This window comes from Myotis daubentonii, chromosome 6 (genome assembly GCF_963259705.1).
Source record: "Myotis daubentonii chromosome 6, mMyoDau2.1, whole genome shotgun sequence".
NCBI classification, from domain to species: Eukaryota; Metazoa; Chordata; class Mammalia; order Chiroptera; family Vespertilionidae; genus Myotis; species Myotis daubentonii.
Window position 1 is genome coordinate 33099280 of NC_081845.1, and position 248084 is coordinate 33347363.

Here is a 248084-nt window from a genome sequence, read left to right on the forward strand (position 1 = left end):
AGAATCCTACACAAAGAGAGAACTTGATCCGAGTTGAATGGTTACCAGAATGGAACATTCTGACATTTCAGAACAAGCTCAGCTTGAGGTGTTTCAGAAAGGCATGCATCAAATGTCGAGAAAGTTGTTATAAGAGATTCAACAGCTTTCACATTGACCTCAATAAACAACATTTAATGTTTGCTCATCTCATGGTTGCCATGTCCCAATGCAAACAGCCTGGTATTTTTCCTACTCACCTCTATTACCTTGGCCATGTACATGTTATGACTGGATGACATTCAAGGATTGCTGTCTATGAGGGGGTGGCAGCTGTTCCTGCCTAAAGTGGGGCAACTCATGTTCCAGGAGAATTTGGAGTCACTCAAAACAATACCTGTGATTAGGAAAGTTAGAACCAAAGTTAACCCACCACGCGCAGGGTGTTTATTGTATCTAGCTAGAACTATGCCAAAATTCTAGGACGGGACAAGGTTGCCAATGCCAATTGTGTAAACTGTCCTTAAATTTCAAATAAATTGTATCAACAGATAGAGAGGAAGTTCAGACATCTACTTTCAGAGCAAGAGCAAAATGCCCCCAACCGTATTCTGTCCTCACCAATACACATGGGTCGTGAGCTGCTCCTGTTGAAGGCCCCATAAATAACACATCCTTCTCCCACCCTGGCCCTGGTTGCATTGCTGTTGCCTATCTCACTGCCTGTCACTGTCCACTCCACGAGGCAGGGCTAGGTTTGTCTTACTCACCACTGTGTCTTCAGAACCCAGCACACACCAGGCTTAACACATGATTACTAACTACATAAGTGAATTATAATAAAATTGATGGAGAAGAAGAAATGGCTGGCAAAAAGATGGCTGGGATTTGACTCTCCTCTCATACAGATCTTGGATCTCACAGAGGGTGCTCCTTACACCAAGAATGAGTCAACTTATCAGCTGGGGAGAGATTTTTGTTGGGGTGATAGGTCTTTTCATCATCTTAACACCTTTTAAAGGTACTGTAAAGTTTGACTCTTTCAATTATTCTTTCCCTGGTTTTTATTTCTGAACAAAGTAGCATATTAAAGAACCAAAATTTTTCTTTAGCTCAGGATTAAATATATGTATAGCTTTTTGAATGATATAATGCTTTGAAAATACAAAAAGAACAGAGATTAGAGGATACCATTTTTATAATGTTACTTTCACTTGTCAAAAAATTTGAAGAACTTTAATTTTGCAACTATGAAATATCATAGTTGGAAAAGATTCATTGGAATGGATTCCTATCTGAATCTAAATTATTTTTAAATATCACTTAATTTATCACATTAACCACCTTATAGTTGCCTCCCTCTTCCCCGAAATCTCAGAATATAGTCTACACACTTGATATATACATATAATAACATCAATCAGTTTCTTAGGTGCCTTGTTTTGTTTTGAATCTGCATAATAGTAACACTCCTAAAAGGGCTTTGTAAATATTAATGTGTTTTCCAAAACTTCTACCATTGGTAAGCATCAGGAAGATTTCTAGCTGATATCTGACAAAAGACAGGCAATGGTAAATCCCCAGACAGAAGGTCACGCTTCCATCGCTGTATTTCACCCAGACTCAGATCTCACGGGGGGCAGTGGGGTGCTGCACCACCCAAGCCTTCCCCAGTCGGAGGCATGTCAATGTGACATTTACTTTCTATCATCATCTGTTGACTCCGTTATGTCCTTGCCTTCCTCCCACTTCTGAAACATGTGTCTATCTGCCTGGAAGAGAGGAGAGGTGATCATAACAGTTCAAGCACCAAATGGAAACGCAAACTGGGCAATTCCAGTAAGTGGAAGCAGAACATGTCGTGAAAGCTAACCCTGGGAGAAGAGAGAGGATCGCATGCATTTCACAGTCACGACGAAGGGTTTGTAGATACAGGTGGCAGAAGCAAATTGCCTGTCAAGAGATTCGCTTCATAACGAGGCCAGCCATGTAGAACAGCCACCGCGCCAAGAAGACACCGCTGCTGGCCCGGATCTCGGGGGCTCTGAGCCAAGCTGCAGGGATGACAGTCCTGCACTCCTCAGCAACAGCCACATCCCTGGGGGCGGGGACAGACAACAGGGTAAATGCCGCCAGCTATCCCTCTATGCTGCCACGGCCAAACCATCAGTCAAAAAAGGAATAGGAATAAGGAGAGGGGAGGGAACTGAAGTCAGGCATGGGAGGGGGTGTAGGCAGAAAGCACAGGGGGAAGAAGGGCACCCATTTATCTTCAGCATCCTCTGCATCTATGGTTAACAGTCCAGGCTTACAACAAGCAAAAGGACCGAGGATTGAATACTTCTATGTCATGACCACGCTTTTCTCATATTATCCTCAGCTGGGTGCTCTCAGATGCCCACAAAAATGCTGCACACTCCAAGCACACACCTGCGCTCTCTCTCTCTCTCTCTCTCTCTCTCTCTCTCTCTCTCTCTCTCACTCTCACACACACACACACACACACACACACACACACACACGGACACACGGACACATATACACTTCCCAGTGCATTACTTGTGTCTGTTCATCTCTGGGCTTGAAACAGAAATGAGAGGAGGGAGGTTGCAATGTGACTGGTGTACTGACCTCCTTTCTCACCACTTAACTCCTTTATAAGAAAGCAATTTTCCTGGACAGCAAGGCAGTATTCCTCTCAAAGTCAAGATCAATCGAAAACCCACTCCTTCTCAGGGAGGAGAACCCATTTTTTCTCCTTGAGCCACGGTTCTGTTCCTGGTGGGTGACTTACATGGAGAGCAGAGGCAGAGGCAGTGCCATGTCGGCGACGGCCCTTTCAGGGGCCTTTCAAAGCCAGGTCTCAGCAGCCAGGCACCCACGCTGGCCTGGCAGTGCCAACATAGGAGTCTGGGCTAACTGCAGGACCCGCAGCGGCCAGCTTTAAGAAATATCTGCCTTCAAGTCACATTGGTCCCAGGGACCAAGATGAATAACAAAAAGCTCAATGAATGAGGGTTTCAAGCTTAGGAAAAAGGAGATGCCAGGAACCAGCATCCCACTCTGTGGGGGGAAAAAATCTATGACATTAGGAATAGCGCCTCGGGGAGAAGCAATGGGGACATGAGTTTAGAGACACAATTCTGAAGAAGTTGGGAGAGAAGATCAGAACCAGTAGAAATCCTTGCAGGGAGCCCCAGGACAAATTCCTGGGCAGAATCATTGACTCCTTCAGGGTACCTGGCACAGGGCAGGTGCCCAGGGAAAACCCGATGAGTCAGTGAGTGGCTGCGCAGTGGCTGAAGCTTCCACTGGAAAAAAAAAAGCACAGAAAGTTGTGGACTGAGTTTCGTGTTCTTAAAAAGCCTGCTCCTGCCTTCTGAGAGCCCAGCCTTCCTGCATTCTTAAGCATGCCTTCTAAACCTGTGTCCTGGGGAAGCAGCAGGCCGTTCTCAGGTTCACTGAGCTAGAACGGCATTTCGATACAAACAGACCTGGGCCCGCTGAAAGTTATGCTCTTGGCAGGAACACCGCCTTGAGTTCAGACAGCAAGCGCATCTGTGCCTCGTTGATAACGTAATAACCTGCGTTACATTTTTGGCGGAGAGCACCTGTGCACAGCCCAGAAAGTCAGCCCAGGGCTACCATCGCGATGGAGGGGATATTAACAGCTCTCATTAAAACTGATGACTCCAGCCGTGCCCAGGAGTGCGGCTGCAGTGAGGCGTCTGTCTGCATTGCCATGACAAGCCTCTATTTGGGGAGTTCATAACTCAACCATGAAAACATGCTTCTTATTGAACTGGAACATGAAAATAAAACGATCATGGTGTAAAGAGAGTTTGACATGTAGAGCCGTAAAAGTACATCAGTTGTCCATTCGCATCTGTACGTGTTCAACTCTACATTATACCGAGCGTGACTGTTTTCCTGCCCCTGTCAGGACAATGGAAATAGAAGACTACATGAGGATGGAGGACTTACCTCTGAGCGGGCCCAAGAACAATTTGAGTGTCTTAACTTTTATGTATATCAGGGATGCTAAGCGTTCTATTAGGCAGAGAAGTGGCACTTGTATACCAGTCAGTTTCCCTAGGTGTGCACTTCAATTCCTAGGGCTCCACCTGGAATCCAGCAAGGTCACACATTGGCTGGATCGTGCTCACTTTCAGCACATCCCCTTTCTCTGATGAAAAAGAAACCTGAAGACATGGATTTCACAGACAGTGATTTGAAAGGACTGTGTTATCTTTTATTTTGACAAAAAGTGTTAGAAAATGCATTCCTGTCCTCCACTAGGCAGGTTAAAGCTTGATCATCTAGATAGCTATAATCTAGATGTATATTTAGAATATAGAAAAACCACTTTTCTTCAAAAATATGGGGGATTGTGTCCATGGAATAATACACAGATTACTTTGTAATTTCTGCTTTTCTAACAAGTATTGCTTGGTTAGATAAAGGTCACCATTGTCTTCACTATCCTTCCTACATGATAGGAATTATGTTAAGGCAAGAATCAGATCATGCTACTTCTCTGCTTAAAATTCCTCAGCGGCTTCCTATTGGATTTAATATGATGCTCTTTACCATCACCCAAGAGAGCTGTGTGACTGGCCCCTGAAGAGCCTGTAGCCTCATGTCATAGCCGTAGCCTCATGTCCCATGCTTTAGGCACTCCACTTAATCTGACTTTTCCCAGCTCCTCAATTGCACCAACCATAGTTCCCCACCTCAGAGACTTTGTATTTATGAATCTCTGCCTGCAATGCTTTTCTTCAATCCTTCATATTCTTCTTATTCTTCCAGCTTGTATGTCACTTCTGACTACTCTGTCTGAAGTGAGTACCTCTCCCAACAGTTTTCCTCTCAGGCCCCTTTGGGGTGTTTTTGTTGTTGTTTTAGAAACTTAGCACAATTGTTTTACTAACCTGCTCATGTACTTGTCCTTTGTCTGTGTGCCATCTAAAAGTATGTTTCAGCCCTAGCCAGTTTGGCTCAGTGGGACAAGTGTCAGCCTGTGGACTGAAGGGTCCTAGATTCGATTACAGTCAAGGGAACACTCCTGGGTTGCGGGCTCAATCCCCAGTGTGGGGCATGCAGGAGGCATTCAATCAATGATTCTCTCTCATCACTGATGTTTCTATCTCTCTCTCCTTCTCCCTTCCTCTCCGAAATCAATAAAAATATATTTTTAAAAAGTATGTTTCATGAGGGTAGAGACCTTTGTCATTTTTGGATTCCCAGTGTCCAGCCCATAGTAAGTGCTCAGTTAATATATGTTAAATAAATCAAGTCTTATATGTAAGATGATGCATAGTTTAAGCTTCTGTTGTTGACCCAGTAGCTTTAATCTCATTGCAGTATAAACAAAAGAATAATTCCTCCTCAATCTTGACATAACCTCACACTTTGTAGGAAGGATTCTCATACCAGATGACAATCTTCAAAATTGGAGAGACAAATTCTGTTCTTTTACATCTTTCTCCCTCTTCATAGCATCATAAAATAGTACCTAATTTCTGAAAAGATTTTATATAACTAGACAGATCTTGTACTTCAAGGAGCCAGATACTTGGCTTGATTTACTTTGAGCTCTGGATACTGAAATAATAAAAATAAATCCTGTATGTGTGAAGAAGTAAGTGTGCAGTCAGTGTCATCTGTTAATGTTTATATAAGTTTTTCCTGCATTACTTGTGATTAATTATGATCCAGCAAATAATAAGTTTAATGATGAAGGTGGTGCTAGTGATGACGTCTAGGATTATTTGATTACTCTGTACCATTCACTGTACTGAGCACTTTATTTATAAGTTAAATGTAATATATAAATAAATAAAATTCAAATATAGTTTATTGTCTCTTGTCTAGTAAAACATATCTAATTTACATAGTAACAATAATAATGGTTATAAGAACAGCCACAACAATGGAAATAGCCAGAAAAAATAAAGCTCACTACTTTGGAAACCTTAGAAAAATAGATATGAGAATATTGATTACCAGTAATGTTCCACCTGGGCCTGATTCTCTCAGAATGTTGAGCCACATCCTGGATGTGACTAGCTCAAGACCCCACAGCTAATAAAAAGCATTTGGGATCCAAGCCCAAGCCTTCTGATGCCAAGTCAGTCCACTGTGACTATGTCTGGGAAGGCAGGATTAACCTTAGTCACAGACAAACCAGGTAGTTACAAATTGACCTACAATTCTCCAGTTGAACTCCCCAAGTGCTAGATTGAATGGCTGACTCTAGAAATTTCTTAAAAAATCTGATCCCATATTAGAAGTGGCAACAGAATTCAGGAAAGCTGTAATTGTCCATAATAACTTTCCTGAATTAATTTATCAGATACTTACATCTCTGCCACTTGCTGAAGTTTGGTTGTCTGCAGGGAAAATAAGAAGAGATTTAGATGGGATAAGAAGTGTTGCATAGCCGAAACCGGTTTGGCTCAGTGGATAGAGCGTCGGCCTGCGGACTGAAAGGTCCCAGGTTCGATTCCGGTCAGGGGCATGTACCTGGGTTGCGGGCACATCCCCAGTAGGAGATGTGCAGGAGGCAGCTGATCAATGTTTCTCTCTCATCGATGTTTCTAACTCTCTATCTCTCTCCCTTCCTCTCTATAAAAAAATCAATAAAATATATTTTTTAAAAAAAAGTGTTGCATAGAAATGTGACCTTTGACAAGTTACTCTCTAAGCCTCAGTTTTCTCACCTGTAAAATGGGGATAAAAACCTATCTTAAGGAGTCCTTGAGACAATTAAGATAATGCATGCAGAGCACTTAGCATAATATATAGAAAGTGCCCAATGTAAGCTGCTGCTATGGTTGTTGTAAGATTATCCTATATAATAAAAGAGTAATATGCAAATTGACCGAACAGTGGAACGACCGGTCACTATGATGCGCACTGACCACCAGGGGGCAGACACTCAATGCAGGAGCTGCCTCCTGGTTGTCAGCATGCTCCCACAAGGGGAGCACCACTCAGCCAGAAGCCGGGCTGATGGCTGGTGAACACAGCAGTGGTGGCAAGAGCGTCTCCCACCTCCATAGCAGCACTAAGGATGTCTGATAAGCTGTCAGTGGGAAATCCCCCGAGGCTCCCAGACTGCGAAAGGGCGCAGGCCGGGCTGAAGGACACTTCCCCTTCTCCCCCCTCTCCCCCCTACCGCCAGTGCACAAATGTCGTGCACTGAGCCTCTAGCTATTAATAACAATTTTGATGTAAAAGAAGCTGTAGGCAACCGAAAGTCTTGTTTTGCTTTGTTTTGTTTTTAAAGGGAGACTGTGAATGCTGGAGACCTAGTAAGTTGCAAAAGAACATAGGTAAGGTGGCAGAGTAACTAAAAGCCCACCGATTCCATAATTCTAGATAGAGAAGGGTCTCCCATCAAGCCTCTTCGCCTCTGTGAGCTTTGGTTGGCTTATCTCTAAAAGAAAGATAATACCCACTCTCCCCACCTGGACAGATTGTCAAGGACCCACATGAGACACGTGTGTGCAAGAGCACTTTCAAAACCATCACGGGAATGTTAGGTATTGCCTTCACACATGTTCCCTTTAACAGACTGTTGTTTCAATCAAGTCAGTGATTCTCAACCCCGGCTGCACATTAGAGTCGCCTGGAAGTTTCTAAGAATCCAGATGCTCAGGCCATACCCCAGACTAATAAAATCAGATTCTCAAGTGATTGCAACATCTAGCCAAGGTCAAGAGTCAGGGACTAAAGTATTTCCTAAACTTGCCTGATGATAAGGAGTCCCGGGGACCCACCCTACCTACAGAATCAGCTTTCCCAGGGAAGGGGCTGGGAGTCTGCATTTTCAACAAGCACCCCAGCTGCCTCTTCTCAGCAGGCAATTATGAGAAACACTGCGTTGAATCATGGTCTGCGAGTTGGAAGGGATATTGCTGAAAGTCTTCACACTTGATTCATCTCTCAGCCATGTGAAACTTTGTGATCCTCTGAACGGAGGTGAATGCGTGTTAACCATGTGAGCAATCAGTCACACAAGGGTTAGCCATTTCTCTTTCTGTGGGAATCATCCCTAGCCCCTTTCTAGGGCAGGAAATCTTGACTGTGGAAAAGGCTTTCAATGTTTTGAAACTTTCCTTGATAAACAATTTGGAATGCCAAGAAAGACATCAAAAAAAAGAATTGTTTCATTTAAGAATAAATGTTTGTATGTCATGAAATAAAATAACTCAGGTTTGGTGTGCACAGTGGGAATAGGGCAGACAACTACATTTTTATGTATTCCCCTCTAAAAAGGACATTTTGCAGAGCTCTGTAAAGCCTACATTCTTATGTTTAGCTCTCATTGGAAAATTAGGCAGACCAGCCAGGTTTAATGTAAATAACATGCAGAGAAGCTACTATGAAACCTGGCACATATGAGGGGAGGGAGGAAGTTCCTTAACTGCTAATATCCAAGTTGCAAATCTCACCTCAACTCTGATTGGCCATGGCGACAGCTATTTCCACTCCTCCTCACTATTTTGAAAGCATTAAACTCGGCCAGAACCTCTAGTCTAGAAGTTCCCACTGAACATTCTAACATTCCTTTGAAAAGTTCAGTCTTGCAGAATCCCATTTTTTCTGGGGCCACATCCACTCGCCTAGGTGGTTAACTCTAAAAGCTTTCCTCCTTATTTCCTGCACTGTTTGGGCCCAGCCTTTGTCTCAGCAGTGTTTGCATCATAAATATTGTCAGTATTTACAAACTGTGTTTAGTTCTTGCTTGTTAACAAGAAAGATACTAGAGATGGATTTTAATAAATATACAGGTTCAGCCCTGGCTGGTGTTGCTCAGTGGGTTGGGCATCGTCCCATGCACTGAAGAGTTGCCGGTTCAGCTCCAGTCAGGGCATGTGCCCAGGTGACAAGGTTGATCCCGTGTTGGTGTGTGCAGGGAGCAACTGATCGATGTTTCACCCTCAAATCAATGTTTCTCTCTCCCTCTCCCTCTCCCTGTCTCTAAAAATCACTAAAAACATTTTTAAAAAAATAAATAAATACATACATATGTAGGTTCAGAACATTTGCATTTTCCTTCAGAGTGACTTTGTGAATCGTATTCACTTCTGAACTTTGCCAGATAAGGCATTTTGTGAGTAATGATGCTGGATCTGGTCTGAATTTTATCTTTGGAAACTCTATCAATTGCTCAGTGTAATGAGTGCTTTAATGTGCATTCACCATGTCAGTTCCTTAGCATCACCTTTTATTGTTGATAAAGTGTTTTAATAGAGAGAGTCAATGTAGCCTAACTTTTTGTGATATGAAATCACACATTATTTCTGTATTTGTTTTTATTTGGGGGGGGAGTCCTTATGATTAATAGGAGGGGGTATTGTAAATGCTTGGAGTGGGAAGCCATGGGGGTGCTAAGAGAGTAGCAGAGCTGAACCCAGCTCTCATGGTAGGAGAGCACAAAATATCTTGAATGAGGGCCGTGGGCATGCCGGGTGGTGTGCCCTCCCCATCACCTGGGTTCTTTAGGTTTCCATTTTCTATTTCAAGCACTTTGTTAAGTCATTTGTATTCTATATTGCAATGTGGAGCAGGGGGAACAGAGAGATGCTAGGAATTTTTTAAAAACAGAAAATATTGCTGCTGATGGCTTTTCCCCACTGTCAGTTCATTTCCCCCAGCTCTCACGTTATTTAAGTCTAGTGTCCCTTGACTTGTGTATGCGGGTGTTGGACATTTAGTAGGATGCACAATGTATGCACAATCATTGATCAGAGGATGCCAATTGGGTTAGTCCGCTAGGGCTCTGGTAGCAAAGCACCACAGAAGGGTGGCTTTGACCCCAGAAATTCATTGTCACACAGTCTGGAGGCTAGATGTCCAAAACAAGGTGTCGGCAGGGTAGGTTCCTTCTGAGGGCTGTGAGGGAAGGATCTGTTTCAGGCCGCTCTTCCTAGCCCTCTTTCTATTCACATGGTGTCCTCCTTTTTGTAAGAACACCAGTCATATTGGTTTAGTGCCCACCCTAATGACCTTATTTTTATTTCATTACCTCTACAGAGATCAATCTCCAAATAAGATCCCATTCCCAAGTACTTGAGTTAGAACTTCCAGATATGAATTTGGGAGGGGTTCACAATTCAACCCATAACACCAGTATTACATATGATTAATTTTTTTTAATGTTTATATTTTTCTCAAATCATAGCTGAGAAATTTAAATAGGTTTGTGGGGGTGGGGCTTCATTACTTTGATGGTCTTTGTAACCATACTTCACTGGTTTATCTGAGTTCCTTTCTGCAAGTTGGTGGGAATCTCCCACAGTTCTGAAAGAAAGCCTATCACGGGTTAACTGGAGATCGTTGCCTAGTCTAAGGTTGTTGCCTGGTATATGCTGAACTGCTGGTTGTAGTCTTGACTTCAGTGCTCCTGAGAGCCAGACTCTAAAACAGAAGCTATATCCCATGGGAAAGAATTTCTCTTTTGATTATTGGGCAAGTAAGAGGATGGAGAGAGAGAGAGAGACCTTCCTTGTATAAACGAGGAAATAGAGGCCTAGAAAAGAGAAAGGAGGTGGCCAAGGCCACAAGGCTAATTAGTAGCAGCCCTGGAACTAGGACTTGGACCTCTGAACTCATAATACCATGCTCTTTCCCCTCGCCCCATGATCTGTCCTCCACACCTATCCCCCATCTATCAAAATTGCCCACTGCTCGCTGACAACATCTGACTGTCCTCATGCCACTTAATTTAAAAAAATTTTAACTATTCCTAATAAATTTGTTAAGTAAGTACATTATTAATGCCTGTGAGCCGGATGAGAAATGTAGAGTAATTGTTTTTCATGAAGCCTATCAAACCAAATATATGTCTAATTTGTATAAAGTGGTAGGTTTCTTTAACCTTAATATTTTAGCTAAAACTTGCCTTATTAGTCATAATTATAAAAGACGTGCTTTAAGATGGGGGTAAATGTTGTCTGAGATGTCAGCTAATGTCAGTTAGTGATTACTCTTGAAACCAAAAGAAAGGAAGGACCTTTACATTCTGTTCTACCAGGTGTTGGTCATTGCATCATAATTGATATTTGAGGTTTGAGTTTTAGAAATCACCTACCTAATTCAGCCACTCTACAAATAAAGAAACTGTGGCCTGGGCAGTGGCTTGCTCAGAGCCACTCAGTTAAAGAGATCTGGGGACAGAGAGGTCCCTTCTTGTCCCATCCATAGCTCTGAACACCCCATATAATACTGCCAGTGGTTATTTATTTAGCCCATGTGTAAGTCCTAGAAATTTAATCTGGCTTCCTCATGAGGATAAGAGAAACAGTAGCCCTAGTATTCTTTGGTGGGTGACAATGTTTTCCCATGTCATGTAGCACTGTTAGTCGCATTTATAATATTTATTTTAAAGAATTGACTGTGTCTTTTAAATATATAATTTAATGTTACTATTCTATGACTCTTTACTAAGGTTACTTATAACTAAACTTACCTGTGTGAGCTTTATGGGGAAATGGCATGCATGCTAACTTTTAATATTTTAAACTTCTATATAAGAGCTTTTAATTAAGAGGAAAGTTTTATTTTAAAATCTTAATTTTTTTCCCCTTTAGATTTCTTACAAGTTAGTGGTGTTCAAAAACTCTTTTTGGAGTTATTAAATTGAGTTAAACTATATTAAACCCCAACTATGATTTGGGGGCTCTAAAATCCTGGCCAATAAGCCAGCCCTACAGAGTGGTCTCAGAGGTGCTCCAAGCTGTAGGTTGTCCGTGCCCTGTGAAAGCTAATTCTGCAACATTAAACTTATTGTGTTAAATTGATTTCTGGATGTTTCTCTGCGGATGTCTTGGAATAGCCCTCCCTTTCCTTTCCTTGAGCCAAGAAAACTCTGAAGCAGAACAATTCAATTTCAATTTGTGGAAAAACTATATTCCGTGTTCCAAACACAGTGCTAAGAGAGTTGTGAGGGGGGGCGGGAGGGAGCCAGGGACATTGTGACCACTTTTGTATGTTACTAAAAACATCTGAATTTCTATGCAAACGCTCTGCGATGAATTTACAAGCTTTGTTTCTGCGGAGGATTTGCCTGAGAACCTCAAGAGCAAAGCCTGCTTTTGTGCCATAGCGATTGTGTTATATGTTAAGCATTTGGAAGGAACCCCAAGCAGGCCTCAGGAAGCAGTTCCTGCCTCCTGACTTATCATCCTGAAGGCGATTTGTTTTAGGGTTGATAATCCCTGGGGCTACAAGAGTGTCCCACATCTGCCCTGAATTGAAAACAGATTCCCATTAAGAGCCTTACATCAGTGCTGCGGATTCATTCGATCTGAGTCAGAAAGGAAGTCGGAGAACATTCGAACATATGGCCTGATAGCAACACAGCAGCCCCTTCATGGAGGACCAAGACTGCAGGGTATGTAGGCTGTTTGTTCTCGGTTTTTCAGACTGTCTTTCTGTAAGGAAATGTCCTTCTGCCCCTCAGGCAGGAACACGTGGGAGAGGAGGTCGTGGCTAACAGGTACGGGCACTGTCCGTCTCGGGGCTTTCCGGGGCTACCCATGAATTGATCAAGATTCCGAGAGGTTAGGAAGCCTCCGCTGCTTTAAAATTTCTCAGCCAGGTTTTGCCGGGTTTTTTGTGACATCATTTACATACGATATATTCACATAATTATGTAGATATTTATACAAAAGTTCCCCCCTGCCAAGACTCTAAAACGGTTTTTGGAAGCCAAGAAACGTTTTTACTGTTACACAGCCAGCGCTTTTCCACCCTCTGCTTATCTGGGAAGTGATTTGAAAATATTTTCTGCACATGCTAAGAATGAAGGATGGAACTGTGGACTTCATATTCTAAGCCTCCGGGGACCAGGCTCTCTGATTAACTATTTAGCATTTAATATCCTACTGATGTTGTCTTCTCGGCTTGCTGAACCACTTTGCTCCAGCTTCTCTGTTGAAGTATATTACAGAGTGTGAAGTTCTCTTCCTTTTTAATTGAGGAGATTAGATTCGCTCATTAAAAATGATTAGATAAAAGAAAAAGGCAGAGCGGTTATGAACCAGGGTCTGAGGTCCAGCAGCTTGAGGCAGGAGGCTGAGCCCGCAGCCTGGCTCCTGGGCCCTCTGGCTCCTCTTTCGCTTCTGGACTCGGCTTTAGTGAGTGGAGGCCTTTCAGGGATACTTCCAGAAGTCTGTTCTGCTCACCGTCTTCTCGGAGAAGCTGAGAAAGTTGATAGCCGGTAGATACTTGTTGAATGAAAATAAAATTAGGAAACAGAATCCTAGAAGAAACATCTGAACATATTGAGCTAGCGAGCCTCTCTTTGGGTCAATTTCCACTCACCTTCTTGGTAAGGTTGACACCCTAAGCGGAGAATAGAGGGTGATGGGTAATGGAGAGAAAAATGCCAGTCAGAGTGACTGCATACAGTGTGTGATTGCATGGCTGTGGTGTTCATGGGTGAGGGAGGAGTGTTGAGAGGTCGCAGGCATGCCCTACCAGCACGAGCAGGAGGCTGAGGGATGCTGGTCCCCAAGAAATGGGGCAAACACAGCTGGCCGCCCTCCCTTCCATTCGGAGCAGCTGTGCTCATCAAAACTGTGCTGATGCTACAAAGCCTGTTCTTGCGGCCTGTGTTCCCCCTGGTTTCAGAAACAATACATTCAGGACAGCCCAGTTGGCAGGTAAGATCCTCAGTCCAAATGCCAAAATGCTGTTCCCTCTTGACGGGTTGCCCACAGTTTTGAAAGAAGGAAGGTTTTTCAGATGCCAAAAACTGCCTGCAAACTGTGCCATGGGACTCTGCCCTCTTAATCCCAGCAAAACAGAGGCTTCCTTTTAAAAAAGGAAGCACATTTGGGGTTTTGTGCTGCAGGATGCAAAATGATGTATTGATCAACTCAGACAGAAAGGAGAATTATCAGGCTTAGAAATGTCGCTTCTGTCCAATCTAAGGAGACGGGCAAATGGGCCTTGAGATCTATGGAAACGGTTCCAGTTCCAACCAGCTTCCTCTTTGGGAGAGGGTGTGTGTGTGTGTGTGTGTGTGTGTGTGTGTGTGTGTACACATATATTTAACTAACCTTCTTAATCTCAACCCCAGATGTGAGGGAAGAAAAAAGTGTTGCAGAAATTGCTACGGTGAAATCCATATCATAAATTTAACTATTACCTCAAATAAAATCCATCTCCAAATAGTTCCCTGCCACATTTTGAGTACCAAAATACACGTCTTCATTTAGAGAATGTCCTCTTCCCCTGCCCCATTTTTGAACATTAGGCATGTCACTGAGGGCAGTGCCACCGTGCCAGCTCACGGCCTATTGCTCTCCACAGGCTTTGTAAGCCATTGTTTGGGATTCAGAACACACTGTCCCTCAGAAACAAGGTTGGGCTCCCAGCTCAATTCCTGAATGCAAATTTATCCCCAAATATAGAGAATTTGTGACAAGTTTCTGGAAATGGGCAGAAAGAACTGCTATCATTTTGTTTAACAGCACTCACTGAAGAATACACTTGACAGTGAACTCTAATACTGCCTTTGAGAGCATTTTCAATATCTTTAAGAAATAATTTTTCGACTTCCACATCATTCCTTTCTTGATCTGCACACTAGCCACCTATCCTCAGTGCTTTGTCTCCTTCTCTCTCACACGGTACTCTATGTTGGAGTCCCAGCAAATTATTTGCATATACTCCTCTATTTGTGGTTTCTTTTACCTGGAATGTCTCCCTCCACTTCTGGTTCCTGGCAACTTCTTCATTAGTTCAAAGATTAACACAGTTAAAACTCCTATGTAATGTCTCAGTTAAACTCCCACCTCTCTCTTCCCTTAGCCACAAACTCCCCATAAGAGAATTTTGGACACAACTTCAGGTGGTTTCTTCACGGGCCTTCCACAGTGCCAGGAGCCTGAGTTTAACATTTTTCCCCTAGGAAATGTTAGCAATTTTCCTCCCACCTCTCTGTAACACCTTGTAAGTACCACCACGTATTTCATTCGACACATTATATTATAGTGTTTGATTTATATGTTGCCTCCTTTCCGAGGCTGAGAACTCCTTAAAGATGGGGATTTCCTCAGAACTTATTACAGTGCCTGTAGCATAGCAAATAATTAATCAAAGAATGGATGGATAGATGATTAGATGGATGTCTCTGAATGGATGAATATGTGATTGGATGGATAGATCAATGAATAGAGGGATGACTGGATGGATGGATGGATGGATAGAGTGAGTGAATGATTGTTGTAGAAAAAGTTGGTTTCTTTACAGAAAGGTGAAGAGATATATAGAAATTTCTATGGAATTCTGAATGAGAGTTTTAAGGGCATGCTATTGTTGGAATTTGAACATTATTACTGCTTCCACTGTTATGTGATGATAGAATTTTGAGCAGTGGGAAGAAAATTGAGTTTATGGAAGAACATCTGGGTTTTAACTCTATCTCTCTACTTTGTAGTGATATGGTCAAGGGAAAGGTACTTACCTCTCCATTTTGCTTTTCTCCATCTGTAAGATAGGAGTTATATGTACCTTTGAGGAGTTGTTGTAAGGATAAAATGATAATTCATCTAAAAGATATAACCTAGTGCTTCACCCATACAAGGCAGACGATCGGTGGTAGTAAAATATTTATCTAAATCTGAAATGCCAGACATTGGACTTTGAGACCAGAAAAAGGAGGGCCCCTTCTGTCCAGCTCTGGATTCACTCCCATTGCAAGTTGCCCTCTTCATTTTGACACAGCATGTCAGTAGCATGGCTTACCTTTTATCACCCACTTCCCATATCGCTTGGGTGATAAAAATAAAATAAAATAAACTTAGAAGTGTGAAAGAAAAGAAGAAGAGGGTTCCAGAGATTTGTGGGTAAATTTAATAAACAAATTTCCCAGAGTAGAATTAAGTAAGCTGTGAAGGAGGAAGAGAGAACGTTGGACATACAAGGGGAAAAAAGAAAAGAAAACAGGAACAGATGATGAGAAAGCTGTTTGGTGGCAGGTAGTGGCAAAGGGGAAGGAAGAGAGGAGAACTCACATTGTTGGAAAATTGCACTTCCAGGATTGTAAAAGGAGCAACTATTAATTTACATATATATTGGCAAGTGCATGCCTGTGCACCTGTAACCCAAAGAGTACCTTGTATAATTTCAAGCACTTCATATAAGTAATTGTGATAGGACTACGTACCTAACTAACACTTAATATCCCATGTACCAGGTGCCAGGCACTGCTCTAAGCTCTTTCCACAGATTAACTCATGTTATCCTCACAACAACCCTGTAAGGTAGATACACAGAATTTTTATTTTACTGACAGGGACAGAGGGCACACAACTTGTCACATCACTGGGACATGCGGGAGCCAGTGCCTGAGCCCTGGCAGTCTGGCGCCAGGGTCTGCACCCTTCACACGTCCACTGATGTGGATGTCCCCACAGCACTGTAAAGGCCACTTCAGAGAACGTCTCTATGGATATAATTTACAAAGTACAGTTTTAATGCCTGAAAAGTTGGAATGGTGGAATTTAATGGTGTGGGGGGACACTTGGTTCATTATACCCACACCAGCCCCCTGGGAGTGTGCAGGGAAAGTCAGCCTCAGGATCACTAGTCAGCAACTCTGGGGACAGACACAGGGCGGGGCCAGAGATCTTAGCCACAGGCATAGCACCAAGGGGGCATTAGGACATCATCCTTTGTTTCAGATAAAGTCCATGGAATTCTAAAAAAGTTATTCCTGAAAGTTTAGATATTATTATGTTGACACACCAGTAGTTTTCCAAATATGAAAATAGGATGGTTGTACTTTGTTTTTGAAAAAGAATCAATTGTTTCCCCTTTTTTTAAAAGAAAAAAAAAAAAGGCAGTCTTTGAGCACTCTGCTCATGTTTCCTAGATTGGGTGTGACACATCCGTATGTTCTAAAATAATTACTCTTACGCTACCCCTGAGCTACACTCCTCCCAATTTGTTCTGAGCAAACTGATTGCATTTTCTCCTATCAAAAGGAGAGACATGTGTAAATAGTTGGCACATTTCACAAATTTCACAAATTCTGATTTGCGGAGGTATTAGGCAACCAGAAAGAATGTCAATTCTCCCCTCTTCTACCTGTTTGAATTATTACAAGTATTTCAATAATTAATACAATCACTATGCAAGTGCTAGAAAGTTATCTTACTCTCTGGCTATTTTAGCCATTCCTATTTTAAGCCATTTGCATGCCCCACTGATGACAAGGGCATGGCTTTTGAATGAACAGGTAGGTAGGCTTATTGGAGAGGTTGCCAGAAGTTGGGCCTGGCTCCAGTACATCCCCTCAATGACCCACCTTTGACTGCGGAGAACAGGAAAAATAGTATTTGACACCAAAAATCATAGACATTAAGAGCCACTAGGAGCCCCAGTCTCCTCCTTCTTGGATGGCGGTGGAGGGAGAGGAAGGAAAGGAGGGAGCGGAGGTAGTAATTGGATTGGCTAGGTCTTTGTCTCCACTTTTTTCTCATTACAATCTGGCTGGAGAACATCTTACCCAAAAGCCTGTTCATGTAAAATTCAATCCCCTTTGGAGCATTTCTGCATCTGTTCAGGTGTCCTGGAAATAAACATTAAATTAAATTAAATTTTAATTTCATTTAAACTCTGAATAAAGGGCTTTACATAAACTGACTAAAAAGAGCTTAATTATCCAAAAGTAGGTCAAATAGAAAAAGGCCTTTTCAAGTACCCAAATTAATCCCATCATTTTTTTAAACCCTGCAAGTTCAATAAATGCCTATTAGAAATACAAAATTGAGTTAGATGTGCTCTTAAAGGAAGTTATATTTTCAATTATTAAACTGTTCCAACATGTCAACAAAAAACGGGGCACTAAATGATGTCCAGATTCTTAAAAGGAGGTTGAATTTTAAGCAAATGCTTCACTAGGCAAATGGATATTTTAAAAAACTGGTTTTAGGCCAACTAGCTCCCTGGCAGTGCTATTGTGAAGATGAGAATCAATGAATATAAATCTCCCATCCAGTAGCACATAGTGGATACTCACTAATATGTTGTTGAATGGATGCTAAATAATTCTGTGCCAACTTAATCAAGCCAGCTCCTCTCTCACCTTCAACCCTAGTTATCCCTTGTCATGGGTTATTTCACACATTGCATGAAAACACTTCCTGGAAAGAAGAAACCCCTAGAAAACAAATATCCTCAATTTCTAAGACTTGTTTCCTGACTTTTTACAGAAAGGTAATATTTGAATTATGACTGAGTTGCTCTAAGAATTAAATAAGATTGTATTTATACATTTAGGCATTCATTCTTTTAAAAATATTGACTGTGTATTTTCAATGCAGTGAGTATTGCTCTTATGCTTAGGAGATGTAGGTGAAAAGGGCAGATGGGGGCTCTGCCTCTATGGGAATTACATTCTCCCCAAAAGCACTGGCGTGCAACTCCTACAGTCACCTAGCACTGCACACCCCTTCAGGGTGGGCAGCAAAGGCCTTGGGGAGAATAGCCAGCTTGGAAATCAAACTGACACCCACTTGAGTCTAGGCTCCATATCTTGCCAGCTGAGTTTCCTGGGAAAAGTTTCTGAGCCACAGTCCCTGTCTGTAAAATGGGTATAATAATCCCTACCTTGCAGGGATTCTGTGAAGGTGAAACGAGCCGTCCGTCTTGAGTATATGTATCTGACACAGTAGATCCTCACCAAATGGTAACCTTTTATTACCTCAATGAAGAAATAAATCAAAAGAGGGTCAAAAAAGAAGAATGTCTTGGAATAAGAAATATTGAGCAGCAGTTGCTTCCTCTGAGCCCATTCTACAAAAGAGGTCCCTTTTCAATAATTTTGGAGGTAGCATGCTGAAAGCGAGTGTTGAAAGTGAGTAGAGTATAGGAGAGGCCTGATGTCTGGCTACATGTAGCAGATTGAACATATGCTCTTTGTCTACACTCCCTCCTCAAACCCCAGTAAAATGAAAAGAGGGGCAAAAATAAAACTACAAGAATAATAAAGATTAGAGTGGGGGATGAGTGGATGGGTAGACAGCAGAAATGAGAAATGCCAAAACTTGTTGGGAAGTTGGAAGATTGTTGGGAAACAGTTATAACTGAATTAGTCTACAGTGTGGAAAAGTGAAAATTAACTACGTGGGGTGTGGAGTCTGGAGAATACCTGTAAGAACAAGCTCATTGGAGTGACTCACTCTAAGAAAGTCCTAGGAAAGGAGATAGGGTACTCCAAGCCCTACAAGGCCAGGGGGCAGGGAAGGGCTGAACACAGGAGGATTGTTTGAAAGTCTATACAGGAGTAATCAGAACTCCAAGTTCACCCTCACCTTCTGGGCAGCCAAGAAGCTGAGCTAGTACCTTCCCATCATAGCAGAAGTCTGGAGAATGTTGTGGTCTTGGAAACAGCTGAGGAGGAGGTTCAGGTGCTACCCTGAAATCAGGGGAACTAAGTGAAAATGTATGTATTAAAAGACAAGACTTCTCAGTTACCTTCCCAAACTCAGCTCCCAAAACACTGGCAGTTAGGGTTTTTGCACAGCCTCTCCCTACCCAACCACCACCACTGAGAGAAGAGATGGGAGGATTCCTCTGTGTTGAAAAAGACCTGCCCGACAGTGAAGATCTGCAAATACTGATATGAAGATCCCCTGCAAGAATCTGGGCCTCTATCAGATTAATCACAGTGAGGCCTACAAAAGCCCCACAGTGCAGGGCTTACAATCTGATTTCTGGTGCCTCTATCTTAAATAGGAACAAAGGATCATCAGACAATAGAGAAAGCTGTGGGTATGAAAAACAGATACTTCACAGATGAGTGGGGAAAATGAACTCCAAGGCAACAGAGACAACTCATGGGACAGAATTGCATCCAAAATATACAATGATTATTCTATGAGATACAATGGGAGGAAAAAGTGAAAAATACAATAAAGCCCAGCCAGAGAGGCTCAGTGGTTGAGTGTTGATCTATGAACCATGGAGGTCATGGTTCAATTCCCGGTCAGGGCACATGCCCAGGTTGCAGGATCAATCCCCAGTGTAGGGTGTGCAGGAGGCAGCTGATCAATGATTCTCTCTCATCATTGATGTTTCTACCTCTCTCTCCATCTCCCTTCCTCTCTGAAATCAATAAAAATATATTTTAAGAACAAAAAAAAGAATAAAACAAAAAATGAATATTCTGAAAACTAAAACAACCAATAGAAGGCTCAGAAAATACAGCTAAGGAAATCTGCCAGAACCAAGTAGGAAACAGGACAGAGTCGGTTTCACTCCAGAAATTAGATGACCAGGCCGATAGATCAAATGTCTAAATAATAAAAACTCTAGAAAGAAAGAACTGAAAAAAACAAAATGAAAGACATCAATGAAATAATACAAAATTTCCCAGAAGTAAAAGGCATGAGTTTCCTGATTAGAAAGACCCACCTAGCACCCAGCATAGAGAATAAGGCACATCATTGTGAAATTTCAGAACACGGGAATGAACAGAATACCCTCAAAGCTGCCAGAAATAAAGGAAGGTCACATAAAGCCTCAGGGGTCTGGGTGCACTGACTTCTCAATAGGAACATCGGAAGCCAGGAGGCAGTAACTTCCAGATTCTGAGGTGCAAGTGATTTCTGACCTAGAAACTCGTGTGGGGGTGGACGACACCTACATAAGAGATCAAAACACACATATCACTTGCAGCCCTTCTCAGCAAGCTCTGGGAAGATGTGCTCCACCAAAATGAGGGAATAAGCAAGGGGCAACCAACCCAGAATGGGACTCCAGAGAGAACAGCTCCAAAAAGGAAAGAAATGAAACTGATCCATGGATGGATGGGTTCTACCATGTTGCAGGGTGTTTTATATTCTATCAGAAAGTTTTCAGCAGAATAATGGACATGTACACAGAAAAGGAGGCAATTAAAAAAGAAAACTCTAAGAAAGAGCAGGTCTTTGCTGCCTAACGCAGGACTTCTCCAGAGTTCTGACCTTGAACTTCTCAGAACTATCCTTCCTAGTCCTCCTTCTCCACAGTGTCACATCAGCTCTGGAGCTGCCTGTTATCCTTCACCAGCCTGTGCTCCAGGATTCTAATGCCTGTTTCTCAGGGGACCCAAACTAACATGAACATTATAGCAGGAGGCTAGAAGAAGGAAAAATGGGGTGGATAGGGGGTCCAGGATGGAATGGTAGATCATTATCCTTCATTTTAGAAAGCCAATAATAATGTCTACATGTCCATAATGGGGAGAGGGAAGGAGCATAAGAAATAGCAGGATAAGTGCATGATTTAGAAATGAGGAAGACAGCCCTGGCCAATTTGGCTCAGTGCATAGAGTTTTGGCCTGCAGATTGAAGGGAGCCAGGTTCGATTACAGTCAAGGGCATATGCCTGGGTTATGGGCTCCATCCCCAGTGTGGGGTGTGCAGGAGGCAGCCAATCAATGATTATCTCTCATCATTTATGTTTCTCTCCTTTTTCTCTTCCTAACTGAAATCAATGAAAATATATTTTTTTAAAAAAAGAAATGAGGGAGACAATGCCACAAACAAACAAAAGCACTAAAAGAGCTAAGAGTAGTTGTGTCAGAGAAGGAAAATGAAGAAGAAACTGTGTGTGAGGGAGGAGGAGAGTAATGCCTTGAGTACTATTTGACATCAGAATTTTTGCTTAAGTTCTGTCTAAGTATGATAGAAAGCATAGAGGTGCTTTTTATCAAGCATAGATATATCAAACTTTGATATACATATATTTTAAATATATTTTTAAATTTTTATTGAATTTATTGGGGTGACATTAAAAGTATATAGGTTTCAGGTACAATTCTATAATATATCTTCTGTATATCATATCGTATGTTCACCACCCCAAGTCAAACATCTTTAAGTATATATTTTAAAATATATAAAGCTATATATCAAACATAGACAAATACCTTTATATATATATATATATATATATATATATATATATATATATAATTTTTATCTGCTTTAAATATGTATTTTTTTAAATATATGTAAGTACATATATATCTACTTAAAGGTGTTTGGTCAAGATTGTGGTGAGGAGTCGGATGTGGTGCCTTTTCCTTGGGTGCCTCCCCGCCGGAATCTACAGCCCAAGGCTGACCCCCCTCCCAGTTCCCCTCTCCTGGTCCTTAGAACCTGGTGCAGCCTCAGCTTCAAAACACAGCTCGTTTTTCTGCAGAGAGGACACAGCTAGAGTTGTATCCAGGGAGCACCAGCAGACAGGGAAGGACACCCGAAAAGATCCAAGCCAACCGCTTCCCAACTTTATCCAGGGACCCCACTCCACTAGGCTTTCTGTGCTTGCAGCTGAGCCTGGTTCACTTCTTCCTTATTCTGAGACAGCAGCAGCTGGTTAACTAGTCCAGGACTTTCCTCCCGCATGACTGACTGGGCTGAATAAAGACGAGCAACATTTAGAAGAAAGAGATGATTGCAGAGCAGCTCCATCCTCCTCCTCACCCCCACCCCACCGGCAGCTGTGGCTGCTATCCTGCAGCCCCTGGGCCCTGCGACAGCTGCCACCCAGGCCCCCTGGACTCCTGCCACATACCTTCCTCCCAGGGAGCTCGGCCGGGTGGAATGCAGACAGGGACACTGGGGAGGCAAGTGTGTGTGTGTGTGTGTGTGTGTGTGTGTGTTTATACACACTCTTATCACTACCTCACATAATCATAGCTCTTCCCTATGTGGTCAGAAGCTTGTGTATCTACCTGGGTCTCATACTGGGCTTTCTTCATCTACATCTAGCCTTGAAATAGATGAGACAACACAGGAAACACTGAGTTGTTTGGAGGGGAAATTATTCTCTCTACATATTTTTTTAAAGTGCAGTAAAAAGTGGGTACCAGGATGAACCATGAACTCCAAAATGCCCGATAACCTGTGGGTTAGCTACATTTTTTAAGGAATGGCAGTACCAACTCAGGCCAGGGGACAGAAGTCATTCCAATTGCAAATATAGGAGCCTGCCAGATTTTCCATTATAAGAACCAATAGGCAGACTATTTTTTATTATTTTTCCATTATATAAAAGTAATCCACTTTGCCCTAGTTGGTTTGGCTCAGTGGATAGAGTGTCAGCCTGTGGACTGAAGAGTCCCGGATTCAATTCTGGTCAAGGGCACATGCTCGATTGTGGGCTGGATCCCCAGTGGGGGGCGTGCAGGAGGCAGCCGATCAATGATTCTCTCTCATCATTGATATTTCTATCTCTCTCTCCCTCTCCCTCTTTGAAACCAATAAAAAAAATATGTTTAAAAAAAATAAAAGTAATCCACATTCAATTGTATAAAATTAAAACTTGGAAACAGGTGCAAAAGGGCTATAATTGTGCAACACAGAGGCACCCACTATTTGCTATGTTTTCTTTCAGTCTTTTTTCCCAGCCTTTTCCAGAGCTTTGAATTTTTTTTATTTTATGGACAATTTCATAAACTTTTTCCAATTAAAATTTCATCAAATGCACTTCCTCATACTATTAAAAAAAACTCTTTGTAAGCATCTTTTTTTTTTAAAGACCATGTAATACTCCAGTTCACGGTGTGGCATAATTTGCCCAATCATTCTTCTTTGTTAGGCTTTTAAAATGATTTCAAGATTTTCAAATTACAATGTTGTGATGAACTCTTAGCATATAAATTTGTCCTCATTTCAGATGATTTCCTCAGAATAGATTCCCAGAAATGGAGCTGCTCAGTCAAATGGTATGAACATTTTTAAGGCTAAATAAATATTTTTAGGCAGATTGTGAAATTTTTGGTTTAATGTTTAATAATATTCAGATTTTGTAGACCAAAATGTATAAACCATCAAGTGCACGCCCATGGTCCAGCTTAAGAAAGCATATTATTTCTACATCTAAAGCCACTCCACACCTCTTTCCTATCATATCTCCCTCCCTCCCTCCCCTTCAGAGTTACCTGTTGTTCTGAATTTGTATTGTCACAGATTTTTTAAGGAACAGAACTTCAAGAATATAGAGTCTTTTGTTAGAGAACACGAGAGAGGAAGATTGAGAGATAGAGGGGAAAGGAAGAAGAAGAGGAAGAGGGAGAGGGAGAGGGAGGAGAGAGAGAAAAAGAGAGCGAGAAGGAGAGAGAGAGAGAGAGAGAGAGAGAGAGAGAGAGAGAGAGAGAGAGAGATTGATTGACTTGTTTGGCCTGAACCGTATGCCCTGGAGTAATGTTCTGAGGAAATAGGAGGCAAAGTCAAGCAGCTTGGTGTCTGATCTATCTTATATTTGTGGGACGCCCATAGGAGAAAGGCCATTCACTCATAGGAACATACGTGATGCTACGTCCTCCCCCATCACCCACCCTTCTCCATAGGTTTCAGACACAATTGTTGAGCAGCTTAGCCACGCCTTCGGTACGGCAGCCTGCACTTGAATCCAGCCTCTCTGGCCTTAGAAAAGTCACCTAACCATTTCTAAAGTCCCTGGGACATGAGGATGAAGCTAATTTTGTGGCACGGGTTAGGTGAGAGAGGCACCTAGCATCCTACTGAGTATATAATACTACTTTATAGTGTGCTGCCTGGTGTTTGGGGGCCCAAGGAAAGCCAGTTCCCAGAGTGGAATCCAGTGAACCCTTTACAAGTTTTGCTGAGGGCGTGGTATTGACATTACACTTGTTTTTCAAAAAGCAGTGAGAAACTCCTTTCCACAATTTTCCTTGGGTTCCAAGATGTCAGGGTAGGGTTTCATACAGGTAATTTCAGCAGAAGTTTTTCCCCCCTTTCTTTACTTTTCAACTGAAAAGTGAAATGGTCTGAGCATGTATCATATCGACAACCCTGAACTTACTTTTCTTATGTTCTAACCATTTGAGCAAAGAGGCTCCAACAGTTCACAGTCCAAAACACCTAATGAAGGTGGTCAGATTCTGAATTATGGGTTTGGTGGCCTATGATGAGCAGCTGCCTCAGATTCTTTCTCTATTACCTGAACCTCTGCGTGCTTATATGGGCGAGAGCTTGGAGGGGGTGTATGAGTTAGGGTTAAGTTTAGCTCTAGAGGAAACCTTCATAATAATCTAGTGCTAGTCCATGGTGGTTAACTTTCTTGCATCAGGAGCATCTTTTTAACATGATTCTCTCCTAAAGAACATGTCCTCCTTCTAAAAAGTGCACATACGTACATTCACATAAAATGTTTACAAACATCAAGGGATCTGAGACCTCCCCAAAGCCGACTCATGCATCCTCCACTGAGAAATTTTGGTCTTGTTAGGGGACGGAGAGATCCAGGGACACGCCCATGGTCACACCAATGTTTAACAGTAGAGGCAGCACTACAACCCAGGTGTCCTATGCCACCTGCCTCCTTTCCACCTGCTGTTAGAGGCAGCATGCTGTCCTGAGAGCCCACTGGGAGGTCCAAGGTCAGATTTCAGGTCTGGCCATGAGTGCAGGTGCTGGCCTTGCCCCAGTCTCTGGTGCCATCAGGATGAGCTGAAGTCCCAGAGCACACTCCTTTCTCCTCAAGGTGGTGTGGCCCACCCAAAACCATTCCTTAAGAAGCCTGTCCCTCATGCCTTCTTAGGATGCGTAGGGCAATGGTGCGGTGCCAGTGGTCCAGTGTGATCCTTCTTCAATTGCTGAAATCACCAGTGTGGTCGGGGTCAAGGGCTCCTGAACCCCTGAAAAACCCAGGGGGGTAGGAACAAATATTTAGAATCTGCTAGCCCATTACCATCAAGTGTTCTAATCGCTGCTCCCATCTTTGGTGTCCACACCCCCCACCCCTCTTTCCTTCTGGGAGTGCTTTAGACCTTTTCCAGACTCCTTTGGGATGTGCACACCCCCTGCCCCCTGCAGTGCCCCATAACATTCATCAGGAGGCGACTTGCTACTCCTGAGTGGTTCAGTCTGTATGAAGTCAGTGGTAATGCTTTCTTGAATGTCTGTATTAGTATTTAAAATTATTTTATCTTGGGTCTGTTTTTCAAACGGAATTTTCCTTCATTTCCTGCTTTGTGTGCATGTGTGCATGTAATTTGTGTGTGTGTGTGTGTGTGTGTGTGTGTGTGTGTGTGTTTATTCCTCTGTTGTTTGCAACCCTCCCAGTTGGGGATCATTTGTAAATTTAGTTAATGAGCATTTAACACATTCTCTTTGATGAAGCTGTTAAAGCTGGCATCCCACCAGACACCTCCCCCTCTCCCAAGCATTTGTGTTTACCTATTCTTAACTACTTAGTTATGGTTTCTTGTTTGTTGGCACAATATCAAACTAGCCTTTAGACCCCTGGGAGTGGGTATGGGGGTGGGGCTGGGGGTGAGGGTGGATGAGAGCAGGGCTTCAGTTTGGTAAGAAGATGCTTAAATCTGTATTCAAAGCAATTCTATGTTGCTGGTGGGCTTTCATTTTCCCTGAGCAAAATATGCTGCAGACAGAACAAACATTTTATGATCACCCTAGCTGGTCATGCATGTGGCAGCGGCATAAGCTATAGCTGTGGGCTTTTGCAAGAACAAATACCAAACTCAAAACCGGCGGGCTCCAGCTGTCAGTTTTCCTGGATTTAATTATAACTCCAGCTCTGAAGAGGGCGTGTGTGTCAAGTGTGCTTTTTCAATCACTTAGAGCAAAGAAGTGGCAGAGCAGCCCTGGGATTTGCCTATGAGATGAGCCCTCATCACCGGCCCCTAGAGTAGAGGATCATGGGAGCACACTTAACCCTGTCACAGTCACAGAAACATACTCTGTCCCCATATGATGTATTTTAAAAGAAACCGCACACAGATGTCTCCAAAATCAATTCTTTAAAATGGATTCCAATTAAAAATATAAAACAAACCAGGGATGGATTGAATGATATATATATTCATCTCCCAGCTTAGGAAAATCCTTCCATCGCTTTATTTCTTTTTTTTTTTTTAAATATATTCCATTGATTTTTTACAGAGAGGAAGGGAGAGAGACAGAGAGTCAGAAACATCGATGAGAGAGAAACATCGATCAGCTGCCCCCCGCACATCCCCCACCAGAGATGCGCCCGCAACCCAGGCACACGCCCCCGACCGGAATCGAACCCGGGACCCCCCAGTCCGCAGGCCGACGTTCCATCCACTGAGCCAAACCGCTTTTGGCAGCCCATCGCTTTATTTCTTATCTACCCTATGTGCGTTCCTCACCTTTCTCTGAATTCAGGAATGATATTTTAGTTCTACAATTTCATACCTCTCAGCAAATCCCATATCCCATGTCAACCCTAGAACTGACACAGACATACACAGAATAGACACACACACACACACACACACACACACACACACACACCAGTTCAGGGCCAGCAGAAATAAGGCCTGGTAGTAATTAGATTGAGATTTCTAACCTGGTTCTCAGCAGCTGGCCCAGAGTCTGTGCTTGTAAATGTGAGCACAGCATGTTGCCCAAATTATTTACATCAAAGCTCTGGCTACCGAAGGAAGCAGGGGCCAGGGCGATTGTCCCTTCCAGCCTTTAGTCTAGATTACTGGAGAGGCAGTTATCTGGAGGCGGCTAAATCACATGTGCAATTTTTCTATTTTACTGTTGAGGGGAAAAACAAGACAAGGTCAGTTTTAAGGGATTGTTTGGGTTGATTCCACCCCAGGTCACCTGACCTGATCCATAGTTTCAGAGGCATTTTAGACTTTGAACAGCAGACAAGAAAAGAGGAGGGAGGGAACCGCTGGTGTTGACTCAAGGAGGGGAAGGATGGCTGACCCTGAGCAAACATGACCATTGGTCCATTCATGTGTGAAGGTGTGATCTCACCCAATCCTACCTGGTTTCAAATGCCTCACAGTCTTAAGCCCAGAGCCTCTCACCTCATTTTTGTCACTGTTTTCCTTTCCTGTTGACTCCGGGGTAAAAGGCAGTGAAGTGGGTAGAGTCACCAGGCCTGTCTGGTGGATTTGTCTGGGTGGGGCCACCGGGGAGGTCACAGCAGCCAGTGGTAAGCCTTTGCCATTGTCCAGAAGAGGCTTAAAGAGAGGCTTTTAGACAAAGGTTTCTTTTTAAGCCTGATTATCTTCAGAGACAGTGGTCAGTGTTACTGATATGGCTGTGGGATTTGGAATACATTTGAGAAACAGGAACCTAAAAACAAGCACAATGAGTATTGCATGTGGGGGAATGGGAGTAGGATCCATAACCAGACACTGGTTTGATTCCTATCCTGCCGGCATATACACTCCTTATCCAGCAACTCTGAATGAAATGAAAGCCACAGATTCTGGGAGGAACTTCTATGTTTCAATGCAATGTTCAGTTTCTATCTGTGATTACAAGCAACACCCCTAGATTTTTAGTCTCTGATTCCCAGATATGCGGCAAGTTAAGATCTCCCCTAGTTAAGAACTGGGAATTAATTTAAAAGTTATTATTACAGACCTTAAGATGTTTTTATAAAAGAAAAGGTATCTTGTTTTCCAGACTTCCTTTTTCCTTGTATTATCTTCTCCCCTACCATTCCTGACATTTTCCTTTCATTCTACTTGTGATGTCAGATCCAGTGGCCCAGAAATGACCATCATATCACTACTCTTTTCAAAGAACAGGGTAACTCATGTATATATATATATTTGTGGGGTTTTGTGGTGTTAACTTTATTGGTGTTTTTAGAATATTGTTTGATCTATGTTCATGTTCTCTCAAATATTTCTCATGTTGAAGAGTGAATATCTTAAAATCCCTTGTGACTGTGAGGTCACTTTTTTGGCCCTCACATTACAAGCGCTTACTGGGAAATCTTCAGAATATCTTAATGTGAGTGTTCTGACCCATGTGGAGCCAAGTCACTGGGAGGATCAGCCTCCCAAACATCAAGCAGGATGGCATCACATGGAGGGGAACACCACATGTCATTTTCAGTGTCTTTTACATATTGAATAAACCTGAATTTCTGCAACTTAAGAACCTTAAAAGGTTGTCAAAGCTTGGTCTATTTTTTTTCTCTCTACAAGTTCAAGATAGTTTAAGTCCTGCTTAGCAAAATTCAGATTACATCAGGAAAGGGGGAAAATGTCTCACTTTATTGAGCCTCTTGATATGGCTGCGAGCCACTGAGTTTCTCCTGTGGCTTGTTTTATCTTGCATTCTTCTCACTAGTTTGAATTATGACCTTACTGGGCCAAGGCTACTGAGATTTCTCAACCAAGAGCAACCACTAAGTATGGAAAGTTTGGTTCTCATTCAATAAACTAGGAAACAAGAGATCCCAGTAAAGGTGTCAAAAATGATCCTCTTTCATCCTCTTTTTAATTCTCATTTTTTAAAAAAATATTTTTATTGATTTCAGAGAGGAAGGAAGCATGTGCCCTGACCAAAAATCAAACCGTGACCTCCTGGTTCATAAGTCAATGCTCAACCACTGAGCCACACCAGCCAGGCTTTAATTCTCCTTCTTTGTCAAAATAGGGAATATGGTATTTTTATTTCTATTTTACCTTATGATGCAACTTATCCATACTGCTATATTGCCTTTGTTGGCAGTTGAACTGGAATTCATTTTCTCCATTTCTAGAATGAAGGATTTTTTTGTGGTTAAAATGTTTTTCAAATAACAGCATTTAGCCGAGGAAAATGTTTTAAAGAGATAGAAAAGTAAAACTTATACTCAGTTTAAGGTTTTAAAAGACCCACTTAGGTAGAATGTGTCACTGATATCATATTGATTCCCATTTCTTCCATTTACCTTAATCCTAACACTTTTCCTTCTCTGAGCCATCTCTCCTGGATATGGGGGCTCTGAGACCATTGTACCTGTGAGCATTTTACCTCTGCTTCACCGACTAGAGTGGGCATCTGCAATTGCCACTGCTGAGCTCTCTTCTCCCTTTTCTGGTAACAAGATCCAGGTCTCCTTTGCAGCCCACTGATGCCTGCTATCAGTCTGCATAGTTGAGTGGGACTCCACCTCCAGCTCTAAGGTCACCCTGGGGTGAAGGCCTGGCCATTCATAAGAGCATCAAGTTCCCACCACCCCTCTGCTGAGCTCAGGTAGGGACCAAGCAGATCAGAGTTAATCTCAGGATTTTTTCTGGAAGTGCTGAAAAAGATGTACTTTCTCCTATGAGATGGTTTCTGAGATGGTTGATTTAAGTCTGGAGCCACTGATGGCCATCTGCTCACCATGCAGAGAATGCCTGTTGAAGATTAAGTCAAACCAGGTAAAAGAGGTTAGGTGAAGAGAGACACAGATAACCAAAGACAACCCCAAGCACTTGGATCCACCACTGCTATTTCAGTTATGGGACCCAGTAGGTTCCCCTTAGATTAAACCAATGTAAGTAGGGTCATTTACAACATGGAAATCCCACACTCAGCTGACAGCCCAGGCATAAGCCTTTCTCCAGCTGTGTTTAGTTTTATAAGACCTATGATGGGTATCAATATGGTATTAATAATTCCCCTTCCTACAGCTGTTCCATCCTCTTTCACACTAATGCCAGCACCACTCCCATTCACATCAGAGCCCAGGAGTTAGTCACAGCAAGCCTTCGGCATCCACGATGTCCAAGGAGGAAGAATAGCACAGCTTCAGTAGCTGCGGAAAGAGCCCTTCAGAGTGCGAGTCTGGGCGAAGCACAGCAGGCTGGCAGGTGTGAGGGGCATGGCCACAACCCAAGAAGCAGTTATCCTAGGCTGGGGCTGGAAGAAGGAGAGGACAGGAAATCCTAACTGTTGAGGGAAAGGGTGCAAAACCCCAGGAGGTGCTAGTCGCTACGTGTGATGATGACGATGATGGTGATGATGATGATGATGACAACACAGAGTAGAATCAGGGAATGCTGTCCATACTGATACCTATTATAGGTCTTACAAAACTAAATGTGAACAGGGGAAAAAACACCTGAAAACTTGGCTTGACTATGTAGAAGCCAATTACAGTCACTTACGTGGAATGTGTCCCATTTATGCCCAATTACCATTAGATGTATAATGATTATGTACTTCATTAAGTATGTGTCAGATTAATTTAATTTCTCAGATTGTATTTGATGGCATCTATAAACATGATATATTTGTGCTCTGGCTTCCAAATATTTTTATGACACGTGCAAATTAGTCATCTGCCTACAACTTTTTAAAAACTTATAATGTCCCGGCCTGCATAGCTCAGTGATTGAGTGTCGACCTATGAACCAGGAGGTCATGGTTCAATTCCCAGTCAGGGCACATGCCCAGGCTCAAACCCCAGCAGGGGGCATGCAGGAGGCAGCTGATCAATGATTCTCTCTCATCATTGATGTTTCTATCTCTCTCTCCCTCTCCCTCTCTGAAAACAATAAAAATAAATTTTTTAAGAAAACTTATAATGTAGAAGTATTTCTACTTGAGGAAATGAAGGACCGTCGATTGATAAAGAGCACTGTTCCTTACCAACAGAGAGGCATCACCATCGTATCTTGTGCAATTCAGACCCAGTGAAAATCAGGTGGTGGGTAATTTGCCCGTATTTGTATCAGGCAAAATTCGTTGAAAGGGAATGTTAGGAAAAACCTTTAAAAAAGGATGAGAGGTTAATGCAAAGAGGAGGCCATATGGTAGAGGGGGAAATGCAAGGAGTAGAGTGAGGCAGACCTCCCTGAGCCTCAGTATTCAGGTGTGTAAAATGGGAGTCATAATTCCCACCTCACAGAATTGATGTGAGGATTACATGCGCAGGACTGTCCAATAAGTGCTAGCTATTCTCATCTTTAGAGAATTGTGGACTTCAACCTGAAGGTAGTCTGGGAAAGGGGGGAGAAAATCTTATTCTCTCGGTCTGAGAATTGTGGTTCCCTGTATGAAAATGAACATCAACTCCTACATATTAGGTTAAACCAGTGGTTCTCAATCTGTGGGTTGCGACCCCTTTGGGGATCGAACTACCCTCTATCACAGGGATCTCCTAAGACCATCGGAAAACACATATATAGTTACATATTGTTTTTGTGATTAATCACTATGCTTTAATTATGTTCAATTTGTAACAATGAAATTGGGGGTCACCACAACATGAGGAACTGTATTGAAGGGTCGCGGCATTAGGAAGGTTGAGAACCACTGGGTTAAACCAGGTGAAGTTGTTTTCATAGGTCAAAAATGATCCAATATCATCAATTTTGTTAAGAGGAATAGGAGTTGTATCCTCACATGAGTCCATCCTCATTACTTTGAAATCATGAGAGCCATTCACCTCCTCTGATGAGATAGACTGAGCTTCCCCAAGAAGGCTAAGCAAAACAGGCTTGGGGGTGGGGAGAAACAAGAGATGGAGAGACAGGTAAGATGTGACTGATCCATTACATACTGCAATACTCTTTTCAACTAAAGGACTTTTATGCATGCATATAAGCATAACCAATGGACATAAGACACTGGGGGGTAGGAGAGACTGGGGGATTGTCAAGGGGTGGGGGGAAAGGAGATATATGTAATACTCTTTGTAATACTTTAAACAATAAAAAAAGGAAAAAAATAAAATGAAATAAAAACCAGCACTGGCCAATGTTCTCAGTGGTTGGAGCATCACCCTGTGTACTGAAGGGTCTCAGCTTGATTCCTGGTCAGGGCACATACCCAGGTTGGGTGTTCAATCCCCAGGCAGGACACATGTGGAAGGCAACTGATTGATGTTTCTCTCTCACATCAGTGTTTCTCTCTCTCTCCCTCTCCCTCTCCCTTTCTCTAGAATCAATGAAAAAACAAACAACATATCTTTGGGTGAGGATTAAAAACAACCAAATTAAAACCAAAAATAAGAGCTAAGAATAAGGAAGCCACAGCTTGGGGTATGCAACTCTTACTGTAATTATTTTCCTTGTTGCTGGCTTCCCAGGGAGCAGTTGGCGATCAGTAAAAGGGAAAGGACTGAAAAATCCAGATGTGGAGAAGAAAAGTTTAGAACCAAGAAAAATAGACACTAGTATTTCAAAGAATTTGGTGTTTTAAGTTCCTCCTGCAAAAGAGCAGCTAGCATCTTTAACACTTGTAATGAAATCAGGCAAAGGAAAAACACTGAATAGGGAATATGGAGGAGGAAGGAACTGCCTTTGTAAAATGTACTTAATGAAGTGTTTAAGTGTTACTTGAGATGAGAAGGCACACAGAACTATCTTCCGTGATGATCTTTTCATAAAATCACGCAGCTGAAAGTTTAGTCTTATTTCCTGCCTCGGGGAGCTATATTACTAAGCCACCCTATTTGAACAATTATCCAGTTTAGTTTTTAAAGTTTTAAACCACACTCTTCCCTGAGTTTTGAGCTTGCCTGTCACCCGCCACTGGCGGAGGGTGACACCCATGTACCCCAGACCCCCACCCTGCTTCATCTGGGATATGGGCTAGGAGAGCCTTCCTCAGAAACACTTTTCTTTTCTACATGGACATTATTACAGATGTTAGCAGCCCTCGGCCTTCCGTTCCTCCCGTGCGTGGCTTGTGGGCTCTATAACTCATGCCTAGTCCCTAGAAGGCTCTGCACCTGGAAGAGAGCTGGGAAGGATGTTCCGCTCAAACGCTGAATCTGGAGGAAGCACAGTCACCCGGATGTGGCTGAGTTTTGGCAGCTCCCTTCTCTCTCTGGCAAGTTAGCATCAGGGCAGAGAGACAAGGCAGATGATGTGTGCATTCCAGCAGTCCGAGGCTCTGTGCCACGCTGTAAAGGGGCTATTTAAACCAGCAGCAGCCAGAGAGGTACATCCCATCTACCACAATCCAGAATAACCTGGCAGGGCTCACTGAACCTGGATGGAGGTCCCTACAGAGGACCTCTGTGATCCAAACCTTGCGGGTGGTCAGTTGTGCTGGCAGTGCCCCTTCGATGTGCTCAGACCAGAGCACCCCTGGACTAAAGGTGACTCCCGGGAGTGGCTCCTTGTGTGCTGCAAGGAATCAGCAGCCTCTGAAATGGCCCCGATTGGTTTACAATCCTGTCAGAGACAGGCCTGGCTTGAGCAAGGGTCCTCGAGCTGTTCGCTTTCCCTCTCTTCAGAAAGGAAGTGCTGTGGTTGCCTTGCAAGGGTTTCAGAGAAGGACTGGGATTCCACTTGGCTGGCAGGGACACTGGGCAGCACTGTGAGTGGCGCCTGGCACCCCTGCCCCTCTCCACAGCTGCTCATAGACACTGAGCGCAGAGCAGCAAGTCCTGGAGGGGGAGGGGAATTTGAGATGCTCGTTAATGCCACTGAGACTAGGATCCAGATTTCCTAAAATCTGCCTGCCCCCACCTGGTAGCCTGTCCAAGGGGCGCAGTGAGTTAGAATCCTCAGGGAAGCCTTCAGCTGGCACCTTCCCATGTCGCAAAACACTGTGCTCCCGATTCCTGCCAACTGTTGTTATACAGTCCTTCCCTGAGTAGAGCCATGTCAGAGTCCTGGGAGGAGGAAAAGGAGGTTCTTTATCAGAACTTGGGAAATATGTGCTATCCTTATATACTCAGGGAGCATTAAGATTCATCAGGGAGCAAGAGGAACCTGAGAAAGAGCCCTTGGCCTAATTTGGCTGAATGTTTCCAGGAAAATCCTGTGAATTGCAATTGGGCCCTTGGCATGGTTCTGAGAAGACCGAGGGTTCTCAATTCTCTGAAAGGCATGGCGTGTCTATGTCTGCCAAACCTGGGCTGGCCCCGTCAAAAAGCAGTGCTCAGGTGGTGTGGTCGCTCATGCGTGTGTAAGTGGGGCTTACACTCTACACAAAGAAATGCTGTTTCAGTGGCGATGGATTCCTTGGCAGATGTGTTTTTGGCCACAGGAGAAGTCAGACAAGCTTACAAACGAATGAGGCCGCACTGCCAGGGAACTGCCCCGGGGTCACCATCAAATGGAGTCCGTGGCGGAATCCAGGAATGGTTGAGAGCACAGATTTTGGGGTCAGAATTATAGAAATCGTGGTTCTTTCCCTTACTAGCTCTGAGATCTGGGCAAATTACCCAACCTCTCTACAGGGATAGGTGGTAGGTCTCTTTTCACCAGGATATAGGCAGACTAAGTGACAGTTGGTAAAACGCTTACTTACTAGTATAACCCTGCCCAGAACATAACGAAACACTTGATGCATGGTTGCTTTTCGTATTATTCTTACACAGAAAGGATTGCATAAGGCATGGAGTTGCTAATGCCCGACCACTAATGTCCCATGATTTAAGTAATACTTGATAAATGGAAGTGCAGAGCTATGGACCTCAACTTCTCTGATCAAATCCCAAGCCCTTGCTTATAATGGAGAAAGAGGATGATGAGGGGGAAAAAAAAAACCAGCTTGAAAATTTTCATTGCCCTTATATCTTATTGGGTGGGAAAAACACCAATTTTCTTTCTAAAATGGCTCAATAACAGCACAGCGTCCTAGCCTTGACTCTCTGCTACACATTGACATTTACCTTTTCCAAAGACTGGGAGTTAAGACCCACGAGCACAGCCATTTTGCTAAAATGCATAGAATCTGGTTCCCACCTTTGAAATAGGCAAAGAAAAATGTCATGAATGCTGAGTGACTCTTTGGACTTAAGACATTTTCACACATACACACAGAATGTCGACTTTACATTGCTTTACATTGGTGAATGCTAGTCTACTGTCTCTGTTTCAACAACATACTAAGAGAGAGCATTTTAGATTTGGAAAGGTCTGAGATTGCATCTAATCCAATGTCTTCATTTTACTGATGAGCAATCAATGGCCCAGGATGATGAAATCAATGAATCTCAGAAGTCAAGGTGACCCACATTGGAATAAATATAGCTTTGGGGGGAAGCAGCCTGAGTTCTGATGCCTTAGGCAGCAGGCAGGCTCTTTACAGAGGCATTTTGAAGCCTTAGATAAAAGAGCTCTCTGTTTACACACATGGCCATTCTCTCTCTCTCTCTCTCTCTCTCTCTCTCTCTCTCTCTCTCTCTCTTTCTCTCTTTCTCTCCTCCCTTTGCTCCCAATTTTGCTTTGTCCCCAAAATTCTGTTCCTCTCCTTCAGAGAAAGAGCTGAAGTAAAATCAACAATCAGGGCATTTTTTGGAACAGAATAGATCCATTATTCTTTGGGTGAGCAGCTTCCAGATTCTGATTTCTGTTCTTAACTCAGCCTCTTCTCCTTGGAGAGAAGGAGAAAATGAAGAAAAACGGAACCAAACAATATCAATAACAAGAACTCCTCGGACTCCTTTTTGAGTGCGATCAACCAGGCCGAGAGGCAATTTCTCAGTGGCCAGAGGTGGAGGCAGGCGGAAGTGAATAGTACAACATTGTTCCCTGCGTGACTTTCTGCATCAGACAGCAATACTTCACCACAACCGCTGTGTTGCCCATAGCTTGCCCCGTAGTGAAATGACTCACTCTGACATGGGACAGTCTGTGTCCCTCCCAGGCAGTCCTGCAGTGGAGGCAAGGATGCTGTGCAGCACTGGTGACCTCCTTATAAGGAAGCCAACCACTTTGAGTTCTTCTAAAACAATGAAGTTCAAAGCTCCCTTTTATTCTAATACCACTCATTGTATGTATTGACTTTATTAAGCCATTTCTTAGTTACCTTCAAAACCTACTGAAAATCCTTGTTATTGTAAAGGAGAGAATACTTGTTAAAAAGCAAATTCCCATGGAAGTTTGCACATCCTGAAATACATTTTATATTAAATAATAGTAACATTTACTTAGTATTTACTGTGTTCCTAGATGCTTTACACGGCTATCTCATGTGACTGATCCTATGGGCTACATGGTACTCAAAGCCCCATTGTATGGATGAGAAAATCCAGGCTCAGTGGGGTTGAGTAATGGACTGCTGCTTCGTCAAGCTCTGAAGGTAGCACAGTGGGACCTAGAGCCTCCCTGAATCCTACACACGTGGCACTCAGTGCCCATTTGGTGGCAGTTTGGAGAAGGGGGCAAGGCAGGGAAGGAAGCATGCTGAGAACAGAGTCACTGCATGGAGGCTCCTACTTTATGCCCTGTTTAAAGGATTGGGGGAATTGAGCCAAATATTGAAGACACATTTCTATCCTTATCAAGAGTCTGGTTAAGAGCCAGAGGTCAAGAAGTCAAAGTTCTGCAGCAGCAGAGGCTTCCCCCTTGGTGTAGGGTTCACCTGAGGGAAGAAAGGTTTCCGGGAAGACAGCTGCTTGGTGCTGCATTCTTAAAATGTCTAGCATTTTCCCATGGCCAGGGCTGCTCCTCCACAGTGGGAAGGAACTTCTGGCAGAGGACGCTGATCCCAACCTGTGATGTGAAACAGAGTTCACTGGTCGCAGAGGGTAGGACGCCGGCCACTGACCCTAAGGGAGCTACAAAGGAGAGGCCCCGCGGAGCGTCACGCCCAACCATCACTCTGGAAGCCATTTTCTCCCCGAGTTTGTTTATTTTCCTGAAGAAAGGCCAGGGTGAAAGAGCTTAGACGAAAGGCACTGTTTTGAACGCAGTCCGTTACGGGTTTATGTAGTAACCGACTTTTAGTTGATTGCGACAACGCTTTTAAGATGAGAGCAGTGATACTTACTTTGAGGTGAGGATTGTCAAATTTAGAAGAGAAATAAATGAATGGTGCTTAGTTAAATTTAAATTTCAGATGAACAATGACTGATTTTTGGCTATATGTATGTACCATGCAATATTGGGGACATATATGCTAACAGTTATTCATGTCTGCTGTGACCCTATTGAAGCATCAAAGTAACAGCATTGCTACCTTTGGTAAAAGTTAATACATGGCTATAATTTACAAGTTGTAAGGGAAATAACATTTATTAAAAGAAAATACAATGAATTGTTGACTTGGAACAAATTTTCCCATCATTTTTTATTTGGCAGTTTCCCACTTTAAATAAATCTATACATTTGCTAGCAGAGAACCAATAGATAATCAATCATATTTTATCTTGGGTTGAAATATTAAGTAATTCATAAGTAAAGCATGAAGAAAACATTTTAAACATCTAGATTACTTTAACAGTATACAGGATAAATGTTTAGGTGTGAAAGCAGGGAATTTGTTCAACAAATACCCACTGAGTACTCACTCTATGCTAGACATCATTGAAGGTGTTTGAAATTCTTGGCCGGCTGGTGTGGCTCAGTTGGTTGTAACGTTGCCCCATGCACTGCAGGGTTATGGCTTAAATACCTGGTCAGAGAGCGTCTGATCAATGTTTTCCTCTCAATCTTTCTCTCCCCCTCTTTCTCCCTCTCTCTCTAAAAATCAATAAAAACATACACTCGGGTAAGGATTAAAAATAAAGAAATTTAAAAAGAAAGTGAGAAAATGAACTTCTCTATCCTCTTGGGCCTTACACTCTAGCAGTGGTTCTCAACCTTCCTAATGCCGCAACCCTTTAATACAGTTCCTCATGTTGTGGTGACCCCCAACCATAAAATTATTTCCGTTGCTACTTCATAACTGTAATTTTGCTACTATTATGAATCGTAATGTAAATATCTGATATGCAGGATATATTTTCATTGTTCGTGACCCACAGGTTGAGAACCACTGCTCTAGAGAATGGTTTCATGAAGATGTGTGCATTTTAAACTATAGCCAATTCCAGGATGCTTAGTTATATTCTGTGGGGCAATCTGACATTATAAAGATTTCTTTCTTATAATTTAGATTTTAGAGATAGATATTTATTGGTGCTTCAAGAATGATACATCCTGATATCATTTCAGTACATTAAGAAGTTCTCAGGGGGTGTATGACTGAAGACTTTACAAACATAAGAAGCCTTTGGGATAAAAGGTCAAACTGAATTGAGAGGGCACAAGAAGCAAAACATTAATTCGGGATGCTATCTTTAGTTACAAAGTCTCAACTCTTAAATTTGAATGTATTTATGGGGTGTCTGTCATCTCTTCCCCCCACATTTGGGTGGAGAGTTCTAGGAAAAGAGAATTTTGGCAAGATGTTGGGGAGGAAATGAAACTTAAGTTCCTAAGGCCTGTTTCCACTGATGCATGGATATCAGTTTAGCAACACATTGTTGTTCGTATTCTACACTTGAGAGATAGTAAATTGCTTTTGGATAGAAATGAATTAACTCTTTCCTGTGACTACATTACCATAACATACTGTCAAAAGTGATTTAGCAAACTGAATAGGGAAGGCCAAAAACATTAATATAGTTCCAAGAAATAAATTGATTAATGTGTCCTTTTTTCATTAGTATGATCAGGTTCACAAGATGATTTTATGCTAATATTTATTTTCACAACCTCTATTGTCTGTCTCAGCAAACTCAAGGTTAGAAGGACATTCAAGGTTATCTATTCTAACCTTCCTGCACCCATCCCATCAGATGCTTATTTTCCCCTATAACATGCTCACCATGTGGTCCCACATTTTAACTGCCTCATTTTTTTAAGTTTCAGAGGTTCTGATTTTTAAAAAATCACAAAGAGATTTTTTAAAATGCCTCTTTGTCTCCCAGAAATAAGATTTCTGTTTCTATCATTTAAAGCAAGGAAACAAGATCAGTGCAGAGTTTCAATAACCCTAAAATGCATTAAAGAAGCATTCCCTGTATCTTTTACTTGAAAGAAGAAAAAGAACTGGTAAACTCTTCTTTAATAGTAGTAATGGCAATTCCATATCTAAAACCAAGTAACCTTCTATATCTAAATAACACATATATCTAAAAACAACTAACATAGTGATTATAATGTGCCAAATACTGAGCCTGATTGGAGAAGGTACAGGCTGGGCTGAGGGACCCACCCTCCATGAATGAATTTCATACACTGGGCCTCTAGTATAGATATGTAATAACAAATGATTGCAACTATTTTTCTTCTCTCAGTTTGACCATGGATAAGGTGAAAGAAATGAAAATGCATTTGATTCCAGGCACCTTTGTACTTTAAACTTGATTAAAAACTAAAAGCACAGTGCCAACCAACAGCAACAGAATACATATTCTTCTCAAGCACAACTGTAGCATTCTCTGGAATAGTCCAGATGCTAAGCCATAAAACAAGACACAACATAAACGATGTAAAGTCATACAAATTATGTTTTCTGATCATGATGGAATTAATTTTGAAATCGATAACAGAAGGAAATTTGGGAAATTCACAAATACTGAAAAATTAAACATTATACTTTTAAATAACCAATGGATCAAAGAAGAAATTACAAGGAAAATTAGAAACTGTTTTGAGATTAAATAACACAAGACTACAACACATCAAAACTTATGGGATGCAGCTAAAGCAGTACTGAGAGGGCAATATATAGATGGATATCACCGTTGGAAGTAGCCTTTGGATTATGATTGATATTCCCGCCTTGTTGTTTTTGTCTTACCGCCCAAAAGAAGACTTACGTGGGGGCTGATCTGAGTTCATTCAATAGCGCCACAAACAGTCATCCCACAGAATGTCAGAAACCAGCTGAATGCAAGGCTTCAGAGAACTTCATCCTGGCCCCAGGACTCAGTCAGCACCTCCAGGGACCCACTGTGTGCAACGCGTTCAAGGAGATGTGGCCAGATGACCACACCTTGGTATTTGTAAACATATGTGGGACAGTGCCTCTTAGTTGTCCTTGAAAGCCCCAGAGAGCTGGCCGCTTATCACATCCTCAGCACAACCTCATAGGCAACTAGAGAGGCAGCTGGGAGCCCTGACCTGAAAAAGCTCACAGCACAACAAGCTGCCAAGCCCCTTTAATGATGGCAGCCTCCTGGAAGAGGATATTCATGAGCCAGGGTCATGGCCGCCCAATGCCTCATGCACCCTACTGTTTGCTGATCTCAGGCTTCAAAGTATGGCACATGATTTGTCCTAAGAATCCAGCCCTACCAGAATGACCTGTCATCTCCCACTTGCTGCTAATGGAGCAGCTGCTTTTTGAATTACGTTGTTGCAATTTTTGCTCAGCTCTTACTTAGTCCATTAACTTGACTTTATTTTATTTTTGTGAAAGGCAAATCACTTGGCTAGGAGAATTTTATTTAATTGGTCACTTGGCTCAAGGTTTGATGACTTTTCCATTAATGTTTATTCAACAGATAAATTTTATTTCATTTTCCCTGAATAACCCAGCTAACTCTGAATGTTCATGATATGCAGAACACTGAAGATCCCAGAATTTCTATGATAACATGAGACTAGAAAACATGGAAGAGACACAGTCTGAAGGCTCAGAAACTTAGCATGGGGATAAGCAAGATGCACAACCACCCACAGTGTTCCCACTAGATTGTATCTCTTTCTTTGAGACATATATATAAAGACCCTAATCTCTATGTCCTTTTCTATTTCTCATTCTATTGTCTCATGTGTGCCTGTGTGTGTACATATGTGTACATTTGTTGCACCTTGTATAAAATATAATAGCATTTTACCACAATTTAACAACCTGTAAAAAAGCAAAAATGTATGCTAATGGCTCACAATATGGCATTTCTGAGAACTTACTCTAAATGGGCACTGGACAAAAAAAACCTTTCTTGTAGTATATCAATTGTTTACAAAAAATTTGTACCACTTTTTATTTTATTTTATTTTACATATTTTTATTGATTTCAGAGAGGGAGGGAGAGGGAGAAAGAGATATAAACATCAATGTTGAGGGAAAATCATTGATTGGCTGCCTTCTGCACGCCCCACACTGGGGATTGAGCCCACAACCCAGGCATGTGCCCTTGACTGAAATCGAACCCAGGATCCTTCAGTCCATAGGCTGATGCTCTATCCACTGAGTCAAACCGGCTAGGGCAATTGGTACCACTTTAAAAAGTATTTTCTGCTTTTCTTTCTTGCTCTCCAACTTCTCACATCTACAAAATGGAATTGTTCCTTTCCAGTCTGAGATTCTGTTCTACTACATGGTCTCATAAGAAAGGCTTTGGTGCTTATAGTTATGCTAACTTGGGCAAGAAGGTATGTGGAATATTGGATGAAACATAAAGGTTATTATTAAATGAAATTAGTGGTGAGGGTAAAAATACAAAATCTCTAAGGTGGAGTTTACAAGGCCTTCTTGCCTTTTCAGTGGCAAAGGCCAAGCTAACTCTGCTGGCCTTGCCCTCTGTGAGTTTCAGAAAGACCTTTGCTCATAAATCCATGGAGTTGAAGGTCATGCAAAGGGCTTGCCCACGCTAGCTTATTTTCTCGAGGATCAGAAGCAAGACCTCAGCTAATCCCAGTTATACTGGTGTTGCACATTTCCCGCCTCCACCCACCTCCACCCACTGGTTCTGGCCCCAAATTGCTTCTGAGCTGACCCTGCCCATTGGCCAGAACAGGCCCACAGACGATCATTCCTCAGGGCAGCCAGAGCTTGTACAACAGCCTGGAATGCTGTCATAAGAAATGCAATTATCCTCATGCCATTAGTAGACTGAGACTCGGGTTGCTCTAAACAAAAGACTAGTTCCTCTTCTTTGGATTAAAAGTCTTAGAATATAGAGGTCAATTGTAAATATTGGACATGTGACTTTTGCCTGCTCTCTGATGGGTCAGAGCTCTACTAGTAAACACATAGGCACTGTATACCAGAAGACTGTTTCTTTGTTGGGCAAGGGAAAACAAGAATTGGCCAGTTTTGAGGGATTATTATGCCATCCTCCATTTAAATAGCCGGTCCGGGGTATGCAGTGAAGGCATAATATGTTCAAGGCACTGTGCAGTGGGGTGTGTGGAGAAGTCTGTCAGAGTATAGAATCCAGCAGAGGATTGAAAGTATACATAAACATAATACAAGGAAGTACATGGTAAGAACTTGACCTCTGGAATCAGACACCTGATTCAAATTTCAAATTTCAGTTCAAATTTCTGTTCTGTCTGTTTAATAAAGGGTGCTATAACAATTGGAAATCTATAAGTAAATAAATAAATAAATAAATAAATAAATAAATAAATAAACCTGAAGTTATACATCATATCTTACACAAAGGTGAACTTAAAATAGATAATAAATCTCAGTGTAAAATCTAAAATTAGAACAATTTTCTAGAGGAAAACAGAAATAATGGTGACTTTGCTAGGCAAAGATTCCTTAGATAAAAACAACAAAATAAGATCCTTAAAAGAAAATATGGATTATTGGACTTAACCAAAAGCAAAAATTCTCCTTGAAAGAGAAAATGAGAAGACAGCCACAGACTGAGAGAAAATATTTGCAAAGCATGTGCCTGATAAAGGACTTGTATCCAGAATACATATTCAGATATCTCAAAATTTAATAAGAAAACAGCCCAGTTTTTTAAGTGTGAAAAAGTTGGAACAGAGCATTTGAAAAGGTACTCAATATCATTCATTAGTTATTAGAGAAATGCAAATGAAAGTCACAATGAGATACCTCTAGATATCTATTAGAATGACTTAAAAAAATAACTGATAATTCCAACTGCTACCAAGACTGTGGGGCCAAGGGAATTCTCAACATTGCTTATCAGAAAGCAGAATGATACAGCCACATCAGAACAACAATTTGGTGATTACTAATAAAATTAAATACATACCTTGTGATACATTGATCCCCCTCCTAGATTTTTACACAGGTGAAATAAAAGCTGATGTCCACACAACACCTGTCCATTAATGTTTTCAAGTGGTTTTGTTCATCATGAACAAAAACTAGGAAATATCCAAGCCTGCTGCACATCCATACAATGGAAGACTGTGCAGCAATAAAAAGAGACAAGCCACTGATACCCACAACCACATGGATGTTTCATGAACTTCAAATGCTACGTGAACTGATCCAGACTCAAAAGGCATTTTGGAAAAGGCAAAACAGAAGGATGGAGATCACATGGGTGTGTATTCCAAAACCTTTAGGAATAGGGGAAAGAGTCGACCACTTCAGAGCATTTCTGGGATGATGAAACCAGTCTATATCTTGTTCCTGGTGATGATTGCATGACAGTAAAATCCAGAGCACTGTCCCGTAAAAAGCATGAAATTTACTGTGTGTAAATTATAACTCTATTAATGTTAATGTGAGTTAGAAGGAAAAGAAGTCATACTATAGACTGTACTTAGTTGTCAAAAAATGATGAAGGTGATACTGAAAACAAAACAAAACTCTGTTCTGGCACCTGAAGCTGAGAGAGTGCCCTTAGCCAAGTTCCTTCACTTTTATAAAGAGCCATTTCCTCATCTTTAAAATAAGAAAAAAATAGCAATAGCACCACATAAAAATATATATGCTGAGAGTTAAATGACAGACCACATGAAATATAATTAGTGGATCTTTTCCCATTTACTCTGTCTCAGGCTTTGGATGGACCTTTATATTCATTATCTCTAAGTCTATTCTAAAAACCTTAGGAGATAGGTTCTGTGTTTAACATGCTGGGTATATGGTATATGGTATATGGTATATGGTATATGGGAAGGATACCATATGTGTTGACTCATTACTCTTTATTGAAAGTCTCAATGTCCAAGTACTAAGAATAACCAGGGGAAAAACTCATGGAGTTCCTGCTCTTGGGCAGCTCACAGTCGAATAGAGAGACAATTAACATGCAGTGTGAGCCCAGCCGGTGTGCCTCAGTGATTGAGCATCAATCTATGAACCAACAGGCCACGGTTTAATTCCCGGTCAGGGCACATGCCCGGGTTGTGGGTTCGATCCCCAGTGGAGGGCCTGCAGGAGGCAGCCAATCATTGATTGGCTTTCCTTTCCTCTCTGACAGTCAATAAAAAAATATATTTTAAAAAAAGATGCAGTGTGATAAGTGCTAGGTGAGTGGGGTCTGCAGGATACTTGCCTGGGGACGTGGAGGAGGAGAAGGAGGTTCTTACTGGGGGAGATGGTGGTATTGTCAGGTGGCATCTGATCAAGTCTTGAAGGACAAGAGAAGCGTCAGCAGACGGGGATACAGTAATGTATGGAGTGACTGAGGAGAGAAACACTCCAAATAATAACAGAAAAACAAACAACACCCCTCTCCCCTGAAAAGAAAACTGTCTTTGGAAATTAGTGGCAGAGGAAGGAGACACCAACTGCACCAGATGTCAACATCGGTCTTAGCTATTGCAGAGGGCAATCCACATTAGCAGAGGCTGGGAAGCTCACATCAGCTAATGTGACGTCCTGATTTGACATACCGTCCTAGTGTCCAGATCTTTGGAAGAGGCTTTCATAGTCTCCTCTGCACCCATCCCAGCATCTTAGGCCCACCCTGCGAAAATTTGTCTTTAGCTCAAATGTAAAACCTCTTAACTGCAGTTTTTATTCATTCTTATTTGTGAATGCGTGAGGAGAAAGGTTCAAAAATAATGTCAAGCTGTTGGTTTTTCTACTATGTGAGGTTTTAGCACATATTTTTCAATGCCCCATGCCTCTTGGGATAGGGTATTTAAATAGAACTAACACTCTTCTGGGTGTAAAATATACTACCGTGAAACTATTCGAAAGATTCCTGGCAAAGAAGGGGGCGAGAGGGTGGCAGCGAGAGGAACGCATTGAATGAAGTGGCTCTTTGTTAGTATAAACATACAAACCTGTGTGGAGACTCTTTGCCCTTCTGCTGTCCCCACAACCCCTCAACAGGTGGCACGAGCTCATTGACATTTGTAGAGCAGATGGGATGTCATTTTAATGTTGTTTCTAATTGACAAGGGCCTCGGGGGCTGTGCACGTGCGGCTGCATGCCTGGTGGAGGGTGGGCCATGGAATTAGAAACTGCTACCTGCTCCTTCTGGCAGGGAAGTGAGAGCTGAAATTGTGTCAACTGGCTAGAGCACACTGTGTTAACTCTTAATCAAAGGCCTTCTTTTCTGGTTTTATTTCCCTTAACTTGCCAATCCATCCCTCCTCCCTGCAGAGCTCTGAATTTTGGACCACTCGAACAAGGAAACCTTGTTTCTCTGAAAATTACCTTTAGCATAAACTGTGCTCTCCTGTCTACATTTTCAGAAGCAATTCAGGTTACATTAAATTTACACCAGAAACGAGTTGGGTGCTTCCCAGAAACGGTCTAAAGAGGAAGTGAAAAGGACTGGGAAGTAGCTGAGGCAGTCCCTGGAGCCTCCCAGCTATTCTAATCAGAGTACAAACAGCACAGAGTGGGAAGGCCTGCCCCTGGACAGCCACAGTTTGCAGTTCTCATTTTAGAAGCCATATGGTGGTAGACTCAGCCCACTTCCTGCAGTGAACACACGCAGTGCCAAGACGGCAGCCTCACTCAGCAGCCACGAGGACCCTGCACACTAATTGGAATACTTTTGTTCATACACAACAAAGCAGAAAACACTTTCTTGATCAGTTTAGGAATGGTCTTTTAAACTGCCTTGGGTTCCCTTCAATCATTCAGCTTCTTGGAAGAAAACAGATCCAATTATTCATCATAAATTATTAGATCCGACGTGAAAACAATTTATATGGTAATGAGGAATTTACTGGGCCCACTGAGTGTGTTATTTTGTGCCTGAGTCTAGGGGTTATTTCTAAGACATTCATGGTCATTTCCCTCTAATCAATGGCATACGTTTTCATTTTGGAAATAGATTTTCTTCTGTTTTTCTTCTCTCTTCTCCACCCAACATCATTACAATGTCCTTAGCTCAAGAGGAGGGACAAGAAAGAGAGGTCAGATTTAGAATACCTCATTCTCTTCTCAGCCCCAAGTCTGTTAATGAAAAATAGTATAAATGATTTTTTAAAAAGCAGTTAATGATCTGCAAATATTTAAGGGATTAAATGGGCTACTATTTATCATTAGTCTTAAACAGAATTGAAATGAAAATCTTAATAACCACTATTTATTCAAATAGATGTGGTATTAAGTGCTTTTCCATACAATGATACTAAAGTAGCTAATATGTTTTTATTGGTCATTTACTATGTGCCACCAGTGTCAAGCTCATCTATTCCTCTCATCAACACTGTCACAGACAAGATCATTAGCCACATTTTACAATAGAAGAAAGTGGGACTTAGAAAAAAAACGTGCTAAAATTGAACTTGGTATATCTGAAGCCAAGGCCCATGTGCTCAACTACCACCATGATCCTTTGATGAAACCCTAAATGGACGGTTTGGGTTTTTCTGATGTATGTAACTCCTCTGATTGATCAGTTTTACATAAAAATCAAACTATTTTTTAAATTTCAAGGATTTTCTTACCTGGGTTGTAGGAGCTTTCTTGGCCTATCAAGGGTTGTAGGAGCTTTCTTGCCTGTCAAAATCTCAGAACTAAGCATAGCCTGCCTCCACTGTGGATTTCTGCCAGCCTGGACCAGTGGATTCATCCCCTTCACAATCGGAGGATACAGTGACCTTCGCTCAAAGATTTCCTGGCACACCAGGATTTTTGAACCAGAATCAAAACAGTCCTAACATGACTTCTGCCCAACTTGACTTTAGACTTTCATTACTTTTCCAAGTGATTGACTTAAAATATAACATTATCAGAGTCAGATCACCATGTTTACTATTTAACATCCAGCCTTACTCTTATCTAGGTTTGTCCAGTTGGAAGCAGCTTCCACGGTCTTCCCGCTGTTCCTCTCATTTTTAGATGGGAGGGGCTGTGTGAGAACCCACCCGAGTCCTGGGCGGAGGCTGTGTGGGGCTGGGCAGCCTCTTTTATTTTTTTATTCACTGAATATGAAGGAAGCTGCTCTGTAGCTGTTTTTCAGTCTAGACAGGATATGATGATAATAGCACAAATAAAAGTTTATGTATTCCAGCCAGGGACAAATTAAGTGGGTACAGGGCATAGATATATGTCATGCTGTTATTAACATCGAGCAGCACACGGCCCACCCCAGGGCACGGAGCCCAGATTAATTGGCTTGCCCAGAATGCATCTCTGATTAGAAAAACGTTCTCAGGAAATGCTGGGCAGTGTGCATTTGGACTCTCAATTTTCTTCTCATAGGCACTGAAAGTTAGACACTTTATAGACTAAGAGACCGAGAGGCATTTGACACCACTGGCTTTTCAAAATGTTTTGCCAGTGTTTCTCCATAGGTATCAAATATTTCTGGGAGAAACCTGCCACCACGTGTTGGATTGATTCGGATGGTATTTACTATTGCTTTTCCGAGGTGCCCAAGCTCTGGTACAGTCGGGAGCAGAGAATTATGGCAGAGGTGTGTACCTTGAGGACTATGTATGTGTGAAAGATCAAAGTGAGACTCTTTCAGTCACATGAGCTACAGAAATAAAACCCCCAAGGTTGCTGTGCATAAAATTACTGCCATTTGTGCCTCGGGGAGTCTAATAGTGATCAGGCATGGCACCTGGCTGACTGAACTCCCTTCCGAGTCAGCCAGGAAGGGAAGGAATCCAGAGAAATAGCCAACGGCATAGAGCAAGTTCAAAAATAGTGTCTCTCGGTGGAAAAGCTTGAGATAAACAGTAAAGAAGGCAGATTCTGTATCCAAGAAAAATCAAGGGTGAAATTGCTTGTGCTGCTGACCAAAGATGAAACACTTCTCTTGGATGCAGGCGAGCAATTCCAATGGCCTCCACAGAACCTGGCGCGTAAGCCAAGGGCAAAATTCGGTTCGGTAAAGAGCTCTTGCTAACCTGTGACACCCTGTTTACCACCAAACCTGCAAACCAGGAAAGTTGAACACTATGGGTGGATCAAAAGAGGTGGGTCCTGAATGTTTGTTATTATTAAGGAGGTTTGGGGAAGTATTGAGAACACCGTTTTTAAATGTGACTCCTAATAGCTCCTGCTTGCTTTTATTGGATGCTGAACCCACTCAGGTTCCATTCCTTAAAAACTGGCCATAGTGCATTCCTGTTCCTCTTTGGAAATGCTACAACATGTAAACATTTCACAGCACATCCCATTGCTTAACAGTGAGGCGTTCAAGGATTAGCATAAGTAATGTAAAAGGTTATGCTTTCTGAGACAGGGCTTTGAGAAGAAAGAACTCTTTCTTTGTCTCTCAGCTTCAGGAACTCAGTTCTTCCAATTCATGCAGTTAGGTACGTAGAGAATCTAGGTTTTGAGTGAGTACTGAGAATTCCTGCCCATGCCTCACACCAGGGACCTAGTGGTCAAAGGCACTGTATCATGGGCTCCAGTCTCTGCCACTCTCATTCACTGAGGTATGCATCCATCCATCCTTCCATTCATTCATTTGAACTCTTAGAGCACTTCTGTGCCTGGCCGATATTAAATTGGCTCCATGAAGACTTGGTATGGAGGTAGAAAAGTAGCAGACATATTTTGGAAGGTGATGAATAGCATAACAATAAATAATATATAGGATAGTGTCTATGCACAGTAAACACTTAATAAATGTTAGCTATTAACATTAACTGTGTTTATCTTTAAACAACATAGGAACAGCATAGAAAGTTTTTTAATGATAATTTAATTCAAAATCCAACCATCCTAATGCATCATCACCAGTTTTCATTTTATGTTCACGTCTATATTTGTTCAAAAACTATTTCTTGCCCTGGCTGTTGTCACTCAGTGGTTAGAGTGTTGCTCCATGAACTGGAGGGTTGCTGGTTCAATTCCCAGTCAAGGGCACATACCTGGGTTGCAGGAAGGCAACCAGTTAATATGTCTCTCTCACCTCTCTCTCTCTCTCTCTCTCTCTCTCTCTCTCTCTCTCTCTCTCCCCGCTCCCTCCCTCCCTCACAGTCTCTCTAAAAAAAATCAATGGAAAAGTATCCTCGGGTGAGAATTAAAAAAACAAAACAAAAACATATTTTTTGAGCTCCTACTATGTTGCAAACGTGGGCATAGCCCATTTGCATGTTCTCTTCTCACCTTTGTACATGTACACGCCTAATTTCTGAATAAAGTTTCTCATACAGAGGATATTTTCTCATGCTGTTACATGTTATTTATGTTAACATTTTACTCAATAGATATTGTTCTATCAATATCATCATTTATTTGACCATTTTCCTCTTGTGGAATATGAAGCTTCTTTCCACATTTTCAATATTATTTTAAAAAATGCAATAATAAACCTTTGAGGTGAAGGGATCAAGAAGTATAGATTGGTATTTACAAAATAATCCTGGAGATGTAAAGTACAGCATAAGGAATAGAGTCAATAATATTGTAATAACTATGTATGGTGCCAGTTGGATACTTAAAATATCAGGGGGGAATACTTTGTAGAGTTTATGATTATCTAACTACTGTGCTGTGCACCTGAAAATAATACAAAATAATATTAAATGTAAACTGTAATTGAAAAATAAAATGAAATAAAAATAATAAACCGTTGAGCACGGAGCTACTTATTGCCTTCTAATAATTTACTAGGCTAAATTGCCAGAAATCTAAATACTGTACCAGAGGATATGAATTTTGATGCAACCTGCCAAATTTCTCAATCTTGTACCAATTTACAATTATAATTTTCTTTACATCAGTCACATGCCACTGCTGCCTTTGTGAAAATACTGCTTGATTTCTAGTTGGAGTATCAAGAAACACTCTAGTCTCAGCAAGAATGCCTGCATAATCATTTCTTACATGGGTTATCTTCCAGATGGCTTAACCCATGCATTATAGAGATAACTTTCACTCAGTGGGAAAGGCTGTCTCCAGCTCCCCACATTTTCAGAGCCTTATTCCGTCCTTATTTTTATTCCTTAAGCCAATTCCTATACCCAAACGCCCACTTTTAGCACTAGAGAACGTTACAAATGGAAGAGCGCAACGATCTCTAATTATCCTCTTAGTATTCGTGTTGAAGATACTAAGAACCAAGAAGATTGTGAGTTCCTCCAGACCCCAGCGTTGGTGGGGAGATCAGGGATGCGGTCTTCTGTATACGGCCAATTGGTACTGCTGCTAGAAAATACCAAGGGGGCGGGGGTTGGCTCATAAGTACTAATATTGGAAAGACGAAGACAAAAATGAGCATGGCCTTCAGGGACATTTGACCTGCACATTAGTGACATGTTGCAAATGTTACCTCCTCCCTAATGGGCCCACGGCTTTTCATATGCATGCTGTCATTGTAAGCTGTGGAATTACCTACTCCGCCCAGGGAATCTCAGTGGTACATGGCGCACTTGGAAAGTAAAATGAAGGTTACCACCTCAGGAAGGAAATTGGGAAGCATCAAAATGCAAAGTATGAGCAGCATTAACACTAACCTCCGTGGCTTATAGTAGAATACAAGATGCAGTGTGACTGACCACCTAGCGCTTCATAAAACAAAGGGCTTCAAGTCTTTCCATCACATTATCATTTTATGTCTGTGTGCCTTTTCTCCTGTTGCTCTTATAGCTTAGCCCCCACATGGCTGGTTAATTTCAACTCTTCCTTCAAGACATTAGTTCAGAGGAAGCCTCTTGCAGGAAGTCTCCCATGATGACTCTAGGTTGCAATGACTCCCCAGTCTTTCTGTTCATCAAGAATCTGTGTATTTGTTTATCACACTGATCTGAGCATATTGTTTATGTCATTTGACTAAGCTCATCAAGATATCAGTATCTGTGACTTATTCTTAGTACAGGATAGATATTTACTAGTAGTAAACATTTGTCGAACAGAAATACCTGAAATGTATAAATAAGGATTTTGTGAGAACCCTAAAATCCATTGACTATGGCCTGGATATGGCTTCAGGTAAATGTGACTAGAATATAATTCTAACTTTGAATGCTTGCATCTGATTCATCTTGTTGTATTATTGGGTAGAAAGAAAGTATTAACAGGAAAATGATAGTCTATTTGGCCACAAAATAAGCCCCAAAACAATAATTTTTAAAAAATGTAATTTGTGTCCTAACTGGTTTGGCTCTGTGAATAGAGCATCAGCCTGCGGACTGAAGGGTCCCAGGTTCGATTCCGGTCAAGGGCATGTACCTTGGTTGTGGGCACATCCCCAGTAGGCGGTGTGCAGGAGGCAGCTGATCGATGTTTCTCTCTCATCGATGTTTCTAACTCTCTATCCTTCTCCCTTCCTCTCTGTAAAAAATCAATAAAGTATATTTTAAAAAAATAAAAAATAAAAACGCAACTTGTTATCATCACCATCATTTCCTCTGGGATCTTATTCTAGTAGTACCCTCTTTTAAATTTCATATCTCTCCTTCTCTACTAGTTCTTTTTTGCTTAACTAATAAATTTGTTCAAACCTTTCATATCCTTAAAAATCCTTCTTCAAGCCTTGTGATTCCCCTCTGACTATCATCTTTTTCATCCATTTTTCTCCCATCATTCTTCAATCCCCTGCAGTCTTCTTTCTACTCCTTCTCCTGCCACTGCAATTGCATTGGCTAAGTAAGGTTACCAGTGACCCCCAAAATGAGTATTCAGTTGATACTTCTTTTTTTAAAAAAATATATTTTATTGATTTTTTACAGAGAGGAAGGGAGAGAGATAGAGAGTTAGAAACATCGATGAGAGAGAAACATCGATCAGCTGCCTCCTGCACATCTCCTACTGGGGATGTGCCCACAACCCAGGTACATGCCCTTGACTGGAATCGAACCTGGGACCCTTCAGTCCGCAGGCTGATGCTGTATTCACAGAGCCAAACCAGTTAGGACACAAATTACATTTTTTAAAAATTATTGTTTTGGGGCTTATTTTGTGGCCAAAATAGACTATCATTTTCCTGTTAATACTTTCTTTCTACCCAAGATGAATCAGATGCAAGCATTCAAAGTTAGAATTATATTCTAGTCACATTTACCTGAAGCCAAACCAGTTAGGACACAAATTACATTTTTTTAAAATTATTGTTTTGGGGCTTATTTTGTGGCCAAATAGACCCTTCAGGCCGCAGGCCGACACTCTATCCACTGAGCCAAACCAGTTTCGGCATCAGTTCATACTTCTGTTGACTTTTCTATCATGTTAGACATGGCTGATCACTCCCTTCTTCTTGTAATTCTTTCCTCCCTCGACATAATGCCATCATGTTTCTCCTCCTCCCTGTGGGACCACTTCCACTCAGACATTATGTCCTTTCCCATTTCTCAAGGCCTGTCTTCCCCAATTTTCCATTCTTATTTACACCATGGATTTTATTCTTTGCTATTATAAACATCTGTGTCTCTTTCAAAAAATAAAGAAACCAAGAAAAGGGAAGTCTTGTGCACTGTTGGTAGGTGTAAAGGGAACTATGGAAAGCATGATAGAGATTTCCCAAAAAATTCAAACTAGAGCTACTATATGATCCAGCAATCCCCTGGACATATGTCTGAAGGAAATGAAAACAGGGTCTCAAAGAGATATCTGCACTACCATGTTCATTGCAGCATTATTCACAACAGCCAAGACATAGAAATAACCTAAGTATCAACAAATGATTGGATAAAGAAGATATATATATATTACATATATATATATAATTCAGTCATGAGAAAGAAGGAAATCCTGCTATTTTAGACAAGTATGGACCTTGAGGGCATTATACTAAGTGTAATAAGTCAGACATAGAAAGACAAATACTGTATGATATCACTTATATGTGGAATCTAAAACCGCCAAACTCATAGAAACAGAGAGTAGAATGGTGGTTATAAGGGCTGGAGGGTGGGGGAAATAGGAGTTGTTGGTCAAAAGATAAAACTTCCAGTTATTAGATGAATTACTTCTGGGGATCTAATGAATATAGCATGGTGACTAAATTAACAATACTGTATGATATCTTTGGAAATTGCTAAGAGAGTAAATCTTAAATATTCTCACCACAAAAAAGAAATTGCCATTATGTGATGTGATGGAAATATTAGCTAATGTAATGGTGATGTGATGGTGGGAGTCATTTTGTACTGTATCAAATCAACATGTTGTACACCTTAAACTTACACAATATTATACGTTAATTATATCTCAATAAAGCTGGGGGAGAGCAAGAGTATTTCAGGAAAAATGATAGACTGAACACAATAGAGAAGCAGAAGATAGGAAATACAGGAAATGTGGGGGAAAGTAGGTGAGAGCCTCCCAGAGTAGTTCTACGTTTGACCATAACAGAAGATCGAGCTAGAAAAGCAATGTGGGATCAGGCAGGAACTGATATGCATGTGCCAAAGTGCCTTGTTATTAATCTGCAACCATTGGCCTAAATGAATAGCATGACTCTTGAAAATCACCTTGTCTCAAATTTCAACCTCTTCTAGGCTCCAAATTGCCATTTATATTATAAAAGGCCAGTGGCCATAATTCTGTAATGTCATAACAATCAAACGACCAGTCATCAGGAGATACATTGATGGGTCTTACAGCGCAGCAGGTTTTTGCATCCCACCAGCAGGGCGGGTCTGGGTCTCATGCGATTTCACACGCTGGGCCTCTAGTTAATTATAACATGTACCTAAATTAGGCAGCTTAACTCTTCCCTGCTTAAAACTTTCACTGGTTCCATTTTGTTTATATCAGCAATGTAATTGGTAAGAAATAATCAAAATTTACCACACACTTGCATTTCTACTCTGCTTTCTTGATTGGAAGAGAAAGGGGGTGGAGTTGCACAAAGCATTGTGCTGAAAGGAACTTAAGTAATAAAATCCTGCTCTTAGCTTGGCATACAGGATCATCCATTCATGTTACTGCTTCTTACCTCTAACATCCTATCTCACCCTCCACACGGATGTTACCCACTTATTTAAATCTTTCAGGCTTTTTCTTCTGCCTTGAATGCTTTTTCTTTCATTTCCTTGACTGGCCAATGAATTGTGTGGTCTTTAAACCATTGATAGGAAGCATGTCCTATGTGAACTCTTCTCATTTTTCACCAGGTTGACCATCCTCTCCTCTGAGCACCTCTTTGTTGTGTCTATATGACAACTAATTACTTTTCTAGCTCTGTTACTAGATAAGATGTTCCTGAAAACCAAAGCTGTCTTTTGTCAACACTTAATATGATGTCAGACACAATCAGCACCCAATATTTGTTGCAGAATGAATGAATGAATGAATGAATGAACATGAAACATTTCTCTACTTTGAACCAGCAGGAAAAAGAATAGACAAAATCATGGCATTTTCTCAAAGATTACATAAAAAGTAGTATAAATGGGGCAGCTTATTTTAAAGATTATACCAAACATTTTATGACACTTTTAAGCAGCTTTAAAAAAATCATTTTTCTTATGTTGATTAAAATGCCTCCCTATTTGTCTTTTTAAAGTTTTATTCTGTTAATTTAGTTCATAAACTTCTTTTCCTCTCTCTTAGTGCAATAGTAAATCTGGCCCAGTCTGGAATGAGTCATAATGAATTGTGCTTAGTTGGTCCAGATTAAAGTTGATTTACTTATAGGTTTACCAGTGAATGGCTAATTTGTCTCTTTGCTACCTTTTAGCTTCAGCCTCTTGTCTTTTAGTAATTATTACAGAAATAAATAAATGTTTTTTACTAATTTTATTTGTTGATCACTAAAGAATAGCTACTTTGTTGAGAATTCTTATTATTTATGCTACTGTTGAAGAATTCTTTAGCATGTGAAGATTGGTATTTTTCCTCTTTTTCTCTTTCATGTGTGTTCTATTTAGACCAGGAAATTGACATTTCAGCCCAGAAGACTTAGGCCAGATGTTAGTCTACTGGCTGAAAGATGGATTTCCTGCCCCAATAGGTGACCTCTGAAGCAAAATAGGCTTTTTCTTAATGGGTAGACTGTCCAAATGACCTCATTTTCTAGAACAAGCATCCTTTGTGAAGTACGTCTTTGCTATTGAAATCAACATCATCTGATTTTTGAGAACATTCATTAGATGAAAAGTAACTAGCACCCAGTTGTTTCATTTATAAGGCAGAGGAAAAAATTATGTGTAGACAACCCATTTTTTTTCCTTTTAAAAATATTTGTGTTCATTGAGAGGGAAATGGTCCAGAAAATCTGGTGTTTGCTTTCCCATATTAATATTTCTTTTAGATCTATTTCAAACCTCATTCAGGTCAGCATTAACCAAAGGAGCATGTTATGTGCATCCTTAAACAGGGAATTGTTTCACTAAGCTTGACCAAGGCACTATTTAAAGAAGTAGCCATGACCCCAATGTCCTGCCACTCACACTTATAGCTCCATGTGTGGGAAGTTCATTGAGACATTCCCATGGAGCCACCTCTTTTGATGAGTTCTTCACCAAGTTCATTTATTTATAACTTCAATTGTATAAGGCAGCACAGAGAAATGGAGATAACTGAGCCTTTGTGTGTGTGTATGTGTGTGTGTGTGTACACGCACTGTGCTGTGTGTGCACATACGCCCATGACTCTGTGTGTGTCACAGGAAATGCAATTTCAAAGAAAGTACCCAGGAGAGGAAAATGGCCTTGAATGACTGGGGAATACTATAACACTATGCATGAAAAGAAGGGGAGTTAGATTGCGTGAGAAGAAAAATGAATGTTTCAGAGATTCTTAAATGATAGAATTTTATAGCTGAATAGAAAGTGAGCCCCACCCCCACCCCCCCACTCCCCGACTCCCAGGAACAGGAATGAAAGAGAGTGTTCTTCTTAATAGCTGGCAGAAATTTTACTAGTATAAAAATCTTGTTCACTGACCCAAAATGTTAGCTCCTCCATGAAAGACCAGAACAGAATGAAGCAGAGCCACATCCAGTGTTAACATCAGGCTGGGCACTGCCCCTCAGAATCATGGCTCTTCCTCAAGCAATTTATATAGTAAATATGGGACTCCTTTAAAAAATGAGCAGAAAAAGGATTTCACACTCTCCTTTGTTTTAATGAGTTAATACATACTTTCCCCAGAATGCTATACTCAGCTCAATACTCGGCTTTTTAAAACAGTTATTTGCAAGTGCCATTAATCATAAAATATCTTGGGGGTTGTTGTTCAAAGTATTCTGAAAAATATTCCAACTCTGGGGAAGACTGTAATCATCTTCTACAGCTCCCAGGATTGATGTAAGTGAGATGCTGTTATTGCCTGTGCATAATATTGCAGCACCTCGAAGAAGCAGAGCAACAGTTTTAACTGGAGCTTTTCAATTAAACGGGGAAAAAATATTTTCACAAGTATATTTAAGCAATAGCAACAGCCAAGGAGGCATTCTCAAAGAGTAGCATTCATAAACTAGACAAGATTGATGAAGCAGTTTGGTTGGTGGGTACCTCCCAGCTGTGCTTTTAAGGCCCCCCCCCTTTTTGCATAATTTGGAAACATTTAACATAATCTCTGATCTCTTATTAGCACTTTTTTTTTTTTTACCCTGTCTCAAGCTGAAAAGGTAAATAGCAGGGAGCAAGATTCCAAAGACGGTTCCCTCTCGGCGCTTCCTTCTTTTCTCTCAGTAAGTGTCAGGCTGCTCTCACACAACCTCTCAGCTCTCCATAGGAGACACTGCCCTCATCTTAATTCAGAAGCAATTTTATGGTGAGTTCCAGTCTTCTGGTTCTTTGCCCTAAGCATTGTGAATTCAGTGTTGGCAGCCCACCCAGAATTTTTTTGTTTCTTGTCTATAGTGTGGATTACTGACTAGTTCAGAATCCTTATATTTCGGATTTACAAGCAGGCTTAGAAATGACCTAGTCTCATCCTGCTATGTGGTGTGAAGTGTCACTCAAGGCAGTGTTGTACCTGAAGAATAATTCCCAGGCAGAACCACGGTGTCTCATAGTAACAACATAGATGGCAACCTAACTGGCGAGGCTGGTAGGATTCCTCTCCCAGTGAGTGGAATAAGAGTATTTATAACCCTGAATCCTCATTTTGCTTATTCAGCTTCTCTCCGTAGCCTGTTCCTGCCATCTTCACTTTGTTTTAATCTCTCTTACCTCTTTTCTGATCTCTTATCAAATACTCCATAATCAAGAGGCTTTTAAACAGGTAATGCCTTAGCATGGGCTTGGCTTACCTTTAGGGCATTTGTGATTTGTGGGAAAATATTTCTTTGGGATTGTCTGGGAAAAAATATTTTAGGCTTTCATTCTCTCCTTGAAGTTAGTTCTCTGAGGCATTGTGGAACGCCCTGCCTTGAAACGTCAGAGAGGGTTGCTGACGGTTGGCAAAAATTAAATGAGCTGATCTATTTCTATTGCTCAATTTCAGAAGGCTATGTGCTAAAAAAAAATAAAAATAAATAAAATTGGATTATTTATAATTGTTTAGATCTAATCTCTGCTTAATCTCACATTTTCTCTGAAGAAAATGTGTTGTCTTTCAAAAATAAAAAGTATTAAAATGAAGCTGTTTTCTTAAAACATGAGCCATTCTTATGGGTAACACATTTTTATTCCAATACAATCATTCATGCTCTGCTGAAGCTCCGGAATACATCCTGAGGAATGTGCCATTAGGTGATTTATCACAGAGTGCACTTACGCAAACCTAGATGGAATAGCCTACTACACACCTAGGCTTCCTGTAGCCTATCGCTCCTAGGACACAACCTGTGCAGCATGTTACTGTACAAAACGACATGAAATTAAATCAAATGCAAGAGAAAATGACAGAATCAAGAGATGCAGTAAACATGAGATGTGTTGAGGCTGCTGCCAGCATAACACAGCAAACTATGTTTTTATAAGTAGAATAAAATACCGATAAATGATATAGTCTAGTAAAAACATAAACCAGTAACAGTCATTTTTAATCATTATCAAGTATTATGTGCTACACATAATTGCATGTGCTTGCTTTTACATGACTGGCAGTGTAGTGTGTTTATTTCCACCAGCATCACCATAAACACACACATGTGAGTAATACACATGTAACATCAATGTCACGATGTCACCAAGCAATAGGAATTTTTCAGCTCCGTTATAATCTTACTAGGGGCCCGGTGCACGAAATTCGTGCACTGGGTGTGTGTGTGGGGGGGAGTGTCCCTCAGCCCAGCCTGCCCCCTCTCACATACTGGGAGCCCTCAGGCGTTGACCCCCATCACCCTCCAATCGCAGGATCGGCCCCTTGCCCAGGCCTGATGCCTCGGCCAGAGGTGTAGACCCCCATCACCCTCCGACCGCCTGATCGGCCCCTTGCCCAGGCCTGACGCCTCTGACAGAGGTGTCAGGCTTGGACAGGGGACCCCCATCTCCCCCTGATCACTGGCTCTGGCCCCTGCCCAGGCCTGAGGCCTCTGGCCCAGGAATCATGCCTGGGCAGGGGACCCCCATCTCCCTCTGATCGATTGCTCCACCCCCCGCCCAAGCCTGACGCCTCTGACCCAGGCTTCAGGCCTGGGCAAGGGGACCATCATATCCCCCCAATCCCCGGCTCCGCCCCCCACCCAGGCCTGATGCCTTGGCCAGAGGAGTTGACCCTCATCACCCTCCGATCACCAATCACCGGATCGGCCCCTTGACCAGGCCTGAGGCCTCTGGCCTAGTTGTTTGGCCCGGGCAGCGGGGACCCGCAGCTACAGCGGCCCCGCGATCGTGGGCTCCACTTTAGGCCCAGGCAAGGGACCCCTAGCTCCCAGGACTGCCAGCTTTGACCGTGTCCAGCTCCCATCGCTGGCTCCACCCCTACTTCCTGCTATCACTGGCCAGGGCGGCAAAGGCGCCTGATTCTCCGATCGTGACTGGGGGGCAGGGCAAAGGCGGCCCCAGGGCCGCCTTTGCCCTGCCCCCCAGCTCTTAGCTCCCCCCTGGGTTTCCGATCACTGTCAGTGGCAGGGGGCTTCTTCCTGCTTTCCCTTTTGCCTCCCTGCATTGTGCCTACATATGCAAATTAACCACCATCTTGTTGGCAGTTAACTGCCAATCTTAGTTGGCAGTTAACTGCCAATCATAGTTGGCAGTTAATTTGCATATAGCCCTGATTAGCCAATGAAAAGGGTATCGTCGTACGCCAATTACCATTTTTCTCTTTTATTAGATAGGACAGGAACATGGTCGTTTATGTGGTTCATCGTTGACTATACCGTCACTATGCAGCACCTAACTATATTTCATTGTCTGCTCTTTATTTTATTTTTTAAATATATTTTATTGGTTTTTTTACAGAGAGGAAGGGAGAGGGATAGAGAGTTAGAAACATCGATGAGCGAGAAACATTGATCAGCTGCCTCCTGCACACCCCCCACTGGGGATGTGCCCACAGCCAAGGTACATGCCCTTGACCGGAATGGAACCTGGGACCCTTCAGTCCGCAGGCCGACGCTCTATCCACTGAGCCAAACCGGTTACGGCCATTGTCTGCTCTTTAAGACCAAGTATCTCTGAACATCTGATTTTGCAATCTCCATTCACTTATCTCATGACAGTTTCTTTTATTAATTAACTTTTAAAGCAATCTACTGGTATAGTTTTTCAATATGTTATATTATAAAACTTAACATTTCTTCAACAATGTGTTCATTATTTTTCCTATTTTGACATTCTCATAGTTCCAAGTAGCTCTCAAACTTGAGCAGATATCACGGTTACCTGAGGAGGTTGTTAACATGCAGATCACTCCTTCCACCCCCAGATCGTCTAACTCAGTAGGCTTTTGGGGCTGGTGGTGGAAATTTCCATTTTTAACAAGTTCCTAAGTGATACTAATGCTTCTATCCTTGAGTCCACACTTGAGAAGCACTGATCTAGATAAAAATTGTAAAAGATGATGGAAGTATGGACTAAGGCAGTGGCAGTGGAAATGGAGAAAAGTAGATGCACTTAACATACAAAGGGTGTCCCTCAAAATGTATACACACTGTAACAGCTAATAGCTCAATTTTGAAAATGAAATATATTTTAATAAACACATAATTATTCAAAGAGTCGGTATACATTTTGGGGGGATACCCTATATTTAGAAAGTAGAATCAATAGGGCTTATTCTCGGTTTCGGGGAGAGTGATGGTGTGGGAGGAGCAGGAACCAAGCACGTCTCTGAAGTTGTTAGCTTGAACAAATACATGGATGCCACTGAGTACTACTGAAATGGGAAGTGAGCAGGGTGGGAGGGTTGGATTGTAGTGAAAAGTCATATATTCTATTTAAAGTTTAAATAAAATAATTTTAAAATGTCAAACAGTATCATAGCATAGATGTTCAGTAAATGACAGATATTGATATTACTGTTATTATTATCTTTACCATTAATACTGAATAGTTCTAATGATCCCACCCTACTAGAGATAACCTCCTAAATTCATTATTCAACAACCACATTCCAGAGCTAGGAATTACTCCTTTGTGTAACTCAAGACATTTAGGTATAAACAAGGAAATTTTATAGATGTCTTCATGGTCTCTGTGAGTAAAGGAAGGAAGAGTAAAGGGAAGGAAAATGGGAAAACCGTTCTAATTCAGAGAATTATCATTTGCCTTATCACTGACAACCATATTAAATAGGTGGAATTATCTCATCATACAGATGAGATAAATAACTTGCCCAATAAACCACTTGCTCTTTCACTCAAGTCATAAAAACCTGAGTAAAAATTTAAACCAGCTTTCCTGATCCCATTAACTTTGTGCTTCCTACTATCAAACTCCACCTTGACTGCTAAGCAATTGGCTGGTTACCTTCCTTATGTCAGAATGATGACCTCATCAGGTTACAGGCAACACCCTACAATGTCTGAATTAGTGACTTTTAATCTTTAGTTCTCCTGACTCAGAATAAGAACCACTTTTTACAAATCAAGCCAGCATTTACATGTATATGTACACATGCGACTATATGTACATGCGTTTTACACATATATATGCAGTAATATGACTCAGACTAACTTTCAAGAAATAAGTTTTTGTGATAAGTGCATTGTCAATATTTACACTAAGTGAATGCACTCTGATAGTTTTCTTCTCATTCATGGTAATGAAAGTTTATCAGGACCCACAGAATTGATTTCACAATTAATTTTGAGTCTCTAGTAGAAGTCTGGAAAATCTTCTAGATTCCTTTCTAAAAGAGGATTCTCTAGAAGAGGATCCTTCAGAATTCCTCCCCCAACATCATAACAATGCCAACGAGCTGGATGCGACGAGTCCCATGGAAAGGGAAAAAAAGGAGAGCAGGATTTTTGTATATTTTCTGTACACACATATTTAATGGAACATCCAAACTTGCCTACCTTCCTGAGCTTTGTGAGAATCAAATACATTGCAATCTAAATGAAAGCACTTTTAAAAGTAATCAGGATGTCTGCCTTTGATTTTGCTCCGTGTAGCTGTGCTCACTTAGACTGATCATGCAAGTCCTCTGGAGACCATTTCTTCATCTGAAAAAGAAGGGATTTGACCAAGATCACCTCATGGGCCCTTTCCCACCCTATGCTAAGAGCTTTTTGTAAATGGTACCCCTGGGACTTTGGAATAGTATGATGATGATTGTGATGTTGATGATTAGTCTTTCATATTTTGTTAAAAAGTCCCAAAGGAATTGTTGGAAATAAAGATGGGCATTAACTAAAGAAAGAAGACTAAAATTTGGGAGAATAATCAGACTCATTTTGAGGGGTCGTTATATCATGAAGATGAGTAAAGAGGTTCAGCTTCATTTTTTAAATGGTCAACCAAACTATTCATGTTCAAGAAGTAAAAAAGTGGCTACTCAAAATTTCATGTTCCTGTACAGACAACAAAATTATTGTTATCAAGCTCTTCCCAAAAATGACCAGAGGTGACCTCAGAAAAGTTCACTATTCACTTTACCCAGAAAACCCCACAAAATCATGCAAATCAAGAGATCCCAACCTTCATGTTCACTTTAAGAACACTCACGAAACTGCCCAGGCCAGCAAGGGCATGCCTATCAGAAAAGCCGCCAAGTGTCTGAAGGATGTCACTCTACAGAAGCAGTGTGTATCGCTTCTCGGCCTTTTGGCTAAGATCAAGTGCAGAAGCAGTGTGTGCCTTTCCATTATTACAATGGTGGCATTGGTAGGTGTGCCCAGGCCAAACAGTGGGGCCGGAGGCCGAGCCAATGGCCCAAAAGAATGCAGAATTTTTGCTTCACATGCTTAACAATGAAGAGAGTAATGCTGACCGTAAGGGTTTAGATGTAGATCCGCTGGTCATTGAGCACATCCAGTGAACAAAGCTCCCCAGATGTGACACAGAGCTTACAGAGCTCATGGTCAGGTTAACCCATACATGAGCTCTCTCTGCCACATGGACATGTTCCTTACTGAAAAACAGCAGATTGTTCCTAAACTAGAAGAGGAGGCTGCACAGAAGAAAAAGATATTCCAGAAGAAACAAAAACTTATGACCTGGGATTAAATTCAGAATAAAGTAAATGCTAATAAAAGAAAAAAAATTATTGTTATCAACATTCTCTCCCACCCCCTCCCCCAAACATTACTTATCTCATTTTTGTATCTATTTATTAGGGAGCACGGGGTAAAGGAGCCTGATTATCTAGGGTGGGTGGATTTCTATAGGTTGAATTATACCGATATGTGTGTTGTTGCTAAAAGGTGACCCTGCAATATAATATCACCTCTGAGGAGGTAAGTGGCAATGAGTGTGGTCTTGTCTCTTCTAGGATTGGGAAACTGCAAACATCCCTACCCCCCAAAGGTTAAGTGCTTTGCCTCTGGGTCATCTGATGAGTTAAGGGAAAGGCTGTTACTGCAGCCCTTAATCCACCCCTCCGCCCCCCCCCCCCCCACACCTCCATTTTCTTGACTCTGTGCTCAGTCACTTGCTGGAAAGTATTTATGCAGAGAATAAGCTGCCTGCTGGCAGAAGCAGCACAGTTCTTTGTATTTTCTTGAATTTAATAAAGTACCAAATGGCTAATACTGTACAATGAAATTCTTAAATATACCAGTAAAATCAACTCTAAAAGGGTATTTTACCTGTTCCCATCATTTACGTACTTTCATGTCTTTATAGATGTAATAATAATAATTTATTATAAGCCAACCACTGCTTCAACTGAATTTATTTGGATTCCGAGCATCTCTGACATCAGCACAAGAAATACTAGGCCTGGCCATGTTGATTCAGCTTCCTTTGCTCTTTCTACTTCAACACAATACCACCTTATTTTCAAGGGAAAACTTTCTCATTCCTTTTCTTTCCTTTCAAAATTTATTGTCATGGAGGATTATGTTCTTACATTGAATTATTTGGACTTTTCCGTAAGTGCTATTCAGCCATTTGCATTGATAGTTATCCCAGTCATTAATACTTTAGTAAGGGGATTTCAAGGACACATTCTTTTCCTCTTCCTTTTTTTTTTTTGTGGGCTCAGAAGAAAAGAGCAACACCAACAGAGGCCTCTAAAACCAGCAAGGGCTCCCTCTGCCTGGGGCACCTCACCTGTTTTTTTGTACCACTCAGCCCTTTCACCAATGGGCAGGTTCCTAGTGATTTCTTGACTGTTTCACAAAGTGATCCCTCACCAAATCAAAGGTGACATGTGCTGTCATATCCCAGGGAAAATTCTCTGAAGTTTTTTTCTTTTTCTTATAATGTACTGTTTCTTTTTTTTTTAATGTTTTTATTGATTTTTAATTTTTTTTTTTTTATGTTTTAGAAAGAGAGGGAGATGAACAGAGAGATATAAACCTCAATGGGAGAGAAACAACATCAATCGGATGCCTCCTGCATGCCCCCTACTGGGGATGGAGCCAGCAACCCAGGAATGTGCCCTGACCGGGAATCAAACCGTGACTTCCTGGCTCATGGGTTGATGCTCAACCACTGAGCCACACCGCCCAGGCTCTCTGAGTGTTTTTTAAAGAAAGACTCACGAAAGGGGAAATACCTCCACAGTGCTATTTCCCTCATAATATAAATCTGCCACGAAACTTGTCCTTGGAAAAGCACACACAGGGCCCCCAGTGTGGACTGGCTAGATGACTACAGCCATCACATTTCGTTTTGAAAATGGCCCTTCCCTCTGGCCTTGCTGTGAGTGAAGGAACCATTAAAACCCAAAGGGCAATTCCCCTCATTAGCGGAAACCCCTAGCAGCGCACGGCATTGCGGGCACCCAGGGACCAAAATGTCACCACTCCCAATAAAAACGATACAAACAATGGCTCGTGCCCACGCTTTCACACTCGTCTTTCAACCCAGTCTCGGCCGACAGAGGCCGAGTTGTGATTCCCGAGGTCGCTCGACTTCCCGAAGGGCGAGGTGCGGGCTGTAACTGACGACTTGTGCACGCTCCCCGCGCCGGTCGCGGAAGGATGGACTTTGGACTTGCGGTGACCAAAGTGTTTCAGCGACTCGGCGGCGTGATTGGAAAGCGGTGCGGGCGGGAGGCTGCGGCGCGGCTGCTCTTTCAACAGGCGATTTGTTCTCCTGGCCGTGGCTCATTTCCATGCAAAGAGCCCGACATCAGAGCACCTTTTGTTGCTAAACGCTCTCTGTCGCGGGGAGGGGAGAGAGTCATGTGGAGCTGGAAGAGCTCATTCTGAAAAGAGGGGTCCCGGGAGCTCCTTCCGAGCCCCGGGGGCACCGCGATCACCCGGGCGGGAGCCTGCCCGGACTTGCTGGCCGGAGTGAGTCGCGTGCCATAGTGCGTCGGGCCTCGTCACAGGAAGAAACGCCTTGGCGGCGGGTGTAATTGCTCCTGGGCTGCCCCGATTCCCCGCCGGAGAGCTCAGTGGTGCGAACTTTGCCTCCTGCTGCCCGGTGGCCGCGCGCGGCCGGGGTGGGAAAGTTTGTGGACTTGTCAGTTGCGCAGCCCGCCGCCACCTCGAGCCGAGGTGCGGGCGCCCGCGAGGGGCCCCCGCTGGGTCGCAGGGGGATGCGGCGCGGGTGCGCGCCTCGGTGACGCCGCGGGCGGGGACCGGGCGCCGGGGGCCGGCCGCGATCTGCAGAGGGGCGCGTGTGCCCCAGGGAGCGGGACGTTGGGCCAGCGTGCGGGACGCGGCCATGGAGGATGCGGGAGCAGCCGGCCCGGGGCCAGAGGCAGAGTCCGAGTCGGAGTCCGAGACGGGGGCTAGCATGTCCAAGACGTTCTCCCGACTCTGGACCGACGTGATGGGCATCCTGGTGAGTCCCCCGGGGCCGGGGAGGCGCGGGAAGGGACGGTCGCGGGCCGGTGGCGTCGGGCAGCCCCTCGGCGACCCGGGGTTCCCTGTGCGCGCGCCGACTTGGCCAGCCCGCACCTGGGAGTCGTCCTTCTCCGGCTCCAGTTCTGAGGGGGTTAAATGCACACGGTATAGGATTTCAAACCCTAATTAAAAAATAACCAGCCACAGATCACATCAAAGATATTTCTTAAACAATCGGGGGTAGTCCATAGTCTAATCTGGGACACCTGCTGGGAAGCTGGGGTGGAAAAAGCTGGAAAGAGTCCTTCAAAGAGTAAATGTAAATAATTAGTATTTGGCTGCTGTACTGTCACAGTTGGAGCTGGGAAGAGGCTGAGGTTAACTGATGTTTATCTCTTCACCATTTGTTGTCTGGCCAGGAGAGAAGAGCAACCATAGCCTTACTCAGCACCACCACCAACTTCACTTAGTGTGTTTGCAGTTTTTCAACTTGTAGAATTACAGGGTATTTGTTGTTACATGTTTGGGGCTAAAAACAATGGGACTTGTTTTGCTAAATGTCTTGTCATGTATTTTGAAATGTCCAGTAATGTTTTCAAACCGCCCTTGGACTTGGCATAATTTCTGAAAAATAGTTCTGCATGGAGAAGGTAGCTTTACTCGAGGAGGGTTCATGCCTGGGGGTATTAGATTTACTTTGATGGAGCTGTTGGTAGGCAGGTAGACACATTACCTGGGTGGGGATTTTGAGAGTCAGACACCTTAATATACACGTTAAAAGTCAATTTTTGCTTAAAAGGTTTGGAATTGGCAGTTGTGTAGATCATCAGAAAAGGCTGTGAATTTACTCTGGGATCTTTAATTTTTCAAGTGAAAGGTATAGTTTTGAGAGAGAAATTCCCCTTTCGGGATGATGAACCATGTATCCTTTTTTAGCATAGTAATTAAGCTCTTAGGCTTTAGAGTGAGTTTTAGCCTCCGTCAAATCTCACCTCTCCCATCGACTGATTATATGACCAAGGTATTCAGTGCCTCTGATCTTCAATTTCGTCACCTGCAAAGTGAGGCAAAGGAGCCTTTCTTCTTAGTTTTTTTGAGATTTAGCGGACTTGATGTATATGTAGTACTCAGGATAGTGCCTGGCATATAGTAGTTGCTCAATAAATGATAGCTCTCTCACTCCCCACCCTCCCTGTGTTTCATTTTTTGCCTCGAGGTCCTGGTTATTCCGTTTTCAGGGGTCCATTGGTGTTAGGATTGTCACTGTACAGAAAATCAGAGAGGGTTTCTCAAAGATTTCTGTCTGCTCTCACTCTCTGATATTTTGTAAACAATGTATATGTTTTAAAATATAAAACCGCCTGTCTTTGCATTTTCTGAACATTGCTAGTGAATATAGTCCTTCAATGAAATCCCAGAAAACCCAATGAACATTTGAAAGTTATGGTGGCAAATTGTTTTTTAAAGTTGCCAAGGAGCAGGAAGCTTATCTTATTTCTTGCGTAGAGCTCACTAAATTATCAGTCACTGAGAAAATGGGTTTGGTAACATCACTGGTGTCCTTACTAGGGCATAGGCTGGGGAGGAGAGAGTTGGAGGGGCTCACTTAAATGTAAGGGGGGGCTCAGGGTTGTTTGGAGGGGAGGGTTGGCAGGTGGCACTGTCAGAAAATTTATTCACCTTTCCTTGGCAGATTCCAGGGCTGTTGGGTCAATTGCTGCAGAGTGTTCTCTGGTGGAGTTAAGAGGTGGGTGGGGCTTGAGAAGCTCAGAGCTGCTATTCAAAGGGCAGATGCAGGAGAAGAGAAAATATGTACTTTTTACAGAACTAGTTCAGTGTAAGGCTGGAAAAGAGCGAAAAGATCATCTCGAATAGGTTATGCTCATGTTTGTCCATTTCTTTATACAGTATTATTTCCCTTTGGGGTAACTTTGAACATCAGAATTGCCCCTTACTAAAATCTGGAAGACATGGGTTACCTCTCCTTTTTACCTGCCTGGAGAAAGTCACGAGGTTTAAAGGAAGGAACTCTTTTCCACGAGAAAGCTGTCATCCAAGTGTTTATAGAAAACTGCATCTTTGGGGGACTGTATCAAGACACTAATAGTTGCCTTTCTCTATTCTTACTAAGATTTTTTTTTTTTTTTTAAAAAGACACAACTTACTTCATTTTTGTATTTAAAATAAGGGATTTTGCAATCTCTAGGCCTAGTCAGGTAAAGTGACTTGACCAATGGCATGCATACCTTATTAGCTGACAATGTCAGACTGTACCCCAGGTCTCTGACCCCCACCATCAGGAGCCTGATGCCACGATTCTCCAAAGCGAACCATCCCAGATCGACTTGGTAGAAACATAATGACATCGAGTACTTTAGGAAAATGCTATTTGAAAGATTGCTTTTTAATACTGAACTTGAGGAGGGGAGTAGAGCTAGTGGGGGAAATACACATCCAAACATTCTGTTAACGTAAAAAAAATCATTGAAACCTGTAAAGAGCTTTTGTGAGCTTATTTGAGCCAAACTGTCGACATATGCCGGGAAGCAGAACCTCAACGAATTGAGATAGTGCTCCGGAGAATGGAGGGGTTACTTTTGTATTTATACATTTCAATAAAAGGAGGAACATAGGTGGGTTACATGAAATTTATTGGTGATAGATTAAGGAGGAGGGATAACAATTAACATGATAATGAAGGAATTTGTAGTATCTGTCCTGGGACCCAGCACACCTGGTTGTGCCCCAGGGGCTCCAGATACAGGGAAGTCACAAGTTACCCAGACATTTCAAGGGTATGTTATCATAGATGCAAAAAGACAGATAGGCTCAGTTAAGGCAAAGGTTGACCTTGTCAGTGAAGATATCGGCTTAGACATGACCACCCATTATAACCTGTTTGTAGTTAGATATTTAATTTTCAGACCATCCTTTGTGGTTATTTTAGGTCCCTGAGTTTGCAAGACTGCCACGCAGGCTTCCCCTGAGCTTGTCAGGTTAGCATGTGACTCCTTTCGTCCACAATTCTAACAAGGTTTCAGTCCTGATTGCTACTTTATTCATTTAGGTTCATCTAAGGCAGTGATGGCGAACCTATGACACGCGTGTCAGAGGTGACACGCGAACTCATTTTTTTGGTTGATTTTTCTTTGTTAAATGGCATTTAAATATATAAAATAAATATGAAAAATGTAAGTCTTTGTTTTACTATGGTGGCAAATATCAAAAAATTTCTATATGTGCCACGGCAGAGTCAAGTTAGGGTTTTTCAAAATGCTGACACGCCGAGCTCAAAAGGTTCGCCATCACTGGTCTAAGGTATAAAAATCAAACCTCAAGGCCTGTGAGGTTAAAACTTTTTTTAGGTGAATGAGCAGTTTCTGCCCCTGAGGATTTTGTTGGTGTGAATCCTGGGAAGGGTGTTGCCCCAGAGACTTGGATCTTACTCAGTAAATACGGTAGTTGATTTTGTCAGGACACATTTTGCATTTAAATTAATCTAGTCCAGCACAGTTCCTCAACAGGTAGCTGCTTTTAGATAATTGTTAACAAAATGCTTATTTAGAGAAGAAATAATGGTATAGTTTATAGCATGAAATTGTGTGAGCCCTGCTTGAACGAATAAATGCTAATAAGTGAAAATGTAAATAGATAGGAAAAAATGAGTTTAGCAAAACACTATCAACAGGGAATGCCTGGAGGGCAGGGTCAGTATTTTACTCATTTTTCTATCTCCAGAGCCTGGGACTGATCGGGTGCTGAGAACATGGTTTTATTGAATAAAAAAAAAAGAGAAAAAGGATGTGCTTCCTTTGATGTGCAGAAGCCACATCAAAATTCAGTGCCGTAAAGGCTCATGTACCTGCTGTAAGGGGGTAGACATTATAGACATTAATAAATGGTGCTCGTGCCAAAGCTACCTCTTGGTCAGCTTCATCATGCGAACTAAAATCCTGGTGCTTACTGGGAACAGGAATGGCCAATTGTGAAGTGTGCTCTTCTGTTCTCTAACTCGGCAACATGTGGTCTGCCTGGGTTTTCAAAGCATGTCACCTTCCACCATGACATGCTTAGACTTCTGCTGAGAAGTGCAGAATGGGTTAGTGGGGGTTTACTCTCTATCATCTTTACTGTGTGTTGCAGACTCAACATTCCTTTTTTGTGGTGAGGCCCCGAGGATAAGATGTTTTTGAGAGTGGGAATTGCTAAGGTAATGAGATGTGGTTAGAGATGGTAGATCAGTTTTTGACTGCTGATTTATCCATTGGGTAAGTTCTGGTTCTTAAGTTTTTCCTCTAGAATTCCAGGGCCTCTTCAAGCTGAGCCTGGCCTTTAAAGCTACTTGTTAGCTGGGAATCGTGGGGAAGAGCATTTGTAAGTGACTATTGTTTTCAAGATCCTGCTAGAGGTACCTCCCCCAGCCTTATACTTCCTCTGTTCCCTGCTCTGTTCCTACAGTTTACACCCATTTCCTAGCCTTTCTTAGAGAATATCCTTTGTACAGAGGTACTCTGGGCCTCTTCCCGCCTCTGAATCCTTTGCAATCTGCAGAAAAGTATGTAATAGGCTTCAGTCTATAAATGTTAGGTTTAACCTGATTTGCTGTTGTTTTCTTTAAAAAAAGAGACCCTCCTTTTTCTTTGTAGTTTTAGGGAAAGTGTGGGGGAGGGGAGATGTTAGTGAGATTCCTAAGGGAGCTTTTAAAATGCAAACTCCTTTGAAAGCAGCAGTTTATATATTCCTTGGGTGGTGTATTACTCTGAACCTGGTCAGCTGATGACTTAATTAATATTAGGTCTTGGAATTGGAGAGTCAGCCCCAGTTTCAAATATTCTGACTTCATCTTAATCTTATGTTCCTGTTAGCCAGCCCAAAGGTTTCTGGCTTTTTGTAAGTGGGGAAGCTGCAGGGTGATGTATGGGAGGGGCTGAAGAGAACTTGGAAGTGAGCCTCCCACTCTTTTAGGGCGGAGGAGTGGAAGGGCTCCAGGGAGCAGAGTCAGGAGCCCAGCGGGGACCACACCAATCCGCCTTTCATAATTCTTGCCTGTCTAAGTATCTTGCTGTCAAAAGAGACCCCTGCACTAGGGTGACCTTCCATGTGCCCCATTCTGCCCTCATTTGTCATTTTCTACCTTGAAACTCTTTCCTCTTGTTAAAGTAAAAAAACCATTGAAACCTGTAAAGAATTTTTGTGAGTTTATTTGAGCCAAACTGTCTACATATGCCGGGAAGCAGAACCTCAACGAATTGAGATAGTGCTCCGAAGAATGGCGGGGTTACAATTGTATTTATACATTTACAATCAAAGGAGGGACATAGGTGAGCTACATGAAATTCATTGGTGATAGATTAAGGAGGTGGGATTAAGCCAAGCGGGGAAACCTCTGGGATAGGATAAAAAGTAAAATGATGGACACATACTTAGGTGGGTATAGGAACAGTTAACATGAGGATGAAGGAATTTGTGGTATCTGTCCTGGGACCCAGCACACCTGGTTGTGCCCCAGGGGCTCCAGATACAGGGAAGTCACAAGTCACCCAGACATTTCAAGGGTATGTTATCATAGATGCAAAAAGACAGATAGGCTCCGTTAAGGTAAAGGTTGACCTTGTCAGTGAAGATACCGGCCTAGGACATAACTGCCCACCATAACTGCTTTTAGTTAAAGTTTAATTTCAGACCATCCTTTGTGGTTATTTTAGGTCTCTGAGTCTGCTAGGCTGCCACGCAGGCCTCCCCTGAGCTTGTCAGGTCAGCGTGTGGCCCCTTTCGTCCATACTCTTCAACCTGAATTATTACTGACATCCTGGTTTTCATTGTTTACTTCAAATTCTCCTGATGGAAGGTGGGGAGGTGGAGAAATAAAGGGGGTGGAGGAGATGGAGGGGGAGGAGGTGAAGAAATGGAGGAGGTGGCGGAGGTGGAGGGGGAGGAGGTGGAGAAATGGAGGAGGTGGAGGAGATGGAGGGGGAGGAGGTGAAGAAATGGAGGAGGTGGAGGAGGTGGAGAAATGGAGGAGGTGGAGGAGATGGAGGGGGAGGAGGTGAAGAGATGGAGGAGGTGGAGGAGGTGGAGAAATGGAGGAGGTGGAGGAGATGGAGGGGGAGGAGGTGGAGAAATGGAGGAGGTGGCGGAGGTGGAGGGGGAGGACTTGGTGCTCACGGTACTGCATCCCATCCCTGTGTCTTGCTGGGCCCTTCCCATTCTTGATCCTCTCTCATTGTGACCAGTGGGCATTGTTGTTCCCATTTTATAGTGGAGAGGTAAACACCCCTGTCCTAAGTCACACACTTAGGAAACAGCAGATGGGAGTGGAATCATGTGTTATTTCCTGGAAATTAATTCCTTGTTGCAGTTTTAGAGTTCATTCTATCACATGTTTATTAAGGCATTGACTGTCCATCTTTTTCCTTGAGCTATTGAGCTAAGTACTAGCAACATGTACCCCGGGCTTCCAGAAAGACAGTTTTGCAGTAAAAGTAGCAGCCCCGAGATGGCAGGAGCAGTGTGGACAGGGAGTCAGGAGCACTGAGTGGACTTGGGCCAGTGTGGTGCCAGCGAGTCCAGTTCCCAGAAATGTCAATTGATTTGGGCCCTAGTACTGTGGAGGTTCCCCCCTGTGATGAGGGTTAAAGGGGAAAGAAGGGAGGAAGCGCCTGCTGGGAAGAGCCCAAGGGAATAAAGATGGGGGAGCTCAGGGCACTGAAGTGGCACCATGGAACCGGGTCCTGAGGGTGAGGGTGGGGTAGCTGGAATCATTCCATAGGCTCCAGTGAGAAGCGGTTGCAGAATTTTCAGCTGGCATGTGACACGATCACTTCTTTGTTTTAGAAAAGTAGTATTTGTGGGTGATGAGTTGGTGATGAATCTGGAAGGAGACTACTTGAGTGATCCAGGCAAGAAAAGATGAGGGCCTGGACTAGATGTTGATGAAACATCAGTTATGTATCATCTGGCTTCCATTAGGTCCAATATTTTACTCAATATCTGTAAGTAATAAAGGGCTCCATGGTAGCTTTCTTTTGATAATTCTTTTAAGTTCAAGAGTAGGCTGGGTGAATGAAAGAGATCTTGAGAGATGTGATAGTCTTCTGATTTTTGTTGTTGTTCTGAAGAAATATCTATCTAGACACACACACACACACACACACACACACACACACACACACACCCCACACATCTATTTCTTGTCTCTGTATTGGAGGAATGATGTGGGTCCTTAACGAAGGGAATTATTACTTACAATGATGTGAACAAAATACTGGAGCTAAAAGATCTTTAATTCCATCTTTTCAAAGCTGATTCTGGAGGACAGCGAAGAGGGGGAAATACTCAGTTGTGCAGATGGATTCACAAGCAAATCTGTAGCTCAAGTTTATGAAGGACATACGAGGAAAACCTATAACTAGTCATTTACTTAATGTACTGTCTGCTTCAGACTGAGCCATCATAATCTCACTGGAATTTATGATGTGCTTACCCATGACTTCCACACATTCTTATCATTCAGTTGAAATAAAATTGGTCTCAAAATGGTGAATTTAAATGGATGGAGGCTAAAGCTCTAAGAGTTAACTGTACCATATAATACCAGTGAGTAAAGACCAAGACTGTAAGAATTAACCAAATCTTCAGACTAATTTTGAGGTAAAATATGTAGTATGACCGCTTGGATTTGTCATTTCTCAGATGGCATGCTCATTTATTAATTAACTGACGTTTGGTAACAGTACCTGAAAGGGGTGGGTGTGTTCCACATTAGCTTTGCTCCTAGCCAGCTGTTTAGTTGTGTAACTGTCTCCCTGGGTAGCATTAATCAGGCGAGATGCTTCATAGAGATAACCTATCTTATATTTTTTCTTGCTGTCAAGTCATGTAATAGAGACCACTCCAGCCGGAGACTAGGTACCCAGGCATTATGGTATCTCTGTGACTTAGACAACAAAAGCTTGGTAATGAGATAGGTTTCCCTCTCTGAAACCAGTATTCTCTCTTTTCCGAAGGGATCTCTTATTGTCTTTCACCTTTCTAAGATGATGGGTGAAAATGTGAATATGTTTGTATCTATAGTGCATGCTCTGAAGACTCTTTTTCCATGTTCCAGAGAGATACATTGCAGCTCTCTGTGGTGTCTATAGTTGATTTTGATTTTGGTGCATAGTTTATAGTTGATTTCGGTGCTTCATCATTGTTTGTCAGTTTGGTTTTACAGCAAGTAGTGAGTGAGGAAGGGCCACTGTGTTTCCTGTCTCTCTGTGCCAGATTGTAGCTTCATTCTCTCCCCTAGCATGCAGATAATGGAAGAAGTAAAAGTGAAGGAAAAATAATGCATGTAATTGTCATTTTAACTAAAAGTGCCATTGAGGATAAAATCTTGCTATGTACCCTGAGCCCTCGTTACTTTATAATTCTCTCCAGTTAATTTTGTGGACTGTAATACTTTTGCCTAAGACTTGCTATCAACCAACAAGTTTTTTTCTTTACTATAGCTAAAGAAAAAAAAAAGTGTTTATATGGTTTTTTTGGGTGCTTGTAAAAAATAGAGTGTTTCAATATGAAGTTATTGTAGAAGAAATGAATATTCTAGTTCAAAAATAAGTATCTTTGCCCTAGCTGATTTGGCTCAGTGGATAGAGTGTCGGCCTGCGGACTGAAGGGTCCTGGGTTCGATTCCCAGTCAAGAGCACATACTCGGGCTGTGGGCTCCATCCCCAGTAGGGGCGTGCAGGAGGTTGCCGATCCATGATTCTCGCTCATCATTGATGTTTCTATCTCTCTCTCCCTCTCCATTCCTCTCTGAAATCAATTTAAAAAAAGGTATCTTTGTTATTGGCTTACATCCATTTTCAGAGGACTTTAAAGACCTCATTTAAAATAAACCATTAACAATTTTACAAATGTCCTTGTGTGGAAATGCCCAGGGTTAAAAAATATATTTTTTTAAGTGGAAACAATAATACCATAATCCTACACACCTATAACAATGGCCAAAACCTACAGACGGCACCAAATGCTGAAGAGAGTGTAGAGCAACAGGAACTCTTGTTCATTGCTGGGGGGAGTGATAAATAGTACAGCTGACAGTTTGGCGATTTATTAGCATTTATTACAAAATGGTAAACACACTTTTACCATTCAGTCTAGCAGTCGTGCTCCTTGGTATTTACCCAAAGGAGTTGAAAAGTTAGTTCCACAGAACAAATCCGCACACAGATGTTTCTAGCAGCTCTATTCCTAATTGCCAAAAAACGTGAAAGCAACCAAGATGTCTTTCCGTAGTTGAATGGATAAATAAATCGCGATACATCTAGAGAATGGAAAATTATTCAGTGCTGAAAAGAAATGAGTTATCAAGCCATCAAAGGACGTGGAAGAAGCATAGATGTCTCTTATTAAGGGAAAGAAGCCCATCTGAAAAGGTTTATGATTCTTCCTGTTGATGTAAGAAACATCCAAACCTGCAGAGAATTTTGTTAGTTTATTTTGGAGCCCAGACTGACGACATGCTGGGGAGCAACCTCTCAAATGCTCCGGATGACAACAGTTTTGCCGTTTCTTTTTCTTTTTCTTTTTTTATTTTATTGTTTTATTGCTTAAAGTATTACAAAGGGTATTACCTATGTGTCCCTTTTTCCCCCCGCCCTTGACAATCCCCTGGCCTCCCCTACCTCCCAGTGTCTTATGTCCATTGGTTATGCTTATATGCATGCATACAAGTCCTTTGGTTGATCTCTTACCCGCCTCCCTCCTGCCCCCCAACCCTCCCTGGCCTTCCCGCTGCAGTTTGACAATCAGTTTGAGGCAGCTCTGCCTTTGTATCTATTATTGTTCATAAGTTTATAATGGTCTTTATTATCCATGAATGAGTGAGATCATGTGGTATTTTTCCTTCATTGCCATTTCTTTTGTGCATTAGAAATTAAGGAGAGGATGCAAGCGAAATTACCTGGAGGTGGGAGGAAAGCAAGGAAGGAGTTGGACTATGGGATAGTTATGTGATCTCGCGCTTTGGAATGGGGGTTGGAAAGGGTGCATTTCAAAGGTGTGTTAACCTAGATATACAGAAACAATGGACAGGACCTGCTGGGGGCAAAGATAAGCCTTTACTGAAGAAGTTGTATGCCTGGGACGGGACTGCCCACTGTGACCTGCCAGCTTAGGAATTTAGGTCAGAGTACCACCTGAGGTTACTGTACCGTAGACTCCCTTTCTTTATCTACGTGACTGTGGTATTTTAGGAAAGGCAGAACTATGGAGATTAGTGAAAAAAGATCAGTGATTGCCCTGGGTTAGAGGATAGGGAGGGATGCATAGGTGAAGGACAGAATGTTTTTATAATGGTGAGTACAAGTCATTATAGATTGCCAAGCCCGTAGAGCAGGGGTGGGCAAACTTTTTGACTCGAGGGCCACAATGGGTTCTTAAACTGGACCGGAGGGCCGGAACAAAAGCATGGGTGGAGTGTTTGTGTGAACTAATATAAATTCAAAGTAAACATCATTACATAAAAGGGTACAGTCTTTTTTTTTTTTTTTTTTTTTTTTTTTTTTTTTAGTTTTATTCATTTCAAATGGGCCGGATCCGCCCCGCGGGCCATAGTTTGCCGTAGAGTGTACACCACCCAGAGTGAACTGTAATGTAAACTTTGGATTTTGGTGATTATGACAGGTCAATGTAGGTCCATTAGTTCTTACAAAAGTACCAGCCTGGTGGGTACGATGGCTTTTTTTCAGTACTACCAGTCAGTCCTCCACTGCTCAGCAGACAATGACCAGGTACCACACAAGTTAAGGGTTCAGTCCCAAAGTCTGCCTCCACTTCTGATGCCAAACTCAGGCCTAGTTTGTTACCTGTGCTTCTGAGCAGCTGGCTGTAAATAGGAGGTACCCATCAACCCCTCTTTGGGTTCCCTTAGTTTGCTACAGCAGAGCACAGAACTCAGGAAACCAGTTTCGTTACTAGATTAGTCAGTTTACTTAGAGATTACTGGAACAGCCAAGTAGAAGAGCTGCATTAAGGCTTAGGGTATGCGGAAAGGGACACAGAGCTTCTCCCCACATCGCCCTGTGCTCCACAGCCCGGAGGCTCTTGGAACTCTGGCCTTTGGGGCTTGAAGGCTGCATGGTTGATTAAATTATTGGCCACTGGTGTTTGAATGCTGTCTCCAGCTCTTATCCCTTCCCTGGAGGTGAGGTGGGGGTTTGAGACTGGAAGTTCCTACCCTCTAATCACTTGGTCTTTCTGGTGATCAGACACATTCTGTCCCTATCCAGGTGCCCCACCCTAAGTCACTTTAAAGCATCAATGTAGGTGTGCTCTAGAGGGACTCCAAATGAATGACAAAAGGTACCCCGATCATCAAGAAATTCCGAGAGTTTTAGGAGCCCTTTTTCAGGACTGGAAAGAAGACCGAGTATATATTTCTTATTATAATCACAATATTACAGAGGGGGATGCTGATAATGGGGGAGGCTGTGCATGTGGGAGTAGGGATATATGGGAAATCTGTATCTTCTCCTCAATTTTGCTGTGAATCGTAAGCTGTTCTAAAAAATGAAGTCAATAAAAAATTAATAATGAACATCTTTTGTTTTAAATAAGAGTAAACAATTAGAAAAAATTGATTAAGCATCTCTTAGAGAAATTGAGCATCTTGTCATTTGTCTGTTGGCCATTTGTATGTCTTCTTGGGAGAAGTGTTTGTTCAGGTCCTCTGCTCAACTTCACTAGCTATTAGGGAAATGCAAATCAAAACTACAATGAGATACCACCTCACACCTGTTAGAATGGCTATTGTCAACAAGACAAGTAATAGCAAGGGTTGGAGACATAGTGGAGAAAAAGGAACCCTCATGCACTGCTGGTGGGAATGTAAACTGGTTTAGCCAGTTGTGGAAAACAGTATGGAGATTCCTCAAAAAAATAAGAATACATTTACCATTTGACCCAGCAATTCCTCTTCTGGGTATCTACTCCCAAAATTTGAAAACATTTATTTGCAAAGATATATGAACCCTATGTTCATTGCAGCATTATTCACAGGAGCCAAGACATGGAAACAACCAAAGAGCCCTTTGATAGATAAAAAAGATGTGGTACATATATGCATTGCAATACTGCACAGCCAGAAGAAAAGATGAATTTTGCCATTTGTGACACCATGGATAGACCAAGAGAATATTATGCTAAGCGAAAGGAGTCAGTCAGAAAAAGCTAAGGACTGTATGACTTCACTCATATGTGGGATATAAAACTGAACTCATAGACACAGACAACATTATGGTAATTACCAGGGGGAAGAGGATTAGGGGAGGTAGTAAAGAGTAAAGGGGGGCCAAATATATGGTGAGGGAAGATGATTTGACTTTGGGCAGTGGACACACAGTGGGATATACAGATCATATATCATAGAAATGTACTCTTGAAACATAATTTTATTAAACAATGCCATCCCAATAAATTTAATATGAAAAGTGAAAATTACTATCTCTTAGAAAACGGAAAGGTCATTTTAGAGTAGTTACTAGTAAGAGCAAAGAAAGTAGTTTAGACTGTTTAGGTTCAAACCTGGCTTAAGCATTTAGTGGATATGTGTTACCTGGCATTTTTGTGTCTTGATTTGTTACCTGTAAAATGAGGGTGATAGCCACCCGCATTATTGGATTTGGTAAGATTAATTGAATCACCAGAAATGCATGGCATATGGTAAGGAGATCATAAATGTTTGTCATTAATAATTATTAATAATTGAATTTCCTTTAGTTAGAATATGAATTAATTTCCCTTCATTTTCATCTTTAAGTGGGAGGATGGCCTGGTTCTACATGTTGAATTTAGGATTGATATTGACTATTGATTTAATTTATGTCAAATGACCTTTTAAAAATAAACAACTTAGAAATGTATAAGTTACTTCAAAGTATTAACCTTCAGATTACATGTTAAGAATTGGGTGTTAAAATATTCTTTATACTAAAGAGAGAGAATGTGTAAAACTTGTGAATATATTTGTAATGAAAACATATTTTATGTTTAATCGTGTCCAGATTGCTATTTTCAGTTCTATTGTGACTAAGTGGCACCATGATATGAGGTCTTAGTTGACTTATTAGAAACATGTAAAATATTGAAAGCATCCACTTAACTAATGATTTCATTTTTTGAGTGCTAGACTCATGTGAATGTTGATCTTTTTTGTAAAATATTTTCCCAGAGTCTTATCAAATTTACCACTGTTTCTGTCCAGGTTGCAAATTATTTGTTCTGGATCTGCATCTTAATTAGGAGTCTTCAGTATCAGTCAAGAATTCCTAAAAGTTTTACATGGTAGTGTTTTCACCAGAGCCCAAAGCCACCTGGAAACACATCTCAGTATGAACGTGGTAGATAATGGGAGTTACTGTGGTTTGAGGAAAAATTGTAGGCTTGTCATAAATAAATTTGCCACTCACATGGCTAATTTTTTGGATAACTTGTTTATGCATCTAAAGAAAACCTGAAGGAATTTGAAATCTTTCAGAAAGTCTGTAAAGACCATGAACATTTTATGCTGGAAAGAGACAACATTTCATTTCTGAAGCATATTTTTATCATGAATTAGTTTTAGCGAAAACTTTCCTTGAAAACATAGCATGAGGACAATCTAGTTCATTGCTGCCTTCTACAGCTCGTCGGTCAGACATACATACCATGTGTTTGTCCAGGTGGTAACTTCATGAAAGCGCCTCATAGCACTAATTCATGGCAGTGATTTACCTTGATTGGGAGATTACAAAATTGAGGTTATGTGATGAGCATTAAAGTAGTAAATAGGTGTCAAGTGAGTCACAAATGATACTCGAGTGATAGAGTAAAATGCATGTGATGTAACTTGAACAAAAGGACAGGGTGGGGCAAAAGTAGGTTTAAAGTTGTTTGTATGGAAAATAATACAATACTAAAAAAATAATAATGTAAGAACACACTGTTTTGCATACTCATGACAGTAAACCTACGTTTGCCTCACCCTCTACTCTTTCAGCAGAACCAAATGTCAGCTGTAATCCCAGATTAGCATTCTCTATGGGAGAACTCTTTACTCTTCACTGAAGGGCGGTGCATTCCGACCTTTAGAAGCAGGATGCTCTTCTATGTACAATGGAAGAGCTTCCGTAGAAACTGGAGGGAGACAAATAGAACTGATACACTCCTTAAACATCAAGCAATTCCAGCAGATGCCTTACTCTAATAAGTGCTGCTCAAGAGATAAGAAGGTGTAATTTCTTGCACTTCATAGTGTCTTTACATACACCGACCACTTTAATGCTCTTAAAGGTACCAGAAAGCCAGCTACTGTTCTTCAGCCATCTGAGTGACCTAGGGTTTCCTGGTTTCCTTTTCGAACACACACACCCACACTTCATCAACCATGTTTCAATACCCGTAATTCAACAATAACTGGGTGATTTTGGCTTTGGCAAATTTTGGGCTTCTAAAGACATATATTTATGGAAGCAGAGGTGAAACACTGAAGTTGTATCTTTGGGAATGTTTGTAAATGCCCTTCAAAGTGCACCAGACTCAGATGGGTGTGAGCTCTGCTATTCTTTGAGCAGAGTTGGCGGGTGAAGCCAGAAAGTGACCTGCAGTCGGGGTTTTCCCATTTTCCATGCAGGCTGCCCGTTCCCTAGGGTCTTGGATGCCAAAGTGTGGGTCAGTGTGGCATATAGTCAAGACCTTGAGGCTCACCTCTTCCCAGGAGACAGAAGCACAGAAATCTGGTGTCTCATTGTCACCAGTTTGCCACCAATTGTAGAACAGCACAGCGTTGTTCTCATGACCTGCAGTTTGTTCTATTGTGGAAAACAGGAAGGCCTGCTTCCACAACCCTGGGAAAGGCGAACCCTGTTGTCAGTCAGAAAGGTTTGCGAGCTGCAAAGCAGTTTGGCTTTATAATATTAGGCTGGGCTTTTCTCTCTCCTTTTTTTTTTAAATCAAGATTAAAAAAAAAAAGACACATAGACCTATTGTTTGTATACCTGTGCACTGACTTGCAGGCACATTTGAGGTTATTCTGTATCAAGTCCTTACATGTAAAGAAGAAAATCCAGGGCAAGACTTGCTCGAGGACAGTAGGTTCCAGGTGGTTCCAGAAGATCAGCCAAAGACCAAGCGAACAAGCCAAAGCAAGATGGGTATGCACCCGGAATTTGCTAGTTAGGTCACGATAAGTAAGTACTAAATTACTCAATGTGTTTGGCAGCCAGGATTGATGAGGCTTGGAATGCTGTTTGCGTAGGAAAATGACAGCAAAGTAAGTGAGGTCTGAGGGTAATAAACACACTACCTTCTGTTGTCCCATGAAGGCCCAAATCAAAACAAGCTTTGTTAGTGCTGAAGAAAACATGCTGGGGTGGCAGCAGTGCCTTGGTTGTGACGGATGGTCACTGGTGAACAGCAAGGGAGGTAGCCAAAGTCTGAAATATCTTTTAAAACTAAGGGTGGACACCTTTTTGTTGTTGAAGTTGAACTCACTTCTCTTTAGACCATTAGCAGTCAGTGAATTCGTTCTTGGGCTCCTGGTTTTCTAATGCTATGTGTATCCACTGTCCTTTACAGACTTTTATTTTAAAAATATATAAGCATAGCCCTAGCTGGTTTGGTTCAGTGGGTAGAGCATGACCCTCAGACTGAAAGGTCCTGGGTTCAGTTCTAGTCAAGGGCATGTATGTACCTTGGTTGCAGTCTGGATCCCCGGCCCTGGTTGGGGCATGTGCAGGAGGCAACCAGTCTATGTGTCTCTCGCACATGTATGTTTCTCTCTCTGTCTCTCCCCCTCCCTTCCACTCTCTCTAAAAATCAATGGGAAAATAGCCTTGATTGAAGATTACCAACAACAACAAACAACAACTGTATATATATTTATATATGTTTTTGTGGTAATGTAGGCAGGGAGAGAATAAAATTTTTTTCCTGCAAACCAAAGGAACTTAGAAATTCAGTTGTCAGCACATTCTTTGGAGGACCTCCTTGACTGATTCTTACACAGCTCTACTGCCATCTTTCTTAGTGCTTCAGAGCTCAGTGGATAGAACAAAGAACATTACAACTTACTACCCAGTCAACTGCCATAATTATTTCTTTTCCCAAGGAGTTTGGAGTTTATATTTTTGTGTGATAGTTGAAATAGTTTTCTTTGAAACCTGACTGCCATAAAGGCTTTTTATAAAGCCTTTTTAACAGAGATGCTATGGACAGAAATCCTGTAGGACTAAGTAGTAATAATGCAAAGAGTAATGTTAATGTTAGCTGCTGATACTTATTGATTGATCATGTCCTATGTGCCAAACACTACGCTAGGCCCTTTCCAAGCATTATCTCATTTCATTGTCCCAATAACCCTGGGAGATGGAGTTATGGGTTGAATTGTGTCTCCTGAAAGAAGATATGTTAACATTTTAAAAACTTGTTTTTATTGATTCCAGAGAGAAGGGAAAGGGCGGGGGGGGGGGGGGGAGAGAAACATCAATGATGACAGAGAATCCTTGATTGGCTGCCTCCAATAAGCCTCCTACTGGGGATAGAACCTGCAACCCAGGCACGTGCCTTGACCGGGACTTGAACCATGTCCTCTTGATTTATGGGTCAATGCTCAACCACTGAGCCATACTGCTGGGACAAATGTTGAAGTCTTAATCCCCCATATCTCAGAAAGAGACATTATTTGGAAATAGGATCTTTGTAAATTTAATCAAGCTGAGATGAGGTTTTTAAGGGAGGGCCCTAATCCAATATGGGGGCATTTGGACACAGACACAGACATACACAAATGGAAGACAGTGTGGAGGGAGACAGAGAAAACCATGTGAAGACGGAGGTTTGGAGTGATACACCTATAAGCCAAGCAACACCAAAGATTGCTGGCAAACCGCCAAGCTAGGAAGAGGCAGGGGAGGGGAGGGTTTTTCCTCCAGGTTTCAGAGGGACCATGACCCGGTGACAACTTGATTGTAGATTTCTAGCCTCTAGAACAGGGGTGGGCAAACTTTTTGACTCGAGGGCCACAATGGGTTCTTAAACTGGACCCGAGGGCCGGAACAAAAGCATGGATGGAGTGTTTGTGTGAACTAATATAAATTCAAAGTAAACATCATTACATAAAAGGGTACGGTCTTTTTTTTTTTTTTTTTTTAGTTTTATTCATTTCAAACGGGCCAGATCCGACGGGCCGTAGTTTGCCCACGGCTGCTCTAGAACTTCTGAGACAATAAATTGCTGTTTGAAGCCACCCAGTTGGTAGTAGTACTTTGATAATGGCAACCCTAGGAAACTGATATAGGTGGGTACTTTGTGATCTTCTTTCTACAGGGGAGCAGCTGCTGGGAAAAGGAGGAAAATTAAGAGGGCAAAACTATTTCCAGTGTTAGCACTTGCACAGACCAACACCTAGACCAGCAGCAAAAGGAAAATTGAGAGATAGATGAGCAGTGAAACTCAATAAGAACCTGACCATATCTATGGAAGCACAGATACCTAGTCAACAAACCTTTGTTGGTTATGGGTGGGTTTCACCAAGGGTGAGGAAGACAGATCTCTCTATTCCTCTCCAAAGTGCTCTTTAGAGAGTAACAAGAGACAAAGATAGAAGAAAATGCAGTCAATTTCCTGGGTGAAGGCCCAACATGTAATAGATTATATGGGAGGGGAATGGAGTAGACTTGGGAAAGGGACGAAATTGCATTGTGTCCCGTCTTCCCACCCAAATAAGGCCTCAGCCTAATGCCTATATCTTTTCCTTCGCACCATTATTACTGTTACATATTTGGGAGGTTGAAAAAGGTAACACCCCTTCCCTACCAATTTCAGCCACTGCCCAGGGTAGAGTTGGTGGGAGGGGATGTGGAGAGAAAACTCTTAGCTCAACACAGATCAAAGTCCCATTGATGATGGATTTCTTGCTTTGACTTCAAAGGTGAAGCAGAAAAGCCGGGGGGGGGGGGGGGGGCAAAAGGGAGGGGTAGGCAGAGTTTAGTGATGCTAGCAAAGTGTTTTGGGGGGTGGGGCTACATGACTCTTACCCACCCCCCGCCTCAAATGTTATTGGTCATAACCATAATCCCAGGGCTGTCCTGCTTTATCTTCTGAATTCTCAGCCTCATCCTTCTAATCCAGTAAAGACTATGTTAGGGAAGGCGTGATAGAGGTTCCTGGATGAAAATGGTAACCTCTGCTTGAGATCCCTCCTGCTACCACTTGACTCCCCTGATCTTTGAGGTTGTATAGATGCCATAGGCAAGATTTGGGGAGGCAGAATCACTTCCTACTGATTGCTCAGGGTTACTCTGGTCAATGATTCAAGCCAAAACCTTCATCACTTCCTTTTAGAGATTTAGCCCAGCAGATATTAAGAAAGTTCTGATTTTCAGAGGGAAAGGAAAGTTTTAAGTTGAGATGGAAAAGGAGGTGACTCATTGTCCCAAAGGAAAAGGGCTCTGAAAGCTTTGAGAAATGGCCCCCAGCTGCCATCTCTTCCTTTGGAAACATACAAGTGGCCACCGGAAGTTAAGGGAGCGTTTGGCCCGAGAGCAGTCCCTTAAAAGAAGGACAGAGGAATCAGTAACTTGGAATCCAGCTGAGCAGAGGGTGCAAAAGGGTGTAGACACCCAGTTAGTGTAGAGTGGGAGGTGAAAATGCAGAAGTTGGCTATCCCGAGTGCATGTAGAGTTTATGATTTAATATTTAAGAAGAACAGAAAACCAGAAATTGCTATAGTTGGGGCAGAAAATGACTGTCCCTGGAAGGTCAAGGTGAGAAGGAATTTTGGCTGTGGCTCTGCCTAAGATCATACGCTTGCTGACACAGGAGCTAGGGGCACACAGAATAGCGTGAGCACCATTCCCAAGAGTTCTGACAGCAGGGACCATTGCAAAATAATAAAAATGAAACATGAAGTCAAGGATATCAATTTTACAAAATAAAGAATGTTCTTAGATTAGCAAAATCATTTTCTACAAGTATTTTACTATGTCCCATTTTGTCCAGGCACGTTCCTGGCTGTCTTATGGTTTACAATTTTGGACTTTAAAAAAATACATGTTTTTATTGATTTTTTTTTCTTTTAGAGAGAGGAAGCATGAGGGAGAGAGAGATAGAAACATTGACTCACTGCCTCCTGCACGTCCCCTACTGGGGATCGAGCCCGCAACCCAGGCATGTGCCCTGACCCATGGTTCACAGGGCAATGCTCAATCCACTGAGCCACACTGGCTGGGCTTGGACTTCTTTTTTAAATAGGCCTCTTGACCTTCCAAAATCAGTGTTTCTCTCCTCTGCAGATGCTTTAACACTTACTATTTGTATCATTCACTTGACATTCACATTATTGTTCACCATTGTTCACCTGTTCACCATTATTTTTGTTGTTGGATTGAACTCTGACTATTGTTTTATTTTTTACTGAGACCTGTTGGGGGCACAGAAATCCCTCCAAAGACGCTGTTGGTTCTGATAGAGCAGCGGTTCTCAACCTGTGGGTCGCGACCCCTTTGGCGGTCGAACGACCCTTTCACAGGGGTCGCCTAAGACCATCCTGCATATCAGATATTTACATGACGATTCATAACAGTAGCAACATTACAGTTATGAAGCAGCAACGAAAATAATGTTATGGCTGGGTCACAACATGAAGAACTGTATTTAAAGGGCCAGAAGGTTGAGAACCACTGTGATAGAGCATGAGGAGAGAGGTAACACTGTGGTTCTCCTCGCCCCACCCTGCACCCCATGACCATGTTCCTTGTTAGGAATTAGATGCTGTATCTTTGCTTCCCTAGGTGCCTTCTACCTTTTGCTGTCCCTTGCTTATGCAAATCAGTTAGCAGTGGTTCTCAACATTCTGGCCCTTTAAATACAGTTCCTCATGTTGTGACCCAGCCATAACATTATTTTCGTTGCTGCTTCATAACTGTAATGTTGCTACTGTTATGAATCGTAATGTAAATATCTGATATGCAGGATGGTCTTAGGCGACCCCTGTGAAAGGGTCGTTCGGCTGCCCAAGGGGTCGCGGCCCACAGGTTGAGAACCTCTGAGTTCAAGGGAGCATCAGTAGAAAGAGAGATGGGGCTAGGAAGATAGAGACAATGTCTGAGGAGGGGAAATTCTGTGCCAAGAAAGTTAGTTATAAGGTATAAGCACAGAAGGTGTTGGATACTTGGAAATAATGAAGCATCAGATGGACCAAGAAGAACTTGAATTACCTGGAAGGTTTGTCTGGACTTGGTGAGGTGATGGCAGGTTTCTAAGTGTCTGACTGGAAATGTCTGGACCCGTGTATGAGTTCGACTGGCATTTAGGTTTGGACCTGAACATTGTCATTTTTGAAAATGAAACAAAATAGCTCCCACTTAAGATAATCTCCCAGTAGCCATCCCGCCTTCTCATCGTCTATACAATGGTTCTGATGGATTTGAGAATTAGTGGGTAGCTCTTAATCCTAATTCTGGGTGTGTAGGCTTTCTTATACTGTTTTATCATCATCTGTGCCTCTCTCTCTCTCTCTCTCTCTCTCTCTCTCTCTCTTTTGTTGTGAATTCTCTGAGAGACTATATCCTATGGCGTACAGACTGAATTCTTTGGGGAGATGACTGTGCTGGAATTGCATCCTTTTGAACTAGGTCATGGGAGATGGATAAAGGGTGGCTCTTTTCCACTTGTGCCTCTTTAAAAACGATTCACCACTTATTACTTTGAATTGCCACCTCAAATTCACTGTGAAACAAGGTAGGATTGAAATAGTTCATAATATATATATTATGGAATTTATATTTCTGCAGACTCTTCTGTACAAAACTGTCAACTCCTTGAAGACTGAGTTAGCAGTTTGATTCATTTCCCTGAGGGGCTAGATTTAAATGGTTTGGTCAAGGAAGGAGGTGAAAATGAGCCAAGCAAATGCATATCATGGTGGAGAGCACTTTGGAAGCAGAGAGGATATCAGGGAGCCTCAAAGGGAGTGAACTGGGTAATTCGAGGGACAGAAACAAGGCCATTGCTTTGTGAGTGTCACAGAAATGGTCAGGCTAGCTGACAATCAGCCGCAGTCAGTTTTTTATTTTAGTCCTGATTGGCAGTCATTGAGCATTTCGGGGAACATATTATTCAAGGATCACTGGCAGTGCTCTGGAATGTGAATTACAGGGAGGTGATAGTGGGTTGGACCAGGTTGTAGTGCTGGAGTTGGAGAGAAGTGGACAGATGGGGAGTAGGGTTTGGAGGAAGAGCCTGTGAGTGTGGGCTGGACATTCGCAGGGCAGAAAGAAACTGAGGCTGACACTAGGTCTGATCACCGAGGCAGACTGTTTTGGGTTGTGAGTGGAAAATCAAAGATAATCCCAATGCCGTTAACTAATTTATTGCGAGAATTTAAAACTGCCAAGCAGACTGGCCTCCCATGACATTCTCTTTCCTGTAAGAAAGTCCACTTTGGGAAATTTAACTGGTCCACAGGGCACAGAGTCGGGCAGTTTTAATCGTGCTACCCATGTCCCCCGCCCGCTTGCGGCTAGGCCTCTCCAGTGCTTGCTTCTCCGCGAAGGTGCTAGAGGCCATTAGCTCTTTATTTTAAGCAAGAGGCAGTGTGGCCTGTAGAGCAGGGGTGGTGGGCTCAGAGCCACCTCAGGTACAGTGATGCACGTTTCCTGGTACGATGACAGGAAGGGCACCAAGGTAATGGAGGGAATGGATTTGAGAGAGTGTAGGAGAGAAACCATGGGACTTGGTCACTGATTCGTGGCAGGATGGTATGAGAGAGGGAGGGAGGGAGAGAGGGAGCGAGGGAGAAAGGCCTTTGAATGGCTTTGTTCTTGCATCTCAGTGAGCCTGAGGTGTCTGGTGAAAGATGGTGGGGTATGATCAGGGAAAGTAAAAACGGTGAGCGGCCTTCACGTGGTACCCTCTGCAGCTAACGGTTTAACTTGCAGCCCAAGTCAGTCTGCTCAGTTTTCTGGAAATTCCCAGGGCATGTGATCAATTAGGAAGACCTTCAGTGTTCCTCTACCCCTTTTTGTGTGGCACGACCAAGTACTGTCTTATAAAATGAGATGTATTTTCATGTTAGCCCATTGCTCCTCTCAGGAAAGGCAGTGACTGAAAGCTGTACAGTCACCTCTGTGAGATGCAGGCACTGGGCCGGAGTCCCCAGTGCTTCCTGACACACGTGGGCAGACAGGGCTGTTCTTAGCCATGTGAGGAAACCAGGCCCTTACATCAGATCTCTCCACTGCAGGGATGAAGGCAGCAGACCCCACAGTCCACAGGACTGCTGAAGATAGAGGGAAGGGCCTTTTTCCTGGGCTGATGGCTCTAGTGTTATAAACAATGACACCCATGTAGTTTCTGGTACTTTAAAGTGTGATTCCAAATGTTTAAATGAAACTTTGTGTTTAAAAAGCTCACTGAGGGGATCATTGTGTCAGACTTAATTAAATGCCTCAAAAACATAAAATACTTTATAGAGTAGAGGCATCCTAGGGCTTTGTTTAGACAATTTTTGAATTTTGGTACTTACGAATACTGGCTAAGACTTATTGAGTACTTATTGTATGACAGGCACTGTGTTAAAATCATTCCTGGGTTCTTTTCATCTTCATGCAGACCCGTGAGATAAGATTAGGACCCGTCATTATCACCCCATTTTACAGATTAGATGACTGAGGCTAAGTGTTTGCAAACTAGGAAGGGGGGGCCACACAGTGCTATGAGTGAGACATAACCCAAGAATTTGGGCATCACAGCTCATACTGGTTTCCACTGCACTCCATTGTGCACATAAATCTTTCTTATGTTATTCGTATTCCTCTGTTGTAAGAGTGCGATGAGCCGTTTCTACCCTGGAGATGTGGCGATGTCTGCGCTGGCCAGGTACTGGATGCAGTCCAGCATGGTCACATCAGGACCTGGCGACACCTTTCCTTGTGTGCGACTGCCTGGTGAGGTGGTTGGATAGGAAAATGGGCAGGGTGGAGAAAGGGGAGACAGTTTTCTATGTGAGTATAATGACCAAGAGTTCCAGCAGACTCCCAGGAGCCTGCATTTGTTAAGATTCCTAGGAGAAAGTGTGTATCAAGCTCCTGTGTTTGACATGTTGAGTTAAAGAAAGGCAGGATTGAGAAGCCCTTTGAGAAGGAGCAGGGCCGCCAGGGGCTATGGGACTCTCTGGTCCTAGGAGAGTATTAAGGACACCCACAGACACGAGATATGATGGATAGGGTTGATGTGAGCAAAGGGGGTGGGTGTGGGGAAGGGCAACTTCCCTTCTACTCATTATCTTTTATTTCCCTTTGTTTTTCTTCTCTCATTTTCAGAGCAGTGCTCTAGGTGTGCGTGTACACTCCTGTGTGGGTGTGTCGCTAAGGGAAGGGAGATTTCTAACTTCAGAAAGAAAAACTCTTCCTTCAGTAAACATTTATTGAGTGTCTGCCACATGCCAGGCACCTTGATAAATCCAGAGGAGACCCCAGGGACCGTGGTTCTGACTGTGGAATTTCTTCTGTAGCCAGGTGGGTTCGCCCTGAGTAGACTAGTTCTGGGCTGTAAAGCACTTTGATCTTGTCTAGGGAACACGCCTGAAGAGTTCTGTGTGTCTTTCTGTTATTTATTGTCATCATTCTTCCTTAAGCTAAACGCTTAGGCGAGCACACTTCAGTCCTACAGCGATCCGCAGTTGAGTCCAATCATGCACATTCTTGACTCATAAATGCCAGTCATCCGCGCCATCGCCCAGCCCAGCTTTTGAGTTCTGCTGCTGCCAAGAAATTGTTCAGCAGACGCCCCGCTCAGGTGTGCAGGGACACAGGACAAGCTATGCTGTTTCTGTTTATATCCTCGGCCGAGCCACCCCTTTCTCTGTAGCCGGCAGGATTTCCTGGGGAAGCCGTCCGTGAGGGTGGGCCAGGGCGAAGCAGGATGTGATGACACACAGCCTCCTCTGCCCTTTGGGAGCTGCGTTGAGATCCAACCTAGTTGTGATTCCGGGCCCACCCTTCCTAGTTTGCAAGTTTCAAGGCCTGTTCTCCTGCCCTGGATTGGGGGGTGGAGTGGGGTGGGGATAGATGGGTTTCTGCCCCCTGGCACTCGACCTTTCCCATTTCATGCTGTGTCATGCAGTACTGGGCAAAAAGCTCAGGGAGGGGCGCCCCCCAGAGCCCCTCTGTGTCAGCATCTCCAAGCCCCAGCTTTTCCCACAAGGCCACGGCCAGTCACCCGAGGGCTGCTGGGTCAGCTGTGAGCCCAGGTTCAGGAAGAGATGATGGATCAATCAGATGATGTGCTAATTTGTTTGGCTTGGCCAAGCACCCAAACATATGTTTCCTCTCACGCGGCTGAGTGAATTATTTAACTGTATACCTATGCAGCTTAGTAGTACTCTTACCTAACGTACACTTTTATTTAAAAGTATAATGGCGGGGGAGGGTGGGAAGCTACTTTCTGTGGAAGGCCTCAGCAGATGGCTTTATAATTTAAATAAGCAGTAATATCAGCTAACGTTTGTTATATACCCAACTGATGTAAGCCTATATTTCGGAGGCGATAAAGTTTGGTTTTGGAGTAAACAGACATGGATTTGATGCCTGGGTCTGCTTTGTATTCGCCATGTGACAGGGGACATGTCTGTCACTTCCCTGCATGTCTGTGCCCTCTTGGAAATTGTACAGTTAGTTGGTGAAACTTACTTTAAGTTTTGTATGTTTTAAGTGAAACAACATATGAGAATACTTGACATATAATACAGTTATTCAGATGCTCAATACATGTTAATTTCTCCCTTAACAGTTGTTCTTCCAACCTCTCCAACACACACACACACACACACACACACACACACCAGCTTCTAGTTTTAGCATATTTTATAAACTTAAATGGAACAAAAGCTAATCCTTTGAAAGGCAGCCATATGATGTAAGAAGCTGCATGTTGTCTCTTCCCCTGGGGGGTACGGATTCCTTCAGTCGTTGAGTTTTTATTAATTGCCAGCCTGTGTCTGTCTTGTGGTGGCTCTGCAGAGAGTTACAGATGCATGGCATTGTAAGAAGACGCAGGCACTGGCCTGGCAGGGCTAGTACCTGTTGGGAAGAATATCTGGAGGTGCACATGTGAGCCCACTAAGAATAAACTCATGGGAGGTAGAGCGATTGTGTCATCATTAGGGGAAGACAGAGCGTAGGAGGGACCTGCCCTTAGATACACCTCCCTGCTACAAAGGATGAAAGGGCCATTTTGGAAGCTGGATTTATCGTGGCTTCTACATCTTGTTTTTTATCTGCAGGCATTCTGCTTCACACTTTGAAACTATTTCTACCTGGACAAAGATGATTTCATTATGAGGCAGTAAAATTTTTGAAGCTAGACGATCTAGCTTGGTCATGATATTCAGTAACATTGCAAGCAGCAGTGGTGGTTGTTACCGATGAGGGTAACTGTTGATTGAGTTCTGGGTGCCACATGCTGTTTTGAGCGCAATACATGGATTATCTCATTTATTTGGCAGCATAGTCCTGTGGGCAGACACCTCTCTCTCTGAGGCACAAAGAAATTGAATAACTTGCTTTCTTGAGGTCAGAGCCTGGGATCTTAAACATTGCACCTTACTGGCTCTTCTTTATCTTTGACAAAAAAAGAGAAGTAAACCCAAACAAGCTAACAAAACAACAACAACAACAAAAAACCTTCACAAAAATATATAAAATAATTTTTCAATAACAACACTTTTCTCTTTTGTAGTTGGAAGGTGGGAATGAGAAAGGGCTTGTAAGGATAAATCAAGTGATTTCTCAAATGTCCCCTTCTGAACAAAGTATTCTGTGGTCTTTTAAGTGTATCCGGACATCCTTTATTAACAAATTGTGGAAAATGGACCAAATCCAGTGCAATTCTAAGAAACAAGTAGGTGATTAACTGTCATCAAGAAGTATATTGCCAAGTGCTTCATGCTTAGTATCTTTGCCTTGGTTATCTCCTTGAATGTTGCTGTCAGGATATCTACCTCATGGAACTATATTCTTCAGGACTGGCTAATTCTCTTCTTTCCTCCATTTTTTAAAAATACCTTTTAGTGGTTTTGTCACCACAGATGGGGATGGGAGAGATGGGCCTAACGTCACTGGAATGGTGTTGAGGAAGAAATGAAGTGAGGTTGGAGTTACTTGCCTACCTTCTTAGACATTTTCTTAATTACATGTATGGGAAAAAATAAATGGGCTTTTCTATATTTTTGTCTGTAAGTCCTGTAAGCCTTCTGTGGCCATGCTTCTGGGGGTGGGGACAAGCCTTGGTGTCAGTCTAGGCACAGAGCCAGGATGCCCTATGGCAGCGGTTCTCAACCCGTGGGTCGCGACCCCTTTGGCGGTCGAATGACCCTTTCACAGGGGTCGCCTAAGACCATCCTGCATATCAGATATTTACATGACGATTCATAACAGTAGCAACATTACAGTTATGAAGTAGCAACGAAAATAATTTTATGGTTGGGTCACAACATGAGGAACTGTATTTAAAGGGCCAGAAGGTTGAGAACCACTGCCCTCTGGGTTTATGGTGCTGGCTATGTAAGTACAGGCGAGTGGGAGCGGAGCCTTCTACTCCCCATACTTCCCTACCCACCTGCCTTCTGGGACCCAGGAAGGTGGTGGAGTGCCTGCACTTGGAGAACTGTTAACTAGAATGGCCTTTTGAGAATCTTTATTTCCTGTTTTTATGGCCTGGTTTGCTTTCGGAGGCCGGGTCTGATTCTGGGATATTCATTAACAAACCAATTTTCCTGCTAGTAGCCGTTCACAGCACTTTCTCTCTAAATGTAATACAAAAAAATTTATTTGCAGTTATCAAACTCCATCATTTATGATGTAGCTAGGCAGACTGTTTTGAAATAGTCTGTACTGATTCGTACAAACTGGAATAGAGCAAATGCTTCTTTTTGGATTATGTGAAAATGTTTAAATTGCACATTGTGTACATGTAAATTACATAAGGAAGTCCAGCATCACCCCACCATGCATTCAGAAGCGCTGTCCCAAAAACCTGTTTCCACTGCCATGCTCTTTCACTTTTAGGCTTGTCGGCTAGAGCCAGTTCTTCACAAAGGCTTGTCTATGTAGTGAAATAATTTTCTTTTGCTAGTGGCTGTTTTGCAATATTATGCTTTACTGCGTTTGACTTTCTCACATTTATAAAACTAATAAACTACATAAACATAAAAGTGGTAAGTGTTAGGACCGACACCTCTTAGGAGTTTGTTTTTAATAAGCTTATGTAATTAACGCCTTGAACCATATATTCCATTTGTTTCTTTTGAAATCATACAGAGAACAGGATGATGCACATACAAAAGGCACCAGCATGGTTAATACTGGCTTTTCAAAGTATGATGAGGTCATGGGTCCTTTAGAAGTTAAAACTTGCCAATTACTTTTAAGTCGGAGGACTGAGGAATAGATCTGTTAGTTAAAGAAAAAGAAATTAAAACATAAGCAATATAGAAATCATTTATACGCACCTCCCAAACAGCCTGAGCATGGTGCCTGGCACAGTGCTTGCTGATTGATACTTTTCTTGCATTCATTCATTCACAAATTTATATTGAATCTTCTAGGCCAGTGGTTCTCAACCTTCTGGCCCTTTAAATACAGTTCCTTATGTTGTGACCCAACCATAAAATTATTTTCGTTGCTACTTCATAACTGTAATGTTGCTACTGTTATGAATCGTCATGTAAATATCTGATATGCAGGATGGTCTTAGGCGACCCCTGTGAAAGGGTCGTTCGACCGCCAAAGGGGTCGAGACCCACAGGTTGAGAACCGTTGTTCTAGGCACTGTCCTAAGCACTCAAAAGTGAACAAAACTTAGAAAAATCTCTGTCCTTACGGACCTTTTATTTTAGCTGGAGGAGGGAAACGAAAGAGACACGAGTAATGTGCAAACCAGTTTAAATAGTGAAGAGTGGTGAGGAGAAAGATAAGGCCAAGAACCGGGTTGGAGATGGTGTGTGCAGGAGAGGGAGGGTGCACTCTTAGGTAGGACGTCCCTGGAGAAGAAGTGTTTCAGGAACCTCTGCAGGAGACGGGCTCATGACTGGGGAAAGCGCAGTACAGGCAGGAGAGGAGCAAGTTCAAAGGCCAGGCGAGGCTGGTGGGTTTGGAGTGTGGGAGGAGGAACAAGGTAGCCAGTGTGTGCACAGATGTGATGGGCCTTTTAGGCCACGCGGAGACTGTGGCCTTCACTGAGTGAGAGCGGAGCCCGAGGAAGGGAGGCTTTGAGCAGAGGGACTGGATTTGACTTAGGTTCTAACAGGGCTGCTGTGTTCTGAGGCTGCACAGGAGGCAGCTGAGTATTTGGTTTCCTCGGATAACATAGAGCTGTTGCATTGCTATGCTTTGTGAATGGAAAAACACGGCTCATCCTGACGGAATCAGCATTGAAAATAAACCCCAAAACCTAGGTGACCCTTTAAGAGGCTTGATAGTACATTTTATTTTCTTTGTAGGCTCTCCTCCCACATTGTGGCAAACAATTAAAATAAAAATTTGTCCTGTTCACATCACAGAAAAAAAAGTGAAATTGCCCTTTTTTTATAGAGCAATTGAGAAACATAAAAAAGCACAGGTGGGTGATGGACATGTTTTAACTAGTTCATTTCCTTTAATGAGATTTTTTTCATTGGAAATCCAAGAGCATGGGTAGGAAGAAGGGGACTGTGTGCAAGCAAACACTGACCTGTAAAACTGTTCAAAGGAACAAGGTTTGGCTGATGAGTAGATAAAAGTGTTAACTCTTCGATAAAGTGAATTGCTTTTTTAAAAAGGTAGACATTAGATATTGAAACATTAGATGTGAGAACTCCAGCGGTGATGTTAATGAATTCTCAGCTCCTGAGCAAATTGGAAAAATTTGACACACACACACACATACACACACACACACACTGAATGGCCAGATTATTATGACCAGTCAGATTGTTATGACCACCCCATCAGTACAACGAAGTGTATTAGTTATGCAAATAATAGTAATAATAATAAAACTTTGAGAGTATTTGCTTAGGAAGTTTTCAATATTCAGTATTTTTGGAAGTGTCAATGAAGTATTCTCTCTCTCTCTTGTGATAATTGGCTCAATAGATTTATGTGCGTTCGTTTTAGATTTTTGTTGTTGTTCTCTTAGACATAAGATGACTGTCAAGTTGCACTGTGACCCTGTTTAGAATGTGATACACAGCAGCTAATCTTCACTCTCCACTTCCAATATGTTTTTAATCTCTGAGTAAGAACAGAAGCATGTGCTTAGGGTCCTCTTTCAGAGCACTTTCACATTATATTCTTGGCAAACGTGTAAGTCTTTTATGATGAAAGTTGAGATCATCTTGAGGGGGAATGATGTAGTTAGGAAAGAACTTTTCTTCCCAAAGAAATTGCAGTAAAAGTATGGCCATCATATCATATGTAATATTTTATATGGTTACATCCATAGGTGGACAGATATGTAGATATGGAAACAGATCATACTCAACGTTTATGTGCCTGGAACAAGAAGAGTAATGTGGTGGTGCTGATATTCTCTAGATTGAATTTTCTTAAATCTGCCAGCAGAGGTTGGAATGTGATACAGGATGAAGTCAACAGGTTGTCCCGGTTCACCCCACATGTACAAGTGGTCTCCAGAGCCCCTACAGGCAGGCCTTAGTGCACGACTTGCTATTGTGTGAGTGACTTGAGGGGCCCAGGAGTAGGTCACAAGAGCAAATGCCAGAACCTAAGTCATGAAATATGCTTGAGAAGGGTTAGGTGTGTAACAAAGAGATGTTTTTGAATCACCTGGAGTTTTTCCAGGGCAGTGAGTGAACTGGTTTCTCCCCGACCCTGGGAAGAAATCACCCAGTTGATGCCACATGAATGAAATACACTAAATGGTGTCCAGTCAATAGGGACAAACAGGTTTCCCCGCAGCTCATTGTTGCTCATTCCCAGAAAGGGAATATGCATGTCACTGTGGCCATGGCGTTGCTCTAGTGTTTGCTCTCTGACAACACCCAAACCAGTGGCATCCAGGTGTGGTTTTCTGCTGGTCTCCCTGATGGCAGCTGAAGGCAAAGGATTCAAGCAGGTAAGCTCCTGATGTATTCAGTGCCTTTTCATATGAGTCTGCCTTTGTTTCAAAACGCTCAATGGCTTTTCCTGTCAGGATGTGAGAAGAATGTGAGACTTTAGTGACCTTAAGCCCATTGAACTATCCCTTTAGTTTTTTTGGTACAAGAAGCTTACATCGGATTCCAACAAGATTTTTGACCCTCAACATGTTAAGAATTATCAGTAGTAAGTGGAAACAAAAATCAGTATGTCCTGAAACTGGACAACCGATGGATCTGGACTGTCTGTCACTACTTGGGTCAATTAAGCAGAAACAGGCTTGAATCATATATGAGCATTTATTCCAATAATATAGCAGCATGGGAGAGCAGCAGGTCATCCACAAATATCTGCTCTGCACCCCACCATATGCCAGCTGCTTATATTGGGTAGAAGGACAAAGGTTATATGGGGGGAAGGAGGCAAAAGGAATAAGAATGGGTATGCAAAATGGTATTACAGGCATGGGGAAATAGGAAAAAGGAATAAAAATGGGTATACAGATTATAGGCAGGCGGGGGTGGGAGCCTCTGTTGTTTGGACAATAAAGTTGTTAATCTTTCCATGATAATAGGCAGTTCTTAACTCTCAGGTTCCAGCTTTCTTTAATCAGAGCTAAGTAATCAGGGATTAATATTTCTTATAATTATAGCTAGTCCCCAATATTCTATTTCTGCCCCTAACAGTTCTATATGTGAAGAGACCTCAAACTGGTTGCCTTCTCTTCTCCTGACCCCTGTTCTGCCTGCCACACCCCTGCCTTGATCTTTTAGCCTCTTCTGGTAGCTGTTCCTCTTGAAACAGGTTAGGCTGTCTCCTGACTCAGAGGAACTACATTTGTTGGCCCTTCTGCCTAGAACCTATTCCCCACCCTCTCACCTAGGACTTCATTTGTCATTTCTAATGATGTATTTTTGTGTTTGGGTGTCTCACTCACTGGTCTGAATTACTGTTGTAAGGTTGGTGGAGACAGGCTGAAACCGTGAAAGCTCGCCTTCATGTTAGGTAGGGAGTTAGACATGAGCGGCTGGGGTGGGACCTGTCCTGACAGATGTAACAGGAATGTTTCTTCAATAAATCCCACTTTGCTTTACTTTCATTTTCATTGACCTTAAAGTCTTTTCTGCGTGGTCAAGAAGAACTGATATGCCAGCTGGTAACTTCAGTCTGTAACACTTATATGTGAGAATGCTGGGCTAGTGGGTGTATGTCATTGCATAGTTATTAACGCTATGGCACCCTCAGGAAGGGGAGAGATCAGCTCTACTGACTTCCATTTATTCCTTCATTCATTTCATCATTCCTTCATTTATGCACTGATAGATATTTCTCAGGCATTTCATGGTGTTAGCTGCTGAACATGCAAAAATGAGTAAGACCCAGCTCCAATCCCTAGGGCAAAAATAGAATATTGGGGACTAGGTACAGTTATAAGAAATATTAAGCATGCTCTATTAACCATGGTTGCCTTGTTCTGATTAAAGAAAGGACATTCTAACCTGGCTGGGAGTTGTACATCCGAGGGACCTGGGAGTCAATCTTGGACCTGGGAGTCAATCTTGGAATACAGTCTATTCTCATTCAAGAACTGCCTATTATCGTGGAAAGATTAATAACCTTGTTGCCCAAACAGTGGAGTCCCGCCCCAGCCAGCATTGCCTACTTCCCATGCCTGTAATTCCTACTTCTCTGTGTAATCTTTATCCTACCCAATATAAGCAGGCGGCTTATGGGGGGAGGGGGATTGCAGAGCAGATTTTTGTGGACGACCTGCTGCTCTCCCATACTGCCAGCAGTATTGGATAAATGCTCATATGATTCAACCCTGTCTCTGCTTAATTGGCTCAAGTAGTGACAGGCAGCCCAGACCCAGTGGTTTGTACAGTTTCACAACTTTCAAGGACTTGAAAGTTTCCTGGGGACAACAACTATGTAAATAATAAAAGTCACTCTTTAAAAATGTCTTAACATAGAAAATTTCAAACACTACAAAAGTAGAGAGAATATTTTAAAGATCCCCTATATCCCAGCACTACAGTTATCAATAATGGTCAGTTTTATTTCACCTATACCTCTTCCCACTCCTCTTCCCTCCTACCATGACCTTGAAGCAAGGAAGACATTAGGTCATTCCACTGTGTGATTTACTCGGATGTCCTGGGAAGATTAGGTGTCATACAAAGTCCCTTGTGAAGGGTGGGCTGCTGTCTGCGGGTCAGTAGGGTAAAAGAAAGGGGTTGGAGGCAGAAGAAACAGCGGGGGAGTGGCTGTAGTGCTTCATGTTGTAGTTTGATTTCTCCATAACTAGTGCTTGGATGGGGAGGTAGAGCCATGGTAGAATCTAGAAAAGGCAAACAGTTCAGATAAAAGGGCTCTTGTATTGCAGGCAACAGACTGACTTTGTCAAATCTTCACTGGGAGACATTTACAGTTTTCACAGTTTATATTTTGAAAGTTACAGTGGGCATGGGATATAGTGGGTTGTAAATGAGATGGGATTGGAGAGAGGGTAGAGGGTGAATAGCTGGGAAGCTTTGTCAGTGGCTTGAAACACTGCTAGGGTTAGGATGGACAGACTTTTTCAGACATTGAGGGGGAAAAAAGAGATAGTGGAGAAGAAATGTTATAATAGCACAGATTTGTTTATGACACATTATAATGTTATATTAGACTTAGTGACCTCTTACTTTGGGGATAAGGGAATTACTCCTGAGAGTCGGATATGATTGAAACTGGTGGGGATGGAGAGTTCAGACTGACTATCTAGGATAATGATGGCGAACCAATGACACGCGTGTCAGAGGTGACACACAAACTCATTTCTTTGGTTGATTTTTCCTTGTTAAATGGCATTTAAATATATAAAATAAATATCAAAAAATATGTCTTTGTTTTACTATGGTTGCAAATATCAAAAAATTTCTGTATGTGACACAGCACCAGAGTTAAGTTAGGGTTTTTCAAAATGCTGACACGCCGAGCTCAAAAGGTTCGCCATCACTGTTCTAGGAAGCGTAGGCATAGGCATTTGTATGCCGCTAAGGAGGTGCAGAAGGTTTCTGAGAGTTATCAAAGCGTAAGTGTGGGGCATCTGACTTTTTCAGTATGGGGCCATGTGATTAGTATGCTCAGGTTTGTAAGTCATGTGAATTTTTGTTGATAACACTGAGTAGGTATTACCTGCCAGTTCTTTAAAAATGTGGCCTTTTGGCAACATCACCAAGAAAGAGTTTAATCAACACTAGGTCTGTGACAGTGAATGGTCATAAGCATGATGCCTGTTGCCAGTTTTGATCAGGACATCAGAACTTCCACATCTCATTTAACGCCCCACTGCCCTCAGGATGATCCGAGGAAATCAGCTAGTCATTCCAGTGCTGATTCCATGGGCTATCTATCATACCTCCCGACCCTCTGCTCAAGCTGTGGTAGAATAGAATTTCCATAAAACACAGCAAACTCATATTGTATAAGTTTTAACACTATAACCAGGAATTTCAGAATTGTTCTGAGATTAATATATTCATTTCCAAATGTCTAAGACAGGGGTCCTCAAACTTTTTAAACAGGGGGCCAGTTCACTGTCCCTCAGACCGTTGGAGGGCCGGACTATAGTTTAAAAAAAAAACTATGAACAAATTCCTATGCACACTGCACATATCTTATTTTGAAGTAAAAAAACAAAACGGGAACAAATACAATATTTGTATTTGCATGTGGCCCGTGGGCCGTAATTTGAGGACCCCTGGTCTAAGAATACTATAGATCACTCCCTCCTCCCCCCAATCAGATCTTTATTGGTTAAATGCTCGAGAATGTCCGTACACTCATGATTATGTGTCAAAGGCAGCCAGAGAAAGTGCAGAGTGTGATTCATACTCATCAAATCTCTGAATCTGATCTGAAATTGTGACTTCATTCCCACCCAACTAGCTCACTCTGCTGTTCCTTCCAGATCTGTTAAGCTCTGGGCAGTTTAGAAATGAGAAGTGAGTTCAGTCTGAAATCGCCATCTGCTAAATCCATATGTCCGTTTTGAGTGTGAATCTGGACTTGAACTTTTTAGAACAAATTGACAATGTTCCAGTCTTCCCCGTGTATTTTCGAGGTTCTGAGAGTTCCTGTGAAATGTCCTGTTTGAGACACTGATAGCCCAGCAAATTGGATCTTTCAGAGCCTTTAATTCAAAAAGACCTTATGCTAAGTACGCAGTTTAGTAAATCCTTTCAACAAGTTTCCATGACTTAACCCTATGACTGCATTAAAGTAAACTACAGGCCATACTTGGCTTTTCTGTCCAGTAATAGTAAGCATTCAGGTTTCTTGATTTTATATTGTTTACTTAGCACCTACCACAGTATTTGGAATGTCATAGGTGTTCAGTTTTGAATTACATGGAATTAATGTAATATTCCATTAGGTGTTGATGATTGAAGGGTGTAATTTTATTGCCTTGATCACTTGCTTCATCACACCTGACAACCAACGTGATATGAGAGATACCAGCATGCGCTCTCCCCACGCGGAGGTAATTTCATTCCATTTATTGTAGTGACTCCTCTCCATGGCCAGAAAACTGAGTTTGTTCATATTTAGACCAAGCTTTTTCAAGTTACTTCCCTGGAGAGAATTAAGGATTACAAGTTCATGTAGAAGATTTTGATAATAACATTTTTGATGAAAAATCTCAAGCTCTTCATAACCTAGGGCCAGGCAGGCTGCATTGGGCCTGACGGAGGAAGAAGGGAAGGAAGAAACGCTTCTGCTGTGACTTTAAACCCATCCAACTGCTGATGACATTTCCCCAAGAGAGCAGGAAGCACAGGAAGAGAAAAATGCAGAACCTTGGGGGCATCTGCGTTTAGGCTTGACTGTGGATAGGGGTTGTGAGAATTCCAAGGAGACCCATGGGCAGGGAATCTATAATAGACTCCAGAGGAGAGCCTTGGGGGGCAGATCCATCAGTGACTTTCAAACTCTTGTCACAGGTTTCCTGGAAGGTATATTTTTCATCAGGTGGACGGTCTGCACATGCATAACTGGAACGAATACTGTAGGAAACAGTGCAGGCAGTCCCTGATGTACAATGGTTCGACTTAAGATTTTCCAACTTTCTGATTCTGATATCAGGGAGTTTGAATGTGGCATTTTGAATTTCGATCTTTTCCTGGCTATCGATGTGTGGATTGATACTCTCATGATGCTGGGCAGTGGCTGGGAGCCATAGCTCCCCATCAGCTGTGCTGTCAGGAGTGTGAACAACCGATACTCTACAGTGCACTGTGTTGCTAGCATTTTGGACATTTTTGTGTTTTGTGTTTTTGCATCCCATCGTGTCTATGAAACACCCATATGTGTCTCTTGCTTCTGGTGAGAAGAAGCAGGCAGTTATCCTAATATGAAACTCAAGATAATTGCCCAATTGTAGGCTAATGTCAGTGTTTGGAGCATGTTTAAGGTAGGCCAGGCTAAGCTATGATGTTGGCAGTTAGATATATTCAGTGCATTTTTGGCTTAATGATATTTTCAACTTATGATGGATTTATTGGGACGGAACCACATTATAAGTAGAGGAGCATCTGTACCCTTTTTTCTTGGGCCATAATCCACCAACATTTTCTGTTCTGTTGGTACTGTTCTATGCTCTGCAATGTTATTTACACAAATTCTGTTCTCATGCCTAAGTTTATCTTAGGATTCTGGTGGCTTAATCTGGTGTCAACCTAGAAGCCAGAAATGAATCGGCAGGAGCCATATATTTTAGACTCTGGCGGTTGTTGGAGGGTGCTGGGCATTGCGGCAGCCCTGCAGGGTGTCTCTGACCTGCAAGCTTACCTGTTAGCACGAGGCAGTGCCCAGACCCGCAGCAGGTCCAGGTCCTGCCAGCTCACCTTCATCTTCTGGGGAGTCCTGAGCCCAGTGTGTGTGCGGGTCCAGCATGAAGAGCTCAAGCTTCTGTTGTAGGTCACTCCCAACTGCCAGGTAGGAGTTGATGAGTAATAGACATGGGTTCCAGTTGTCCTCATGGTCCCCGGGTTCTCATGGGCTCAGTTTTGTTCTTGCTTTTTCACGACCAGCTTCCTTCATAACTGCCGGCCTGGCCAACCTATGGTGGCTTTAGGCTCAGTAGTACATGCAGAGGCAGCAGCCTGTGCAGACTGTTTCACCAACTGCCAATTACCCACAGCAGTTGTGCTTCTCTGATCTGACCTTGACCTAAATAATATGACCTTCAGGGTGAGTACCACTGCAGCTGCTTGTCTATTTGGGAATAGGAAGGAAATTAGAACTTTTTATGTATACTTGTTTTTGTCTCATTTAAAATTCCCATGTTTGTGTGTATTTTTAATGTAAATAGTTGTACATGGACATAGTTTATGTTAATAAGTGCTTATGGTTGTAAGTAGATATATTTATAAGTAATTATACTGTATTAAGGATTCCCTACCCCAGTCCTTTCTTTTAAAAAAAAAAAAGTCCTCACTGATGGATATTTTTTCCATTGATCTTTAGAAAGAGTGGAAGAAGAGAGAAGAGGGGGAAAGAGAGAGAGAGAGAGAGAGAGAGAGAGAGAGAGAGAGCTGGGGTGGGGGAGGGGGGGAGACATCAGTGTGAGAGAGATACGTCAACTGATTTCCTCCTGCACGCGCCCTTCCAGGCCTGGGGGTTGAACCTGCCACCCTTTGGTCCGCTGGCTGGCATTCTAACCATTGATGGGTTCACTGGCTGGCTCTCTAACCATTGAGCGAAAATGGCCAGGGTCCTACCCCAGTTTTTTTCTGTTATTTTTTTCGGAGACCTTTGAAGACCATTGTCTGAGAAGCAGCTGCTGAGAGTGTTGGGAAGGAGAGAGTGTTAGTATTGCCTGCTGTGAGGCCCCTCCTTCATCAGAAGTGGATTTCTGTTAACTGGAGACCACTGATGCAGAGTAGTGGGTGTCATGGCATCAAGATCATATTTCCCAAGTGATAATTAGACATAGGCTTTGGCAAGTCCTGGGTGTTTCTGGAGAGAAGGGAATGGAAGATGTGAAATCAGCCACCCTCCAGCCACCTGCCCCGTGGGTGTGCCCCCAGGGCCCTTCCTACCCACCAGCATGACCTAATATGTCCCTTTAGAATATGGTTTGGTTGTTATGCACAAAAAACTTTCTGGAGACAAACTGTATTCCAGCTCAAACCATGTGCAGAAATGCTGAGAGTGATTCTTCAGAGAAAAATATTTGAGGTCAATTATTATATATTCAATGAATTTCTCCAGAACGATGTGGCAGGATGAAATGAGAGCTGGTACAAACAGTGACATCTCACAAATTTAAAAAGGCTGAAGAAGGAACCAGAATTAAAGACTTTTTTTATGGCAGTAGCAATTTCATTTGAAAGGTTGCTGAAAGTGTTTATCAACTCAAAAATCTTTAAACAAGCTAATTAAGAATAAAACACATTGTGAAGTCATTTGTTAGGCTTCATGGATTTAGCTTGTAGAGGACTTAGCTATTTACTTGTCTATCCTTCTCCAAAACAACAGTGTAAATATCACGTATAAGCTATATTACACTGAGCCATGTAAATATCACATATAAGTTATATTATATCAAATATATCCTATATGTACTTATTATTATGGACAGAAAAGGTAGAGACACAATAAATAAGTAAGCCAAGAGTTTCAACTTTGGGCATTAAGAGCAACACATCGAGTTTTCCCTTGAGGCTATGTCTTTATAGATAGTATTTAAAATAGCAAGGCCACACATTTATTTGCATTTCATTTGCATATAATCTGCATACAGCCTTACATATTACACGTGTCTCTTGGGGTCTTCAGAGTAATTCCCCCCCCCACCCCCACCCCCACCCCAGCCTATGAAGATACTCTAAACTAAAAATGACAACTGGGGAAAGAAGAAACAAAAATAACAATCTCATAGTGCTTTTACTTTTCACTTTTGCCAGAGACAGAAGAAACCTGGGAGGTAAAAATCAGTTGTTGAGAGAACAGTTCTTTGTTTCTTTTCTCCTTAATTGTAAAAGCAGCCCCCCACCTCATCCTCTACCCCCAGTCTGAACTGTTTGGTACATAGCCCCTTATCTCTGTTTTTGTGCTGGTGTGTAAGAGATGGATGTTTGGTAGAAACGTGTGCTATGGCTTTGCAGGAAGAATACACAAGTATTGTCTTCCATTGAGCTGACACTGGTAGTGGGACCATAGATTTAATTCAAGTCTGTGCCAGTGACCTGGAAATCCACATGGAAAGATGCTGTGACATGGTCTGTAACAAGAAAAGGGAAGAGAACTTGAATTTGCATCTCTCTCTCTCTCTCTCTCTCTCTCTGACAGGGGTGGGAAAATGCTTGTAAAACAATAATGTGACACAAAATTTCACAATTTACTTTTAAGAATTATTTTGAGGAAATAAAAATTTCCCCTGTCCCCAAATTTGAATAAACATTGCTTCAGCCTCTAATGCATGAGAATCAAAGAAGAAGTGAAACAGATTAGGCAAGTATTAAACTCCAGAGCAGAAAATTTAAAAACAAAAAGGTTAAACGAGAGTTGGTTTCAGTGTTTTAATAATTGTATCTATTATAATAAACTAGAGCTGATTTAAAGTTACTATAGTTAGTTTATTTTGTAACATCAGTGCCTCCAGACATTGGCATTGTAGGGTGTTGAGTCAGACATGGACTTCATAATCAAAAGGAAAGATGCGTACTAGGTGTGGAGCTAACGAAATACAGCTGCATTATTTAAATTCCCTACAACTAATGTTGCAAACATTTTTCGTGAGATAAATATTTTTACTGACAGGTCTGTACTATCTCAAGTAAGAACACGTTGGATAGAAACGATGCAAAGGTTTTCAGATAGTCCCGAATGAGATGGATGGGAAGGCTCCTTTCTGGGGATTGCAGACAGGACCAACTTTAAAAAAAATAAAAAAAATTTTTTTTGCCTTTTTTGGCATTTAAATCATCAAGACTGATGAAAGTGCTAATTATGGGGACTTAGTGCACATCTGGAAAGCAATTTGGGAAAACACAGAGGCAGCTGAGCCACCCTGTTTTGAATGATCATTTGCTGAGCAACAAGTATGGAGTGAATACCGCAGCCTAAGATGTTTGCTGTCTTTGGCCTGAGTGAGTTGAACAGCTGTTTTCTCCCTCATGAGCTACCGATATATTTTGAGGCTCCCACATTGCTAGGAAGTTCTGAGTGATTGGGAGTGAGGGCTGGGGAACTAAATGTTTTTACGAGTAGGAAAAAAGTTTGATCAACAGCTTCGAAACTTTGGAACTGCAGTGAACGGTTGGTTTTGAAGGTGTTGCTAGGATATTTGAGAGAGGAGAGAAAAAGGGGAAAAGTAAGTGGAACAAAGCTACATCAATAATTGAATTTTTTTTTGGAGTGGCCTTGATTTAGTCCATGAAAACAGTGGGTTGTGATAACTTGTACAGCTCATATAAAGGCTGGTTATTTTTGTGAGAAGGCAGAATTCCAGATGAGAGTGCTTTGGCTGGGACACTACAACTCCTAGTGCCTCTAAATGAGGGATAGATAGATAGGTAGATAGGTAGGTAAATAGATGATAGGTAGATGATAGATAGGTGTTAATTTCCATTAAGAATGTATAACATGACTAACAGGCTCACTCAGGCACTCAGGTATTAGATGTGGATGTTGTACTTGGTCGAAGGTGACGGGTATATTTCATTTCCTGGATGGATGAAAGAAGGTTTCTGGGTGAGGACAGCATCGTATTCTGGGGAGACCAAGACCACTCTAGAGAGCCCAGGGTCTCCCAGAGGCCCTAGTTGTGGGGAGTAGCAGGATCAGGGTGAAAACTCATAAAACTGGGTTTTAAAGTGTTTGAACGTCCTGTGCCCTCCACCTTCTAACACACTCGAAAGGGAGCTCTTTGGTCTCTCTCTGTCTCTGCTGGGCGAGTGAGCTAAGAAAGCGGGGTTCTCGGAGAGAACTGGAGGGACGGTGAGGGCTCTGTTTCCTTGGCGTGTGAGCAAACATCCCAGGTTAATGGAGGCAGATGCTGATGCTAAAGGTGGCCTGGCTCCCTCTGTCCTCGGAGCTGTCCAGGTGCTTCCCCGCTGGCGGAGGCAGCTGTGGACGAGCCCTTGCCTCGGCGGGCACTTTGCTCTCACAGTCCTGGCTGTCAGTAGCTGGTGGTCAGGACAGATGTTCCCATGGGAGCAGCTCACATGCCCTCCCTCTTTGCTGAAGATTCTTCCAGTCCTTTCTCCTGGTGTTAGCCCAGGTGCACGGGGTGGGAGAGGGCCCACTGGCGGGAAAGCCGCCACCTTGGGGGCTGCTTGTTGATTGCTGTCTGGCTCCGCTGGTCCGCCCAGTCTGCACACCTCAGCTCCTTCCTCAATGGGTTGGAACTGGGGAGGGAGGTGAAGGGCCCTGAAGCCGGGCTGGTCAATTTGGGGCTTATTTTGTAGGATGGGACATGGGGGTGGTATGGCTAATTCCCAGGGGCGAGAGACCCAATCAGATCTGTTTACTAGTATATGGCAAGGTCACTTGAGCGGGCCAATGGCAGATTGGGAGACAGGAGAACCAGGTGGGAGGTTGTAGACATTCGTGCGGTGGCCCGTGTGGCATGTGCTGTTGAGTTGAGGCGGGTCAGGGCAGACCTTTGCATCGTGATTTGATTTCACCAATTATTTCAGGAACCTCACCTTAAGATATTCTGAGGTGCTTCCCTCTTTCCTAAGAGTGACTGTTTTCTGACAATTTCCTTGACTGAAGACAGAAAAGCAAAGGCCCATAGGGTAGGCTGGCTGCCTCTGTGGATTTCCTCAGAGGCTCAGCACAGAGTCCACCCCTGACTGATGTTATTTCCTAATTTACTCGACAGTGAACATTTGAAGAGCAGGGTCGGTTCCTACCTCTCTACACTGTCCATCCAGCCTGTCCTCTCAGACAGTGAGGGAGTGACTTTTGCCCAGACGTGTTCAAATATCTCACTGGTCTTGGACGAGCCCCCCTGCCCCCTAGCTCCATCCTGGGGACTTGGAGGCAGAGGCAATTACTGCAAATGTGGGAAGGGAAGAATATTTTCTAGAAATTCATTGCTTTCAATTTCTGTTTCCCCGTTTAGTTCTGTAAAACCAGGGAATGCAGAAGTGGGGGTAGTGATGATTGTTGCTCTGAGGCAGGCTCCTGCCGGGGCCCGAGGTCTGCAGCACAAGGCTCTGGAGAACTCTTAGCCCCCAGACCTGAGCTGCGCCTAAGTGTACTTTTCAGTGTGAGACACATTTCCCTGTGGGGGTGGTGCTGCTGTGAATTACGCCAAGAGGCTGGCTTGGGGTCTGTGACATACAAAGTGTGTGCACCTTTCAGGTTGTCTAAAACTTGCATTTTTGGGGGCTGTCTTGGTAAAATCATTTTTCTGGGTTGTCTTGGTAGGGTCATTTACTCAAACCAAAGGAAGGTGTGCTGGGAGGTGAAAAGGGGGAGGGGAGACCTTTCTCCGAATGAAGGGAGGAAGGAAGGAATGACTAGAAGAAAGGGCATAACTTACAAGTGGCTGCAGCATGTTTGTCGTCTTAGGTGTCTGTGTTCAGACATGTAGTTAGGAATCAGCTCCCTTAAAGGAAGACTATTGTCGGAAACATGACCTTGTAGTGAATGTTATGAACTACATAGCTTTTGAACACTTACTGTGTACCAGGTGGACTTGGATGGGCTAAGTTCTAAGTGGTTTATGATCCTTCATTACTCTTCCCTGTGAGGGAGGGACTGTTACTCTCCCACTGTTGCCAGAGGTTAGGAACGTGCCTGAGGTCACGGAACCACCCGTGCCAGCGAGCTGGGTGTGAACTCAGGAGTGTGGGCTCCAGCACACCTTCTGGGCACTTTCCTCAGGAAAGAGACAGATGTGATTCCTTATTTGTTTAGGCAACTTTGTAATGTGTACTTTTGCATCTGTACTTGGAATGACTCCACTTTCCTGAGGGTCTCCTGGGAGGGGATGGTTCAGGTGTGTCCCAGATGCAGCGTTCCCCGTAGGTTGCTGAAATCTCGGATGCCAATCAGAACTTCTGGGAGTGGTGTCCTGGCATCAGGATTTCACAAAAGCTTCCCAGGAGGTTCTGATGCAGCCAGGGCCCACGGGGCTTTAGGGAGCCTCGTACTGACACGTGCCTCTGCTGGAGGTACCTTAGCCGTGCAAGGCAGGCAGAGGTGTGGGTTAGCTGTGGCTTGGGTACCACACAGTCCCAGGATGGGAGCCTGGCTTCTTTGCTCATTAGCCCTGCCAGCTGGGGCTGTTGCTCAACTTCTTGGAGTTACGGTTTGTCTATCTATACAGCGAGGAACTAGGTCCTGTGTCCAGGGGCTGTGCTGACGTTTGGAATTGTCACCTGGCACATGTTCCCCACCTAATAAATGACAGCTATCACCGAAAACCCTGTGGAGAGGGAGACGGCATGGCGTGGGGCGTCTGCAGGTGGACTGACTGTCTTTGTTCTTTCCCTGTTTCTCCCTCCCGCCCTCCTCACCTTCAGGATGGCTCCCTGGGCAACATCGATGACCTGGCACAGCAGTATGCAGATTACTACAATACCTACTTCTCCGATGTGTGCGAGAAGATGGAGGAGCTGCGCAAACGGCGGGTTTCCCAGGACCTGGACCTGGTGAGTGCGTGGCCCTGGGGACGTGCTCCTGCCCAGCCGGCTGCTCATGGCCCTGCTCATGGCCCAACACCCACTCCTTGGGCCTTCTACAGTACTGATGTGCATGGAGCATCAAACTGCAAGCTGCTAAACTAGTTTGGGATGAAAAATTTCAGATCCCTAAAAGGTTAATAACCCAGTTCTGCATGTATCAGACTGAATGAGTATTGGCTGGGGCAGTATGATCAAAACTTTGTATTTATTAAAAGGCTCGATTTTTTTTCTTTAACTTAACAGAAAGGATGCTTTTACTCTTGGCCAGTATATTAAGTACAACCTTTTAATTGACTTTTAAGCCCAAAGGATGTCTAAGCTACTTCTATCCTTCCTTCCTCCCTTCCTTTCTTCCTTCCTCCCTTCCCCTTCTCCTCCTGTTTTTCCTCCCTTTTTTCCTCCTCCTCCTCCTTTTAAAAACAAAACAAGATTTAAAAAAGCAAGAACTGCGCCCCCCCCCCCCCCCCCCCCACTAATCTCCCACCTAGCAATAACCATGTTGGTATTTTAGCAGATCTCTGCTCAGAGGTTGTCTGGGCATTTTTATATCAGCAATGTAATTCTTGCTTTTTTCCTTAATATTTTATTTTATTCTTCCTTTTTTAAAAATATGTTTTTATTGATTTCAGAGAGGAAGGGAGAGAGAGAGAGAGAGAGAGAGAGAGAGAGAGAGAGAGAGAGAAACATCACTGATGAGAGAGAACCATTGATCAGCTGCCTCCTGCATGTCCCCTACTGGGGATCAAGCCTGCAACCCAGGCATGTGCCCTTGACTGGTATCGAACCTGGGACCCTTCAGTCCATAGGTGACGCTCTATCCACTGAGCCAAACCAGCTAGGGCATATTTTTCCATGTTTAAGACCTCTTTGTCATCACTATTTTCATGGCTACATGCTCTTCTTTCACTCAGGTATATTGAAATCCATTTGACTGGTTTGTAAAGGGTTTTATGTGTATAATTAGTGGAGCATTTGAACTTGCATGTGATAAGTAGTAACTGAATAGCTTAGATCCTCTCTAAATAGATAATCGATATGTATGCTAGTATTTCCATGTTGTGCATTTATTGTAAAATACCTTACTGGAACTTCTGCTTTACTAGTTAAAATTGCTGCTTATGTTATACTTGAATGCATTTTGGTTCAGTGCTTTTCAAATTGTTTTGTTTCCCTGTGGTGACTTAAGACCACTTCAGGAATGTGAGGCAGACGAAGAGGCTAAACCCTCTGTGCCTCCTCACCACATCTGGATCACCTCCGTTTTGGCCATCTTTTTTGTATCAGAGGCTATGTGGACCAGTTTTAAAATAGAGCTTTGAAATATGAATCTTAAAAAAAAAGTATGAAAATTATTGATTCAATTGAATCCTTAACATTATTTTTCTTAGAGTAGGAATGAAAAAAAAAGACCCATTAAGAAACTAGCAACAGATTCTCTTTTATTAATAACTAGAGGCCTGGTGCACGGATTTGTGCACCAGCGGGGTCCCTCAGCCTGGCCTGCCAGGATCAGGCCGAAACCAGCTCTCCGACATCCCCCAGGGGACCTGGATTGCGAGAGGGAGCAGGCCAGGCCAGGGGACCCCAATGGTGCACGATCGGGGCTGTGGAGGGATCCTGGGAGGGCTCGAGGGCGTGTCCTCCCCATCTCACCCAGTCCCGATCGGGCCCTATTGGGGCTATCTTGCCTAATCCTGATTAGGGCAATTGGGGTCAGCTGGCTGGGGAGGGACTGCAGGAGGTTGGCCGGCCAGGGAGGGACCACAGGAGGGCTCCAGGGCGTGTCTGGCCCGTCTCACCTAGCTCCAATCAGCTGGACCCCAGTAGCAAGCTAACCTACGGGTCAAAGCATCTGCCCCCTGGTGGTCAGTGCACATCATAACGACTGGTCAAGCGGTTGAACGAATGGTTGGACACTTAGCATATTAGGCTTTTATTATATAGGATATTATATAGGATTCATTTTATGTTATAAGGACCTGTTACGTAAGGACCCAACTAGTGGTTTAGGCTGCACTGCTAAATATTCTGTAAGTAGACATGACCCACCTCCACCGAGTAAGACGTCGGCCTTCTTATGAGCTTTAGTTTCTTCTCTTAACTTGGGTCAGGAATAACATTTTATCATGACTGTCAAATAATTACTGATTCTCCTTTTGTGCGCACTGACTTAGCCGTTGGCAGGGGTGGGCATTAGTATAAGAAGAAGCATCAGTTAGGGACAGCTGGGAGCCTGACATTGTTGCCAGTGGCTTCTTTTCTATAACTTTGTCTCCTGGCTTGTGTGAACTGCGAGGCTCTTTTATTTCTTTCCTTTAAAGAAAGTAACATTATGTGACAAAAAGACTCCTCTGCTTCTGTTAAAATTAATTAGGCTCTCCTGTTGGGGCATAGTTAATGAAAAAAGACTTTCCTTTTGGCAAGATTGCAGCAGAAGAACTTAAATATCGCACAGAGTTTGCAAGTTTGACCTTGAATGATAGTCTGGTAGCATACTTTGTGGCGTCCCTGGACATTTCACTGTGCAAGGAAATGATCTCCATGAATTGGGAGCTGTGTTCTCCCCAGAATTCTCGCTGGTTAGGAAGTAAGGTTACCATCATCATCCCATGGTGTTTGGGAGCCTCGGAAGGCAGCTTCTAGGTGGGAAAGGAAGCTTGCTGGCGTTGGGAAAACGAACTTCTTCCCATGTAGACAGATGGGCCTAATTTGCTGTGCTCTCTTCCAGAGCGGCAAAAGGCAGTCTGGGGAGGAGAAACACCACATGAGCTTAATTAGTTCTCATCAAAGGTGCTAGAATGTGGTGGTGAGTAACATTGGTGGGAACCGATTCGGGTGCGGCTAAATACTCTGTTCCCCCTTTAAACTGTAGTTTGTGAGAAAGTAAGATGCCCAATCGACATATTCAGGTTCTCTTTCTGTGAGATTGAAGGCCAGTTGCAGCTGGCAAGGGGCGGTCTCTAACTGGAGGAGACCAGGGTGGGTGCCCTGTGCCTCCCATGCCGTTCACAGGCCCCCGGAGTCTAGACGTCCCTGTTAGACGGTTAAGGTCATCCGTCATTCAGGCCATGAACACAACACCGAAGACTTAAGTAAAGACCCCGCTCGAGGTCATGAGCTCATCACAGACCGAGTCCTCATGGGAACTCAGTTTTCTTGAAAAGCTGTAACTTTCAGGCCATAATGCTCCCTTTCACTGCATCAGATTTTATCTTTATTTCTTGACTTGGAGTTCTGCCTTTGGACAAGTAGACAAACTTCTCTGTTCTGCTGTTGGAGCAGCTTCGGGTCTGAGAACCTGCAGCTTAATTCTTTCTTTCTATGCAAGTGAGCAGCCTTATCAAAGCTGAATGTGAGATTTCTTGGAGAAGAAATAATCCATCAAAAGCATGAAGAGGAAATAGTGTTATAGGAGCCTAAAACATTTTATGCGGAAAAACGTAGCTTTAAATTTCTTTTATCTGCTGTAGAAAAAGTCATGTAGAGGCAGCCTTGAGCACAGAGAGTTTGAGGTGATGGGTTAAATTGGTTTAATGACTTTGTTTTATTTTTAAATCCTATGGATGAGGAAATAGTCAGTAGATAGAATAGTTACTCAAATATTTGTGTTTGGGTTTTCAAAAGTCCAAAAATGCATCGTCCTTAAGAGCTAATTACATGCCAGCTGGAGAACAAACAAATCAGGAAGACAGCCTGCCCACAGAGATGCTTGACTTAACCCTGAAAATAAAAGGTTTTGATAATTACATTAGTAATTAACTTTCTGGACTGGATAGCAAGCTATTCTTCCAGTACCTCATCACCCGGCTCCTGACTGGAATAAAGCACTTATTTGATAAAGTGTTTTTGGGGCCATTTGGTTTAGATGAAGGCAACAGAGTACAGATGGGTGAAAATTCAACAGTATAAACAGGAATTATAATGTAAATTGATAACTGCAGTGAGAATTTTTACTCCGCACCGAATGGGCCCTAAAGGACCGGTGCGTTTGGACGGCAGCCGTGGCCTCTGCCGGGGACTGGATCGTTAGTGCTTGTGAACAGCAGGGAAGTGGCCCATATCTGCACACATTTGGCGCATGCCTGAGCACCATGTGTGTTTTTGGCTGGGAGAAGCTGCATTTGGAAACGGCTGCAGGTTTTCGAGTCCATAATGGGCCCATTTCTAGTGACGCGAAGTCTGACATCTGTCAAAGTGACACCGTGGCCAGGAAGGGGACACACACAAGGTGGCCTCTATTCCTGGCCATATCAGTGTCCTCAGCATCTTTGAGGATGACTCCGTGTGGCACAGCCCTAATGGAAAAGTCCCCACTTATAGCGGGACCCCATGGACGACATCGACCGAAGCCGGGCCCCGTTATCACATCTGTGTGGGCACCAGGAAACGGGAGCCCAGGTGGGGACCCACCCAGGTCTCTAAGGGCCGGGAATGGAAGTGTAAATATGGCCATTATCACAGAGAAATGTGATACCAGAGCCATTGTGATGGAACAGTTCTCAAGTATAATGCTTGTTTCTTGCCGTCTTCATAATTTAATTGTTCCATATACAGTCATGGACCAAGAGGCATAAGAGTGGTGTCTGTCATGACTGGTGATGATCCTTGGGCTTCTCCAGACGTTACCATTCCCACCCCAGACCCAGGCTGGAGTCCTAGCCTCCGGACTTGTTGCAGTGGCAAAGGGTGTGGGAACCACTGCTGGAAAGTGGCTAGGGGTCTGACATACTCGGGTTCAGATCCTGGCTGTTTTACTTAGCTGGCAAGTTGTGTAACCTCTAAGCCTCAGTTTCCCCTTCTATAAATGGAGGTAAAAATATCTCAAAGTGGTTATGAGGATTAGTTGAGAAAACTGCCATCAAGTGCCTGGCACATCATCGTGAATGACCTATTACTGTTCATTTCTTTTCCATCCCTTCTGTTCCTAGTTCAGAACCTCCTGTAGTAATGCTGAAGAGGGTCTGTTAGTTGTTGATATTTATTAATATTAACTAATATTTATAATAGTCATTAATAGTCACATGAGTGCAGAGGGTTTTTTTTTGCCTTTATTTTGGGAAATTTTGAACAACTATAAAGAGCAAAATATACCAAGCTTTCTGTACCTTGTACCAGGTTCAACAGTTACAAGCATTATGTCATTTTCACTTTATCTTTTCTCCTTAGTGTAATTTTTTAAAACTTCTTCTTTGGTAAGGTAAAATTTGCATATTGACATGTGCAAGTCTTGGCTATACAGCTGGGTCTGGTGGCTCTATCCATGTCACTCACACCCAGCACAATGTGCAACGCAGCCATCCCCCTGCAGTTCCCTCGTGCCCCTTCTCAGGAAGTCCTGGGGTGAGGGCAGGGTTCTGTGTGGGTGTCCTTTGGTCACTTCTGTCTTCCAGAACAGAGAACAATGCATGACACATAATAGGTGCTCAGTAAGTTTACATTGATTCATATATCTGGCACTTTGCTCTTGCAGAAACACATATAAAAATGTATTCTCTGTTCACAAAGAGGTCACACTTTAGAGGGGTAAACAGACTATTAAAATGCTGTGCAGGAATACAGAAGAGGGCCCCTGACCCAGCTCAGGAAAATCAAAGGAGGCTTCCTGAAGGAGGTGACACCCAGGCCCATTCATACAGAACATAGAAGATTAACCTGGCCGTGGTGGTGGTGGGGTGGGGGGGAGTGAGGACAATACAGAATAATTTAAGGCCGAGGTCACAGTTTGTGAAAAAGTCAGAAATTGAGAGAGAAATATCTAGTTTTTATGGCCTGTGGCTGAAACCTAAGGTATAAAATGTGCTGAAAAATGGTACATGCTGTTCTTTCACAGGTCCTTAGATTATTAATGATATAAAAAATAGGATGTTCTGATTCATCGCCATTCCCAAGACGAAACAGAAACCATTGCCCTTTCGCAATAGTTGACGTGCTGGGCCAAGGTGAACTAACTTGTGGTTCCACATGGACACACACACACATAGTCCATTCTCTCTGTGGGGTTTTAGTTTTGTTTACCGACTGCTCTTTTGTTATTTGCTGCAGTAAGCAGCCGCGTGGGACACAGGTTTCCTGGACCTTAGCGCTCCCTGAATATTCAAGACAAGAAGGAAAGCAAAGCTGCCCCCACATTGTGCCTGGGGGAAAGGTGTGCCCAGGAAGTACTGGCGTGTCCCAGGCCCATTAGATACTCAGGAGGCAAACTCCCTGAATTCTTATTCTCATTATCCACAGGATAAGAATGTGATCTGTGTCACAGATTGTCTCGTGTTTAAATATTCAACTGCGAAAGCCCAAATTGTTGCTTTGAAGGGAATTGCTTTTTGTTTCATTGCATTTTGCCTGAACTGACATGATTCGCTCGCTTTGGGCTACTGTTGATTCGCAGATTGCAATCAGAAACAGTGGGCATCAGATGGGAGTCTGAACTACATTCTGCTGTGGGATTCACACACTCGATGTCAAAATACACTGAGGCATTATGTCTTCAGCCAGATGGTAATACAGTTCTCTGCTCTGGCTCCTCTCAGACAAAGTCCCGTTTGTAGTCAAATGGCCAGTCCCAATTTAGTCAGCATTTTTTTGTACATTGCACCCGTTAACATGGACATAAACAGGTCTCTTGGCTGCCAGATTCGACCTTGGCATCATCCCATCCTCCTCATAATTAAGAAGGCTTTTATTATATTTACTATCAATTTAGGTGTGCTTCTGTCCTCTTCAACTTAGAGACCTTTGTATGCTGTACAACGCTGGAAACGAACAGATTAGATGTGTTATGTGTGACATAATAGTCTAGAGTTGAGAGGTCTTCATCAGATTTTTCAAATATGGTTCAACAACATTAGCTTCTTTTTCTGTTTTTGCTCCCGAGAATGTAGAAATGACGGATTTGTGTGTGTTTGTGCTTATAAAACACAGTATGCCTGGGGGATTAAAAACCAAAATAGCATCCTGCTTAAAATCCAAATGCTTGCCAGAAAGGGGGGAAAGTCTGAGCTTTGTAGTGGTTTTCATTTACATACAACAGGGAGAATTCCTAAATGTTAATCAAATGGACAGTAACTGGGGAGAAAAGCCAAGGAATTGAAGTTTAAGAAAGGCCTCTTTGATGGCAGATTCTGGGCTTGGCCAGGGCTCGGCCTGGGAAAGAAGTGTGTCCAGTTTTAGAATCAGCACCTTTCAGAGTTGAATGAAGCCCAGGCCAGGTGCCTTTTTGGAGCCCTGGAATAGTGAAACCATGTTACCAAAATGTCAAGCCGCCTCAGTGCTTATAATTTAACAATCACTAAGCATTCTTAACAGTGTAATTTGTTTGTGCTAATCACAGGCTAATTATGGGCTATTTAAACATGTCAGTTGGTAGTAGACTAGCCGTGGTCACCAACCAGTGGTCCGCGGACCACTGGTGGTCCGTGAGGTCCGAAAGGTTGGCGACCGCTGGACTAGAGGCCTGTATGGCCTTGACATGAGACAAACATGTAAAGGAGTGTGATGCGTGCTTGTTATTTTCAGACAATTAAGAGTGGTTTTCTGCTGCTGTACCTATAATGTCATTTGACGATAATGTCAAAGGTTTTAACTTGAGGCTCTTGGTGAAGACTGAGTGGCCCAGGCCAAGTGGTCCACCTGTCCTCAAGGCCTGGCTTGGGGATGGGGATGGGGAGGTTAGGCGTCTGGAATGGGATTAGGCAGAGGCATGCAGGGTCCAGACAGGAAGTCACTGGGAGCAGGGCTGTAAGCCCTTGCTGGTGTGCTGCACACAGCTGACCTTGGCCTCCTGACCGACATATAGGTCCATATTTTGGACATGTCCCTCAGCACAGCTCCTGTGCACGGAAATGACCAAGGACAGAAAGAATTGAGTCCCAGAACACCAAATATATCGACTGGAGCTCTCCCTGGCCACCTTTTGTTAGATCATTATATCCATTTCAGAAGTGTTTTTTACTTTGGAGCTGCCTTTGTGTTCAGTTTGGAAGCTTTGAGAATTTTATTTTAAATAGAAGAGAGCAAGATGGTAAATTTGTTCAATACAAAGTTGGTTCCATTATACTTATTCTGGCTTTTCCATCATTCTTTATCTGGGAGGACACAAATTAACTAAGTTGGTGCCTGGAAAAGATATCTCAGTAACCTCAGAGCACAGCCGTTGTTTCCCCCTGATGTTTCACTGTATTACTGTAGAGCAGGGGTGGGAACGTCTGGCCCGTGGGCAGTGAGAGGCCCCCAAAATCATGTGGTCTGGCCCTGCCAAGGCATGAGGGGTGAGTTAATGAAATGCTTGACCAAATAATTTTTAAGTTGATAATTTTGTATGGCCCGCAAATAATGTTATAAACATCCAAATGGCCCTTGGCAGAAAAAAGGTTCCCCACCCCTGCTGTAGAGCGTCAGGATCTAGCCCCCTTCTCCCTTCTTGACATGTCAACTTGGGTGTGAGAAGTGGAGGCTCAGTTTATCAACTCTAGCAGTGGTGTGCAAGTTCAGTTCAGGCCTAATCTCCATCTCTGGTTACTCTGAAGCTTGTGCATAAATCCTTTCTGCATTTATTTAGAATATGAAGATGTTTGAAATTTTTGCCACAGCAATGCCATCCATCTCATGGGCCTCAGCAGAAGCTGATGGAATTTAATCAGCAATAAATCAAGGGCAAGTCCAAACCAGACTGGAAGCACGTCATGAATATTCGAGAACATCTGGATGTGTTTGTGGGAGTGTATGTTATTTCTCTAACGCGTGCGACAGCAGAGACGTGCTTCTTAACAAAGATGCCGAGAGGAAGATAGATTTCCAGCTGTGATTTCAAAGGGAATTTTGGTTTGTATGGGAATGTTCTTTCTCCCTGGACTGTGGGTTACGCTTCTTGCAAAATAGTCCTTAGATCGCTTGTATCTTTTGGAATCTGGTTTGGTATTCTACCTGAATTCCTCATCACAGTCAGTCAACTGACTCAAGAGTGAACCTTTCTGTCTAAAGGAGAATGTTAACTTGAGGAGAAATGTACTGTTTTGTATTTTTGATGAATCTCTTAAATACCAGTGATATTGCGATAATTACCAATCTGCATCACTGACCACCCGTTATCTGCCACGCTACCTCAAGTGCTACCAATAACTAAAAAGGAAGGTAAAGAATGAGGAGGCCATAATAATAACAGTGCTGATAATGACCAATAATGACATTTTAAAAATACATTGGAGTTTATGAGGCATCCAAATTGATCTTATTTAGTTCTTTTAATAACCCTGTGAGATGGGTATGAATAAATCTTACGATTTCAGTTGGCCAGAGGCAGAAACTAATGCTCCCAAAGGGAGGCACATAATCGGGTGGGGAAGACCTGGCTGCATCGCCCACCTGCCTGGAGGTTCACTTGTCAGATGGGGATGACAGTGGCTTCTTCATCAGGTTGTTGTAAAGGTTAAATAAGATTAGGTTTGTAGAACACATTGCAGCGTTCCTGGGTAACAATAATAAATATTATTGTTATTTATAGTAGAAAAAAGTAATAAGCACAAAATAGGACTTGTTAAAAGTAAAATAAAGAGTTGGTATGAGAGAGGATTTGAAACAAGTAGGACAATGCCAAATCTCTGAATCCCCCCAGACCACCCACTAACTTTGCATTTTACTCTCAGGAGATTCTTTGATCCCCCCCACCCCTGCCCCACTTTCACCCGCTCCCCCATAAATCTTGTTTCACAGATTAGTTTATGTGTTAGGTAATCCTGTATAATAAAAGGCTAATATGCAAATTGTCCCCTCGATAGGGAGTTCCACAGGGTGTTCGACCAGGGGGGCAGGGCCGGCACACAAACCGCCCATGGCTCCCCTTCGGCTCCCCCACCCCAATCAGGGAGGGTCAGCCGGACCCCACTGGTACATGAATTCATGCACTGAGCCTCTAGTATAATATAAAAGTGTAATATTATAAGGCATAGTATAATATAAAATTGTATTGTACAAATTACAGTGATACACTCATTATAAAAAATTGAGAAAAATACCCCACAGAATTCTTAAAAATAGAAGTCTAAAGTCTCCTAATACCCACTTATGAAGGGTAACAGTTCTAAAGAGTTTGGTTTTAAATATCTTTCTGGATTTCCACATTTTGTATCCATTCTCTCTAAATGACTTCATCTCTTCTTTCTCCCTTTGCATCTAACTCACATACAAGCATGTGTGACGTCTTACTCTTCTGGCAGATTGGAAGCAGTAAATTAAGAGAGTTGCCTGGTTGCTAGAGGTAGTCATCTGATAGTGGTAAGAAATGTTAGCAAAGGAAGAGACAGAGACTAACTAGAGGGGATAAATGGTGGTGGGAAAAAGGAAATGAAATCAAAGCAACACAACTCAAGCTAAGAAAAATAAATGGGGGAACTGAAAAGTTCAACAGCCTGGATTATTGAGAATTGGGGCAAGCGGCTTTGTCCATTCTGTGGGCAACTTGAATTTAAGAGAATCTGTTAAAGCACATCCTCTGCTTTGTGGTAGAAGACAGGGGGTAATAGGCGTTAGAGGTATTTCCTCAAGAAGGCAAGAAAGAACCAAGGGGAAAGTAAATACAATAAAGTAATAAAATAACTAAATAGAGTAAAAGAAAACATCTTACTGCCTTGCCTGTAGGCTTTTCTTGAAAACTAATTTTCTTTAACAGAATAACCTATTAGAGGATTATTGTCTTATAGTTTTAGTGTGTGTATTCTGTAAAAACTATTTTAGAAACAGCTAATGATGGCATGTGGTATTCTTCTTGAAAATCAATGCAGGGAACTGATAAAATCAGCAACGTATAAACAACACTTACTATTTGTGTGTGTGTGTGTGTGTGTTTCAGTAACTTAGTGTCATGGGGAACTTATCAGTAATAGAAAACATGAGCCTCCTTTCAGGAAGCATGTGTTGCAATAGAACAAGACAGCCAAGGATAAGATTATATCAGTCACATTCATAAGTGGGTGACACAGATCTGCTGACAGCAAATTCTAGCTCACCGTCAGTTCACGTGGACATACATTAAGCATTGGGACAATAGAAGAGGTAAAAGGTGAAGGTGTGTTGGTTGGAAAGCTTAGGTGAACTGGTCTGGAAGAGCAGGTCCCTTGGGTTGGGGTCAGGACTCTCCAACATAATATCAAGTGTAAGACTAAGTAAGGTTTGTGAGTAATTGGGACAAGACCTTGTATGATTGCTCAGCTTATTCTGTGCCATAAACTGGACCAACAGAAGTAAACAGCCAGGGTTTAGATGAATTTAACAGTGCTGGACCTCTGCAGAGCATTTACTAGTATAGTTAGAATGACAATGCCAACTATAGTAACAACCAGGATCATGCATTTTTTCCCCAAGTAGATATTGTCTTTTAATTAAATACCATGGTTAATTGTGTTCTTTTTAAAAAGTATGTTTTTATTGACCTTTAGAGAGAAAGGGAGAGGGATAGAGAGATAAAAACATCAGTGACAGAGAAACATCATCATGTGCTGTGCCCACGTAACACAGACTTGAGGACAGGACAGAGGGAAGGACGGCTGGAGAACAGGCCGGAAGTGCATGCTTCTCAGAGCTGGGTTTCGGCCACTGGCCTGACCTGAGGAGGCGCACATTTTGCATGTAAACCCGAATTTCAGTCAGATGTTTGCTTCTTTCTTTTGACTGGAATTGTCACCATCTGAACCTCAAAGAATACCTCTGAAGGATTTCATTTGGAGGCCCAGTGTGGATATTGCTGCTACAAGTAAAATCTGTTTCTGAACCGCAGCAGATAAAAAAAAAAAGTTATAAATAAACACAGTTGACATATTTTGTTTTATAGTATTGTTTGCGAAATTGAAAATAGAACAAGGTCCTATCCATTAGCACCCAGCAGAGAGGCTGCCAACTTCTGTGTATCACCTTCTAGGACAACTCAATCCCCAGTAAGGGGCGTGCAGGAGGAAAAAAAGAAATTTAATATCTAAGTGATTTCAGAATTGTCTTTAAAAACTGCAGTATATATTTAAAGCCAAACAATAGGTGATTTCTTGTGCCTTTTAAGGAAGAACTGTTGGAAGCAGTCACAAAACGTGTCAAATGACCAAGTCTGTTACTTGGAGAGTCACTTTCACCACAGACCATACGGAACACACACTTAGCTTGACATGAATACTCATACTTCCCCACCAAGAAGTTGCCTCTAGAAAATTCCTGGTGTGTGTCAGTTGGGTTGAATACACCTAGAGTAGAGTAACAGTGAGTTTAGAGAGAGTTTATAGAGGGATCCTGATGGGTATTCACCATGAAAAACTGCTGAATATTGAGGTGGGTGTATTTAAAAATACATATATTTTTATTAATTTCAGAGAAGAAGGGAGAGGGAGAGAGAGATAGAAACATCAATGATGAGAGAGAATCACCAATCGGCTGCCTCCTGCATGCCCCACACTGGGGATTGAGCCTGCAACCCGGGCACGTGCCCTGACCAGGAATTCCCTCTGGTTCTTAGGTTGACACTCAACCACTAAGCCACGCCAGCTTGGCTCGGTGGGTGTATTTATGTTACAAGAAAAAGGAAATGTTGCAGACAGCAGTGCCCATGGTTATCTTTTTAATGGTTGCACATTTAGATCACAAGTTATTTATAATCTAGACTTGATTTTTGTTTTAGAAAGTTCTTAACGTTCTCAACCGGTTTCTTAAAACAGGAGCAATACCTTTCCATAGACCTACCAACCATGTTACCAGTATGACATTTTCTTTCTGGGGCAATGTTAACTATGAGTTGCACACAAAGTCACATTGCATAGTGAACAGAAACCTCATGAGGTAATAAACAGCCAGGTTGCATTGGAGGTAATTAAGTGTTCCGTCTACAATGGACGGCTATGAGGAGGACCTCACAAACTAATGTAACACACTGTGGTGGCACAAGCTTTGCCCACCACACATCCACGACACAGGCATAGAAATTGCCTCCCAGGTCTGTATTTTTACTTAAGCAATTTCATGAATTTTAGCTAAATTTAAAACTGTGATTTAGGCAATCCCTAAGGTTTGATTGAGTACTTTAGTAAGTGTGCTGGGGTTCAACAGACAAAATTTCTTTCCACAAAACTAAACTCAAGAAATTATTAGAGGACATCATTTTTAACAATCTTTTTTTCTTATTTTTCTATTACAGTTGACATACAATAGTATATTAGTTTCAGGTGTCCACCTGTTAGACATTATAAAACTTATTAAGTGGTCATCCTGAAAAATCTCATACCCATCTGATACCATACCTTGTTATTGGAAGACACGATTTTCTGTAATTCAGCATTATGCAGTTACGGTCAGTCAACATTTATACAGCCTGACCACATGCAAGGCTGTATCTAAAACTGTATGGAATACAAACTATGGAATAAAAAATGTCACCTGGGTTTTTAATGATTTTCTATGTAAAAATGTTGAGGTTAATATGGAGCTTGAAAACTCCTTAAAATTTCCTGTTGTTTGCAACTTATCCACCATAATGGGGATATTTGTTGAAGCTTCTACCCAAGCTAAGTTCTTGGTGGATTTTTCAATTCTTAATCTTCATTTTGATATAATTCATGTTGCATAATTCCTTCATGGCCTGCAGCTAGACTACATATACGTTGATACCATGACTCGTTATGACTTGTTCAGGTGTTAAAGAAGCATATATGTGCCTGACTCACCATATTTCAAGATGTTTAAGAGGGTTGCGTTTTTGCAAGTAAGGGGATCATTTGGCTAGATTGTGCCTTAGGGATTGAGAAAAATCAGAGTTCACTTAAGAAATGCTGATCAAGCACCCAGTGTTTGTTTTTCACATTCATTTCAATCTGTATCTCACACTCTCCTGGCAATAGTAGCAGCTATCCACTTAGGTGCTGGCACTTTCAGATGGGGATTCTTTAATGCATTAGTTATACTGAAAGCATTCATGAATGAAAGGAAAAGTGTTGCTTAAAAATGATGTAAAATGATACAATGAAGTATTTATTGTTTGTTTTTTAAACTTATAATTTGTGCCAGAGTTACTAGCCCAAAGCCTAGATAGAGGGAAACAATCACAGGAAAATTATTGTTATTATTTGGGGGGGGGGGGGGAGGTGGAGAGGAGACATTTCTTAAAGCAACTCAATGATTCTGAATAATACTCAGGTTTTAATAATGAGACTCTAACGGGAAATATTTATCATTTTGGAAACTGTGAACCTGGCATGTATATGGACTCCTTATCAAATCCACAAAATGTTACTGTAATTTTAGTAAGTTGAGCTACTTGAGTATTAGTTTGATCATGTTTGGGGGTTCAAGAGAGCTTGGTACCGTTCAGTTTCAATTGAATTAGATTAAGTAACTTGCAGAGTAGGTTGTACCGGTGTTGTCGTAACTTCTGAATGCCAGTTTCATAGTTTGCCATTGTTTTGTGGTTAAAAGGAAATATATGGAAGTTTCTGATTAGGAGAATGACACAAGAATGATTTGCTTGGGAAGTCTGATTTATTAACAGCGCGATTGATTATTTGGGAGGAGAAGGAGCAGTTAGAAAGCTGTTGCTGCAGTCTAGCAAGATGAAAGGTAACAAAAGCCTGAGCAAAGATCGAGTTGTAGAAATGGGAATGAGGAAACAGATGCAAGAAACATGCCGTTGGAGGAGTTTAGAACTTGATCGAATCTGGGAAGGGACAGGGATAAGGGAAGATGCTGGAAGTTGGTGTGGCTGTTAACAGAAGAGAGAGGGGAGGCTGGGTAGGGGGACGGTGAGGAGCTCACTTTATAAGGCGTAGAGACTGAGCTTCTGTCCCGACCTTCTTGTCGGAATGCACAGCCAGGGGCTCCAGAATGGTGGCCTCTGATTTAGAGAAGCACCTGGAGGTTCTGTCCAGGTAGCTCAGTTGGTTGGAGCCTCATCCCGACATGCCTAGTCAATTGTCAGCACGGGGAAGAATATTACTGTTTGGACATTGGTTAGTTTTGACCAAGGCTTTTCTCTAAGGGCCCCTTGTTATGTCATGCCCCTGGAGGAGAATACAAGATTGAAAAAGCAATACTTGAAGAAAAGTATTAATTTAGAGAGAGAGAAAGAGAGAGAGAGAGAGAGAGAGAGAGAGAGAGAGAGAGAGAGAGAGAGAAAATGAGAGAGAGAGAGAAAATGAGAGAGAGAGAGAAAATGGTTTAGATCAAGGAGGATCACTGTTCAGGGTTGACTAAGTCATCTGGTATGATCAGCATTGCTATCTCCACAAGGTTAGACACTAGATGATAAGGCAAGTGGGTTTGAGAACATGCCAGCATTTGGCCCTGCAAACTTCAAGAACTTAAAAGTTGATCGCAATCTCCTGAGAGTCAGCAGGACACACGTCGCCGCAGAGCCATCTTGATGGTGTATCATTATGGAAGGGAAAGCCCAGGCGGAAAGGAGGTGAGCTCCAGCGTCTCTGCCCTTGGAGGAATACAATTTGGGGACCTACCTGCAAACCTCTTAGCCATAGGAAATCCAATAAACCTACCTACTCCGTTAGAGGGTTCCCTTTGGCAAAAGGAGGCATTTGTAAAAGAGGGAGTGAGGGACCTACTCTCACTTATTAAAAATAAACCTCTTGTTTTTCCTGCTGCCAGAAAAGCTTTGTGTCTTTAATAGTCCAGGGAGATAAAGGTGATCCCACGCTTAATCCTACACCAGTCAAGGCACTTGGCTTAACTGATCAAGCAAGTCTAGCCAGGGCCTCAGGGACACTGGTGTTGGTATTTGCAGGTTCCAGGACATCCCCCATTTCTCTTCAGTGTGCCCTCGGCTGTGCCACCAGCACTGTGACTCACTCTCCTACCTGGAAATGACATCAGGTCAGACAAGATGCCATCCGTTCCCTCTTCTCCCCCTTGAATTGCTTATTTTCAAAAGAATCCAAACAAAGCAAGCTCTTTGAGTTTCCCTGAAAACTTGGCATTGAGCACAACTAGTTTTGTTTTAAATGTCCTTTGTATCCTATTCACTAACCCCCACCAGTCGTATGCTCTTTTTGAGCTCAATGAAAAAAATAATGGGTTTACTACAGTCCGCAAAAGGAAACACTCTAGGTTTTGCTCAACTGGTAGATAGATTTTAAAAATAGCTCTTGAATTTTGCAAGTGGAATGCCATGTGTGAGCTCCCGGGACAACATGTGTGCTATATGTCACAAAGCCCATCACAAGTGTTACCTAATTACACTGCCCAGTCGCTGACAGGTGGCAGGCTCCTCAGTGGCTTGTAGGAAGAGGGAGCTACTGTGTGTTTACCACCAGCTCAGAACAGCGTCTTTGTGTTTTGGGTTGTGATGCCTCAAGAGGGAATGAGTCTTCGTTGGTTTGCAGTTGAAGTAGTTAGAGAACCCAAGACCTTCCTTGAGACATTGGTAAGTATTAAGCGAGATTCATTACCACCCTTAGCAACTTCAGATTTTTGCCAGACAAGACCCGTGATTGCTAGTAGGATCAGAAATATGCAGGGGAGACCAGTACTTGGATATATGCCCCTCCCCACTGGGGTGGCCTCATGGCAGGGATTGATTGGAGAGGCTTCAGGTCTTCAGTTAGGAAGTTCATTTCGGCAAGCAATAGGTGATGGGAGTGCTCAAGCAGAGTAGTGGGGTAAGGGCAGCACGTGGAACATGAGAGCAGCCGGTATTGGCATGTCTCCATAGGTCTGTGAACGGGTGGAAGGGACTCAGTCACTTGGCTGACCTGTCCTGGGAGAAGACCAGTTATCAGAACAAAGCCTTAGAAGGAAGAAAATGCAAAGCAAAACACTTGGGTACAGGCTAAGGAGTAGGGAAGGAGGACAGGGACTTAGAAACTAAAGGTGGCTCTGTCGTCAGCATATGGGCACTGACCAGACGGCCAGAAGATGTTAGCGTGACAATTAAGAGCATGTACACCTGCATGAAATAGACTCTGCACCTTCTAGCATGCGGTCTTGGCAAGATATATAATCTCTTTGTGCCTCAGTCTTCTCATTGGTAAAGTGGAAATAGTAAAATTCCCCACCTCATAAGGTTTTTGAGGAGATTAAATGTCAAGTGCCTGGCATGGTATGTGGCACTAAGTGGCACTTGATAAATGTTAGCAATGATGGCAGCTAGGGAAGTGAAGAAGAAGATGATGATGATGGTTATAATCATGTTGGTGATGATTATATTGATGAAGATAATTAGAGAGTACTGCAGAAGTGCTTGCCCCTCAAGACAGAATTGGCCCTGGGTCATGTACTCAATTTATAGGTGGAGTCCAATGACTGCCAGCAGGTAGAGAAGTGGGATTCAGGGTGCGAACTAGCCTTGGTGTGTTTATGGGGTATACTGACCAGTTTGTTGCTGCTCTTTCTGTCGTTATTTGATAACACCTTGGTGTGGGTAGCTGAATCAGTTCATCAAGTCTATTTTTAAAATGTGTACCATTTGAATGTAATTATTTAAGAGAGGATTTTTAAGAAAATAATGATTTGCTTTTATGTATTCCTAAACCCCTCTGTTCAGTTTTCCCCTTGGTTGCCTACAAGGACAGATGGCAGTCTGCGTGATCCTTAACAAAACCCTTGATACATGTGGCGGAAGATATTTTTAGAGAGTTTAATCCAGCTTCTGTCCTTCCTTGAACTTGTTTCTGTCATTGTTTTGCTTTGCTGCTCAACACACTGTCTAATGCTTTATGGATTAAATGATACAATGTCAATACCTTGGGATTAAAAATACGATAGAAATGTTGTCCGGCCGGAGAGGCTCAGTTGGGTATTGTCCTGTGCCCCAAAAGGTTGCCAGTTGGATTCCAGGTGAGGGCACATACCTGGGTTGCAGGTTTGATCCTGGTCAGGGCACATATGTTTCTCTCTCTCTTGGATATCTCTCTCCTTCCCTCCCTCCTTCCTCTTTCTAAGCATGTCCTCAGGTGAGGATTAAAATAAATGAAATGAAATGTAAAAGCCTTTAAAAATACATATATAACAGAAATTTTAATTTAATTGCTAAACGTTTATTGATTTTCTACTATGTGCAAGGCACTAGGTTTCCTGTGCTCTACCAGTCTCCTCTACTACATTCATTCACTTATTCATTTATTCAAATGTTTATTGTATATATAGGTACTTAATCTCCACCAGGCACTTTACTAGGGCTTAGGATGCCCAGAAACCTACAGTGAAGTCTTCACAGACAAATACAGATCCTTACAGTGCCCTGTGGTTACCTGCTATGATGGGAACACCTGATAGTCTTAGGGGATCAGGGAAGGCCCATGGAAAAGGTGACATTTTCCTAAAGTTTTGTCAAAAATAGTCATGAAAAGTTCTAAATCTTGGCTTTTGGAGCCCTCTATTGTTTTGGAGCAACATCCAACCTTGCCTGGCAATTACTCTCTTCCCGTCTCTTGTCTGTTCAGTCATTCTCACTGCTCATCGCAGCATTAACACATTTTTGGTGAAATGTGGGGGATTTACACATTGCTCTGTGACTATTTTATGGCTAAGAACTGAAGAATCTTCCCATATCTAAAGGTCATTTTCTCTTTAGTATAATTAATGTTTTCATGAGTTGTTAAGGTCACGTGTCTGGTGATTAAAATTTGAAATATTTAAAGACTATAGCAACTTTCAAAATGTGTAACATTTTTGTGTGTCAAAGGTGAGCTCTGATCCTGGGGTTCTCTTTATGTTGAATGTTATACAAAGAATGAAAAATGATCAAGTGCTAGTGCTTTGAATTTGCATACATTAGTTTAGGGGAAAGGTGGGTGACTAGCAGTGAGACCCTCTCACTACAGGGATTTCATCTTTTTTTATTTTTATTTTGATTTTGTAACGGATCTGAATGTACCAGACAAGACTCTTTATTCTATGATTCTCCAAGTCAAGTCACAGTCAGATCTCCAGGTTCATGTCAGCCTTTTGGAGGGACATGTAATATCCAGGACCCAGCCAGCTCCCACCCAGCTTCCCAGGCGCATTGGCCATCCTCTTTGGAGTCACTGCTGCAGACACTGCAGACGCTAGGAAAGGGCCAGCCGGCTGTTTTCTGCCCCTGGAGATCAGGTCCGATGTGTTTCCTGCCTGTACTTGTCTGAGGTTTTCGTTTGTTGGCTTTTCCTGAGGGGGAAGGGGTAAATGCTATCTGCCAGGGGGAAATTGGCATACTGTTTGTGTACACGCACATTTTCTCTACATAGAATGAGCATAATATGACATGAAATAACCATTTTTAATTGACATCCTGGAGATATTTAGGTAGTGGAGGCTAGATAAGAGATGATAAGAAAATACTTCCATTCCTTCCTTCAGTGCTATAGAAAAGGAAGGTTAGACCGGGCAGTTTAAGAAAAAGGGAGAGTACAGCAGAGGGTGGGTGGGTGGGAGGTAATCAGCCAAAGACCTTGTATGCATATAGGCATACCCCATGGACACAGACAGTGGGGTGGTGAGGCCCTGGGGTGGGGGGCGGGAGTGGGCTGGAAGGGCTTGTTGGGGAAAAGGGGGGACATATGTAATACTTTCAACAATGAAGATTTAAGAAAGAAAAAGGGAGAGTAAAGCAAAGTTTCTGTGAGGAACATTCTGAATGCTTAATTTTCAGAATTTAATAATATAATGCAATTAAAAAATAAGGCACTAGGATGTGTGTATGTGCTGAATAATGTATCTTTAAGTAACAAATGTTCCACAAAGATCTATTTGTAGAGAAGAAGTTGGTCATCATAGGAGATTAAAAAAATAACATAGATCTTCTATGCCGTGGGTATTGTCCGTCCCAGTTATGGTGTGGGATCTTGTTAATGTGCTGTGTATATGTGTAAATTTTGAACTAAACCTGACTCTAGGTCTATAGAATGAATAACATTAGGAAAAATACACTTTAAATGGAATCAATTTTGTTTTGCTTTCTGATTGTAATAGTAGTACATGTATATTGTAGAAAAGTAAGAAGATACAGAAAAGCCTCAAATGGAAAATAATTATGCTTAAGCCCCGCCCCCACTCCCACCTCAGATATAACTACATATAAACTCTTATTTCCTCCCAGGTTTTTGTCTGTACATATATTTGTTCATCAAATATTGAGGACCTACTAAGTGCCACTCTGCTGGGTTCTGGGAATATACTAGTGAACAAAAGGTACCAAAGTTCCCTGACCCAGTAGAGTTTATATTCTATATATGTACAACTATGCACCCAAATCCACACTGGGAGCAAGGTGGCGTGTTTGCTTATATTCCTTAACCTCCTATAAGGAATACTTTTCCCTTATTGAATATTCTTCAGTACTGTAATTTTTAATGATTATATACCCTTTTACCTTGTGAGTATGCTATAATTTATTTATGAATCCCCCAATTTGAACTATTTAGGTATTTTTCCAATCTTTTGTTGTTATAAAAATAAGTAATCTTGAACATCTTTAAATGTACTTCTTCACCTTCCTTCCTTACCTTCTCAGGGTAGGTGATTGAATGTGAGTTTAGCAAGTTAAAGAGTGGGAACATTTTTTTTTCAAATACTTTTATTGGTTTAAGAAAATATATTTTTATGTATTTCAGAGAGGAAGGGAGATGGAGAGAGAGGGAGATGGGAACATCAATGATGAGAGAGAATCATTGGTTGGCTGCCTCCTGCATATCCCACACTGATCAAACCCACAGCCCAGGCCTGTGCCCTGACTGGGAATCGAACCGTGACCTCCTGGTTCATAGGTCAATGCTCAGTCACTGAGCTGCACCAGCTGGGCTACTTTTATTGATTTTTTAATAGAGAGAGGAAGAGAGAGAGAGAGAGAAGAGAGACATCGATGTGAGAGTGAAACATTGGCTGTCTCTGGAACGCTCCCAAATGGGGATTGAGCCGGCAACCTTTGGGTGCATTGGAGGATGCCCAACCAACTGAGCCACACCAGCCAGGGCAGGAACATTGTAAAGACTCCAGAAGCACTGTTAAATTACCACCTGGAAATATTGTAATATTGTACAGATTGCACTCCCACTAGCAACATAGCTGCACTCCTTTTAAAATTTCACACTTCCTAGTGTTTAATATTATTTGGAAAAAGAAAACCTTACCAGTTTGACGAAAGGTAGTCTCATAGTGTTTCAAATTATACTTCTTTGATTATTTCTAAGAGCACACATATTTTTATGTCTTCATTTCTGTGTCAGTTGCCCATTTTTCTATCTAAAGTAGTGTTTTTCTTATTTATTTGTCAGCACTCTTTATGTATTGAGCCATTTAGGCCATTATTATGTATGTGGCAAGTTTTTCCCTAGGTCAGTGGTTCTCAACCTTCCTAATGCCACAGCCCTTTAATACAGTTCCTCATGTCGTGATGACCCCCAATTTCATTGTTACAAATTGAACATAATTAAAGCATAGTGATTAATCACAAAAACAATATGTAATTATATATGTGTTTTCCGATGGTCTTAGGCGACCCCTGTGAAAGGGTCGTTCGACCCCCAAAGGGGTTGCGACCCACAGGTTGAGAACCGCTGCCCTAGGTGGAGAATATGTATTTTTTTCTAACTTCTCCACCAACCAAATCATAAGAAGGGAAATGAAGAGGCTGCCTTTTTGCTGGGGATGAAAAGTTGGATTTTCAACCAGAATCGCTCTCTGTCATCACAGCAGCAACCGCTCAGTTGCTGTGATTGCAGTACCTGTGGCGGTAATGCCCAAGAAACACATCAGTTCTACAGACAGGCTGCCTTTAGTGCTTTGACAAGGGGGCATATGAGCACAGAGTGAACTCAGTACTGATTAAATGGTACTCCACCTTGCCCCCTCCTCAGAGTAATCCCAGCGCATGTGAATTTGATTGAGTGCTATCTCCTATGAACCTCAATGTTATAGATCACACCTTCAGGTTGTAGCAAGAAAAAGTTGGGCCTCGTGGTTGTGACAAACAGCTGCTGTTCTGAACAAGGGGGTGGGGGAGGGAGTAGATTTATGTTTAAACCAGAATAAACTATGCAACCAGGTAATAATTTTGAGCAATAAATACTTTTGCTACAGTAACCGTTAAAGAAACAGATAAATCACAGTAATTTCAACATGGCACTTTAGCCATTCAATAAATGGGTATTTTAAATTTCATTTGCTTTTTGAACTAAGTGCAATAATTTATAGAGTAGTCATTTAAAGATTAATGCTCAGAAGGGAGGAAAATCACTACACAAGAACAGAAACATATTATTTATGTATATTACATTGGGGTTTAATCTGCCTGTAGTTTCCATTATAAACCCGAGTTTTCCGGCATTTCTAATACAACAATAAAACGTGTGCTTTAGGCTAAAATTTGGCATTTGTCTCAACATTCGGAGATTCTAATTTTTATTTTATTCTTACTTTTTTTTTTCTTACATACTATGGCATCTTACATGTATTTAAAAATGTTATACATCACTAAGTAACACTATTAATTCAAAAGTTGATTTATTTTAGAAGTAGGTTTGTGACCATCGTTGATGCTGAAGCTTCTTAAGCTGGTTACCAAGGTTTTAACAATTGTTTGAAAATATGATTCAAAGAGTGAGGTAGAAGAGGGTTCAATGTCATGATAGCACCATTTGATTTCGCAGCTACAAAGACAGTAATATTGTACTAAATTGTGACAAAATGTGAGCCAGTTTATTAGAGGGTTCATTAAAATTTAGCATCTCCAGTTTGGCCAGGCTACATAATTTTGTATAGCCCATATTCCAGTACCAAATCTGCTAACTAATCAGTTCAGATGTTATTTATATGATAATATGGAGGCTTTTGTTATTTTGACCATGATCTCCTGAAGGTCACTGACTATTTTATAGCCCCAGTACCCAGCATGTCAATTAAGTGTAGAGTTCACATTTAAGAAATAGAGGTTGAACAAATGAATGCATGGATAATGGGTCAGTTATGGGCTGTCTGTCACCAACTTGTAAAGGTTATCCATCCTAAAATGTTTGAGTCATTGGTTAGAACTTGTCATTCATTTTGCCATTAAAATATAATGTAAAAGGTAAATTACTCCACAAAATCTTACTTGATTTCCAGTAATAGAATCACAATAGTCAGACAGAGGTTTGACCCATTTTCTGAAAGAACCTCCATCCCAGGTAGCAGATGTCCCTGTGGTCATGCTCAAATCCTCCAATGACAAGGATTTCACATAATGTAAGTAATTCTATTTTGGACACCGGATTTACTTGCTTTTCTTCCTCCCTTTCTTTCAAAAATAAATAATATTGAACCTTGGCTGGTGTGTTTAGAGAAAGAGGAAGGAAGAGGGAGTGCAAGAGAGAAACATCAATGTGAGAGCAAAACACTGATCGGGTGTCTCCTGCATGCCCCCTACCAGGGATCGAGCCTGCAATCCCTGCATGTGCCCTCACTAGGAATCGAACTTGCAACCTTTCTGTGCGTGGGACAAGGCCCAACCAACTGAGTGACACCGGCCAGGGCTATAACCTAATATTTTTAAAGGTTATTTCCAAATAAGTGAGCTCAAGATGGCTTTTAAAAAATTACAATGTTTTCTTTGGAACTTTCAGACCAATTCAATATGTAGTGTCTTCATTAATACTTGGATTTTATTTTCTTTATAATCATGTGTTACTTAAAAATGTGCTAAGTGCTTTCGGCCCTCGCATCCTCCTCCGTGTCCGCGTTCAGGGTGCTGTGGGCCATGGGAACCTGCTCCAGGCAGCTGCCTGGCCTCCGCTCCCTAGAAGCCTTTTGCATGTTTGTATTTTCCTTTCCTTCTCTGAGTAAACAGCCCAGTTCCTCCCATTGATCCTGTTTATATGATCCCATTTCCAGACACCATGCTAGCGGAGGTTCTCCCGGTTTTCATTATCCTCCGGAAAACGCGGCATCCAGAGCCGAGCACAGCTGCCCAGATGGCTGTGCCTCGCGCCAGAGCAGCGGGGCCTGTGATGTAGCCCTCGAGTGGATGATTCCCGTGGGTGATCTGAGAAGTCACTGGAGTGCAAGCCCCCTGAAGGCGCTGGCGGTGTTCTCACTCTTTCATCCTTGTGGACTAGAACAGTGCTTAGTACCCGGAGCATGCGATCTTTTTAAAATTAAGGGGTGATTAGATGAAAGAGGAGCTGGGGAGGAACCGAAGGAAAGCGAAGTTAAGTGGGGTCATTTAGTTGCTTCCTGTCGCTTTTGTCTCATGTTAACGATCCCAATCAACAACAGCAGCGGGTTGTGTGCTCTTGGTGGGCGGTGACACCATCTAGCCTGGCTGGATGTCATGTCCACCACTGGGAAGCGCCGAGGCCATTTGTACTGTCCTGTTGATAAGCCAGGTCCTGCTAGTAAAATGAGAAATTGAATGATTCAACTTGGTAGACTTGTTCTTGCGGATAATTAAAATGTCTTCACTGGGCCTTTTAAGATTTAAATTCATGTCATAGCACTCTTAGGTCAGTTTTGATCCTAGTAAAAGGTGTGTTCTTCTAGCAAGACACAACTTAACTTCCAGTCTTCTTATAAAGTGGTAGATGCCACAGGCGTGTGTGAATCGCCCACGGCAGCCATTTACCCAGCCGTTTAGAGCTTGGTTCCCTCCTGGGATTGAAGGGTCAGCAGTCACCCTGGTGTTTTACGTGCTCAGCATGCAGTCCTCTCGCTTTTCCACCTCCTCCTTCCTGGGCTCCCGGTGGAGCTGAGCTTGGCTTGGAGCTGCGCTGGTGGGCGCCTGACCTTCCTCTCTGCCTTGGGAACGGGAGAGGGACTTCTCCCTCCTGCTTTTCCAGCTGTGAAGTTCATTTGGCTTCGAGCACTGGCAGCATTAAAGGGCGGAGAGGTGTGGATTTCCACAACAAGGTGAAAACAACGCTGGAGTGGGGAAGAGGGCATGCCATGTTTTCCAGGACCGTATTCTGCCCAGTGGGATTTTACTCTGGTGTATTTCGCAAGGGTTTCGTCACTTTAGAGTGAAAATGTGGTCCTTTAGGGTCAGAGCCTCAGTTGCATGCTGTGGGTGTGACTAGGTGGACGTGCACCTGCACAAGCAGGTGGGCGCATATATGCACTCATAGACTTTGGTTAGGGTTTTAGCAAGCCACTGATTTCCTCTAACAGTGGTTCTCAACCTTCCTAATGCCGCGACCCTTTAATACAGTTCCTCATGTTGTGGTGACCCCCAATTTCATTGTTACAAATTGAACATAATTAAAGCATAGTGATTAATCACAAAAACAATATGTAATTATTTATGTGTTTTCCGATGGTCTTAGGCGACCCCTGTGAAAGGGTCATTTGACCCTCAAAGGGGTCACGACCCACAGGTTGAGAACCGCTGATAGAAACATTTGTTCTTTTTTTGCTGCTATGTTAGATGTAATAAACATTTAGGGAGTTATTATTTCCAGAGGTTGTCCAAGTTGACAAGAAATGGATTTGAGGTCCCCCATCACCCAGTAATTTTTTTGTCATCTGATTCCTTAAAAAAAGAAACCAAACCAAAACCCCATATAGTACTATGGTTTAGTCTCCTTCAGTCAAAATAGGAATTATGAGATGATTTCTAAAGTCATCATGGACCTTCACTATGCATCATAAAATTCATGCATAGTTTTTTATGACATTAGTTATTACAAATGTTAATACTTCAGAGAGAACAATAGTGTAAGTAACTGTTCACATTTGGTGCATGTCCTCAGACCTTTTCCTGGGCGTGCGCACACACATACACTTACACATGTTGGCCTACGTTTATGTTTGGTTTGTGTTTCACTGTTATACTTCACTAAGGTAGGGATGTTCCTTTAGCATTTATAATTTACAAACTCACTAAGAGTTTTAAATGTCAATGATATTTGTCATTCTTTTTCTTTTCTTTTTTTAAAAATATGTCTTTACGGATTTTAGAGAGAGAGAGGAAGGGAGAGGAAGAGGGAGAGGGAGAGAGAAACATTGATCTGCTGCTTCCTGCATACTTCCTACTGTGGATCAAGCCTGCATTTAGGCATGTAGGGCCTGACCAGCGACCTTTTGGCGCATGGGAGAACGCTTAACCAACTGAGCCACACTAGCCAGGGCGATATTTGTCATTCATAACGAAGGTGTCCAGATGTGGCTTAATGATGAATAGTTTAATCCATATACCAACTTTTATGCATCCACTTTCATTTTAAATTGACTTTAAAAATTTAAACAAAGTCATAATACCCTAATTTACAATTATAGGTTCGGTTTCAGTCACTAGTGTTATGTGGCTCTCTGGATATTGAACAGGGATCAAATTTTAGAGTTACTTCTCACTAAATGCTTCTTAGCATACTCTGCAAAGTGCAAAGTCAAAGAGCTTATCATACTCAAACAAGTATTAGGATATATTTGTACTTTGGGAAATAGCAAGTACTTTTCTAATGGACTCTTTGATTGTGTTCAATTTTGCATTTCTTGGTCTTTTGCAACATTTAGATGGAATATCTAAATTTATTGAATATAATTTTTTTTTTTTTTTGCAATGGCCAAAAAAAGTTCTCCAGTGCTAGGAAAGAGTCAAATTCTTGACGATTGAGGCATTTGCTCAAGGTTGAACCACAGTTAGGATTTAAACATGGTCGCTAAACCTTATCAATATAAAAATTGTGATATCTCATGATATGGTGTCTAGGATTTTCTTAAAAGTAAAATAGGGTGGGGCTGAGGCATGGGTGAAGGTATAGGTAAAACAAAACTGACCATGAGTAAATAAATGTTGATGCTGGGAAGTGGGAATTTGGAAGTTCATTATATGGTTTTCTTTATTTTTGTATTTTTGAGATTTTCTATAATAAGTTTGAAATGCGAGAGATAATAACTTTAGTTTAAAACATTGTGATATTTTAACCTTTAAGTCAGGGGTGGAGGATGGCTGCCCCGAGGGCCTTACCATGAAATCATTTGGGCGGGCCCTGCCAAGGCATTCGGGGTGAATTAATTAAATGTTTAACCAGATATAGCAGGCTAACTTTTAAGTCAATAATTTTGTATGTCCCTCGGATGATGCTATAATATCCAAATGGCCCTTGGCAGAAAAAAACATTCCTCTACTTTTAAGGGACAGGTTAAGGTTGAAATCTATCGCCAAGTGTGCTACTTGAGTAAACTATAAAGTACACAAAAGAGTCCACATGGGCATTGTCTTGAGTAAATTGTCTCCCCTCATTCCTCATTTCAAAAACTTAGCTGAGGCCCCATCTCCTAGGGACTCAGGATGGCAGGCTGATTTCTAAATCAGGCCATGATGATATCCCCCACCCGGTGCTCTTCTTCCCATGGGACCTTGACTCTCCTCCGGATGAGAGATGGGGGCTGTGCGGCCTCTTGCCTCTAGGAGAGCTTGCGACTGCAGCAGTAGGGACACGATCAGAGGCTGTGTGAGAAAGGGTAATACAGCTCCTGCTGGGCTCTCTGGGTATGCTTGCTCTTGAAACCCAACCTCCTGCTGTGAGGAAAGTCGAAGCAGCTACCTGGAGCACCCCTGAATGGAGTTCCAGCAGATAGCCCCCGCTGAGGTCCCAGCTGCTAGCCAGCACCAGCCTCCAGGTGCTCCAGCGAGCGTGTTCACCCAGGATGATGACCCCAGTCATCACCCAGCTGAGGCCCAGGCACCATGGAGCACACACACACCATTCCCGTGGCCGCCTTTCTGAATTCTGACCGCAGAGTAGGTGAGCATAATAAAACGTTTGTTGTTTTTGCAGCTAAGTTTGGGGTGATTTGTTACACAGTGGTAGTCACTGCTGCATAGGTTATTGAGGGAGAGAACAGTCAGAGTATGTTGAGAAGGGAGAGCAGAATCTTGCTTCTCAGAGATCCTCTCTTTTTACAACATGCCCCAAAGATAGATAGATACTATTTCCATCGACATGATGACTTCCAAATCAGAAGCTGTACTATGAACCATCAATATTTTCCCAAATGAAGTAGTTTGGGGCTAGGCCCTCAGGCAGAGCCCTTTAATTCTTATTTCTCTGCCTTCCCCTTCACCAGGACTTCCTTCTGCTGGAACTCAGGAACCATGGCTTCCTGCCCCCTCCCCCTAAACCAGAAGCAATTGAATTGGAAGTCTAATTTATACACTGGACATGGAAGGGGATGTCTTGGAGCCTTTCTCTGTCCATCTGACCTGAATTCCTGCTTCTTTATTATGTGGGCAGCACTCTTTATTGCTGACACATAGCTAGCCCTCTTTCTGTCTGATTCCATCAGGGCTTTCCACTCTACATTGTGCCATGAAAAAAAAAATATTTTTTTTCTGTGCTAAACAGAAAAAAATGTCACCCAGAACTTCCACTACATACCTATATGACAAGTCCATTAAGGCATATTTCATACGCTGCACACGAGTGTTTTGTCCTGGCGTATATCAACACCTGCTAGCTTTCACTGTAATGTTCCATTTCTCAGGCTCCGTGGGCCCACAAGGGTTTGCTATATTTTTTATTATATATATTTATGTCTTAAATATTTTATACAAGTCACACATACATGCATGATAGTAGTTATTAATTACTCTGCACATTTGTCATTGATATAATGTGGAATCCATCAGTGTCATAGTAATAGAATTTTCTAGTAGTCCATTCTGTTTTCTCTCCAAACATCATATAAGTCCTTACTTAGTGGACGGTTTTACAGCTTTTCCTTATTTGTGTAATATTTTTTACTTGAGGATGTGTTTGCTCTAAGAAATACTTCTTAATAACGATGGTAGTCTTTCCTTAAGAGATGAAATTGATATTTGCTCTACAAAAAACATTATTTTGTGGGATGTTCTGGGGGGAAAAAAAGAAAAACACGACCGGAAACATCACTGTACAAAAGCTTCTGTTTAACATCTCCTGTTCCTGATAAAACAGATGTTCTGCATGGAAACATTTACTGGGTCTATTATTTTAAGGGGAAGAGTTTTAACACATTGTATATCGAACTACCATCCCCCCCACCAAATTTCCTAAAAAGTAGTAAAAACACACTCAAATGTTTTATTATAAGTAACAAAATAACATGTGAAGATGAATTGACTGTGGAACATTTAATATGGTTGTTACTAAGTACCCACTTCGGATACAGGAACAGGTACATTTTGCACAACATACCAAAAATGTTATGTTTACAATATTGAGTGACAAAAGGTGCACTCAATAAATAAAAATGCAGATAAAAATGTACGAAGCTAGCAGAAAATGCCCTATCATGGACTATTACCTAACGAGGTAGAGACTTAGAGTTTGGGAAGAAAAGTTAAGAACCGAGGAAGGGGAGAGAGTTGAATCAGGCATTTAAAAATTTTTTTTTGATTTTTTGGGAGGATGTCTACTAGAGTTGGGTATTAATTAAATGGGCATTTCAGAGAAAAATTCAGAGGAACTAATAGAGTTCGTTATCACTGTGAGTCTTCCATACTGACTGCTGAAGAGGGCGACTTAGAATGAAAAAATGGCAAAATATACGTTTGCTTACCTTCTGCTATTTAAGTTGTGTAAATTTCTCTACGGGACGTTAAGAGGTTAGCTATCAGGGCATCAGGATTGGACTGCACACCAGGAACCTCAGAAATACGCACCCCTTCTGTTGATTACACCTGAGTCTGACGTCATGCCAATAGGACTTGGAATGTAACTCCAACATTTCCATACATTGTCCTGTAAGAGCAGTGTGTCAAGTTTGCCTGTGATGAGCAAAGATGGCAATAAAAAGCAGGACCTTACCCAGAGAGAAGTTCTGTGGAGCTTCATGCTACTCCCTGCTTTCATAACAAGTGAGGCCCCAGGACTAGGGTGAGTGGGTCCAGGACAGACTTATCTCTGTCCCAAATCATACCGTTCTCAGACCGAGGCACCCCAGTACATTCACTTTCTAGTCTGTGTCTGTCACTGGATTCCGGTTACCTGTTTACATTTATGAATTTACTCTGAGTTACACTTATTATTTTATTGCTAAGTTTAAAACAATATCGATCTAGTTTGGTAATCATGCTAGTGGTGAAATCAGCTACATGAGTAAATTGAACGATTAGATGGCACGTGAGAATTTTTATTGTTGAAGAATAACAGATGTCCCCCGCCCCCTTTTCTTTTCCCATTGATTCCTACCTACCTCTCACCTGCCCCTCCAAGGCCTTGAGTAACCTGCTCCTGTTTCCAGAAGGTTAGCTGAAACTCACAAAACAGTCTTCACAGAGTACATGTGCAATCCTAAAGAATGTGGCAATTGTTAACACAGCTAAATACCATCTGATATTACTTCAAACGTGTGTAATGTTAGTGATAGTACTCCTCTGGAACAGCCCATCATCCTGCTTATGACGTGTCGCCCGGGGCGGGGACTGGCCCTGGACAGTGGACCACACACTGGTGAGGGCCTCCCCGTCAGCACCCCGGTAGGTTAGAATTTTCCTCTATTTGGGAAAAATATCAGTGTGGTGGTCTGTCCTCCGTTTACTAATGTAACTCTTATTTTCCCGTGGCACATTCTAACGCTTGTAATGGCGCAATTGTCCTGTTTTGCTGCCAAAGCTTATCTCACTAATTATTTTCATCACAGGTAACTGGTTTAGTTTTCCTTTTCTTTTTCTGTCAAAGGGGATACCATTTTTTTTTAAACTGTAAAGTGAGAGTGCTATCCTGCATGGTTTTATCTCTGGAAGTGTTTGCTTCCTGTGCTTTGTCTTTATGACTTAACTAGAGGCCTGGTGCACAAAAGTTTGTGCACTGGGGAGAAGGGGAGGTCCCTCAGCCCGGCCTGTGCCCTCTCGCAGTCTGGGACCCCTCGGGAGATAACCACCTGCTGGCTTAGGCCTGCTCCTGGGTGGCAGCGGGCAGGCCCAATCCCTAGGTGCAGCCCCTGGTCGGGCTCAGAGCAGGCTGATTGGGGAGTTGGGGCGCCGGCCCCTGTCATGCACAGAGCAGGGCGGATTGGGAGGTTGCGACGCCACCCCCTGTCACGCACAGAGCAGGACCAATCAGGGCGTTGGGGTGCTGCCCTCTGTCACACACAGAGCAGGGCCCATTAGGGGGGTTGGGGAGCTCCCCCCTGTCATGCACAGAGCAGGGTCAATCACGGGATTGGGGAGCTCCCCCCTGTCACGCACAGAGCAGGGCCCATCAGGGGGTTGGGGAGCTCCCCCCTGTCATGCACAGAGCAGGGCCGATCAGGGGGTTGAGGAGCTCCCCCCTGTCACTCACAGAGTAGGGCCAATAGGGGAGTTGGGGCACTGCCCCCGTCACACACAGAGCAGGGTGGATTAGGGGGTTGGGGTGCCGCCCTCTATCACCCACAGAGCAGGGTCGATCAGGGGGTTGGGGCGCTGCCACTGTCACACTCAGGGGAGGGCCGATGGAGAGGTTATGGCTCTACCCCATCACGCACAGAGCAGGGCCCGTGGCGGGGGGGGGGGGTGTTGGGGCACCACCCTCTATCACCCACAGAGCAGGGCTGATCAGGGGGTTGGGGTGCTGCCACTCTCACACTCAGGGCAGGGCCGATGGGGAGGTTATGGCTCTACCCTGTCACACACAGAGCAGGGCCCATGTGCGGGGGGGTTGGGGCGCCGCACCCTGTCACACACAGAGCAGGGCCAATCAGGGGGTTGGGGCACCACACCCTGTCACGAACAGAGCAGGGCGGATAGGGAGGTTGTGGCCCCGCCCCCTGTCACACACAGAGCCGCAGGGCGATCAGGGGGTTTGGGCACTGCCCCCTGTCACACTGATCCCAGTGCTGGGAGGCCTCGCGGCTCCGCTGATCCCGGTGCTGGGAGGCATATTACCCTTTTACTATATAGGATAGAGGCCTGGTGCATGGGTGGGGCTGGCTGGTTTGCCCTGAAGGGTGTCCTGGATCAGCGTGGGGGTCCCACTGGGGTGCCTGGCCAGCCTGGGTGAGGGGATGATGGCTGTTTGCAGCTGGTCACACACCCTTCAGGGTGGGGGTCCCCACTGGGGTGCCTGGCCAGTCTGGGTGAGGGGCTGAGGGCTGTTTTCAGGCTGGCGGGTGACTGAAGCTCCCAACTGCTCCTTTTTTTCTTTTTTCTTTTTATTCTGGGCCAGCTTTAGCTCTGGCTCCAGCTCTGAGGCCTCTGCTGCTGAAAGCAGGTATCTGGTTTGTTTGGCTTCTATAATCGAAACAATGTATAACTCCAGCTCTGAGATCCCGGCTCGCTGAAAGCAGGTTTCTGGAGTTTTGTTTAGCTTCTATATTTGTTATAATGTTTCAAACTGCAAGTTCAGAGGCTGGCAAAGCAGGCGGGGAACATTGGAGTCCTCCGTCACTGAAGCAAGCAAGCCCCATGTTAGCTTGAAGCTGCCTGGCTGCCGGCCGCCATCTTGGCTGGCAGTTAATTTGCATATCGCCCTGATTAACCAATGGGAAGGGTAGCGGTCGTACGCTAATTACCATGTTTCTCTTTTAGTAGATAGGATGACTTCTCAGTGCACTTGCAACATCTTGCATTTACTTCACCTTTTTACTAGATGCTGGAAGTTTTTTCTTTTTAAATTTTCATCTAGAAAAATTCATTTGTACTCTAGGAGCCTGGTGATTTTTAGGAATACGAGATAATACCAAGTTAACTTTCCACTTTCCTAAAGACACTTGCAATTAGCCCTACATTATGGAATGCCCTGAATATATTCAGACCTTTAAAATCCAATCGGAACTCTATTGAAAAAGAAACTGAACACAAACAGGTCACTGTAAATTTTGTGTCCCAGTGACCAGCTGATCACACCTAGAGAATGTAGTCACCATTATCTGTCAGTATTCGTCAGTTAGATTGTACCTTTTGCTTCTGCATATAACATTGTCCGTATGTCAGGCTGTGGAGTTCAGAAAACAGTTCTATTTTAAGAGGCCAGAGCTCTCATTTCAAAAACACTTCAGTTTTCCCAGAAAATCTGTTTATCTCCGCCATCTCCTCCCACTGTAGCCGAGCGTTTCCCAAATCCCCCCGTCTCTGGTTACAGACCGACTTGTCTTGCTGTGTGTGCCACGTTTGGAAGTCGCATTAAACCAGCATCTGTTCTGTTTTAGGAGAAAGCCGATGCCAGCCCCACGTCACTTCAGCTGCGGTCCCAGATCGAAGTAAGCACAGTGGCTTTAATCATCTCGTTTTGCTTCTGCTTTTTATTTTTTAAGTGATATTCTGATGAAGCCTGACGCTCTGCCTGTACTGATGCTGTGAATTCTCTCTCCTAGGAGTCGCTTGGTTTCTGTAGCGCCGCGTCAACGCCCGAAGTGGAAAGAAAGTAAGTTTCAGGACCAGAAATTCTAGGAAAAGGGTCTTTCAGATGCTTGCTGAGGGGGATCGTGTTGTGTATGTTCTATGGAGCTTGCTGTCAGTTTCCTTATATGTTGTGTGTATGAGTACATGTACAGGGGTGGGCAAAAGTAGGTTTCTGTATAAGTACCCACTTTTGTGGGTCGGTAGTTAAATTACCAGCCATCATTACCTAGAAGATAAATCATAAGTAAGGATATGAAATAATAACAACAATAAGAAGACCAAATAATACAAATAAATACTACAATAATAAGTAATGACTGTAAACGTACTTTTGCCCAAGCCTGTCTATAGGTAGATAATAAGAGCGTGTTTTCAATTGTAATTTATTTGGCGACGTCTAACGATTCTGCGAAGAGTTACTGATTTCACACTGCTTATTGTGAGTGAACCTTAAATGAATACTTGGAAGTGAGCATGGAGAAAGGGAAAGGACAGTTAAGTCAACCAAAATGGGTTTTCTCCTTTTGCATTAGTTTGGGTCTACGATGAAAGTCATAAATGAGGAAGCAAGGTACAAAATTAAAGTGCATTCCAGGATAAAACCACGATTGAAACACCCTGTCTGCAATCGATTTGGTGGGTGACCTTAGAACAGGAGTAAATGCTTGTGACAGAAGGTGGCAGATGCTCACAGACCTTCAAGGTAATATTTTTGCTTCCTCATCCTAACTTGAACCCTGTCATTTTCACTCCCTTGGAAGATAATTCTATGTTATAGCTCGCATTTGCAGTATTTCTTTTACCTGGATAAAACAACACACATGTCTTTTTTTTTCTATGACCTTTCCCTTTTCTACTTTATTCCATTATAATTATGCTAGAATGTTCTATTTATGACCTTCCGAGGTTAAGAAATTTTGAGAAAGTCCACTTGTTTAAACAGACACTTCCTTTGGCACAGGGCCACCTATACTGTTTCATGCCAAGAGAGACATAGAAGTGGTTTAGGAATAAAGTATTTCTGGAATGAAAAGCACACGTTGGGAGAGCGTGTGTGTGCTTTACAGCGCAGCCCTGCCTAATCCGTCCACGTGTGTGTGCTGCTGGCTGTGCCGCTTCTAGGGGTCAAGGCTGCTTTGCCAAGCCTTCACTCTCAGTTGAAGAGGCTCAGCAGATCGGGTTCAGGACCGAGGCCCCTGGGGGGTGATGCGCAAAAGAAAACCAAGGCACTGCCCACTCAAGGTCAGAGGATGGATGGATGTGCAGTTATCATGAATTTTCTTTGTTTTAGTTGCATATATTCTCCCAGCAACTTAGTAATGTGGAGGAGGCTGAACTAGCCACAAGATGTGACTTGACAATGACCTTGAAACTGGAGGTACTATGATGTTGAGCTGAGCGTGGGCAGAAGTGTTAAGTGAGTGGGCTGTAGGGTCCCCTGGCCTACTTTGTGATTCAGGCTGAGAACTCAGGTGGTTCCCTCAGAATCTCCAAATCCTTCAGGAAACAAGAAATGTCTGCCTTTCCTCCTGAGAGGACGTGACTCACCCAATGTGTACTAATCTTAGGCTTGGTGTTTCTTCTTCCCCTCAATTGTGGGGAGTCATTCTTTCCGTGTTTGTATCCTTCACTTAGTGAAATGTGGCATGACTCTTGTGGCCGACAGAGAGACTGACAGCCTCCTCTGAGGTTAACAACAACAACAAAAATTGAAAGCATACATACAGGAAAGCTGTTGACAGACCGACCTCTTCATCTGCAGTACTGCCATCTTGTTTGTGTTCTTTCAAATGGTTTATTAAACTTTGGTGTTTTTAAATAAATGGACAGTTTTAATACATTTTGCTCTTCACTTTCTTATTAATAGTTTTTAAAAATCATGATTTTTTTTTTTACTTTAAAGAACTGTTGAAAAAACTGTTGCACTTACAGAAAATTTTCAATTGTGCAATGTATGTCCATATAACTTTTACGAAGACTCACTGATTTTCACACTCTTGCTCTCTCTTTTTCCTATATAGTATCGCTAATCATGATTACTGCCACATTCTTTGGGAGTAAATTGCAGACATCATGGCATACCCCTCTAAATACTCCAGCTTATATCTCCTAAGGACATAGACAGTCTCTTACAGCCACAATATAATGACCAAGTAGAGGCATTTTAAGACTGACTTTCCTAAAGTACAGTTTATATTCAAGTTTCTTTCATTGTCCCAGCAGTGTTTCTTATAACACTTCTTTTTCAATACAACACTTAAAAAAAATCATTCATTGCATTTACATGTCATGTTTCTTGTCGCATTTAATCTGAAAGGACTTCTTGGCTTTTCCTGGTCCTTTATGATGTTGATATTTTTAAGGAGTGTGGGCTGGTTGTTTTGTGAAATATTCCTCAATCTGGGTTTCTTTTTAAGATTCAGAGAACGCAGTTTTGATGGCAGTTTTGATGTTTTCTCCTCGGTGCCTCATATCAGTTTGTCCCATTATTGGTGTTACTGATTGCAATCATTTGATTGAGGTGATGTCTGTTGGGTTTCCTCTGAGAAGTTACAATTTTCCCTTTGCATTAAAAAATATTCTGTGGGAGGTCACCTGAGACTTTGTCTGTATCTTGTTCCTCATCAAACTTTTACCAAATAGTTTTAAATTCCCTTTAAAAAAAATTGATTGTAGAGAATGAGGAAGGGAGAAGGAGGGAGGGAGGGGAGAGGGAGGGAGGGAGGGGGAGAGAGAGAGAGAGAGAGAGGGAGAGAGAGAGAGAGAGAGAGAGAGAGAGAGAGAGAGAGAGAGAGAAAGAGAGAAAGAGAGAAAGAAACATTGATCAGTTGCCTCCCATGCTCCACCTGACTGGGGATCAAATCTGCAAGCTGGGTATGTTCTCTGATCAGGAATCAAACCTGAGTCCCACTGAGCCACAGGGGCTAGGAGATTCCTTTAATGATTCTTGCCTGAATCAATTTTAACTATGGGTCACAGAATGGTGGTACTTATTCTTAAATTAATAATTATTTTGGATTAAATCTTCCAAAAATGATTATTTAGAAAGATTGAGGTATCACTCTGGGCTCTCTAGGTCAGATTATAATTGGAGTAAGTTTAATGCAGTGTTTATGTTGAATTGTTTGTATTTGTGTACTTGAAAATGCAAATACTTTGAAATGCAAAATCCTGTTAGTCTTCAGATCCAAATGCTTGCTGGTAGCTTCCCAAGCCCTGGAGGATGACCTGGCAAACCAGAGGGTTGTGTCTGGTGCCAACCAAAATATCCCTCTGAGTCAGCAGTGTTGTTTTACGAGTAGAAATTGTCTTATGTTTTTTATTTGAAAGGCAAGAGAACTCAGTCAACAAAAGTGGACGAATCCTACAGCAGCCCCGCCCTTAGACGCAGATTGCACTAGACCACGTGGGAGTCGAGCCACTGGCCCTTGTGACTCCTGCCTTCCAGAGCTATGGTCCCCCTCACCCCACCCAGTTGTCTCAGGAGCTTGGGCACACCTTGCTCCTAACCTCTCCAGTATATAATTCACAGTACTTGTATTGCTTATGCAATGGAGAGGTTAGAGGCAAATTGAGTTCCTTAGCATTAAATAGCAGTTAAGACCTGCATTCCAGTGGTTCTCTGGGAACTAGGAGCGATTTTACTCTGATTCAGATATAAGCTGGGTCTCTGTTATTTATTTATAGAGCCAGGAGGGTTCAGAATAAATCTCCAGGCATCGCCTTAGCCACTATTCATAAGCTCTTTTCTACTAAGTCTTTCACCAGAGTTGAACATGCAGTGATTCAGGTTTCACTTTTTTTCATTACCTATGACTACACTTGAACTATTTTATGGTGAAAAAGTCCAAAAAAATATATAGCATGATGGAAGCGGAAGATAAATAAAAGGCGGGGAAGCCAGTAGAGCAGTGTTCTGGAGTGGAATAAATGGATGGTCCGCAGTTGGTGAATGTTCTGTGCAAGCATTCACTCCACTTGCACATGGCTTTGCTCACGGATTTGTTTCCCGGGCAAGCTGATGAGTCTTTTGATTCTTTTCTCCACCTCGAAAACCTTGGTCTTCACCTTCTTCTTCCTCCAAGACCTCAAGGAAGAAGCCCTTACACCTGTTACAGTTCCTCTCGCTCATCTGTGACTCCCTGGGGGCTTGCATCTCTGCCCTTGCCTTCCTCCTCCCCCTCTACCCCCATATCTGCTGTCTGCCCACTGGTGCCCTTGCATCGTCCTTGGACCCTCTCTCCAGGCAAGGTGAAGCGCCTGCAGTTTCTCAGACAGGCATGCTGTGCCTCTGAAATTGATGCTCCTTCTGGGGGTTGTCTGTCCCCCACTCTCACCGACCTCCCACCCTCCTTACCTGGCAGGCTCCACTCAACCTGAAAAATCCAGCTCTGTTCTTTGCTCCTCCCAGAGCAAAGAGTTGAGGTGAAGTGTCCTGCTGTTGGCTTTCCTGCCACTTTTGCAATGGACTGCGGTGAATGAGGGCATGTATGTAAGAGAGAGAGAAAGGGAGAGAGATATCCACTCAGCACTCAGGATATTTTATGTTAAAGTCTTCCAATAATGGATAGATGAGTGGGTGACTGTGTAAAAACATGCAGAGTTCCTTCTTCATCCCATGAAAATCTTACCATTCTCCAAACCCTCATCCTCTTTCTCTCCTTGCCCAGTTACCGAGGTCAATGGCAAAACAGTAACTATCCCAGAGACCCTCCCGCCTACAGAGCCTCGTTGCCACTGACTTTCCCATTGCTGCCTGTGACAGTGTGGCTTCTGCCTTGCGTTTTGCCCACTTCCTGCAGTTCCCTTTTGTCCGCTCACCCTTCTCTTGGGTGTTCCCCTGGGGCTTTTTATCCAGCCTGCGTGCTCTCCCAGGATGCTTACAGTGCCCATGGCTTTGAACTGCTGTCTCCAGGCACCTACTTCAAATCCCCATCTCACCGTGTCCCATTTCCCAATCCAGTGACCTGCCCGCTGCAGCCTCTGGCCGGATGCCGGCTCATTACTGTTGTCACCCCACACTATGCATCCCTATAGCACAGTGGTTCTCAACCTTCCTAATGCCGCGACCCTTTAATACAGTTCCTCATGTTGTGGTGACCCCCAACCATACAATTATTTTTGTTGCTGCTTCATAACTGTAATTTTGCTACTATTATGAATCATAATATAAATATGCAGGATGTATTTTCATTGTTACAAATTGAACATAATTAAAGCATAGTGATTAATCACAAAACAATATGTAATTATATATGTGTTTTCCAATGGTCTTAGGCAACCCCTGTGAAGCAGTCGTGACCCACAGGTTGAGAACCACTGCTATAGCAGAATTCATTACCCGTTTTTCATCTTCCTTCCTTAAAATTCCCCCATTGCCTTCACCCCTGAACAACCACTTGTCAACTTTCTGTTTCTATAGATTTATTTGCCTGTTCTGGACAGTTGGTGGAAATGGAGTCATAAGTATTTTCATTGATGAGCTTATTTCACTTAGCATAATGGTTTTAGGGTTTCACCACAGTTCATTCCTTTTTGTTATAGAAATGCCACATTTTTTTAAATTTGTTGATGGATGTAGAATTAGGGTTATTTTAACTTTTTGACTGTTAGGAATAATGCTGCTGTGAACATCTGTATACAAGTTTTTGTGTGGTCATCTGTTTTCTTTTTTGTTTTAAATCAACTTGAGATACAGTACACATACATCCCATACTAGTCACCCATTTAGAGTGTACAACCAAAAAGTGCTTCGTATATTCCCAGGTCTGTGTCACCATCACACGGCCAACTTACACCATTTCCATCACCTCAGAAAGAAGCCCTGTTAACGTTAGCATTTGCTCTTGATGACCCTCCGCCCAAAGCAACCACTCATCTACTCTCTGTCTATATAGAGTCACCTGGTCGGTACATTTCCTACAATGTGCACTTGCACACAAGGGCTTGCTTTCTTTTTGAAAGAATATCTGTCTGTTACAGCTCCATTAAGAATGGAGCTTTGAATCCAATTTTTAGTAACCTCCAGCCTCCTTGAAATATGTAAGAAACTATTTTACTGAGTTCTTTCCCCAGTGAGTCCTCCTCACTCTTCCTCATGAGCTTGTTCCTAGAAACTGCTGGGGGTGGGGGTGGGGGGCTCAGTCTTCATTTCTTTGCAGAAGCGCCCCGGGGGGCGGGGTCTGCCACTGTGGTCCTGAGGACTTTCCCTCCTGTGTGACCAGCTGGGGTTCTCTGTTCCTTCTCCTTCACCGATGAGCACTAGAGACCTGCTGGGGGTCACGGAAGGCCCTGGGGCGCAGACCAGACTCAGCGAGAGAACGGCTGCTGAGGCCTGCGCGTTTGCTAGGAAATCCAGGTCAAGCCACGTCCCTGGAGCTGAGGTGAATGCATCCTGTTTCCACATCCTGTTTGTGGCAGGGCTGTGGGTGGGGAGGGGAACACCAGGTTTTCCCGTGGGGGACGTGCACTATGGGCCCCGGCGTGAGGCAGCCAAGTGGAGGCGTGTCCTTCAGGGTAGTTCACACGCCGGGTTGGCCTGGTTCAGGGGGCTGTGTCCTCCTGAGTGCCCACTGTCCTACGTCGTCTGAGCCTTTGAGCTACCAGGGTGGGAAGGGCAGGCAGAGCCGCAAGCATAGGTTTCACAAAATAAATGTGCTGCACCAAGAACCAGGCATCGGCGTGCATGTTATGTATTTTTTTGCTTTACTCCATTTACCATCTGCCAAGGCTGGTAAACTGCCACCTGCCAAGGTTGTGGGTACGAGGGCAAGGTCACTGTCAGGGGTCGGTACTTTCAGTGCCCTCCCCGTCTGTGATTGATCATCTGAGTCACCTTCCCTCATGCCCCCCACCCCCCACCCGCCAGGCTTCAGCTCAGTTACAGAGATGAATGTGAGTCAGGTGGTCTCCAAGCTTCCTTGTGGCTGAGCCCTCTTTCATGTTGTGACCCAGTCGAAAGCACGCCCTGGGCCCCAGCTCTACGTAGCCTGTCCACCGAGGCAGCTTGCTCTCGTTGGTGTCGGCGTTGGTGTGGACAGAGCCTGAGCCTGAAATTTAAGTTCTGCTAGCTGTGTACTTAACTTCTCTAACCTCAGGTTCCTAATCGATAATGAGCCCAATGACATATCTCTCTGAGGGTCTTTGTGCAGGATGCCTAGTGCGGTGCTGGCATTTGATGTGGTGCCCATGTTGCCTTTGTTCCATCCCCACCTCCCCACCTCCTCTGTAAGGTGGGGCACTGCCCAGGACAGAGGCAATGTGACTGTAGTTTTCATCCTCAGTCTGAGCACATGGGGCCATACACAGAGCTCCTTGATGGCCACGGCCACTTACTAGTAAAATACGCCGTTCCCGCCTGAGCTTTCCTTTCCGTGCCCCAGAGAGGGGGCGGGGGCTAGGAGACAGCCACCCGTGAGGTATGTGTCTGTGCGGGCGGATCGGTGCCTGCTCACGTGTGTACTGCGTCGCACAGCATATTTGAAGGGCTCAACATTCCAGAGAGCACGGGCTCGGGGCAGGGCCAGCTGTGCCAGACTTCTCCACCTCAGCTGTTGCTCTGAAAACGCCGTTGCCTTTCACCCGTCTGGGGAATGAGCCTCCAGCTGACCCAGCCCAGGCTGAGCCCACACGCCTGGGCCGCATCCCTCCCATGCAACGGCCGGAGACAGACGTGATGGCCAGGAAGTGTTCAGTATGGAGTGTGGAAGCTGGCTATTCTCTGTCCTGCAGGTGAGGTCATCAACATATGGGGGCGAAGAGGGAGGTGGAGTGGGAGGGAGGCAGTCAGTACATAAGTACATTCCTATCCTGGCAGGTAAGGCAAGACCCAGACCTCCCATTTTTATGTGTAAATCTTTCTAACAAAACCATTATGGAAATGGTGGCTTACAGAGGTTTAGAAGGACTTAGTACGTTTCCGAGATCATGAAGGTCACGGTCACAGCCTTGGGGGAGGCAGAGGTGGACTCCTTTATCTGCCGGGCCAGGCCTTCTGCATAGACTCCACCTCAGGGGCCACGAAGACAGGTGCTTATGGAGGACCTGTAGTGGGCTCGGTGGCCAGGGAAGTTTGACTGAGTTCACCTTTTCCCGTTTCTGCTGTGCAGACAAGGTAGGCAGGCTCTGGGAGGGTGAGTAGGAGAGGGCAGGTGGCTGTCCTCTTACAGCCTGAAGAAGGCACGACAAGATGATACAATGTCGGGTGACTGCAATGCAGAGGAACTGCTGGAGGAAGGGCAGTCTGTCCCTGGGGGACAGGCGTGGGGTGGGGGCCACATAGACTCGGTATCAGTCAGGGCCCTCTAGGACCATGGTCGGCAAACCGTGGCTCGCAAGCCGCACGCGGCTCTTTGGCCCCCTTGAGCGTGGCTCTTCCACAAAATACCCCGTGCTTCGTGGCCCATGCACAGAAGTTGGTATTTTGTGGAAGAGCCGGTATTTTGTGGAAGAGCCACACTCAAGGAGCCAAAGAGCCGCATGTGGCTCACGAGCCGCGGTTTGCTGACCCCTGCTCTAGGAGAAGCAGATGTGAAGGTGGCCCAGGTGAGATTGATGATGTGGCGTGAAGTCAACAGGACTGGCATTAGGGGCAAAAAGGATGCAGGAAAGTGGAGAAAGAGGACAAACTGCCACCAACAAGAATGGGCTGAAACCCACGTCATCTCACCACCCCCCAGCGACCAGTGCAAGGAACCTGCAGAAGCACTGGTGTCCCTTGTTCCTCAGGAGCAGAACCGGCCGCAGGTCCAGGACCAGAGGAGCCCCAGGAGGGGACGCGCAGGAATTCGCGCCCTGCGGGCCTCGCTCTGCCCCATGCCACCCATGACCCAGGGGACACGTGATGATGCTGTGTCCTGCGCTGACCTTGATGCATAGAAAGAAAGTGACGACTGCTCTACTTCTGCTTACGGCATCTCACATGAACTCTCGTGTGGCCCACAGGGACCCGGCACTGTGCAGGGAGAAGGTTCTGGAAAAGCCCTCCTGCTGAGCTCACCTGCCGGACTGCAAGTCCACTGCAGGTCCCCCCAGGAGAGCTTGGGAGAGAGAACCGGGCGGTTTCTTGTTTCTTAGGCCAAAATGCAGGGAAGGCACAATCCAGGCAGAATCAGGGTGGCTGAGGTGGGTGAGTGCAGCACCTTTGGGGCTGCCTGACTGTCTGAGGAGGTGGGATTGGATGCCCCCAGGGGGCCGGCAGTGCGAAGGGGAGAGATTCTGAAGGTCTGAAACTTGGCAGAGCTTTTTTTTTTTCTCATGATGCATCTGCTTTAAAACTTATTTAATCCATCGGTTCATTCCGTCACCCAGTCCCTGAGGAGTGTCCAGGTACATTCTAGTCAACACTAAACCCAGCCAGTCCCTAACCTCTGGTCCAGAAGTTTTGTCCGAGTAACACCTTACAGTTAGGAGAACACTGCCTGCTTGTTTTACCTTATTGTATTCTGTATTCCTTTCTGAAATTCTCACTTATGAGACTGCCGTCTGTATCTCAGAGGTGTTGAACTGGAAGGTTAGGAGGGATGGGGAAGGAGGATGTTTCCCAGTACCGACTGAGTCAAACCGGGGTTCCAGGCACACCCACTTATCAGAGTTAGCTGGACAGCTTGTTGACCAGACGGCCCTCGGCCCCGCCCAGGAAAATGACCTGGATTCTCCAGATGGGGACTCTGGCGCCCTGAGCTCCCTCCCCAGGAGGGTCTCCAGCAGCCGGCTTGTTTACGAATCACTGCCCACCCGTTTCTTGTCCGTTGGGTTGAAGCTCTGTGGTTCTGCTCCACATCTCAGTCATCAGTGGAACCCGGGGCCGATCCGCTGACCTTGGCGGAGGTCATTTGTCATCCCTGGCAGCGCCGCTGGTATGGGATCACCTCTGGCAGCTGTCCATGCGTCACTTGGGATAAAGCCACAAGATCAGAATGGTGGGGATGGGAAGCAATCAGAGAGCAATGTGAGACCAGCCGGGGATGACACAGTACAGGGAGCCCTTAGTGGGTGCAGAACTGGAGGCGCAGGGATGTGGCACAGATGTGTGGGAATTTAGAATCAAGATCGGAACGTTGATGGGTGTTCACTAGACTTACAGTGGTGATGATGTCCCAGTATATACAAATAAGAAGTCATTGTGTTGTAGGCCTGAAGCTAACAACATTCTGTGTCAGTTATACCTTAATAAAAAATGACATCTGAGAAGACAGGTTAGTGTGAGTTCCCATTTTCATAGTATCAATAACAGGAAATTTCCACCTGCTGTTTCTGAAGGGGACCAAAAGTGAAGAGGACCAAAGGAAGGTTAGGTTAGCTATGGCTGCGGCCACTGTGGAAGGGACCTGGTCCTCTGTGCTGTGGCCAGGAGCCCCAGGCAGGCAGACGGCTCCCACAGCCATGCCCTGAGGTGGCCTGTCCCTGCGTCAGCAAGGTCAGCAAGGCTGGGAAAGGTCCCCTATGCCCACAGGCCCTCCAGCTTTGGCCTTCAGAGGTGGCATCATGGACTCCTCTGCTCCTTCAGAGCAGCTGACGGAAGATGGGCCGGCAGCCCGGGCCCCACATCCCTCCTCGGGCTCCTCTGCATCCAGACAGCACAGCAGCCAGCGTGGCCAGTGAGGCTCGGGTGATGGTGAATGGGAGCCTCTGTTTGTTTCCACTGGGAAAGTTCTGACCAGCTTCCTGTGCTGTCTCCATGGAAACTGACCGAGGAGATAATTGAATGGAGCCTCTCTTCCTCCCATGGCCCCTCCCCCTGCCCCCACCCTGAGGCTGAGGCTGGTACAGGCCTGCTCTTTGCAGCCAGTATCTCCCCACAGGTCCATGCAAATTTGATAAGAAAATCAAAGGCCGGTTTTCCTTACTGTGCCAACCTCCTCTGGGATAAGTTACCCCATACGCAGCCTGTACCAGTCAGGTGGCCTTCCGTCGTCACACCCGGTCTGGAGCTGGGCCCTGGGTCCCACATCCTGATAACCAATCAACCTTGCAGAGGGAAAGGGCAGACGCTTCCCAGACATCCAGCGGCCTCAAATCTAAGCCACATTTCCTTGCAGAAAAGTCGTTCTTGGACTGCGTATTTATTACAAATATGTAGTAAATTTTAAAGGGGAAGTAGAGGAAGGAATAATTTCCATTTACAGAAAAAATGTCAACAAGGCTGTTTACAGTCCACCCCCCCCCACCCCATCCCACCCCCCCATTATGTTATAAAAACTAGCTTTTGTGATAAAAAAAAAAAAGTGCTAAAACCCTGTTTTATTTTGCTTTTAACAGTTGAGTAATTCTTAAGATCTAAAGATCTAATGAAATTCAGAGTTCACATCAAGGCCATAAGCGGAAGGCATTTCGTTTTTACTGGTTACACCAAACCCAGAGTGAACAGAAGGTGGAATTCAAGGCCCTTTCCTTTTACACCTTGATGTGTTTGCCTGCAGAGGAAGCCTCAGAAGCCAGAGCTTCACCTGGGCTGTGGATTCCAGTGGCCACGTCCCAAACTTCAATGGCACTTTCAGCGCCTGTGGTTAGAGAAAGCGCAATTGATGTGGCTGTGGGCTCACGGCGTATTGCCTGGCACTGTGACTACAGGAGAGGCCCTTGCCTTCATGAATCCGGTATTTCAGTGGGAAGAACATCGGTCTGGGTGTCTGAAGAGCTGAGTTTAAGCTCCAGCCATGTGACATACAAGGGAAAGGTCACATGAACATTCCAGGTCTCAGCCTCTTCATCTGTATGATGGGCTCAATTCTTTTCAGGGTCTCTGTGAGCCTGAAATACGATGACATTTATATGAATATACTTGGTAAACCCAGACCCAGTGCTTCATAGAAATTGGTCATTTTTTCTCCTTCACCACAGTTAGGATTATATTTACTTAGGTGTAACCGAAACCTGGCTGCCGTGTTGAGGCAAATGGGGACATATATTTTTCACTTAGCAGGGAGTCTGGAGGTTCCAAGTCTGATACAGCTGCTCAAGGAATTTTTTCTCTCCTCTACCATCCTTACTATGTGACTCTCTTATGAGAGAATGACCACTGTGTTGGCATTGTGCCCATGTTTCGGTCAGTACCCACGGGAAGGGCAAAGGGCAAAGAGACATGTGAAAACTGAGTCAGTCCTTCTCGTTATGAAAACACCAGCTTTCCCAGAAACACCCTGCTATACAGTTCCAGTTACATCTTGGCCAGATGCTGGCACCTGGCCTTGGCGAGCTGCCAGCCAGCGTGGGGGAGGTGAGTATCTTAACGGGGGTACACAGCCACCCAGGCAGAAAGAAGATGAGCATGGATATTAAGGTGGAAGGCAACAGGCCTTCCCTCCTGCTATAACCACTCACTCAGGCATTCCTATCTTGCAGCCTGTTGATATCATCTACCCAATGATACTGTAAACCCCTGGACGGTGTGGGCCATGTGTGCACGCCTCCCCACAAGCTTTCCAGGGCTCCATTATCTACACCAAACAACACATAACAAACAGGAAATCCTCGTTGGTCGTTTTTATACGATGCTGCTCAGTTGCTGATGCCTATTTATATGAACTTACAGCAAAACAATAGTCTGCACCGTGTAGTATGCCATGGGGCGATCCTGAAGAGCTGGGAAGGCCGTTATGACTTTCCAGAGCTTTCACTAGTGCTGTCAGCAGCGAAGCTGGCATCCCAGCAGCAGGTGTTTGTCAACTTCTTAGGCAGTTCAGACCCACGAGTCTACAGATGAACACTAATATGGCCCAGCTGGAAAAGAAGTTTCTGGAAACTTGGGAGGATGAGTGTATTCTGTCCTGGCTTTGATTCTCCCTGGCACGAGCCCACTCCCCAGGGCATGTTCAGCTCTGCACTTCGGCACTGGTATCGCCCTGGCCTATGTGACGTTGAGGCCTGGACACAGCCCGGCCGTGGGCCTCTGGTGTGGAGAGGTGGCTCTTGGGTGCTCCTCAGGCACGAAACTCTTCAACGTCTGCCAGCGTCCTGCATCATTAACTTTCGGTGCCAGTTACCGGTGGTGAGTGAAAGGGCACAAACCTCGGTCAGTGCCCCTCCGTGAGGGATTTTCGGATTCAGCATGGGTGGGGCCTGCTCTTGGCTGGAGAGCTAGTCGGCCATCCCCCAGGTGCCAGAGGACCAACCCCTTCCATGTTGAGAAACAGAAGTGCCTTTTGAGAAGGACTTAGAGAGACTTGACCCCATAGGGGATGCTGAAAACCTGGCTTTTTTGTGTGGCTTAGCCTGTACAGGCTTGTTCTAAATACCATGCAAGTCACAATTGACTGAAACCTCTAGAAAACCTATGTGATCAGTAATTTTATTCTCTCTAGCAAGAAACTGGGATTCAGTGGGACTCAGTCACTTGTCAAAAGTTACCCAGCCCAGCCGGTGTGGGTCAGTGGTTGAGCGTCAGGTCACTGTTGGATGCCTGGGTTCGGGCTTGATCCCCAATAGGCGGTGTGCGGAGGACAGCTGATCAATGATGTTTCTCTCTCACCAATGTTTCTATTCCTCCGTCTCTCTAAAAATCAATAAAGGCACATTAAAATTTTAAAAAGTTACTGGTTAGTAAATGGTAGAGCTGAGCTTTGAACCCTGGTGGTTGGAGTTCAGAACCCACATTAGAGCCATTGTGCTGGGCAGCTTCCTGGATAGCGGTCCTTCGGATAACACTTTAAAATAACATTATTCATGTGTAAATACCAGTCAGTGTCCCTTACAACTCTACGTTGACATCTATTCAATCATTGGTGTGTGTGTGTGTGTGTGTGTGTGTGTGTGTGTGTGTGTGTGTGTGTTTTAATTGTAAGAAAAACATGAGTTACTTGTGTAAAGTGTAATCGAGAAAAGGAAGAGGAATGATCATATCCACCAAATTATTTGAGGGAAGTCAATGTTTAAAAAAAAAAAAAGGAGGAACCTCAGTGATTTAGAAACTGCTGGAGTCTAGGCAGTGATCCAAAGAATGGTTAGAAGAGGTCACAGTTAGGGGGAAAGCATGGCTTGGATCTGTGGCCCTGCTATCCCAGGTGTGCCCAACTCCTCAGCCCTGAGTCTGTGCTGTCAGGCCATTGCCTGGGACTCGGTACTTCAGACACCCACCTGCCTTGATTGTTTATGAAGGTGACTTTGTAACAAAAGCCAGAAAGGACAGGCTGGGGATAGACTGTGAAAATGAAAGAAAAGGCCTCGATAGGGGTGTTTTCACCAGTGACAGGATGTCACCAACGTTGTCATTGGTACTGGATATCCAGGGAGTTCTAACAATATGCCAGATTTTGGCAACAGAATTACTTTCAGTCTGAGCCAGTGAATTCGCAAAGCTGAATTCTGTCCTGTGTATGAAATCCAGCCCCTGTTGGCTGGGCAGGGCCCAATCCCCAGGGGAAAGTCAGAGAGGCTCATGGCGTGCAGGACTGAAGGTCCCACCCTGTGGCTGGGAAAGGGGCTGACCCTTGAATTTTTACAGTCAGTAGATACTGTGAACAGGAATGTGTTTCATATATATTTTTATTCAATAGTAGAGGTATGCTTCTAGGGTGGAAAATATCTCTGATACCCAAAGGATAATCAGAAATATGAAATTAAGGAATTACACTTTACAGAAAGTGATTTGTCACTAAATATGCAAAATATGACTGTGAGAAGTTAGTTATGTTTAAGTCAGAAAGAAAAGGAAAAGATTAACTACTAAAGAGCCCCCCAACCCTCTTACCTCCCTCCCCGCTCCCCCTCCCCCCTGTACGCGTACACAATTCAGTAGCAGAGGTCTCAGTCCTTTTTCCACGTCCTCAGGCAGACGCTGCTGGCTTTGGGGCCTGCCTTGGCAGGCAGGGACGGTGCAGGAAAAGACCCAGACGCAGCAAAAGCCCTGATTCAAAATTCAGCAGGAAAGAAACTCCTGGAGAAGTGTATTTCCGGAGACTCACAATAAAGAACCTTAAAAATCTCTTAAGCATAGGTTTTTTCCAGTAACGCATAACATATGTTCCTTTCTTAGAAATTGGGTTACAACAGTTTTTCTTTTTTGTGGTTGTTTGGTTATAATGAAGTTTCTGGACAGTCCATCAAAACAAACAATGAGCCTGTTTGAGGCATTCCTTTGTACGTGGGCATTCACGCTGCGGGCCTGGTGCGCCAGACCGAGCTTGCAGCCGGGAGATAGAGCTGTCTTTGCCTGGAGGGACCTCAGACTCTTTGTATATAAATAGACATAAGCAGAAGAATGAGTCTGAGCCAGATTGTTTGGCCCCTTTTCCTTCGACAGGCACACGCGAGGATCACGCAATTGCAACACAACCAAATCCTGAAAAGTGTTGTCGAAACACTTTGTGCTGATAAACCCGTAGGCCAGGTTCAGGTTTGGTGTTGGAAACGTGCTCTGCCTTCACAAGTTCCTCTGAGTATCATTCCAGTCATTTACCCAAGGGCAGGACTAATGTAGACTCTGTTAATTCCTGTTATGTAAATGAGCAGCATGGCCGCGTGGACAGGGCATTGGCTGGGGAGTCAGAGCCAGGGCTTCCCCCCCAGTCCGGTCCTTGCCTAGGCTGTGTCCTCTGGCAAGTCCTCACTCCCTGTGAGGACCCTGTTCTGTTCTGGGAGGGTCAAGAGGGTGTTTTCTGTAAGAGGTGGAATTCTCTACAGATGCAAAGAATTTCATTTTGACCTGTTTCTCTTTCTCTGTGGTCTTAGGAGCCTCTCCACTGTGAAGTGATTGAGTCAATAGAAGAGAAAGTAGAGCGACCTAGAATGTGCCCTGGATGCCATTGGCAGCAGTGATATAGTTTGTGTAGAACTGGTTTTAATGTTACCCTGGTTGGAAAAGGGAAAAGGTGCTCTCCTGGTCTTCCTTCTGGAAATGACCACTTCCCCTAAGTCGCACCGACTCTCCATCTTCTTTTCCTGACCCTTGGACACAGATTGCCCCTGAGCTCAGCCTTGAGACAGCTCCTCTTCCTTGTGCTCAGTTGGTCTCCTAGCTTTCAAGATGCACATGACTTCCAAATGCCCGTCTCCAGCCCTCAGCAGCTCCCCAGCACTGTGGTCTCCTATATCCAACGATCTGCCCTGTATCCCCACAGATGGTCAGTAGGCTCCTCAAACTTAGGCGGTCAAACTGCTATCCTCTTGTTTTCCTCCTCCGCTCTTCCCGGCCCAGGCCTCCCCATTCGAGGGGCTGCATGTTACGTCAGTACCTCCTGTAGATCTCTGCTCAGCTGACACCTCTTCAGAGGCCTTCTCTGTCCATCCCACCTGAAGTTCTCCCCACGTCTTAATCTGCACCCGCCCCTTGCTCCTCTCCCCCATCCTAGTGCCATTAGAATAGGGACCTTACCAGGTCCCTATTTATCATCCCGGTTTTCAATGCCTCAGAGGATGCCAGACTTTAATGGGGGCCGAATAAATAGTTATTAAAGGAAGGAATAAATGAATTAAAGAAAGAAGAAAGAAAACAAAGGGAGGAAGCAGTTTAACATAGAATTTGCTAAACACTGAGGTAGAACAAAAGGAATTGGTGAAGTTCTGGCAATGCTATCTCTGAAATTGTTTAAAAAAAATCTAATTCATAAACTCATTATGAATGTTCTTTAGGCCTCATTGAGGGTTAAAGTCGTGTAGGGATCTTGAGGAAAAACGCAAACATTTATGCAGTTTTGGAGTCTCATAATAGTAGTTAGTAAAGGTACTCAGACTGAGTTCAGACTAATGCTGAACTTGGAGATTTTTAAGTGCGTAAACAGATTTTCAGAGTGCAGCAGAATGTCGTTATTTCTTCCTAGCCATCAAAACCCGTGCTGAAGTCCCCATCTTTTTCACTCTGTTGGCAATGAAAGTGATGGGCAGGCAAGGCCGGACAGCCTGCTTCCAGAGCTGCCCTTCGCAGGCCTGGGCGGCTGGCTGGAAGGATGAATTACTAGAGGCCTTTGGAACTGACTTCTGAGCATGAACTTCTCCCCCCAGGAGATCAGTAAATGACCCCTTCCACCTGCTGCCATCCACATTTGGAATTCGGTTACATCACTGGTTTCTGCTCCTGCTGGGTGGGTTTTATAATCAGTCTCAAGGAGAAAGAAAGGTGATGGCATGTCGCTTCACTGCTCTGCCAGCTTCTGTTTGCAGGGACAGTTCACTGCGTCCAAATTAAACTTCATGCGGTGCCATTTTCCCCCTTTGCACATTGATGAGTTGGGTAGCCTCACGCTTATGAAACATTGCTTGCTATTCTGTGGCCAGAATCTAGACGGTGAACTTGTGAAATTTTAGAAGTGAAATCCCCACTGGCCACGGCAAGATAAATAAAGAATCTACAGTGCCATCTGCTGGCATCCTAGGGAAATGCAAGAGATGTCTAGAAGAAGCACCTCTTAAAAAACGGGAAAGATCCAACGTGCAAACCTGAGGGTAAATTACTCTCAGGTATGATCGTTTGAAGAATAGTGTGTAAACAATGAAAGAATTGTAAGTCGATGGGTTTGTTGGAGAAGTGATTAATTACCTGGTTTGGGGCCGTGTTGATGGTTCAGGTTATTGGGGTTTATCTGTATCAGCAGTCAGACTGGCAGCCAGGCTGGGGCAGGGCGTGGACCAGATCAGATGCCCAGACATGTCCTGAGTAAGTTGGACACATCTTTAAGAACACTGAATTATTTGCTGTCACTTAAAAATGTGGAGCTCTGATTTTTATAAAATGCAGACTTCTGGCTCTCCTTTGACCATTAGAAGATCTAGCAAGATGCATAGTGCGCTTGCCAACTGGCAGCTACTGACTGGAGGACCTACGTACTGGCTGCCCTCTCTTTTTGGGGACATCCAGACTCCTGTGATTTGGGGACGCCCCATTCCCTCGATTATTTCGCCTCTAGCTGACACTCTTGCTTACTCCTGGCCTGAGTGGCATTTGTGGTCCTAAGCCTATATTTTCATTATTATTTGCCTTCTTTTTCCCATTAGCACAAGAGGCTTCCCAATGGCAACAATTTCATGGGTAGCTAATAGTTCACAGGAATGGAAGATAAGCTACCTCTGCGATCACCGAGTGAAGTCCGTCCGCTTCATTTAATAGAGGTCTTAGCCTGGAGTGAGTCTTTAATACATGTTGACGAATGGTACACGAGTGTGTTTCTAGAAGGGCAGTTGCTGGCTAGCAAAGGCCGTTGGTAAATATCTTACAAAGGTTTTGCTGGCTCTGCTGAGTAGTATGGATGCTGGCTCAACCAACTGGGATTGGCAGTTCTCCCTCGAAGGCTGGGCTTCCTGGTAACCAGACTTGTTTTTCTTTTCTAGGAACTCTCTTCACAAGTCAAACTCAGAAGACAGCGCTGTAGGTCAGTACCACGTGTCTTGGTTTATCTATTTTAAATTAATTATTTTCTTGTAATACTTTATAAGATATATAAACAGGTGAAAATACAAAGACCACCAAGAAGCCTTCCACCCTGAAATAAACACTGTTAAGATACTGATGTTCAACTTTCCTCTGATTTGGAACTTTTGAATCAAAGATTATGTACAGTGAGGGTGTTATAGACTTTGTTTCCTCGATGATAAAATCCACTCTTGATGCAGTGACATTTTTTCTGTTTGGGTCAGAGGGAGCCTGGCAAAGCAGTTGTGATTAGGAAGGAGCATGAATGCTCAAATCAGACTTTGATCTGGATGTGAATCATGACTCTGCCAACTTCATAGCTACGACCTCGGGCAGACCACTAGCCTCCCCGAGCCTCGGTTTTCTCATTCACCGAATGGGAACAATAAAACATCCTGTGTTCATTGTGAGTATTAAATGAGATAGCAGAGTACCTGGATATAGTAAATACTGTGTCAATGTTAGCTAGTACCATTTATTTTTTAAGCTGTACCTTAATTTTAGAAACATTAAAATGATAGAAGGGAGAGTGTAGTTTACAGTCAAAGAAATACGTTATATTCCAGTTTGCCCAGGAGAAAGGTTGGCTGAGTAATAGTCCTACTTCTGCTCTGCTTTCACCTTTCCTGGTTCACCCCAAAGGCAGCAGTGCCCCGTCACGCGTGCCCTCAAGGTGCGGAGTACCCAGGGAGCCTCCGGCTCGCTGGCGCTGGTTCCTATCGTTCCAGAGGTTCTCAGGACGTAGATGAGCACATCTGTTTTGAAAAACGATGTCCTTCCTAGCGCGGGACACCGTGGTGGGGTTTCCACGTGTCTGTCTTCTGCGGCATTGCCTGGCACCACCAGTCTAGACTGTGGAAACCAGCGGCGTGCCACTGGCCGGGCCCTGTTTCCAGGGGCCGTGGGGCAACCAGACTCCAAACGGTGACGAAGCTGCAGCTGTGAGCGTGTCTCCTCTGCGCGGGAGCACACGCCGCTCTGCCCTTTCACTTTATTTTTAAAGAATAAAGGATCCCCCTGTCCTTTCATTTTACTCACCTTGTTTCCCTTTGCTTTTTAAATTATTACATATTATTGATGATCAGAACTCCTGCCCGCCCCCCCCCACCCCCCAGATATTAAAGATGTCTAGCTTATGACAATGTTTTCATTGGAAAGACACTCGCAGTCTGAGAAAGAGGGGGACCCACCCCGTTGGCAGTTGTCACAGCAGGATAGTAGTCTGCTTTTCTTGTCATCGTGCCCTGGGTGAGCTATGGGAAGGTCACCAGGTCGCCTGATGCCAGAGACCTGGAATCCTGCCCCCTCGTTGTTAGACGCATGCAAGCTCCGCACCTTAGGGAACTGGCGTGGGGCAGCCCTCAGGCCCGGGACCCAGCCCCGCGGACCAGTGAGCACAGGCAGTACCAACCGCTCTCCATGAAATCTGGGGTAACAGAAATGAATCCAGGGTAGATCAACAGCATGAATAACAGCAAAACAAAGTAAACGTCTTAAAGTATCCTATTTGTGGTTTACTTGAAATAATTGTGGCTGAGACCAAAGCGGGTGGGGGATATACCCCCAGACAAGGCAGAATTGTATATACTAGTTAAACATCAAAGAGAATATAAGAATGCGTGTTTTGCCTGCCTTTTTGATGTTTTCTTATTTCTCATCATATCCCTACTGCTACCAGGAAATTTGCATTTCTTATAAACGACTTCATAGGCATTTCCAAGTCATTTCACAAACTGAAAGGGAAAATCTGTTTGTGAAATCAAAGTATTTTATAAGCTTTGAAGTAGAAGGAAGAGGCTACTTTTGTTATTAATGAATTTATTGCTTGTGTCTTTTTTTTTTTTTTTCAAGGAAAAGGCGATTGGAAGAAGAAAAATAAGTATTTCTGGCAGAACTTCCGAAAGAACCAGAAAGGAATAATGAGGCAGACTTCAAAAGGTGCGGAAACGCAGCCGGCGGACAGTAGGGCCTTTTAGCTCTCGAGCGTTTAGCAGCCTGTGCCTCTGATCCAGACGGTTGCTGCAAGTTAGAATAACTCATCGCCCGTGCCCCGGAAATGTTCAGCTCTCTGACATTCCTCTCCTTTAAAACTTCGTTCCACTGGGGATTTTCTTCTTCTTCTTCTTTTTTTTTTTTTTTTTTTTTTATCAAAGAAAACAGAATGGGAAGAGTCAGCAAGCTTTTAAAAAAAATAGATCTGAGAGCAAAGACCAAATTTCCCGTTTTCTCCACACACCAACCTCTGGAACATCTGTGCCCGCAGAGGTCTACCCTAGAAGGGTCCAGCATTTGTTAGTTTGGGGCCCTCCCCCATGCCCCACCGCTCGGGGCCTTAGCCACTTGGGGCCTTAGCCGTCTTCTGAACTTTCCATGCCGGTCTGTGGCTGGGACAGTTACTGGGTTGTTGTCCTGGAAACTCTATCTGATGGTCTGACATCATGGGAATTTGCCCAGGCTGCTTGCAGAGGGAGCCCTGCCCGCCTCCTGGCTGGGTCTTTGTTGTTGTTTATGTAGTAAGTAAACATATCATCCCGTTGAGGCTGGCTTACATAATTGGTGCTTCCCCAGCATCCAGAGGGGGATGGGGACAGAGCTGCTTCCGGACACAGGCCCGCTGGCTCAGGTCAGCATGAGAGGAACATTTTTACTTGCTCCCCAGTGATATTACTTGGTGGTGGTCTTTTGGTGACATCTTAGTGTCCTGCCCTGTTCTCAAGGCTTTTCCACTTTTTCGTACACATAGAAACGAGGAAAGCGGACACAGACAGTGTGCCCGCTAGCCGCACACCTGGCTTCGTTGGCTACCTCCGTGGGGTCAGGTTTTTAATTTGTCCTGCTTAAGGAGAGTTCTTCTTAAACACTCTCCGTTTTTCCTCCGATACACACCCAGAATCACTTGTGATTTAAAGGAAACCTTGGATTCTAACAGAGTCTTGTTGAGGAGGAAGGAAAAGGAGAAAGAGCGAGAGAGACGGGGATGGAGGGATGAAGGGCAGGAGCGGGCAGTTAACCGGCTCGAGTAGATTTATTTTAAGAGCCAACCAACTGGCCGTCACCCCCTCCAGCCCTGGAGGTGACACAGATAGGAAAATGAATCAAGCCGGCAGGCTTTCCGCTCGCCCGGACACTCTATTACCCTCCCCCTGCAAGGGGACGAGTGGCAAAGGGAACCTGAGTGCTGCCTCTGGACTGATGGATTACCAAATGGAAATGAGATAGGGAGACTCAGGGGAACATAAATTCCAGGGCAGGTCCTGACGGAAGGGATCCTGCAAGTATGCAGCCGGCCTCTGAGCCCCTGCCCCTTCCTCCAAAGGGCAAATTAAGCCGTAGCCGAGCCTCCTAACGACCCCGAGGCTAGTGAGGTATGTGTGGGGAAGACGGGGCACACGGAGAAAGATGAGGGACTAGATGAAGGGCTATTCCCAGCGAGCCTCTTACAGCCACTTCCACTGACACTTCTCTACCCACCCGCTGGCCAGAGGGACACGCGCCAACGTGGCTCACATGCATCAGAGGCGCCGGCAGTCTGTTTGCTTTGTAGGAAAACACTCTTGAAGTAACCGAACGGTTGTTTTCCTCTGCAGCTCTGGCTGCCTTCAGGTTCCAGGTGGAAGTTGAGTCCTCCTCACAGTTTGGGAATGTTTATGCCAATAACATGCTCAGATGTGTACACGCACGGTACCTTCCTTCCAAGGACCCCAGGACGCTTCCCATCCGTGGTACTTATTGTACTGATTTTCGGAGGAGTAGCCATCAGGTAGCGTAGCAGGAGTCCAGGGTTTCTCAGGCCGCACCACAGCCGGCTCTGTGACCTTTCTCTGTCACAGCAGAAAGCTCTCTCCCACTTTTTCCCAAAATATTTTCTTCTCGTTCATATTCATAATGGGAGAACATAGGGGACCCTCAGTCGAAGAGGCAAGGCTGCTTGTCTGCTGTCGCTGGGTCTTGAATTAGGTCTCTGCCCACCTCTTGCTCCCTGTGGGCTTTCTCCCAAAACTCCTTCACTAGACCCCGCGTCACAAATGCTCTGATTTGTTTCATGGTAACATCCATATGTTCTGGGTACTTGTTTCCCAATGAGACGGGCTCATTGGCGTCCTACAGAGCAGCCCATGACTGCTCCTGCTGCTCCGTCAGGGATGGACGTCACTGGACGTGCCTACAGTCTGCCTTATTTTTGAATGATGCACTTTCAAGCTTGGCATTCTGATTACCTTTCTTGTTTTCATTCAATCTCTAGGAGAAGATGTGGGCTATGTTGCAAGCGAGATAACAATGAGCGATGAAGAGCGGATTCAGCTGATGATGATGGTCAAGGAGAAGATGATCACCATTGAGGAGGCACTGGCCAGGGTAAGGCTGCAGGGGTTCGGTTCACAGCCTCCTCAGGCTTAGAAAGGTTGGGGGCCTTCTGTAAACCAAATGTTTGTGTCTGTCCCTCCGCCAAATTCACATGTTAAATCCTAACACGTGATGGTATTTGGAGGTGGGGCCTTTGGGAGGTGATTAGGTCATGACATTATAAAAGAGACCTTAGAAAACCCAGCCAGTGTGGCTCAGTAGTTGAACGTCCACCTATGAACCAGTTTGATTCTAGGTCAAGGCACATGCCCAGATTGCGGGCTCAATCCCCAGATGGGGGTGTGGAGGAGGCAGCTGATCAATGATTCTCATAATTGATATTTCATCTCTCTCTTCCCCTTTCTCTCAAATCAATTTATATATATATATATGTATATATATATATATATATATATATATACTAGGGGCCCGGTGCACGAAATTCGTGCACTGGGTGTGTGTGTGGGGGGGGAGTGTCCCTCAACCCAGCCTGCCCCCTCTCACATACTGGGAGCCCTCAGGCGTTGACCCCCATCACCCTCCAATCGCAGGATTGGCCCCTTGCCCAGGCCTGACGCCTCTGACAGAGGCTTCAGGCCTGGGCAGGGGACCCTCATTTCCCCCCATCACTGGTTCTGCCTCCAGACCCCTCCGATTGCTGGCTCTGCCCCTTGCCCAGGCCTGATGCCTCAGCCAGAGTCGTAGACCCCCATCACCCTCTGATCACCTGATCGGCCCCTTGCCCAGGCCTGACGCCTCCACCAGAGGTGTCAGGCTTGGACAGGGGACCCCCATCTCCCCCCGATCACTGGCTCTGGCCCCCGCCCAGGCCTGAGGCCTCTGGCCCAGGAATCATGCCTGGGCAGGGGACCCCCATTTCCCTCTGATTGCTTGCTCCACCCCCCGCCCAAGCCTGACGCCTCTGACCCAGGCTTCAGGCCTGGGCAAGGAGACCATCATATAACCCCAATCCCCAGCTCAGCCCCCCGCCCAGGCCTGATGCCTCGGCCAGAGGAGTTGACCCTCATCACCCTCTGATCACCAATCACCGGATCGGACCCTTGACCAGGCCTGAGGCCTCCGGCAGAGGTGTCAGGCCTGGGCAGGGGACCCCCAGCTCCCTGCGGTTGCAGGCTCCGCCCCTGCCCAGGCCTAACGCCTCTGGCTGAGGCGTCCGGCCCGGGCAGCGGGAACCCGCAGCTGCAGCGGCCCCGCGATCGTGGGCTCCGCTTTAGGCCCAGGCAAGGGACCCCTAGCTCCCGGGACTGCCAGCTTCGACCGTGTCCAGCTCCCATCGCTGGCTCCACCCCTACTTCCTGCTATCACTGGCCAGGGCATAAAAGGCGCCTGATTCTCCGATCATGGCTGGGGGGCAGGGCAAAGGCGGCCCTAGGGCCGCCTTTGCCCTGCCCCCCAGCTCTTAGCTGCCCCCTGGGTTTCCGATCACAGTCAGTGGCAGGGGGCTTCTTCCTGCTTTCCCTTTCACCTCCCTGCATTGTGCCTACATATGCAAATTAACCGCCATCTTGTTGGCAGTTAACTGCCAATCTTAGTTGGCAGTTAACTGCCAATCATAGTTGGCAGTTAATTTGCATATAGCCCTGATTAGCCAATGAAAAGGGTATCGTCGTACGCCAATTACCATTTTTCTCTTTTATTAGTATATATATATATATATATATATATATATATTTAAAAAAGAGGCCCCAGAGAGCTTCCTCACCCCTCCCACCTTGTGAGGACACAGGGTGAAGACAGCTGTCCATGAACCAGGAGGCGGGCTCTCACCAGACACTAAATTTGCCAGCACTTTGGTCTTGGAATTCCCAGTCTCAGGAACAGACATTTCTGTTGTGTATAAGCCACCTCATCTATGGTAATATGTTATAGCAACATGAACAGACTAAGACAGAGCATCAAAGAGCATAGGAATATGTTATTCAGAGCAGTATTTTGATTATACTTTGGTGGTCATCAGGTACCCATCTTATCAGACAAAATATTGATTCCATTCTATGTGCTTAATATAAGCATTCCATGTTGTAAGATGAAATTTCCATATTCAAGGAATACACGAATGAATGAATGGCACATATATTTGGGCTATGGACCATTTAACGAGGAAAATGACTGGCAGCCTTTGCAAAATTCACAAGCCTGGTAAAAAGATTGATAATAATGTAAAGATAAAAATTAAGTAAAAACTAAAGAAAATTAAATATTTTACAACCATTATAAAAATCAGTTCTATAAGATACCTTCACAAATTACATTTTGAATTTTAAAACTTAAGCTTTATATACACCTTAACATTTTGCTTACATCGGGCTGTGTTTCTCCCACTGCCAGAGACGTGGAGACCCCTGCGTAGACTAGAATAACCCAGCCTCAGGGGAGAAGCTTGTCTCTGTGCCATTTGGAGTTGGGTGATCCCCCAGTACATCCTTATATTGGAGAAATTTTGACTATTTTAGATGCAGTTGGCCCACTATGCTTTGTTTATATGAATTCGATCTCATTGATAGGTATTTTCGCACTGTGAAGTATATAGCCATGATTCATACCCCTGAAAACCGAGTTTTCAGGAAACACTACTGTAAACTTCATAAACTTTTGAAGAGAATGAAGTGTATGAAGCAACTCAAAGTGTATTTTTTTGAGTGTGTAATTTAAAAAGGTAGCAACTTCACTTATGTTTTTTATATTTTATTAACGGAATGAATAGTTTAATAAAATCTAGTGGCATTTCATACAGTTTCTAATAGTTTTATTATAGATACTCAATATAGGTGCTTTAAAGAAAACCAGCTCAAAAATAAAAGTCAAGCTCATTAATTAAAAAAAATGTTTAGGGGGAATCTAGGTAATTGGTGTACTAACACAATTTCCGGGTGCTAATTTTAAGAGCACACATAGCTCTTTGCAAGTAAATTTATGGTATTCAAATCATGGGCTAGTTCCAGAAGGCTTAAAAGCCCATGAGATATTTGGAAACCACAGTTTATTCACTTACCTGGGTAGTTTTGTGGTGTGTGAGTGAGGATGGGAGAGTGCGGAATAAACTCACTTTAAAGCTTTGGATGAAAGAGAACATGATTATTTTGGTGTGATGGTCCCAGCAATGATTGAGCTATGTTGTAGAGAAATACGTTTGTTGACATTTTAATGGGGAGAATTGTCTGTAGGAAATAAGAGATCTGTAACCATGATTTAATAATCATATTTTCTAAAAAACAATATAATACTAAAGATTGCTCATGTGATTTGATCTAGTGACTAAATATTACACAGTTATTTATCTGATATATGTGTCTGATAAATATGTGTCCACAAGGTCACATCTGTGTGAGAGTTCAAAATAAAGTCCTTAAGATACACACACACACACACACACACACACACACACACACACACACACACACATATATATATATATATATATATATATATATATATAGAGAGAGAGAGAGAGAGAGAGAGAGAGAGAGAGATTTTAAATATACTTTATTGATTTTTTACAGAGAGGAAGGGAGAGGGATAGAGAGTTAGAAACATCGATGAGAGAGAAGCATTGATCAGCTGCCTCCTGCACACCCCCTACTGGGGATGTGCCTGCAACCAAGGTACATGCCCTTGACCGGAATTGAACCCGGGACTCTTCAGTCCCCAGGCCGATGCTCTATCCAGTGAGCCAAACCGGCTAGGGCAAGATATATATATTTTAAAAGAGTCCTTGAGTTCTGCTAGTGTGGCACAGTGGTTAAGTGTCAACCCATGAACCAGGAAGTCACAGTTCAATTCCTGGTCAGGGCACATACCCTGAGTTGTGGAATCAATCCCCAGTAGGGGGCATGCAGGAGGGAGCATGCAGGAGGCAGCCTATCAATGATTCTCTCTCATCATTGATGCTTCTTTCTCTCTCCCTCTCCCTTCCTCTCTCTGAAATCAACAAAAACATTTAGGAAAAAAAAGTTCTTGATGTTTGTTACTGACTTGACTGATGTTTTGGCATTGTGAACTTTTCTTAATGCCAGTGTCTTACATCAACTTCCTAGAATCAGAGCCTGAATTGAGGATTTTTATGTGCATGATTTATTGAGAAACTTCTAAGTGCTGAGAGAGGGAAGCAGAGAAAGAAGCTGGACAGAGATGGGATTTCAGGGGAAGTCTAGCCTCAGCCTGATTCCTTAGGGAGTGGGGAGCCCTGGAAGGTGAATTACGTTATAGAACTTGTCCTGCCGGAGAAAAAGAGGTTATAAACTGATGGGGGAGCAGGGAGCAGGGAGCAATCAGCCGTCAGCAGTCTTCTACGCATCTCTGGGGAAACAGCTCCTCATGGGGAGACAGCCACACACAGAGATGCCCCAGATAGGGGATAGGTGAATAGTTTTGTAAAGGGAGTCTGGGCATCTGGTATACCAGAGAACCACTTGATGAACTGGGAACCTGTATATGTTTTTGAGTTATTTCCTTGCAGCAGCTATTGGAGCATCAGTCACAGTGATTTTGACAATTAGAGAGGCTTATGGAGAGCAACAAAGTGATTGAAGTTTCCTTTTAATAGATCCCAGGGGGTGAAATCGGAAAGGATTTATCTCAGAGAAGAAGCAGAAAAGAGTTTAATCACTTTTCTCAAGTATATGAGGGATTATTAAACAGTACATCTTCAGGATGCACTGAAGAGTGTTTTATTTTGCTTTACCTCAACTGAGGGCAGAATAAAAGGAAATGAATTAAAATTGCAGCTGGAGGGGATTTGGAGGAGATATAATACAAATGTTCTTCCAATAAGCACTCTTAGAAATGGGAACATTTTAGAATATCTCTCCCTACAGGTCTTTAAGACAGAATAAGCATTACTCTACTAACGATGGCCATTCCCTTTAAGAATTGTGTCATAGACTTCAAGTATAAGAAAACTATAAGACTAGGAAAAATAGGATGTAAGAGAGTATTTCCTCCTCAGACACACACACACACACTTTAAAATGTCATTATTTAAAAAATTCTTGGAATTAAACTAACAACTTATAAATTTTATTATATATATATTTATATATATTCTCAATTGAAATGATCAGTTGTTTCTTCTTCATGAAATTATATTTAACTCAACACTTCTTAAGGAGCAAAATGGAATATAAAAATATAATTATAAATAAAACCAGGTGGACTTTTTTCCTATAAAATGTACTTTAAAATTTTTAGAGATTGTATTTTGTAGCAGGATCACTAATAAAACACATAGCCTGTTGAAATTAGGATAACTATAAAAAATAAGTGGCCAATTTGGAATCTATATTAGAAGAAATACAGTACTCTTAGACCCCAAAGTAAATGATGGAAATGAACAGATAGCAGAAGAAAAATATTAATTCTGTTTATGATTGACTAATTAGGAATTTGTCTTGTTTTTAAAGATTAAGTTTATTTAATGGCTCCTAGGAGTCTAGGCTAAGGCTGAGTATAAAAGTAGAGCATAAGCCCTGGCCAGTTGTTCAGTGGTTAGAGCGACAGCCATGCACTGAAGGGTCACTGGTTCAATTCCTGGTCAGGGGCATGTACCCGGGTTGTGGGTTTGCTCCCCACCCAGGGTTGAGGCATGTGTGGAAGGGAACCAATTGATGTGTCTCTCTCACATCGATGTGTTTCTCTCTGTCTCTCCCTCTCTCTCCCTCCCTCCCTCCCTCCCTTCCTTCTACTCTCTCTGAAAAGCAATGGAAAAGATACCCTCTGGTGAGGATTACAAAAAAAAGTAGAACACAGACTTGGAGTAAATAAGTAACCCAGGTTGCTCAGGTGGCTGCTATCCTGATAATACAGTGAGAAATCAGCATTGCAGAAACCAGTATATCAAGCATTCTGGTACATAATGTAAACATTCTACAAAGATTAGAACAATACTAATGCAATGCCCTAAAGTACTAGAAAGATTAAAATGAGATTACTGCCCCTGATAGCAGAAGTGCAAATGCCTAGAGTCAGTGTGAGCTATCCTTTATCGGAGACCAGGTGATAATAAGGCTATGGTAATGCGTCTCTTGCACAGGAGCAGTGTGCTAAGAGCTTCCCTGTCTTCTTAATTCTGGTAGCGTTCCTGTGAGATGGACTCACTGTCATGCCCATTTTCCTGATGGAAGAACTGAGGCACAACTCCCAGCAGCTAAGCTCTTGCTCTTTAATCAATACTGTCTGCCTCCGCCTGGTCCAGCTCCTGTCACATGTGCCCACATAAAGATTGTCATAGCAGAGGTGATGCTTTGCAAAGCAGCTGGAGGGACATTGTCAGTTTGGTGGCTTTGCCATGTCCACGGAGCCCCAGTGGTTGAGGGCAGTGTGACACGGTCTCCTGGGCTGTCAGGTCAGATGTTTCCATTGTTTGGTGGCTTTATTCATGGAACAAGATTTGATCAGTGCCTTAAATTCATATATAAAAAGTGCTTTCTAGTAAAATTTTAATGCAGTGACAGTTTCATTGTAGCATGTAGCAGAGTTAAATTTCTGTGTGTTTTATGAAAACACACCTGGAACTTTTCACATTTGCCAATTTTCTATAATATTTCACTTGTCTTTTTGTGTTTTTAAAAAAGTAGTTTCTAAACGCCAACTCTCAATGTCTCTGCACATATTCCAGATCCGTTGTTCTTTTCCTGTCACCCACAAGGGTCCCCAGTAAATCCCATCGTATTTATTAGGTGTTAACATTGAACTGGTCACTTAACCAATCTAGAACAAGAAGAACAAATGATTTTAAAATATCAGTTTCAGGCTTTCACTGCTTTGTTCAAATGTTCATAGTCTACTGTATTGTGTCTTCTACAAAGAGAGGTAATTCAGAGGTCGAACAGCAAACAAATTTTGCTATAAAATTTACATTGAACTGTGAGAGATGAGTTTTGATGTCAAGGGAGGAAATCGAGGTTCTTTTTGGAAGACAGAATACAAAGAGTCGGTGTGGCTGTTGCTTTAAGTCAGATGAAAAGCCACAGGGCAGGGCGTGGGTCTTTCTTTTGGTTTTGTGAACCTGGCCTTTGGCTGGCTTGCACTTTGTCACGTATGGTGGCACGAGGAAGGTGCCACAGTGTTCTCTCTGCTGCTTGGTAGACAGTGTCGGCGATTATTTCCATTTCAATCTTCTTTTTCCTCTCGTGGCAGCTCAAGGAGTACGAGGCCCAGCACCGGCAGTCAGCTGCCTTGGACCCTGCCGACTGGCCGGAAGGCTCTTACCCCACATTCGATGGCTCCTCAAACTGCAATGTAAGTTTGCTTTGTCTTTGAGCATCCTGACCACCTCTAGTGAAGAGGGACGGCCTATGCATTTCAGCCTTGCAATGACTTCCAGCAGTTAACTCCCACCAGGACCTGAAAAGGAGTGGATCTTCCTACATGTTAACCTAGTGTTCTTTACCCAGTGGAAACTCATCTAGTCAGAATTGGACTATCCCTGCTGTTTTTCTTTTCTAATTGTAGTAACGTACACATAACTTAGAACTTACCATTATACGCATTTTTAAGTGTTTGTTTCAGTAGCATTACGTGTATTCGTGTTGCTGTGCAACCAGCACCACAGTCCACTTCCAGAGCTTGTTCATCACCTAAAATAGAAATCCCATAACCATTAAATAATTACTTCCTCTCCTCCTCTCCCCGCAGCCCCTGGGAAGCGCCATTCCACTTTCAGTCTCTGAATGTGACTATTCTAGGTTCCTCATATAAGTGAAATTATAATATATTTGACCTTTTGGGTCTGGTTTATTTCACTTAGCACAATGTTTGCAAGGTTCATTTATGCTGCAGCATATACTTCATTCCTTTTGGTGGATGATTAAGTGGAATACTGATTCTGCTGTACATAAAAACTGCATTTTGGTTATCCATTCATCTGTTGATAGACACTTGGAGGTTTCCACTTTTTGGCTGTTGTGAATAATGCTGCTCTGATCATTGGTATGCAAGTATCTGTTTGAGTCTGCTGTCAATTCCTTTGGGTATATACCTAGCATTGGAATTTCTGAATCAGAAGGTAGTTCTGTGTTTAACTCTTTTGAGGAACCTCCAAACTGTTTTCCATAGGACTAGGCCATTTTACATTCCTGGCAGTAATGTGTGAAAGTTATAATTTATCTACTCCCTTCCCCTATTTTTGGATAATAATCATCCAATGGATGTGAACTAGTATCTCATTGTCATTTTGATTTTCATTTCCCTAATGACTAAGATGTTGATTATTGTTTTACGTGTTTATTGGCCATTTGTATATCCTTGGAGGAATGTCTATTCAAGTTCTTTGTCCATTCTTGAATTGGGTTTTATTTTGTTGTTGGTTGTTAAGTTGTAGCAGTTCTTTGTATATTCTGGGTGTTAAGCTCTTATTGGATACACGATTTGTAAATATTTACTTCCATTCTATGGGTTGCCTTTTCATAGTCTAATTTGTACTTTTCTTTTGTTGCCTATACTTTAGTATCATATCCAAGAAATCATTGCCAAGTTTAAGGTCATGAAGGCTTTCTCCTATATTTTCATTTAAGAGTTTTATAGTTTTAGCTCTTGAAGTTTAGTTCTTTGACCCGTATTCTGTTCATGTTTACATATGATGTAACATATGGGTCCAGCTACATCCTTTTGCAGGTAGGTATCCAGTTTTCCTGAACCATTTTTTATTTTAATTTTTTATTGATTTCAGAGAGGAAGGGAGAAGTAGAGAGAGAGAGAAACATCAATGATGAGAGAGAATCATTTATTGGCTGCCTCCTGTACAACCCCCACTGGGGATCGAGCCCACAACTCAGGCATGTGCCTTTGACCGGAATCGAACCTGGGACTCTTCAGTCTGCAGGCCGGCACCCTAGCCCAGTGGTCGGCAAACTCATTAGTCAACAGAGCCAAATATCAACAGTACAACGATTGAAATTTCTTTTGAGAGCCAATTTTTTTAAACTTAAACTATATAGGTAGGTGCATTGTTATTAACTTAATTAGGGTACTCCTAAGGCTTAGGAAGAGCTGCACTCAAGGGGCCAAAGAGCTGTATGTGGCTCGAGAGCCGCAGTTTGCCGACCACTGGGCCAAATCAGCTAGGGCGAGAATTTTACTTTTCATTTTTCATTTTTGTGGCTTATTATTCATGCTGTTTTAATGTGACCAAAACAGTGCTTCTTAAACTACAAGTTCCACAGGGATTTTAGGAATTAAAATTCCAATGTTTCAAGTCTGCATTTCATGGTGCCATCATCAAACTGGCAAGTCTTCTGTTATGGACTAGTTTTGTTTGTTAGGGCATCTGTTTCTTAATATCTGGAAGCAACTCTACCTTCACATAGTCAGCCTCTTTCTTCTGTCTGTGATCCACATAGCCAGTCGTATTTCAACAACATACCTTTTTCCTTGCAAGCCTGTGTTTTTAAAAAGGCTGACTGTTTCCTGGTTCTATCCTATACATTCCAAAGTTTTTGGATGTGATCGTGCTTTAAATCAAATTCTCCACTCTCGCCTGTCACCTCCTCTCCCAGTAGTCTCCACTCCAGCCACATTGGACCCTGCATGCGTTACTGAATGCAGCTTGTATTTTCACGCTTTCTGTTTTCGTTCAGGCAGTTTCCTCGGCCTAAAATGTATTCCTTCAAATTGCAGGTGAAAATTTATGCATCCTGCAAAGTGGAGCCAAACTGCCTATGGAACTTCTTTTAACCTCCTCATGTAGAGTTGATTGCCTCCTATTCTGTGCATTTGCAAAACCAGCTTTACATGAAGCCTGAAGTTATACTAGGGTACTAGAATTCTTTGTTACATATTCCTACCCCCTCGGACGTTGTGAGCTCCTTGGGCAAGAAAGGCATGCTGTGCTACTATGTCTCTAGTGAGTGCCTAGCTTCGTGTCCAGCACATGTTGTGTGTTTGAAAAATGTTTAGGGAACAAAGTTGTATTTGAATGTTTTTGCTTCCTGGCTGCTTTGGAGCATGTTTTATGTTTTGCAACTACACACTCAGTCTTTGCCTTTGTTTGCAACTAAGCAACAAATGATGGCTTATCAGAAGTAAATAGAACTGCCCTGCTACCTTCTTTTCCATGATTTCTAGAATCCAGCACCAGATTTCCATTGCAGCTAAGAAAAATCCCCAAAAGATTATTAATTTGGAAGCCTTGCCTAGGTTGCTCTCGTGTGAAGGAGACTGAGACGTTGCCATTTATGATAATAAATGTGTTATGCGCTGGCCAGCAGCATGTCCTGGGACTATGAGGTAATCAAAAGAACCATGGCGGTGGTTTGCAGTGTGCCTTTTCGGGTCTCTTATCCCCAACTCCTAAATGTAACATACTATAGATGTAATTCATGAACCTAAGGAATCATGAAGAATAAACACAGTAACTCAGGACTGATGTGAGCCAAACCCAACTCGGGGAAGAACACAAAGACCCGGTTGTCCACAGTAGGTCCTTTAGTGAGACTCACTGTGCACTGTCCTGATTAATGGCATCTGAGTCAAGGGAGGGGGAGAAGACTGTCCATTCAGAGAACCAGGACTGTCTTAACACCCCACACACTGAGACGGCACGGCGAGAGGCTTGGCTCATTTAGAAAACAGTTAATATAACTTGAGTGCTCTAGCTTTGAGTGAGGTGCTAAGAAAGCATTCTTTATATATATATATTCCTTTATTGATTTAAGAAAGCATTCTATATATATATATATATATATATATATATATATATATATCTATCTATCTATCTATCTATCTATCTATATATATATATATATATATATATATATTCCTTTATTGATTTCAGAGAGGAAGGGAGAGGGAGAGAGAGAGAGATAGAAACATCAATGATGAGAGAGAATCATTGATTGGCTGCCTCCTGCATGCCTCCTACTGGGGATTGAGCCCACAACCTGGGCATGTGCCCTTGGCCGGAATTGAACTTGGGACCCTTCAGTCCGCAGGCTGACGCTCTGTCCACTGAGCCAAACCAGCTAGGGCAAGAAAACATTCTTCTTTTTTTCTTTATTGATTAAGGTATTACATGTGTGTCTTATCCCCCCATTGTCCCCCTCACCCACTCATGCCCTCACCCCCCTGTTGTCTGTGTCCATTGATTAGGCTTATATGCATACATACAAGTCCTTTGGTTGATCTCTCCCCCTTCCCCCCACACTCCCCTACCTTCCCTCTGAGGTTTGACGGTCTGATTGATGCTTCTCTGTCTCTGGATCTGTTTTTGTTCATCAGTGTATGTTATTAATTATATTCCACAAATGAGTGAGATCGTGTGATATTTATCTTTCTCTGACTGGCTTATTTCGCTTAGCATAATACTCTCCAGTTCCATCCATGACGTTGCAAGTGGTAACAATTCCTTCTTTTACCACAGCGTAGTATTCCATTGTGTAGATGTACTATAGCTTTTTAATGCACTCACCTGCTGATGGGCACTTAGGCTGTTTCCAAGTCTTAGGTATGGTGAATTGTGCTGCTATGAACATAGGGGTGCATATATCCTTTCTGAATGGTGTTTCTAGTTTCTTGGGATATATTCCTAGAAGTGGGATTACTGGGTCAAATGGGAGTTCCATTTTTAGTTTTTTGAGGAAACTCCATACTGTTCTCCACAGTGGCTGCACCAGTCTGCATTCCCACCAGCAGTGCACGAGGGTTCCTGTTTCTCTGCATCCTCGCCAGCACTTGTCATTTGTTGATTTGTTGATGATAGCCATTCAGACAGGTGTAAGATGGTACCTCATTGTCATTTTGATTTGCATCTCTCAGATGATTAGGGACTTTGAGCATGTTTCCATATGTCTCTTGGCCTTCCTTATGTCCTCTTTCGAGAAGTATCTATTTAGGTTCATTGCCCATTTTTTGATTGGGTTGTTTATCTTCCTTTTGTTAAGTTGTATGAGTTCCCTGTAAATGTTGGCAATTAAACCCTTGGTTTGTTGGACTTCTTTCAGAGGGTGAACCAGAACCATCACCTCGTATAAACTGTCAGAATAAATGGGTTCTTCTTAAAAGGTGGACATTTCATTCCTTGAGCAGTTCTTTGTTTGTTTGGGGGATATCTACGAAGTGCTTGCTGTGTACCAGGCATAGTGCTCAACATTCGGGTTCCAAAGGTGGAATGAAGGAGACAGAAACAGGCATACATACACTGCAGTGCGGGGGTTAAAGTCACCCCTGCAGAGACTCAAGATGCCATGGACACACTTACACTATTGCTTTTTTAGCAAACTTTCTTCATAGATGCCTCAAAGATAAAGTCAGCCAAGCCTAGTTGGACAAAGGGCCAGGAAGACCATATGCTCCCTCCAATTCAGCACAATCTTCCAGAAGCTCTGGGGGATGATTTCCCTGTCTGCTGAGGGATGTAGAAAAGACAGGCTATTCAGCAATGGAGAGAGTTTTCTGAAACTGTATTATTGACCCCGTGTATTTTGCTAGCTGACTTTCTGCAGTCACCCTGTTCATGGTCACTTACAGTCATGCTGTTCATTACTACAGCCACCCATGGTTGGCACTGAAGTTCGCTTGAACTTCACTGAAATCCTTCACTGAAATCACCCCTCTTACCCTGACTTCAGTCTGTCCTGTGTTTTTGTGGAAACTCGAATGAAACTCCATCCAAAATATTCCTTCCCAGTTATTCTGGATTTGTCGGATAACAGAGTAATTAATTTCAGATAATTCCCCGTGTCCTACTACGGCTGCCATGGGTTAGGCGCTTTGATTATCTTTTGTGCAAGAGTCAGGGTTTTTCAGTTTTCTATCGATTCTTTTCTGTACTGAGATGTAAATAGCCCACTGGCCATAGCCTGGAATGCCCAGGCCATGGAAGTTTCGGGGATCATAAGGCCTTTGTCACCAGACCTCAATGCCTATATTGATGTCTGTCCTGCTTTAGGATTTCATTTGCATTGATTTATAGGCTTCCCCACCCCCATAACTGGCATTAGATAATTGCATGTTGCTTCACAATACATCCATGGTCACATTTCTGGTTTCCAAGAATGTAAAGTACTAAAGATAGTTACCAAGGGAAGTGAAAAATAGCTTTCTCTTTGCCAGAAGAGAATCAGTTCTCTGCTGCTTTTCGTTAATAATAAACTTCTGTCGTGAGTGTTCGAGTTGTTAAAAAAAAGAGTTTCTGGTTGAGCCCTTAATTCCTTGTTAAATATCTGAATGTTTGTTTTAATTTTTTTTCCCCGTTTTATTTTGGTAAATTTTGTTTTCATTTGCCTCCTTCAGGGGAAAGGTTATAAGACTTCTCATTTTAAGCTTTCAACTTCGTGCCTGGAGGTTCAGTTTACCTTCTGGTTAAGAAAATGCTTAAAGAAAGTATGCTCTCCATCTTTGGGGTTTATTTTTTTCCCTAGGCGTAAGTTTTAGTGAATCATAGTTTTTATGTTTCTATAAAATTGGTACTTAAGAGTCGGTGACCTGTACCTGGTGCTTAAATAGTAATGAAAATGCTTGCAGTGGAGAAACACGAGAAACTGTCAAATGGTAAATTATTTGATCATGATGCTATTTAAATTATCTTCTAAAACATGTGATGTATAAAGAAAAAAATTGAAGTGACAATAAGGCCAGTAAAGCTCCAAAACTGTTAGAAGCCAACGGTAAACATCTGTTTTGGTCCCATTCCGTTGTTTTGCTTTATCCAGAATATGTTCCAGAAAAAGTTGGAATTGTATTTCTGTGTCTGGAGCTCTTTAGTAGGATGAAGCAATCACGGTGAAATATTTTGTAGCTGAGTTATTTTGTAAAGCCAGTCATCATTTCATAACTGATCACTTTTACATTTGGGGAAATGCAGAGTTGGAAAAGATCTGTGAGAAGAATCCTATACTAATGTCGTAACTGCGGTGTTATGATAATACCTTACGTCCGTGTGTGCATCTCTTTAGAGCCTTTCATTCCAACTCTAAATATATCTTTGCCACTAACGTGGCCTGAGCTACAGGGGAGCAAGGGGATTGAACTGTGTTTAAAGTTTTGGGTAACAGAGAGACAGAACACCAGGTGGCCATTTCTTCCTTTTACAAAGTACTATTTTAAGTGTTTCCTTGATTGAGGACTTTCAAGGTCTCCACTAAAATATCCCCGTATTATGAGATATTTTGGGTGGCATAATGCAAGATTGTTCAATCTTTTGGGAGCCTTCTAAAATTATGAACCATAAACTTGTGTCTTACCAGCAGACATTTTACTCAGGCTTATGGAGACATTTCACCTGCCTTGTTAGCTACCATCGTCTTTAAGCCAGAGATTTCAGGTTCAATGTTTTGGTAGAAAAGGTGGCCATAGCCTTCGTCTAACCTAGAGCTTCCCAAAAGCTAACAGGCTGAAATCCAGGAGAACCTCCCACAAAGTTACTTTTCTGATAGTTCTTACAGTGAATGGCTTAATTTCTGTTATGGCCAAAGAAAAGGCTAACGGTTCAGTCACTTCGTGCATGGGTGCCCCTTGCGGAGTAGAGTGGAGTGCCCCTCTATTCCTCTGAAGGTCGTCCATGTATCCAAGGTGTCCTTGTTACATGTTCTGGGTCCAATAAGATGTTGAAAAGATTGGCTAGTCTTCATGTGTTTATTTTGAGTATGTTTCTTTTACAGGGTGAATTTCTAGACATTGTCCATAAAATAAAATCTATCTTGTTTTATTTTTATATTTCAAAGATATTAAGAGAAAATATAAATGAAATATCATTAGCTTTCTCCATTGGGGGGCATCTAATTCCTAAAGAAGACTTTTAAAAATGCCCAGTTGGTATGGTTTACTGGTTGAGTGTTGAACCATGCACCAGGAGGTCACCAGTTCCATTCCAGGTCAGGGCACATGGTGGGGTTGCTGGCTTGATCCCCAGCAGGTGGTGTGCAGGAGGCAGCTGATCAATGTTGATGTTTCTCTTTCATCGATGTTTCTATCTCACCCTCTCCCTTCCTCTCTCCCTAAAATCAATAAAAACATTAAAAAAAATAAAACATAAGAATGACAATACATGGTGAATATACAAATTTTTCTTCCACCATTAGATATTCTCAGCAATTGAAAAAATACATGATTTTCATATTCTTGCTGACTTTGAGTGAATAGTTACTGAATGGATAACTTATGTGAAAATTAACATATACCACAGTATTAGAGTTGGCATTATAGGTTCAGTAAAGGCTTCTGCACAAAACGGATGACCATCTGTCTACTTTTAGGCTCTTATATTATTGTGTTTTGTAAGAACATTTAAGAGAGGGTAAATTCCAAGCATAAAAATAACTTACATTTCTGAATAAACTGTGCCTTTAATGGCTTTTTAAAAATATCTCTTTTGGTAGAGATTTTTTTTTTTTTAAATCCTCACTCGAGGATATTTTGTCCCATTGATTTTTTTCCCCCCAGAGAGAGTGGAGGAGAGGGTAGAGGTGGGAAGAGAGACACATCGATTGGTTGCCACCCATTTGCCAGGGAGAGGACTTGCAACCAAGGAATGTGCCCTTGACCAGGAATCGAACCTGTCTGCAGGCCGATGCTCTAAGCACTGAGCAAAACTGGTCAGGGTGCTACAGGATTTTCCCCCTTAATTCTTACGCTATGGGTTTTAGCTTAAAGGCTTCTGATTGGCAAGGTCAGTTTTGATAGGGGCTAGAAAATGGGTCTGCTGTTGAAGCTGTGATGGTGATATTAGCTAGGACTAAACTTAGGATGGTTAGATGTGTTCTTCAGCTCTTTATTTCTTCTTTTTTAAATAACTTTTAAAAATAGGTTTGTATTGATTTTAGGAAAAGAGAGATAGGAACATCCATTGGATGCCTCCTCCATGCCCCCTACTGGGAATCGAGCCCAAGAACCGGGCATGTGCCTGGACTAGGAATTAAACCTGTGACCTCTTGTTGCATGGAATGTCACTGAACTAACTGAGCCACACTGGCCAGGGCTGGCTCTTTATTTCTTGAACAGAGAAAGAGCTTTAATCATTTGACCTGTAACAGGACCAGGAGAAAGAGAAATATGGCTCAGCAATAATTTGCCTGAGGGCATTTACAATTTGCCTTGGGATATCAGCAGTTCTTTATACCATGCTTTGTTGCATTGGGCTCCAATAATCAACACTTTTCTAAATTTTCCTAAATGTAACTGTGTTAGAAGTAACTTTTGTTGATCCTGGTCTTTAAATGCATACTTGAAGCCTTTGGATGATTATTCAGACATTTATAGATACTTCATAAAATTTTTTTAAAAAAAATTTGGCTAATGTACAGGAAGAAATATTGCTCTCAATTTTAATAAAAGTTATTTTGAGACTAACGTGATAGTAAAATAAAATTCTCTTTCATTCCATGGAACAATATGCACAGAGAAGTGTTTGAGAAAAGTAAGTGTGTTCACACCAGCTAGAAGCTGACTGAGAAGCACTGCTTAGATGACTTGTCATTTCCCACATCACCCTCCCATCCCCAGCCTTCGCCCTGGGACCAGGGCCAAAGTTTGAGGCGTGTGTTTGCTGTGAGTACTTATGATCATCATATTTTAAAAAGTTAGACAAGAAGGAGGCTCTGGTCTTGGGAAAACCAGGCGTTCGCCAGCGTGGGCAGGCGAGGGAGCTGGTTAAGCTCACAGACTGGAGTCAGATGTTGACTTCAGACCCTTGCTCTGCCATTATTAACTCTGCATCTGTGGGCAACCTGCTTCATCTCTTTGTGCCTCAGTTTCCTCCCCTGGAAAACAGGGGCAAGCATATCTATCCCATATAGGTGTTGCAAGGATGAAATGGCACAAAGTAATCAAGGAGGGTCGGCTTCTAGTGCCGGGGTCCAACCCCAGCAGGTCCAGGGGTCCCCAAAGGTGTGGACGGAGTCAGCGAAGAAGGAAAGACTCAGTAACAGCATTCAGTTGATCAGCAGCCTAGCCAGGATCTCTAGCCCGGATCTCCAGCCAAGTTCTGGTCTGGATCTCCAGAGAGGTTCTGCTTCAGATCTCCAGCCAGGTTCAGTCACCAGGTTCTAGTCAGGCTCTCCTGCCAATCTCCGCAGTCAGGTTCAGTCCAGGATCCCCTGCCATGCTCTCTCGCCAGCGAAGTTCCTCTGTCTGCAGGCTCCGTGTAGGTTCTGTCTTCTGAATTCTGTCTCATGAGTTCTGTGTTCTAAGTTCTGAGTGTTTCTGTCTTGTTACAACTGTATTTATACCAGTTGATTCAATCCTATCAATCTCTATTACAAAGGTTAGGGCGTTTCTTATATCCATTCCAGGGAGAAAAGATTATGTAGTTTAAGCATGATTGTTCGTAGTTAAAGGGATTAATTACCCGCCTGGCACTTAGTTGAGGGGTTTTATTCCCTCCCTAACTTCAGGGGAAAATCCCTACCTGGGGATTCAACCTTTCTCGGAGAGGTGACCTTGGTTAAAACACAGCGCCAAGAAGGTGAGCAAACATATTAAGAACCGTATGCCATATATGCCAGGTCCCTTGAAACAGCAAGGATGGACCGGCTCCCGGCATTCTAGTACGTTCCGTGAGGATATTCTACCTTTCCATGAGCTGTTATTCTTAAAATACTTGAGTTCCCGTAAAAGTGCTATTTTTGTGCATACCATTAACAGGGTAGCAATGCTTATACTGAGCAGAGAGGCTGGACTTGTCAGAAGCTTAATGCAAATAGTGCATGTTTACTTGGTTATGCTTTTACCAATCATGTACTCAGTTTATTTTCTATTTCGGAAGGTAGTATTGTGTAAGCGGGCTTAGAGGCGAGTCCGGTATGATTTCAGTAAGCGTGTTTGGCCTCAGGAGTACTGTTTAGTAAGCATAAGCAGTTAATTGTACTGAACTCATCTCGGGCCATAGAGCGCTCATAAGGTGTGGGTGCAGGCTTCTGTCCTCTTGTGTTGAAAGGCACTCTCAAAGCGACCCCAGAAATAACTGGAAATTTGGTTCTTTGCACCTGGCAAGCTAACCAGGTACCTCTGTTACCTTCCCTGGTTTGCACAATTACAGGGAGTTGAAGGTGTTGCCTGCAGACCCTCTTCCACATACTAAGGGCCACATGAATAAAGATAAATAATGACAAAATGACTTGAGCGTAGCAGTTTTTTTAAAGTATGTTATTGTTGATTTCAGAGAAAGGAAGGGAGAGGGAGAGAGAGACATCAGTGATGAGAATCATGGATCCGCTGCCTCCTGCATGCCTTACACTGGGGATCGAGCCTGAAACCTGGGCATGTGCCCTGAGTGGGAATCAAACCGTGTCCTCCTGGTTCATGGATCAACACTCAACCACTGAACCACACCAGCTGGGCTGAGGGTAGCTATTTTTGAAAAATTTTAAATTTAAGATAGTGTTTGATACAGCCTGGTTTGTTGCTTCTCACGTTAGGAACCGGAGATACTAGCCTTTGAACTATAAACACAGCAATTTCATTTGTTCAACCCAGTACCTGAATAGCAAACAGGATATACCACATTTCCCCTGCTAGCTGGTTTTATCTTAAATTTTGATTGTAATGTAATCTGAGTTAAGGTTTGGCATGTAGATTTGTAATGCCAGTTTCTTACTTTGATCTCAGGAGTAACCTCAGGGAGGTTGGCGATAAGAGAGGATTTTGATCACTTGATTAATGCTATTGATTCATCATATGTTAATTCCTGCTTAAATCCTTTGCTGTAATGACAAACCTTGGGTAACGGGTGGTTTGGAGAGATGTCCAGGCCCTAGGGGGTTCGTGAGTAGGATCCTGACTGAGGGCTTCCCCAACCTAAGCTAAGGTATTAAAGTCACAGGCTGCCCATCCCTTTAGGTCCATTTGAATTTTAAGTCACCACAGTTTCCCATTATAGCAAAACTCCTATCACTAGAGTCAGTCATCAGACAATGCCATTCTTTGAAAAGCAATATTTTAACAACCAAATATGAATTCACATTATTCACAAGATAATTTCTTTAGAAATATCCCCTTCTTCTGTTCTCTGTCCCTTTTCCTTGTTGTACCAGACCACACCCTTTGATGTCCTAATGTTGACTGTACTATATTACTAGTATGATGCTAACAGCATTGCCTGCTTAGTTTGTAACAGGACACTTCTTACCTGGCACCTTTGATCCAGAGTGTAGGTGAAAGAATGTCATCTTGAATATTCTTTTACGTATACATTTTGCATTTATTTAGTACCTACTACATGCCAGTCCCTATACACAGGGAGCTTGTATTTAAGAAGAAGAGAATACAAGTGGGTAGCGTGAGTGGGACCTTAATTGGGATATATCTACTAGTTTGTAGTGCAATAGGTACACACAGAAAGTCTATTAGGCCCCTGGGAGGGGAGTGTGGAAGCCTCCCCAGAGAAGGTGGCTGAAACCCAGTAAGAGTTCACCAGGAGACCTGGGAGGAACATGTGTCAGGGAGAGCAAGGATGCGGAACCTTTTTTCTGCCAAGGGCCATTGGATATCGGGCCATATAAAATTATCGACTAAGGAATTAGCCTACTATGTTTGGTCAAACATTTAATTAACTCACCCCTAATGCCTTGGCAGGGCCAGACCAAATGATTTCACCAGCCTTATAGGGCCTGGGGGCCAGACATTCCCCACCCCTGTGGTAGAGGGAGCAGCAGGGTCAAAGGCCTAAGAAAAAAGCTGGGTAAATCTTATAACTTGTGTCATAAGAGAAAATGGATTTAAATAATACTGCTTTTCTCTATACCAGTATTTTGACTTCTTTGTTCATTCCTATTAATAAATTTAATTGAAATTGGCTGTAATTGGTTCTTTTGGCCCTCTATTTTCTTATGACTGCAGTTTTAAAATATATATTCATGTTTTTTATCTTGAACTCTGAGGTCTCATTTCATTGAATTCATCTTTTTATTAAATTACTAGAGGCCTGATGCACAGATTTGTGCACTGGTGAGGTCCCTCGGCCCAGCCTTCGCCCTCTTGCAATCCGGGACCCCTCAGGGGATGTCAAAGAGCTGGTTTCAGACTGATCCCCACAGGCCAGGCCAAGGGACCCCACTGGAGCACGAATCGGTGCACTAGGGCTCTAGTATGCATATAAGATCTTTGGTTAATCTCTTCCCACCCTCCCCCCTTTCCCCCTTCCCTCTGAGATTCATCAGTCTGTTTCATGTTTCCATGCCTGTGCATTGGGTGTCTGACCCCTGGTGGTCAGTGCATGTCATAGCTACCAGTCAAACAGTCAGACAGTCGCTTAGGCTTTCTATATATAGATTTTATAGAGTGAAACAACTATTAGGAATTTCTTCCTGTTCCTTGAGTTATATATATTTTTTGTGCTAGAGAAATGGGATTAAAAGATAAGGTCTTTACATTTTTCTGTGTTTTCTCTCTCTCTTTTTTTTCTTTCCTCCTTGCTCTAGTTTGTTTGAATAGTTGTCATGCCTTTAATGCCTGGGTGGCTTGGATCAAATTTTCTATCTGTGCTGATAAACTGAGGACTACCTTTTGACCTTTTGCCATGTTATCTGACAATAGGTTGTTTTTCTTTCTTTCAAGCTACATTGGAAGGCCTTATTTTGTGGTCCATTTATGTCTGTTAGTGCTGTAGCCTCATGTAATGGGCAGGGAAGGAGGAAACCCACTGAGGTGGAGAGTTCCTCCTTGGGATACCTGCGCACTGCCTTCTCTCACCTAAGATTTTGCTAAGTGTTCTGTGTTATGTTTCAAGCTGCTTAGTTCATGGATAGGGGAACGGGTGGGGCATAGCCAGTCTGCCTTAACTCATCTCTCCAGTTCCCAGTGAATTTCTAGAGACTTTATTTCAATCAGGCTGATCCTATTGACTTTCCCCCTCTTCACTCATTACTCTGCTGAAGTCATTTTCACTGAAAAATATAAAAAAGGCCACACAGTTTGTGCTTCTTTCCAGAGTTGAGGTTATAGGAAATATTTCTCAAGATACCCACCCATTTGGCTATCGGAAAAGTGAGGGCCTTTTCCACTGGTCTTCAGAAATTTGTTTCTTACCTTGATCATGGAGTTTTAAAGTTTATTATATTCCCTTAAGTTCTTTTCCTTGCTTGGTGGCCCTTGGTAGAATACTTTCACTAATATATATATATTAGTTGATTGTGAAGGACATTGTATAGTTCAGTTTTCAGCGGTCATCACAGACCTGATAGTTTTGCCCATTAGATAACCGCAAACAACCTCTCTAACTCTGATTCCTTTTCTAAGGATTCAGCCTAAATTTCGATAATTTGAAGTAAATTTGCTTATTGAAGCAATTCAGTTGAAGTAAATTTGCTTATTATTTACTCTACAAACCAAAGGAGAATTCCATTAAGGTTATAGATTGTGACTCTAGGAAAGGACATTGGCTCACCTGCCTCCACCTTCAACAGATGACTGTGCTGATCTGGTGACCTCATTCTGATTGGAGGAAAGAACTGGTGTCTGCACCTTTCCTCCCACCATGTGGCTCCATCAGTTCTCTATATTCCTACACGTCGTGTGCCTAGGCAAGGCTCTTTGGCAGTTCTGTCCAAGAAGCCATCCTGCCTGATCCATAAACCAGTCATTCTGAGATGTCTTAAAAGCAATGTGACTTTGTGAACACCACCCAATCCCACAGGAGACTTACCGCTCCTGAGATGAAAACTTGCATCAGCTCCAGCAACTGGAGCCTCAAACGCCTATGTAATTGCCCTACTTGGCAATCCCCTTCTGAATCATCCCTTTTCCATAGCACGGACTATGTGAAAATCGAATGCCCTTGGGAATGAGTGGGCTTGCTGTTGTGCTGGAGTCTGACACAATAGATTTGCTTTAGGTAACACTAAACCCCCCTCTTAGCAGAGGCACCTCCAGGGCTGTTGACTGCCTTCCCACTTCTTTGTTACCTTAACTCACCTTTTATATGAACAGCTGGGTTCTCTGACCTCTGGACAGGGTGACATAATCTCAAGCAGAGAAATCTTCCAAAGATTTACCCAGCGAGGAGAAAGTCCATTCTCTTTCCTCCACTTCCCTCCTCCTCCCCACGCCCCTTTAAGGAGAAGGAAAGACATTTGCTCTGCCCCAAGATAACTTGCAGGATTGTGGTGGGGGCTTACCTGCATTCTGAGTTTCTCTACACTTGGTTGGCTGTAGGGCTCCTGAAGTCTTATGTAATCTTTCTTCTCCTCATGGGGAAAGTTACAACATTATTTGGGGGTGATTAAAAACCATTCATGAGTTTAAGAAATAGAGTAGAGGTTATTGTGGAAGGTAGCTTTTATTTGCTGCTCCTTTGCTTTTAGAATTTTTTTTAAAACAGTTTCTTAAGTGAATTAAGTGCTGAAAACTCTTTGCCTCCTGGGGGATGGTATTATTACCTCAGATTCTCCCATATTTTTTACAAATAAAAGTATCATATAATTTTCTCCTCTTTCGCCCCCCCCCCCCTTCCTTCAGATCTGGTGACAACTAGTTAATTTTGAAACTGCCAGAAAAATTATTTCAGTGTTACACTGCACCTCTGGGAGAAGAATGGAATCTCATTTCTTTTCCCCATATGCTGACAAAAATCTTCTCATTTCAGAGGGCAATGATGTCACCAGCTAATGAGCAAAATATTTCTCACTAAACAGATGAGTCCTTCCCTTAATCCTTTGTGAAATAAGTAAAAAAATCCCCGCAATGTGTTTCATATTTTATTACTCGGACAACTCATAAACACTTTTTAAAGTGATTCTGGCTTCTTTAAAGAGCGAGACGAATTATTTTATAAACACGAGGAATCACATTAACCGGATGGCTGTGACTGGGAGGCCCCTGCCACAGCCACTGGTGACAGAGGGGCTGATCTTAAACATACATGCCTCCTCGGAGCCAGGATGTTGCCCCAAGGTAGGGAGTGACCTTGAATGCATCACTTCTTGGCCTAGTGGAAGGGGATTAGACATGTTGGCGAGATTATGAAACCCAGTTTGGAGAAGAAGCGCCTAGAGCTGTTGTTGATTGCTGTCACGTGCTGTTTGTCAGGCAACAGCATCACCAACTCTCCTTTGTGCAGATGCATGGGCATCACAGGCCGGGGGGAGAAAGGCGTGGGGCCACAGGGCCACCTAAAGGCTGGGCACCTACGCTCACATGGGAACAAGGGAGTGCCCCCACCTATGGCAAGTGTCCTTCCCCTCACCGAAGCATCTGTATTTCCCAGCCAAAGGTGAACGCTTCCACATTCCCAGTCCCCGTATCTCTTTGATCCTCTCATGCATGTATCACAGTTGACTTATATGAATCATATTTCTGAATTTCTCTTGGGCTCTCATCCCAGAGTAAAAACTTTGTAAGTTCATATAAAGCTAACTTACACATATTTCTATGCCGCATTCTTGATTCACTGCATTCATTCATTCATTCATTCATTCATTCGTTTCAATTAGGAAATATTAGCACAGACAGATACTATTTTTACTTATCTTAGTGGAAAAGAATACTGTAATGTTCAGTGTTGGCAATTGTGTGGGGGAAATAGTCGCTCTTTTAATACTACTCTGACATTTAAAAAACAATACAATGCTTTTTCTGAGCAGATTGTTAATGTGTATCAAAAGGGCTCAGTGGTTGAGTGTCGACCTATGAAAGAGGAGGTCAAAGTTTGATTCCCCGTCAGGGCACATGCCCAGGTTGCAGGCTCATCCCCAATGGGGGGTGTGCAGGAGGCAGCCAATCAGTGATTCTCTCTCATCATTGATGTTCCCATCCCTCTGAAAGCAATGAAAAAATATTAAAAAAAGACCTAAAGATAATACCCATTCACTTACCCATCAATACTATAATCTAACCATCTGTTCTATAAAAAGGATGTTAGATGTCTTAGAAAATTTACTGTATATTGTTCATCAGAGCATTGTTTATAATATTGAAATATTAGAAACATGCAAATATCCAGTGGTGGGGGTATTGTTTAAATTATGGGATACTTTTGTGACTACTATTGAATTATTAATGTATTTTATTGTTGAATATTTGTTGACATAGGAAAATGTTCAAAGTTCTAAAATGCAGGTTATAAAACAGTTTGAACAGTATTTATTGAGAGCTTCAGGGTTTCTCTAAAGAAAACCCTTTGAGTCACACTGGCCCAGAAGGTCACAATTATAAGCAGTTTATTTCTATTTACACTGTGTTTTTATGTGAGGGAGGCTTTGGAGACCCTGATAGTGACCTTGGGAGGTGGAACAGCTAAAGAACGTGAGGTCATTGTTTTTTGTAAAAGCAAAACAAAGTATAGAAAAACAAGAGTGTAGTGTGTGTGTGTGTGTGTGTGTGTGTGTGTGTGTGTAAAACAGGTGGGTGGGCATAAACCTAAAATATTAGTACTTTTTCTATTTAAGCAAGGGGATGAGTGATTTCTCATTCTCTGTTTTGTGTTTCTGCATTTTTCAAATTGCCTATAATTAAATACATATCGTGTGCAATGAAATATAAACAAATCTTACTAAAATACAGATATAGAAATGAATATGACACTGCTCATTGCCCTCAAGAAGTTTAGTGGAGGGCTAAGTATATTTTGCTCTAAGTCCTATGTTGAAGCCTGTGTAGATTGTTGTACAACCACACAGCCTAAGGAAAATGAGGAGGAAGGCCAGGAAGGCTTTCCAGAGGTGGTGGCATGTGGGACTGAATCTTAAAGGATGAGTAGAAGCTCGGGAAGTGGATGGGGTGGTCAGAGATATTTCCAAAAAGGAAACGTGCAAGCACAAAGGTACACAGGCATGTGAGAGCGTAGGTATTTGAGATGGTCAGAGGATAAGAACCAGGAGCAATAACAGGCCCTTTCCACATAGTATCTGCATAGTAGAGTTCCTGGAAAAAAGGGTAGGGCTCTGACCATGCAGAGTCATGTTTCATGATAAGTCCTTTGGACTTTTGTCCTGAGGAACTAATGAACAATGAACAGTAGGAGTTAAGTCTGTCCTCAGCAAATTTGCACACCTACTGTGTGCTAGGTAAGCTCAAGTCCGCCATCCAATTAATAAGACCAGCCATACCCTCTCATCAGGAATTTTGTCCCTGCTGTATCCACCTTCCCTCCACCAAGAAGCTTTCCAGAGAGGTCTGGCCAAGCCTAGTCCTTCAAATATCCCATAGTATATTCTGATGCACAGCAAGGGCTGGGAGCTACGGGACCGGAGAGTTTAAACCTCCTCATTCCATATTATGACGCACATATGCAGTGAGGGCCCATGCGGTGAGGCCTTCACGGGCACTGTAAATGCCAGGAGGGGGACAGGCATGCTCTCTGTCCCTGTGGACCTTCTCATCTTCTGAAAGACAAGCCTGTGTTGGGTGCCCACATGATGGTTAAAAAGGGGTGTTTGGTAGGAGTTGGCTTCTAGGGGTTCTTCCCTCCACTTTCCTCACAGAGCCTGGCTCAGTTACTGCCCAGCTTCCTGTAGATCTCACACTGATAGAGGTTTCGCTACCTACCAGGCTCCAGTACTTACCTTAAAGGTCATCTTTCATCTTCTCAGGAATGCAGGACGTTTCTCTCTGCCTATTTGAAAAGGAGAGAAGTTAAGAAACACGTCCAAGGCATGTGCTGTTCACCAGTGGCATAAGGGGCCAGACTCTAGTTCCTAAGTCTGCTCAGAATCTACCTTTCAGACCCAACCTCAAATGTTGGCCATATCACTAGCTTTCACATGTTTTCTTTGCCTTTGCTATTTACTCAGCACCTAAAACAGCAATTTGTAAGCATTGAAACTGGTCTTGTTTGAGTTCTAATCAGAAACAGACAGCAAGCACTCACTGAGTTCTAGTTGTCGATCATACATAGGCAAGTTTTCAAACAACACACTAAGGTAACTGTTATTTGACTACATTTACATGGAGGGATACCAAGACCCATAGAAGTGACGTGATTGGCTGGAGAACTTACAAATTAAGCCCAGGTTGTTCCAGCTCCAAAGACTTTGGGCTTCCATCTTCTCTTTACCCCACTCTCATGGGGGCATCCGCATTTTCTTAGTTTTCTTCAAGTAGCAAATTCAACCAAGGACTTCTGCTGACCGTGTTAAGGAATTTGAAGCATAATGTTGCGTGCAGTGTGGTTGTCAGGCTTGGGTGAAGAAAGCCCTCGTAGAGGTGGGAGGTGTAGGAGCAAACCCATGAAGTCTTGGATTCTGCCTCCGCCATTTACATCTGTGAAATGAGAGCGTGCATCTAAATACTTGGCATGGTGCCTGGGAATTGGGAGCATTTGGTGTGGACGGATGTTGGAAGAACACGTCAAGAAAGCACCTGCCACACTTGGTGGCACATGTGGGCCCTCACAGGGCAATGGGAAGGTGGCTTATGTGAAAGCAGAGCGGATTTGTGAAATGGGGAACTCGGCAGAATAGGGAAGGTGTGGGGAGCTGTTGTGGGGAGAAGTGATAGGAAATCCCATAAGGGGTAGGAGGGAAAATTTCTGGGGCAGAAAATTGGGGGATTCTTGCTGAAGAGTGAGCGATGCCACAGGGACCCTAAGGAATGAGCAGGAAAGGTGCCCAGGAAAAGGGGGTGACCTCAGGCAGTCAGTGGCACAGCCTGGGATCTCCTCATGGGAAACCTGAGTGTATTTGTGTTGTGTAATGTTCTTCCAAGAGAGGGAACTTTACATAATACCTAAGGAAAGACCCACACAATGGGAGAGGCACCCGGGAGTGGGCAGCTCATGCTGTGCAGTGGGCATGTACGGCTTTCCCAAGTGAATGACTTAAACCCTGAAAATACAGACACGCCTGGCAGCCCATGACATGGAAACTTCACAGGGGTCCTCAGTCCTGTTTGCTTAGATGGCGGTGTTCTGCTTAATTGACAGCATGTGCTCGTTGCTCCCCAGTCCGCCTGAGAAAATTCAATGATCCTATTGCTCCCATTTCTAGAAAACGAGAACTTGGCTGCTCTGAGAGGATTGTCAGGACAATCTGGTAAGGCAGTGACCGTGGAGGGGAAACCGTCCTACATGGACACCCGTGGTTAAAATAGAAAAAGGAGTGAGAAAGCGGCAACTCTAGAAGAAAACCAAAATCATAAGTTTTAATTCAGTAATTTCAAAAATAGCCATTGGACGGTGTCTATTTTCAATCGAGACTACTTCTCTCGGGCTGTTTAAAAGAATATCTGCGAAAGAGATCTTTTCTCAGCCCAGCCACTTGTGCGGGTTGGTCCTTGTCCGGATTTGCTCAGCTCCTCGCGTTCTTTTTTTCTGTCTCTGGAATTCCATAGACAGTAATTAAGGAACTGGAGGCCAGCGGGAGGTCAGGGAGCCTTCGTCAGTGAAAACAGGGATTGTTTGCCACGTACAACACTCCCTTTTTTCCTTGTGGTGAATAGAAGATTTGCTTAGAGCCGATGACTTATGCCTTTCTTACAAGTTATGCAGTTAGCGAGGAACTGGGCACTCCGCAAGCAGAAGGCAGCTAATTGAATCCAGTGTCCTCGCTTTTTTCCCCTTTCGGATCCTAAACTGTGCCGGTGGAGCCTGTCTGATCATGTAACTCCAGAGGAGCATGTTCCAGAGTTGCCTAATCCTCACTTTGAGATCAGAGTTGAGGGAAGGAGAGTGAAGACGTTCTCACAGTGGGGAGGGGGTGGGGGTGCCGGACGTGCTCCAAATTACCCTTTCAGCCTGCTCAATGCCGAAGCCGGTAAGTTCTCTGGGTGTGTTTCATGCAGAAGGGAAATGTGCTTTCTGTCAATTCAAGGGAAAGCCCTGGATTGCTCTTGGATTATTCCTGCTTTGATGCTTTTTTCGCTTCCAAGTCCTCTAGATTTGTTCTTCTCCCCTTGTTTACGTCCCTACCTTCTAACTCCGAGCATTCTCTCCTAGCCTGCTCACCCAATCACAAGGCATCGCTTTTGCAGGAGAAAAGTGAATATTATGTTGAGAACTCAGTGAGAATGCGGGGGATGGAGTGCCCAGCGGTGGGAACTCAGTTGTCAGTTGTGGAGGCTTTCAGCGGGAGGACGCCTTCAGACAGCCTTGCAGTTGCTTTTCCTAAAGCTGCATCCGATCGGCTTCCTTCTCTTAACTTTGAAGGTTAATGCCAGCGGACCTCGGAAGCTGCAGCGTCCGTGTCTGCTTGCGCGCTGGGTTAACCAGACATGGTTGTGTGACTTTCACAGGCGAATACATTTCCAATTGCGGAAGACTTTTCAGAAATGCTTACGTATCTTATAGTGGTATGTGCTACCTCTGGGGGAGATAAGTCGACTTAGTGTGGCTGTTAATTGAGACTCTGCAAGGGGTGTTTGGAGCTGGAGAAGTGAGCTGAGTGTTTCTTCAGAAGGCTCAGTGGGAATCCTGTGCTCAGTGTGGTCTCAAGCTATCCCCAGAGGGTTCTGGTTGCTCCTTGCAAGGTCCCGTTAACCTGTATGACAGTCCACAACGCCTGTGCCTGCACCACTGTGCCATGCAGCTTTCGGAAAGCATGTGTTTGTCTCGTCAGAGTTGCAGGAATTGTAGTTACAGGGTTCAGTGAAGGATCTGTTTACCAACCTGCAGTGACAGGCTTACACTGAACAGCGAGGGGACACTGTGAGTTTGCGCCACTACACAAATATTTGTATCAACAGATGCTGTTAATCGTGTTCCTTTTTTTCCGATCATTTAGAATGTAGCTGTGTTATAAAAGTCCTCCACGCTGGCTCCATGTCTTTCCTATTAGAACATTGCAGATGTGTCAAGGACGCACATGTTCCAAAAGGAGCTGAGAGGGAAGGAGGCTCCACCCACCTTTGCAAGCCAAAGGGCCCCCTAGGTTCCTCATTCAGCACCCTGGCAGTCAGTGGTGTACTATCTCTTTAAAGCAGCTATAGTTTTGTGCTTTGGCTTGGTCACTTTGTTATGGTTTAAAACTGTGGAGCCAGCTGTCTGCAATCTGATGTAATGTTGCCATGGAAACCAGAAATGAAACACTTAAGCATTCACCACAGAATTACTACATATAGCATTAGCCAAAGTAATTAAACATTAAGCCCTATGGGCTTTCTGTTGGAAAAATCTGCAATACAGAGGCTGGAAATCAAATGTTTGTATTCATAATATTGTAAATCCACTTTTCCACATCCTTTGGTGGGATACATTAATTGCCGTTTTCTACTAAAGGATTAGAGGTGGGGGGTTTTATGCAGATGATTGAGTTTTCACCTTCTCATTTAGAAGATGAGCAAATTAAAGTTTATTTTATTACTCTGTCCTGGGGCAGGACAGGGAAGGGGAGGAGAGACCATCTCGTGTTTGAATGTATATAAAATATATACATTTTTTTGACTGTAGTTTATTTAAAACTTGTCTTATAATAGTTTTGAATTTATTTTGGAATCAATCATTCGTATACAGTGCAGATTTTCTTCATCTTCTACTAAGTTCCTCCCGGTGGGAAGATTTCTTAATTTAAAAAAAAAAATTGTAGCCCCAGCCAGTTTGGCTCAGTGGATAGAGCGTCAGCCTGCAGACTGAAGAGTCCCGGGTTCGATTCCCATCAGAGGCACGTGGCCTGGATGCCGGGCTCGATCCCCAGTGAGGGGCACGCGGTGGGGGGCAGCCCATCAATGATTCTCTCACATCATTGATGCTATTTCTCTCTCTCCCTCTCCCTCCTTCTCTGGAATTAATAAAAATATATATTTTTAAAAATTGTAAATTCTCACACCCCCATATCTGGGTATATTTTCTGAATAAAAAGACACAATATATTATTTACAGCATTTGGGAAGTGACACATTGCTTATGTAAAAGGAGAGACATGAAATGAGGAATTTAAGCTTAAAAGAAATTTAAGTTTAAAACAAATGCATGCCTTTTACAGTCTTTATGTTAAAACAGCTGGAGAGAACTTTTTAAAGGCAAATATTTCACAATTGTTTTTCCTCTGGACTCTGGAGGAAGTGAGAAGTCAACACCTCAATAAAAAACATTGTTGGGATTCATTGTCCACTTCAGTAACTTCTAGGCTACTTAAGAGATTTCTCTATTTTAAAGAAGAAATATATATAGACTTTACTCTGTATATATATATGTGGTTTTATTTCACATTTTTCTTCATACAAATTGTGTTGCATCTACCTTGTCTAGTATTAAAAACATGGCAATGCAAAGAAAGTTATCAGTGCCCTGGCCAGTTTTACTTGGTGGATAGAGCATCAGCCTGCGGACAGAAGGGCTTGGGTTCGATTCCAGTCAAGGGCACATGCCCAGGTTGCAGGCTTGATCCCTAGTGGGGGCGTGCAGGAGGCAGCCAATCAATGATTCTCTCTCATCATTGATGTTTCTGTCTCTCTCTTTCCCTTCCTCTCTGAAATCAATAAAAATATATTTAGGAAAAAAGAAAGTTATTGGTTGCTGTGATTTATGTTTTGTCAGAGGCAAACACTTCCAAAATACTCATTTTTTAAAGAAAAATAACCATTAGTTCAAAGTTCTAAGGAGCTTCTGTTTCTTAAAAGTTGATGGGCCATGTGAAAGCAATTAAATAAGTACCTGGAATATGTTATTTTTCACCACAGTGAATCTGGGCAGAGGAAATTGGGACTAGAGGAGCAGAGAGGAGGGGGAGTGTCTTTGCCTTTAAATCTGTTGTCCTGGTTTCACTTTTTTTTATTTCTCCCAGAAAAGTTCCCTCTGATGGCTTGTTTCCTATTTAAGATTTGTGTCTTTGTGGACTGAAGGTTTTTGTGTTCTTTCTGTATTCCATTTCTCTTTTTACTTCCGCTATCCCTTACACACACACACACACACACACACACACACACACCATCACCACCACCACTCACCAGCAACCCCAAGCTAGGTGTGAGGTATATATAATACATCAGTGATTTTTATCCTCTAATGTAGCCTTCTATATCTTGATTATAAACAACCTATGCTTATTTCACTTTCAGAATTTTTTAATGTGAGGGTTATAGACATACATACCTATTCTAGGTTTGTCTGTTGGTATGTACAGAGACTTTCTATAATCTAGTGTTGATTATTCTTCTATTAGATTTGCCTGGCTTTTGAGATACATCCAGAAGGCAGAATGTTTTTACATGTTTACGTGTAATTCCATGCATTGTGGTTTTGTTCAGGTGCCAATTACCCAGAAAGAGGGTTGACCAAGTTCTCATTCCTCTGGTTGACCACTGCAACCGTTTCATTGTACATAACAATTCAGTGAAGTAAAATGAAATTAAAACCAGACAATATCATTATAGAGTAGGGGCTATATTTATTTCCTTGTAATTGTCTTACATTTTGAGTTTTAGGCCAAATGCAGTAAGCCTAATTACCAGCATGCAATATAGCCTCCTCCCCCCAACACCTGGGGGTGCAATTTCTATTTTTTTAATGTTTGCTTTATTATTTACTTATTTATTTATTGTTAATCCTCACCTGAGGATATTTTTCCATTGATTTTTAGAGAGAGTGGAAGAGAGAGGGAGAGACAGAGAGAAATATAGATGTGAGAGAAACACATAGATTGATTGCCTCCTGCACAACTAGGGCCGGGCCAGGGAGGAGCCTGCAACCGAGGTACGTACCCTTGACCAGAATCGAACCCAGGACCCTTCAGTCTGCAGTCCCACACTCTATCCTCTGAGCCAAACTGGCTAGGGCTAATTTCTGTTCTTGATCACCAGGTAACCACTAGTTAACCTTAATTTTGAGGTGTGTGTGCAACATTTTATCTAGGAATTTTAGGGAAATTGACCATGGATATTGATACTCTTCACAGAAGGGAAGCCTGAGAAATACCCCTGTCCGATGACTTGTCATTGATGGGTGGTAATCATTATTCTTTAGTGGTGAATGATTTGCCTAGAGTCGTGCAGGGAGAACGTACATGCTGGGAGCCCCAGGGAGGAGGCCAGGAACTGGGTTGTAGTGATCCCTGCCGTAGAGCCGCAGTGCTGCAGAAATATGTGCAGACTCAGGACATGCACCATTTTTATACCCAAGCAATTCATATAATCTCTACCCATTTCCTCTTGAATTGTGCTGTGCTCACTCTTGGTTACCTATTTTATCATCCATAAAGTCGCGACTAATAAGTGCATTTCTTGGGGGGAAGTCTCCGTATTGAACCCGTGCTCAGAGATGTGGCTTGTTTGTGTCCGGGATTTCAGTGGAAGCATTCCTCTCCCTGCTCCTTCAGGGAATGGGCTTGAGGAAATGGAGAGAAAGCTGCTGCCAGGATGCGCAGTACCAGCTGGAGTCGCACCAGCTGCCCAGGGTGTGCCGCGCCTGCGCACTGCCAGGCTCTGCGCCCCGGGAATGCTGAGCCGGGCCGCGCGGCAGCCCATTTCGTTGGAGATGTCTTTTGGGGTTTTTACATTTTGAACAGATAAAACAGAGGAAGCTGCGTGTTGAATGTTGGAACGGACTTGGAAGCGAAACCCTCATTTGGTTCACAAGGAAAGGATTGTTTTTTGCCTGGGTCACTGCTGCGGAGAGAAATTTTTTCTTCTCTCTGTAATGTTGGATACTTGAGGGAAAACAGCTGGGCTGAGCATACTTGAATCGCTGCAAAACGGAATGGGATGCTGGGGAATATGGACTGTAGTGTATGGCTGAAAAGGTCAGCTTTTTCCCTTGTCCCTCGCGGAGGAATGCAGGGGCTGTCCTCACGCTGGCCTGGGGAGCTCTTGGAAGGAGCTGGGAGAGGCCGGAGGGATGGCTGAGATGTGGCAGGAGGTCCTCACGGGTGACAGGGAAGGCGGCTTTTCGCATCTCTTCTCTTTTCCTGCCCTGCTGGTTTTGATTTTCGGGGAGGACTGGAACAAGTCAACAGAATTTTGGTTTGGAGAAGTAGTTGGTGACCACGTTTAAACAGCAAGTCCTGATGGGCCAGACAGAGGAGAGCCTGGCCCAAACCACAGCAGTGAAACTGGAATTACAGGGCCAGCCTTGGAGAGAGAGTCCTTTGGTGTCCTCCCGACAGGGCACCGGCAAGTACTGGAGACAAAATGCACCACATGCCGGTCAAGGGCAAGGGTGTGTGTCCTGCTGCCTAGGACCTGCTTCTCCACTCCTTAGACCTTAAGATGGTAGGTAGGTGGAGCTTCAGGAACCTGTTGGGCAGATTGGTTGGTGCCCCAGGTTCTGCTGCAGCACTGCCCGAGTGCACGCTGACTGCGAGGCCGGGCTGCACTGGCTGCAAGAGCAGAGCTCCGGAGCAATTATCTGATTAACTTTTCTTTTGTTTCTTTGCCAGTCAAGAGAACAATCGGATGATGAGACCGAGGAGTCGGTGAAGTTTAAGAGGTTACACAAGCTGGTCAACTCCACTCGCAGAGTGAGAAAGAAACTAATCAGGGTGGACGAAATGAAAAAGCCCAGCACTGAAGGTAAAAAGCAAACTCCACCCTGTCTATTCCAGAGTTAATCACGTGGACTTCATTTTTCAGTAGAAAAAGAATAGGATTTCAAGTAGAAAATGGGTTGAGTTCTGGCAGAGTGAGAATTGGGGCTGCACGTTAGCAGGGCAGTGCTCAGCAGGTTACGGGGTAAAGGATCTGGTGTCCAGAATTTGGGAGGGGTGGGGGCTTAGTATTTTAAATGCTAGTACAACGATGGGAACTGGCCAGTATGTGACAATGAAATCTCACGGCGTGGCATAGCTTTAATTTTGAGCTTATACTATTTTATATAAACTTTATTTTATAACTTCCTCTTAGTATAAGCCTCTGCCCCAAAAAGGACAGTGGCTCTTGCCCAGCGGAGTTAGTCAAAACTTGATTTGCATCCATCTCAAACAAACATCTGGCAATTAAGGCACTTCATATCCTTGGCATCTCTGAGGGATGATTCGCTCTTCCTGTAAACTGTCTCAAGTCTCAGTTCAAACGAGGCTTTAAGGATCTTCTGTGCTGAGTGGATCATTGAGAGCTATACTGCTGCCTAAGCCACTTGTCCGATGAAGCAATAATGTCAAAGGCGGTATGAGCTTGGATTTATTGGAATGAGTAGTTAACCTTTGAAGTGTAATTATGACAGTTTAAATCACAGCCGATCTGCCTCTCTTTTTGCTAGTAATGTGCATTTGCAGCATCCTATAAAATTCTCCCCGAAAGATAAAAGAATAAGATTTCCTGTTTGGAAAATGATAAGTGAATTGAAACAAACGCTGGAATGTCTTTATTTTTTAAAAGCATATTGTTGAAATGTCACACCTACATTGTGAGGAATTTCAACTTTCTAACATGTAGATTTAAAAAGTATCATTGTAGAGGGCTTTCTTTTTCTGTACATAAATGAAAACAAGCTGTGGAGGGAACGGAATTGCCCCTTATTTACGAACATGATGGTTTCCTGTTGTTATTATTGCTATTTTTATTTTAATTGGTTGTAATTATTTATTAGTTTAAATCCCCTAGAGTAATATTGAAGGTAGAGGGGTTACTGTGGGAGAGTGGAGTTAAAAAGGGAAAGAAAAGAGGAGAGAGGGAAAGAGATCTGCTTTATGGCCAATTTCATAAACTTAGAGTTGTAGCTAATTCCTGGGTTTCTTTTGGTGACTTTTTTGCGTGGTAATTCTTTTTACTTTTGGATGCAATGCTGCTGTTGCATTTGGATGTTTTAATACCTGTCTGCAGTCATGGTTTCCCCTCATTGTGACAGCTCTTGCTGAAATCACACACATGTGTCCATTAGTGATATTAACTAGAACCCCATGGAGTTGCCATCATTGAACTTGCAGGTGGGGGTGGGGGAAGGGGATGGCATTTAAAAAACTCATGCACACCTGACAAAATTAAATCTCAAATGTCACAACTAGATTGAAGTCAGGCTGCCCAGACTTAATTCTGTGTCTTGGGCAGCCTGACTCTACATCCTGGTCTCCACCCTGCTGCCACGCTGCCCCTCCCCCCAGCTCTGGAGGCTTGGGAAAGCCTGCAGAGTTGCAGTCCTTCACCCAGACTCACCCTTGTAACTTGAGTTTCAAGTCCTTATCTGGGGCACGGTGACCCTAGACAATATTAATTAAACTGTAAGCCAGGTCAGTGCCCTTTGTCGGCCCATTTCTGTGTCTTTCTCCTTGAGCTGATACCCTCCCACCGCCTTCCCTCATTGTTCCAGCTCATCTGTAACCTGATAATGAATCACTTCGCTCTTGTACAGTGCTTTTCAGCATATAGAGTACCTCCACATACCTCTTTTTATTTAATTTTACCCTCTCAGTCCCCTGGCAGTAGGTATTACAAAGCTAGGTAGGCATGATCACCAATGAGGAACAGACTCCGAGACGGAAGTAACTGACCAAGGTCGGGAGATGCTGAGTGGCAGAGCCAGGGCTGGAAACCAGGGCATCAATCTGTGCTCTCTCTCCGCATTAAGTCATCCTATTCTGTCAAAGTCACCTTTCCCGCTGTGTTCTGGTCTCAGCTGAATAAAACAGATAAAGGTCAGTATGTGAAGCATATCACGCCAAGTGATGACGGAGGGAGCACTTTTTTGATTGCCATTCTCTCAGTAGGATGGTTGTACTTTCAAGCCAGAGGAGAATGGGGAAGCGGTGCTCTGAACCCAAGGAACCCAGTCCAGGCTGGGATTTCAGGGCCTGGGCACGGCAGGCAGAAGAGCCCGCGCCACGCGAGGCCTGCCCTCAGAGCTCGGGCTGATATGGCCACTGTGCAGACCTTTGCCACACTTCCTCCAAACCCTCCACCAGATGCTGACTTCCTGAACCAGGGAGTACAGCTACATATGTTGTGGTTGTGTGTGCCCCAGCTGGTTCTGAATCCAGTGTGACACGGAAGTATTGGGATCTGTGATGACAGCCCTAAAGACAGAGCCCAGAAAATGTTCACCCATGACTGAGTGCCAGGTCCTTAAAGTACTTAGACAACCCCCCTGATTTCCCAAAGCCCCTAAGGACTATGGGTAGATAAAGGCCTTTGCATGCCTCCGTGGACACCTGGACTGCAGGAAAAGCCATGGTCTGTGACGGGACGGCTTTTGGGGGAAGTGTGCTGGTGGGCTGCCTCAGCCACCAGGCTGTGCCTCTCCTCTTGGCCATGGGGAGCAGATGACATAGAAGAGGTTGCCATTTTACTTGTGGCAGCTCAGGGACCCTTGGTCTCCTTACCTGATTAGTAAGATGTCCTGAGGAAGTAGCAGGAAACATTCATGATATTCACACCCTGCTCCTGGTCTAGCAAATTCCCATCAGAACCCTGGGCCCTAATGTTGAACTCTCCGGGAAGATCCGGGAGTAACTCTTGAGTTGAGTGGATTTGGCCTGCAGATGATGGAGAATTTTTGACTGGGCGTAGTTTTGACTCTCCCTTTCCACCACCACCTCCTTGACTTCAGAGTCAGTCTAGGGTTGTGCTTAATAGCAATGGTACTTGTTTCTTTATATTTGGAACTGTAATTCCCATCCATTGGAAGAGTAAGAAACTTTTGGAATTTTAAAGGACTGCCACCAATCCACTCATTTCCCCTCCCCTCTGAAGTGAGCAGTCCTTTCCCTTTATCTATGATACTTAACCGCACACTGGCACCCTCCTTCCAGCTGGTATATTTAGTGCCATCCCTCTGTTCCAGGAAACTTTGTGTTTTTTCCTCTTCACAGTTCAGCTGGTGGAAAGCTGTCCTGCTCAAAAGTTTCCTTATAATTAAAGGGACACAGCCAGTTAGGGTCACTACACCCACAGTTTGACCTACTTATTTTCTCACATCTGTTCCCATCGCACACACAGGAAAGAGCTTGGTTTTCCTGCCAGCAAGTCCAGACCTTTCCACTGGGCTCCGGAGGGCTTGGCGTGGTACCTGGCTCCAGCGAAGGCTCCAGGAGCCGCCGTGTCCTTGAGATGCAGTGGGACGCGGGTGGGGCTGCTCGCAGGTCCCGGCCCTTCAGGGCCACTGCTGCTTCTAGCAGTGCCGAGTTGATGGGACAGTCTGGCTGGGGTCACTCGGTTCCCTAACTTCTTGTGTTTGTCCTGTCAACTGGGGACCATTTGTCTGTTGCATTCGCAAGGTACACCCCTATGTGGTGGTGTTTCCACACCTGGACTTCCTTGGAGAGTTAGTCACCGAAATGGCACATGTGCCAGTAAAACATCGCTGTCTGCCACATGGCATTCGCCACAATCTGAGTATGAAAAGGCAACCAGACAGCCTTTCAGGAGGGAAAGGGTCTCATTCCAGCTTCTGAGATTGTTGCACATAACCAGCTGGGGAGGCTACTTACTGCAAGTGCTGAGGGATACCGTGGAAATGACTGGCTTAGATTTCCCAAATGGCACTTTTAATAGGTCTGTTAAGGTGTCTGGTCTTCAAAGATATTTAAAGAAGGAGAAAAAACACATCCAAAACCTTTTAACACCAAGCTTGTGTGAAGCCCTACGTTGGCACAGTTTGGTTTTCCTTTTTTGCATGCTGTTATTTAAGCGGGAGCCCGGTGTATGAAGAGGGTGAGTGAGACAGGGAGGGAATCCCTGTGGTTTCACACCAACGAGCTTACCTTATGCAGGGTGGGGTTGCGTAAAGAAAGGTCTGGGTGGGGGAAACGCAAAGGCATGTGTGTGCAGGCCCTGACCGTATCTGTTGCCCCCTCTGCAGGTGGGGAGGAGCCTGTGTTTGAGAGCCCCCCGGCCCTGGATGAGCGGGCCGCCCTGTACTCTGGCGTGCACAAGAAGCCCTTCTTGTTTGACGGCTCCCCTGAGAAGCCTCCGGAAGATGACTCAGACCCTTTCACCACTTCTCCATCACCCAGCAACCTGGAAGCCTGGGCCGCGGGCCGGAAGTTGGTCAAAACCTTCAGCAAAGGCGACAGCCGGGGCCTCATTAAGCCCCCCAAGAAGATGGGGACGTTCTTCTCCTACCCAGACGAAGAAAAGGCCCAGAAGGTCTCCCGCTCCCTGACCGAGGGGGAGATGAAGAAGAGCCTGGGGTCCCTGAGCCACGGGGTAAGTACCGATGGCGTGTGCTTCTGTGACAGCCACCGTCGCAGGCACCACCTGCTCGTGTCCCTGGAGGAGGTTCAGAGCGTCCGGAAGCACATCCGCCTGAAGAAGACGGATACTAATTACTCCTGTTCCCGAGCTTTTCTCTGCCAGCGTCCCTCCAGAAAAGGAGTGCACAGCACGCCCTGTGACCTGCAGCTGCTGCGGCAGAGACCCAAAGGGGGAGGGAGCTGTGGCGTCCCCGGCAGGTGGGGGCGCGGGCGCCCCGCGGTCAGCGAGTTCAATATCACCTACGTGGTGGAGCGGAGCCTGTACAGCCACCTGAACCTGACCCAGCTAGTGCGCCCTGCCTCAGACAGGACCCTGAGCAAGGCTGAGAAGCAGGACCTGAGGCGGTGCCTGCTGGAGGAGGAGGAGGAGGCAAAGAGGAAGTGGGCCGCCACGGTCGACCGCTGTACTAAGAGGGTTCTCTTGAGAATCCACCAGAAGTCCGTGAGTCTCCCGGAGGGTCCCCGGGATGGCCTTGTCATTTCCGTGAGGTGTAGTCAAGCATTATGGCCTCTCTTCTGTGGAGCTTGGTGTCCTCCCCTCTCTTCTGCTCATAACTTCCTAACTTCAGGGCCCATTCCATCATCATCTCAGATTTCCAGCCCTACTTCCCACGTGTCCTCTTTCCTGATCCAGAGAAGGGCTCCCAGAGTCCCGGGGTGGGGTTTGGCCTCCGTCGAGGGTGGCTGTCTTCGTTCCCAGCCATCACGTCACTTGACCTCAAAGAAGCTGATTCAAAACAGAGGGTATTTTGCCCTTAAAAGAGAGGCTTATTGTTTTAGTTAATTAAAACAATGGCAACTAGCTCATGGAAAGATCGCCATCATCCCAATCACCAATTTGGTGATTTGGAAACGTTGTCAAGTATATTTCTTTTATCAGTAGAAACAAATGGAAAATTCTTAAATCAAAAGGGAAAAGAATTAGAGTTCTTTTTAGTTAAGTCAAGTTGGCGTTCTTAGCTTTTTAATCAAAGGAACAACTATTTTAAAATGTCCTCCACTGCTCCATTCTTCTGTACATAGCAAGGAATGAAGTGCTTCTTTTCAAATAATAAAACATTTTTCAGTTTTATTACTGAATGATTGGACTTTTGTAAAGTTTATTTTCAGGGCATGACTTATTTTGAACTTGAGACTATAGATACCCCCTCCCCCGAAATTCCCACCCAATTCCTAGTTTGCACAGTAGCCCATATACAGTGCACAGACGGAGGAGGACTTGTGGCTTCCTGGCCCTGCTGTCCCCTCGTCCTGCTTCCTTCCCTCGGGACTACCGGCTGTGTCCCCTTTTAAAGGTCTAAAGGAGTGGACTATATGGCAGCCTTTCTGGGGGCTTTCTCCAGGGTTTGTTCACATTCCCGAGTAAGGTGATCTTCCTCAGATGATTACTGTGATTTAAATCCTTCAGTAAACTTCTCCTTTTGTGGTCATGGAGGCTGGTTGGCCAGTGCCATCCCCTTAAGATGACCTTCTCCTAAAAAATCCTTAGATCCTTACCCCTTATATTTTCCAAATATTCCTGTACATGCTGACCTTCTTGCTAGGTCTAATTTTCCATCTTTTCACATTCCTAGCAGTCTTGCAAACCTTTTCATACTATTAGTGGCAACTTCTGGTTCTTTCAACATCATGGCAACAATTATCAGTGGTTCTGTTTTGTTGTAAAATAACACGATTCCTTTTCTCACTCACTCAGTTCTGACCCACAGGTATTTTGTAAAATACTTGTGGCCAACCAATCTTGGTATAATTTACGTTTTACCTCTGGAAGTGTTCTGCCCAGTTTATGGGCCCCTTTGCCATGGGACAGGACCTTGATGGACAGAGTCACCTCTTCTCTGTTAGTGGATGACTCAGCTCTGGGAGTTTAAATCATGTAATAATGAGAATTTTTTCACATTGAGCACTTTGATCTGTTCATTGCCCCTCGTATTGTTTATTGCCAGGTTAATGATCGAACTTTATCAGTTTTCCTGTCCAGAAGTTATATTTCTAAGATTAGTGCTAATTAACACTGTGGGACAGTGATTGAGTCTTCCTTGACTTTGGGTGTGGACATGAGAGCATTTTTTTCCCCTGTAAAGGTGGCACTATGTAATCTCTATTCCAAGTGTCAGCCTGAGGCTGCGTTTTTTAAGGTCCTATGAACTTGCAGTAGTGGGCAGTATTAATATTTGTGGAAGTATATGTTCTACGCTAAATTAGAAATTTGCACATGCCTTTTATTGTAAGTATAGTTGTACAATCAGGAAAACAAAATTTTTCTAACTATTCAGAGACTATGGGGGCAAATAATGTTAAACCTCAAAAAGAGGTGTTTGTTTTGTTTTTTCCTTTTTTTAAAGACAGACAATTTCTTTGCTTGCTTTACTTAAAAAGTTCTTTCTATTCTTTTTGGCATATATCTGCTTCATTTTATCCAAAGGTGCAGTTTCCTTTAATCTTCAACCTTGATCTTTTTTATCTTTCAAAAACAATACCATATTTGCTTGATGAAACCTCAAGGAAATGATAATGCTTTGTATTCACTGAAAATGGTCACTTGTCTTGCTTTTTATTTGGTCATTCAATTTTTGTTTGGTGAAACAGACATGCATGACATTTTGGAATTTTGTCCATTTTAAAAATTCAACCCTACCTCCCCCCAAAAACATGTTCTCAACTGCATGACCATTCCATTGCCCAGCTCTCCCCATCCACGAGCATCTATCTAAAGTCTTACAGTTACCTGGACATGAGAAGTATGCCCTTGACAAACCTCATTGAGGCTACATCTGTGGGGACCACCAAAGCCGGAGATTTCACTGTTCTCTCTAAAGCTCTTTTCTCAGTTGAAGGGGTGGTGATGCTTTGAGATCTACTTGCTGTTACTGAAAGAGTAGAGATGAGTTCAAGCAGCGTTCGTTGTTCCAGTTTTTGTGCTTCCACAATGATACAGAGGAATCTTTCCCAGACATCAGCATACCACAGGGAGAGGGTTAGTTGGTGCTTCAAAAAGCCAGTTCACTCTTGGAGCTTTTTATTTTAGGAATAAATGCATACAGCAGGCATGCGAGGATATAAACGAGCTTCTGATTTATTGCAGCTATATTTCCACATAAGTGCTTTGTCAGTTAGTTCCCATGCATCAGAAATAGCGTGCTGGGCTCCAGCGTTGCAGTTGAAGCTGGAATGCAAAGCAGGGAAGTGCCGAGCCATAAACTGAGCAGGCATCTGGGTGCCATGCTGTGTCTGTGAGCCCTGACTCACAGGAAACGAGCCACAATCAAATGATTGTCTTGACAAAAATGAGAAAATCTATTGGGCATTATAAACTAGAAAGGGAAGTTAATATTAAAAATTAGCCTGGAGAGGTGTTCCTAACACCACTCTCCAGATGAGGGGATTTGGTGTTTTTTGCATAAAAAGGTTTCTGTTTTTATAGAATAGAGATCTAGTTAAGTTGGTTATAAGGGCAAGTCAGATTGTCCATCGATACTTAATATAGAATAAAAATAATGTTCACTGGATGTCATGTCTGTGGTAGGTCCTTTAAAACAGCAACAACAGCTATGGTGAAGGAGAATGGTTGTGACATCCCGAATGTTGGTGACCCCGAAATGCCTCCCATGACACCTGCATCTCCTTGCCTCCCTCCTGCCACACCTGCTGTCTCTCTTTTTGACCCATTCCTGGGATGCTCTGGTTTTACAGTTGAAGTTCCCAGAATATACGGCATAGAACTAAGTTCTAGTCTTTCATTTGCATATTTAGAATGTTGCCTGAGCCTAAGCTTCAATATAACAATTGTTGGGACAAGGCACATTTCTCAGTGTAGTCCTAGAGCGGTGATGGTGAACCTATGACACGCGTGTCAGAGGTGACACGCGAACTCATTTTTTTGGTTGATTTTTCTTTGTTAAATGGCATTTAAATATATAAAATAAATATCAAAAATATACATCTTTGTTTTACTATGGTTGCAAATATCAAATATTTCTATATGTGACACGGCACCAGAGTTAAGTTAGGGTTTTTCAAAATGCTGACACGCCGAGCTCAAAAGGTTCGCCATCACTGTCCTAGAGAGAAGTAATGTCAGAAACCAACATTCTTAGAGACCCCTGATTTGTGTCAGATAGTGTGCTAGAGGTCTTCAAATATATGCTACAGGTAGTATTTCACAGATGAAGAAACCAGAGCTCAGAGAGTTGAAATATTTTACCGATGGTCATGCAGCAAATAAGTGGCAGAACCAGGATTTGGATCCACATCTGTTTGATTCCAAAAACCCAAGCATTTTCCTTCTGGATGTTTCTTTATCAATTCACTTAATTAATAGATGTCTAAAGTACATTTATTTTATGTATTTATTTTTTAGATATATTTTTATTGATTTCAGAGAGGAAGGGAGAGGGGGAGAGAGAGATAGAAACATCAGTGATAAGAGAGAAACATTGATCGGCTGCCTCCTACATGCCCCCTCCTGGAGATCAAGCCTGCAACCTGGGCATGTGCCCTTGACCGGGTTCAAACCTGGGACCCTTCAGTCCACAGGCTGATGCTCTATCCACTGAGCCAAACCAGCGAGAGCTAGTACATTTATTTTAAATAAGCAGTGTATATAATATACATTGTGCTGTGCGTTCATTTCTTCTATTTAATATCTGTTAACTAGAGTTCACTGAGAAACAGATTATACAAATTATGGAGCCCAAATTCGCTATTCAACTTTTATAACCAGTTGCTTAAAAAACAAGAAAATCAGTTGTAAGAAGAATTAGTGAGCTTTAAGTTTCTCTTTTCTCTTACAGATTTTTTTTGATTGGGGGGGGGGGCATGGAAATGGTCCTTGAGTAGCTTTTGCTAGAAAAACAAAAGGAAAATTCTAACCAGGTATGGAAATATAAAAATCACTGAAATATATGCAGTTCCGTAAAGTTTGAAACCAACGGAAAGAACGTTAAAGTTTTTATTCTTCATAACATTGCTAATTCCCCATTAAATTAGAGTGCCGTCAGACAGTCACTGAATCAACTTTTTTCTTCCTCGGCAAATGTGGCATCTTTCTACACTCAGAAAAAAAGGAGTCATAATTGATGAAGTTGGTCAGTTAGATGGGAAAGTTACCAGCATCTTTGGCTAGGTCAGGAAAGCAATGAGTGAGTAACCCTCTTGGCCTGATTGGACTACTGTAAACATAACCTGGTTTCCCCCTTCTTAGCAATTTAAAACTAAACAAAAGAGCCTGTTAGGAAAGCCTGCTGTCAGGGGCAGAGCCATAGGGTTTTGGACCTGAGTTTCCAAGACCCCTCTGAGCACATGGATTCCCTCATTGTCACTACTGTATGCGGCTGATGTTAAGGGGGCTGGGAGGGGAAATCTGTTGCCAAGAGACAGGGAAACATGGATGGTTTTTTGTTATGAGTTTTTTAACCAGTGGGTTTTTGCATGTTTAGGGGATTCTGGACCTCTGGTGTAGGCACAGTTCCAGTGGCAAGTTTCCTTGTAACATGAATCATGTATTTTTTTTCCTCATCATTTCTCGTCCTACTTCCATCCTGTAACGTATTTGTGATTCGGTGATGTCCTGCCAGTGGGAAATGCGTTGGGTTGGTACACCGCTGGCCGGCTGCAGCCTAACTGTCCTGCCCTCCCCTTTCCGCAGAGAACCTGCAGTTTTGGAGGATTTGACTTGACTAATCGCTCTCTGCACATCGGCAGTAATAACTCCTACCCGATGGTGAGTACGCATCAGCGGGAACGCAAAAGGTTCGGATCCAAGTGACATGGTTGACAGAGTTTCACGTCTAGTCTCTGAGAATTGATGCTGGGTAATCTTTTCCTGGGTGATCCTAAATCCTTTGAAAAGAAGCCCTATTTCACCCATGTTTAAAAAATATTTTAATTGGATTTATTGGAGTGACATTGCTTAATAAAATTATATAGGTGTCAGGTGTACAATTCTCTAATACATCATCTGTATTGTATTATGTGTTCACCTCCTCAAATCAAGTCTTCCATCACCAGTTATCCCCCCGTTACCCTCTTCTATCTCTCCCACCCCCTTTCCTGCTGGTAATCACCATACTGTTTTCCGTGTCTGTGAGGTTTTTTTCTTCTTCTTTGCTTAATCCCTTCACCTTTTTCACCTACTTAATCCCTTCACCTGCTCGCTCCCCATTCCCCTTCCCTTAGAGACACTTCTCTTTTCCACGGGAACAAACCACGACCACCTCCGGCCTCCATCCCTCTCTGTTGTAGCACCATTCCTTCAGTGCCTGTGTTTCCAGTTTCCTCCAAGTCACAAATCCAGATGCATCTGGCCTCTTGGTCTCACGCTAGTTTTTGCTCACGCCGGCTGTAAGTGCACATGGCTGCTACACACAGGCAGGGCCAGAGGATGGAGCCTGTGATTTGCGTTCAAGAGCATTTGCCAACATTTCTAAAAACCAGTTTTATCAGAGGCCAAGTTCATAGCCCCATATTAAGCCTAGGTCTTTCTGATCTGGGGAGTCCTGGAATGAACCCTGTCTCCTTGGGGCCAAAGCAAACCAGCCTTCCGTGGGCTGAGCTTACTGGCTCCTCCAACCCGCTTCTTCTGGACCCCAGTGTGGGGACAGGTCGCCACTGTGCTGTACACGTTCTCCCCGTGTTTCCTTGGGAAGGCCCCGGGGCGCAGGTGAGCTCTGCATACAGTTTTGTTTTCCCCTCGTGCATTTTGTCAGGAAACTGCTTTATATTGTCACATGTCCCCTAAAAACACCCATCTGTGATTTTGGAAGTATTTGAGAATTTCCTGGAAGAATAAAACTATTTTATTTGGACATCAAATTTTATGGATTTGTAAACTAAAAATGTTACATAGTCAGTCTTCTAAAAAAATGGGAGAAAGTGTGTTTTCTCTGACTTTCCAGGAAAAGCTGTTTTCTAGTTTCAGTGAAAAGTAAGACAAGAGGTGTCCACTGTGTAATTGTTTGAGAAAAGGAAATTCACGCACTTAGGAGCCGACCACACTGAGGGCCGCCCTGATGCAACCTGATCAGGTGTTGACTTGTGATGACTGAGATGTCCCATTTTGTTCTCACCGCTGTCCTAGGTGCTCAGTAATACTGGCTTTCTCTTCTCCCCCACTGCTGGGATGATGCGAACCTTGGTTCATCTCAGTCACTCTATTGATGAAATGCAGTTCCCTTGAGTATTTCACTTGGGGAGGGGAGGAGTATACTAGGGGAGGAAATGTCCTAAGATTAAATAAAATAAAATGTATTTCATATCCCACTTTAAACAAACAAAAGCCCTTAGTGAATCGCTTTTAATTTTTAATCAAAAAGATAAATAGCATACACCTGAAACTAATAAAAAACAATATTGAACGTCAACTGTAATTGAAAAATAAAACAAGTTGAAAAAACATACAAAAAAAGTTAAAAAATGATTAATAGCCTAGCACTCCGTTAACAGGAAACATTTCAAAATCCTAGGGGATGCCAGGATTTTTCTGAGACATAGAACATTAATGGTTTCAATAATAAAACCTGTTTGGGGGCTTTGTTTCCTGTGATTAATGGCACTTATTTTGTTTTGCAGGGTAAAGAAGGAGATTTTGTGTACAAGGAAGTCATCAAATCACCTACCGCCTCCCGCATCTCTCTTGGAAAAAAGGTCAAATCCGTGAAAGAGACAATGAGGAAGAGAATGTCCAAAAAATACAGCAACTCTGTCCCTGAGCAGGTATGCAGGTGCCAAGCGAAAAGTCCCCCTGGTTCCTCCTGACACAAGGAAAGCCGAGGATGTCAGCCTGAGATTTTAAACGGTGCTAAATACAGACATTCATTGGCATTAACCTGGCTCAGGACCATGCTTAGTTTATGTAGACGAGCATTTGGTACAGCAAACATGGAGTAAGCATTTAGGGTCATCCCAGCACCATGCTTGGTGCTGGGAATACAAGTGCAGGCCTCACTTTCTACGTACAGATGGGCGGAGAGGCAGACATGTAAAAAATGTGTTCCTTAGTGCAGTAAGGGCACACGTTTAAAACCAAAAGATTTTATTTTCTAAAATAAATCCCTTGCTACAAAATGGATATCCCTAGACTCAAACCTTAAAAAAAGACACTCAAGTTTTCTTAGGCAGCAGACCTTTCCGGTGTGGCATGAGTGGTAGAAGCACACAGCAAGTCTGAGAAGGAAACTCGGAAAACGCTTCCTGGCAGTGGGCCTCGGTAGTAATCATGTCTCCACAGGGATGTTTTCACTCACTGGCTCCCTCTGCAGCTGTTCGGATAACTCAGAACTGACCCCCTCCAATTCTGTAATCCCATCGCTAGAAAGACAGTTTCTATTTTGTGTGGGTGGAGGGAAGAGAGACGGGTGGAGAGCTGGGCCTTCAGGTAATTCTGGCCCTTTGATTTTCAGAGCCCTCACCTCTGGCACCTCTATAGCATTCGTTCTTGTAGTCTGTTGAACATTTTTAGTGTCTGCGGGTTTTCTACTTGAAATATGTAGGTAATGCTGATTTATGGGGAAGCAGACATGTGGACTCAGCTGCTGCCCTCTGGTGGGCAGAGTAAGCTAAACTCCAAGCAGCTCCTTGTTTGAATCGCTGAATACCAGCTAGGCAGCCCAGCCACCTAGTGATTGATTCATGCAAGGCCTGCCCAAGAGCTTCAGTTGACTGTAGTGGTTCTCACAGGGGTGGGGTGATTTTGCTCCCCCACCAACCCCAGGGCATTTAGGCAATCACAACTGGGGTGGGGTGGGGTGGGTGCTACTGACATCCACTGGATAGAGGCCAGGAAGGCATCTTAGGATGCGCAGGATAGCACCCCCACTAATGTACAGTACAGCACCCCACAACAGGAATTATTCATCCACAATGCTGACAGCGCTCAGGTTGAGAAACCCTGGCTTCTCAGACCTGCAGGGGAAGTCTCTGCCCCCATTGTGTGTTCCCTACCGTTGTTTTCTGTATTCTTTGCATTTCTTGGCCCTTGGGTATGAGAGTGATGGTGATTCTGAATTTCTCACCAGAAATGAAGTACACCTCGCTCTCCTGGGAAGCAGATGCTATGCCGGGGAAACAGCACCTCTAGTTTGCAGCACTTCATTTCGTTGGCTTTTCCCCTAAGAGCTCGTGTAAATTTCACATTCATAGGGGTTTTCTGCTTGAGCACAGAACTTTAATGTCATTTGAACATTTTTTTTCTATAATTTTATGACTATACACCCACCTTGTAGTCTTAGTTCTCTGGTTTTTGTTGTTGTTGTTTTCTTTTTAAACAGTCATTTCACATAAGTGAAAAAAGAGAGAGGGAATAAGTGGCTATTGTAATGCTTTTTGGGGAGAGAAGATGAATGTTGCAAGGTTTGATATACCACCCATTCTGGTTAGGACTTTTGTCTGCTATATGCCCATTACCTGGAATACTACCTGTTCTTATAGGGAGTCCCTAAGTATATAATAAGTAAATTAATACTATTTTAAAGCATTTAGGAACATACAATATTAGAGAGGTATATTTAATATCACTATTGTTTAAAAACCCCCAAAACCACATGTACTTTTAGCAGAAGCGTTAAAAAAAGAATTGGATGTCTTATTTTATGATTTAGAAATGAAAATACATTCAGGCCCTGACTGGTGTGGCTCAGTTGGTTGAGCATCATCCTGTGCACCAAAAGGTCACCAGTTCAATTCCCTGTCAGGGCACATGCCCGGTTTCCAGCTCAATCCCGGGTGGGGGCTCTCGCTCCCTCTTCCTCTCCCTCTTCCTCTCCCTCTCCCCCTCCCCCTCCTCCTCCCTCTCTCCCTCCCTCTCCCTCTCCCCCTTCCCCTCCCTCTCCCTCTCCCCCTCCTCCTCCCTCTCCCCCCTCCCTCTCCCTCTCCCCCTCCTCCTCCCTCTCTCCCTCCCTCTCCCTCTCCCCCTCCCCCCTCCCTCTCTCTCTCCTCCTCCCTCTCTCCCTCCCTCTCCTTCTCCCCCTCCCCCTCTCCCTCTCCCTTTTCCTTCCTCCCTCCCTCCCTCCCCCTTCCTCTTTTTCCCAAATCAATAAAAACATTTAAAAAATATATTCAGGAATTCATACTTTGTAGCTTTAATAACTCCCAAATAATGGCACCTCTTTTTATAGTTTTTGAGGCCATCTGCTCCCTTTTCTTAAATGTAAAGCACAGTGTGTCTTGGATCAGAAGCTGCCATGGCTGTTTGTTGACCTTAAATGAAGCTCTTCTGATGATTCGGCACCATGTAAATAACAGGTTTTGTTTAGATGGTTTGGTGCTCACATGGCTGTGTGATATGCCAGAGAGGTTTCTGTTGTGGCAAGTAAACCATTCTCACTGCAAACTTTAGAGGAGAGACATTGTCACACCAGGAATCAAATGAGCGTGCTACACTCATATGTGCAAAGGAGGGGCCCCCAGGCTGTGACAGAGCCATCCCAGAAGTGATCTGAAAGGGTCGTCGCAGGTTTTCACTAACAACACAAAAGAGGAGTGATAGGTACTAAAACCTGGGGACAACTGATAATAACTAAACCTATAGACATTTCATCATAGACTGAAAAATGGTAATTAAAAATATATTTTTTTATTGATTTCAGAGAGGGAGAGGGAGAGATAGAAACATCAAGGATGTGAGGGAATAATTGATTGGCTGCCTCCTGCACATCCCCTATTAAGGATCGAGCTTGCAATCTAGACATGTGCCCTGACTGGGAATCAAACCATGACCTCCTGGTTCATAGGTTGATGCTCAACCACTGAACCACACTGGCTGGGCCGAAAAATTGTATTTTTGCTATATGTCTGGGTCCTCAGTTGGTATTTCCTTAGCCAATTTCATTAATTTGTGTAACTAGAAGCATACGAATCTGGCCTTTTTAAAAAAAAAAAAAACAACAAGAAGGAATATGCATATATTTACTGTAAATGTTTCCCTTCAAATAGATGATTTATTTCCTGGGAGTGATCCCAGATACTACATTGCTAATGGATTCTGTTTGATCTGCATTTGAAATCCGGCTTCTTTACTAGACTGTTGAGTATGCTGAGTCTCTAAGCCTTTAACAAAGGATTTTCTCTAGGAGGTAGATAGGTGTTTCTCAGGGATTTCAAGAATTTCTATTGAGCATGAAAAACAATTTTTAAGTGCTTAATTAATTGACACACAGGCCACACTTTTAAATGGAGCAAGGCTATAGATTAAAAAGGAGGAGAATACTGGATATGGCATCAAATATGGGCATAAAAATGGATTTGATTGTTTTAGTTGAGGTCTGAATTGCTTTGAATTACAAAATAACAGTTGTCCTCTGATGAAATGTAATTGTGTTGAAATCCATTGCAGGACACGGGCCTCGATGGAATGCCTGGCTCTCCTCCATCCTCCCAGCCTGACAGTGAACACATGGACAAGCCCAAGCTCAAAGCCGGAGGTTCTGTAGAGAGTCTGCGGAGTTCTCTGAGTGGACAGAGCTCGATGAGTACGTCTACTTTGTAATTGTAGATGATTTCCTTTGGAATCAAAATCAGACTTACTGGGTGTCAGGTTCAAGCAATTTAAAGATAAAGAAGCCCAGGTTCCTACCCTTAGGGTGCTGTTAGAGAGAGAGACCTGCCAAATATCTGGACCTAGAATTGTATTTGTTTAGTCGGTGTACAGCAGTGGCACAAGAGAGGGGATGATGAATTTCGATCAGAGAAGATAGGGAAAGCATCTCAGAGGAAAGATCTGGAGAGTGAAGGAAGATAAGTCAAGTCCCCAAGGTCATGAAGATGTATTCATCAACAAAGTAAGAGATGGGGGCAGGGTGGCGGATTATAAATGTCACTGACAATAAATGTTGGTCAACCACTCTGACAGTGGTGGTGTCGTCAGAATGGTGTGAGGAAAGGGAGCATATTTAAGTCCACCACTTTAAAAGCACTTGGCCTTGGGCAAGTTATTTGACATTTCTGAGTTTGTTTCCTCATCCATAAGATGAAGTAAAAATGTTATGCCTTACCAAGGAGAGGTCCTGAATGTTCCGGGCTTGTGATGTCACCTGCATTCCCAGATCATAAAGATAACTTGCTGGAGTCCTGCCTGTGCAGTTAGGGGCTTGATTAGGGGTAGCATTGAGAAAACTCAGATCCTCCCTGGCCTCATCATTGGGTCCTGCTCTGGTCCTGACATGGTTTTGGCTCATGATTTTGCCCTTCGTGTCTTAACCTGCAGCTTCTTCAGTGTCTTTCAGCTTTGCTCTGCGGGGCGACTGTATTTATCCTTCTTCTCCCTGTGTTTCCTGTACAGGTGGTCAGACAGTGAGTACCACCGATTCCTCCACCAGCAACAGGGAAAGTGTCAAGTCGGAAGACGGTGATGATGAGGAGCCCCCCTACCGGGGCCCCTTCTGTGGGCGCGCCAGGGTGCACACTGACTTCACACCCAGTCCCTATGACACAGACTCACTCAAGCTCAAGGTGTGTCTCTGTCTGTCTTTAGACCTGGGGTCTTTAAGAGGAGCTCAGTTCTTGTGTAGAATGCTTGGCTGCTGTGGTGCATAGTGCCAATGTCTTGGCTACCTTAACAAGCTGCTGTCCTCTGTAGTGAATAACAAAACAGAACCAGCCAGCATTTGGGACAGAGGCGGGGCTTGTGTTAATCCTCTCTCTGTCCTCACCACCTCATCCTCCTGGTCCAGACCCCCGACCTCGGCTTCCCTGTAGAATTCCGGTTGCCCTCCAGGATCTAGTTTCTGTGCTCTCTAGCTAAAGAGACCTTCCTGCCTTCTCTGTATGGCCAGTGGTATTGAATGGGAAGATGGAGTTCCACAGTATAGGCGGCAGTCACAGAGCAGGGATTGCCACTGGCATTTTGGGGGAAATTCTTTCTCTACGCAGTAGGAGCTCTGGATGGTGGCTAGGCAGTCAGAGAGCCAGGCACCTCCCACCTAGCCATGAGCACTGGGAGACAGGCACTTCAGCCTGTGCTGCGGGAGGGCGGGGAACGGGACCTCCAGCCCGTGTGGATTCCAGCGCGGTCAGGAGTGTTCCGTCTGGCCCTCTCCCAAGCTCCCATTCATAATGTGACTTGTGGGACCCTGATTCTGGCCTTCGTAGTGTTTCCACATGTGGGTGATGAATACATATCATCGATTCATGATTCATGCTTAGAAATGTGCCTAATGGAAAGACCTTTGTTTCCCGGGCCCCAGAAAGGAGACATCATCGATATAATCAGCAAACCCCCCATGGGCACCTGGATGGGCCTGTTGAACAACAAGGTGGGCACCTTCAAGTTCATCTACGTGGACGTGCTGAACGAGGAAGAGGAGAAGCCCAAGCGCCCCACCAGGAGGAAGAGAAAAGGAAGACCACCGCAGCCCAAGTCCGTGGAGGATCTACTTGACCGGATTAACCTGAAAGTCAGTCCCGTCCTGTTCTGGTCACATGTTGCCTCTCCTTCTAAACTAAGCAAGCGAGGACACTTTCAGGGGAGGGGCGAGGGTGCTCTCATGTCCTCCATAAGGGTGGCCTATTACTGTGATGAGTAGCCATTATTCTACAAAAACGGTTGTCTGTATGCTAATGCTGCCCTTGACCTCTGTCGTGGGTGTTAGCTAAGCCGCGGGTCAAAATTGCTATTAGTCCCCCAAGAGCAGTTTTTAAAATGCTCTGGGCTTGAAGCTACTTCTACCAGGAAGGGCAGTGAGCACAAGCCTTAGGTCTCTGCTCCGTGGGCTCCACAGAGGCCCTGAGTGTTCGCTCCTCTAACCTCTCCCACGTCACTCCCAGCATCTGGAGGGGTGGTGGGCGGGCGGCTACAGTGCTAGTTCTCTTTCCTCCTTGCAAAACTGCCTTGTTTCTGGGGAAGTCACAGGCCTTTCTGAGTTGGATTTCAATAGGCCTATAAATGAAATGGCCTTGTCCACTGTGCACTGTGCGGTGTTAAAGAGATCGGTCCATAGCAAGAGGACAATTAAAATGTAAGCCAGGAGAACCCATCTCAGCCTGCAGTGCAGGTCTTCTTAACCCATGATCACTGAAACGCCCCACCTACCAAGCCAGAGGACTGGGAGCTTACAAGTGGTACTACTCTTTCAATTAGTATAGCCACAGCGATGGGAAAAGTTTAGGGGTTTGAGGCTGGTTGGCGGTCATGGATCACGTGGCTGAGCCTGCTGACCCACTTCTGTGTTCTTTCCTCACAGGAGCACATGCCCACCTTCCTGTTCAATGGATATGAGGATCTGGACACCTTTAAGCTCCTGGAGGAGGAGGACTTGGATGAGTTAAATATCAGGGACCCAGAACACAGAGCCGTTCTCCTGACAGCGGTGGAGCTGCTGCAGGAGTATGACAGTAAGTCCCCGCCCCCCCACCCCCACCTCCACCCACGCAGAAGTGTTCCTTGTTACATCATTGCACTCAGTCACCAGAGGCCTCCCGTAAGCAGCCAGCTTATTCTTAGGTCCCTGGAGTCACTCATTTGGTCCTACTCTTTCCAAAGCCAAAGCCCATTTCGTATTATATCAAAAACACAAAGACATAAGTTCCCAGTGCAGACCTTCCTGCGGGAGCAAAAGGTAACCTTACTGCTGATGTCTTTTCTGGCGTGATTCTAGGCACTGGTTGAGGAAAATGCTGCTCTAAGTGACTGGGAATTGAATCACAGCTTTGTTAAGAAATGCAGTAGATGTCGCGTTAGGAACTGTTGGGAGGTGTGGTTTCAGCAGGTCGGTGGGAAACCTGGGCCCAAAAGTGATTGGCAGATGGGGAGAATGTTGCCCCGCCAAGGGTTAATTACTTCTCAGAGCACACAAGGAGTTATTTTCTTGCTGAATAGGTTGTCTAATGAATAAATGAAATTCATCAGCTTCCGTGAAAGAAGCAGGAAGTGGCTGCAGTGAATACATACTAGTAGAGCAGAGAATCCCGTATCTCAGGGTCTCGGCCAAAATGATAGCTCATTTTTACAGCCTGTGAATAGAACTCAGCGGGCTGGCAGCTTTTATGAAGTCTGTTTAAATACACTGTATCCTTTGCTCCATTAAGCTAGTCTTATCTCGGTCTTTATTCTTCAATCTGACATCAAAAATAGTCCTGAAATTATTCATCACAAGCAGAGCATCCTTTCCAGTTACTGAATTCCAATGCATTTTCTTTCAAATGCTTTGCTTAGGGATGTCAGTAGCTAATAGCATTTCTGTTGTTAAGACACACCAAACCATGGTTAATGGTGGAAGAGAAAATTGTCCATTACTGAAGGCATCAGGCCCCAGAGACAAGGAAGCACGTGTCTCCGCTCAGTTGCTCTCACTTCTGCGTAGGAGGCCCCTCCTCTACACCAGCTGATACAGGGGGCCACACGCCATCAAGTAGCTGTCTGAACTCTAGATATACACCCTGCCTTCAGGGATAGGTTTGGAGGGAATAGTGTTTTGTAGTGAATATCACTTTAAAACCATGTCTCTTCAGTATTGGAGGTGTCTATTGGGGGGGTCTGTGGCCAGGTTGTGTTAAAGAGCCTGGCCTAGTGCCTGGTGTGGCCAACCAGCTATATTAATAACAATTAAGGTTAAATCATCTAGTCTCCTGGACCACATCTGCTCTATAAAATAGCTCAGTTGCTGAGAACAGCTGGTTTACAAACCCTGTCCTTTACCATTCAGAACAGGGGAAGCAATGTTAAAAAAGGAGTAGAAGGCAGGATCTGAGCTGAGTCTCTGTTGTATCTCATTGGCTCAGACACCTTGTCCTTCTCAGAACCCAGCCTGAGATTTGCACAGGAGGTATTTTGTAAGGGGGAATCTTTGCCAATCATGATGCTCACTCAGAGGTCCAGGGAGGGCTCTTTGCCGCTTCACAAATCCCATTTCAAAGGTTTGCTGTGCCTCTATTTATAACATTCCTAGTGCAGTGGTCAGCAAACTGCGGCCCCTTGAGTGTGGCTCTTCCACAAAATACCACATGCGGGCGCGCACGTACAGTGCGATTGAAACTTCGTGGCCACCCTCAACAGGCCAAAGAGCCGCATGTGGCTCGTGAGCCACGGTTTGCTGACTACGGTCCTAGTGCATAAAGCAGCACTTCCTTTTATTGGCTCTAAGACAAGGCTTCCAGGACTCGGGGTGCTAATTAGTGACAAGGCTCAGGGTCCAGATGATAAGGTTTTACATTCAGTGCAGTTAAATTCTGTGTTTAAGAAATATTCTAAGCAACTGACCATTAGAGGAACACAGTAGATATATGTCAAACTAAATTCCTAATCACTGGACAGATAGAGAGATATACTGAGGTCTTAGAGATCTTGCAAGTTTCTAGCTCAGCTTCCACAGTGGCAAAAAGCTCATCTACCAACCTGCCTTGTTGCACCATGCCTGGGCAATGCCAGCCTTCCTATAGGGTTCCATTTGGAAAAGACTCTCATTGTCCAAAAGCAATTGCCTACAGTGCTCCCACTGTCCCAGGTCTGCCCAATGAAAGGAAAGCTCTCTTTACGAAAATAATTTCTGTAAGAATTTTAATGAGCAGTTATTTCAAATATGCAGAAAGGTACAGAGAAAAGTAAAACAGATCCACATATCCACCTTCTAAGTCCAAGTTAAGTGAACATTTTTGCTCCGATTCTTTTCTTTTAAAGAAATAAACAGTACAAGCCCATTGAAAGGCCTGCTATCCAACAATTCCCTTCCCTTCCCTTCTTCTTTCGGCGATAACTGCACTCCAGGAAATGGCTCATGTCCTTGTGCACAAGAACCTTCTGATGTTTGGATACTCATCAGTGTCAGCATATTCTTCCTCCTTCTGTGTGTATGTTTATATTTGTGTTTGTGGTGTGTGTGTGTGTGTGTGTGTGTGTGTGTGTGTGTGTGTCGAAGGTGGGGGTGGGGGTAGGAGTGAGGAAGAGTTTTAGCTCCAGCTAAGTCCCTTCAGAGACAAGTTCAGAAATCAGCCCAACAGTGTGGTCCTCCCTTCTTGTTTGACTGTGAGAATTCTCATGGTTCTAACACACCTCTTTTCCTCTTTGTACCTTGAAGTTAATGATAGAAACTGCAGGGAGAGGATATGGCCTTGATCCTGCTGCACATGTAAGGGGTACCCCACATCTTCTTTCTCTCCAACGGAGGAAGGCAAGTTGCTTGGGAAACTCTGGCTTTTCGTTTTAGGGAATTTTGCTAAACTTGATAGGTTTCTGTTCAGTAGTTGCTGACTAAATCCTTTAGGAAGCAAGTAACAGCAGCCCCTTGACATATGCCTCGTGATTCTACAAATGGACTTGGTTTTCAGGCTATGGGAGCGACCCCTTCCAGCCCCATGGTAACTTCGGTCTGGCCTGCTGTGTCTGAGGAGGCTGCCATCCCCAAGGGAGCAGACACAGTCTGCGTCTTCGTGCAGTGGCAGGGGACAAGTTTTCTGTTCCATTCCCACTGGTCAGCACTTTGGGGTCTGTTTTAGCTGAAGCAATAACCGAACGGTCTTGCCAAGGACAGACTACATTGATTCCTCTTCCTGGGTTGTAACTGATAGCTCAAAGCCCTCATTTTATAAGTATCATTTTCCTAAATAACACGCTGGGCTAGGACAGAGACCTCTCCAAATCCACAGACTCTTCCACACAATGAGGACATCACTCTAGAATGTTCCACTTTTTGTGCGGGGCCGGGGGGGCGTAAGATTTGCTCTTGTGCATCCAATTAGTTAGTTTTTCATTCATTATTTAAAAAATAGCACTCCTTAATTTGGGGTCTATTTTAAGGGCTTCCCTTGCCGTGATTTCTGCTCTGATTGCTGTTATAAAAGCTTTCCATGTGAGGAACACAAACAGGAAGTGGTAAGTGGACGTCGAAGAGGCTAGCACATGTGTGGGATGGCAGCCCTCTGCCTTCCCACAGTTTACTTTTTTAATGACCCGAGAAAGGGCATCAGATTTCTGGTCTGTTGATTTCTTTCTTTCTCTGTGTCTGTGGTAGGAGGGGAGGACAAGTGACGAGAAAAGGAAGGGAAAATAAAGCCCTTCATCATGCAACTAGTTCTTTTATGTAGAAAATGTTCCCTTGGTTTCTGTGTTATGTGCCCAAGCACTTACTCGGTGTAATAACAAAAGAGGTTCTTGGTGTAACCTCCATCCCAGGTCAGGCCACATGTGCCCTTATTGTGTAGCGTGCAGAGTGACCGCTGGCTGGTGAAGCCCACGGGACTTCCACGGGACTCACCCTAGTCCAGTGATGGCGAACCTTTTGAGCTCGGCGTGTCAGCATTTTGAAAAACCCTAACTTAACTCTGGTGCCGTGTCACATATAGAAATTTTTTGATATTTGTAACCATAGTAAAACAAAGATGTATATTTTTGATATTTATTTTATATATTTAAATGCCATTTAACAAAGAAAAATCAACCAAAAAAATGACTTCGCGTGTCACCTCTGACACGCGTGTCATAGGTTCGCCATCACTGCTCTAGACAGACTTTCACTCAACAGAAGCACCTGCTGCCTTCCTTTAGAATCAGGACGTTCAACTTTCATCGTCCACCTTCAGAGGCTTTATTACTCAGGGCTCCAGGGAGAGGGCTTCCTGAGCTTTCCCTGCCTCATCCTTTGGGCAGAAAGGCTGACCCAACACAAGGGAGAAGACAGAAGGGAAAGAACGCCCTCTAACTCAGTCCTCACCACAGACACAAAAGGATTTCTCCCTGGCCCCTCCTGGGTGTAGGGGTTTGCGTCCCCTTCTGCCCGCCTTGCTTCATTGAGATAATGCAAGGGCCAGCACATGTCACCAAGGCCAAAGAATGCTTATAAATTGTAACAAAATTCAATATTTCATTTGACACTTTTATAATAGCTGCTAAATTTGGAAAGCATGGGACAAATAACTTGAAACACAAATCTTAAAGATTTCTAAAAAGATTGCTACTGTGAAAGGGACATCCTCACTCTTTACTTCTGCCCCATGGGACCATCCCTGGGAAAGGACTGTGACTACTCTTCCCCCACTGTTGGCACAAGGCTCTGGGCTCATCCTGTTCGAGATTGGCCTCAGGCCAGTTATCGTCTGGGTAACCTAAAAGGCATCCACATACTCCAACTATCTACTCTCAATCTCCAAATTTATCTTCATGTGATAATTTATTTGAAAAGAAAAATATTCTGATCTCGTTCATTTTTATCTCATTGACTTTAAAGTAATTAGTGTTCTTCCGAAAGTCCAAGGCTTAAAAACGTATGGTATGCGTGGTGATGGCTGAGGATAAAACTGGGATTTGGTTGACTTGGGAACTCTGCTTTTCAGTCCCGTTATGGTTCCATGCTTTGTGCTCGCCTTCTCCAGGTAACAGCGACCAGTCTGGATCCCAGGAGAAGCTGCTCGTTGACAGCCAGGCCCTGAGCGGGTGCTCCCCACGAGACTCAGGATGCTATGAAAGCAGTGAGAACCTGGAAAATGGTAATGTCGGCACAGATGACCATGGAGGCACCGTCATGTGCTTTGGCTAATGACTGTCTTTCTTCCTCTGTCAGAGCTTTGGGGAAATACAGGCAATAGAAGGAGGACATTTTTTAGGATTATTGGAGCTTAATTAAGATCCCCAGGAAGAATGAATATCCTTCAAGAACCTAGGCAATTGATGTTCTTAAGAAATGACTTCAGCCGTTTTCCTATTGGTTATCCTTCCATCCCTCTTAGACACAAAGGGAGGGTTCAAGCCTAAAGAGACCCTCAACTTCCCATTGTCCTGAAACTCTTAGAATCTTAGTACTCAGTGTAGATCATGGAAAGAGCCGTGAAGTTTGAAGTGAGGAGACCTGGGTTTGAAGCCTGAATAGAACATTTATGAGCTGAAGACTTTGATCGTTACCTCATGTCTTTGAGCCCTCTTACCTCTGAAGTAGCAAGATGAGTTTCTCTTTCATAGATTGTTGTTGGACTTAACAAAGCAGTAATACGTTAGTAATATCCAGCATTTATTCAACACTGACTGTAAATTAATTGGGCAGTGAATTATATATGGATTACTAATTAGCACTCAAAGGCATATTTTATAGATGGAAACTTTAAAGCTCAGAGAGGTTATATAATACCCGAAGCCATGGTTCTTTTCTACTCTGGCTCATAATAGGCTCTCAGGCAATATTTTAGACTTTATTTCCCAATACCATAGCATTTTCAAGTCCGTCCTCTACTTAGTGTCATCATACAGCAACCAGTGGTGTCTGGGCTTCATTGAACTGTAAGCCAGAAAGGAATGTAGTTTGTATTTGTTATAATAAGTACCTCCAAAATCCAGGATGGATTAAAATAAGTGGGTCTATTTTTAAACAAAAAGACAAAGCATACCATGGAGGACCTCTTTGCAAATGTGTTTGCTTATGTATTCTGTGGAGCAAGAATATCTCAGCGCTTGGTACTCTCATGTAGGGGCCTCTCATTTCAATCTGAGGATTTTGAGGAGCCCCTCTGAGAGTATGATGCTAAGCCAGGGCATGAGGTTTGGTTCCTTCAGCACCATCATCGTCCCTCACTTCAGTTTTTCTTCTTTCGGACATAGTAAGCGCAAGGAGGGGCGGTCCTCGGTGCTTTCGGCTGTGCCGGTGAAGCAGGCAAGCTTGTTAGCTCGGGGATCACAGTTCCAGGGCTCCGTCAATGAAAAGATGGATTCTGTGGTGGGCTTCAAAGATGACAGTATGAAAACCTCTGATTAATATTAAAATTAAGTGAAAACACAGACTTAATCCAAACGTTCATTGCTTCATTTTTTTTTTCCCCCCTGTGGAAGCTAGGTCTCTGAAAATAAAGGGTCTACAATTACATCTTAAAATATTACTTTTTGTTTTTCAAAAATCTCCAAGTTTCTGACCAGAACACAACTACCCGCATCTAATAAGGTACTTCCTTCTCCTTCAGAGAGCTTGGCTGCGGCTCGGAGTTATGGTCCCCACACTGCATCGCTGGGCCAGCCCTACCCATGGTCTAGTTAATACCTGGAAGTTATCAAAGAATATGTGCTTTTGCCCATAGTTGGAGCATTGAGTCCCATACCCACTGCAAAAGATGGGCTCTTTGAATCAGTGGCTTACTTATAATATATCCTCCACAGTTACATGCACATAGACGACATTCAGGAAACAGTATTGGGACAACAGGATCAACCATAAATTTCTAATTGGAAAGCAGAATAAAAGTATGCAGCAAAGGTCTGAAATTGCCAAAAGTTTACAATTCAAACAAACTAAAAGCATCTCCCCCCCCCATCTTTTTGGCTTTAACCACTTAACAGTTAAAGATATTGTACCTTCCCCACCTTTGTTTATTCAAATATTAAATCAGGTTACACAGTTCTGATCTAATTCTCACTAGGAAAGTATTTTCATTGAAGGGAGAAATAAAGGTGTGTTTAAAGGAAACAGTGCTTCTAGTTCTAATTTCTGGTTTGTGAGCGCATATACCCACAGCCTTGTTTTGTTTTGTTGTTGTTTTTAATATATTTGTATTGATTTCAGAGAAGAAGGGAGAGGGAGAGAGAGAGAAATATCAATGATGAGAGAGATCGGCTCATTGATTGGCTGCCTCTTGCTCACCCCACATTGGGGATGGAGCCTGCAACCTGGGCATGTGCCTTGACCAGGAATCGAACCGTGACCTCCTGGTTCATAGGTTGATGCTCAACCACTGAGCTACACCAGCTGGGCCTCATTGTTATTTTACTTATTATTATATTCATCTCTGTTGGAACACACACGAATCCCTAGCACTCAGTTGGTTGACTAGATTGGTAGGAATTTTACAGATGTCACTGGCCGACTTTCTAATGCTCAGAAGGATTCAGGTGCACCTGCACAAGAACTAGATTAAAGACGGCTCACTTCAGGCGAATTCAGGCACCTTCCATTATAAGCAGAATGTGAACATGGAATTTGTACATGTAGTTTATATTGAGAGTATGGGGTGAGGGTAGGGGGAACACCGTATTTCTAAAAGTTATACTTAAGTGGTTTTATGAATTTTTAAACTTCAGATTTAACGTATATGCTTTATGAAGAATTTCCCCTTTCTAATTTACCTGTAATGATTTTTCTACTACTGAGAAATGGGACCATGGTCAGTATATTTAGTAGTAACACTGGGCTAATGATCTCCATGTAAAACTAGATAATAACCTAGCAGTGCCTAATAATGTTAGCCTAGCATGTTGCTAGCATACAGGTGGCAAGGTCTGAGGGCTCACATTATGATGCACCCAGGAAGACAAATATCATTTGACTGGGTCTCTGCTTTGTCAAATGCAAAATACTAGGATCTTTTGGCTCATGTTTTATCACCAGGGATCTTCCCCTCAGCCCAGGATCAAGGCACACAACCAGCATGGTACTAACCATAGTGAGAGAAAGAGAGAGAGAGAGAGGGTTAGATATTGATGAAAACTAAGCATTTAGCACGGTGCCTGACCCACAGCCAATAAATTCACCATGAAGCTTAGTGGTTAATATCAGTCAACAATTGCCAAATAAGTTGATTACATCTGGTTGATAGTCCAGTTAATAGTCAGACAGTTTGTTGTAATCAGGGCTGTTGTTTCACTGGGAATTAGAACCCTGTCAATATTTTATAGATTGTCTCAGGCAAAATACTCTCGTAAGCTTGCTCACGTATTTGTACCATGGTAGGTTGACTGCTTCTAGGACTCATTTATTTTAGACACACACCACAAAGAGGGGAGGGTGTGGAGGAAGGTGTAATTTGAGAAGTCCCTAGTGAACCTTAGGGGTGGCACCACTTATGAACCTTTCCCAGCACGTGGGGCACCGCCCCTCTGCGACCGTGACCTTAGGGAATGACACTCACAAGACAGAAATCCCGGCCATGTGGTTTCTAAGTGGGTTGTGGATGGTCAGCCCCTTCCACACTGATTGCAGCTAGGAACAGACTTATTTTGTTACCTGACACAGCGTATTTCCTTCCCGTGTAACTCCATTAATTTCGATCTCTGTGGGTCCTTTAATAAGACTAAGAATTTTTTCTAAACGTAAAAACGAGACTGTAGTGACCCTTTTACCACTCAACATCACGAATGGTGCTGGTCGGCCCTGAGTGTATGTAATTCCATAATGGGATATAGGAGTTGGAGATTTCAGTTATGTTAGCACGCCTGTATGTATCCGATTGATTCGCCTTTTAAGATGGGATTGTAACCCACTCCCTTGTCTCTCAGGCAAGACTCGGAAATCTGGCCTTCTCTCTGCCAAGTCATCAGCCGAATCCAGCTTGAAGTCCTTCAGCAGGAATCAGCTGGGCACCTTCCCAACGCTGCCGTTACCGAAGTCGGTGGACGCCCTGAAGCAGGGGGTGGAGAACAGGCTGGGCAGCGGCCTGACCCCTCACACTGTCAAGCGCTGTGATCAGCCCTGTGCGACTGGCTTGAATAAAAACCGGAGAAGCCTCCCCGTGTCCATCTGCCGGAGCTGTGAGACCCTGGAGGGCCCGCAGCCTGTGAAGACCTGGCCCCGATCCCAGTCCCTGGATGACCTCCAAGGAGAGCCTGATGCTGAAAAAGATGTGCCTGGCGCGGTGACAGAACCCTGCCCTCAGATTGTACCGGAAGTGCCACAGAAGACAGCCTCCTCCATCGCCAAGGCTCACAGCCCCCAGGGAGAGTCTGCTGTTGACAATGCATTGCTACTGACCCAAAGCAAGAGATTTTCTGACCCTCAGAAAACGACTACTAAGAAACTGGGTGGCTCGATTACAGCCACTCCAAGTGGCATGTCACCTCCTCCGTGTTTGCAAAACTATGATGCTCAGCCTCCTAGACACAGTTTAACAAGGACTCCTCTTGAGGGTCACAGAAAAGGACTTGCTCTTGAAGGAACCTATCAGCCCCCGAACACCAAAGAAGGTGAGCAGCGGGGCCCTGAGGCCGTAACACCAGGCCGACATCCTACGCAGCCTCCACCTGTTCCTGCCAAGAAGAGCAAAGAGCGCCTGGCCAACGGCCTCCACCCCTGCCCTCCAGGTCCTAGCGCACCGAGCCTGCCCCTGAAGAAGGGTGGCTCCAGCGGCCCCAGCGACTGTCCCTCTCCTCAGGCTTCTGAGCCTCCCTCCAGGCAGGAACCTGGCAGCCCACCCAGCTCACGGCCACCGCCCTGGCTCTCCGAGCTGCGAGAGAGCACGAGCCTCCAGGAGCACGGTGTGAGATTGGGCCCGGCTGTGACCAGGAAGATCTCCTGCACTCGGGGAGTCGATCTGGAAATGCTCACTGAAGACAAGTTACGAGCTGAAGGCATCGATCTCACTGAGGAGCCATATTCTGATAAGGTATCCAAGGCCCCACTTCACAGGCCTCTGGCGAGAGGAACACCAGTTAACCCAGGAGGCCAGCCCGGAGGCGGGGGCCATTCTGGCAGAGCATGGGATGGCCGACAGCAGGGGCCTCTACAGCTTGGTGGTGGCATGATGGGGGCAGAGTGTCCAGATTAAATGCAAATACAGCCTTGGCTGTTCTTTTTCCTTTCTCTTTTTTCTTTTGCCTGTTTGTTTTTAAACTTTGGCAGCTGTACATTGCAGGGAGAACTATCAGTCAGTACTAGAACTGCTTCCTGAAAGGCTTGGTTTAGACTCTAGAGGACAGGACAGACCTGAGTTCCAGTTTTCCTGTCTTAACTCAACATGTATGTTTTTAGACATTAAAAATTCTTCATTTCATTTTCCTATTTGTAAAATGGAATTGATAATAACCTACATAACTACCTCTTAGCGGTATTATTAGGAACAAATAAAATAAATGTGAACATACTTTGGAAATTATAGAACCCTATTCAGATGTAATAGTTGTAGAGTACATCATCTTGTGTGGATAACGGGGGAAAGATGATGTGAAAATTGCATTGTACCAAGAACATTGAGCTCTATAATGAAAACTCATTTCTCAGTTGAAACAAATAAAGAGTCGTCTACCAATACCACGATGACTTTGAAGACAAATGAGAATAGATGTAGCCATTCGTTGCTCAGGGAAATGCAAGCTCTGTTATAATATAATGCAGTCATGGCTTCCTTGTTCTAAAACTGTGGCCACGAATGCCTTACAATAACGTCCTCTTTCTCCTTAATAGCTAGTGAGAAACCCCCTCTGGAATGACGCTGTAACCAACTGGGCTCCCTGGCCAGGCCTGCGGGGTGAGTCTTAATAGACGAGGCGCAGCAGGAGGCTATGGCAGAGCAGAAGGCTGCCCTTCTCCCTGCAGTTCAGGAGACGGTTTTCAATAATAGTTTGCAAAATGATCAGGTAGAGTGAGGTGAGGGCATTGACCCCCCCCAATTGTAGGATGGTTGTGTTCTACTTTATGTTTCAAAACATTTTTTTAGAGCTCATGACTACCTGAAAGATGAAGGTGTAAAAGTATTCGGTCTAAAACATTCTGACTGTAGAGAAAACGTATTCACTTCAAATAAAAACTTCTGTTGCTGTTTCCCGGTCGTCATAGCTCAGTGTCTTAACCTACCTTATGCTTGCTGGCTGTCCTTGGAGAAAGAGAGATCCTCGCGACCACGCCTGACACCACATTTCTGTTCCCCTCGCAGCACGGCCGCTGCGGGATCCCCGAAGCCCTGGTGCAGAGATACGCAGAGGACCTGGATCAGCCCGAGAGGGACGTGGCCACCAACATGGACCAGATCCGGGTGAAGCTGCTGCGCAAGCAGCACCGCATGGCGGTGAGCAGCCGCAGTGTGCACGGCGGGGGCCCCTCGCCCCGCTTTTGAAGTCCATTTAGTTATAGAGCTTAATGATGACACAAAAGAACTTTTGCTAAGAGAACTAGATTCATGCCCTGACAACAGAAAACAGTCAGGTTTCAAAACCGCATTGAAGTTCTTTTGTGTCATCAATACTGCAAAGTGTTCTAGTAGGGAATGTGCTGTAGTTTAGCCAGTCTGCGTGAGTGAAACATTTAGGTTTTCTCCAACTTTTTTTTTCTTAATAATGTAGTGAAAAACATTCTTAATACATCTTTGTAGTCATCTGAGGTTAATTTCTGAGGATACATGACTTGAAAGGGTTTGCTTCCTGGAGGCGGCACACAACCTCAGGGCGTGCACACGGAGTAGTCAGTTACCTTTTGGAAGGTGTAGCCCTTGGTCTTCCCCAAGTCCATTTCCCCATCCTAGCCGATACTTGTTCTTACTGTATCTGAGATTCTTTATAACTATATCAATAAAATGTTTAATCTTCCAGCTGTTAATGTAGATTCAAATACCGTGGAAAATCTGCTTGATAAGTGCACAACCAGGAGGGCTTTACTTGTCACCCTGCTGCACAGGACGGGTCACCACAAGACAAAGTAGCCAGGAATATAAATGCTCAGAGTGTGGAGAGTTTGGGGGTTAGATCTAATTCCACGTACTTTCTAGAGCAGCCATGGGCAAACTACGGCCCGCGGGCCGGACCCGGCCCGTTTGAAATGAATAAAACTATTGAAAAAAAAGACCGTACCCTTTTATGTAATGATGTTTACTTTGAATTTATATTAGTTCACACAAACACTCCATCCATGCTTTTGTTCCGGCCCTCCGGTCCAGTTTAAGAACCCATTGTGGCCCTCGAGTCAAAAAGTCTGCCCACCCCTGTTCTCGAGCCTTAAATATTTCCTTGAAAATTTGTCTCCCCTCTGAAAAAATCTAGAAAAGATTCTTTATGCTGCCTGGGTTTTGACACAGAGCATCATCACTTGCTGATAGTACAACAGTGTAATAGGTTAGCAGTGCTCCTTTTAGGCCTATAAGAAGTAGCCCTCCAATGGCACCTGTAGAGTCTTTCTAAAAATCATTTTCTTCCTTTATCCAGATCCCGAGCGGCGGACTCACAGAAATCTGTAGAAAGCCCCTCTCCCCCGGATGTGTTTCGTCTGTGTCGGATTGGCTGATCTCCATCGGTCTGCCCATGTACACCAGCGCCCTCACGGAAGCGGGGTTCCGCACACTGGGCCAAGTGCCTTCTCTGTCCCACACTTGCCTTCAGGAGGCCGGCATCACAGAGGAGAGACACATAAGCAAGCTCATGTCTGCAGCCAGACTCTTCAAACTGCCGCCCGGCCCCGAGGCCATGTAGCCAGGCCCGAGACGGAACTCCCTGGACAAGAGCCACCCTTTCACTGTGCTTATGATGCTGATGCAATTTCTCCTTCCCTGGACATGCAGACCAGATCCAGAAGAAAGGCCCAGTGTGTGGCCAGATGGAGCTCGAAACCTTGGCACGGGACCGATGACCCTCTCTTCTCCAGAAAAGCCCCTTTGAGGAAATGGGGGTGGTTCTCTTTGACACCTCCCTCCCCTCCAAAGAAAAGAGGAGCACTTATTTTTATTTTCAGAACACGATCGAACCCAGATGCCAACTTGCCACAAATGCAGTGCCTCCGGTCTGTCTGGGTGCCCTGGGAGAGAGGGCTGGGGGCAGAGGGAGGGGCAGCCGGTTCCGTCTCTGATGGTGCTGTTGACCTTCTGTCTGTCACCCTGCAGGGTCCCCGAGGACCAGACAGGCTTAGCTAGGCCAAAGTAACAGACTCGGGAGTGATTGTACATCGGTTGACACGCTCATTGGTTCAAAAGTAAGAAAATCTGTCTGCACTAGAGGAAAAAACACTCCTATTCTCCTTTAGATAAACGAGACATTTTAATAATTGCTTTCTAGCAATCAGCTTTTATTTGCCTTAATGTAAGCTTTCAAGCAGTTATCTAACTAGTGTTCACTACCCTGTAACCATAGTTCCAAGTCTTCAGCTTAGACTGCCATCTAACATATCTGGGATGTTTCCAGCAAAAATGGGCTTTTCTAATGATCTCATTCTCCATGGCTTATTTTGTAGGAGTGTTTATCTGGCACAAATTTCACGTTGGCTTTCAGTTTTTAAACTAGCTACAAATCTAGTGAAGAACTATCTGGAATTCACAAAGATATCGTGTGTATATGTGAGTGTGGGGGGCGGGCGGTGTGTGGGCGCTCATAGAACCACCTTTCCTTTTAATCAGTTTAGTGTTGTTACCCTGTTGGTCACTGCTGCGGTATTGGCTTGGACCCCTGACCAGGTCCATCCCAAAACTCCGTCACCAGATCACCTTTGCAAAGAGCCATTGTAAGGCTGGTTTCAGAGAGGTGTTTTGAAAAAGGGAGGTAGTTTATGAGATGTTTTTAAAGCTTTTTTTTCTCCCCTGTTTTACAATTAAGATATTGTTTTTCTTCTTATTTAGACAATTCTTTTCATTCAAATAAAGGTTCATTTTGGAGCCAGACATACCACATATTTGCCACATATTAAGTATTTGCATATTTTTGGTTGTTTCCAACTGATATCAGCACATTCTATCCTCTCGTAGTCTGTGTCTGATTTTACAGCAAGCAGAAGTTTAGGCAACTACACGGATAAGGTTTCCATTTTTATAAGATGACTTTGCTTTACATTCTTATCGTGAGCACTGTGCTAAGCATTGAATGTGATTATTTACAGTACAAATTCAACACAAAACTCTGATCAAAAGTTCTGTAATATTTCATCTACTCGCTAAGATAGATGATTTCCCTCAGGAGGGAAAATAGTGATTTCCTTCATCACAAAGCCATCTTTAGTGTTTGCTTTACATATTTAAATCCACGTTTCGGGGGAAAGAACGTTCTCAGGTGATGTATGTGTTCATGCTTCGGTATGCATTTTTAAAAATAATAGACATTCTTCAATGATACCGTCTGTAGGGTGCCATGTGAAGAAGTTGGGGAAATCTAGAATAAAAAAGCAAAAGCTGTCGAATTTCTATGGCACTCTTAAAACAGCCCATTTTTGTCACCTTGGGTTCTGACATCCCGGTTAGCATAGTCCATTTGGGAAGTAAGGCGGCTGCAGTTCTGTAACCACGTGGCGGAACCGCATTTCCCATGGCGCGGTGGAGGCGGGGCTAAGACGGGCTTCCCACCTGTGTTTGCAGTAAGCTCCGCATGACAGGAGGGGCCCTGCTCATATTTAAAGCTGAGCAAAATGACCACGCATAAATCAGGTAACAGGGGAAGGAGAAATCTTGTGTGAATTCCCACGTTTCAATTCCTTTTCACTGTAACATTTTCATTTAAGTAAAAATGGCACCAGAAAAGGGAATTTTCTGAGCTTGAGCTTTTGAGAATGCCAAACCGTATTTTTGTCACTCTTCCTTGGAAATCATTGCCTTTGCATACAAACCTCAAATTCAGGGACCACGAATAATTGTCGGTGGGAAGGTCTTCCTAATCTTAAAGTTCTGAGGTGGTTTTTACTTGATTGTGCTTTTTAAAATCCTTTGTTTTTAATTGTTAGTATTTGTTGAGTCTTCTTTTGCTTTAAACTCTTAACTTGATCTTAGAAAAAAAAAAAGCCTCAATGTTTGTGTGTGACATTTGACTGAGGTGGTCTGGGGCTGCCTGCAGGTGTTGGAAGACAGGCGGGAGGTGTCAGCAATATCCAGGATTAACCAGTTGCCCTTGGCACAGGAGGTTGAGGAACCGGTGGAAACGGTTGTCTAGGGAAAGCACAAAAGAAATCTGGAGAGGCAGTTAGGCTCAGGTAGCTACACATCCGTTGTGTACATGTTTGCTTGGAAGCTGTCTAGGAGGAGATGCAGCCAGCCCCGACCACGACTGACATTCCCACATAGCCGAGTAGGAGGTAGATTTCTATGGCCTGCCTGCCTTCTTAGCCAGAGCCCGTTCCTCCCACCTGAACTGGCGGCGGGTGACATTGGAATTACTGGTGTATTGGTAACCGTTCCTGACATAGCAAAGTTTGCTTTCATACCAGCAGCAAAGGGAGTCAGTTCACCAAGTCACTGCTGCCTGTGTGTACTGTATTCTTTACAGAAAAATAAACCTAGTCGTCTGAGTCCAAGTTACCTTGATTTTTAAATTGATAGAGAAAACAAGAAACTGTCAAGCAAGTTATATAACAACTAACAACATTGCACTTTCTGTATATGAAATCAGTATTTAAATAACTTATTTTTCTCCATTGCTGTTTTTAAACATTGTAAGTAGCTGTAATATACCAGTACCAGTATGTTCTCGCAATTGCTTCAGCCCAAGAAAGCTGTGTATTGTTTTAAAAATTGTAAAAATTATTGTGACGATTCATTTAGCAAAGAGAAAGTATGGAAGGGTTTTCCTATGTATCAAAACTTGTCTATAATTGTCATCTATGTACCTAGAAAAAAAAAAGTAAATAAATTTCTTCAGTTGAATATGCCTCTTTTGTTGTTCCTTGGTTATTTCAAATATGAATGGGAGAGAAGTGAAAAGGAATTCATGAAGTGTGATTTAAGACAAAATATATTATAAAAATAGTAGTAACTGTATATAATTACTCCAGCCATAACACCCCTCACTGTCTGACACACACCAATTCTCTTTGCCAATGTATTGGAATTCTTTTTTCACATGTTGCCAAGTCAAATCATATAATCACAGCATCTTAAACCATGAACAGATTGGTGGAAGGCATTGATAGTCTAAGCCAGTGATGGCGAACCTTTTGAGCTCGGCGTGTCAGCATTTTGAAAAACCCTAACTTAACTCTGCTGCCGTGTCACATATAGAAATTTTTTGATATTTGCAACCATAGTAAAACAAAAATTTATATTTTTGATATTTATTTTATATATTTAAATGCCATTTAACAGAGAAAAATCAACCAAAAAAACGAGTTCGCGTGTCACCTCTGACACGCGTGTCATAGGTTCGCCATCACTGGTAAGCCCATCATTTTCAGATGAGTTCTGAGACCACATAGATGGATGAATTGTCCAATATCACACAGTTAACAAAACCCAAGCTTTCTATTGGCAAAAAACAAAAACTAGATTGGGATATTCTAGAAACTAATCAACTACACAAAAATCTTTTTCAACATGGATGTACCACAATTGACATAAAAACATTTTGTATGAGGAGGGAGTGTGTTTAATAGAAAACTTTGACTAGGTAATGCATGCAGTTGAAAGAAAACAAAACAAAAATCACCCTTTTCCCCAGCGCACCCATTTCTCTCACTACAGGTAAGTTATAGCCAGTATTCGCTTATCTTTTTAGAAATGCTCTATGTACTTGCAAATATAACTTCATATGTATTTTTCTATATAGGAATGATGGCCTATTCTTCACACTTCTTCACCCTGCTTTTAAATTCAGTCTATCTTGGCTGTCCTACATGTCAATACCCCTAATTCTCTTAATGGCTGTGTAATATTCCATATGCAGATAATTTATTTAGCCAGTACTCTGACAAGTTTTTGCTGTTATAAAAAAGCTGTTATGAATACAGTATCCTTATACTTAGCATCTGGAATGGCTGTGTTAAAATTATGTGTATTTTAAATTTTGACAGAATAATTTAAATCCACTGGTGGGTTTCATTAAAGGAAGTTTTACCATGACAGTATAGGTTTTATTTATAAACTAGAGACGTGGTGCACGACATTTGTGCACTGGGGGAGGGGCAGGGGAGGGTTCCTCTGCCCGGCCTGCATCCTCTCACAGTCCAGGACCCCTTGAGAGATGTCCACCTGCTGGCTTAGGCCCGCTCCCCCTGAGGAGCGGGCCTAAGCCAGCAGACATCCCCCAAGGGGTCCTTAGCACTGCTGCAGAGGCGGGAGAGGCTCCTGCCCCCGACTCTGCACTCACCAGCCCTGAGCCCAGCTTCTGGCTGAGCTGTGCTCCCACTGTGGGAGCGCACTGACCACCAGGGGGCAGCTCCTGCATTGAGCTCTGCCCACTGGTGGTCAGTGCACGTCATTCGGTAGATTTACATATTAGCCTTTTATTTTATAAAATCATTGTCTTCCTCCCCACTCCCCCAGGTCTGTTTTGTAAATGGGGATATTTCATATACTCTTATTCAGGCGTGCACCTGAAATGCTGCATTGTCTTAACTAACCATACACATCAGATCTGATTGTTCTCAAGATGACTCCTAAGATTCAATAGCTCAACTCAAAGAAATTACCTTTTTCTTATGATTCCTTAAGATGGCTTGACTGGATTCTTGGGTTTATTCTAACCACACACTCATTTGGAAGCCTTGGAATAATGACTTTCTTTACTCTTGGACCCACTCAGAGCAAACACAGTGCTTCCTGAGAGAGATGGAGACAAAGGAGAGGCGGGTGCTCACTCAGGCATAGATGCGGACACCTCATCAGGGGACGGTGGGCAGCACTATTTGGAAGCATTACCATTCCTCATGCAGCACCCCTCCAGCACTGTCCGGGAACTCAGAAAAGGGAATTAGCTGTCACCTCTGGTACACTTTAATAAAAACTCCTGGGAAGTCCTATCTAACCCCGTTTGAGTCCAATATGGAAGGAAGGCCACCAGGACACATGTGTGGGAGCCAGCGAAGTGAAGACTAACCTGACTAGAGTTTACCACCATCCCAGGCATCCTCAACACCTGGGTAATGAATGTGGTCATAGCCATAGGGGAGAGGTATACAAAGGGCCATGGGGCCCTAGCCTGTTTGGCTCAGTAGATAGAGCGTCGGCCTTCAGACTAAAGGGGTCCCGGGTTCCATTCCGGTCAAGGGCACATGCCTGCGTTGTGGGCTCAATCCCCAGTAGGGGGTGTACAGGAGGCCGCTGATCAATGATTCTTTCTCATTGTTGATCTTTCTGTCTCTCCCTCTCCCTCTCCCTTCCTCTCTGAAATCAATAAAAATATATTAAAAACACACACACACACACACACACACACACACACACACCAAAAAAAAACCAAAACAAAACCAAAGAGCCATGGGAACCAGGGGAGAAGCTGACTGTCTGAAGGAGAAAAGGCCAGAGGTGGTAGTTACGTGGATTATAACGGTGTGCCTGTGTGCTAAGAGCATTAGATTCTAAAAAAAGTACAGTCTTAAGAAGTACGAGAAGCTTATCTCTTGCATCCCCTAACTCCTGATCTGCCTGGCCCTCATTCCGAGTGGCTTTATCTGCTCCCACTGAATAGAAGCATTGGAACTATCATGGGCCCGCTCTCTGGTTCTCCTTTCAGCCCACCTGCAAATTCCCTGCATCCACACCTGGTCCTTCCTCCTTGCTTCAGCCATGGCAAAAGAGGTGTCCCTCCGTCTGTCTAATCCTTCTACTTGTGTTTAGGATCCTGTTCTGGGACGTCCTCACCCCCACCCACTCACCCAGTATGTATTTTCTCACTTCTCTGCAGCGTCCCCTTGAACATGGGTTTGCAATGGCTGTTGCTGCCCTTTCCTGGAGGAGGGGTGCTCACTCCCAAATGCCCCCCGCTTTTTGGATAATCATGCTGTTTCCTTTGGGAGAATCACCCTCCCCTGCATTTCAAGGGATCCTGGTGCAACCTTCAGTCGTGGTGTCCCACAGCCCCCTCTGAACAGAGTACAGCTTAGGTAAGGCTGTTCGGGTTCCCTTTTCCCCAGAATTGAGCTCTGAGCTGAAAGTCAGGCACATAAGATGGAGCTGAGCCATGTTGATGGCGGTGACACCTGAGTCCACAATGTTCAGCAACCAAGGTGCCTTATGCCTTCCTGTCCTTGCCAAGGCTTGTTCAGCTTTGCCTTTAATTCCTATGCTGATGGCAACAAACAGTTCTCCTCATGCACCCCTAAAGTAATATTCCCGAAAGAAGGACTCCCTTGCATATTTTAAAATTCCCCTCCAAAAGTTCTGAATCATGAGGGAATAGTTGCAACATTATACATTTCTAGTTTACTATAAATATTTACATTTTAAAATAAAACTGCAATGTATACCTCCAGTGGGAAATAAATCCCATAGCAGTTTAATACCTACCGTTGTCCACTGAAAGCACACAAGAACAATTTTAAAATTGTATTCTTTTCTCCTTGAAACCTTCCATCGATTCTACTTCCTCCACACACTTTTATTTCCATGCAATGTATTTTTATGTGTATTTTTGATCATCCTATCACAGTCCCCTCTAATAATGTTTTTTAATTAAAGTTTAATTTCTTTTGGTCACTAAGCTCTACTTGTAAAAAGAAATCTGGGCTTAATTATCCTTACTGTGATTATTAGCGGTCAATTTATTAATGTATATTAATATATTTAATTTATTAAATTTATCAATTTATTAATTATCATTTTGCTAGATAATGATAAAAGTGAAAGTGTTATTGAAAAAGCCTGTCGTTTGACGGATGGTGGGGGCGGGGCTGCCTTCTGCTGCCTTGGTTTTAGATGTTGCCACACCTGCTGTTTGAAGTCTGCCGAATTGCTTGCGGCCCAGCATTTTTCAAGCTCTTTAGATGGATGCTTGTGTGTGAAGTGGGAGAAGGCCGTTGGTAAACGAAGAGATGGGAAAGGCACACCAGCCGCATGATCCTCGGGCGGGTCAGTTTTAGGACTATATGGATCTAGAAGCAGATTCCTTCATTAAAGCAATCCAAGGCAGTGCACCCATTGGAAGAATCAGATGGAACCCCTGGGTGGTAGGCGACGCGGCGTCCTTCAAAAATTCCTTTCTTGCTTGTGTTATGTTAATTGCTTATCAACTATCTCCTCCTGCTGCAATTTAAAGTCCAGGAACGCACAGGTTTGCTCTCTGATGAGCCTGAACCTCTACACTTGATTGACACATAGTACTTGTTGAGTGAATTACTGTCCCTGAACCCCAATCAATCCTGAATGTTAAAGCGGGAGATGATCGATTTTACTCCTCTCCGTTTACAGGTGAGAAGCAGAGAGCCAGAGGGTAGCAGGAGCTGCTGAGGCCATACTCAGGTGGCTAGTGACAGAGTAAGTGATAAAGAGGCAGACGCTCTCTGCCACGGCTTCAGTGGAGGGTCAGCATCTGAGGCTTAAGAGGAAATGAGAGCAGGCCAGAACTTCCCAGCGCTGCTTCCAGCAAACACCATCTGGCTGAGGGAGTAGCTGCTGCAGCCTGTGACCACCAGAGGGCACTGATGCACCAGGTTGAAGGCAGAGCCTGCCGCGTGCCGGGCGGGAGAGGAGAGGAGGAATTTCCCAGGTAGGAAAAGTGCACCCCCCCCCCCCACTCCCACCCCACGCACAGCCAGGGGAAGCAGAGGGCGCCGCCAGCCCCCAAACGAAATGAGGCGGCGGGAGGGAGAGCAGGGCGGGCCTAATTCTCCGAGTTATCAGCGAGACCTAGAGCCTTGCAACCAAACCGCTGATTAAAATGCCATTGGAGAGGAGAATACTGATGGGTGACCAGTACGACTTATACTAGTAAAATCAGCTTTCATAAACAGCGTGGAGCTCTTGGCTCCCTGCCTTGCTACTCCTTTAAATACCAGAGCGGAGTGACCTTTTGCTGCACAGGGTGCAGTGCACAGGTGCCCTGCTGCCTGCCAGGAGCAAGCTGGGGGAAGAAAGTGTTCAGGTGACCCTAAAACAAAGACCTAAACTTGAGATGTCTCGCAGTGAGATGGGAAACTGGGCTCATTTGTTTGTTGGTTTTGTGTCTGTTTGAGTGGCATTTTATTGCTGTGGCCCAGGATAGCCTGACATTGTAAGAGCAGTGGCCACCATTCAGTCCCGATGCCCACTGAATTTTACATACATGAGAGCATGTGACCTTCCCAGCATGACTCTGCAGTAGACACTGTGAACCCCATTTTTCAGCTGAGGCCTGCAGTCACGGAGGGATAGGCAGAAGAGAAGAGAGTTGACGGTGGTTGTTTTATTCTGATACCCTTTGGCTTAACCACTACTGAGCAGCATATTAAAGTCACCTGGTATATGAGTCTGGGTTCCCCCAGGGAAGCAGCGTCAGCAGGAGATAGGTATTAAGAGGTTTATTGCACAGATTGGCTTGTGTGAGTGTGGTGCTGGCCGGGCAAGGCCGAAGTCCACAGGGCATGTTGCCAGGAATGGTAGGCTGGACCCCCGGTCCGGGCTGCAGCTCTGTCCACAGGCTCTGTGCTTGTTCTGGAACATTGGGCGGGTCCCTGCCCCAATCAGCCTCCTTGTCATCATCTATAAAAAAGGAAAATGGGGGAAAGACCCCACAACTTCCCACTGACTTTTACTTAACGGCCATTCTCCTTCTTTCTAATGATGAAATCTGTTTTGTTTGGCCTCACTATTCCCAGTGCACAGGGATGACTTGTGATTGTCCTGGCCGTGTGGGCCCCTTGAACATGGGTGATCCCCATGTTCATCTTGGCTTGCATTTCTCAGTGTACCCCCTTTAACAGCTTCCCTTGCAGCCGGCAGTGGGCACAGGACCCACTTCCTGCCTTTGAGACATAGGCAAAGTCGATAAAGGCCTTCCCTCACCTCTAGAGAGAAAGTCCCTCCTCACCTGCAGTTGTGAGAGGACGAGAGGGCTGTGGTGATGGCAGCCCCCTGGGCCACGAGTGGAGGGATAAGAGCTCACACACCACTGGAGGAAGAGCGGAAGAGGAGGCAAAGCTTGGGTCCTACATGCCACTGTGGAGCCGGCACATCGCTTCCTCCCTGTGATTATAAAGCATTTGCTGAGAACAGCTGCCCCGATTAGCAGTCTTCAGGGAGGATAAGGGAATGAGTCTGCCGCCATCTCATTCCAGAGATGGGGTCTCTGTGGAGCTGATGGTGGGATTCTGGAGATGGACGATTCTCAACTCAGTGACCCAGCTGAGCATGTCCTCCACCTGGTCCTAGCGCCTCTGCATGTAGAAAACCTCTGACCACAGGCTCTTCCCAGAAGTAACAATTCTGAAAGTTGCATTCAGGGCCCTCCACAATACAGCCATTCCCTACCTCAGTTAGACATGCCATGACTCTTTGGTGTCTCTGAAATATTCCATGGTGATTCCCATGTTCATCTTGGTCTGAATTTCTTTTCCAACTTAGAATCCTCTCTTCTCCTTCTTTCTCTGTCTGAATCCCACCATCTGAAGCCAATCTCCTCCTCCAAGATGTGAGCAACTCTAGTCTACACCACCAGACAACCTGACAACCCAGAGCCCATCTCATGGTGCCCTTTGCTAGAGCAATTGAGCTCAGAATTTAGAGGAGCCCTTAGAGAGGGCTCCAGATGCTAGCCCAAACCTGGAAAGCATCTCATTTGTCTGCCCCCCCCCCCACCTTAGGTTTATTGAGATATACAGCCATCCTCAGCATCTGCAGGGAATTGGTCCCAGGATGACCCCCCTTAGCCCCAACCATGGATGCTCAAGTCCCGTATATAAAGCTAGAGGCCTGGTGCATGAATTCGTGATAACTTGGCCCAGGATAGCCTGACATTGTAAGAGCAGTGGCCACCATTCAGTCCAGATGCCTGGTGGGGTTCCTTGGCCTGGCTTGTGCCCTCTCACAATCCAGGACCCCTCGGGGATGTCCGAGAGCCAGTTTCGGGGCTGAGGAAGGACCGTGGGAGGTTGGCCAGCCAGGGAGGGACCGCAGGAGGACTCCAGGGCATGTCTGGCCCGTCTTGCCCAGTTCCAATGGGCTGGACCCCAGCATTTCACATAGTTACATTTTGTGTGTGATTAGTACTCTTAGGATCTACTCTCTCAGCAACTTTCAAATATGCAATATGTGATTGTTCCCTATAGTCATTGTGCTGTACATTATATCCCCAGATCTTACTTATCTTTTAACTGGAAGTTTGTACCTTTTGACCACTTTCATTCAATTCGCCCACCCCCAGCCCCTGCCTCTGGCAACCACGAACCTGATCTCTATTTCTATGAGTTTTTTTTTTCTTTTTTTAAGATTGCATGTGTAAGTGTGATTATACAGTATTTGTCTTTCTCTGTCTAGCTTGTTTCCATTAGTATATGCTCTCCAAGTCCATTTGTGTTGTCACAAATAGCAGGCTTTTCTTCTTTTCATGACTAAATAGCATTCCAGTATGTGTGTGTGTGTGTGTGTGTGTGTGTGTGTGGTGTGTGTGTCTGTGTGTATTTTTTTTCTTTATCCATTCACCCATCAATAGACACTTAGGACTTAAGTTCCATATCTTGGCTATTGTAAATATTGCAGCACTGAATATAGGAGTATAGATATCTCTTCAGGATAGGAATTTCATTTCCTTCAAATATATACCCAAAAGTAGAATTGTTGGATCATATTGTAGTCATTTCTTTCTTTATTTCTTTCTAATGAACTAATTCCTCATAAATTTATTCAAAACCAGGTTTGATGGTGACACAAATTGGCTGAAATTCTGTGTAAGGATATTTTGCTCTCTCTCATACATATGCCTCAGTTTCCATAACTATGTCATTCACCTAAAGGGCCAGTAAAAGAAGGGAGAGAACATGGCTAACAGCGTTTAGCTTGTTCCACCTCTGAAAATAACTAACCATGGCGATCTCCTTTACCAACCTGGGGTCGTCTTTTTCTACTAAATTTAATTGCTTCAATCCCCAATTTCCCAAATGACAGAGCATCCGGTATCCCTTCCTCAGGCACACCTGACAAAAACGGTCCAAGAGTCCCCGGATTTACTCAACTCAAAGGGGCCTGCCTTGCTTCCAGGCAATAGGCTGAGATTACAGCCAGAGAGCCCCAGACCACGGACAGGCTCCGACCTCCTGCCATCCTTTCCGTTGCTGTGGGGTCACTGTTGAAAACGGTGCCCTGTTGTTCAGTGTGCCCTTGCTTTCACTCCAAATGAACTCAAAAGCCATATGATATTTATTTTTAGGGCGAACAAAGGACAATATCAGTGTCTTCAGATTTATGTTTATCTGAGGCTTAAAGCCCAAACAGGATATTTTATACTCAGTTACACAGCATGTTTCTCTGTGCCTGGATATTGGGGCCATCCTGAACCTCAAATAGTCAGCCAAACCAGTCCCTGATGGACCCTCTGGTGGGGGAATTGGGTCCAGGTTATCATCCAGACTCATGCTACCTTGGAACTGGGTTCTGTTTTGGAGACCTCTAGTATCCTTTCCTGTATGACCAATCACCTTTCCATCTGAGAAGTTCTATCACATTGCATTCTCAAAGGGAAGAAGTTAGGGGACCATACAGGCCATGATGTGTAGGTTGGGATCTCAGCAGATCAGTCTGGGGAGGATGTGGTGGTTTGCGAATTATCAGCAGTTGAAGCCATAGATCCAGAGGGCATGGCCACTGAGTTGTGTGTATAGAGGAAGAAAACCCAGGCAAGGGTTCCAGCCAAGATTCCTAGTGAACATTAACTCTGAGGGATAGGAAGAGGAAGACCAACCTGCAAGACATTGAGAAGGACTGTCAGATGAAGAAAAAAATCAAGAGGACCGCATTGCAGAAGGCTTAGAAAAATTGCCCTCATCAGATAGTAAAGAATGATCAAGTGGAGTGAGGATGGAAGAGGAATAATTTGACTTGGCAAATGGGAAGGTATTGGCGACAGAAGGTGGACCACCTTCAGGGATGTGGCACAAGACAGTCAGATTGAAGACTAGCAGTGGAAAGGGAAGATAAACATGGGAAGGAGAAGACCTTCACCATTTCACTGAGAAATGTGGCTGAAGAAAGGGGAGATAGGGTGGTACCTACAGTGGGATAAGTTTTAATAAGGTTCTTCTTTTCTCCTTTTCTATTTTTTCTTTTCTTCTTCTTTTTAAAAAATATATTTTTAAATTGATTTCAGAGAGGAAAGGAGAGAAGAGAGAGAAAGAGAGAGAGAGAGAGAGAGAGAGAGAGAGAGAGAGAGAGAGAGAGAGAGAAACATCAATGATGAGAATCATGGATTGGCTGCCTCCTGCATGTCCCCTACTGGGGATTGAGCCCACAACCTGGGCATGTGCCTTTGACTAGAATCAAACCTAGGACCCTTCACTCTGCAGGCCAGTGTTCTATCCATTGAGCCAAACCAGCCAGGGCTCTTCTTTTCTTTTTAATGACTTGAGCTTGACTATAGGCTTTGAGGAAGACCCTGAGAAAAGCAAGAGTTAACTGATAGAATCACATACCACAGGGAATAATATCAGGAGCACAGACATGAGATTTAACCACCTTAAAAACACACCGGCTAAGATTAGTCTTGGGTACATACAAGAAAAGTCAAAATAATTAACGCTTGCATAGAAAGATAATTTGTCTCCCATATTGCAAACAAATCTGAAGGTAGGTTCACCTGGGACACAAATTTCTTTTTATTTGTGCTGTTTATATTTTTAAGGTCATCTTATGGTTCAAGATGTCTTCTGGAGGTCCAGCCATCTCAAATGAGTTCCAGGCAAGAGGAAAGAGAAAGGAGGGATGGGTAAGAGTAGATCTCCCAGCTGAGTCTGCCTCCTTTAAGGCTCTTCCCTGAGACACCACTCAGTGACTTCTGCTTATTCTTTTTTTTTTTTTTTTTTTTACCGGCCATGTCTAGCTCTAAGGAGGGCTGAGAAATGCAGTCTCTAGCCTTTTGCTTCTATAAAAGAAAGGTTCTGTCAGTAAGGAAGGAGAAACTGGACACTGGGTAGGCAAGTAGAAATTTTTGTCCCAGGAGGAAAGTGCAAGGATTTGCAGAAGTAGATACATTTTCTGATACAAGAAAAGGAAATTCAATTGGTTAATGTCAAATAGATTTGGAATTTTTGTGAATTTCTGTGACAAGGTCATTATCAGTAAAAGGACTTATCCACAGAGATCCTTGGAAAGTGCTATGAGTAAATGAGTAGAAAGCAGCCAACCAGACTGGCATATAAAAAAAAAGCTGAGCAGTGCTAAGGGCTTAGCAGGAGTTGGAGATCATTGATTTGTCCTGGTCTAAAACTGAATTATTAATGTGAAATTTTTCTGATATTTTGTTCAGCAAATCAGATGTAGGAGCATCTTTAAACTCAGTGTGTGTGTGTGTGTGTGTGTGTGTGTGTGTGTGTGTGTGTGTCTGTTGGGTGTGGGGATTGCAGGAACTAAAAAAGAGAAAAATTATTATATTGGCAGAAATGGACAAAGAAGGCCTAAAGGAGGTATAGGATTTTTCTTCAGACCTGGAATTGCAGGCAGGAGTTTCTTGAGCCCGGAAGGAATACCAACCAAAAGAATGGCAAAGGAGACAGGCTCAGATGTGGAAATAGACAAGACTTATTGGGAGGCGCAGTAAACCAATTTGGCGGAGTGGGAGGGCTAATGAAGGCAATAATGGAAGGGGGATGTTGAAAGGATACATCTGATAAAAGTACAGGAGAAAGTACAAATTCTTTAGCCTTAAATTCCAAGCATATCTACCAGGCAATGAGGACCTGTTGAAGGTTATTATGTAGTTGAATGATTTAAGAAGATTAAACTGATGGCAGTTTGCTATAAGGATGGTAGACGGAAAACTGGTTTAGGAGGTTGGCAAAGGAATTCAATATTCAGGAAACATGAGAGGAAAGAAGGGGAATGAGAGGCAATGGAAAGAAGTCACTCCTTTTGTGCTTCCAGCACTTTTCATACCGTAGACCTTTTCTCTCAATTGTGAATTCTTGCAAGTGTTTATCTCACCCCAATGGCTTCCCTGCTTCTCTCCCTCCCTCCCTTCCTCCCTTCTATTCTTCCCTCCCTCCCTCTCTCACCCCCTCTCCCCTTCCTTCCTTCCTTCCTTCCTTCCTTCCTTCCTTCCTTCCTTCCTTCCTTCCTTCCTTCCTTTCATTTTTCTTTTCCCAAATTACTGAGTATTTGTTACTCTTGTACTGGACATTCATTCTTCCCTGAAAATTTCAAGAAGGAAATGTCAAGGTACAAATGTCCAAACCAGTAGAGAAATTGTATGAGTTTATTTGAACCAAACTGACAGCATACGGTAGGAAGAAAGATCTCAACTTTTCCAAAGAATAGCGGAAGTCTTTTTTATGCATTTGGGGAATTGAGGGATTACATGAGGTGGGAGACAGCAAGGTGGGGATTGGATTACAGATGTCAACCAATGGTTGCTGGTGCCAATTCAATGCCAACAGGAGTCCCCAATTTGGGGTGTGGTGAAGAAAGAAACTTTATTCAGTGTAAACATCAACTGTGATACAGCAGGGCTGTGAAAACCACATGGCGGCAGAACAGCTTTGGGACCAGGCAGCCCTAGGCTAGAACCCTCTCTGGTTAGACAGTTCTGTTGTGCTCCTTGATGGTTGGCTCTCCTCTGCTCTATACCCATCTGCTTTGCCCTGCTCTGCTCCACTCTGGCATTTTTAGCAGTTCAGCTCTACCTGGGAAAACATAGCCTTCAAAGTCCTCAGTGGAGAGTACACTCCCAAATCCAGAGGGGAGTAGGTTTATGTGGACAGGAGTCCACACCCCTGATTAGTCCATTCTCATGCAAATAAGGGCTCAAAATCCTTACAGTTTGATTGGTCCAAAAGGCACAGATAAACCTTTGACAAAAAGACTTATATGCCTGGGGCGTAACTACTCACCATAACCTATCCAGTTAGGAATTTATGATCAGATCACTCGGTGAGGTTACTTTCTATCACCGAGCTTGTCAGTTTTGCTACAGAACTATTCATCCCTAGAAATTTCATTTTCCTGGGGAAGTCAAACAATTGGCCAGAATAGAGCTGCTCTAATTGGCTGGAGCTGTACAGCTCTGGTTGGATGGGGAAAGCCTGAGTTCTAGTGTTTGAAATAGGATTCCAGGAACCCCTTTATAAGGGCTGGCTCAGATGGCAGAAACACAGTGCAGGCAGGCAGTTGAGCACAGAGCCAGGCAGTCTGATGCCAGCTTCTCCGTGAAGTGCAGTTTGTGTGGGAGGTCCCCAGGTCCCTGTGCAAAAATGACTGCTAGGTTCTGTTTTTAAAAATTAGAGCCCAGTTAGCCACTAGGAGCCCTTCTTAGTAGGTGTCTTTTTTCTCAGGGTTTACACAAGATAAACCCTGCTCCCTTGAAGGTGGTTATGCCTCCGAGGGGCCTGAAAGGAAAAAAGGATTACTCTGGCATTCCAAAGGTGTGCAAACCTAGATGCGCAAGAACAATGGACAGGGCTTGCTTAAGGCACAGATAAACCTTTGACAAAAAGACTTATATGCCTGGGGTGTAACTACCCACCATAACCTATCCAGTTAGGAATTTACGATCAGATCACTCGGTGAGGTTACTTTCTATCACCGAGCTTGTCAGTTTTGCTACAGAACTATTCATCCCTAGAAATTTCAGTTTCCTGGGGAAGTCAAACAAGGAAGAAAACCAAGTGGAATTCAATAAGCAAACAAGTGGATGTGTGCGCCAGGCTTTAGGGGTACATGGATGAGAGGGCGACTGACCTATTATGGCCGAGAAAGTACCTCTTGAACCCAGTCTGGGAAAACCACAGGAAGTCACAGGGAAGTAGGTGAAGGATGAAGCAAAGGCACAGAGGAAGGAGGGCCTCCAGTTCCTTGGTGAGCCTGCATCATAGGACATGGGTGCAAGAGTGAAGGGCGGTGAGGTGAGAGAAGTCAGCAGGGCCTGTGTGTCCAGCTACAGCATTTAGGTTTTATTCCAAACACATTGGAGGTCCCTGAAGAACTTTACATGGACGAATGACCTTAGCTTTTCTTTAAGGTTCATCAAAGCTGAAGAGTTACAATCTTAGGATCTGAAATCAGATTGAGACTAAGGTGTTACTCATGGTTCAACCACCTGGTGGTTGTGTGACCTTGGACAAGTTACTTAATTTCTCTAAGCCCCAATTTTTTCTTCTCTAAGCTTTAAAAAAAAAGTACCTTTTAAAAAGGTATTGTTGTTTTTATTTTCTGAGAACTAAATGATCTATCATTTGTAACATTCTCCTTTTTTAATTTATCTTTATTGTTGAAAGTATTTAGATGTCCCTTTTTTCCAACCCCCTTTTACCCCCTCCACCCTGCCCCTACCCAGGCCTTAACACTACTGTCTGTGTCCATGGGTTATGCACATATATACACAAATTCTTTGGTTAATCTCTTAGCACAGTGCCTGGCAAATAGAAAGCCCTCCAAAACTGATAGCTACTCTGTCGAGTCCACATATGACCTCTGGCACTGTTATTACTGTAAAAGCAGAGAGGTGTGCAAGATGAGTCAGAGATATGTACGTGGATAAGCTGGAGGAAGGGAGACTAGTTCGGAGGTCTCTAGGGTAATCTAGTCAAGAATACTCTTCTGTTTTTTTGTCCAGTATCCAGCTGTCATTCAGAAGGAATAAAAAAAAAATTGTGGAATAAGTGACAAGAAAGACTGAGCAAAATGTGATGAATGATTGGCTCAGAGAAACAAGGGAAAGAATAAAAGACAAACTCAAGGCGTCAAGCTTGGGTGACTGCAGAATTCTGATACGATTGACACAGGGAATCCTTTCTCTTCCCATCCCTTGACTTAGCTTTCTCAGGCCATTGCTCGTCTGACATCTTTGGATGGTCGGCTGCTTTTTCAATCTCATTCGCTCGCTCAGTGACTGTGCTGTGCAGGTCTGCCGCTTTTTTCTGTCTCCAGAACTCCTTGTCCCAACTGTACTGCAGGCATGTCTGAATTTAGAACCTTCACGTTTTTGAAGTCTCCAACTCCACTTTCAAATTGGTGTTGAATACATCTCTTTACTGGCTTCCAAATATTATTTCATTTCCAGATCATGTGGATATCTCTGGGAAAAATGTTAGCATCTCTGCCCCTGTTCAGGGGAATTAATAGAATCCTGTACTTTTACAATTAATACTGTGTTTGGAACAAAATACTTTTCGGGCTTCTCCATATTGTATAACTGCTACTTCCTGTTTTGTATATGGAATTCTGCTTTAGGTCCCAGGTGACAACCAACGAACAAACACACTAAAGTGACGCAGCCTTTGGCCTTGTTCTTCCTGCCAAATTGGTCCTTCTCTGACTCAAGACAGTGGGAGAAACCCGGGAGTATGACGTGAGACCTTGTTCTAACCAAATGACCTGCCCACCATTAAGGCCTCATTTTAGTACAAGGTAATGGCAGGTGGGGCGGAGGCCATGGTTCTCTCATTTTCTTTCTTTCCTTTTTTTTTTTTCCTTCTGTTCAATTTTCTGGTTACTGAAAATGCCTTACTGTTTGAGAAAGATCAGAAATTTTGAGGTTGTACTGGAGGCCAGGTTCACCAGGTGAATTCTCTGCCAACGGTGAGAGAGATTGTTTTTAAGAGAGAGCCTTTTAAATAAATGTCTTATACAAAAACAAGCAACACATCATAAGTGAGTATGCAGTGCTCTCTACCAGTGAAAACAGCAGTGTGCTGACCCACCCAAACTCACTGCCCAGGGATCCTTGGGATCCCACACACGCGTGGGTGAGCCCGCTGCCCCGAACTAGGGAGGTAGAGCAAAACCCACTGCCTGTGGGGATCGCGTCCTGGTCTCAGCTTCACTAGGTCCCGAGCTCCTGCTAATGAAGTTAGTAGGAACTAGTGTAGACTCGGAAGTCAGAGTTTAACAGGAAGAGCCTCCACAGCCGCACACACATTCTACTCTTTCTCTCCACTGGTCACCTAGTTGTGTGCGTGTGTGTGCGCGCGTGTGTGTATGTGCACACGCACACGGGTGTTTCAGAAATAGTGCGTGAGAGATGGGAAATTCATTGTCTCTTTGGGAAAAAGCAGTTTCAGGTTCTCAGTGCTTTAGTCAGCTGCTTTCATACTTCTCCAGACTGTAAATAGAACCTGCGGCTATGAAAGCATGTTCATAGTGACAAAAAGAGGGACTCACGGGCTCTCTCCCAATTGCCCTTTGTCCAGTAACAAATCCTTAAACACTTTCGTTTGCCTTTTGATTGCCCCTAGTGGCCACACAGTCCTACTCATCTTTGGGCG

The 248084-nt window shown here is 43.6% G+C and overlaps 1 protein-coding gene, 1 long non-coding RNA gene and 1 pseudogene across 11 annotated transcripts; all 3 read left to right on the plus strand.

Annotated features, from left to right (window-relative positions):
• The first annotated feature begins 12245 nt into the window (after positions 1 to 12245).
• SASH1 (SAM and SH3 domain containing 1) lies at positions 12246 to 232635 on the plus strand. Of its 10 annotated transcripts, none has more exons than XM_059700636.1 (20): positions 12246 to 12382; positions 108432 to 108560; positions 141621 to 141671; positions 141786 to 141835; positions 160072 to 160112; positions 162005 to 162091; positions 164397 to 164509; positions 171653 to 171754; positions 197683 to 197815; positions 202035 to 202870; positions 208076 to 208150; positions 209998 to 210141; positions 213758 to 213893; positions 214703 to 214872; positions 215607 to 215816; positions 216603 to 216753; positions 221722 to 221835; positions 225599 to 226701; positions 227968 to 228099; positions 229229 to 232635. In XM_059700636.1, exons 1-20 carry the CDS (start codon positions 12362 to 12364, stop codon positions 229490 to 229492), a joined length of 4062 nt encoding a protein of 1353 aa, XP_059556619.1. In that variant the 5' UTR covers positions 12246 to 12361; the 3' UTR covers positions 229493 to 232635. The 10 variants fall into 10 exon arrangements, with proteins under 10 accessions (XP_059556619.1, XP_059556616.1, XP_059556621.1 ...); XM_059700633.1 differs by lacking the exon at positions 12246 to 12382 and adding an exon at positions 64906 to 65738; XM_059700638.1 differs by lacking the exon at positions 12246 to 12382 and adding an exon at positions 64947 to 65738 and having other exon boundaries at positions 202035 to 202381.
• On the plus strand, positions 62120 to 63230 carry LOC132236974 (large ribosomal subunit protein uL22-like; annotated as a pseudogene).
• Positions 221842 to 223119, plus strand: LOC132236975 (uncharacterized). Its single transcript, XR_009453425.1, has 2 exons — positions 221842 to 222691; positions 222852 to 223119. It is a non-coding gene; the product is annotated as an uncharacterized LOC132236975 (long non-coding RNA).
• Positions 232636 to 248084: the final 15449 nt, after the last annotated feature.

Excerpts from the sequence above, each read along its gene's own strand:
- SASH1 (XM_059700633.1), top strand. The coding sequence starts at position 65,619 with ATGGAGGATGCGGGAGCAGCCGGCCCGGGGCCAGAGGCAGAGTCCGAG. Across the intron at positions 214,873-215,606 it reads CAGACTCACTCAAGCTCAAG|AAAGGAGACATCATCGATAT; the intron begins GTGTGTCTCTGT and ends CCCGGGCCCCAG. Across the intron at positions 215,817-216,602 it reads TTGACCGGATTAACCTGAAA|GAGCACATGCCCACCTTCCT; the intron begins GTCAGTCCCGTC and ends CTTTCCTCACAG.